The sequence below is a fragment of the Hyaena hyaena genome, unplaced genomic scaffold, assembly GCF_003009895.1.
Source record: "Hyaena hyaena isolate Hyena2069 unplaced genomic scaffold, ASM300989v1 scaffold_458, whole genome shotgun sequence".
NCBI lineage: Eukaryota > Metazoa > Chordata > Mammalia > Carnivora > Hyaenidae > Hyaena > Hyaena hyaena.
In genome coordinates, this window is record NW_024081090.1 from 118,069 (window position 1) to 406,426 (window position 288,358).

Below are 288,358 nucleotides of genomic sequence, written 5' to 3' on the forward strand. Positions count from 1 at the left end.
CAGAAATAATAATATCAAATCTTTCTTTTTTTCTAAAATATTTTATTTTACATTTGATATCTTCAAGGGCCTCTAGCCATGCATTTCCACATTCTTAAAGACTGTCAGTTGCAGCAATTTCCTTTAACATTCTGCCTGTCTTAGGTGGTCTAGCACAGTGTCCCTTGAAGCCTCATTCACCAAAACTGCAAATAAAAGGGTAATTGTTGACTAAGCACATTCATAGAATTGAAAACAAGCAACAGAAATAAGATTCATAAAATAAAAATAAAGAGGCAGGAGAATTTATTTAGCATCAGGAGGTACTTCCTGTAATACCTGGCTCTTTCAACATACTACTAAAGTTTTAGGAGACCCTAAGCCTAAAAATCATAAGGGTGGGTATACAAATGAAGACTCATTTTGGTTGCAAGTTATAGAAACTCATACTAAGATGAGGAAAAATAAAAGTACTATATTGGCTCATGTGACTAACATGTCTGGAGAATGACCAAATAATTTCCTTTTTTTTCTAAAGTTTACATTTAAATTCCAGTTAGTTAACATAGAGTAATATTAGTTTTGTTTGCACAATTTAGTGATTTAACACTTATATACAACATCCAGTGCTCTTCACAACAAATGCGCTCCTTAATCCCTATCACCTATTTAACCTTCTCTCCACCTGCCTCCCCTCTGATGAACATCAATTTGTTCTTTATAGTTAAGAGCCTGTTTCTTGGTTTGTCTCTCTGTCTTTACCCCTATGCTAATTTGTTTTGTTTCTAAAATTTCACATATGAGTGAAATCATATGGTTTGTCTTTCTCAGGTTAACTTGACATAGTATTTTCTACTCCATTCATGTCATTACAAACAGCAAGATTTCATTCTTTTTATGGCTGAATAATAATCCATTGTGTGTGTGTATATATATATGTATATATATATTCTTTTTTTATCTTTTCTTTTAAAAAAGTTTATTTTTTTATCTATTTTTTGAAAGAGAGAGAGAACAAGTAGAGGAGAGGCAGAGAGAGGGGGAGGCAGAATCCCAAGCATGCTCTGTGCTGCCAGTGCAGAGCCTGATGTTAGGCCCAAACTTACCAACTGTGAGACTGTGACCTGAGCCAAAATCAAGGGTCAGACTCTTAACCGACTGAATCATTCAGGCACCCCTTTACCACTTATAATTTATCTATTTATTAGTAGATGTCTGGGGTGTTTCCATAATTTAGCTATTGAGGATGCTGCTGCTATAAGGTGCACATATCCCTTTAAATTACTACTTTTGAATTCTTTGGATAAATACCTAGTAGTGCAATTGCTCGATCATAGGGTAGTTCTATTTAACTTTTTGAGGAACCTCCATACTGTTTTCATAGTGGCTGCACCAGTTTGTGTTCCCACCAACAGTATCAAAGGGTTTCCTTTTCCATACATTCTCTCCAACACCTGTCGTTTTCTGTGTTATTGATTTTAGCCATTCAGACAGGTGTAAGACGATTATCTCATTGTATATTTGATTTGTATCTTACTGATGATCAGTGATATTGAGCATCTTTTCAGGTGTCTGTTGACCATCTGGATATCTTCTTTGGATAAATAGGGCCCAAACAAATTTCAATCTCAGTTTCTCTATTTTTTCTTCTTCATCTTTTTTTCTTTTTTAATTTGACAATAGTTGACACATAATGAATGCTACATTAGTCTCAGAGGTGTAAGTAGTTAAAAAGTAATTTGGTTACTCACCTATAGCGATTCAATAAATTTATTATACATTACACTATGCTCACCACAAGCATAACTCATACAACTCAATGCCCCCAAAAAAAGCCAAACAGCCTGATTAGGCATTTTTCTCTATACCTCCTTTTCTGCTTCTCTTTGGTTCTGCTTTTCTGAGTATTGGCTTTAACCTCAGGTGAGCTCATTACTCACATAAATTCATATAGTCACCAGCAGCCCAAGAGTCTCTTCCTTCCAATTTAGCAATGCAGTAGATGCTATTGGTGTCCTGCCTATCACCCCTTGGTACTCATAGTTCCCACATATGCCTGTGGCTTTCTCTCCTCAGCATCTACAATCTCTCTGTTTTGGGGCTTTTCATAGCTGCTGGAACAATAGCTGAAATAGGAAAGGATTGATTATCTCCTGAAGCAGCCCTCAGCTTTGAGGTACATTCTGCACCATCACCCAGAAATTCCCAATGAGACTGAGCTTCAGTTTCCCAAAAGAAATCTCATTATCATAGTCTCACCTGATTCCTTGTCCTTCCATGATCACTTCCCTCTTCTCATATCAGTGTTTCTTTGGATCACCTCTTAAATAAACTACTTTCCCTCAGATCCTTGCCCAAGAGTCTGCTGCTATGGAAATCCAACCTAACACAAGCAGCCTTGAAAGAAGATAGCTTATTCCTCTAGGTACTAGAGGCAGATACTTAGTCTTAGATACTCTGAGGGCCAGGTTCAAGTTATGCCCTCCTTTGGTAAGAAATGAACCAATATATCTATTTCTTACATAAATGGAAGTCTTCATTATACAGGGGGTAATGCATGCAGGGTAGGCAAAAAGTGATATTTCCACATGAGTCTAGAATATTTCATAAGTGAAAAACAATTGTATAAGGCACAGTTACTTCTGGCTTCTCAGGGACATTAACCAAATTACTATTTAACTACTTACACCCCACACAATTGTTTAGAGTAACATCCCTGAGTCTAAATAACCCAGTATCAATTATACTCTTTTTTAGACTATTATTTTGATACATATATACTGATATTTAATTAAGCCCCTTTGGAACATGAACTAATGAGTTTATAGACTCTAAGAAATAAAGTTTTATTTATAGTAATAAATTTATTTTAAAAATATGTAGGACTCTGATGAATATCAGAAACAGTGAAAAGGATACTGAAAAATTGGATGCACAGATTCTGGTAGATTTGTGAACAAGCTACATTAAACTAACTTTTTTTTATTTCAACTCCAGTGGAAAGCACTGTAAGTATTCTACATGTATTATGACTCCTCCAATGGAAACAAAAACATACTAGGATTGTTTTCTTTCTTTTTCCTTTTTTGTTTTGCTTTTGAAGTCTGAGTCAAACCTATGTACTCTGAGGATTATCTTGATTGAAAAGCCACTATATCTTGGTGTGAGATCCATTCGTGGGGTTCATTCTGAAGTCAGACACAGGAGTACAATTGCATAATTACCAGGATCACTTCTACACTGAAGGCTTTACTTGATGACTCGAGAGGATAGAAAGTAAGATAACTTTTCTAGTAAGATACATATATGGTGTATCAGAAATAAGGTACACAGGGAGCGCCTGAGTAGCTCAGTCGGTTGACCATCTGACTTTGGCTCAGGTCTTAATCAGTTGTGAGTTCAAGCCCCGCATTCAGCTCGCTGCTCTCAGCATGGAGCCTCCTTTGGATCCTGCTTTGGATGTCTGTTCTCCACCCCCCTCCCCACATCTTTGCTTCTTCTCTGCTTTTGCTCTCTCCCTCAAAAATAAATAAACCTTAAAAAAATGAAGCTACATAGTATGGAAATCAAATGGTGGGGTGCTTAAAATGGTCATTCTAATTAATAAGCACTATCATCCAAAACAGAAATTCTTTTTTAATAATATCAACACATTTTGTTAGCTAATTAAGAGAAGCCACCGGTCATTGGCTATTACTGGGAGAAACCAAGTAAATTTAAATTCATTTCTAAAAGATCAGAAACTATGTTGTTAAATAATTCATAGAAAGATACGGGCAATGCAATTAATATTCAGCATTAGAATAAGGAATTGGCTCTTCTGTCACTAACTGTACTAATTGGAAGGAATTCTTTCAGCTCACTAGGGTAGACACATGAAGAAGTTGTGTATCAAAAAAATTAGACATGTGCTTCACATTTACCATGTCACGACTTCTCAGGCACAGGCTACTGACCAGAGTACAGATTCAGCAGAGCTAAAGAGGTATTATTCTTCCCCTTATAATACAAAACAAACAAAATAAACAAAATCCCCTCAGTTTTAGAAGGAAAAGTGTAATCCACTTGGATACCACAAGACACCTAGGAGACCTCTAACTAAATGTTATTAAAAGGGGGAGTACAGGATAATCTTACAATAATGGAAGAAAATGGAAATTATGTAAAACATAGTGTATTAGATTTGCTTTTCCTACTTTAATTTTTCTAGATGCATAGGTAACATTTACAGGGCCCTAAGTATACTCTTGTTACCTCAATTTCTAAAACATTTCACATGTTAACATCATTTAGAGGTGGAAGACTTGATTTTTAGTTTGACAGTTTGGGATAGTAAAGATATCCAAAGTTGGGAATATTTTATATTTAAGAAGTACAAACAACACTCTATTTATAGAGTTAAAACAAAAGTTTTAAAAACCTAAGAGATAAAGAACTGTTCTCCCACAGACCTGTAAGAAAGGGATCAGATAGAATCCCAGGCCGGAAGTGACCCAAAAGTAGTTTTGAAGATTTTCAAGTTTTTTGTTGACTTTCCAAATGTATTCTGGGTTATTGCTTGAGTGGACATAAAGACTTCTAAAAACGATGAGAGCAGCAAGCCAAAGAATGAGAAAAAAAAGAATGGTAAAGAATGCTAGCTGTATACAAAAGCACGCTCCCCTTCACTTCCTGTAAATGTTGGGAAAAGCCCAGCCATAATGCTTTGTTTGTTTGAAAGTGTCCTAGAAAGAAAATACCCCAGGTGTGACCTTGAACAAGTAATATCACCTAGCTGATCCTCATCTATAAAATCAGAGAGTTGGATAAGCAGATCTAAAAAGTTCCTTTCAACTGTAATATCCTCTAACTGTGTGACCTTCCTTGAACAGAATTCCTATTCTTTTATAGGCTACAGGGAATTTAAAATAAAATGAACATACTTAAAGAAGCTATTTAGTCTAATGAATCATTTGCTGTAAGCCATTTTGGGAAAATGTGCTTGATGCTCTGTGCCCTGTGAAGAAATGAACAGTATCTTTGCTTTGCTTTAGGGGGGTTTTAAAGGAGAGTAGATGTGGATATGATCAAACATGACACCAGTATTCTGTGTAATACATCCTAGCCTTCCCTCCAACAATGCTGAACTTCAGAAATAGCTAGAAAGGAAAAGTCTTCCTGGTGTTCAAGGTAGTAAATAAAGCTTAAATTCAGAAAGCCAGGATTTTGTTTGAATTTTGGCACTGAAGTGTAGCTTAAAACAATTTAATCATCTTTTCATTTCAATGATTTGTTTCACATGGAAAATGTGATGTTTTGGTCCATATCTGCTTCTGTGTTTTAGTCAGTCATGGTAAGGAGACTGGAAAGAGAATCTTTGAAAAGCTTTGAGTTATAACAAGACAGAGGTACACAAACATAATGCTGTTTGTAATTATCATTATGCTGCTATTTATTTTTACTGAGTGACTCTGTTTGACTCATAAACTCAAAATTCCAGCAGTAAAAACCAAATATATTTCCTTGGAAATGTATTTCATGTGTCTTCAGAGAAGGCAAGATTGCCTGTTGGACAACATTTCAGAAAGTACAATTTCATGAGATTCTTATGTCTTTTAAGTTGAACACCTACTTAAAGTTATGCTTTCTAATTTTCTTTATTTCAAACATTCAAACCTCATTTCAATTAAATCTTATTACATAGCACAAGGCATACTTTTATCTGCAGGTTTTGACAAGGGCAGTAAAAGGGGAAAAGAAAAATGATGATCAACAAAAGATTATATATCAGTTCAAATATCAACTCTTAACACATTGTCATTTCATAAATTTGGAATACTGGGGCGCCTGGGTGGCTTACTCGGTTAAGCGTCCGACTTTCGCTTAGGTCATGATCTCGCGGTTTGTGGGTTTGAGCCCCGCGTCGGGCTCTGTGATGACTGCCAGCTCAGAGACTGGAGCCTGTTTCAATCTGTGACTCCCTCTCTCTCTGACCCTACCCTGCTCACGCTGTCTCTCCCTCTCTCCTAGAAACAAAATTAAAAACAACAACAACAACAACAACATAAATTTGAAATACTACTAAGGTTATTCTCCTTCAGAATTAAATCATAAAACTTAATTTTTGTCTTACAGGAAATTTTGAGAACCAAAACTTATGTTACATTTTATTTTTCATTCAGAACATTCAACTGAAGCTTAAATTTTGTGGCTGTGTATGAAATCTGTTGGCAATAATAATAGCAGCTTCATATCTGCCCTTATATATTTTTAAAATTTATTTATTTATTTTGAGAGAGGCAGGGAGAGTGTGAGTGGGGAAGGGGCAGAGGGAGAGGGAGAGAGAGAGAATCCCAAGTAGGCTCCTCGAGGTCAGCGCACAGGACTCCACCCAGGGCTTGAACTCATGAGATTGAGAGATCATGATCTGAACCAAAATTAAGAGCTGGATGCTTAACCGACTGAGCCACTCAGGCTCCCCAAGCTTCATATTTGCCCTTATAGTGAGAGTGAGCTTTTTATTATATTTGAAAGGCACTTGAATTAAGTAATTGAATCTTCAAAAAAATTTGTTGAGTCAGTGCTATTGATATTTCACTTAATTAAAAAAAATTTTGCTTATTTATGTGATCTCTACTCCCAAAGTGGGCCTCAGACTCACAACCCCAGGATCAAGAGTTGCATGCTCTTCCAACTGAGCCAGCCAGACACCGCTGTTACATCATTTTAAACTTTAGGAAACAGAGTCCCACAAAGGCTAAGGAGGAACTAATCTGAGCCTTACAGATAGTGATGACACAACTGAAATTTGAATTAGGCAGTCTTGGCTCCAGAGTCCACACACTTACTGTAATTCTGTATATGGTCCCTACCCCCCAGGGATTCTACTGATGTTGTGGGGCTCTGTTATGGATATAAACAGCGATTTTTATCGCCATTATTATCTACTCTGATATGTTCACATAAACTGTTGCATAGCTCTGAACTAGGGTGGGGAATTGGAAAACAAAAATTGGATGAGAGCTGGAAGACAATTTTAGTTCTGGCACTTCTCTTGACTTAATGTTTGATCTGGAACAAATCACTTAATCTCTATAGGCTACAATTCTTCATAGGCAAAATAAAGAAACAAAGAAATAGAACTGCTTGGATATGAGATTGATAAAGCCTTTTCCAAAATGACTAAATGCAGATTCTAGAATTATAAAGTGCTTCACTTGTCTAAAAAAACCAGATGTGATCTTATCCAATTTTGGAAGGAAATAAATTCCATTGCTATAAAATATTTTTAAAATGTGCATTGTATATTCCATTGACTTGATTTGGATTTTTTAAAGAAAGAAACAAAATAAAGCAAACATCAGAATAACCACCACAAGAGGACATGTGTGAGGAATAACAGCAAAACAAAGAGTCACATGTTTACACTTTGAATTCAGTAGATTTTTCCTTGCAAAGAAGAAAAACACCTTCATAGAAAGAAAGGACAATGTTACAATAATGATATAATAGATAAGCTAACTTTGATAGGTTATAACTTAATCAAGACAAGGAGGAGGCTTTTTCCTAACATCTAAAGCTAAAATCACTTGCAAGAGACCCATAAGTATTATGTTTACTTAAGTAATTGGCTTGGATACATAGCTTGCTACAATCTCAAAGTGGTAGGCAGGCATGTCCATAGCGAGGATAAACATATCTAGAGGCTCTGATACTCTAGTCCATCACTGTTCAGAGAAAAAGCACCAAATCACAAGTGGCAGCATAATGTGAGAATTGTTGGATATTAGATGCACCATGAATATTTTTGTACTATTGTTAGTATTGGGAAATGAAGCAAATTAGGAGTATGCAAGTGAACTAGATGAAAAAGAAAACATGCTTGCTGCAGTAAAATTTTGGAAAGGTAGAATCAGACTCTAAAGTTGTACAATAGCATCCCTTCTGATAGTAACCAATGGGGATAAGGGAACATGATCATGGGATCCAATGTGTTCTGACATAATTTCTTCTATGATCAATTATTACCTCATGTGTCAGGAAAGGAAAGAGGTTAATGGAATCTCCAGGCATGAATGAGAAAATAGTCTTCATTTTAGATAAAATCTATTAATAAATATTAATAAAGTTTTTCAAAGCATCCAAATTTCCTAGTGACATCATCATACCTAATATGACGAAGCTCTGGGTTATTCAGTACTCAGAAAAGAGGATGGAATATTATTATGTTCTTTGAAGCATAGGTGGCAAATGACACATTTGGGGAAAAAAAGTCTTGCCTTCCTAAAAATTTCACATATTTCAAAACACTTTCATATCTTTATGGACTAGGAAACAACCAAGTGAAATAGATAACAAAATCCCAACTTCTCAAGAGCAGAAACTAAGGCTCAAATAAACTGCAAATTATATAGCATCTCATTTATCTCTACAACAGAGCTAAGATTTCAACCAAAATGTTTTGTTTCCAAATTTAAATACTTTTTTAATTCCAAAGTAATAGTAAAAATCAATGAATCCTATATAACCTCTTGATAATAGAAAAAATATCTTGAGGAGTAGCCTCTGTAAATTAATTAATTTATTTTTGCCAAGTGGAAGAGTTTATTTCACAAAAAACAAACAAACAAAACAGAACACAAAAAAGAACAGCAACACCAAGAGGTGTTAAATTGGATGAACTAAAGTTTGTATTTTATGTCATTTTTTTCCAGTTTTATGGAAAAAAATAACATATATCATTGTATAAGTTTAAAGGATATATCATGATGGTTTGATATGCATCTATTATGAAATGGTTACCACACTAGGTTCAGCTAACATTCAGTAAATTCGTTTTCACCTGTCAGTAATTAGGAGGAAAAAAAAAAAAAGCTGCAGATGTGGTAATAAAACAATTCTGTAGAACCTATAAAATTGTTCCTTTAAAATATAAAAATATCTGGCTTACAAATTTAATCTGAGATAAACATCTTAAAGGCCAAATGTCTATCACCAGTGTTTAACTTTTCAACAAGATATGTTGTGCTCTACTACAACTGTATTGTTAGCTTTACAACCGTACATTAAAACTCTATTGTTGCTTTGGTTGAAAGAGATTCTGTTGCTAGGAAAACTTCCAGACTTGGTAAAGAATGATTTTAATTGATGATATCTTTATTTCTTCTTTGCTGTAAGCCATATGTTACAACAGAAAAAAATTTTATTTGAGACAAAAAGACCTGGAATTGAATTTCTATTCATCCATCAACCATCTGCATGGTATTAATCAAGCTACTGTGATGGATCTCTCTAATGGTCAATCAACAATTTCATAAGACTTCCTTCATCTTTGCCTATTGCCAGGTTGCTCTGAGCCCTGCCTGCCTGCCAAGATCTCTTCTTATCTTCTTTGCTTGATCCATTACCAATTTTCTCCTTTGGACCTCTGGGTGTATATAATCCTGAGTTATGGCCATTCTCAGCCACACTGATGCCAATTAAGTCTCAAGTGACAATGCTGTGGAGTTAGAAATTCTGGACTCTGATCATCAGCTTGGGTACCTTTACCATTATTTTGTCAACATTTAGGGCAACACTTTGACATCCTATCTCTTCTAGGCCCTCATTCTAACTCCTTCCCTCTTCCCCCTTCCTCTCAGTGAACATGGAGTACAGACAAGCTCATGCTTCATCAGGGCTCTTGGCTGTCAGTCTTGGCATCTCCTATGCTGCTCTATTTTATCATGATCAGGCAAGGGCTCAAAAAACACATCAAAAACCCTTATTTATTTCTGATAAGGAGATCTTATGCAGATTCAACCTTTCCTCTTTGAAATTTTCAAATTTGTGCTTGAAGAAAACAGATATTCACACACTTCTCATTAAGCAAAATATAGATATCAGGTATGCATAAATGTGGTTGCTTTATTATATACCTATTAATATCTCTCTCACAAACGTTCTTGCATATGCTTTAAATATTCTGTTTGTCTTTTTAGGTACATTTTCCACAATTCCCCACCAGTAGGGGAGACTAAGTTCCATGTATTTTATCAGACTACCAGTCTTTCTTTTAGCTTGTTTGGCCAATGAAAGACTTTCCTGGCCAGAAACTCGTCTGAAAGAATAACGTGAGGATGAAGTATGTGTGTCTCTCATTTTCACAAGGCAGAGGGTGGGCAGAGGCTGTATTGCTCTATTTGGGAAGCTCCTTTCTTATGATAGTTCTGAGGAGGTCATGAAAACCACTGTCTCCTTTCCCTTCCTGGTCTCTGTTAGTCCCTTCTTGACTTCCTTGGTCTTACATACCCTTTTGTAAATGGTGCCGTCATTAAATTCTCGATACTCTTTTAGTACACGCCATCTGTCTTTCACAAGAACCTAGACTGATATAGTCTCCCTGCACCAAGTTTAACTAAGCAGCATCTACTGCAAGTGCTCAGCTACCGTTTTAGAAATAATTGGTCCCTGAACAGAAAGGGAAGAAGGAACTTGTAGAAATAGTTTACAACCCTTCTGTCAGTATTTAAAAATGCAATTTCTCATTTAAAATCATCATACCCTATAGATATATAAAGATATATAAAGTAGTCAAGTTTAATAGAACATTTTATATACTTTAATAATGTTTAAGACTTAATTCTATTAAAGAGTATTTGAGGTGAAAAAAAATGAGTGATATTTTTCCCTTCTTATTCAGTTTCTTTTATACTCAGATTTGGAAAAAAAAATTCAAGTCTGGGAAATTCCCTGCTCAAAAACCAGGTCTGTAATTATGATCTTGGTAGACTAGTGATTTTCGGTTTTCCAGCCCCCTTTGATGTTGATTATTAAATCATCATTTGCGCATCATCTTTTTTTCTTATAAAACTGATAAATAGCTCATGGAATTTCTGAATAATCAGGCAAGTGGTCATGTTAGACATTTATAAAAGACATTCAGGCTTTTGTTTGGGTGATGTGCAAGAAAGGATTTTCTTTTTTTCTTGAATACTGCAGTGATTATCTACAGAACTTTTCCTACCATCCAATACAAAATTTCTACTTCAGAGATACTCACATTTTGCTTTATTGTAGTACTTATAAGACTAAAACAAAAAAGAAAAAGTCTTATAAGTACTACAATAAAGCAAAATGTGAGTATCTCTGAAGTAGAAATTTTGTATTGGATGGTAGGAAAAGTTCTGTAGATAATCACTGCAGTATTCAAGAAAAAAAGAAAATCCTTTCTTGCACATCACCCAAACAAAAGCCTGAATGTCTTTTATAAATGTCTAACATGACCACTTGCCTGATTATTCAGAAATTCCATGAGCTATTTATCAGTTTTATAAGAAAAAAAGATGATGCGCAAATGACAATAGAACTCCCTTATGACCCAGCAATAGCACTGCTAGGAATTTACCCAAGGGATACAGAAATGCTGAGGCATAGGAGCACATGGACCCCAATGTTCATAGCAGCACTCTCCACAATAGCTAAAACATGGAAAGAGCCTAAGTGTCCATCAACAGATGAATGGATCAAGAAGATGTGGTTTATCTATACCATGGAATACTACATGGCAATGAGAAACAATGAAATCTGGCCATGTGTAGCAACATGGATGGACCTTGAGGGTGTTATGCTGAGCGAAATAAGTCAGGCAGAGAAGGACAAATACCATATGTTTGCACGTATAGGAGGATTAGGAGGAACTTGACAGAGGACCAAGGGGGAGAAGAAGGGCGGAAATGGTGGGGGAAAGGGAGAGAGGCAAACCATGAGAGACTCTTGAATGCTGACAAAAACTGAGGACTGATGGATGTGGGGGGGAGGGGGGGATGGGCATGAAGGAGGGCACTTTGGGGATGAGCACTGAGTGTTATGTAGAAACTAATTTGACAATAAACTATTTGTAAAAAAAAAAAAAAAACAAAATGAAAAGAAACTACAGACACATGACAACTGAAAAAATAAATAAATAAAAATAAATAAAAATACAAAAAAAAAAAAAGACTAATCCATAACATTTAGTTTAGTAATTATGCATCATAAAAATTTTCCAGCTTTCTTGAAAGGATTCTGATAGACTTTTTTTTAAATGTTTGTTTGCTTGCTTGCTTGTTTATTTATTTATTTAGAGGAAGGGGCAGAGAGAATCCCAAGCAGTCTCTGTGCCATCACCTCATAACCCGATGCAGGGCTCTATCTCACAAAACTTGAGATCATGACCTGAGCCAAAATAAGAATTGGATGCTTAACTGACACCCTGGCACCTTGATTCTGATAGACCTCTAAACCATAGTAGCTCATAATACTCTAAGACTAGAGGGCCACTTCCCCTTCTTCCTAAGCATACCACTAGCCCATATATCCCAGACTCTTGTGATCAATTATGGTAATTTGACAGAATTCCAACTCACTCTCAGAGTAAATGATGGATGTCATTCCTAAACCTGGCCTCTGGGCTCAGAAAATCTCAAACATGCAGTCCTCATGTTCATTCTTTCTTCTGACTGAATCATGGAGATTACCAACTGAGTGACCATGGAAATCCTATATGAAATTCAGTAGAGAGATCATTAGTATGTGTGGCTGAAAAAATGAATACAGCAGAGTCCTTCCTGCCTGTCTGGAATTGCCCTTTATTGTAACTGAGCAGGAAAAATACCTGTTGAACCAATACACATTGTGGGTCTATCTGTTATAAAGGTTAGCCTACCCTAACTGACACAAGTGATATGACAAAATTAATTCTTTCTCACTGATGGTTTAAAACGTTTTTCACATTTGTGTAGTGAATTTCCTCGACCTATGTTTTCCTCTAAATACTACATAGAAGCTTCCAAAAACTAAGCTTGATTCATAAACGTATATAATAACTCTCTTTAGAGCTCAATGAGATCCATGCATTCTGCTAGGCTCTTGGGATGAGCAAAAACAGACATATTTATTGTCTCACAGTTCTTGCTGACTAGTGAAGAAAACAGACGTTTATCAAATAATGGCAGAAAATTAATATTTGCAAACTGAGGTAACTACTTTGAAAGAAAAACTAATATAAAACACTTCACCTGGTTATGAGGGAGGTATTAGTTTTGGGATAAAATGAGTGAAATTAGTAGAAAGAGTAGGAAACCAAGTAAACAAAGATGGAGATTTTATCCCAAGCAGTAGGCACACTATGTCCAAAGATGCTATAGATAAAGGGAGGATACCAATGCAAGGACTTGGTAAAAAGTCATTGTGCCTGAAACACAGCCCACTATGGGCTGTGAGATAAGGCTAATAAAGTAGATGTGAACTAGAATATGCCAACACCATTGGTCACATTCTCCTTTCCCATACCCATTGTAACCATCAATCCAGCTTCCACATATTCAGAAGACTAGCCTTGTCAATCCCACCTACCAGTTATCACTACTGACTTCCATTACTATTGAATGTTCCCCCCTAAGACTTACTTCCTCTTGCATTAGAAACTTTAGTGCCTCACTTTCTTCATTCATCTCTAGCATTATGGCAGATTGTATTTTCCAAATGTTACCACAAAAACATTTTCATTTCATGCTCTTCCGGAACCTTACTAATACTATCCCATCAAAAGCAAAGTCTATTTCTTTCCTTGAAATAAGATTAGCTGTTTGGCTACCTCAGGAAACAGAATGTGGCAGAAGTGATGCTACTTCACTTCCAAGGCTGTAAAAGGTAATACAGCTTTCAACTGGCTCTCTCTTGCATTATGGTGTGAGGAAGCCATGGTCATATACAGAAGTTACACTTAAATACTCCAGTCAAAGGCCCAAGCTTAGGTCTCAGATAGAAGTTATAATCAACCACTAGATATGTGATCAAGCCTATAGATTACAATAGCCTTCAGATTTCAAGTTGTTCAACTTATGAGCACTGTCCAAATTGCAAATTTACAAGCAAAATAAATGTTGCCATTGTTTTATTCTTCTTAGTTTTAGAGTAATTTGTTGCACAGTAATAGCTAATCAGAGTAGATATTCTGTGTCTTTGTTTTATTAAGTAATTTTCTTCAGTATAAAATTTAGTAAGGTTGTGGGTGGGTTTTTTTTTGTTTTGTTTTGTTTTTTTCCCCCCAAATTAGCCTTCTGTGGTTCAAATCACCACTATCATTTTCTAGCTATACAAAAAGGTACACACTACTGTACTTCATTTTACTTATCTGTAAAATTGTGAAAATAACAACAAATATGCCCTAGTGTTAATGTAATGATTAAATGGCATAATTAATGCAGATAATTATAGCACCAGGCACATAATAAATGTTTAATAAATGTGTTATTTTTATTTATACTTTGGGGCTGCCTAGCATTTTACCAATAATTCTTTTAACTTTTTATTTGGTGTGTTATTCTCAGCATTATTTACTATCCTCAGTACCTGAACAATAATTTGAACAATATTTTGTTCAAGTGATACTTGATGTACATTGACTTAAGTAGGTTTTTAAGCTAAGCTAAAACCAACTGCCTTCTATAATTTTTCAGAATTGTCTTTTATGTTGCAGTATTTACACTTTCCTTCTTCAGCTTATCTTATTATGTAAACTAAAGAAAAAATTCAGTATGCTAGGAATTTTATTTTATTTTGTTTGGTTTTGTTTTTGAAGGGATGGGTAGAGAGAGAGAATCTCAAGCAGGCTCCACTCCCAGTGCAGAACTCAATGCCGAGCTTGATCCCACAATCATGAGATCAAGACCTGAGCCAAAATCAAGGGTCAGATGCTTAACTGACTGAGCCACCCAGGCTGTGGATGCTAGGCATTTTAAATATAAAGTATGGAAGTCCTCTTATGGTAGATGAATTTCTAGTAAAGTAAACACCAAAGAAAACCTGAAACTGAAGGATAATAAGATGATAATCTGAGGAAAATACAGTTTTGTGTAAAATTTGTCAAGAAGAAGAGAATATCTTTTTCCAAATGAAGTACAATTTGGAGAGATATGAAAGCAAAAATGCAATTATCCCTATTTAGAATGGTTTAAAAAAGTCATTTTATGTTTTGTTTTTGAACCCTCAATGATTGTGGTGTTTACTTCTGGCTTTATACACTAACCTACTTGAAGTATTTGTCTGAATTAGAAAGTATAACCTTTAACATGCATAACTATTTACATCAGTGATTTCAGTAGGCATAATCCATGCCAGTGACCATGAGTGGTCTAGCAGAGTTGGCAGGTTGGAGGTAATTATTAATAGCACAATGAATCCTGCAGAAGATTAATACAATAAGAATATGTGTTTGAAATTTGCCATAGTTCACCTTGTCAAATGCAGTATTTTGCATCACTTTCTGGTTCAAGGCTAATAATGGCTAACATTATGGAACACCTGCTATGTTCCAAGTACAATTCTAAGCTATTTAGCTGATTTGATTGCATTAATTTCCAATTTTTTAGATGGATAAGGATAAACAGTCATGAAAAGTTTGATCATCTTGTTTAAGCCTACCCAGATACTTGATACCTACCTAAGTAGGTACAGGTTGGGGGCTCGAATTTGAAGGACCATTGTCAACCTCCAGAATCTTGCTTGTAGCCGTAGTGCCATGTGATGGACCAGTGGGTTCTATGGCAATCAAAATTTTTCATGATGTGGCCCTAGTTCTTGTTGCCTACGTATTCCTTCCTTCCCTTCTCTATACCCAACTAGGCTTCAAAATGATCATTTCACAAAATCATTTGCATATCTATATCACTGTCTTTTAAAACCAGTTACATTTTGCATATTTTTCTTTTTCCTTTTAGTTTGTCAAAATCCTAACAAATTACTGTCAGGTCAATTAAGTGGTGTCTTCTCCATGGAGATTTACCTGAGCTAGCCCTATTTATGAGTCAAAAAACAATCCTTTCTTTCCTCGGGAAACAAATGTTACCTCTTATGCATTCATGTAATAGGTTATATTTCAAGCTTCCTAAGAGTAGGAAATTTTGTGTCTTCTTTTTTCTTTCTCCCCAAATGACTGTCACAAAGCTTTGAATAAATTTAGTATTTAAAATCTGCTTGGTTAACCTAAATTAGGTTCATTATTTCATGGCCCTTTACAACATAGCAAATATTCTAAACAATTATGAAGAATCATTGTCCCTAGAAACCTGATGAAAAATCTTTTATACTGAGGTGGTTGGGTAGCTTAGTCAGTTAAGAATCAGACTCTTGAGTTCAGCTCAGGTCATAATCTCACAGTTCGTAAGACTGAGCCATGTATCAGGCTCTGCATGGAGCTAGATTAAGATCCTTCCTCCTTCTCCCACTGCCCTACCCACTCTCATGCATGAGCATTGTGTGCTCTTTCTCTCACTCTCTCTCTCTCAAAGTATATGAATAAAAATAAATTTATAAAAATATTTCCAATTATCCAAATGTATTATAAAATATGACTGAAAGGCCAAGTCAAGGTTAGTCAGGAAGATGAAGGTTACAATGTTATTTGATTTATCTAAAACGATCTCTAAATTCAGTCATGATATCCCAATCATAAAGATAAGATTTTGTGTTTTGTGCCATAAGAATATTCAGCTAGTTTTCTCCATTCTTCATAATTAAAAATATGCGACCAAACTCATTTGAAAATTGAGATGTCACAGCATTACCACTAAAAATATAATAAATGTTAACTTCTCTGATAACACATTTCTTTTTTTTTACAGACTAATTCATCCCTGTGGCAAATGTATCAAGATAACAATGACATATCCCCACTTGGAATATGAATTATCCTGACAACATTTAATTCTATGGAAGTACAGACATTTCCTTAGTGGTCATCAGTCATATAATTCATTTTCAAAAAAAAATTGGCGTGTGAGGAATTTAATCAGCCATCCTGTTCAATCTGTTCAGTGTGTCCAATTCTATATAAAAATTGATGAACTTTTATACTTAATATGTTTATCCATAACTCAAAGATTTTTAGTTTATCTGACTTAGTACACAATGGGCAAGAAAGTGCCTAATTCAATAGGTACCAAAAATATCTCTTGCTGAACTGACGTAGAGCAACTATGGTAAAACTTACAGAAACCAATTGCATTATGATCAAGAGAAACATCCCCAAGGGCAAGAACATATTGTGGCTCAAACCTCTGCTGGTGGGGGAGTGTCTGATTATGTGGGCTCTTAGGGGGTTGTATAAACTAGGTGGAATACCAGGGAGTACTTACATTTAAGCACCACTACAAGGGGGATATTGACTATATGAATTTTCTCTATAATAGAATTGCCCTGCTGTGCATGACCACATATTTCAATCGCACTGAGATATTAGCCAATCAGTTCAAGCAAGTTTGTTTTCCTTAATGAGCTTAATCAGACTTTCACAGAAAATATTTTTTGGCAAATATTTCACCAAAGAATAGTTCTAAAATTTATTTTTCTCTTCTCTGGCATGCCTTGGAAATCTGGCCTCTTTAAGCAAGCTTCTATACACTGGGAGGCTAAGATTTAACATCCTTGGCTTGATGATGCATAAAGGGAAGCCCATGAGAACATAACTGCAAAGGTTCCAAAGAGGGCGAGTGCATACGTTCATGAAGGAGAAAACTGAAAAGCTGCCCCATACTTGCAGCCTTTTCCTAAACTCTGTTTTCCTTTTTAAACTTCTTCTCACTTTGATCCTGATCAAAGCTATCCATTGTGGCTATTAGACTACTGTTCATCATTGCTTGATTCATACCTCGATAGGTATAGCTGATTATGGTCTTTTTCCCAAAGCTGCCCTTACCATTCTGAGGGGCTTTAGAATCCTATTGAGTTCTCTTATGTTTTGAATGCAGATCCAATTTCTGGTGTTTAGACATCAAAAATGCTGTTTTAAAAAAAAATTCTAAATAAGGATGATACTTATAATCAAGATATATGTTTAATGGTACAGAGTTTTGACTTCTCTTTCTGGAAAGATATTTGACAACTAACAGTTGACAGACATATGTCATTTATACCTGGAAGCTGAAAGATTGATTCAGGTTTGTCTTAGCAACCAAGGTAAAAGTTTGATCTGCTTTGGTTTTGGGTGTGTAATACTTATGTTGTGCCTGTGTGATAATGTATACACACACACACACACACACACACACACACACACACACAGAAGTTAACAGTGGAGATTGCACATCCATAAATTAACTAGATTTTTTTCTTTACATATTGCCAACAAAATGACTTTAATATATTCCTTGGACTGTACTGGGGGATCAATTTAGTACAAACATTAAAATAAAAAATACTTTGTAAATGCACTCTAAGTCAGGTTTAGAGGCATCTATGAGACTCCTTGATTAACTTGGGCACTGCTCCCACTCAATGTAAATATGGCCTGTGGCTGTGTACATTTCATCATTTGTACTACTCAATAACATCTAAAGAATATTAATCAGGCTAAATAAAGATATAGAAAGCATGTCTCAGAGTGAACTTTCTGACCTTTCTTAGTTGAATGGACTTAAATCTATTACTTAGAATTGGTTAACAAATACACAGGAAGGATTTGCCACAGGGTTATCAGATTTCATAACAATCAGTGACGGTGACAGGACCTTGAGAGTTGAGTTTAAATTAAGATGAAATGCCCTACATCAGGCATTAGATAAAGCTGCCCATTATATTATTAATTTTAATTAGATCTTTGCTTCCTTATGTTCTTTGATCTGAGCTAGGTAATTAAATCCATTTTACTTTCTAATTGGATTATAGTGCACATCTTGCTAAATCCAAAGATAAGAGAATGTATAGGTCCTAAATATATAATGCTTTGTTGTGTGTATCCTGTATATAGAATGGTGCTTTGGGGGTAAGAATACATTTTCAAATTTATTCGGCTACAGCAATAATGTCGATCTTTCCAGGGAGAATATAAATCACGATTTCTTACATTTATGTGATGTATCCTGATGAGTCCTTACTTTTAAAACAGAGGCTTTTGGAATCCAGAAGGAAGACATTTTCTAGAAAGAGGGCTTTAGGGTCCCAGGAGACAAAATATAGCCCATCTTAAAGACAGCAATGTCCCTATGTCAAGATAAGACTAGACGCTGGTTATGAGCCAGAAAAATGATTTGATGGTTCATCTTTGTCTTGAACAAACTGTCAGACTGTAGAAAACTTTAAATTTAATGTTGAAGATAACTTTTGAGGCTGACAATAAGGGAAATAACTAAAACTGAGCACATAATCTATTCAAGGCATGGTGATAAGCATTTTATATAAATCATCTCATTTAACCTAACATCCCCCTTTGGAGTAAATATTTCATTGAAGTTCATTTTACAGAAATCTGTAAAGAAAATTGAAGTATAAAGACTTAATATTACTTCACTCTGCTGCTACCTATCAGATGTAAACCTTGACCCCATGTATTTATAACTCCAAAGTTTATGTATGTTTTGGTCATTACCTGTCTCTGCAGCAATTCTATTTTAAACATGAGTTTTAGGAACCTCCTTCAGACTCTCTTTTCCTACTTGTAAGATGAAGCCTGAAATACCTACAACTCTTAGTAATGTTGTATAGATTTAAATTATTCACATTTTCAAGTATGATTAATGTGACATCATCAGGGAACACAATAGGCAAATCAATATATTGTTTCTTCTGAAATGATAGCTAAGTGAAGGAATTATCTGGGTCTTGAATATAATTGCCTTTAATCAACACACTGATAGTTTCTGAACTGGTCTTCCTGCTTCCTTCTTAACTGTTCTATCAGCCAGAATTATCCAAATGAAATGTAAGTGAAGGTATGCCAGTACTTTCTTGAAAAACTACAATGGCTTCCCACTTCACACAAAATATAATTCAGTTTTATGGAGTCTGCTTGGGATTCTCTCTCTCTCTCTCTCTCTCCCCCTCTCTCTCTCTCTCCCCCTCTCTCTCTCTCCTTCTCTCTGGAACTCCTCTGCTTGTGCTGCCTCTGTCTCTCTCAAAATAAATAAATAAACACTTAAAAAAAAAGTTTTCTTCATAGTTTACAAGGTTTTCTGTAACCTGACTGCACAGCTTGTGTGACTTCATGTCATATCACTCACCTGCTCCCCCCACTGATTCAGCCAGCCAACCAGACAGAACTCTGGTATTTCCTCAAATACTGGCAAACATTCTTGGACCAGAGCCCTTGTCTTTACTATATCTTCTTCCCCATATCTATACATATGTTTTCCTTAATTCAAGTCTCAGCTCAAATATGGCCTTTTCTGAGGCTCATTCTCTGACCATCCCATACAAAATACTATGAAATAGCACAAACCCTCCACCAACACCACTCACGTCACTATTTATCCCTTAGCCTGTTTGATTTTTCTCCAGAACATTTATTATATGACCGCTGATTTATTTACTTTTGTATCTTTAATTTTTTATTACTACTTTACTCTTACAGAAACAGATTTAATGAAAGAGAAAGGACTTGATTGGCTTTGCTCATGGCAATGTCTCCAGAGCAGGAAGAGTGTATGGAACATTATATAAATTCAATTTAAAAAATAATGTTTCTCCCCAAGGAGCGCCTGGGTTGTTCAGTTGGTTAAGCTGCCAACTTCAACTCAGGTCATGATCCCAAGGTCTGTTGAGTTCAAGCCCTGAGTGGGTTCTGTGTTGACAGCTCAGAGCCTGGAGCCTGCTTCAGATTCTGTGTCTGGCTTTCTCTCCCTCTCCCCTGATCATGCTTCTCTCTCTCTCTCAAGTAAATAAACATTTAAAAAGGTTTAAAAAAATGGTGGGACGCCTGGCTGGTTCAGTCAGTTAAGTACCCACTCTGGATTTTGCTCAGGTCATGATATTGCTGTTTGTCGGATCGAGCCCTGTGTGGGGCTTCGTGCTGACAGCACAGAGCCTGCTTGGGATTCTCTCTCTCCCTCTCTTTCTGGCCCTCCCATGTTGTGTGCTATCTCTCACTCTCTCAACATAAATAAACTTTGGGGGGCATGCAACCAATCTTGATTTTGTCTCAGGTGATGATCTTGCAGTTTGTGGGTTTGAGCCCCTCATTGGGCTCTATGCTGACAGTGCAGATCCTGGTTGGGATTCTCTCTCTCTTTCTGCCCTTTCCCCATTCACACTCCTGCATGCATACATGCTCTCTCTTTGTCTGTATCTCTCAAAAATAAATAAACTTGAAGAAACTTTAGTAAATAAATAAATAAATAAATAATGAAAGGTGAGTGAACTAATGAATGAACAGATGTATACTAGTGCCCATTATATTAAAAGTATCGTAGGCATTTTGAAATATGTCTGGTTTTATACACACATTTTCCAAAGACCTTTTTTAATCTTTTGTTATATGACACAAAATCTTCTATAAACACTGAGCCATTACACTAATACATTTGAGAAGAAGGAAATATCCTTGTTGGAGAAGGTCCAAGAGCAGTGCTCTTGTTCAAATTATGTAATTATTTCTAATACCTGCATTTTCTTAACCTTTCCAGCCAGGCACATTTAGCAATCTACCCTTGGTGAATCCTATTTTATGATTTGATGATAACTCTTTTAGTATATAATGTGACTTAAACCAGTGTAGTAGTAATATTAGCTATAATTTTGGCTCCTGTTTGTCCTGATTTCCCAGCCTCTGAATTACCTATAGGAATGGAGTCTAATTTTTGCCCTACACAACCTGTTCAACTTTCTATTCCTATCTCTCTGCCCACTGCTCCTAATGTCTGTTCCACCCATGTGGATTCATGGATGTGCCCCTAATCCTTACTGTTGGAACTTCTGATTGTTTACCTAACCCTGGGATTTTGTGTGGTCTCCAAACTCCACTCTGACCTTTCATTCTACTGTTTTGGTTACCATGTTCATCTAACTCCAAAATTTTGGAAGATATTTTATTGTAACAAATTCAAATTGTAATGAATGAAGTTATTGATTAAAGGAAAAGTCACCAAATATATTAAAAGTCAATAGCCATACATTCATATTTAATATCCACTAGTATTTATTTTCATTGCTGGTCAGGAGGGTATATCCTACCAACATGTACATGAGGTACAGTGTTACAATATGCTGTGGTAAATTACCTGGATATGAGAAATGAAGTTTATTTATAGTACAATTATAAATAGCAGAATAACCGCCTTTCTAAATATCAAAAAATTCTGTCATGGCTTACCACAATAGTTTTGTATTAATCTTTAAGGATACAATGGTGTAAACCACTTGGTAAAATTTCAAGTGATTTAATATGTAAACTACAACTTGATTATAGAGTATAATTCAAAGCATATATGATTTTTCAAATGGCATTATGAATTGCTGAATTTTTATTTAAAATATTGTTATTACTTTGCCACATGGCTTAATGGCTTTTGAACACATGAGTGAAAACAACATTTTTCATCTGATGTGTGATAAAGATTTTCCATAGATGATTATTGAAATAACAAACATGATGTACTGGGAAAACTGGATGAGAATAAGCTATATTTTTAAATAATAGATTCTACTTAATGAATTGGAAAACTGGAGGTTTGCTAGATCATAATATGAAGAAAACATAAGTTTTGTTTTACAGAACACTTTTCTGTGTATTTGCTTTATAATTATGTTTTCTTATGCAAAATGTGAACATTTCTTTTGAGATAGACAGAAGAATTCAAAATTAAATAAAATCACATCCCCAAAAGACATTTAAGACATTTAACATTAAACACATTATTAGAAGTTTTAACCTATCCTATCATATCTAAAATGGAACACATGTATGGCCATCACACATGATCCTGAGAGGATCAAATCAGGATGTTTATGCTTTCAGACCAAATATCAATAGAGCACTTGAGTTTGGTTAGCTGTTAAAACTTCTCCTCTGTCTATTCAACATTCTGCTTTTCTGTTATTAATATTCATTACCTCAAATTGGCTGAAATATGTGCTTTTTGTGTTCGATGAGAATTTCATATTCTGTTGACAAATGTCCTTAGAGTTCTCAAATCTACTTACTGATGAAACACTTCTTCATTATTTTATTACCTAGTATAATAAATGTTTCTTTAAAAAGAATGAAGGGAAGGAAAGAAGGAAGGAAGGAAGGAAGGAAGGAAGGAAGGAAGGAAGGAAGGAAGGAAGGAAGGAAGGAAGGAAGAAAGAAAGAAAGAAAGAAAGAAAGAAAGAAAGAAAGAAAGAAAGAAAGAAAGAAAGAAAGAAAGATTTACCTCCAGAAAAGTTTCAGACATTTGATTATGATTTAAATACATTTGGGCAATTTATTATTGTCTGAGATTTAATAATATCCACTGTTTCATGATGCCCTGGCCTTCATATATTCTTTATGAAGGTTTCAGTTTGCTATGTATGCATCAGGATCCCAACACAGATATACAATATTATTGAATGAGAGCTCTGTCTTTAAAAAGATTTATGTCTATACCTCAACATAATAAACACTATATATGACCCACGACTAATATTTTACTCAATAGTTAAAGGTTGAAAACACGGGCACCCACTATCACCACTCCTTTTCAATATGGTACTAGAAGTCTTAGCCAGAGCAATTACTCAAGAAAAATAAACAAAAGACATCCAAACTGGAAAGGAAGAAGTAAAACTGTCTATGTTTGTTGATGATACAACTTTGTATCTAGAAAATCAAAAAAAGTCCACCAAAAAAATTGCTGGAACTAACAAATTCAATTTTAGTATTTAAATATATATATATATTAATTTTTAATGTTTTATTTATATCTGAGAGACAGAGAGAGACAGCAGGAGCAGGGGAGGGTTAGAGAGAGGGAGACACAGAATCTGAAGCAGGCTTCAGGCTCTGAGCTAGCTGTCAGCACAGAACCCAACCTGGGGCTCGAACCTATGAGCTGTGTGATCATGACCTTAGCTGAAGTCAGATGCCCAACCGACTGAGCCACCCAGGCACCCAGACAAATTATATTTATGATGAATTATATGCACGATGAATATAAATGATGAATTATAATTATATATATACATATATGATGAAATCTTATTCAGTCTCTAAAAAGAAGGAAATCCTGTTTTTTGAGACAATGGATGGATCTTGATGATATTATGCTAAGTGAAAAAGCCAGAGAGAGAAAGACAAATACTGTATGATCTCACTTATACATGAAATCTAAAAAAAAAAACCATCAAACTCAGAAACAGAGACTAGAATGGTAGTTGCCAGGGACAAGAGGTGAAGGAAAAAGGGAAAAGTTGATCAAAAGTAACAAACTTTCAGTTTTAGGAGGAATACATTTCAGAGTTCTAAGGTACAGCATGATGACTCTATCATATTGTATACTTGGAAGTTGCTATGACAGCAGAGTTTTAATGCTTTCACCATAACAACAACAAAATGACAATTATGTGACACAAATGCTATGTTAATCAACTTTATTTTGGTGAATATTTCACAACACATTCATGTGTCAACTCACCACATTGTACACCTTATATTTACACAATGCTATATGTCACATATCTCAGTAAAGCTGGGAAAAGAAAGATCAAAGTTGATGACCATCATTCTATTTTAAGGGAGCAATGTAGCAGTTCAAGCATTTGCCCGATTGATGTTAACTAACTGGGTACTGCATGTAACATTAAGAAGGGAACTCTGAACTTGTACTTTCCTTTTTGTATTATCATTAAAAGTACTTGAACAATAATTATTTTTGAGTAAATTGAAATTTTAGTGAATTAAATGTTTCCTTTAGGATAAATGTCTTCATATATTTTATGGAGATGTGTAAATATTTTAAAAACATTGTTTATATTATATTTAATTTATGATTGTTGTTTTTTGGACACTGAGCATGATCTTTAAAACAGGAAGGTTATAGATGTGAAGTAGCAGCTAGTGTTTAGGGAATGCTAGAAAGGCTCTGAACAAATATATTCCCTACTCAGAGCACTGAGAAAAAGGAAAATGTTTTCAAGAGCGTAGTCAGAAGTTACTTTCATTTTATTAAGAAAAAAATCACATTCACAATTATATGACTCAATCATTTAAATTCTTTCTTCTCACACTCAGAGAAAGGGAAGATATGATCTAAACCACTTCTCACCCCTGAAAGGGGAATTTTCCCTAGACTGAGAAGAAAATTAGCCATAAGGTGAAATATTCAGAGCTTTTATGTAGGTGCCAAAATAAGAATACTGGAAAGATTTTATTTCTCAACCTGTCTTTTTAGCTAAATATAAGACATGAGTATAAAAAATGAGATTGGTTAAAAAATAAGATAGATAACAAAAAGAAATAAGAGTCATCCACATAGGTAAGGAAGAAGCAAAGCTTTCACTCTCTGCAGATTACATGATACTCCCATATATAACACCTGAAAGACTCCACCACAAAACTGTTGGAACTGATAAATTCAGTAAAGTTGCAGGATATAAAATCAGTATACAGAAATCTGATGCTTTTCTACATACCAATAATAAAGCAGCAGAAAGATAAATTAAGAAAACAATTGCATTTATAATTGCATCAAAAACAATAAGATACCTAAGAATCAACCTAACCAAAGAAGTCGAAGACCTGTGCCCTAAAAACTATTAAACACTGATAAAAGAAATTGAAGGTGATGCAAAGAAATGGTAGGACACTTCATGCTCATGCACTGGAAGAACAAATATTGTTAGAGCATCTACTCTACCCAAAGCAATCTACACATTTAATGCAATTCCTATCAAAACAACGTAAGCATTTTTTGCAGAGCTAGAGTAAACAATTCTAAAATGTGAATGCAACCACAAAACACACACACACACACACACACACACACATGTAAGAATCCAAATGGACTACTGTTCCCTTTCAAAGAATCCAGGTGGCTATCATTCCCTTTCATAGGGTCACTGAAAATTGCACATGAGATATAATCTTTTTTCTACTTCTCTAAAATATTTTAGTTCCAGTTCTCAGAGGAAGTTGAAAATGTTAGGATACAATACAATGGAAAGACTTTGTGATTTGAAGTTAGTCATGAGTGTTCTGATGCCACCTGGAAAAGTATATTATATAGAATAACTAACATGAGCCTCACTTTCAGTACTCCCACTTTGTAACTATAAGAATGATATAATAAAAACACATGATAATTATGTGATACCTACTCCATAGTCAATTTTTACACTCTTTTCTCCTTTTTCTGTCATGAATAAAATCAAACTGCCAAATCCTTGACTACTACCATCGCTACCTTTTCTCACTCATTCACATGTCCCACTTTTACATGGAATATATCTTTTAATTAAACTTAGCTTCTTGAACATGCTTCAAATAATATATAATCTTTCCTGTCTTTTATTCATATAGTTTATTCTAATACACATCTCTCCCCTGTACTTCAGTTTAATCTATTGTACTTTCACTCTTCAAGCATGTATGTCACTGAAAGAATACCCTACATACAGATGGATGTAAGACCTTCCTTTATGCTTTAATATAACCGGATATCTACTTCTTTGCACATTCTCTCACATCATAGAACACATCTGTAGCATCTATCTATCTATCTATCTATCATCTATCATTATTTATTTATTTATTTATTTATTTATCAGGGTAGGAGCAGTAGTTTATCTCATAGTCTTCCCCAACAGATACCCCTAGTTGGTATTCAAAAAAGGTGTTTTGGGTAACTGTGAAATAAGTACTACAGAGTTGTTCTGTATTCGATCTAAAATGTGTAATACAAATAGATTTTCAGAAGCTAGACAGTATGAAGAATTTTAAAGCCAATGCTCTTTTCTACTTAAATAAGAAAATAAAGTTTTTGTGCTATTGTGCTGTTTGTTTTAAAAGTCCAATATAAAAATACTAAAACCAACTTTTTGCTGAACTATTTTTATAATTTATTTATCCAGTTGTTATTTATGTGATATTTCAGTGCTTTTCAAATTAAAAAAAATAAAAAGTTTATGTCTCTTACCTTCTCAGTCTTGCTTTAAAAAATCCACCAAAAATGTACTTTATGTTCTTGATGCTGTTTTTATTTTAACTGATAAAAGAATTGCACTGTCATTTCTGACAACTAAATTTAATTTAAATGATCACATATTGTATTATTGTCTTCTTAAATTGCCCTTCAACTTTTATTTTATGTTTTTCATAGTTCCCTCCCAGTAATCTGATATATTGTGATATTAACAATTTGGTAACACTATTGTCACTTCCCAGTATGCTCCAGTACAAATTTGCAACCATTTGGTATATGTAACTCTTTTATTTGTTTTTTTAAATTTAATATTACAGCAAAAAGTACATTTCCACATTATTTCCTATGTTTTGTAGATACTACTTAAATGCCCACAAGGTAGGCTGTGACCATCCTTCAAATATGGGGTAGTTAGGATAGATTTTTATTAAAGTAATTTTTTGTTACCTTTTGCTTACTTTCCATTTACTGAGTTTGCATTTTGCATTCACTTTAACTGTATGAATTGAATCAATCGCATTTAATTAATTAGAGCATCTCCTCTTCCATATCTTGTTCTGTGTCCTGAAGGTTTATACCAGATGTTTTCTGCTCTTCAGCAACTGAGTCTGGAGGCAGAACATTCTTCATTATGAGGCCATGCATGCAGCTCAGATCACCTGGTGTAAGTCCCAGCTTCACCATACCTTGGCTCTATCACTTTGGCTGCTATCCTACTCAATGCTCTGTCTTCTTGTCTTATAAAGCAGGGGTGATGATAGTAGATTCCTAAAGGTGGGGGATTAAATTAACAAATGTATATAAATCACTAGTTTGTGAAATTGGTATATAATACATATATTAATATATCAAGACCCCTACATGGCCTGCTGTAGAACTAATATTCTTGGTCAATATTTTTGATTAATGGTTTGGCTGAAGACATTAATATGCTAATGACAGCTGGAGATAATATGAACAGGGGTGTTAAAACTCCATGAGCAGTTTTGCCTGTTGGATTAGATAATCTGAAAAGATTTATGAGCCCAGGTTATTAACATGCTTGCAGCCTAGAAATCTAGGACCAAAAGGTTTTGCATATTTTCACCTTTATAATGATTAAGTGAATAAAAAAATACTATGTCTTAATGTGTCAATTATACTTCAATAAAAAGAAAACCGTATCTTTTTTTAAATGAGGTATAATTGACATGCAATATTATATTAGTTTCATATCTATAATATAGTGACTCAACATTTGTATAAATTATGAAATGATCACAATAATAAAGCTGGTTACCATCTGTATCCATATACAATATTATTATTATTATTATTATTATTATTATTTTTATTTCTAGGAGAGAGAGAGAGCGTGAGCAGGGGAGGGTCAGAGAGAGAGGGAGATACAGACTCTGAAACAGGCTCCAGGCTCTGAGCTGGCAGTCAGCACAGAGCCCGACGCGGGGCCCGAACCCACGAACCGCGAGATCATGACCTAAGTGAAAGTCGGAGGCTTAACCGACTAAGCCACCCAGGCGCCCCAATATTATTATTTTTTTTAACATTTATTTTTGATAGAGAGAGACAGAGTGCAAGTGGGGGAGGGGCAGAGAAAGGGAGACAGAATCTGAAGTGGGCTCCGGGCTCTGAGCTGTCAGCACAGAGCCCGATACAGGGTTGGAGCCCATGAACCACGAGCTTATGACCTGAGCCAGTCAGATGTTTAACTGACTGAGCCACCCAGGTACCCAATAATATCATTGACTATATTCCCCATGCTATACATTACATACCCATAACTTATTTATTTTAAATACTATATACTGGGAGCGAAAGGGAGAGCATATGAGTAGAGGAGGGGCAGAGAGAGAGGGAGAGAATCCCAATCAGGCTCCATGGTCAGTGAGGAGCCTGACATGGGGCTCAATTTCATGAACCTTGAGATCATGACCTGAGCCAAAATCAAGAGTTGGACACTTAACATACTGAGCCACTAGCCCAGGCACCCCATAACTTATTTATTTTATACCTGAAAGATTATTCTTCTTGATTTCCTTCACCCATTTTGCCCCCTCTCTTCCCCTCTTGTGAGCATCAGTCTGTTCTTTGCATCTATGAATTTGGACTTTGTTTTCTGTTTGTTTTAGAGTCCATGTATAAGTGAAATCATGTGATTTTTTTTTCTCTGTCAGACTTATTTCACTTAACCAAATACTTCAAGATCCATTCATGTTGCAAATGGCCAGATTTCATTCTTCTTTTAATGTCTGAGTAGTATTCTGAAATAAGAGCTACTAGGCTGAGTAGTATTCCACTGCATATATAGCACATATTCTGTATCCATTCATTTATGGATGAGCACATAGGTTGTTTCCATAATTTGGCTACTATAAATAATACTGCAATAAACAAAGAGAAGCGTATATCTTTTTGAGTTAGTATTGTTGTTGTGTTGTGTTTTGTTTTGTTGTTAGATATATACCTAGTAATGAAACTACTGGATCACATGGTAGTTATTTTTAATTTTTTGGGAAATCTCTCTACTATTTTCTACAGTAGCTGCATCAATTTACATGCCTGCGAACAGTGCACAAGAGTTCCCTTTATTCACATCCTCATTACACATTTTTATTTCTCGTCTTTTGGATAATAGCCATCCCAATAGATATAAGGTGATATATCATTGTGGCTTTGATTTGCATTTTCCTGATGATTAGTGATGATGAACATCTTTTTATATAATTGTTGACCATCTGTCTATCTTCTTGGGAAAAGTGTCTATTCAGATCCTCTGCCTATTTTTTAATTGGATTGTTTGGGGAGGGCCTGTTCCTGTTGTTATTGAGTGATATGAGTTCTCTACATATTTTGGATATTAACCCTTTACCGGATATATTATTTACAAATATTTTCTCTCAAGCAGTATGTTACATTTTCATTTTGTTGATGGCATCTTCCACTGTGCAGAAACTATTTAGTTTGTTGTAAGTTCCAAAAGCTTATTTTTGCTTTTGTTGCTCTTGCCTTTGAAGTGAGATCCAGAAAGATGTTGTTATGACCTATGTCAAAGAGCTTAATACCTATGAATTCTTCTAGGAGTTCTATGGTTTCAGGTTTACATTCAAGTCCTTAATTCATTTTGAGTTAATTTTTATAGAGGGTATAAGATAGTGGTCCAGTTACATTCTTTTTCATGTGGCTGTTTAGTTTTCTTAACACCATTTATTGAAGACACTGTCCTTTCCCTATTGTACATATCTTGGCTCCCTTATCATCAATTAACTGACCATAGATATATGGGTTTATTTTTTGGCTCTCTATTTTGACCCTTTGATTTATGTGTTTATTTTTATGTCAATACCATACTGTACTGATTGCTATAGCTTTGTAGTATAGTTTGAAATCAGGGAAGATAACATCTTCAGCTTTGTCCTTGTTTCTCAAAACTATTTTAGCAATTCAGCATCTTTTGTGATTCTATACAATTTTTCAAAATTATTTGTTCTTGTTCTGTAAAAAACACCATTAAAATTGAATCTGTAGATTGCTTTGAGAAGTATGGGCACTTTAACAATATTACTTCTTCCAGTCCATGAGCACTGAATATCTTTTCATTTATTTATGTTTTCTTCAGATACTTTCATCAGTGTTTTATAGTATTCAGTGCATAAACCTTTCATGTCCTTGGTTAAACTGTATTATAAATTTTATTATTTTTGATATGATTGTAAATGATTTTTTTTCCTTGATTTCTCTTCTGATGGTTTGTTTTCAGTGTATAGAGATGCAAATTATTTTTGTATATTAATTTTGCATCTTGCAATTTTATTGAATTCATTTATTAGTTTTAGCAGCTTTTTGGTGGAGTCTTTAGGGTTTTCTATACACAGTATCATGTCACCTGCAAATAGTCATAGTTTTATTTTTTTATCCAAAAAAATTTTTTTTTATCCAAAAAATCTGGGTAGGACTTCCAATACAATGTTGAATAATAGTGGAGAGAGTAGGCATCCTTGTTTTATTCCTGATGTTAGAGGAAAACTTTCAGCTTTTTATCATTGAGTATCATATTAGTCATGGGTTTGTCATTTATGGCCTTTATGATATTGAGGTACATTCTCTGCTAAGGGCTTTTATCATAAATGGATGTTAAATTTTGTCAAATGCTTTTTCTGCATCTATTGAAATGTTCGTAACATTTTTATCTTGATTTTGTTAATGTAGTATGTCATAATGATTGCAGATGTTAAAAAATCTTTGCATTCCTGAAATAAATCCCACTTGATCATGGTATATGATCTCTTTAATGTATTTTTAAAATTATTTTGTTAACAATTTGTTGAGGATTTTTGTATCTTATGGTCATCAGGAAGATTGGCTTGTAATTTCCCTTTTTTGGTGGTGTCTGTATGATTTTGGTATAAGAGTAATGCTAGCCTTGTAAAATGAGTTTAGGAGTATCCCTTCCTCTTCAATTTTGTTGAGGAGTTTGACGATAGGTATTATGTCTTTGAATGTTTGATTCACCAGTGAAGCCATCTGGTTTTTAACTTGGGCTTATTGGGAGATTTTGATTACTGATTCAATCTCTTTAATAAAAATCATTCTAGTCAGATATTCTCTCTCTTCATGATCCAGTCTTAGAAGATTGTAATTTCTAGAATTTATTTGTTTCTTCTAGATTGCCCAATTTGTTATTATGTAATTAATTACTCATTGAAATCTTATAATTCTTTGTATTTATGTCATATCAGCTGTACTTTTTCCTCTTTCATTTCTGTTTCTTTTTATTTGAACCCTGTCTTCCCCCCTTCAGTGAATGTAACTTAAATTTTGCCAATTGTTTATCTTTTAAAAAAATAAAAAATATCTCTTAGCTTAATTAATTTTTCTATTGTCTTTTTAGCCTCTATTTTATTTATTTCTACTCTGACCTCTATTATTTCTTTCTTTCTATTAACTTTGGGTTTCATTTGTCTTATTTTCCTAGTTTCTTTTGACATAAAATTAAATAGTTACATTTATTTATTTACATTTAATATATTTTTTTTATGGAGACAAGCCTGTATCATAGTGAGCTTTCCTCTTGGAACTGCTTTTGTTGCATCGCTTAGAGTTCTGTTGATTTCCAGCTCATGATCCATCCTTCTGCCTCACCTGCTCTGCTATTGAACCTCTTTAGTGTGATTTTCAGTTCGGTTGTGTTCTTCAGCTCTGTGAATCCTTTTTGGCACTTTCTTATATTTTCTATCATTATTGAAGTTCTCCCTGCATTCATCCATTCTTCTCTTGAATTCAGTGAGTATCTTTATGAGCATTACTTTGAATTCTAATTATCTCTATTAATCAAGGTCTCTTTCTGAGGTTTTATCTTGTTTCATTTAGAACATGTTTCTCTGTTTTCTCATTTTGCTTGACTCTATGTTGTTTCTATGTATCAGGCAAAACAGCTACCTCTCACAGTCTTGAAGAAGTAGCCTGTGTAGGTAATAAAACTTCTCATTTAACATTTCCATAGTGTTAGGAGTGTTAGGAGTGTTAGGAGTTTCCATACTCCTAAATCCACTTAAATCACATGATTTTTATCGATAACTTTTCGTTGAGGGTGTACCAAGATATGTCACTATTCCAGGGAAGGATTCTCATTTGGCACTTATCTGACTAGAAGTCAGACCTTCAGGCAACAGCTTTTAAAGTCTGCAAATATATACACTCCTGTCAGGCTGCAATAGCAATCCCTACTGGCTGCCTTGCCAGATCTGGAGATGTCTCTTGGGTGACAGTTGCAAAACTCTGCGCTCCAGCAAGTGTATAAGCTCATTCCCAGGAGGTCTCATCAAACTGTAGCAAGCCCAGAGGGTGCAGAAGGATGGTATCTGCCTGGTTATCTTCCCTGGCAATGCTTCCTTTAGTCTCTAGTTGTATGGGGAACCTGAAGATAGTCCCTCAGGCTGAAGCTCCAAGCTAATTAAATTGGCCATTTTCACAGGAAGACTGGAGTTGTGCTTCAGTCTACTGCCTTTTCTTGTGCCCTGAGAATGGTGGCCAACCAAGAGCTGTCTTTGAAATTGTTCCATTCTTATGAACTTCTGGTCTGCCAGCCCTCTTGACCACGAAGACCATGCAATAAAAAAATCACCCACTGTGTGAATTGTAACACCACCACTGGCTTTAGCTGTGCAGGCAAAGACTATAAGGGGCAGGGCATGCTCACAGGCTTCAGAAAGGCAGTGGGAGAATGCCTTGTCTATGCACTCCTGCTGCTTTAGGCTGGAAGCAGGAGAATGCCTTGACCACTTGTGCTCACCAGCCCCAGCCAGGGGTCAAGGTGACAAGTCTCACAATGGCCTGTACTCTCCAGGGTCAGCAAGGCAGTGGGGCAGTGCAGTAATGCTCCCCCCCCACCACTATCTCTTAGCAAGAGTGCAGGAGGGTGCCACCATGAGATGGTCTACCTGTGCCACCAGGGTAGGTAGAGAGTGCAAAAATGGTATCTGTCAGAACCTCTGTCTTTGAAGAGTTTTAGCTGTTTCCTGCCCATCCAATAGATGCTTTTATATTTATTTGTATATAGTCTAGGTGCTTTTCATACTACTTTTTTTTTTTTTTTTTTTTTTGCTGGGTTTCAGAGTGAGTAAAATTACACATGAGCCCTTTAAAAAGGGAATCTCAGTTTCCTATAGCTCTTTGGAATGCCAGCCCTTTTGTTTTTTCAAAGTCAGACATTTGGAGAGCTTAACTCTCTGGTGTGTATCCTAGTGGTTGGGGCACCTAATGTGGGACACTGACACCTCACTCCGTCAGGAGAAGTGCCAGATGGGTGAGACGCCTCCCTTTATGTGTGTTGCTACACTGGGGTGAGGTTTGTGGTGAGACTGTGTCTGTCTCTCCTACCCACTCAGTGTGGTCTTTTAATCATTTATTGCAGAGAAACAGTTCATCTAGTTTTCAGATCTTTTCAGAGGGAAGTAATCCATATGTAGTCATAGATTTTGTGTGTCTGTGGAAGAAGGTGAGTTCAGGATCTTCCTATGCCACCATCTTGTAGAAGTACTGTTCAAATTTTAGATGCCACATGAAGAATAACTGTAAAACTTGACTTTTCCAATGCAATCTTTTCCCAAACCAGTCCTCCTATTAATCTTCGAGTGAATGTCAGTTTGTTCTGGAGTTTTCTTTGTTTGTGTGTGTGTGTGTGTGTGTGTGTGTGTGTGGTTTGTTTGTTTTTGCAATTAAGATTATTTTGTATCTGATTTTATCTTCTCATGCTTACTACCGTGTAGTAAGAAGGTAGTTAAGAATCTTCTCACTGTTCTTATTACCCTCTCTTTCTGTTAACATGCTTGCTCTGACTTTGCTAGCAGGAGTGATCTTACTGATGTTCTACTGAGCTAGGTAGAGAAATAACCTTGTATTGTCTCCATAGATAGTTGGTCTTCCTACGTTATTTATCAATTCTTGTTAGCATGAATGTAGGAGTAATTGAATTTCTGTGTTGTCATCACCCACCACTGATATGACCTGAATTCTTCCTTGTGATACTTTCCTATCTCTTCTTAACTTCTTCTGGTAATCTATGCACATTTTGAATATTCCAGTTCAGTTCTTCTTTTTAAAATTTTTGTTTATAGTTTATTTATTTTTGAGACAGACAGAGACAGAACATGAGTGGGGGAGGGTCAGAAAGAGAGGGAATTACAGAATCTGAAACAGGCTCCAGGCTCTGAGCTAGCTGTCAGCACAGAGCCCGACGCGGGGCTCAAACCCACAAACCGCGAGATCATGATCTGAGCTCAAGTCAGACGCTTAACTGACTGGGCCACCCAGACGTCCCTTGAATATTCCAGTTCAGTTTTGGGTGATGTGAGGCACATGGATGTGTAATTCTGCAATGCTTCTACAAGATTGTTCACAGAAAGAAAGAAGTTCAATATATGACAAGCGTATTATTACTAGATGTGCTCCAATGTGGAACAAGTGAGATTATATAGAAATTGGATAGAGAAGCTTCATGTTTATCTTTTCTCTGACTAATAATTGAAAAATACCACTAGCTAAACTTAAAATATCTCCTGTATGATAGTATATTTTTCTCTACAAGGTAGACAAATTAGGCCTGCCATAGGGTTGATGACTCAGTGAGAAGTCAAACACACAAGTGTTTTACCTGATTTCAGCAAAAATTTCCTTGTAAGCTAAGGAACTCACTTGTTCTCTTGTTCCAGTCCCTCAGTTAAAATCATCAAGCTTGGCCGTCTGGGCTTAAGACTGCTGAAAATTTTAAATCCCATGGGTTGTGGTTACTGCACTTTAGGTTGACCTTTATGAAGAACAGGGAAACTTGCACCTACTCAATAGTGTCTTTGAGATCAAGAGCATCCTTTGTAGCACATGTTTGTTGGTTTAGCAGATTACCAGTGAATGCAAACTTAAACCCTGCACAAGTCATCATTCACTCCAATTTATATGTTAACTACATGCATAACCCATCCCAGTTCACTCAAAAAGTATATTTTCTTTTCAAAAATAAGACTTCTTCTCAAATTCATTTCACTAAATCCTAGAACTAAATATTTCTGGAATCTACTCTTTCTTTTCCAAGCTTTGCCGTTGTCATAGTCCAAACACTTATAAACTCTGCTAGATAACTACAAGAGCATCCTGACTGTCTCCTCTTTCTATGCTAACTGTTCCAGATACATCTTTGTTAAACGAACTCCTTATATCTAACTACCATGTTCAGTATCCTCCAGTGACTTCCTGTTAACCACAGAACAATCTCTGCCCCTTCTTAGTCAGAACAACCTTTCCAGTTCCTTTTGTCCTCATCAGTCACTTTGAAAATTACTTATAGTTTCCAATACACTAAATGCTTACCCGTATCCCTGCTTTATAAATCCATCCTCTTCCTAAGCTTTCCACCCCCTACCAAATGGCCAATTTCTTACTTAGAAATCAGATCCTGTCATTCTCCAATGTCTTATACAAATTATTTATTCTCATGTACAGTAAAATTATTTGTTGCAATATATTCAGAGTAGTACATAGCTTAACATGTTACAAGTGAGTTTAAAAGCAACCATCTTTGCATGTTAAGTCTTGTGAAATATCTTACTCTTGTGTGCCATGAATTTTAATAGAATTGAATTCAATTTTATTTAGCAAGTTTTTATGAATTACTTAGTGTGAGATAATGTAGAAGTATATGATTGTTAGGCAAATAGTGGCATAATGCTTTTATGCAATCTGGCTTAGAAATTCAATTACATATATGAATGGTAACATCTAATTTAGGCAAATCAACTCATTTCTCCTTCTTCCTTAAAAAGCCAAAACTCCAAGAGCTGTTCCTTTTCAGAAAATGTTGCTTATGCCCTAGAGCCTTTATCAGTGAAATTTCTCTGAACCTCATCTCTATATTACCCTTTACAGTTGAAGTCTTTCTCCAGACTTCACTCCTTGCTGAAATTCCCTTTGTTGGAGGCTCTTTCCATTTTTTTTTTTACAAGTGAACCCTTGCTTTTATTTTGTGTCTCCTTTATAAGTGTGACTGAATAATATTAAGTAACAGTTTTTATAGTACCTTCTAAACTATAGTTTTCATTATGAACTATCAGCTTATCATGAAATTGAATAGTGCTTGCTGTGTAACAAGGAAAAGAAAATCTCTAAATGTATTATTAGATCCACGGGGGAAAAATTATTCTGAATTTTAAACAAGTAACTTACTTGCACATTTAGTTGTCATCTAAGAGAATGTGGTTTTAAATTAAAATACTGCATTTTGGCAACATTAATAAAAACAGAAATACACTCACAAAACATGAGGGTCTAAAGGTGTCTTAAGAGGCCATATGTTTCCACTTATTAGGCTTAGAAATAAAAAAAAAAAAAACTAAGACAGTGATTAGTTGACATGCTTGTCTCAAATCATATATGCAATTAGTAAAATATCCAAAATGAAAGCCTTACTTCCACAGATTTCCATTTAGGGCTCCATTTACTATTTCTGAAAAAATAAAAAATAAAAAGATCCCTGGATGTCTGGTCAGGGATCTGAGTTGCACTATAGCTATATAAGGCCTGGGATCCAGACACTTAGACATTTTTGTTTCCACTTTAAGTTTGGAAAAAATCTTTTTGTCCTTATTTCTTATATTTGGAGTATACCTTGTGCGTTGAAATTAATTTTGCTTTTGATTTTTCTGAGAAAACAACTGTCTGTTCATAATTCTGTTTGTACAGCCCTTGAATATTGAAGACACTAGATGTTGCCTCTTTGAGAGTAGGTAGAGTTTGATGCAAGCAGTGGATGCACTGATTTACTCTGATGCAAACTTGCTTCATGTGAATTATGCAAGTGCTCCTGGCAACTATCTGTGGCTGAATTTATATGCTCTGTTAAACATCCAATCATCAAGACAGCTACTGTTACCCTTGTCATCAGAAAACTATATTTCCCTCTCCTTACATTTAGTATGTGGTTTAAAACCTCACATTTATTCAAGCTTGCTCAGGCCAAGTTTTATATTTCCTCTTAGTGCTATGCTGATTATTCACCCATGTAACTACACTCAAAATTAGCATCAAATTGGAGCTATGAGGACCAACCATAATAAAGATGCTAGGAATACTCAAATCTTTAGATCTGAAACTTTCTACTTTAAGAGTCTAGCACATAAATGTCAGAGAAAAACACTAACCTGTGGATTTATGAAGAGAACTCTGATGCCATCCTGTGGACAGTTAAGGAAAGTCTCCAGGTTTCCTTTTACTAGGGTGAGTATATTTAATGGAATGTAGACCAAAAAGAGAATGCCATGTAAAAATGTGACAAACGCATCTTCTCTTAAAAGCAAACTTCTGCAAACATGTAGTCTAAACAATATATATTTCAAATAACTATCACTATCTATATATCTGTCTCTCCTCTCCCTCTCTCTCTATATATTGTCTTCAACCACACCAAGGACTCTTCTCAAAATTGGCTCTTTGAATTCCTGGGAACGTTTGAAAGATGACAAATCAGTTTGAATTACAGAATCTTAAAAGCTTTTAAAATTAGTGTCATGATTCTGGGAAGGTGGGTTGGGATGTGAACTTCTATTCCTGGATAAACACCGTTTACGATAAGAAGAGATAAATTCCTCTCTCATTGTATTATAATCTGCTTCCAGTTTTAACAGTCTCCACCCTCAACCCATACTCTAAATGTGATAGAGTTTGGATACATCAATATTGAAGGAAATTATACACTCAGGTGATCTAACTTTTAATTCAAAGATCTTTACTTTGGAAAAAGCCATTTTTAAATGTGTAAAAAATTATTTTTATGAACTGTCAGGCTCATATAGTGTTTGAGTTGAAACTGATTACCTGAATTGTTCTGTGAAGAGAAATATCAATAGATGAAAATTGTCAGAAAAGGAGTAAACGCAACCTTTGGATAACTCCCAGGGTAGGGCTCAACTAACCACTAAGTCATCTAAAAAGTAAAACAAACAAACAAAGAAGAAAGATATCAAGAATATGTTTTCTATTTTCAGAAAAGAAAATAGATTCCTAATTTGAGCAGAAGAGAATGGTATCAAAATTCTTGAACTTTTCAAGCTAACTACGTGAATTAATGAAGAGATTTTACAAGGAACACAAACACATCTCATGGAAAGGGAGAAATTTGTTGGCCCTTACAATCCAAGAAACATTAACAGCCCACTTGGTCAAGTACAGAAATGCAGAAACTCATGGAACAAAGATATCCAATGGTGTCAGGATCCTCTACATCTGTCTACCCTTTGTATATTATTTCATCACAAAATGGATTTTTTTCTACAAAGTGAGGAAAAATGGCCACAAATTGCTCCTGAACCTCACATGGACAGTAATCATCACTTGAACAAGACTGACTTTTTCAATTACAGTATAAAAATTCGCACAGGCATATGTAATGTGCTCACCCTTTGCCAGTTGGGTTTTAAACTTTGTAAAACTTCAGGATTTGGATTAGAGTAGTTGATTTCAAATCCTAGAGGCAACAAGAGAATTACTTTAGCTGAGTTACTTAATTGTTCTTTTCTCAGGTTCTTTATAAAGTATATCTAAATATACGTCTCTTCTCTGTATAGTTACAGCACTCTGAAAATTAAAAAGTGCTATGGAAATGAAGAGTATTATTACTAATATTAAATGTTAAAGAAATAGAAATTATCCGGGCACCTGGATGACTCAGTCAGTTAAGTGCCCGCTTTTAGCTCAGGTCATGATCTCACAGTCCGAGGCTTTGAACTCCAATGCAGGCTCTGTGCCTACCTTTCAGAGCCTGGAGCCTGTTTGAGATACTGTGTCTCCTCCTCTCAGTGACCCTCCCCCACTCTCACTCTGTCTCTTTCTCTCTCAAAAATAAATAAACATAAAAAAGAAATAGGAATTATTGATGTTTTATGCATTATGTTTTATGCATTATCCTTGGTTTTCAAGGGGTCCTTCTAAAGAGTGTGTCTTAATTACATCTGCAGACTACCATAAACATATATTCATGACTAATTAATTAAAGTGACATTTGAGTTCAAATACCCAATTGTTAAATGCCTATGTGCAAGGATGTAGAAGCCCAGGAAGTAGTAATACTAAAAAATACATTCAAGTTAGTGTTGCCTTTTCAAGGTGTCTCTTTAGGGAGCCACATGCTCATCATTTCAGCCATGCCGCTAATACTCCAAGTACTTCTGGAACTTCTTTTTGGAACCATACTCGATCAGTTTACAACCCAACGTGAATATTATACTTTGTATTATAATATATTTACTGTGTTATATTAAAGTTTATAGCTAGTACAAAAACATAAAGAGTTTGTCTTGGCCCAAAGTTGTGGAAACTTAACACAATTGGAAAAGAAATCTTGACCTTTTTGTACTTTTATATTGTGTCTAGAGGAAATTTCTTATAACCCTGTCTGTACAGGTTTTTGTATGGTTTTTCACTAATATGGAAGCTCAATTATTTAGAATATTAGACTTTTAACATCTAAAAGCCAAAATGAAGACATATTATGAACGTCCTGGGAAACATATATATTCAGATATTACATAATTAACTGACTCTTAAAGCACTTGTCAATAACACCAATTCAGCAATTTCAAAGCACTTTTGGAAATACAAGATTGAAGAAATGTGTCCAGATGTCATTTGAATTTCATTACATTTGTAATTATGTGTACAGGTATGTGGCTGTGTGTAATGTAGATACTAAAATCAGATACAAAATCACTGTAAAGTGGATAATGAATCTGTCGAGAAAACCTACACGTCTATTTTACATTCAGTAATATGTCTGTATTCAGTAATGTTCATGGAGTATATATATTTAGAACAACAGAAGAAGAAAACCTGCATGGCCATTGAGCCATGGAACCCCAGGGCCAGCACTGAACAACAGCATAGAGTTTCAGTAAGGACAGATTACACTCATCATTATGAACTCAATGGCTAGGAATAGAACAACATAAGCATGATCATAAGAGGCAAGATAAATAAAAATTTCCATTATCTTCTAAACTGTTGTCCACTTAAATCTGGAGTCCTGAGTAATTTTAATATTAATAGGTGCTTCTAGAAAATTGTATTTGTCTATTTATATTTTAATATGTCACTCTGCATGAGATCTATTTTACTTCCAACACTTTTCATTTTGGAGACTATCTATTAATATATCAAATGATATGAATGTTCTATGCTGCCTATCAGATTTATCAGATTAATTTATCAGATTTAGAGAAGGTCGACTTAACACACCCTTTATTCTCTTTCTCATGTTTGAATTGATCTGAGATAAGTGGGATAAGAGGGTAAGAAGTCAGATAGTTGGAATAAATGTCAGGAAAATAGTAGATCCAATAGTAAGAAACTATGGAAACTGAAGCAAGAACAACGATAAAGTGAATTATTGGTTACTTATACATCACAGTGAGCTTTTCTAATAAGATAAAAGAATTTAAAAGGTATGAGAAATGGGTGTTTTGAAATAAATTACTGAGACTATTTTGGAGGAAACTTTGAGCAACTAAGGAAAAAGAGGTTTGAATATCTAATGGATGCATATAATGGTAGAACAGAAGGCAGCTGGGAAGATATGAATTGTCAATTCTGTTTATTTAAAATGTTGTTTAAAAATATCCTTGGTGGTATCAAACCCGAGTTTGTCCTTGGGAAGAATGACCTGTTTGCTTTGGCTCACTTTCTCTGACTGTCAATGAGTAACAACAGTTATGCTCTGGGAAAGGCAGAGATGAAGGATTATTTATTCTCTATAAAATGTTTACACATGAATTGATAACTAAAAATCATGAATAGTTATAGCTCTAAATTACACAAATCAGGATCTCCCACATTGGAAATCAATTAAATTTTAGCTTTGCACAAGCATTACTAACATCAAGATTGCACATTTCTCTTTGCCCATTGGGTTTCCTATAAGTGAACATGACATACAACTTAATTATATGCAAGTGTCTATGTGCACAGGCATACTAGACTGAGTCAATAGATGAATGAAACATAATCACTGGAATATCAATGCTGTATTTCTAAACGTAAATTGGCAGATTGATTCTCAGATCACAAGGCTCAAAATCTGAGGGTAGACTGAATTTAGGAAGATTTTCTCTCTTTCTTTCCCTCTTTCCCTGTCATACTGTTAATAGTGAGTACACTTTCCTTATCTGTAAAAGTCAAAACCCAACCTCTACCAGACGTTCAAGGTTTTTGTAGCCAGCTTCTCGGCAACTCACTAAATCAATGGATTTATCCAGATCAAATCATATGTTCTACACCTTAAACTTATAAAATGTTAAATGTCAATGATGTCTCAATAAAACAGGAGGAAAAACTTAAACAAAACAATTAATCAATGTATTCAAATAGACACTTGGGAATGGAAGAGTTAACCACCCATAGGAATCACTCTGAGTATATTATGTGTTCCGCTTCTAGCCCCCAAACTCTATAGCTCTGTATAACTGCAACCATCTAGGTTTCTATGTAGCCTAGTCATCCATGTCAAATGGATTGGCTCTACTGTCTAGAGTTTTGTCACCTCTTTTAATTTTTAAGAGTGGTGATTTTTTAATTCATTAGTTTAAACAAAAAGTCAAATTGATACAATAATCAATTACCAATGTTCCTGATGTGAAGTTAACACACATAAGAAAAATGCATAAAGCATGAATATATATATATAGCTTATTTAGTGATTATATAACAAAGTTCATGTAACCAACATGGAGGCCAAGAAATTGAAGATTGACAGCATCTTAAGAGCCCCATGTGTGTACCTTCCTGATCCTTGTCTCCCAACTAGAGGTAACTCTTGCTTACTTTTGTAGGTTTACAACCTAGGTATGCATTAAATATTAAGTGTGGTTCCCCCCCCCATTCGAATTTAATAAAAATTTATTTAATCTCTTTGTGGATTTTTGGCTTATTTTTTTCCTTTATTTCTGTGATTCATCCAAGTTGTTATATGCATAAAAATCAGGAAGGCTAATTATTTAATATGTTATTTCTTTGTAAAATAACTTGGTGAAAATAAAGCTAAGTATAGAAAAAAAAAATACTGTGGTTGCCCTTGGCAACTGGATGAGAAGATGTTGGTTTTTTCAACTCTACATTAACCTTCCAAACCAGAGTTTAGTCTACTTCCACATACTAGTTGGATTGCACAACTCAAATGTCCTTTCCCCTTTTTGTTATCCTTTGAGAATGAGGGCCATATTGTAGGTCTTGTGCTGCCAGCTGGCTTTTGGTACAGTTCACTGGCAAGAATGAACACCATGGAACATAAGCTTAGAGACAAACTTTGAAGTAGGTCTCCAAGCTCTGGAAAGCAGAATCAAAGCTGGCTTGGTTGGCAATCAAAAAATAAAAAAATTCACCAAGGTTCTCACATAAGAATGAGTTTCCATTTTATTTTAATGTTATTGCAATCCATAGTATCAATATAAAGATATTTTAATATTTATAAAAAGTCAAGGGAAAAGTTAAAAACACATTTCATCTTCTCCCTCTCATAAGTCCTCAGGTGTTTTGATGACAATTTTGATACAGTAAGCAAATGGTCTATGAGATTCAGCCAAGTAAAAAGCTTTCTACTCTGAAAAACCTATACTATTAATATTTCTGGACCAATATTATAGACACAAGACAGACTGTGAGATAGTCATTTTTTATTTTACTTTTCTGATGAGTATGCACATGAGATATGTATATATAGGTACCTGAATCAGGAAATAAGTTAGCTTTAAGTTTGTTCTAAATTATTTCTTTTTTGATTTTGCCTCTTGTCTTATTTCCCATTCCAAAAGGAGCAATCCATTAAAAGTTATCTTGAGGGGCACCTGGGTGGCTCAGTTGGTTGAGCCTCTGACTTGGGCTCAGGTAATGATCTCACAGTTCATAGGTTTGAGTCCTGCGATGGGCTCTGTGCTGACAGCTAGCTCAGCGCCTGGACCCTGCTTCGGATTCTGTGTCTCCCTCTCTCTCTGACCCTCCCCTGCTCAAGCTGTCTCACAAATAAATAAAACATTAAAAAAACTAATAAAAAATAATAAAAGTTATCCTGGTCTCTGCAGGCATTCAGTAAGTTTTTGTATGATGACTAAGTATGAGGAAAAATAGCTAAACCTATTGAGGGATGAGGCAAAAACATGTAGATAATTAAAATGACAACACTATGTATTATAAATTTTGAAGGTGTAGTCTTAAAGAGAAAGGTGTTTTTAAACTTAAAATCATAATATCCTTCTAAATTTTGAAATATATGTTCCCATATTTGCAATAGGGTTTTGCATATATTTCAATTACATTTTCTTAATGCATCAGCATTAGTTCATTTTTCATTGATCCTTACTCAATGTTATAAAACTATCATTATTATTTACAAACGACTTTCCTATGCATATTTCTTTAGATCTCCCAAACAACCCTATTGCTCAGAAATTTAGTCAACAAATATTTACTGGATATTCTCCAACTGTATATTTCACACTGTGGCAGAGAAATGGTAGAGCATATAAGCAAACAAAGTCCATACTCTCATAAAGTTTGACCTTTGGTGGGTAAGTGAAAGGACAAATTACTCCAATTAATTATAAGTGACTGGGTAATTTTAAGTGTCAGATGTTGTAAAGGAGAAGGCTACTGTCATGAAGTGAAGAAAGGGAAAATAACTTCTACCAAGTTTTGAAAGTAATATGTCTCTCTTCCTTTTTTCTACCTTTCAACTGTGTTGGTATTTTTGGATATATGCTACACTTTCTTTCTATTTTTTTTTTCCTAAAAGACATACCATCCCCCTTCTTTTGAGACTTTATAGTTTTTATTGGAACAGTTTAAATTTTTTCCTTTTACTTTTGTGTTCATAAATAATTGAAACCTCCCAAGAAAGTGGCATAGAGCTTTCTCAAATAGGTCTTCAGTGACTATACAAGGTGGTTTTGTTTTTGTTGTCATTGATGTCACCACTGTTGTTTTTGTGGTCGCTCCCCACCCAAGACTACAGAAAAGAATATTGTATTCATAATGATTTTAATATTTTGAACCTTCAGGGGATTTTTAAAAGCTTATTATTCTCTCCTTGTCCACTGTGGCATTATCCCTTGGGTTTATCATGGTTTTTTTTTTTTTTTAAATGGAGTAAAATTGAGAATACAGGTTTCTCCAATTTTTGAACAAAAGAGAGAAAGAAATTTAGGCATAACACCCCCCCCCCAGCAATTGCTAACCAAACCTAAGAGCCTACTTTGAGGCCTATCTAGAGGAACAATCCTAGGTAGATAAAATTGAAAGTTTGAATCCATCTTGATAGGGTTAATAAAAAGTTGCATTAAGTGTTACAACTCATTATCATTTTCACACAAGGTTTTATCATCTGATCCTCTTGATTTCATGTGAAACAAACTTATTATTATTATCATCTTATATTGGATGAGTATCTGAGGCTCTCAGTTTCTGTGGTTTGTCCAAGGACAATGAATGATGAACATCATGATGCATCAAAGAGGCAGAGATGGGCAAAACAAAAGATACTTAGATGGGGTATTTTATTTTATTTCTATTTATTTTTATTTTTTTGTTCACTCACCAATGGTCAATGATTTAAAGAGGAGATATTTTAGATTCTAAAGTTTTCTTCTTACCAATGACAGGACCATATATTAGGAGAGCAGGAAATCTCATATTGACATATACAGAGACCACAGGTGTTTTAACTGAATCAAGAGAACTCCTACTATGTATTTTGCATTAGAATCTAAGGACATTCACCTTTATATGCATACCTTGCTTCCTTAATAGCCATGTGTGTTGATTGCTACAGTTGATGGAAAAGGATGTCTAGGAGTCTTCAGAGCTGCACTACTTCTTAAGAGAAAAATGTACAATGATACAGAGAAGATAGTGGCCTGTTGGAATACAAAGTCACAGCACATTGCCATTTATCCCATAGTTACTAATACTGTGAATGGGAGGCTTCCTTAGGACTAAATCTATGGCTGTGGCTTGGAACAATAAAGGAAAGATCTAAGAGGTCAGAGTCACAAGAGAAAATATTTCTATTTTAGAGAATTGAAGAAAGCCATTTTTATCCACAGTAGCTAATGCTGTCCAGAAACCTCTTAGGCAAGCCAAAGAAGGAGAAAAAAAAGTCAAGCTGGCCACAGATGTCCAGAATATTCACCTTCATTTATTGTGCAGTCACATAAGAGAAATGACCTCTCTGGTGGGTACATTTCAAATGATTAAAGTTTCCTTTAATGCTCCAAACTACTTCCAAAGCTCAGTGGGAACTCTACATTATTTTTCTGAAAAAAAATTGAGTAAATATAAATACACCATTTTTCCTCCTTAGACTTTATTCTTAACTTTTTCCTTTATATTTCCTCAAATATAGAAATCCTGATTTCCTTTCTTCTTCCAAATATTATAGATGTTATAGCTATATAATTTAAAACAATGAGTGCTCAGTTGTAATTGTATAAGAGCATTTCACTTATTCTAAATACACAATGTATTGGCTTTATTCTTTTTAGTGGCAATAAAAATGTTTCCTTTATTAAATTAAATATATCTTTAGCTAAATGAATTATATTGCCTTTTTCTGTATTGATTTCAACACTAAGTGTAAGATTTGCTCAGGATAGATAAACTTTAAGAACATCTTTGAGATCAAAGTGGTTAGCCTTTTTTTTCCTAGAAGATGAACATCAGAAAAAAATGTCACCCAGAAAACTGAAAGTAAACGAATAACATGAAAGCTAACTATGAAAGTTTTGAGAACATACAGGGAATATTTGGAATTACATACTTATTGTGGAATAAAATAATGATATCTGGGAGTAAGGACAAGGAATAAAAGAAAAACAGAAAAGAATTTGAGCACTTACAAAAATAAAAATACACTATCTCAAGCACAAGTTTTTCTCAGTTAAAGCAAGTTCTTTTATTTTAATGGTTTTTGCATAACACCCCCCCAACACAGGGTAGAGAGTCAACTTTTTTTTAAATAATTGTGGAGAGAAAGGAGGAGGGTATCTTAGAGAGAGTGAGAGAGACAGAGACGAAATTTTAAAAACCAAATTGATTAGCATCCCAGAAGCTTTCTTGTGCTTGCTTGACCCAGAATCATCACTAATTTTTTTCTGTCATTTATCTTCGCCTTGCCTTATTCACAGCAATATAGATGCAATTGTGCATTTTCTTTACCCAAATATTAAAACTGATTGCAATCTACTTTCTGCCATGTTGGAATACTATCTTTTAAAAAAAATATAATTTATTGTCAAGTTGGCTAACATACAGTGTATACAGTGTGCTATTGGCTTTCGGGATGGTTTCCTCTGATTCATTGCTTACATACAACATCCAGTGTTCAGTCCAGTAAGTGTCTTATTCAATATGACATTCTATCTCCATCTTCTCCTACATATAACTCTCTATCTTATAGTTGAGTACTCGAATTTGGAAAGAATAAATTCTTCTTTATTTCTCACCAGGTCTAAAGCAGAAGCCATTAATAGACTTTATGACTCTCCCACTATGCAAATGAAGAGGTATCAGCTGCCTTACCAAGTAGAGTAAAATACTGGTTTGGGAGCATAATTCATTCCCCATAAGAAATAATGAAAAATCAGGTGATACATTTCACAACCCAAAAATATTCATATAAAAAGATCACAATACTGTAATATAATACAAAATAATAAAGAAAATACAAAATATAAAGAAATATAAATTAACCTACACTTACCTTTGAAAACTTTGTGGCTGGTGTGAGGGAGACAAGATATAGGAGGGTTGTTGTGTAGGATGACTTTCACTATCACTAAGAGAATCACAGCTATCTATTGGCTCAATGGAATCTCTATCTGCACGGGGGCCTTTGTATATGCACAAACAGGTGTGGACTACAGTACAGTATTAATAAACTCTTGTCATATACCGTATTTAATGTAACTGACAATAAGGCAGCTGAGGAAAGGATCTGTATCTGTAGGCAGCCTGACCTAGAATGAAGCAAAGCATCCTAAGCTTACTCTTGAATAGAAAAACAAAGGACTGTCTATAGGTGCTTTGAAGTGACAAAAAAATACACTAGTGCCAATTGTGGACACCTTCCAATGTTCAGAAAAATCACTGATTTCTGCCAAACACCATGGCCTGAGACCTGGCATCTGAGCATGGGAGATGATCACCCACAATCCCCGAACAAGGGAGAGGGAGAGAGACAGAGAAAGAGGGAAAAGAACCATTGACTCAGTTGTGATCATGTGACATTCAGCATCAGGTACTACTCATATTGCAAGACATTACTCATTTATCAAGTTAAAATTTATTAGAAACGTTTAGTTATTTTGCAGAACACTCACAGAACAAGTGACTGAAAATCCAAGGTTTCTGTAATTTAACCACATCATATAATGAATAGAAGCAGTGACCTTTTTGAATGGAAGTGCTAAACTAAAAAGACTGCAAGAATTGACTTATACAGATTTTTTTTTGGTAGTCACCAAGCTATAACTCCTAATCAGTAGAGCCAAACTCTTACATGGGTAAAATTCCAGAAACAAATCTGACTGCATATCATACTCTAGTCAGCAAATCCACTGACAGCCAGAGCAATGAGTAACCATGCTGGTGTCCTTTCATAAAGAAAAAAACATTTTTTTCGATCAGCATAACACTCTAGAGTTCCATCCACATTGTTACAAATAGCCAGATTTTATTCTTTCTCATTGCCATGTAGTATTCCATTGTATAGATAAACCACATCTTCTTGATACGTTCGTCAGTTGATGGACACTTAGGCTCTTTCCATGTTTTGGCTATTCTTGAGAGTGCTGCTATGAACATTGGAGTACATGTAACCCTATGCCTCAGCACTCCTGTATCCCTTGTGTAAATTCCTAGCAGTACTATTCCTAGGTCATAAGGGAGATCTATTGTTAATTTTTCGAGGAACCTCCACACTGTTTTCCAGAGGGGCTGCACCAGTTTGCATTCTCACCAACAGTGTAGGAGGGTGCCCGTTTCTCCATGTCCTCACCAGCGTCTATAGTCTCCGGATTTGTTCACTTTAGCCATTCTGACCGGCGTGAGGTGGTATCTCAGTGTGGTTTTGATTTGTATTTCCCTGATGAGAAGGGATGCTGAGTATCGTTTCATGTGTCTGTTAGCCATCTGGATGTTCTCTTTGAAGAAGTGTCTGTCCATGTCTTTTGCCCATTTCTTCACTGGATTGTTTGTTTTTAGGGTGTGGAGTTTGGGGAGTTCCTTATAGATTTTGGATACTAGTCCTTTATCTGATATCTCATTTGCAATTATCTTTTCCCATTACTTCAGTTGCCTATTAATTTTATGGATTGTTTCCCTTGGTGTACAGAAGCTTTTTATCTTGATGAGGTCCCAATAGTTCATTTTTGCTCTTGATTTCCTTGCCTTTGGGGATGTGTCAAGTAAGAAATTGCTGCAGTTGAGGTCAAGCAGGTTGTTTTCTGCTTTCTCCTCTATGGTTTTGAAAGTTTCCTGTCTCACATTCAGATCCTTCATCCATTTTGAGTTTATTTTTGTGTTGGTGTAAGAAAGTGATCCAGTTTCATTCTTTTGCACGTTGTTATCCAGTTCTCCCAGCACCGTCTGTTAAAGAGGCTGTCTTTTCTCCATTGAATACTCTTTCCTTCTTTGTCAAACATTAGTTGGATGTACATTTGTGGGTCCAATTCTGAGTTCTCCATTCTATTCCATTGATGTATGTGTCTGTTTTTTTTTTTTTATTTATTTTTTTTTGTTTTTTGTTTTTTGCCAATACCATACTGTCTTGATGATTACAACTTTGTAGTAGAGGCTAAAGTCTGGGATTGTGACGCCTCTCGTTTTGGTTTTCTTCTTCAATATTACTTTGGCTATTCGCGGTCTTTGTGGTTGCATACAAATTTTAGGATAGTTCATTCTAGCTTTGAGAAGAATGCTGGTGCAATTTTGATTGGGATTGCATTGAACGTGTAGATTGCTTTGACAGTAATGACATTTTAACAATATTTATTCTTCCCATCCATGAGCATGGAATGATTTCCATTTCTTTGTGTCTTCTTCAATTTCCTTCATAAGTTTTCTATAGTTTTCATCACACAAATCTTTTATATCTTGGGTTAGGTTTATTCCTACGTATTTTTTGGTTTTTCGTGCAATTGTGAATGGGATCAGTTTCTTGATTTCTCTTCCTGTAGCTGCATTGTTGGTGTATAAAAATGCAACCTATTTCTGTACCTTGATTTTATACCCTGCGACTTTGCTGAATTCATGAATCAGTTCTAGTAGGCTTCTGATGGAGTCTGTCGGATTTTCCATGTAGAGTATCATGTCATCTGTGAAAAGTGAAAGTTTGCCTTCTTCTTTGCCAATTCTGATGCCTTTGATTTCCTTTTGTTGTCTGATGGCTGATGCTAGGACTTCCAGCACTATGTTAAACAACAGTGGTGAGAGTGGACATCCCTGTCGTGTTCCTGATCTCAGGGGGAAAGCTCTCAGTTTTCCCTATTGAGGATGATATTATCTGTGAGCTTTTCATAAATGCCTATTATGATGTTTAAGTAAGTTCCTTCTATCCCGACATTCTCAAGGGTCTTAATTAAGAAGGGATGCTGCATTTTGTCAAATGCTTTTTCTGCATCTATCGACAGGATCATATGGTTTTTATCTTTTCTTTTGTTAATATGATGTATCACATTGATTGATTGATTTGCAAGTATTGAACCATCCCTGTGACCCAGGAATGAATACCACTTGATCATGGTGGGCAATTCTTTTTATATGCTGTTGCATTCGATTTGCAAGTAACTTGTTGAGGATTTTTGCATCCATGTTCATTAAGGATATTGGCCTGTAGTTCTCTCTCTCCCTCTCTCTCTCTTTTTTTTTTTTTTTGCTAGGCCCCTTTCTGGTTTAAAATCCAAGCATTGCTGGCTTTGTAGAATGAGTCCAGAAGTTTTCCTTCTATTTTTATTTCTTGGAATGGCTTGAGAATGGGTATTAATGTCTGATTTAAATGTCTGGTAGAATTCTCCAGGGAAGCCATCTGGCCTAGGACTCTTATTTGTTGGGAGACTTTTGAAAATTGATTTAATTTCTTCACTGGTTATGGGTCTGTTCAGATTTTCCATCTCTTCCCATGTGAATTTTGGTAGTGACTGTGTGTTTAGGAATTTGTCCATTTCTTCTAAGTTGTCCAATTTGTTGGCATATAATTTTTCATAGTATTCCCTGAATATTGCTTGTATTTCTGAGGGATTGATTGTAATAAATCCATTTTCATTCATGATTTTGTTTATTTGGATATTCTCTCTATTCTTTTGAGAAGCCTAGCTAGAGGTTTCTCAATTTTGTTTATTTATTTATTTTTTAAAAACAACTCTTAGTTTCATTGATCTGTTCAACTGTATTTTTTGGGGGGGATTCTATATTGTTTATTTCTGCCCTGATCTTTATTATTTATCTTTTTCTGCTGGTTGTGGGGTGCTCTTGTTGCTCTGCTTCTAGTTCCGTTAGGTGCGCTGTTAGAATTTGCATTTGTGCTTTTTCTAGTTTCTTGAAATAGGCTTGGAGTGCAATGTACTTTCCTCTTAGGACTGCCTTTGCCACATCCCAAAGAGTTTGGATTGTTGTATTTTCATTTTTATTTGTTTCCATCTATTTTTTAATTTCTTCTCTAACTGCCTGATTGGCCCATTCTTTCTTTAGTAGGGTGTTCTATATCCTCCATGTTTTTGGAGGTTTTCCAGACTTCTTCCTGTGATTGATTTCAAGTTTCAAAGCATTATGATCTGAGAGTGAGCATGGTATGATCTCAATTCTTTTATATTTATTGAGGGCTGCTTTATGACCCTGTATGTGATCTATCTTGGAGAATGGGCCATGTGCACTAGAGAAGAAAGTGAATTCCATGGCCACAGGATGTAGTGTTCTAAATATATCTGTCAAGTCCATCTGATCCAATGTGTTGTTCAGGTCCATTGTTTCTTTAGTGATTTTTTGTCTGGCTGATCTATCCATATCTATAAGTGGAGTATTAAAGTCCTCTGCTCTTAGCACATTCTTATCCACAAGATCGTTTCTGTTTGTGATTGTTTTATATATTTAGGTTCTTCCGTATTCGGTGCATAAACATTTATAGCTGTTAGCTCTTCTAACCCTAACCCTAACCTTAACCTTCTTCATCCCTTGTTACTGCCTTTACTTTAATGTCTAGTTTGTCCAATATAAGTATGGCTACTCCACCTTTCTTTTGACTTCCAGTAGCATGATAGATATTTCTCCACCCCCTTACTTTCAATCTGAAAGTGTCCCAAGGTATAACATGAGTCTCTTACAGACAGCAAATAGATGGATTTTGTTTTTTTATCCATCCTGCTACCCTATGTCTTTTGATTAGAGAATTTAGTTGATTTGCATTCCGTGGTTTTATTGAAAAATATAGGTATAGAGTCACTGTGTTCTCTGTAGGATTCATTCTTGTAGTGGTGTCTCTGAGACCTTCTGTTCCTTGCAGCATTTCCCTCATAGAGTCCCCCTTAGGATATCTTGTAGGGCTGGTTTAGTGGTGATGCATTCTTTCAATTTTTGTTTATTTGGGAAAACTTTGATCTCTCCTTCTATTCTGAATGACAGGCTTGCTGGATAGAGGATTCTTGGCTGCATAATTTTTCTGTTCATGACACTGAAGATTTCCTGCCATTCCTTTCTGGCCTGCCAAGTTTCAGTAGATAGGTCTGCAACTGCTCTGATAGGTTTCCCTTTGTATGTTAAGGCCCTTTTTATCCCTAGCTACTTTCAGAATTCTCTCTTTGTCCTTACATTTTGCCGGTTTCACTATGATGGAATTCCTATGATATGGATATTGTTCTGTTTGATTGCATCACTCTGTTCTCCAATTCTTCTTTTGTGCTCCTGAATCAACTGATCTCTCTTTTTCTCAGCTTCCTCTTTGTCTATCAGTGTGTCTTCTAATTCACCCATTTTCCTCTCTGCCCCTTCAATCCATGCAGTAGCCACCTCCATTTTATGATGCACCTCATTTGTAGCATTTTTAGTTCATCACAACTACTTTTAAGGTCCATAATCTTTGTAGCAATAGCTTCTCTAGTGTCTTCTATGCCTTTTTCAACCCCAGCGATTAATTTGATGACTATATTCTAAATTCTTGAGCAGTTATTTTGCTTTTATCTGTTTTGAGCCATTCTTTCACTGTCCTTTCTTCCTGGAATTTCCAAAGAGAAGAGTTCCTCTGTTTTGTCAGTTTGGCTAGCTTTCTGTCTCTTCTCAGTTTTAAAAGCTTGTTATCCTCTCTGCACTTGCTAGTTCTGCATTATTAAAGGAGGCTCATTGACTCTCTGTGGACTGTCCCTTCAGGAAGTGTTCTTGTAATGGTGTCTCTTAGTCTCTCTTGTGCCTTTGGTTATTTTATTCCCCTACTGGTAGTGGTATTGGGACTCTCTACCATGAGTACTTTGGCTGTTTCTTTAGGTAACCCTGAAAAGGAAAACAGACAGATAAATACACAGGAAAAAACAGCACGCAAATGCACAGGCAAATCAAACAAATAAGCAAACCGAAAGGGAAAACAACAACAACAAAAACAGCATCAACAAAAGACAAAGGACAGTCTAAAAGCATAAAACCATAAATCCGAATGACGAATAAAGAGCATGGTGGAGGCAGTGCTGATGGAAGAGCATACACAAAGAAATGACAGGGGTGGGGAGAAAGTGAAATTGAACATTGACCAGGCAGAGAGACTAAAAGGCTTAATTCAGAGAGAGAAAGAGGAGAATATGGTAGGAGGCTAGGAGAAAGAAAGGAAGATAATGTTACCCCGAAAAACTATATAGTCTGATTATTCCAGAGAGAGAGAAAGGAAGGTAATGATGGAGGTGTAGGATATGCATGAAGAGAATGGATTCAATGTGACTGTTTAAGCAAACCAATGACCAGAGTGCCCAGTCCGGAAGAGGGGACAGATAAGAATGAGATAAGGGAAAATATATCTGAATAGCAAGAATTGATCTAGAATTAATCAGGGCAATGCATCAGTGTTGGTCTTGCCCTGGGCTCCAGTGGAGGGTGGGGAGAAAGCAGCTCTCCAGTGCAGATGGACATGGTTTGGTGTTGGCAGGTCTCACCTACACTGGGGTCCTGCGGGTTCTCCCTGAGGCCCCGCTTTGGTGATTGTGGGGGGAAAACTGGTGGCACCCCAGTCCCTTCTCGCACCAAGCACTGCAAATCACTCTTTTGGGTCCAATGTCCCTGTGCCTCTGGCGTAGCCAAAGTGGGCCATGTTCTATGTCCCAAGCTCTGCCTGTTTCCAGATTTTAGTCTATGTGCTTTAAATACCACCCAAAATGTAATCCTGCAGGCTGGGCCTGCTCTCTAGCCATGGATTGAGAAGGGGGAGTAGGGAGCAGTTTCTCCTGGCACCATCTGGGACTGGGGTGCTTGGCCCAAAGAAAGTGCCACCGATAGAGATAGGATCTCTCTCCAAATGCCCTGTGTTTAGAGATGGGATGATAGGATATCTCTCTGTCCTGGGCCAAGGTTTTTCTATTCTCCAGGGACAGTTCAATGAGCAGTTTCAGTCGCTCTCTCTCTTCCCCTCCTCTCCTCGGCTCTCTGTGGAGGGGGCTCACTCCCCTCCATGCCTCCGGGTCCTGGCCAGTTTTTATCTTCCCCAGTTTGCAATCATGCACATATGAGTCTGTCTCCTTAGTGGGCTCTGTCTCTTTTCCTCCCAGACTCTGTGGCTGAGTGTCCTATGGCTTCAGCCCTTCTTTGTTTGAGAGATGCGGGTGGGTGGAAACTACAGAGCTCCAAACTTCTCTGCCATCTTGCCACCCAGGTGTTTGTTAATTTACATAGTTTAATGGGAGAACTGGGAACTAGTTTTATATCATATCATCAAGATTTTCATAGTACATTCTGTAGAGATATTTTCAAGCATGTATAACTATCAATGAAAATATGTGCATTCATATACAGCACTGTTACTTTATTTGATACTTTACATGAGCCTCTCAATGTAGGGATAGAAGGTATTAATATCTTTCCTTCATGATGATCAGCTCACTTTACCGTAGTTTCATAATTCCATTGTAAATGTCAAAGTAGACTCAGAGTTTTTGAGTAGATCCTCCTTAGAAACACATGACATGAATAAAACCCACAGAAATACTTTTAGCATCCAATGATCTCTACACTACAGACTTACTTATGGGCCATCCATTTTCATGAAGAATTGACTTAGATTGTACAAGCAAGGGCATATAAAGTTTTGTTCTCTATTAACATTAGTAATGGAAAAAGTGGGCTCTAACGTTCTCAAGTTGCTCTGAGACCATCTTATCTGCATTATGGGCATGGAGATGTTTAACCAGGATAGGTTTCTCTGCCCCTCAGAAGTCCCAGAATATATAGTGATATGTATTGAAATAGATAAGCGACATTTGGGTAATTATGAGTCCTTCAGCATGATTTTTCCAGAAGCCTTGCTATAAAATGAAAATTGTTTGGACATTTTCAGCTGTGAAGAATTTGGATCTTAATTTTCATGGTAAGTGAAATGGGCTTATTTTATCTCTGCCATCTCCCATATACCTTTCTCCAACCTCTGTTTCATGTTTGGAAAGACTTATAGAAATGAAAACTCAAGATAGTAAATAAATGACAAGGTAGATGTTACCTGGGATATTTTGTTGACTTACATGAACATGCAGAATTAAATATGACCTAATTCAAATGTTTATTTTATTTTAATGCTGTATCTTTGGGTGGAACCTCCAACGTTCTGGGAAACAGGAACTCACTTATCCTTTTTGTAAATGGAGCCCATACACACCTTCAACTACTCCTTTTGTTCTTCCTGTAGAATATCTTCAGGTACCACTGCTTTCTATGTATCTAGTTTATATCTGACTTAGTTTTAAGAATTTTCCAGATTTGGGGCACCTGGGTGGCTCAGCAGGTTAAGTATCTGACTTTGGCTCAGGTCATGATCTCATGGCCCATGGGTTGAAGCCCTGCATCAGGCTCTGTTCTGACAGCTCAGAGCCTGGAGCCTGCTTTGGATTCTTGTCTTCCTCCCTCTCTGCACTCCTCGACTTGTGCTCTGTCTCTCTCAAAAATGAATAACTGTCAAAAAATTTTTTTGAAAAAAGAAAAAGAATTTTCCAGATTCTTCTTAATATGAGGTGCTCATATTCCAATCTTTCCAAGTCCTGCACTGGTTACATATAACACAGGAGTTTTATTTCTCTGTATTGTTCCAAACCCAATTACGGAACAATGGAGTGGGATCAATGATATCAGGGTTCTGGTCCTTCAACTACTATAAAGTAGTTGTGTCCCCTTTTGAAAATCATAGTTATTTTAGGCCCCTTTCCTTTTCTTTATTTTGGACTAATGATTCAAAATAGCATGTGTACTCTTTGAGTAATAGTTTAAGTGTTATTGGTACTGTAAACAAATGAAGACAATTGTGTGCACGAAACTACATCGTTTGTGACTGTGGTTTTTGAGATGCCTCCATTTTACAGATGATAAGAAGACAAAGCACAGCAGAAACAGGTTATTTAACCAGAGGTTCCAAAGTAGATGGAACTAAACCACAGTTGTTGTTGTTTTTTTTTTTTTTTCTGAAGCTCATTTAACCAAAACATAGGCCGCTGAATATTAAGCTGTGAAGCATATTATCAGTGTGTTTAAGGGAGGCTATTCTTATAGCCTTAAGAATTAAGGAATTTCTAATTAATAGCAACAAGTTTTGAAATTCTTACAAGTTCATGTAATCTTGTGAGATTTACAGCTGTTTTCACATCAAGCAAGTCCTTCCAGTGTCAGGTAATCATCTGAACTTCTGGTTGTTTCTCTGAACTAAACTTCTGAATCTCCTGAGGTTTGCTTCTTGCTACCTGAAATTTATGCCAGAATAGCCATTGTCTAGAGAGTACATTCATGTTTCTAGATTCCACGTAAGAAAGATTCAGTGAGTCAGGGAAGGGGTTAAGCCCTCCTTCTCAGAGTGGTATCTTATTTTTGAGAGCGAGAGAGACAAATCGTGAGCGGGGGAAGGGGCAGAGGGAACGAGAGACAAGGGAGACAGAGAATCCGAAGCAGGCTCCAGGCTCTGAGCTGTCAGCACAGAGCCCAACATGGGTTTCAAACCCACAAACTGTGAGGTCATGATCTGAGCTGAAGTCAGATGCTTCACTGACCCAGCCACCCAGGTGTCTGAGCATGCCAGAATTTAAACTGCCACTCTGAAACATCATAAGACTTTGGGACAAACTAGTTCCCTAAATTTTTTCCTGCATCTTAAAGAAATAATATCCTTGCCCAAAATGTCCATGTCCTAATCTCCAGAACCTGAGAATATCACCTTAAATGGCAAAAGGGATCTTGTAGATGGAATTGTTAAGGATCTTAAGATGGAGATATTATTTTGGATTATCTGATGGGCCCCAAAAGTAATCCCAAGTGTTCTACGAAATAGGTGGAAGGAGATTTTACAACAATCAAAGAGAATGTGTTCATGAAACAGGGATTAGATTAATGTGGCCCAAAGCAAGGAATGGTAGCAACCACCAAAAGCTAGGAAAGGTAAGGAAATGGAGCTTCTAGAGGGAGCAAAACCCTACCAACTCCTGATTTCAGCCTAGCAAAAATGGTTTTGGACCTCTGACTTGGAGAACTCTAAGAGAATAAGTGTGCTTTAAGCCACCAATTTTGTGGTGACTTATTATAGCAGCCATAGGCAACTCGTACCTCACAGAACTGTCACTGATGGTTCGTGAGTTCAAGCCCTATACTGGGCTCCGTGCTGACATTACGGGGTCTACTTGGGATTCTCTGTCTCCAAATTTGCCCCAGCACACTCTGAAAATTAATAAACTTTAAAGAAATATGTAACTGGAAATACACTTACGAATGTGTCTAACACAGAGTAGGGATGCTAAAAAATGTATGTCCTGTTTTGAAACTGAAGTTTGGTTTGAGGAATCATCAAAACCATTATAATGGTCACCATTATATACATACATACATACATACATACATATGTATATATATATATTTATATATTTATAAAAGTTTTAGTTATTTTTGAGAGACAGAGAGAGATAATGAGAGAGAGGGAGGGAAGAGAGAGAGGAAGACACAGAATCCAAAGTAAGCTTCAGGCTCTGAGCTGTCAGTACAGAGCCTATGGCGGGGCTCAAACCCACACTGTGACACCATGACCTGAGCTGAAGTTGGGACCTTAACCAACTAAGCCACCCACTCACCCCCAATGGTCAGCATTTTTGTTCCTGTTTATCCTGGTAAAAATGGCTAGACACCTGCTAGGAAGATCTCTACTTCCCCACAACCCCACGCTTCTCCTAATCCTTAAAGAGGAAAGATTCTTTCTTCTCACTTAAGTCACATTATCATTTTCCTTTCTGATTTTTGTTATCATTGCTCTTCATTCAGTCAGGCTTTCTGAACTGTAAAGAAAAACAAGGATTTCTCAACAGATTCAGGTGCTCTCTTCAATAAACATCCCAACCAGCATCTTATTATTTATAAGCCTCATTACCAGAAATTTCTGAACATAGCTCTTCAGTTTTTGCTGTCATTCATTTTCTCATTTCTCCCTTCTGCTTTGAGTTCATTCTTGACAACTTAGTCCTTTCCCTAAACACAGCTGTTGATAAAGTCACACAGCAAAGTGACAAAAGTCTAGATGGCCTGGTTTCGAATCTTGGGATTTGCCATCTACTTCCTGTGTGACATTGGACAAGCTATTTAACCTCTCTGTTTTCCCCCCAGAAGTGACTATTAGGAGTGATAACTACTGCTATTATGAGAGAAGTGAGTTGATACTTGCTAGGTCCTTAGAATAGTGCTAGTCACAGTGTAAACACTACAAATGTGTTTCTCAGCAACGATTAATGTGAAGTTCAAACATGTGACTTTCTCAGCTTTCTGTCCTAACTTTGAGATATGTATTTGGTGAAATCAATATAAGTCTTTTCAAGGGAAGCACAAAGGTAGTTCTACCCAGGAAAATAGTTTTCAATGATTGTCCATGTGGCTAGTTTAGGTGTTTCACCTCAGTGTTTCCAAATCTATAAGACAGAAACTGGGTTTAGTCCAGTGAAAAATTAGAAACATGAGCTCCTGTTTGAAACCTTTACTTTAAGGCCTCCCACCCTCATCACTTTGCCCACTAACTTTCATTTGTCCTCCATGCTATGAAAATCTACTTCTGAGAAAGTCTCTGATGTCAGGCTTAGCATGGGTTTAAGATAAAGGCACTGTTTACATGAGAGAGATGAGTTTTCAGGAGTGGCTTTGTCTTGCTTTGTTGTCAGCGGTAGCCTTGGAGCATATATGGAGATCCATGTCGTGGCTTTAATTATTAGCACCTGTTTGACTATGGGAGCCTCAGTTCTCCTATCTGGAAAGGGTATCTGAGGGCAATTCTCTGTCTTTGGGACTGCTAAAAAGAATATTTCCAGCTCAAGTATAAACTGCTGCCAAGAAGCCTGGTTATATCACATCACCCGGGGATCCTAGCAGGGATTGCTATGATCAGGAAAGGACTGAGCAGGCTTATCACAGTCAGGTAGTTTCTAGATCTCGAAAATGAACGTACTTAGGACAAGAAAGACATGCATCCGGGAGTTTGAACTACTGAAAAATTTCACAAGCTACCTTTTGGTTCTTGAGAAACAGATATAGGGAAAATGTCCTCCTTATTGCTAGGAGTTTTAGCCCAAAATGCTATACAAAATTTTTAATCTTAATAAATGTTTGGAGCCTTTGGTGAGCTCTCACTTAAAGCCTAGTCCAGTGTTTGGTACAACGTGGAATGTGGACTACCTGGAGTATTGCCTGGAATCCATACTGCTGTTTTCCTACAAAGCTACAAAATTAGTATGATGGGGTCAGAATTATGCATTTTTATAATTAGTGGTTAGTGAGCATTTCTGGCCTAGCATAAAGGCAGCATGAGAGTGCCTCTGGCCCCTTTTCTTCTTGGATCATATCTTTCAGTGTTATAGCTTCCAAAGTGAGGAGGGAAGGTGCAAGCATTCTAGAAAAGGAAGGGACCCAGCCAAGTAAATAAAATAATATCGTTTGAAAATAAAATATTTTTAATGTGCAGATGGTGCAAGGTTTAAAAGAGGGAAATAGTTCAAATGTTAGGAAAAATAATTTAAAATATATGAGAAACATAAACCAAACAAAAATGTAGCATGATTTTGAACAACAGATGTTAAAGACAAGAAGGTGTGCTATACTGGCAAAGTAGAAAATAAAATCTGCTCACACTATTTTTCCCAGGACTAAGCAATACCTTCTCAATACAGCTGATTGGTTTTCAACTCTTAGAGCCAATGTGTGGATAAAACACAGAACACTTTGCTACAACTATATGGCAAAATGTAAATGCTAACACCACAAATAAAAGCAAGCACGTATTCACAGAAGGTGATTTGTATAGAGGAGAAAGGAAAGGCAGAGGGGCTACAGGGCACAGCCTGATGCACTGGGAGAAGCATTAGATTAAGGTGAAAGTTAATACCACAAGATATAAATAATAATAGCTAATGTTTCTTGAGTTCTCCTGTGTGTTAGACACTAAGGGCTACAAATGCATTCTTAGTTGCATTATCATAAGCAACCCCATAAGTTAGAGAGGAATCTTTTCCCCTAGTTTATAGACGAGAAAACAATGGGCATGGGTAGAATGGAAATTTTGCAGGGTTGCAGATCTAATAAAAGTTGAAGAACAAGAATTCTAACTCAAGAAGTCCATCTCCAGGACCACTGATTTTAGCCCTCTGCTACCACTTCCCTCACCAAAAGAGTCAACAAAATTACATAAAGTTCCAAGACAGAAGCAGCCAAATTCATTAAATATGACATATTGGAAAGGAAGAGGGAAGAAAAACAGGGGGAGTGGAGTTTTGTCTTTCTCCGTCATGGCAGAGTGGTAAAAATATTGTTTAAAATGAGTATGTCATGATGCACCAAGATAAGCATAATGTTTAGAATTAAGAGGATGACATCAAAGGAGCAAAAAACTGCCTCTGGAGATGGGAACTCAGGAGAAAAGGGCTATATTTCACTTGAATCAAGTTGTTATTATGCTTATGTATTATTTTCATGCCAATAAAATATTTAGAAATAGCTTCAAGACGGAGCCTGGGTGGCTCAGTAGATTAAGCATCCAACTTCAGCTTAGGTCATGATCTCATGGTTCGTGGGTTTGAGACCCATGTCGGGCTCTATGCTGATGGCTCACAGCCTGGAGCCTTCTTCGGATTCTATGCCCCCTCTCTCTCTGCACCTCGCCCTCCCCCAAAATAAACATTAAAACAAATTTAAAAAATAGAAATTGCTTCTACTATGTAAGTGCATCAACACATGAGATTCAAGTGGCACTTGGGTGGCTCAGTCGTTTGAGTGTCCAACTTTGGCTCAGGTCATGATCTCACAGTTTGAGTTCAAGCTCCGCATCAGGCTTTCTGCTGTCAGTTCAGAGCCTGCTTCAGATCTTCTGTGTCCCTATCTCTCAGCCCCTCCCAACTCGTGTCCTCTCTTAAAAATAAACATTTAAACACATGAAATTCAAAATCTTCTTTACATCTACCACATATTTGTTAAATGTTTATCAGGATATTACTTTTAGCTTGAAGACTTTAAAAACATCAGCAGGTACAAATGTTTAAAAGTTGTCCCTGGTAATATTTCCAGCCATGGCTGAGTGAGGGTGCAGGACTATTGGAAGTAAACTGGATTTCAATCCAGCTTCTGAGACACAGTTCTGACTACAAAGGGCAGGCGATTCTCTGCAGTCACAGAGCAGGAGCAATACTGTGCATTTTAAGGCTCAGTTATAGTAGTTTCCCACATGTTTACTTCATAAAAGAAGGCACTTTTATACTCCTGTTAAAATGGGATCTCTTCTGGGGTGCCTGGGAGGCTCAGTCAGTTGAGTGTCCAACTTCCGCTCAGGTCATGATCTCACGGTTTCTGGGTTCGAGCCCTGCATTGAATTCCATACTGACAGCTAGCTCAGAGCCTGGAGCCTGTTTCAGATTCTGTCTCCCTCTTCTCTGACCCTCCCCTGCTTATGCTGTCTCTCTCTCTAAGAAATAAATAAAATGTTAAAAAAAATTTTTTTTTAAATGGGATCTCCTATTCCAGTTGTCTGGTGAAGGCAACTAAAGCATAATTGCCTACGGAACTCATTAAGTGTATATCTATCTATCTATCTATCTATCTATCTATCTATCTACGTATATACACATCTATATATGTATATACACATATCTCCTATCTCCATCCATGTATGTAAGTATGTATGTATATATCTATCTTTCTATCTACTATGCATCTATCCTTATGTATAGAACAAAACAACAACAATAATTTAAATGAATTCCTTACCTTATTTTATTTTAGCCTTCCCAAAATCTTACAAGATAAACAGGCCTTGGAGAAAGCACTGAGTTCACCGAGACACTTGAAAGATGGTTCTACTGTTTGTCATTGTGCAACCAATAAATGGTGCAGAGAATTCCACCCCCATCTTCTCTGTCCTCCTCGCTTACCTCCCTTTGTGGACTCTATTCCAGGCATATTAGTTTATAATTGCTCCCTGAGGATATCAGGTACCTTTCCTCTGAGCTTTTGCAGTGATTATTCCCGTTACCTGGAATACTCTTCCCTCAGACATTTGTTTCATTCACCTCCCTCTGGCCTGTTCACATCCCACCTTCCTAGTGAGGCTTATCCTGTCCACCATTTAAATTGAAGACTGTGATTCTGCCTATAATCTCAATGCTCCATATGCTGCTTTATTCTCCATAACTTTAGTTACTGGCTAACCTATTAGATAATTTGCATGTTTGTATTTCTGCTCCCCTGCACCTAGAATGTAGGTTCCAAACAGTCAAGAATTTTGCCTTTATTAAGTCTAGTAGTGATCCAGAAAAAAAAAAAAAAAAAAAAAAAGTCTAGGATCAACCAGAACTGGGCACAATTCTAACTTGTGTGGTTTGATACTTTAGTGATTTAGATCAGAGCCGGGCCAGTTACTGAAGAGGATCTCTTCTACTGCATTTAAACAGCACAATAAATTCAAAGAAACCTGAAATTTCCAGCAATTACAGAGGAGGTATGTGCTCTTTCTTCCTTCGTTCCTCCCTGCTCAAATCTATCTTCCCTGGGTGATAAGGGAATATGTAAGAATGACTGGCCTAAGTCTAAATTAAATATGAAGACATACAAGAAAACATTTAAACATTTCTTAGAAAAAACAAAATCATTGAGTGGTTTCCTTTGACACATCAGGGGTTATCTAGCCTCTAGTAAGGTCAGAGTGGGGTGAGAGAAGAGCAAAACAGAGGGAAGAGGCAAGGGTGAGTCACCTCATCTCTCCCTCCTTTGTACCTTACTTCCTCCTGGACTGTCATCCCTTACATTCAAAATGCAGACTGCAGGCGTCAGTGCATGCAGGTAGAACATGTAGCCACTTCCACATCGCAGTCACTGTGACATGGAAAATTCTCCATCCTTAAGTCTGGCTCAACCATCACCATTCACACAGGTAAATTCTTTCTCTACTGCTGAGTCAGAAAGACACATGAACAAAGGCAGAGAAATAAGAACAAAGTTTTTATACACATATGTGTATAAGTACACAGTGTGGGAAGGAGAAAAGCCCATCGAGGCAAATAGGTTGGGGAAACCACTACAGACAGCAGTAGTGTCTTGCCAGTTCCAAGACCAGAGAAAACTGGCCAGGAGCTTGGGTCAGCCGGGTTCACGGTCACACCAGGGACTTCTTGAATCTGGTATCATACTGCAGTAGTTCTAAACTGGGGCTCATGTGCTCCTCACCCTCCAAAACACACACATGCACAGAAATAACAAAACTACACATGTGCATGCAATGTACACACTTGCTATATGAAGAGATCAGGTTAAGTTTCACTTAAAGGGTGTGGGCCCCTCTGGTGCAACAAAGTCCATTTCCGGTTATATACAATCTGCAGAGGAATATTTGGTCCTTATTTGTTGAGACTGATGACAAGAAAAAGGAATTGTTTGGTGGCTTTGATAAAGCCCCAGGCAAGTTGTGAAGGTGTTCTAGTCATGGCCAGAGCACAGGCACAGTTGACCAGGATAAACAGTGCTTGCTCTTCCAGATGAGTACCTGACTAGGGCAAGCCCAAGCTCTGTTTAAAATTTCATCGTGCTATCCCCCATCGCACGACCTGCACTGTGCTTGGGTGGGTGGGGGGGAATATCATATGCGCTGTGTGCAGATGAGGGAATGTAAGTGTATCTAGTCATAGCAGGCGTGGGGTTCTTCCCCAGAGCACCACCTGTGTTAGGGTTAAGTGAGCTCCCAGAATTCTTAGCGGGGGGGTTGCTGACATAGAGGTCTGCCGTCAGAGATATAATAGTGTCTACATCTGCTACAGCACTTGCTGGATTGCCTTGGGTCCTCAGCAATCATTCTGCTGTAAAACAAGAGTACCAGGTCCTACCATCTTGAGAATGACCTTGTCCCCTCCATGCTTACTGACTATGCTATGCAGGGCAGGTGGACCGCAGTTACTGGGAGGGAACGTGGGACTACAAGTGGGTCCAAGCACAGAGTTGGTGCTGCCACTTTCAACTGTGACTGAGGCAGTGTGGCCTGGCAAGCCTCATGGGATCTGTGTCTGGTGAACACACACATCTCTTGACACGTGTGTGTTCTCCAACATAGTGGTTCTTCCACATGGAGCAATTTGTTTTTGTGTAGACGGGTCCTGGGAGCGTTCACAGGTCCCAGGAACAGCTGAGTCTCCGTCTCTGGGAGGACCATGGCCATCTCCCACTACTCCACCACCTGAGTTGTTTACAGTTGGCCCCCGGCTGCTCAGATTTGAGGAGGAGACTGACATGTGTCCTGACACACCTCTCTTGTCCAGAGTGGTGGCTCTTTCAGGTGGGTCAGGTTTACTTTGTATAGATGGGTCCCAGGTAGGCTTATGGATACCAGGAACAGCTGAAGCTCCATCTCTGGGAGAAGTGTGCCGTCTCCCACTACTCCACCACCTGGGTTTTTGACAGTTGGCCCTTTATTGCTTGGATTAAAGGGGGAGGCTGCCTGATCTCCTGACCAGCACCCCTTCTCCAGGATGGCAACACCTTTACATGGGGAATATTTTCTCTGCTTGCATGAGCCCCCAGTATACTTACAGGTCATGGAGACTGTAGAGTCTCCACCTGTGGGCATGCTGTAGTCTCGGCCCACTGCTGCACTAACTTGATATACGGGTGGGTCCACAGTGCCTGGATTTAAGCTGGAACCAGCATTGTGTCCAAATGCTAACAGGGCCACAACATTACTGCTACGAGGTGATGTCTTCTCAGAATCAGAAACCACTATGTAAAGTGGCACATGGTTGTCCCTGGAAAGGAACAGATGATGGAAGCCTGAGATGGAGACGTAGTGTCCATGGCTTCACTGTTAGAAGCTGAGTGGCAGTTTGCAGGGGGCTTCCCTACTGGAGTGGAGGTGACACCAGAACCCCCAAGGGGCAAGCTAGTGGAAACTGCAACACTTGGTGGTAAAGATGGAGGAACAGATGGGATTGGGGGCCTGGCAGATTGGTCAGCCAAGTCCGCTGTAGCAATAGGGACTTGCACAGTGTTAATGCTGGATGGGAGACAGTTAGCAGTCCCTGCTGCAAGTATGGAGAATGCAGGGGCAGGCAGAGGGTCTGAGCAGTCTGCTTTGATCTCTCTTCTGTCCCCCAAGATCTTATTCCTCTGACATTGGGAATTCTTCAGGGTGTCCTGGTTTTTGTCTAGAGCTATGCAAGGAAGCTTAGGAGGTGGGGGCATCTCACTGCGGCCCCACAACGGTGGCTGTGGTGATGGCAGCAGCAGAGAAGGTGGCATGGATCTCTTCCGTTTGCAGGCCCTGCTGCTGGCAGCTACGGGGGGCAAGGAGCTCCTTGATGATATGTCTGAAGGCTCCTTAGCCTGTTTCTCTTTCTTGCCAACAGGCTGATGCTTTTCACCGGACACTTCCTTTGTTGTCATGCCTGAAGGCTCACCACCCCATACCTCCTTCCTGGATAGGTCTGATGTCCTCTCAGAAGACTGATGGTTTCCACCAGACAATTCTTTGGTGGATGTCTCCTGCAGTGAGGGGCAGCATGGGGCTGGGTGGGAGAGCACGGCTGCATCTGTGTGAGGCACATCTCTGGCAGCGCCATGCGAGGTGGTGACTACATGGCCGTCAGGGGAGGAGTGAATCTGATCCTGGTGGGTGTCCTTCCTCCGACTGTCTTCTGAAGGACCAGGACGGAGGTCCAAAGGTGCAGGGTTGCACTGCCTGGAGCTAAGTTCACTGGCCTCCAGGGGACGAGATGTTAACTGTATATCCCCGCAGCTATGGGGGGCTCTGCTCCCACCATCCCGCCCTTTGGTCTCCACAGGTTCCCCCATCTTTCCTGTGGGTTCTTTTTGGGTCTTCTCCTCCCTCCCATTTGGGCACGAAAGTGGGAGGCCCCTGGATGGGGCCGGCTGCACATCATCTTCTCCAGTCTCTGATGGTGAACACTGGAGAGTATATTTGCGCCCTGGAGGAGGGATTCTGATGGCTCTGGAGTGCCCAAACATCATCGAATTACAAGAAGACAGCACAGTTTTCTTCGGAAGGTTACTCCAGTTCACCAAGGGGAGGATGCCCGGAGAGGTCCATGCAGCCTGTGGGATGGGGTATCCCCTCCTTGGATGGATATGGAAGTTGGCTGGGAAAGGCCCACCATCCCAGTGGAAGAGCCTGCGCCCAGGGAGCAGGGCAGGTGAAGGAGCAGCGGGGTGGCCCCTGCCAGGTGGTGGATGGGGATCACGGGCGGGGCGGACCAGGGCCCGATCCCGGCCAGGCAGGGGACGGCGGTGGGGGAGTGGGAGACGTAGACACTTACTAAGCAGATTGCCCATTGTGAGCTGGTTGTGCGCCCAACGATCGCGAGGTTGGAGTCTAGAGCCCCTCTGGAGTTTTCAACTCCTCTCGAGTTCTAACCAGCACTGAGCCCGAAAGGCCCAGCCTGTCCCTAGTGATGCATCCCTGGGACACGTCACAAAGAAGGGTCCGCATGCACAGCGCAGCAAGAGACCCCAGCACAGGGTAAAGGGGAGGCCACAGAGCCCCGCTCGTTCGACTCCAGTGCCTGGGACTTCCTTCCGGTCGCTGGTGGCAGTGTAGGCTGCCTGCTGCCCTTGGCAGGTGGCTTATTGGCATGTGTGGACAACCAGCAAGACTACAGCGTGGAGACTGTTGGGGAGTGCCCTGATTGTCAGGGCCCTCAGCACCAAGATGTGTATTGCCAGCAATTCCCCAAGAAAAAAGAGCGCTGGGGGTTCCCAATGCTCTGAGGGAGTGGCCCGCCGCTCACCCGGACCCTCTCTGATTCCCTGCGAGGCTTCGAGCCAGCTGCATCTTCGCTGGGGCTGCCCAGGCTTTCAGCACCTCCCTCCAGACAGCGGCAGTTTCCCAGCAGTCGCAAAACCCTGACCTGACTGGATGCTGAGACCCAAGACCTCCCTTCCTGGCAGATAGGTTCTTGCTTTCTTTCTTTTGATGAATTTGGCAAAACAACATTTATAATTTAGACCCCGCCTCAGGTCACACAGATGATGGTGGCTTAGCTGGGCTTGAATCCCAGTGTAGTGACTCCCAGAACTCTTACTCTGGACTGTGGTGCCTCCTTACCATATATCACGTGTTGCCATGTTTTCTTTTTCTTTTTCCTGGTTCTTAGGGTACTTAGTAGGTTCCATATTTACAGTGAGCACAGGCACTGCCCAGGACCAGGCCTCCGTTGAACAAAAGCTCAATTCATAAATTAATCAGGGACAACAATGGGTTCTGGTCTCAGAAAATGTAGGTCATGGACCACGAGCGGTAAGCATAGTACTATCCCACATTTGTAATTGAGCCTTGCTGCCCAAATTTTCTCTTTGGCCTACTCAGAAGAATACAAATACATAAGATTATATGTAAAGACTCTATGTAAAAATATGAAAGATTATATTCTAGATAGGTTGTGGCCTTCTTGGAGGAAATTCACTTGTGGATTATTCCATATGGAATAGAAGCCAGTCTCTGGCTTTCTCGGAATATGTCTAGTAAGGCATCTCACTAATGTCTAGAAAGCAAATGTGTCATTTATTGTAAAAGTGGAGCAATGTATTGGATTAAAGGAAGGTCAACAGAATTTGGGTTGTTGTGAGCATGCCAGCCAGGTTCATTCTCCACCTCACATTATTGGCAGTTAAACAGAATTCTAGAGATTCTTATGACCAAGAAGGAAGAGATATGCTTGGGTGTCTGGCAAGAGAAACATGTATTATTGTCTAGGAACTGGAAGCTTCAGCATGAGGAAGAAGATTTTAAAAATCTTGGCCTACTTGTGGCTATACCTAGTTTGAATCTTGTTTCTGTGGCTTACTTCACTGAAGTGTTTTCTCTCTCATGGAACTGTTGTTGCATATCCAGAACATAACATGCATAAGTTTCAGAACCAAGAATCCTATAGATCAGTAAAAATATATATATTAAAAATTTTATATGTAAGTGTGTTATATTATATATATATCTATAGACACACAATAAAATCTTGGATTGTGAGTAAATTGTTCCACAAGTGTTCCACAAGATGAGTAGACATTTCTAATAAATTTTAACTTGATAAATGAGGGATGTCTTGCAATACAAGGAGTCCATGATGTCAAATGTCACATGACCAGTGAGCCAATGGCTGTCTCTCTCTCTCTCTCTTTCTGTGAGTCTCTCTCTCTATTTCTCTGTGGAATTGTGGGTGATTGTCTCCCATGCTCCAATGCTCTGTCTCAGGCCACGGTGTTTTGCAGAAATCAGTGATTTTTCAGAACATTGGAAGGTTTCCACACTGGCACTGGTATATTTTTTGTCACTTCAAAGCACCTAGAGACAGATCTTTGTTTTTCTATTCAAGAGTAAGCTTAGGATGCTTTGCTTCATTCTAGATCAGGCTGCCTGCAGATATAGACCATTTCCTCTGCTGCCTTATTGCCAGTTACATTAAATAGAGCATATGACAAGAGCTTATTAATACTGTAGGATAGTCAACATCCGTTAGCCATAATGAAACTCATCGTAAACAATGACCCTTTTCTCTCTTGTCTCCTTTGCACCAGCCATGAAGGTTTTCAAAAGTAAATACAGGTTAATTTGTTTATTTTTCTTTATATTTTATATTTTCTTTATCATTTTGTATTTTAGTGCAGTATTATAATGATTTTTTATGAATATTTTTGGGTTGTGGAACAAATCATCTGAGTTTCCTTTATTATGGGAAAATTGGCTTTAGTAGACAAGTGTTGTGGATTACAAGCATGTTTCCAGAACAAATTATGTTCATGAACCAAGGCTTTACTGTCTTTATTATTTCATATTTAAAATAACACTGGTCATAATTCATATATTACAGAATTTGCTTTAGTGCCCTGGTTATGAGAGCTTTTATAGTATGTTAGAGCAAATTTGGACTTCCACCCCCAACAAACTTGGGGGTTGGTAGGACACAAAAGATTTTGATAAGACCATAATTCTATTTGGGAAAAAAAAAAATAAAGGAGATGGGGCGCCTGGGTGGCTCAATCGGTTGACTGTCAGACTTCAGCTCAGGTCATGTTCTCACGGTTCATTGGTTCGAGCCCCACATTGGGCTCTGTGCTGACAGCTAGCTCAGAGCCTGGAACCTGTATCTCCCTCTGTCTCTGACCCTCCCCTGCTCACACTGCCTCTCTGTTTTATTTATTTCTAGGAGAGAGAGAAAGACAGCGTGAACAGGGGAGGGTCAGAGAGAGAGGGAGTCACAGACTGAAACAGGCTCCAGGCTCTGAGCTGGCAGTCAGCACAGAGCCCAACGCGGGGCTCGAACCCACGAACCGCGAGATCATGACCTAAGCGAAAGTCGGACGCTTAACCGACTAAGCCACCCAGGCGCCCCTAAATAAAACATTTTTAAATAAAGCCAAAAAAAGGGGAAATATTATAAGCCCTTTCTAATCTCTCTAAGAGCAAAAATGATTTCTAGATAAGACATTTAACCACAAGTCCTTTGATACCATTTGAGTTCAGTAAGGAACAGTTTATTGGAGGTGTTTGTTTTAACAGAAATAGCAAACTTGTACAAATTTGGGGCAAAGATTTCTTATTAAAACTCTGAAAGAGATGGTGATGTCAGTTATATTTGAAAACAATAAATGACAATCATGTTATTTCCATTGTTTTATTTCCCAGGGAGGAAAAATGAAGCACATGATGCATGTTGGGGCTTCAGGACAATACAGTGAAATCTGGGTAAGGATATCCCAGAAAAATCTCCCTCTTGACTTGTCAAATGGGAGTAGACCGATAGGATGGTTTTTTGAAACATAGACCATTCTCTTACTTGTGTTTACAGGCAAAATATATTAGATGGCAAGTGGTTATTCCAAGATAATTTGCCTTCACAGAAGCAAACATGTTGAGACAGAATTTGTTAAGAAAAAATATTTTTATAAATGATTAATCATTTATAATAACTGCAAATTATAGTTGCCAGGAAGATTCCTTCTCATTTGACAATTTATGAAGCAACAATCTCTAGTTATAGTCAATGAAGCCATGGGTTTGTAGTCTTGGGTGGAGTTGGTAGTAGTTTCAATGAACCAGAGCTGACATCCTGTGGTTCAGTACTCCCTTCCTGTTCCCTTGTCTTGCTCATCAATAATCTGTTGTAATTCCTACAGAGTTACTATGGAGGGAAGACTGAGTGACCCATGGAACTCCTTAAATGAACTTTTCCCCCCTAAAATATCTTTTATCTCCTTTTCAACCCCTATTCTTTCTTCTCTTGACTATAAACAGGGCTCAGCAGGAGCAGACTGGTCTTGTGCAGCCCCTAGACAGTCTTTTCTTGATTATTCTATTCATCAGTCCTGTATTTCACTTTTTCCTTCTCAAAATGTATCAAAATCTTTCTGTGGTTGATGACTTCCACATTCTCTCGGCTTTGATTGGTATTAATTTTGGTATTTCTACACTTGTATTCAATATGGTTTCAGGAGGAACAGAAAGTAAGTGTGTTTTTCTAGTCTGCCGCCTTGACCTGAAAATACCTGTTGATTTTAGTACCCAACAACCCCATATTAAAAAAAAAAAAAATCAACCCCAGCATTCACATTCAAAATTTCTTGAGAAATGACTAAGGATTTAGGACGTGGTAATTTCTAATGGGAAAATAATACCTATCTCATGGAGTTGATTTGAGGGTTAAATGAGATAATGAACATGAAAATGATTTGTAAGTTTAAAGTTGTGTAAGAGACTTGTGTGAGAGGAAAGATGGCAGAGGAGTAGGGAGCTCCATGTTTTTTACCTGCCCGCATCTCTCAAACAAAGAAGACCTGAAGCCATAGGATACTGAATCACAAGAGTCTGGGAGACTGAGTCCGCTAAGAAGATAACCTCATAGGTGCTTGATTGCAAACTGGGAAAGTTAAAATGGGCCTGGACCTGGAGGCACGGAGGGGAGTGAGGCCCCTCCACAGAGAGCTCAGGAGAGAGGAGGGGAATAGAAAGAGTAGCTGAAACTAATCATTGCACTTTCCCTGGAGAAGAGAAAACTTGGCCCAAGAGGAGAGTGGTCCTATCATCCCATCTCTTACCACAGGGCATTCAGAGAGAAACCCTATCTCAGGCTGTGGAGCTTTCTTTGGGGTGGGCATCCTGGTCCCAGGAGGCACCAGGAGAATCTGCTACCCAATTCCCCCTTATCTATCACTGGCTAAGAAGGGGCCCAGCCCTGGTATTACATTTCGGGCAGTATCATCAAAGTGCACAGACTAAGATCTGGAAACGAGGCGGGACTTGGGACTACAACATGGCATACCTTGCCTACATGCCAGGCACAGGGAGATAGAACCCAAAAGAATGATTTGCAATGCTTGATGCAAGAAGCGACTGTGGTGCCACCAGTTTTCTCCTAACAACCACCAAGGCAAAGCCTCAGGGAGAGGCCCAGGAGACCTGCAGTGGAGGCCAGACCTGCCTACACCAAAGCATGCCCATCACACTGGTTAGCTGCTTTTTTTCTCACCAGATCATGGGGCAAGTCCAACACTGAAGCATTGCCGTGATTAAGTTCAGATCAATTCTTGCTATTCAGATATATTTTTACTTATCTCATTCTTATCTCTCCCCTCCTCTGGACTGGACATTCTGGTCATTGGTTTGCTTAAACTGTCATATTTAATCCATTCTCTTGATGCATATCCTGCACCTCCCTCTTTACCTTCCTCTCTCTCTCTTTCTGGAATAATCAGACTATATTGTTTCTTTGGTTAAAATTATCTTCCTTTCTTTCTTCTCACCTCCTACCATATTCTCCTCTTTCTCTGAATTAAGCCATGTAGTCTCTCTGCCTAGTCAATGTTCAATTTCCATTTCTCCCCACCACTGTCATTTCTCTCTTTGTATATGCTCTTTCATCAGCAGTGCCTCCACCCTGCTCTTTATTTGTAGCTGGGATTTCTGATTTTATGCTTTTAGACTGCCTTTTGTCTGTTGTTGTTGTTGTTTTCCCTTTAGGCTTCCTTGTTTGTTTGATTTGTCTCTGAGTTTGCATGCTGTTGTTCCCTGTGTGTTTGTCTGTCTGTTTTCCTTTTTGAGGCTACCTCAAGATACAAGCCAAAGAACACGTTGTAGAGAGTTCCAAATATCACTAGGAGTAGGGAAATAAAATAACCAAAGGCACAACAAGAGATACCAAAGGACACCATTAAAAGAACACTTCCTGAATGGACAAGCCACGGATAGTCAATGAGCCTCCTTTAATATAACAGAACTCACAGGTGCAGAGTGCATAACAAGCTTTTAAAACTGACAAGAAACAGAAAGCTAGCCAAAATGAAAAAAACAGAAAAATGTCCTCTAAATAAATTTCAGGAAGAAATGACAACTAAATAATTGCTCAAAACAGATATAAGCAAAATAACTGACCAAGAATTTAGAACAATTGTCAGCAAATTAATTGCTCCACTTGAGAAAGGCATGGAATACACCAGAAAAGCTACTGCTACAAAGATTATGGATCTTAAAAATAGTTGCGATGCATTAAAAAATGCTATGCATAAGGTGCATAATAAAATGGAGCAAGCCACTGCACGGATTGAAGAGGCAGAGAGGAGAATAGGTGAATCAGAAGAACCAATGATAGACAAAGAGGAAGCTGAGAAAAAGCGAGATCAGTTGATCCAGGAGCACAAAAAAGGATAATTGGAGAACTGAGTGATGCAATCAAACGGAACAATATCCATATCATAGTAAATCCACAAGAAGAAGAGAGAGCTGAAAGGGTTCTTGAACAAGTTATAGCTGAGAACTTCCCCAATCTAGGAAACAGACAATAAAATCCAAGAGGCACAGAGAACTCCTGTGAAATGTAACCTGAATCGGTCTTCTCCACAACATATCATAGTGAAACTGGCAAAATATAAGGACAAAGAGAGAATTCTGAAAGCAGCTAGGGATAAAAGAGCCCTAACACTCAAAGAGAGTCCTATCAGAGTAGTTGCAGACCTATCTACTGAAACTTGGCAGGCCAGAAAGGAATGGCAGGAAATCTTCAGTGTCATGAACAGAAAAATTATGCAGCCAAGAATCCTCTATCCAGCAAGTCTGTCATTCAGAATAGAAGGTGAGATGAAGGTTTTCCCAAATAAACAAAAATTGAAAGAATGCATCACCACTAAACCAGCCCTACAAGATATCCTAAGGGGGACTCTATGAGGGAAATGTTGCAAGGAACAGAAGGTCTCAGAGACACCACTACAAGAATGAATCCTACAGAGAACACAGTGACTCTAAACCTATATTTTTTAATAAAACCACAGAATGTAAATCAACTAAATACTCCAATCAAAAGACATAGGTTATCAGAATGGATTAAAAAAACAAAATACATCTATTTTCTGTCTATAAGAGACTCATGTTATACCATAGGACACCTTCAGATTGAAAGTAAGGGGGTGGAGAAATATCTATCATGCTACTGGAAGTCAAAAGAAAGGTGGAGTAGCCATACTTATATTGGACAAACTAGACATTAAAGTAAAGGCAGTAACAAGGGATGAAGAAGGTTAAGGTTAGGGTTAGGGTTAGAAGAGCTAACAGCTATAAATGTTTATGCACCGAATACGGAAGAACCTAAATATATAAAACAATCACAAACAGAAACGATCTTGTGGATAAGAATGTGCTAAGAGCAGAGGACTTTAATACTCCACTTATAGATATGGATAGATCAGCCAGACAAAAAATCACTAAAGAAACAATGGACCTGAACAACACATAGGAACAGATGGACTTGACAGATATATTTAGAACACTACATCCTGAGGCCATGGAATTCACTTTCTTCTCTAGTGCACATGGCCCATTCTCCAAGATAGATCACATACAGGGTCATAAAGCAGCCCTCAATAAATATAAAAGAATTGAGATCATACCATGCTCACTCTCAGATCATAATGCTTTGAAACTTGAAATCAATCACAGGAAGAAGTCTGGAAAACCTCCAAAAACATGGAGGTTAAAGAACACCCTACTAAAGAAAGAATGGGCCAATCAGGCAGTTAGAGAAGAAATTAAAAAATAGATGGAAACAAATAAAAATGAAAATACAACAATCCAAACTCTGGGATGTGGCAAAGGCAGTCCTAAGAGGAAAGTACATTGCACTCCAAGCCTATTTCAAGAAACTAGAAAAAGCACTAACAGAAAATCTAACTAAATTAATTAGAAGCAGAGCAGCAAGAGCACCCCAAACCCAGCAGAAGAAAAGAAATAATAAAGATCGGAGCAGATATAAACAATATAGAATCCAAAAAACAGTTGAACGGATCAACGAAACTAAGAGTTGTTTTTTTTGTAAAAATAAGCAAAATTTGAAACTTCTAACCCAGCTTCTCAAAAGAAAAGAGAGAGCATCCAAATACACAAAATCATGAATGAAAATGGACTTATTACAACCAACCCCTCAGAAATACAAGCAATTATAAGGGAATACTATAAAAAATTATATGTTAACAAACTGGACAACATAGAAGTAATGGACAACTTCCTAAACACATACTCACTACCAAATTTCACATGGCAAGGGATAGAAAACGTGAACTGACCCATAACTAGTGAAGAAATTGAATCAATTTTCAAAAATCTCCCAACACATAGGAGCCCTGGGCCTGATGGCTTCCCTGAAGAATCCTACCAGACATTTAAATCAGAGTTAATACCCATTCTTCTTAAGCTATTCCAAAAAATAGTATTGGAGGGAAAACTTCCGAACTCATTCTACGAAGTGAGCATCGCTTTGATTCCCAAGCCATACAGAGACCCAGCAAAAAAAGAATTACAGGCCAGTATCCCTAATGCATACGGATGCAAAAATCCTCAACAAGATACTGGCAAATTGAATGCAACTGCATATAAAAAGAATTCTCAGGACTTTGGAGGCAAGATGTCAGAGAAGTAAAATGCACCATACATTTCGCCTGCACTCATCTCTCAAACAGAGAAGGCATGAAGTCGTAGGACACTGAGCCACAGGAGTTTGGGAAGAGAAAGAGACAGAGTACACTGGGAAGGAAACCTCATAAGTGCGTGAGTGTGAACTGGGGAAGATAAAAGCGGGACAGGACTCAGAGATACGGAGCGAGGGGAAGGAACCTGGCTTGCGTGCAGCTGCGGTGAGCAATAAACCGGCAAGAGGTGGCGAGCTGCCACGAGTCCAGGGGAAAGGAAAGAGAAGCTGAGATTGCTCATGGAACCATCCTTGGAGAAGAGATAAAACCTCGGTTTGGAAAGACAGTGTTTTTTAGCTCTGGCTGGGGTGCTGACTTTAAACTAGGTGTCCTGGTCCCAGAAGGCACCAGGAAAAATTGAACTGCCATGCGCCCGGCACCATCCATGGCGGTGGCGGCCCAGTGAACCAGCAGCAACGCCTGCGGAGGCGGCCCCGGCGCCGGGTGAAGCGGCAGTGGTGCGCCCGACATTGGCCTGCTGAAGTGGCAATGGCTGCGACCCAGTGAAGTGGCGCCAGTGCCTGGTGAAGCTGTGGCTGCGTGAGCGAAAGTTGCCTGCTGAAGCTGTGGCTGACGGTAAAGCGGGTGAGGCGGGGTGAGGCAATGATGACTCTGCGGACCTGAAGTTGCTATTGAAGTTGCTGTGTTCCCCAAACGCACTCGGGTTGTACTGCTGCTTGACCCTGCTGATGTGAGGCTGTGGCACTTCCCCCACCCTCCACTCAATCCCCTGCAACAGGGAAGCAGCGACCAGCGGGACTGTTAACGGCAGTATAACAAAGCCTCTCAGGAGTAATCAGACTAGATAGTTTTCTCTCGATAACACTACTTTCTTTCTCTCACCTCTCCAACAATATTCCACCCTTTAGCTCTTTGAAAAAAGCTTCTTATCCCTTCTGCCTGTTCATTCTATTTCCAATTTTGTCTCATCTCCGCCCTATCATCTCTCTATTTCTCTATGCTCTTCAACCAGCACTGCATACACCCGGCTATTTAATTGTAGCTGGGAAACCTGGTTATATGCTTTAAACAAATCTTTGTCTATCGGTTTTCTTCTTTCTTCCTTTTCTTATCTTCTTTATGACTTTTTAATGTATTTTTATTTTCTATCATTCGCTTTCCCTCCTCCATCTTTTCTCACTACGTTTTAGTTTTCCCTCTCGGTTAGCGTAATTGTTGGATTTGTCTGTGCGTTTGTGTCCCTCTGTTCCCTGTGTGTTTGTCTGTCTGTTTTCTTATCCAGGGCTACCTCAAGAAACAAGCCAAAGTACACATGGTGGAGAGTCCAAAATACCACTATGAGTAGGAAAATAAAATAACCAAGGTCTCAACAAGAGAGACCAAGAAATACCATTCAAGGAACACTTTCTGAAAGGATAGGCCCTGGACAGTCAAAGAGTCTTCTTGGGTACAGCAGCCCTCACAGGTGCAGAGAGCATAACAGGTATTTGAAACTAACAAGAGACAGAAAGCTAACCAAAATGATGAAACGAAAGAGCTCACCTCCAAAGAAACTCCAAGAAGAAATGACAGCTAATGAACTGCTCAAAACAGATATAAGCAGCATAACTGAATAAGATTTTAGAACCATAATTAAATAATTAATTAATTAATTAATTGCTGGGCTTGCAAAAAGCATAGAGAACATCAAAGAAACTATGGCTACAAACAACATGGAGAACAAAAATAGGCATGATGTATTAAAAAAATGCAATAAATGAAATACATAATAAACAGGAGGTGTCCAATGCATGGACTAAAGAGGCAGAAAAGAGAATACGTGATTTAGAAGACACCATTATAGAAAAACAAGAAGCTGACAAAAAAAGAGACAAACTGATCCAAGAAAATGAAAGAAGAGTTCGAGAGCTCAGTGATACAGTCAAACACAACAATATCCGTATCATAGGAATCCCAGAAGAGGAAGAGAGAGGGAAAGGTGCTGAAGGAGTCCTGGAACAAATTATATCAGAGAACGTCCCCAACCTGGGAAAGAAAGTCAACTTTGAAATAGAAGAGGCTCAGAGGACTCCTCTCAGACGTAACTTGAATCGATCTTCTGCATGGCATATCATAGTAAAAATGGAAAAATATAAGGACAAAGAGAGAATTTTGAAAGCAGCTTGGGAGAAAAGGGCCCTCATATACAAAGAGAAACCTATCAGATTGGTGACAGACCTATCTACTGAAACTTGACAGGCCAGAAAGGAATGGCAGGAGATCTTCAATGTGATGAACAGAAAAAATATGCAGTGAAGAATCCTCTATCCAGCAATCCTGTCATTCAGAATAGAAGGAGAGAGAAAGGTCTTTCAAATAAACAAAAATTGAAAGAATTTGTCACCACTAAGCCAGCCCTACAAGAAATCCTGAGGAGGACTCTCTGAGGGAGTTATTGCAAGGAACGAAGACACCAGAGACACCACCACAAGCATGAACCCCACAAAGGACACAATGACTCTAAACCCACATATTTCAATAATAACACTGAATGTAAATGGGCTGAATGCTCCAATCAAAAGACAAGGTAGCAGAATGGATAAGAAAAAAAAAAATCCATCTATTTTCTCTCTGCAAGAAACGCATTTTAGATTGGAAGATACCTTCAGATTAAAAGTAAAGGGATGGAGAAATATCTATCGTGCTACAAGAATTCAAAAGAAAGCTGGAGTAGCTATACTTATATCAGACTAACTGGACTTTAAATTAAAGACAATAACAAGGGATGAAGAAAGGCATTATATGATAATTACAGGGTCCATCCATCAGGAAGAACTAACAATTATAAATATCTATGCACCGAATATGGGAGCACTTAAATATTTAAAACAATTAATCACAAACAGAAGCAACCTTATAGATAAAAATGTGGTAATAGCAGGGGACTTTAATACTACGCTTAGAGCAATGGATAGATCAACCAGACAGAAAATCACTAAAGAAACAATGGACTTGAATGACACAATAGACCAGATGGATCTGAGAGATATATTTAGAACTCTGCATCTTGAGACCAAGGAACTCACGTTCTTCTCAAGTGCGCATGGCACATTCTCCAAGATAGATCACATACTGGGACATAAAGCAGCTCTCAATAAATGTAAAAGAATTGAGGTTATACCATGCTCACTCTCAGATCATAATGCTTTGAAACTTGAAACCAATCACAGGAGGAAGTCTGGAAAACCTCCAAAAACATGTAAGTTAAAGAACACACAACTAAAGAAAGAATGGGCCAATCAGGCAATTAGAGAAGAAATTTAAAAATATGTGGAAACAAATGAAAATGAAAATACAACAATGCAAACTCTATGGGATGTGGCAAAAGCAGTCCTAAGTGGAAAGTACATTGCACTCCAGGCCTATTTCAAGAAATTAGAGAAAGCGCAAGTGCAAAATCTAACAACTCGCCAAAAGGAACTAGACGCAGAGCAACAAGAGCACCCCAAACCCAGTAGAAGAAGAGAAATAGTAAAAATCAGAGCAGAAATACACAATATAGAGAGCAAAGAAACAATTGAACAAATCTATGTAACCAAAAGTTGGATCTTTGAAAAAATAAACAAAACTGACAAACCTCTAGCCAGGTTTCTCAAAAAGAAAAGAGAGCACGCAAATAGACAAAATCATGAATGAAAATGGACTGATTAGAACCAACCCCTCAGAAATACAAGCAATATTCACGGAATAGTATGAAAAATTATTTGCCAACAAATTGGACAACTTAGAAGAAATGGACAAATTCATAAACACACACTCACTACCAAAATTCACACGTGAAGAGATAGAAAATCTGAACAGACCCATAACTAGTGAAGAAATCGAATCAGTTATCAAAAATCTCCCAAAAATAAAAGCCCTGGACCTGATGGCTTCCCAGGGGAGTTCTACCAGACATTTAAAACGGAATTAATACCATTTCTTCTCAAGCTATTCCAAAAAATAGAGATTGAAGGAAAACTTCCAGACTCATTTTGTGAAGCCAGCATCACTCTGATTCCCAAGCCAGACAGAAACTCAGCAAAAAAAGAGAACTACAGGGCAATATTCTTGATGAATACGGATGCAAAAATCCTCAACAATATACTTGTAAATCGAATTCAACAGCACATAAAAAGAATTAGCCACCAAGATCAAGTGGGATTCATTCCTGGGTTAGAGAGCTGGTTTAATATTCGCAAATCAATCACTGTGATACATCACATCAACAAAAGAAACCAGAAAAACCATATGATCCTGTTGATAGATGCAGAGAAAGCATCTGAGAAAATACAACCTCCCTTGTTAATAAAGACCCTCAAGAAAGTCGGGATAGAAGGAACTTACTTAAACATCATAAAAGCCATCTATGAGAAACCCTTAGCTAACATCATCCTCAATGAGGAAAAACTGAGAGCTTTCCCTCTGAGATCAGGAACACGACAGGGATGTCTACTCTCACCACTGTTGTTTAACATAGTGCTGGAAGTCCTAGCATCAGCCATCAGACAACAAAAGGGAATAAAAGGCATCAGAATTGGAAAAGAGGAAGTCAAACTTTCACTCTTCACAGACGACATGATACTCTTCATCAAAAACCCGACAGACTCCTATAGAAGCCTACTGGAACTGATCCAAGAATTCAGCCAAGTTGCAGGGTACAAAATCAACGTACAGAAATCGGTTGCATTTTTATACACCAACAACGAAGCAACAGAAAGAGAAATCAAGAAACTGATCCCATTCTCAATTGCACAAAAAACCATAAAATACCTCGGAATAAACATAACCAAGGATACAAGAGATCTGTATGATGAAAACTATAGAAAACTTATGAAGGAAATTGAAGAAGACACAAAGAAATGGAAAAACATTCCATGCTCATGGATAGGAAGAATAAATATAGTTAAGATGTCATTACTCCCCAAAGCTATCTACACATTCAATGCAATTCCAATCAAAATTGCACCAGCATACTTCTCAAAACTAGAACATACTATCCTAAAATTTGTATGGAACCACAAAAGACCCTGAATAGCCAAAGTAATACTGAAAAATAAAACCAAAATGGGAAGTATCACCATCCCAGACTTTAGCCTCTACTACAAAGCTGTCATCATCAAGACAGTATGGGATTGGCACAAAAATAGACACATAGACCAATGGAATAGAATTGAGAACTCAGAATTGGACCCAAAAGTATACAGCCAACTAATCTTTGACAAAGCAGGAAAGAATATCCAATGGAAAAAAGAGCCTTTTTAACAGATGGTGTTGGGAGAATTGGACAGCAACATGCAGAAGAATGAAACTAGATCATTTTCTCACACCATGCACAAAAATAAACTTAAAATGGGTAAAGGACCTGAACGTGATATAGGAAACTATCAACACCCTAGAGGAGAAAACAGGAAACAACCTCCTTGACCTCCACTGCAGCAACTTCTTACTTGACACATCCCCAAAAGCAAGGGAATCAAGAGCAAAAATAAATGATTGGGACATCATCAAGATTAAAAGCTTCTGCACAGCAAAGGAAACAACCCACAAAAATAATAGACAACCAACGGAATGGGAAAATATAGTCGCAAATGACATATGAGATAAAGGGCGAATATCCAAAATCTATAAGGAACTCATCATACTCCACACCAGAAAAACAAATATTCCAGTGAAAAACATCAACGTACAGAAATCGGTTGCATTTTTATACACCAATAATAAAGCAACAGAAAGAGAAACCAAGAAACTAATCTCATACAGAGTTGCACAAAAAACCATAAAATCCCTAGGAACAAACTTAACCAAAGATGTAAAAGATCTGTATGATGAAAACTATAGAAAACTTGTGAAGGAAATTGATGAAGACACAAAGAAATGGAAAAACATTCCACGTTAATGGATCGGAAGAATAAATATTGTTAAAATGTCATTACTACCCAAAGCAGTCCACACATTCAATGCAGTCCCAATCAAAATTGCACCAGCATTCTTCTCAAAACTAGAAAAAACTATTCTTAAATTTGTGTGGAACCAGAAAAGACCCCAAATAGCCAAAGTAATATTGAAGAGGAAAACCAAAACGGAAGTCATCACCATCCCAGACTTTAGCCTCTACTACAAAGCTGTAATAATCAAGACAGTATGGTATTGGCACAAAAACAGACACATAGACCAACAGAATAGAATAGAGAACTCAGAATTGGACCCACAAATGTATGGCCAATTAATCTTTGACAAATCTGAAAATAGTATCCAATGGAAAAAAGACAACCTTTTTAACAGATGGTGCTGGGAGAACTGGACAGCAACATGCAGAAGAATGAAACTAGATAATTCTCTCACAGCATACACAAAATTAAACTCAAAATGGATAAAGGGCCGGAAGGTGAGACAGGAAACCATCAAAATCCTAGAGGAGAAAGTAGGACACAACCTCCTTGACCTCAACCACAGCAATTTATTTGTTGACACATCCCCAAAGGCAAGGGAATCAAGAGCCAAGATGAACTATTGGGACCTCATCAAGATAAAAAAAACTTCTGCACGGCAAAGGAAACAATTAATAAAACTAATAGGCAACTGACGGAATGGGAAAAGATAGTTGCAAATGACATATCAGATAAAGGGCTAATATCCAAAATCTATAAGGAACTCATCATACTCCATACCTGAGAAACAAATATGCCAGTGAAAAAATGGGCAGGAGACATGGACAGACACTTCTCCAAAGAGGACATCCAGATGGCCAACGGACATATGAAACGATGCTCAGTGTCCCTCTTCATCAGGGAAATAGAAATCACAACCACACTGAGATACCACCTCATGCCAGTCAGAGTGGCTAAAATGAACAAATCAGGAGACTATAGATGCTGGTGAGGACGGGGAGAAACGGGCACCCTCCTACACTGTTGGTGGGAATGCAAACTGGTGCAGCCCCTCTGGAAAACAATGTGGAGGTTCCTCTTAAAAATTAACAATAGAACTCCCTATGACCCAGCCATAGCACTGCTAGGAATTTACCCAAGGGATACAGGAGTGCTGATGCATAGGAACACATGGACTCCAATGTTCGTCTTTCAATGCAGGTCTTTCAACATAGCGAATTCATGGAAAGAGTTTAAATGTCCACTAACTAACAAATGGATCAAGTAGTGGCTTGTCTATACAATGGAATACTACATGGCAATGAGAAAGAATAAAACCTGGCCATTTGTAGCAACGTGGATGGAACTCCAGGGTGTTATACTGAGTGAAATACGTCAGGCAGGGAAGGATAGATACCGTATGTTTACACATATTGGTGGATTAGGAGGAAACTAATGGAGGAACGTGAGGGAGAAGAAGGGGAAAAATAGTTGTAGAGAGGGAGGGAGGCAAATCATGAAAGACTCTTGAAGGCTGAGAAGAAACTGAGGGCTGTTGGGGGTGGAGGAGAGGGGAAGGGGGGTGATGAGTATGGAGGAGGGCACTTGTTCGAATGAGCACTGGATGTTATATGGAAACCAACTTGAAAATAAACTAAATTTTTTTTCCAAGAAAAGGGAGTTTCCATGCTAAAGTTTTCCGTCTGGTTAAACTAATATGAAATGATTCTCATGGTCTAGAGAGATAAGCAAATCAAACATAATAATCACAGGTCTGAGTGTGAAAATCTTATCACGTAAGGATCCTGTAAATGAATTATATGTAATTTAGATCCTTGATAGCAATGGCTAAAGAAGATACCTAACGTCCTTCTAAGATATGAACCACCTTAAGAAATGGCACCTGAGTGAATTAGCTTGCTATAGGTTAGCCTGAATTTAGGCTTCCTCTAAAGAAAATTGGAAAAGTTGCCTTGCCCTCTTTGACTTACCCATGTGTATCTATCCATAGAAAGAAGCAACATTACTCAAAGCGGATGTTAATTTTTTCCAAGCTCTGTTCAATGCAGTCATTCAATATATATGCATAATAATATAATTCTAACATAACCACCATAAACAAAATAATACTTTTCCTTCTTTGCAATAGAAAAAAAATACAAGCTTCACAAACTAGTAATTTGCTGATGATCACATTATTAAATATTTGAACCTGGCTCTATTTGATTCAAAATCTCATGCAATTTGCCTGTTAGTATATTGCCTTTTTTTTTTGTCTTACAGAATGTTGCAAGTAATTAATGTATACAGTTTGATGAGTTTGAAAATAAGTGTACATTTTGAAATGATCACTACAATCTGTGTTGTAAACCTATTCATTCTGCCCAAAATGAATTAGCTCCTTTATTTCATTATTATTAGTAGTAATAAGAATACTTAACATAAGATCTAGTCACATAGCAAAATTTTGGTGTATGATACAGTATTGTTAATAATCGACACTATACTGTACAATAGGTTTCTAGAACTCACTTATCTGTTAAACCAAAATTGAATCCTTTGATTGATACCTGTCTATTTGTTCCCTCTCCCAGTGCCTGGTAGCCACCATTCCACTCCTGCTGCTACAAATTTTACTATTTTAGATTGCTCATATAAATAATACCATGTCATATTTGCTCTTCTGTGTCTGGATTATTTCAATAAGCATACCCTCAAGGCTCAATCATGCTGTAGCACATAAAAGTCCTTTCTTTTATTTTTCCTTAGTTTATTGTCAAGTTGGTTTACATATAACACCCAGTGCTCATCCCAACAAGTGCCCTCCTCCATGCCCATTTCCCCTTTCCCCTCCCCCCCACCCCATCTGCCCTCAGTTTGTTCATGGCATTCAAGAGTCTCTCATGGCCTCTCTCCCCCTCCCCGACTATTTCCTCCCTTCTTCTCCCCCATGGTCCTGTTGTGCACGATTCGCAAGTCCCCTGAGACCCCCAAGGAGCCGACACTGATGCAAATACAAAAGGGTCTTTATTATAAGCTCGAGCAGGGGCTCACCCGCCTACTGGTGTAGTGGCAGAAGGTGAAGCCCCGAACAATAGCGAGTAGGGATTTTATGGGGTCAGGGATGGGGGTGTTACAGTGTACACGTTGTACGTATAACATCATCACATAAGCACCAATTACAATTGTACAGTACCCATGGTAAAAGCTTTGACCATTCAGTATCTGTGAGGTGTCCATTACTTTTGGTGGGACCCAATCATGACTTGTGAGGATCCTTTGAAAATGACCAATTATGAGGTGAGTTCAAAGGGCCCAAGTGGGGTTCAGGCAAGCTGTGAGAAATTGGCTAGTTTGTACAGAATAACTGTCTACAGTTCCCAGCCTTGATTCAGACCACAGGAATGTTTTTTTGATTAGCTGATCTGAGGGCGGTCCGAGGATGGCTTTAGCCTTGAGCAATCTGAGGAACTGGGGACGTTCAGCCCGAGGTTGCTCTTAATGGAGGCCTTAATTTCAAAATGACATTACACAGGCTATTCAGTCTTCCGTTAAGTTCCTCCTAACACTCCTATATGTGCAAACATATGATATTTGTCCTTCTCTGCCTGACTTATTTCACTCAGCATAACACCCTCAAGGTCCATCCATGTTGCCAGATTTCATTCTTTCTCATTGCCATGTAGTATTCCATTGTATACATAAACCACATCTTCTTGATCCATTCATCCGTTGATGGACACTTAGGGTCTTCCATGTTTTGGCTATTGTTGAGAGTGCTGCTATGAACATTGGGGTACATGTGCTCCTATGCATCAGGACTCCTATATCCCTTGGGTAAATTCCTAGCAGTGCTATTCCTGGGTCATAGGGGAGTTCTATTGTTAAGGTTTTGAGAAACCTCCACACTGTTTTCCAGAGGGGCTGCACCAGTTTACATTCCCACCAACAGTGTAGGAGGGTGCCCGTTTCTCCACATCCTCACCAGCATCTAGAGTTCTCTGAAATGCTCATTTTAGCAACTCTGACTGGAATGAGGTGGTATCTCAGTGTGGTTTTGATTTGTATTTCCCTGATGAGGAGGGATGCTGAGCATCGTTTCATGTGTCTGTTGGCCATCTGGATGTCCTCTTTGGAGAAGTGTCTGTTCATATCTTCTGCCCATTTCTTCACTGGGTTGTTTGTTTTTTGGGTGTGGAGTTTGGTGAGTCCCTTATAGATTTTGGAAATTAACCCTTTATCTGATATGTCATTTGCAACTATCTTTTCCCATTCCATCGGTTGCCTATTAGTTTTATGGATTGTTTCCTTTGCCTTGCAGAAGCTTTTAATCTTGATGAGGTCCCAATAGTTTACTTTTGCTCTTGATTCTTTTGCTTTTGAGGATGTGTCAAGTAAGAAAATGCTGCGGTGGAGGTCAAGGAATTTGCTTCCTGCTTTCTTCCTTTCTAGGGTTTTGATGGTTTCCTATCTCACGTTCAGGTCCTTTATCCATTTTGAGTTTAGTTTTGTGTATGGTGTGATAAAATGATCTAGTTTCATTCTTCTGCATGTTGCTGTCCAGTTATCCCAGCACCATCTGTTAAAGACGCTGTCTTTTTTCCATTGGATACTCTTTCTTGCTTTGTCAAAGATTAGTTGGCTGTACACTTTTGGGTCCACTTCTGAGTTCTCAATTCTGTTCCATTGGTCTATGTGTCTGTTTTTGTGCCAATCCCATACTGTCTTGATGATGACAGCTTTGTAGTGGAGGCTAAAGTCTGGGATAGTGATACCTCCTGTTTTGGTTTTATTCTTCAGTATTACTTTGGGTATTCAGGATACATAAAAGTCCTTTGTAAAGGCTAGATAATATTCCATTTTATGTGCATACCACATTTTCTTTATCCATCCATCTATTGATGAATATATATTTTAAGTTTACTTATTTGAGAGAGCATGTGCAAGCAGAGAGAGAGAGGGAGAGGGAGACAGAGACAGAGAGAAAAAGTATCCCAAGATTCTCTGCACCATCAGTGTGGAGCCTGATGCCGGCTTAATCTCACTAATGGTGAGGTCATTCCCTGAGACAAAACCAAGAGTACGATGCTTAACCTAATGAGTCACCACGTGCTCTCATTAATGAATATTTAGGTTGCTTCCATGGCTTAGCTCTTTTGAGCAATGTTGTAATAAACATTAAGTGCAGACATATCTTCAAAATACTGATTTAACTTCCTTTGGATATATATGCAAAATTAAGACTACTAGATAATATGGCAGTGATATTTTTTAGTTTTTTTCGAGAAGTCTCTATACCATTTTCCATAGTGACTGAACCAACATTCCCACCAACAGAGTATGAGAGTTCCATTTCTCCACATCCTCTTTATAATGTATTTTGTCTCTTTTGTGTTTTGAATAAAAGCCATTCTAATAGGTGTGAAGTGATATCTCATTGTGGTTTTGATTTGCACTTCCCTGATGATTACTAATGTTATTTCATGTATCTATTGTACATTTGTGTCTCTTCTTTAGAGAAATGTATTTTTAGTTCTTTCATCTATTTTTTAATCAGATCATTATTTTTCTGATACTCAGTTGTATGAGTTTCTTATATGTTTTGGATATTAACCGTTTATCAGACATATAGCTTGCAAATATTTTCTTCTACTATGTAAGTTGTCTTTTCATTTTGTTGATTGTTTCCAGAAGCTTTCTAGTTTGAGGCAATCCCATTTGTTTATTTTTCTTTTTTTTTGCATTTGCTTTTGATGTCATATCCAAAAATGTGTTGTCAAGAAAAATGTCAAGAAGTTTTTGCTCTGTTTTCTTCTAAAGTTTTATGATTTCTGGTCTTATATTTGAGTCTTTAATACACTTTGATTTGATTTTTATATGTTCGATTTCATTCTTTTGCTTGAGAATATCCAGTGTTCCCAACATCATTTGTTAAAGAGAGTATCTTTTCCCATTATATATTCCTGACTCCTCATAACTTAATCATGATTAATCCTCATAAATTACTTCTCACAAATTAGTCATAACGTAATTATCCATAGTTGCAGTGTTAATTTCTGGGCTTTCTATTCTTTCTATTGGTGTATATGTCTATTTTCATGCCAACACTAGTGTTTTGATGATTATAGTTTTGTATAATATTTTGAAATAAGAAACTGTGATGCCTTCAGCTTTGTTCTTTTTTGCTAAAAACTATTTTGGCTCTTTGGGATATGTTATGGCTCCATATACATTTTAGAATTTTTTTCTACCTCTTTTGAAAATGTCACTGGAAATTTGATAGGGATTGCACTGAATCCGTAGATCACTTTAGTTAATATGGACATTTTAACAATATTAATTCTTCCATGAGCAAAAGACATCTTTCTATTTATTTGTAACTGATTTAATCCCCTACATCACTGTTTTATAGTTTTCAGCATAAAAGTTTATTGGCTAATTTTATTCTTAAGCATTTTTGATGCTATTATAAATTGAATATTTTCTTAAGCTCTTTTTCAGAGATATTATTGTTGGTGTATAGAAACTCAACTGATTATTGCATGTCAATTTTCTATCCTGCAACTTTGCTGAACTCATTTATTCATTCTAATAGTTTTTTGAAAAAATATATATTTTGAAAAAAATATATGTAAAATCGTGTCATACACAAACACAGATAATTTTATTCCTCTTCCAATTTCATTGCCTTTTAATTTCTTTTCTTACCTAATTGCTCTGGCTAGAACTCCAGTACAGTGTTTGAATACAATTTGAAAGGGTTAGCATCCTTGCCTTTTTTCAGATTTTAGAGGAAAAGTTTCAGTTTTTCATTATTGAGTATGATGTTAGCTATGAATTTTCATATATATATATATATGGCATTTATCTTTCTATACCTAATTTTTTGAAAATTTTAATGATGGAAGGATATTGAATTTTGTCAAATGGTTTTTGTACACTGAGATAATATTGTTATTTTGTTTTTCATTTTCTTAATGTCATGTAACACATTAATTGATTTGCATTTATTGGACAATTCTACCATCCCAGGGATAAATGCCACTTGGTCCTAATGTATGATCCTTTTAATGTGCTGTTGAATTTGGTTTGCTAATATTTTGTTGAGGATATTTGCTTCTGTGTTTATAGAAATATATTCCTATAGGTTTTTTTTTTCCTTGTGGTGTCCTTGTCTGCCTTTGATATCAGGGTGATGCTGACCTCATAGAAAGAGTTTGGACATGTTACCTCTTCTATTAGTTTTTAAAAAGTTTGAAAGGTGTTAATATTAATTCTTTAAATGTTTGGTAGAATTCACCTGTAAATTTATCTCTAGCTTTTCTTTGTTGGAAAGTTTTTGATTACTGATTTTATCTTTGATAATACTCTCTTTATCCAGAAAAGAAGTTTAGTGAGAAGTACTGGGAAGAATGTATCTATCTACCATTTTGTTAAACAGCACCTAAGGAAAAGACATCACACAATCATTAAATTTTATGAAGAGAAATGCATTCAATTTTTCTAATTTAAGAGAAAATACATTAAATCAAAATTTTAAAACAATCTATTTCTTTGTAATTCATTCATTCAGCAAGTATGTATTTAATGCTACTAAATGCAGTGCTCTGTTCTAGGTACCAGGGATGTAGATGTAAGCAAAACAGACCAAGTCCTTCCTTGTCATCATAGAGAGCTACTCTCAATTTTATCTATGTGTGAATATGTTTGTATATTGCCCACAAATGTAAAAGAAGTGATTTACAAATAGATATTTGTAGGAAAAGAATGAAAAGTAAGGGATATAAAAGGTTTAGGTAAACCATAATAAAACAGAAATTTAACAACATTTAGTGATCATTTGTATGTTAGATCCTAAGCCCTAGTCACAGAAAGCACTCTCATGAGAAAAATATGTTATTTATTTTAGGCCAATCATAGTTTTCCTTAGGTTTAGAAACTTTAAGTCTCATTTTTGCTTTGTGTAAAATTAACATGCATGCCTTTAGCCTTACCAGTTTGGGGTGCAAATAACCTATATGAATCATTAGTTTGGTGGCCCAATCTAGCATAATGTTTAAAGTGAACCTACATCTCCTGCTGTATCCTTGATCTTTTGGGGGATTTCAGAAAATGTTTCTAAAATGCACACATACACTTATATTTTTCAGTTAATACAACCCTCTTCTCTAGGTCTGCAAGCCCAGTGAGCATAAAGGTATGTTGTTTCAAAATGCAACTTCTTTCCCCACAGGTGCTCAACATCGATCTCAGGTGGGAGGCTGGGATAGATACCATAGCCATTCCTTCGTTTTCATTTCTCCCTTTCTCCTTTCAAGCACCTGTGCAACTATGTTCTTCTTCCTTCAAAATTGGTTTCCCTAACTATTTTCTCACCATTCTGATTCTCCTTATTTTTTTTTCTCCCTATTCATCCTTTAAAAATAAATTATTGGAGCACTCGGTAGTTCAGTGGGTTGAGCTTCTAACTCTCTATTTCAGTTTAGGTCATGGTCTCATGGTTGTGAGCTCGAGCCTCATGAAGTGCTTCATGCTGGGCATGGAGCCTGCTTGGGACTCTCTGTCTTTTCTCTCTCTGCCTCTCCCCCACTCACGTGCTTTGTCTCTCACTCTCTCTTTCTAAAAAAAAAACCCTAAAATATCAAAACCTTTATGCATATCACTTCATGCCAATAGATACTTGGAAGCAGGAAGCAGGAAGTCTGTGTAACAGACTACACACACAACCTCCTAAATGGAATCTAATTTTCCAAAGATTGGAACACTCACTGAATTTTTCTAGGCATCATGTTTCTCATCTTTAAAACAGTAGGTTTTAAATCTCTATGGCTTTTCTCCATATTTTTCAACATAATTTTAAAAATCACAAAAAGCCCTAGTTTTCCTCAGAAAAATTTAAATGAGTGTTTTATAGAGTCTATTTTTGTTTTTCATTAAAAATATTTTTAAGATGTTAAAACTTATATCTACTTATAAATCTCCTTACAATTTCTCCCAGAGTGTTTATATTGCATAGATATTAATCTGTAGGCAGAAGACTGAGATAATAGCGTTTTATTATAAAATACCCTTGTAAAATAATATAAATAAATAAGATATTCTGGAAATAAAGAAAAAAATATATATGTCAAGTCTACACATTTAGAGAAAATAAATATCTCTTCACACAACTACCTCCTTCCCCCTAAAAAAAGAAGCTTGCCGTTCTTGTCCATAGAAGTAAAACAATTTGCATATTTGCTAAAAAATCAGTTTGTCACTGGAGTAAATGCTGGAAAGGAAACAATATTTATGTAAGTAAAATATAAAGTATACAACTAAAAATATCAAAAAACTACTAATCAGCATGAAACTTAAATTAGACATGATACAAGTGTAAATACTGGTCTATAAAAATAATTATAGAAAAAATGTTTTTTTTGAGAGAGAATGAGTGGAAGAGGAACAGAGGGAGGGGGAAGAGAGAGAATCCCAAGCAGACTCTTGAGCCAAAGTCAAGAGTTGGATGCTTAACCTACTGAGCCCCCCAGGGGCCCCGATTATAGAAGTTTTGAATGAGTTTTCTTATTGATCATTTATTTTTCTTTTTGATTTTACTTAAGAACAACTTCTATAGATTGACAAGCATGGAGTTTTGGGGCCATACACTTCCTTATATGACCTACCATCAAAGACTATAGTAACTGCACCAAAAAACTCAACAAAAAACCTGGGAAATATTCTTTGATATAATCAAGGTTTCACAGAAAGAAGAAGTTAACTATTCAGTTTGTCTTTAAATGTTTATTTATAAGAAGGTATGATCACTTTTGTGGTCCCATGCAATGCCACCCACTCATGGACTGTTAGAAGTACCAAGCAGAAATCTAGTACTCTCCCCTATAGAACAGACTTACCTGTTCTGAAAATTATTACATCTATACTTCCTTGAAACTCTAAAGTAATAAGAAATGGGGGGCATATATTGAACAATAATTTATTATTTTTAGGCCAGGAATAATTTATGGCTTCTAGTCATTATTCAAATAAAAATAAATGCCTCTACTTTTTTCAAATAAAAGAAAAAGATTAATTTGTTTTATCCACTTAATCTTACTAGTAAAACTATAGTGGGATGATAAGCTGTTAACAACCATGATTTTGAATTTTTTCTTTGCATACTACATTGATTTGTTGCTTTTCCAATAAAAGAGAATTAAATATATTTTAATATATACTGTAAACATACTTTCATGTTAAATTTATCAAAACTCCAATTAACTTGTTATTTTGAAAGTGAATAAACATTATAGATAGCAAAATGCCTTGTCTTTGTAAATATTCACAGATCCAAAGAAATTGGATACTACTGAATGGAATATAATAAGTTATATTACTTACTGCCTGTAGCTTTGAGCAATCACATTTTTTTTGTCTTTTACAATTACTGCTCATTGCCAAGAGGAAATCAGTTTTATCTATTTGTATCATTGGAAGAGTAGTGAAGTAAGAAAGATCATGTAATAGGGAAAGAGATAATAGAGTCTATGCTATTTGAGAGGTTAGTGCACATGAAACACCCTTAGGGTCTCTTTTAACAGCTCTATGATGCTATGACATATCATTCTGAATTGTTATTTTGTGGGTAGGTATCTGACTGACAGAGTAGACTTTAAAGTGGGACTCTGTCAGATGGAGAAGCTTGTGCAGAAAGAAATATTCCACAAACACTTCTTCACACCTTGTACTACCACCATATGGGGTCGAGGTCATCCTCACTCTGACTGGAGACATGCCTCAAAATCCACTATCAGAAAGAATGAGCAGGTAATTGTAGCAGAAATTTTCAAAGTGAAATATTCTCTTATAAATATATTGGTTATATGTTTTATAAAGCAAAATAGCTCCCGGGATGCTTGGTTGAGTGTCTGACTCTTGATTTTGGCTCAGGTCAAAATCTCATGATAGTCAGATCTAGCCCCACATCGGGCTCTGTGTTGAGCAGTTGAGCCTGCTTAAGTTTCCTTCTCTCTCTCTCTCTGTCTCCCTCTTATGTATGCCATCCCCTTCCTCTCTCTAAAATATAAAAAAAGAAAAGATAAAAAAATAGTTCACAAATTTGATGTGATTTCTGCATTTTTTCCTCATAATTAATTTTTGGTATACCACCTATAAAAATATGAATAAAGTCTTTGAATGAAGGTATTGAGAAAGCAATGATTAGCATTTTTGTTGTGAATATTAAGATCTACATATGGAAAAATAGTCTAATATAGTACAAAGTATATACAAATTACTAATAAATAATATTTTAATTATCGCATTAATAAAATAAAAAGTGTATTCATTCAAATTTCAAAATTAGAGTACTTTGTCTATTTTGTTGGCAGATGACTGATTTTTAAAAAACATTTGAGTTGATAAATGTGATTTTTCTCCTTAGACATATTAATACCCTACATCAAATATTTCTTAATTTTGTGTTACCCTTGCATTTCTGAAATAGTACCCATTGTTTTAAACAATATTACCTCTTTAATACGTTTCTAGAGGCTGATATTTCATTTAATATTTTTTCTTTAATCTTCATAAGTAAGCTATAGTTTTCATTTTTGTGAAAACACCCTGTTCCGTATTGATTTTATACTCACATCATACAAAGAATTAGAAATTTTCCTTCCTTTTAGGTACTCTGGGAGAGTTTTAAACTCGTTGGAATTATCTCTTCCTTAAAAGTTGGTAAAATTTCTCTGAAATGCTCCATGTATCCTGCGTTGGTTGAATTAAAGGAATTGTCTGAAACTTTCTTTGAAATCATTCAGTTTGGACATTCTATTTCTAGTCTCAGTTTTTATAAATTATATATTCCTAAGTAATTAAACTTTTTAATGACGTTTTAAAATTTACTTACACAAAGATGATTAAAAAGGTCTCTTTATTATTTTCTTAATTTAGTAGCCTATCTCTTAGCTTTCACTATCTTGGATTAATTTTCCTATTTTCTTGCCCTTTAAAAATGTAGCTTCAAGTCTTATAGTTCAGAAAGTTGCACTGAATCATATTATTTAATTTTTATTTTAAATGACACTATGATTTTCTCCTTTGAGGAGATGGGTATGCCTCTCCATACCCATCATACGCCAGTATTGACTGGCTTATAGTTGCTGTGTTGTGCTGTTTCTCAGGAAGATCAGTGGTTGATAGATCTTAGCAGTAAGTCCTCTCTGAGCATTTGTTCAGCTGATGTATTTGTTCAGTCCTTTTCCAAAGATTTGTTCACCCCTCCAGTGCAGCCTATATCCAATTATTTGCAGATGCAGGTAAAGTTTTGATTCCCCATCCCCGTCAAATTGTTGGTTAGCTTTGAATGGCTCTCCCAATTTCAGATTGTTCCACTGGTTCATCTGAAGCTTTCTTATGACTGCACTATAGAACAAATTCTCCCTTTGTTGATTACTGTTTCTTTTCCTTCTCTCCACAAGTAGATATCTTGACAGCACTCTCCAATAAACTTCCTGCTTTCTTATCCCTATGAAAGTTTCAGTTTAGGAGTGGCCAGAACTAGCAGACACTAAATTATAGTGATGAGTCACTGTATTAGTCATCAATTTCTACATAATAAGTTACCCCAAAACTTGACAGTTTATACCAAAAACATCTATTATTTCACACAAGTGTTGAATGATAAGAATCCTGAAGCATCTTAGCTATGTAGTTCTGGACTAAGGTATCTCATACGGTTGTAGTTGAGCGTTTAGGCAGTACTTCATTCATTTCAAGGTTGAACTGAGGCTAAAGGATCTGCGTCTAAGCCTTGTCACATTTTTTTTGTAGGCTCAGTTTTTCACTGGCTATTGGGTGCAAAACTCAGTTCCTCACCACATGGGACTCTTCACAGAAGGGCCTCATGAAATGGCACCTGTCTTCCCCCTGAGCAAATGATCCAAGAGAGTGTGATCTCAAGACCAAAGCCACATTCCTTTAAGAACATATTCCCAGAAGTGACATACTCATAAATCTGCCATATACTGTCTAAGAGCAATCCTCGTACAGTATAAAGGGGGCTACACAAGGGTGTGAATAGAAGGAGGCAACAGTCATTTGCGGCCATCTTGTAGTCTGGTTATAATGATCACTCACCTCAGGGCTGGTGCATTAGTTGAATGTCGCTGGTCAACAAAATACTCCAAAACTTAGTGACTTAAATAACATTTATTGTCTCACTGTTTCTAGTCAAGAATTTGGGCCCAGTTTATCTGGATCCTTTGAGTTTTCTCAAAGCTCAACTGTAAAGGATTTGTTTTCTAGACCACTCAAACGGTTATTGGCAGGATTTAGTTCCACATGGCTTGTTGAACTAACATCTTAGTTCCTCATAAATTTTTGGCTGGACTACTTACTCATTTCTGTGCCATGAGGGCTTCTCCATAGAATAACTTACGATAAGCCACTGGCATCAGGGCAAGTAAAAGAGAAGGCAGGAAAGAATACCAGCAAAAGTCACAGTCTTCTGTAACTCAATCATGGAAGTGAGGTCCCATCATCTTGCCATATTCTGTTAGAAGCAATAAGTAGTTTTTTCCCACCCTCAAGGGGAGAGGATTATACAAGTATAAACACCAGAGATGGGGATCTTTGGAAGCCACACTACAGCTGGCTTGCAATGTGTTATTCTATTCAAGGTTTGTAGGTAAAGTAAAGGTAGCTGGAGGGGCAAAGTGGCTGTAAAATTATAAGAACTCACTGCTAGTAAACTAGAAGGTATACTTAGAAGGAAATATACTAGACCTGTATAAATCAGTCATTTAAAAATATAGAAGATAGAAGAGGAGGCAAGATGGTGGAAAGTAGGGAGCTCCATACATTTCACTTGCCCCCATCTCTCAAACAGAGAAGACCTGAAGCCATAGGAACCCTTACAGAATACAGTTTGGGAGGAAAAGGAGACAGAGTCCACTGAGAAAATCTTATAGTGGCTACCACAAGAAACAAACCAAAGAACATATGGTGGAGAGTCCCAAATATCACTAGGAGTAAGGAAATAAAATAACTTAAGTCTCAACAAGAGAGACCAAGAGACACCATTCAAAGAACACTTCCTGAATGAAGAGGCCCTGGAGAGTCAAAGAGCCTTCTTTAATACAGCAGTATTCACAGGTGCAGAGTGCATAACAAGCTTTTAAAACAATCAAGAGACAGAAAGCTAACCACAATAACGAAACGGAAGAAGTCTCCTCTAAAGAAATTCCAGGAAGAAATGACAGCTAAAGAACTGCTCAAAACATATATAAGCAACATAACTGAACAAGAATTTAGAACAATAGTCATAAAATTATTCTCTGGGCTTGAAAAAGGCATGGAAGACATCAGAGAAACTGGTGCTACAAAGACTAGGGAGCTTAAAAATAGCTATGATGAATTTAAAAAATGCTATAAGTGAGATGCATAATAAAATGGAGGCATCCAATGCATGTATTGAAGAGGTAGAGAGGAAAATAGGCGAATTAGAAGACACAATATTAGAAAAAGAAAAAGCTGAGAAAAAGAGAGATAAACTGATCCAGGAACGTGAAAGCAGAGTTCGAGAGCTGAGCGATACAATCAAACAAAACAATATCTATATCATAGGAATTCCAGAAGAGGAAGACAAAGGGAAAAGCGCTGAAGGAGTCCTTGAACAAAGTATAGCAGAGTACTTCCCCAATCTGAGGAAGGAAACAGACATTGAAATCCAAGAAGCACAGAGAACTCCCCTCAGACGTAACTTGAATCAATCTTCTGCATTACATATCATAGTGAAACTGGCAAAATATAAGGACAAAGAGAGATTTCTGAAAGCAGCTAGGGATAAAAAGGCCTTAACATAAAAAGGAAATCTATCAGAGTGGTTACAGACCTATCTACCAAAACTTGACAGGCCAGAAAGGAATGGCAGGAAATCTTCACTATGATGAACAGAAAGTATCCTAAGCTAAGAATCCTCTATCCAGCAACCCTGTCATTAAGAATAGAGGGAGAGATAAAAGTCTTCCCAAATAAACAAAAATTGAAAGAATTCATCACCACTAAACCAGCCTTACAAGAAATCCTGAAGGGGACTCTATGAGGAAAATGTTGCAAGGAAAACAAGATATCAGAGACACCATAACAAGCATGAATCTTACAAAGAGCACAATGACTCTAAACCCATATTTTTCAATAATAACACTGAATTTAAGTGGGCTAAATGTCCCAATCAAAAGCATAGGGTAGCAGAATGGACAAAAAAACCCAAAATCCATATATATGCTGTCTACAAGAAATGCATTTTAGACAGGAGGACAACTTCATATTGAAAATAAGGGGATCGAGAAATATATATCATGCTATTAGAAGTCAAAAGAAAGCTGGAGTAGTTATACTTATATCAGACAAACTGGACATTAAAGTAAAGGCAGTAACAACGGATGAAGAAGGACCTTTTATAATAATTACAGGGTCTATCCATCAGAAAGTGTTAACAATTATAAATGTCTAAGCACTGAATACGGAAGCACCTAAATATATAAAACAATTAATCACAAACATTCTTATGGATAAGAATGTGCTAATAGCAGGGGAATTTGATACTCCATTTACAGCAATGGATAGATCAACCAGACAGAAAATCACTAAAGAAACAATGGACTTGAATGACACATTGGACCAGATGGACTTGACAGATATATTTAGAACTCTACATCCTGAGGTCATGGAATTCACTTTCTTCTCAAGTGCACATGGCACATTCTTCAAGATAGATCAAATACAGGGGCATAAAGCAGCCCTCAATAAATATAAAAGAATTGAGATCATACAATGAACACTTTCAGATCACATTGCTATGAAACTTGAAATCAACCACAGGAAGAAGTCTGGAAAACCTCCAAAAACATGGAGGTTAAAGAACACCCTACTAAAGAATGAATGGGTCCATCAGGCAATTGGAGAAAAAAATGTAAAAATATACAGAAATGAAGATGAAAATACAACAATTCAAACTCAATGGGATGCGGCAAAGGCAGTCCTAAGAGGAAAGTACATTGCACTCCAGGACTATTCCACGAAATTAGAAAAAGTGCAAGTGCAAAATCTAACAGCAAACCTGATGGAACTAAAAGCAGAGCAGCAAGAGCACCCAAACCCCATAGGAGAAGAGGGAGAAAAAAAGGGCAGAAGTAAACAATATAGAATCCAGAAAATCAGTTGAACAGATCAATGAAACCAAGACTTGGTTTTTTGAAAAAAAACAAACAAAATTGAAAAACCTCTAGCCAGGCTTCTCAAAAAGAAAAGAAAGAACACTCAAATAGACAAAAATGAATGAAAATGGACTTATTACAACCAACCCCTCAGAAATACAAGCAATTATAAGGGAATACTATGAAAAATTGTATGCCAACAAACTGGACAACATAGAAGTAATGGACAACTTCCTAAACACACAGTCACTACCAAATTTCACATGGAAGAGATAGAAAATCTGAACAGACCAGGCTCATAACTAGTGAAGAAATGGAATCAGTTATCAAAAATCTCCCAACAAATAAAAGCCTTGGGCCAGATGGCTTCTCTGGTGAATGCTATCAGACATTTAAATCAGAGTTAATACCCATTCTTCTCAAGCTATTCCAAAATATAGAAATCGAAGGTAAACTTCCGGACTCATTCTACAAAGCCAACATCACTTTGATTCCCAGGCCAGACAGAGACCAAGCAAAAACAAGGGAATCACAGGCCAATATCCTTGATGAATATGGATGCGAAAATCCTCAAAAACATACTTGCAAATCGAATGCAAGAGCATATAAAAAGAATTATCCACCATGATCAAGTGGGATTCATTCCTGGGTTACAGGGCTGGTTCAGTATTTGCAAATCGATCAATGTGACACATCAAATTAACAAAAGAAAAGATAAAAACCATATGATCCTGTCGATAGATGCATAAAAAGCATTTGACAAAATACAACATCTTTTCTTAATAAAGACCCTTGAGAATGTTGGGGTATAAGGAACTTACTTAAACATCATAATAGCCATTAATGAAAAGCTCGCAGATAATATCATTCTCAATGGAGAAAAACAGAACTTTCCCCCTCAGATCAGGAACACGACAGGGATGTTCACTCTCACCACTGTTGTTTAACATAGTGCTATAAATCCCAGCATCAGCAATTAGACAACAAAAGGAAATAAAAGGCATCAGAATTAGCAAAGATGAAGTCACTTTTTGCAGAAGACATGATACTCTACATAGAAAACTCGACAGACTCCACCAGAAGTGTACTAGAACTGACTTGTGAATTCAGCAAAGTTGCAGGGCACAAAATCAACATACAGAAATCAGTTGCATTTTTATACACAAATAATAAAGCAACAGAAAGAGAAATCAAGAAACTGATACCATTCAGAATTGCACAAAAAGGGGCGCCTGAGTGGCTTAGTCGGTTAAGCGTCCGTCCAACTTTCGCTTAGGTCATGATCTCGTGGTTCGTGGGTTCGAGCCCCGCGTCGGGCTCTGCGCTGACTGCCAGCTCAGAGCCTGGAGCCTGTTTCAGTCTGTGACTCCCTCTCTCTCTGACCCTCCCCTGCTCACGCTGTCTCTCTCTCTCCTAGAAATAAATAAAACATTTAAAAAAAACATTTAAAAAAAAGAAATGCACAAAAAAACATAAAATCCCTAGGAATAAACCTAACCAAAGATATAAAAGATCTGTATGATGAAAGCTATAGAAAACTTATGAAGGAAATTGAAGAAGACACAAAGAAATGGAAAAACATTCCACGTTCATGGATCGGAAGAATAAATATTGTTAAAATGTCATCATTACTCAAAGCAGTCCACACATTCAATGCAGTCCCAATCAAAATTGCACCAGTATTCTTCTCAAAACTAGAACAAACTATTCTTAAATTTGTGTGGAACCAGAAAAGACCCCAAATAGCCAAAGTAAGAAACCAAAATGGAATGTATCACAATCCCAGACTTTAGCCTCTACAACAAAGCTGTAATAATCAAGACAGTATGGTATTGGCACAAAAACAGACACATCGACCAACAGAATAGAATAGAGAACTCAGAATTGGACCCACAAATGTATGGCCAATTAATCTTTGACGAATCAGAAAATAGTATCCAATGGAAAAGAGACAGCCTTTTTAACAGATGGTGCTGGGAGAACGGGACAGCAACATGCAGAAGAATGAAACTAGATAATTCTCTCACAGCATACACAAAATTAAACTCAAAATGGATAAAGGGCCGGAAGGTGAGACAGGAAACCATCAAAATCCTAGAGGAGAAAGTAGGACACAACCTCCTTGACCTCAACCACAGCAATTTATTTGTTGACACATCCCCAAAGGCAAGGGAATCAAGAGCCAAGATGAACTATTGGGACCTCATCAAGATAAAAAAAACTTCTGCACGGCAAAGGAAACAATTAATAAAACTAATAGGCAACTGACGGAATGGGAAAAGATAGTTGCAAATGACATATCAGATAAAGGGCTAATATCCAAAATCTATAAGGAACTCATCATACTCCATACCTGAGAAACAAATATGCCAGTGAAAAAATGGGCAGGAGACATGGACAGACACTTCTCCAAAGAGGACATCCAGATGGCCAACGGACATATGAAACGATGCTCAGTGTCCCTCTTCATCAGGGAAATAGAAATCACAACCACACTGAGATACCACCTCATGCCAGTCAGAGTGGCTAAAATGAACAAATCAGGAGACTATAGATGCTGGTGAGGACGGGGAGAAACGGGCACCCTCCTACACTGTTGGTGGGAATGCAAACTGGTGCAGCCCCTCTGGAAAACAGTGTGGAGGTTTCTGGTAAAAATTAACAATAGAACTCCCCTATGACCCAGCCATAGCACTGCTAGGAATTTACCCAAGGGATACAGGAGTGCTGATGCATAGGGGCACATGTACCCCAATGTTCACAGCAGCACTCTCAACAATAGCCAAAAAATGGAAAGAGCATAAGTGTCCACCAACTGACTAATGTATCAAGAGGATGTGGTTTATCTATTCAATGGAATACTACATGGCAATGAGAAAGAATGAAATCTGGCCATTTGTAGCAACATGGATGGAACCTGAGAAGTTTTGCTGAGCGAAATAAGTCAGGCAGAGGAGGACAAATACCATATGTTTGCACGTATATGTGGATTAGGGGGAATTTAATGGAGGACTATGGGGAGAAGAAGGGGAAAAATAGTTCGGGAGAGGGAGGGAGGTAAATCATGAGAGACTCTTGAATGCTGAGAACAAACTAAGGGCTGACGGGGGTCGGGGAGAGGGAAAGGGGAATGATGGCATGGAGGAGGAAACTTGTAGGGATAAGCACTGGGTGTTATATGGAAACCAACTTGACAATAAACTATTTAAGAAAAAATATGGAAGATACAATAATAAGAATAATGGAAATGAATGCTTGTTTCTTGAGTTAACTGATACTTGGGAGAGAGTAATGTAGGATTGAAAATGATTAACTCTCTATTAAACACTATAGGAGAGCTGGTGGGCCTGCCTAGCAGCATATAAATCATCATCTCGTGAAGTAGAGGGTAAAGAAAATTGAGGACCAGTTCTTTTACTTTAATCATAGCAGTAACAGAGCTCCAAATGTAGTTAAATACCTAACCTATATAGGTTTGCTAAGGGATATTGATGGGAAATAACTTAATACTTATACATGAGGGAGGGTTATCTGGGTTGAGTAAAATTTGATGATGGGTCTTTAAGCAGTAATGTTGAAAGCCCAGATATAACTGCAGGGATTTCTGAGGAGTGTCTCCCATGGAGTAGCAATCCCATTGCCTGCCGTTCCTGCAGTAGGTCTTTAATACTATCAGCATCAAGTTGTCTTTTCCAATGTAGTGTCTCCAGGTGGTATGCCATCTTCAATAAGTCCTAGTCAGCAAGCACCACATTTAATAGTAAAAGCTTAGGAGTGATTGGCATGTCACCAGCTGAGAACAAGATAATATGCTCAAGAAGGAAAATGGAGAAATGCAAGGAGGAAAATGGTGTTATATTGAAGACAAACTATGTCAATCTTCTTCCCAATTTCGCTAGTCATTACTGACAACCGAGGGCTGAACAATGTCTAACAGGAAGTTTAGAAACTGGCTCAAATGTCGCCAATTCCAAATAATTGTACACTTTATGACCTTGTCCATGAATCTGGATATAATTTTCACCATGGACATTCTACAGAGGTTCAGAAAACCATTTGTGTAATATAAAAGTTAGAGTCTTAGTATAGGAACAAAGAAAGCTATTGCTCAAATGTTCACTCACAGAAAATGGGGGCATGTGTCAGAGAAAGAGCTGAGTATCTGAGACAAGTTTGGAGCATGTTAAAATAAAGGTGGGCAAGGGTTACAGAAGAATGAACACAAGAATACTTTGAAGACCACCGGTGTTAACCTTTGCCACCTGTTCACTTGGAGGATGCATTCACATTTAAGAAACTTATTTGTACTGTCTTCATATTTTGTTGTAATAGAATGAAAACATGCATAGAAATGTAAGATCCAAATCACTAGCTGCCAACCCCTAGAAGCAGGCCCCGGAGCAATTCTCTAACCCTATCCATTGAGCTGGGTAACGAGGCCCCATGACACTCATCTGTTTACTCTTATCAGGTCAGAAAGTCTTAACCTCACCAGATAGCCTTGCCCTTAGGCCTCTCCTCAAGTTTCCTGGTCCAGGGACCTGCAAAGGTAGACCTCAGGTCACCCAGCTTCTTCTTTTCTCTCTCCCCCCGGATGGCACAGTTATTCCCTAACTGCTTCCCACTCTTGGCTATATACCGTTAACTATTTCCTTCAAAGTGAATCTAGTTGTAAAGAAGGCATTTCCCCTTTTGTTTTAGTTTTGATAGAGTTGTGGTAAAAAAAAAAAATTAAACAAAATAAAATGACACTTAATTCCTGTAGTAGAAGGATCTGAATCACTTAGAACTATAGTAACTATTCTCATTAGAGCTATAAATTGTGATAGATTGTAAATGAATTCATCTGGCCTTTCACTTCTAAAGAGCTCAGAGTATTTTACAAACATTGATTTATTTTCTATATAGTGAAAAAGCACCCCTAGGAATAAATCACTTGGGGGGATGGGTAAAGAAACAAATACTTCTGAAAGACCATTCGTAATTTGTACCATTCCCTTTATTTCCAGACAGTACAAGATGGAAGCCATCATCTTAATATCAGTATTCTCCCAGGGATGATGAGCCAATTTCTCATTGAATCCCTCTTTGAAGACTTCCCTTTTGATAATTGTATCAGCTTGCTAGAGATGCCATAATACAATACTTCAAACTAGCTGTCTTAAACAACAAAAAATTATTGCCTCACAGTTCTGGAGGCTGGAAACACAAAATCAAGGTGTGAGCAGAATTGGTATCCTCTGATGGCTGTGAGAGAAGGATCTATTCCTGTTTATGAATAGATACATAGATCTCTGTAAAATGTGTTGATGTGTCTTCACATCTTCTGTGTGTTTCTGTCTGTATTCAAATCCTTCCTTGGTATAAGGAAGGATACCAGTCATTTTGGATTAAGCTCTCACCCTACTCCAGTATGACCCCATCCAAACTTACTACATATGCAATTACCCTATTTCGAAATATAGCCACATTCTGAGGTACTAGTCATTAGGATTTCAACATAGGGATTTGGGGAAGACACAACACTTCGCTTAACATTTATGTTCATGCTTTACTCTTAAAAATACTCATCAATGGAAAGGAAAAATGGTAGATTAAAACATAAGATTTTGGGGCTCCTGGGTGGCTCAGTCAGTTAAGCGTCTGACTTCGGCTCAGGTCATGATCTCACGGTTCGTGGGTTCAAGACCCACGTTGAGCTCTGTGCTGACAGCTAGCTTAGAGCCTGGAGCCTGCTTCAGATTCTGTGTCTCCTTCTCTCTCTGACCCTCCCCTGCTCACACTGTCTCTCTCTCTCTCTGAAATAAATAAAATATAAAAAAAATTAAAAACCCATGAGATCCTAAGAGATAAATTTCCAATTCTACTAGTTTTAGTGTCTAGTATCACAAACTTAGAAATTTTCTAGAAGCAAGAGTAGTTTTACACATACAATTGTTAAGTTCCTTTATGTGAATTCTATGTTGTAAAACAGATCAAGCATAAGGCAACTTGTCAAATTACAGGACTCTCATTACAGGACAGCCATTTCCTAAAGTTTTTTTTTTTTTTTTTTTTTAAGTTTACTTATTTTTATCTTGACAGAGAGAGGGAGAGCAGGGGAAGGGCAGATACAGGGAGAGAGAGAGAGAGAATCCCAAGTACAGAGCCCGACATGGGACTCAAACCTACAAACCACGAAATCATGACCTGAGCCAAAACCAAGAGTCGGACACTAAACCGACTGAGACACCGAGGTGCCCCATTCTAAAGTTCTTTTTTAATTCTAGTGCTTACATCAGGTGATTTAAGTTTTTTAAAGTATTTTTGTAAACAATAGACAAAACAGTATCAACTTACTGTGGTAAGCAGATCTATGATTGTAATAGAAAACTTTATTCAACAAAGCAGATGGAATGTCCAATTTTAATAGCTTAAAATCTAATGAATACCCCGTTCCTTTTGATATAACACTTAAAAAATTATAAATTACTTTCATCAACTATTATTCTTTATATTCATCAATGATTTGTTTGGATCAACTGATAAAGAGCCAATATTTTCTTCCTTCTTTCTCACTGGTTAATTAAACCAATAAATAATATGGATGCTATGAAATCATGGAAACCTAATGCATATACATTTTTTAAAGGTAAAGCTTGTTTAAAATTTAATAAACAAAGCCATCTTCTTAAATTTACACCTGCTTCATGTAAATTATATAAAGAACAAAGTCAGGAATTGACTGATAGATATCTCACTGATGGGTGTATAACACATGAACTAAAGTTTTGATTTTCAATGTAGGTGACAATCTGAAAATGCTGTTAACACTTTATGTTAATGTTATTTTATGATAGGGAAGTGTTAGGGAATTCAATACAGGCTAGTGTCAAATTTAATTAATAATAGGGTCCATTTTTAGCTACCGATTCTATTTGTTAAAAATTATCTTAATATTAAAATATAAAAAGCAAAAACTATTATTTACTTTCCTCACTTCTCAATTCCACAAACTTGTTCATTTTAAATATTTCATTCAACATATTTGCTAGAATGTGCTCTCTAACTTCATGGCAAAATGAGGTCAAATCTCCTCATTTTTATGTGGGTTCAAGTAAACTGTTGTTCAAAGTACATGATCCCTAAACTGCATTTCATAAACACCTGATTATTAATAAGGATATATTCCGAGTCTTAATCTTTTAACTTAACACTGTAATTATACAAGGATTCTACCATATTCAGAGCTATAGCCCTTAACTTGCTATTTTATTCTCAGAACAACCTTATCAATTTAGACCCTTGGGTTGTAAGTAGCAACTTAAATATTAGGTGTCTTTAGATAAACAAATAATAAGATAATCACTTTATGTAAATAAAAGTCCAGAACTAGATGTGTCTTCAGACAAGTCTTTTTTTAAAAAAATTTTACGTCTTTATTTTATTTTGAGAGACAGAGACAGAGAGCAAGTGGGGGAGGGGCAGAGAGAGAGGGAGACACAGAATCTGAAGCAGGCTCCAGGCTCTGAGCTGTCAGCACAAAGCCCAATGAGGGGCTCGAACCCACAGACTGTGAGATTATGACCTTAGCCGAAGTCGGACGTTTAACCCACTGAGCCATCCAGGCACCCCGATTTCAGAGGAGTCTTGATCTGAAAATCCATAGTCATCAGGGCATCAAGTGCAATTTCTGTGATTCTCTCATTTCTGTACTTTTTCATGTGTTGGTCTCATCCACTCACTGGTCCTACTCAGTTTAAAAAAACACTAGTGTGGCCTTCCTAGATCTTATGTCTAGGCAACTTATCCTCACTCCCATTATCTAGATGCCTAATGAACATGTCTTTTCATAGTATCCATGGAAAAGGAAAGAAATGTTTTTCCCGCATGCCCTGACACTGTCTCCTCATGTCTTATTGGTCAAATATAATCATCTACCCTCCTATTACTGGCATAGACTAATTACTTTAAAGTTGTCTGATTTTGGGGTGTCTTAGTGGCTCAGATGGTTAAGCGACTGACTTCAGCTCAGGTCATGATCTTCCAGCTTTTGGGTTTGAGCCCGACATTGGGCTCTTTGTTAACAGCTTGCAGCCTGAAGCCTGCTTTGGGTCCTGTGTCTCACTCTCTCTCTACACACAACCCCCTCCCCCACCAGCTCACTCACTCTCTCTCTCTCTCAAAAATAAACATTTAAAAAAAATAAAAAGTAAATAAAATAGCCTTATATAGCCATACAACTAAAACTAGCATCCATTTTGTATGAAAAACTTTTATGAGACCAGAAGAGAGGCTCTCAAGAGAAATCTGACAGTATCAGAATGAATACATGGATACTGAATATGTAAACAATAAACATCTACTCATAGCATATATTATTATCTTCATTTAATAGATGAAGAAACTGAGATGTGGAGAGATTCAAGATATGCTGGTAACTAGACATTAACTAGTAAGTGACAATATACAATAAGATTTTTAGCCTTAGGAGAGATTTATAGCTACAAAACCATATTCTAACAGAGGGGCTTAGAAACATTAAAACTTACTTTGTCAGCTGATATAATCTTGGATCAACCTCTGCATATCTTTCTATTAAATAATTCACTTATAAGGAAAAACATTTACCTGTATATGTTCTGGCTACTGCACAATTAATTATTGACTCTTATACAGTGCTGATAGAGGCCCAAATTAAGTATTTATGGCCAGACTATACAAAAGTACTACAATGACCATCATCACACATCAAAAGCTAGGTACCGATTTCTGGATATATTCAAAATACACAGTGTGTGTCACATCTTATTGAGAATTTCAGTCTGATATAAGGGTTCCACATGGTTCCAGTTCCTTTATAAGGAACTCCTTATAAAGCTCTCTACAGATGATGCATGTGTGAAAATAACACAGTTATGCTAAAAGAATATATGCTCTGCACATTTCATACAATGGCATCTTCTGCCCTTTTGTTAATAATTCTGCCATTATGGGTTCTAAGTCATCTAGCTTCAAGTGATTCTACTGAAAGTTCCATTGTAAGTGTCACGTTTCTCTCATCACAACTTAAAAAACAAAAATACCACATTGTCTCTGGAAACTCTAAAATTCTACCACACTGTAAAGGAAGTCAGTCAAAAATCCAGATGAGAGGTTTACCTCACATAAAACTTTCAAATTGTTAAAGCAAAATGAAGTGGAAGCCACATTATTTTAAGGTCTCAATCACAACCTTCTCCCTTGGTATTATGAAGCAATTGAGAAATTGACATAAGAATCACATGGAAGAAAAACTTAGTTTTTTGAGAGAGACAGAGGGAGAGAAATTGAGCACAAGCTGGGGAGAGGCAGAGGGACGGGGAGACAAGAATCCCAAGCAGGCTCCATGCCCAGTGCAGAGCCCAATGCGGGGCTTGATTTCATGACCCTGAGATCATGACCTGAGCCAAAACCAAGAGTCAGATGCAAAAATGACTGAGCCACCCAGATGCCCCCCCTCCTCCCTGAAAACAACTGATTGATTAATAGTAATCACATTTCAGAATGCAACTTAAAACCAGAATTAAGATGAAAATTCTTGTGCCCAGTTCTTTAACAACTGAAAACCTGGAATTGCAGAATAAAGTCAACTAGATTTTCCCAAGCAGCTTAAGGGTTTTTACCTTGCAAAAACAAGCTCTAACTCAGCTGCATAAAATATGAATGAAAGTGCCAAGAGGAATTCCTCTGGTTCTTTTTATCACCATTTGTCAGGAAAGGAAAAGATCTGGGAATGAACAGAAATGACTTGTACCCAGATCTTGTAAACTAACAAAGGGGAAAATTTTTTCCTTTAATAAGTTTTATTCCTGAAGATAAAAATACCCTCCCCTCTTTAAAAACTAAAGCATGTGCCATCCCAGACTGATACTTGTAGATAAAGTCTTGTGAGGAAGCCCTCCTATGTAGGTCTTTCTAGAGATATAAGGGTGATAGCTAAGAGACCAGTTACAGGGCCAAACTTGTGTGGGCCTGTGTCTGGCCTCTGTTACTTATCAACTTCATCACATTGAGCAAGTAAACCATAAATCATCAGTTTTGTCACCTATGAAATGTGCATAGTCCTAATACCTACCTCACGGAATGGCCGGAATATTTAAATGAAGTAATCTGTGTAAGGCACATATTGACATTACCTATCACAGAGTAAGCTCTCCAGAAATTTTGATGGTCTTCGTTAATGTAACTACTCCCATAGGTTCTATTAAAGGCAAACAAGTCAGGAATTAGTAAGGAGAGAATTTGCTTCAAAAGGATTATTGCAAGGTAGGGAAAGGACTGTCACAGCAGGCAGAACACTGTGACTACAATTTCTGCAACTATCTCAAATCAAACAGAACATTTTTAATTTAATAGGATAAAGAAAAAGTAAACATGTATAAGCAGAATCTTTGAAAGGAAAACTGATCAAACAAGGGGAAATGACCAGTGGGGTCTGACAAGAAAAGGGTCTTGCTGTGTGGTTCGTTCACTCCCAGGGAGAGCTGATGAGAAGGCACCTAGTTTAGACTGTTATAACAAATTATCATAGATGGGTAGACTTACACAAGAAACATTTATTTTTCATAGTTCCAGAGGCTGAGAAGTCTAAGATCAAGGTGTCAAAAGATTCAATGTTTGGTGAGACGCCACTTTCTGACTTGTAGATGGCTGTCTTCATGTTGTGTCCTTCTATGGTAAAGAGCAGAGACTGAAAGAAAGCTCTCAAGGCTCTTTGATCCCCATTTATGAGGGTTCCATCCTCATGACTAACCTCTCCTCCTCCAAAGGCCTCGCCTCCTGGTACCATCATCCTGGGGATTGGAAATTTAATATATGAAGGGAGGAGGGTGGCAAAAACATTCAGTACATAGCCAGCACCTTACTTTTTTTCTTTCTTTCTTTTTTTTTTTTTTTTTTTGTACTTGCTCAGGCTTGGGAATAAGCAGAGTTCAGGGTCTGTAGGAAAAAGAAGCCTGACTAAAATTTCATCAAGACAAAGCAGAGGATAAGGTATCATCCACTGTAATACTTGGCCCACTCTAAGTCATCCAGTTTTAAGTGACTGTATTCATTTTGGCTTTATAGCCTAAGCCCTTTATGCTATTCAGTTTGGGTACCTCATTTGTATTACAGAACTTTGTGGTTACTCCTGGGAGTGTAGTGAGGGGTATGCACTAGTTTCTTCCATGATTGTGGCAGTCATGTTGGAAACAATCTCCACTGGGTTTACCACTGGATTGTAAAGTACACACTTATAAATGCCATACAAGTCATTTTCTGTCTTGGCCATCCCACTGAAACTAGATTCCTGCACTTGCTGTGAAATGATAATGTTCAGTAAAGTGTTCTATGTCAATTATTGCTTTGTGAGAACTAAAGAAATAACCTTGACTTGTCATACCCCAAGAAAGCATTGCAATAATTCAGGTTCTTCACAATTTTTTCCCAGTAGTACCCTAGTGTTACATCTTTAATCTCTCTCACCTAGCATTCTCCTGCATATTCCATAGGATTAATGGAAGAAATAGCTTAGTGGAATATACATGTGCATAAGACATACTTCCTCTTCTCTTTGTCCTAATGCTGGAATCTTTATTTTAGCCAGACACATCAGTGTTTTTGTGAGAAGCTAAAAATACAAACAGACAACGACCAGACCATACATGGCAACAGAATTCTCACTCACAACTTCTGCAGCAACTTGTCCAGAAAGCCACACTATACCTCTCCAACAATGGGCCTAAATGGTAAGAATTTGGTCAATGACTGTCGTCTTCCCTAATTTTTGCTCCTACTTCCAACTCAAAACCAACCAGAGGAAGCTAAATATACCCTCCAAAATAATCACATGCAATGTTCTAGCCTCTAGTTAGACTTCCTCCAACTTCCTTATTCTATAAAAGAAAACCTGCACCAGACACTAGTTAAAATGGCAAGGAAGTATTTATTCAAGACTGTTTCTATAAAGGTAAAGCCTATTGAGAATAAAGAAGAGATTGAACTGGACTCTGTTGAAATAAAAGGTGTGAGGATTTTTAAATGCTGGAATGAGCTACAGGAAAAATATTGAAGCAATTTACAATTGCAAGTTTTCTTTTTAAAAAGTTCAACAAAAAGAAAAGTTAGGAGCCAAAAGTCTAGAAGAAACCTCTCCAAAACTCAGTCGAGTGGTGGGGAACCTTAAGGGCATCTTGGTCTTTGCAAAGGACCTCCAATCAGAGCATATCTAAAATCTTCCCTATCTTTTCATTATTAAGCTTTCTCACTTTTCTGCTTGACTTCCAGTCTCTGCCAAACACAGATGAGGGTGCCTCACTCCCTTACTATAATAATCTCCCAATAAGGAGTTCTATTTGTTTTCATTTGGGTTGTTTTCATTTATTTCCACATTTGAAAATATGAAAATCTCCTACAATGGATATTTGCATCCTAAGACATTTTCATATATAGTGACTATTAGGATTTTTAAAAGTTAGATCTAAGGACATTGACATTCTTTGTACTTCAATTTAATAAAGACAGTATTCTACTACATTTGGGAATAGAGGATCTATTTTTATCATACAACTTTGATTGTTTATCTGTATCTCCATCTTGGTTCACCAAAAAGAAAAAAATAAGTAGATTATATAATATGGTATGAATTAATAAATGCAAAATGATAGGGAGCAGGGTAAGTAAAACCAGAGTGCTTCAAGAGTAGAGAGGGTAATTTTAAGTAAGGGGGTCAGAGGCATGCCTGGGTAGTTCAGTAGGTTAAACATCTGACTGGATTCTTGGTTCAGGTCATGGTCTCCCCATTCAGGGATGGAGGATCGTATCAGGCTCTATGCTCACAGTACAGATCCTGATTGAGATTCTCTCGCCCACTCTCTCTGCCCCTCCATTGTGCACTCCACATGCTCTCTTTCCCTCTCAAAATAATAAATAAACATTTAAAAAATAGGGTGGTCAGAAATTTCATTGAGAAAATAAATTTGAACAAAAATTCAAAGAAATTAGTAAATGCAGCTATCTGGGTGAATATTATTCCAACCTTGTCATTGTGGTCTGTTTTTGAGGGGAATAGCATGGAGGTCAACACTGTTGGAACAGAGGTTTCGTGGGGGTGAAGGGGTAAAGGATAAGATGAAAGGCAACAGAATGAGCAGATGTCTCATGACATAGCACCATAAGATCTATAAATGGCAAATGGCTCATCCTCTAAAGGAAATGAAGGGCCATGGATGATTTTGAGCAAAATAATTTCATGTGATAAAGCAGGAACATTGCAGAAGACAGCACCTGGTCTCTTAGTCTCTCTCAAATGTTGGTTCTGTCACAAATATGGAAAAAGTCTCTCTAACTAGATACTACTCCTTTTTTTTCCTTTTACTATTTTTTTAAATATCTGAGTATAGTAGACGATGTTACATTAATTTCAGGTTGGCAACATAGTGATTCAACTTCTCCATCCATTATGCTATCCTCACCATAAGTATAGCTGCCATCTGTCACCATTCAACACTGTTAACAATATCGTTGACTATATTCCTTATTCCCATGAATGATTTATTCCCCAACTCTAAGCTTATACTTCCCATTCTCCCCACTCCCTCTCCTATGGCAAACCAACCAAACACAGTTTGTTATGTGTATTTACAGATCTGAATCCACTATGGTTTCTTTACCGGTGAAATCTTGCTAGGCCACCATGTGTGATCTCTTACCTCTCAAAAAACCTTTGCTATTGGGAAAATCTTTGTTAATTTGGAAGAGACCCAGTGTCCTAAATGAGTGCATGATTGACTAATGAAAGGGCCTAACATTATGGCAGTTGAAAAAAATGGCCCAGTGCCTTCTCTGGTATGTTTCTCTAGTTTTGCTACATTTTGTACAATCTGTTCTTTTAAAATTTTTTTTAAAAGCTTGATTCTCCCAAAAGTTTCCATGCATCAGAAAGAGCTGCCAAAAGAGACTGTTCCAAAGAAAACATTTTGTGTGGGAATGTTTCCAAAAGGTAATGTAGACTCCCCTGGAAAAGACAGGATCAAAATTCTTCAGGAGCCTGAAGAGCTAAGACCATTATCCCATTTTATGTGCTACCATTAACTTAACAAAGTCAATCAATGCCTTTTGGTCAATAACCTTCTCACCTACTGGCAGGCAAAAATGTGAGCTTCTAAATGACATATCTTGATAAGGTGCTCATCATAATGAAAGGAGTAATTTGCCTTTTTGCAGGAGGAAATACAATAGAGATTTTTAAAAAAATTTTTAATGTTTTGTTTTGTTTTTTAATCTTTGAGAGCTGAGAGACACAGCATGAGCAGGGGAGGGTTAGAGAGAGAGGGAGACACAGAATCCAAAGACAGATTCCAAGCTCTGAGCTGTCAGCACAGAGCCCAATGTGGGGCTAGAGCCCACAAACCGTGAGATCATGACCTGAGCTGAAGCCAGTTACTCAACCGACTGAGCCACCCAGGCGCCCGTCAATAGAGCTTTTGAAAAGGCAGAAGCTATTTCTTCATTCCCATATTGAACCTGATTGTAAAGGATGCTATTATTGCCTCTTTTTTGTAGCTTTCATTTAATAATTTTTACCTTGTTACCACTGGTTTCCACTAAAACCAAAAGGCAGAGAATAAAAATTCCCTAAACCAAAAATTTTCTTCAAATTTGAGTTTTGTCAGTCTTCTCCACTACACATTGCAGGGGTATGTGTTTCTGTCTTCCTCTGGGTGATGAGGATTCCTGTTTCAAATCAGTGAAGTCTCAAAGGTGGTTAATAATTCCAAGAAAAGAGACTAATGTAAGGGCTTCAGGACTGTATGCAAAGGCTGTGTTAAAATAAAGTCACAGTGTATAGAACAAATTCGTTACAACATGCCACCTGTCTCCCAAGTAAAAATTAATTCTAATCAATTCAAAGACAAAGGAAGGGAGAGGGAGAGCAAGAAAACAGAAAGCAGGAATAGTCTTGCTCCTTATAATAAGGAGCTTAATTTTGTGCTATTATCTTTCTGATGGTATAAGTGGAATAAAGTGACACAGCTCTGGAAATGTGCGAATGAGGCAGAACAAGAGAGTGTGTGTAAGAGGAATAATTTCAGACACCCGTGAGGCTTCACGTAAAACTCATTTGCACATAGAAAGTTCTTTCTTCTGGATGATGGATAAATGTAATTCCTAGCTACCAGTGTATTTCTTTTTATACTAATAAGACAGAAGAATTAAATCCAGGCTAAAATGGCTTTAAAAATTAGAGCTATTTTAAATGAATTGCATTTCTGAATGATGAGACAGTGACTTTATTGACAGTCCCCTCAGGTCACTAATGCAGAGATTCTTATCAGTCATTCCTGTGATATTCAATATTCTTAATATTGTCCGATGAAGCAAAAAAAAAAAAAAAAAAAGGGTAGAAAGGGACTGTGAGTTTTAATCAATATATGAAAAGCTTCAATTAAATTTTACATGAGAGAAAACACATGAGAACTTTAATCTTTCAAGCAAAATCTTCCTGGAAAGAAGAGAGGAGGGAAAATATAGAAAACAAGAAAGATCAAAGCTGATTAAAAATCTACGAGCGCCATCTGGTGTCAGAAATAAAAATAATCACAGTTTTAGCGATCAAATGAACTCCCCTTTTGTGGGCCATCCCAGGGTTAGGGTTTATGGTATATTCAAACAGTAACTCGTGAAATATAATCCACTCTATGTCTAATATCCAGATGTGACTACTTACCTTTGGGTTTAGAACTCAATGAATCTAAGGAAGTTAGTTTGGTTGAATCAATGAGTTTGCCATTAATTATATATTCAAATATTTCTGGCAAAAAGAATTACATTTTAACCCAAGAATTCATATAATTTATGCAGTTTTCTGTTCTGGTTTTCGTTAGGTAAAACTTCCTCTGTATAGGAAAAGTATATTTCTACTTTCAGAAATGATGGTCTCTTTAGAAAGATAGAAGAAACAGATGGGTAGCATATTTTTAAAAAAGGAACTTTGAGGCTCATAATGCTAATGTGCCAAGATAAATTTAGCAGTGCATTAAGAAAAAGAAATATAAGTAGTGGTATTTGACTGTCTTGGAAATCTATGCATGTATCTATTAATAGAACTTGAAAAATACCCTGCACTTCATCTTGTTCTGCAACTGGTTTTTGCTACATCTGTACGTTAAACATAATAACTCACCCTGTTCTCTTATATTTCTGATGTACTCTGAGCTGCAGAGGCTTTTGACAATTTCAAAGACCAACAGAGAATTTCACAAGTAAAAATACTTGTTACTCAAGAACTGTCAGCTCTCTGACATCAGCAGTCTTTAGGTATGCTCTCTGTGGTTTGGTTGTATTAATGAGTCCTAAATAATATGAGGGGTTTTTTTCTTTGAATAATTCATTCTGCAAGATTTTAGCTCAGCTTGCTTCCTACAGATAGCAAGTCACATATAGCACATAACAGTGATAAAAACATGAAAATATAAGTTACACATCTCTTGTCACATAGAATAAAAGACTAGAATAGAATATTCTATGTCTCTTTAGTTATTAAAAACTAGGCTTCCAGTAAAAGACAAAAATATGTAAATGGTGGAAAATCTGGGTCATTAGAATCATGTTGTTTAATATCTGCTAACAGATAACTGAGACTGTTTCTTCAAAAATGACTTCACAAGCTTACAGCTAGACTTTGACACCTAATTTTCAGGTTATGGTGAGAAGTTTTATGTGCTTTCCACCTGCAACCCCAAGCAATTATCCCTTCCAGAAAAGAACTGGACTAAAAGACACTGGGGAAGCTGGCCACACATGCCTGCCTGTGTCCCACAAGAGAACTGATGGATGTGGCAAAGAGTAGAACCAAATGCTGAGACAGGATGCCTTAGCACTTGGCAACTTGCTCTGACCTTAGGGCAATGGTTGGCTTGGAGCAGCAAAAAGCAGGAGGGGATCTAAATATAATACAGACATCCAAATAGTTTCCAGAGAGATGACACCATTCACATCATACTATGATTTTCAAAAGTCGCTCATAGGGAACTTACGTTTTGACTTAGACCAAAATCAATAGTTTGGTACCACAATTTTCTCCTAGAATTTAAGAATAATTATATTAGATATGTTGTACTAACTGCCTACTGTGTTCTAAGTATTGCTCAGGAATGAAAAAGTGATGTTGCTTGCATAAAACCAAAACTCAATTCAAGACTAATTCCCTTTTATTAGTAAATATAAAAGGGAAAATATCCTCTTGAAGTACATAAATTTCCAAGTATATTTTTTGCTTTGAAACACGCATTTACTACTTAATAAAATTCTGGTGTGCAAAATTTTCCTTTTCATTTTTTTCTCAAACATCAGGAATTACCTGTACCCCTAATATGTAAAAAATAAGATGGCTTAGAGACATACTATGGCAACATCTATTTTGTAATCTTATCATGAACACTTTTTTTTTTCAAATTTTCTATGATTTGTACCTGAACATAGATTGATTTTTTGCAAACTTAAAGGTACATGGCCTTGGAATTTAAAAAGGGAGGGGGAGTGGGTTGTGCCTGGATGGCTCAGTGGGTTAAGCGTTTGACTCTATAATTCAGCTCAGGTCATGATCCCAGGATTGTGGGCTTGAACCCCATTGGGGCCTGCCTGGGATTCTCCCTTTCCCCTTTGCCTCTCTTTCCATCCTATTCTCTCTCTCTCTTAAATAAAAAATGAAAGAAAAAAAACTAACATTACCTGACATTTAGGAGTACTAGCTCCTAAATTATCATTTTGACTTTGTGGTATTTTGGTATTGTATTTTTTTTTCTGTTAATTCCAAAGTTACTGATTTAGATGCTTTTGTCGACACTAATGATGTCATATGAATTATGTACATCAGAATGAAATAATTATATAATATAAACATCTCAAATTATAAAAATAATTTACAAAAATATCTTGAGAAATACTATTATATATTATCAACGGTAAGATTTACAGAATACTAACAAACAACATTAGATACTTCTATTTCCAGTTAGAGCTATGTTATCATATAATAACAACCAACAATACACCACCTATAAAAATATTTGTAGCACTTCAAATTTTATTCATAAATTGGTAATATTAATGTATCAATATCTCACAATTTGAAGTTCACATAATCCAAGTTAGATAAATGTGACCTCCATAGCACTCAACACTTTATAAACATTAACTCAGTTAAATTGACAACAGCTCTATGAAGCAAATGACATTACGCCTATTGATGGATGAGGAAACTAAAACCCATAGTTTAAATGAGATCTGCAAGTTGAAACAGTTAGTAACGGACAGATCCATGATTTACGCCTACTTCTTTCTGTTCATTCTGCTACTCAACACTGAGTTTTCAAACCTGGGCACACTATCAGTTAATTTCATGTGCTATACCTGAACTACATACAATCAAAGAGACAGGAGAAACAGACTTCAAGAGAAGTTCTTTTAGAACCCTCGGGAGGCCTGGGTGGCTCAATCAGTTGGGGGACCAATTTGGCTCAGGTCACGATCTCACAGTTTGTGAGTTTTAGCCCCATGGTAGGGCTTGCTGCCATAAGCTCAGAGCCCTCTTAGATCCTCTGTACCCCTCCCTTCTCTCTCCTCTCCCCCTCTCCCAGGGGAACCTGAGTGGCTCAGTAGGCTAGGCAGTTAAGCTTCTGACTTTTGATTTTGGCTCAGGTCACGATCTCACAGTTCTTGAGTTCAAGCTCTGCCCTGGCAGTGAACAGCCTGCTTGGGACTCTCTCTCTCTCCTTCTTTTTCTGCCTCCCCCCGACCCCCCACCTCTTACCAAAAAAATAAATTTTGAAAAAAAAAAGTGTATAACCCTCAAGATATAAACATACACACACAGGATAATATGTACTTTGGCATGTGTGGTGTTGCCCATTAATATTATTACACAGAGGAGTAGAAGTTATTGGCAGAAGTACTTGACCTCAGTCTAATGGAGGAGAAATACAAACTAATATTAAATTACAATGTGTAGTAATAAGAACTGGGATAAAGTTTCATGTAGAATCTTATAAAAGCACAAAAGAAGCAATTAATGTATCCTGGGGCTGGGGATACATTTTTGAAAACATCCCCCAGGAAGAAACATTTGAGAACAATTTTGAAGGTGAAGAAAATGGAGATGATAGTGGCAGTGCAGGCAGAGAAAATAGCAAGTGAAAAGTTTCAGCAGTGAGACAGCAAGGGGTGGTTGCTGGAAGTACAACATAGTTCATAATGACAGGATATACAGAGTGCGTTTCAGAGTGGCATGGCAGGGGTGGTGAAACAAGATGGAAGCACAGACAAGTCAGGAAAGGCCTTTTATATTTAAGGTGACTTGGATGTAGAGATGACTGGGTGGCTCAGTTGGTTGAGCATATGACTCTTGGTTTCGGCTCAGGTCATGATCTCATGGTTTGTGAGATCCAGCCCTGCAATGGGCTCTGTGCTGATAGGGTGGAACCTGCTTGGGATTCTCTCTCTCTCTTTGTGCCCCTTCTCTGCTCTCTCTCTCTCTCAAAATAGATAAACATTTTTTTCCAAGATGATTTGGAGGCATGAAATATTTTAAGCCAAGGACTGATGCATCAATTTGACAGTATATGAGCAGATTAGAGGCTGTCAGCATGAAAGACAGAGCAAAGAAATGAAGGTTTTAAGTTAGCAAGTAAAAAAAATCATGAATTTTGAATGATGATTAAAGACAAAAAATATCCAATATACATGACAACCCTTGGTATAAAATGATCTATTAATGATAATTGTTTAGAGAGAGGACTAAATAATTACTTCTTTTATTTTGTTTGAAAATTTCCATAATAAAAAGAATATACAAATACCACCTAAAATAAAATAAAACTAATTGGTAATATAGTATTCACTGTATTGTGACAAAAGTTATTACACATATGAAAAGATGTGTTAGATGAGATACATTGGATGATTCCCAAAATCCAATATAATTATAAATTTCTACATTACAAACTTTTTGTTGTTCTATGAAAAAGTCACAGACTCTTTAAATGGCTTTGTTTAGTTATATAATTAACAAAGAATATGTGGGAAGAAACGTGAAAATTTCATATCTCAGAAATAAACAAGATTTTATTTAGAAATGAAGTGTACTAAAATTTTCTCCAACTAATGAACAAGAGCAAATAAAGAATGATGCATAAATAAACTATTTTCACACTTAATGTGTCTACAATGTTCTGGGTTTTATTTTAAGAAAATGTACCGTGTTTCTTACATTTTAATGTGTTGTGTACCAGTCCTTTGGAGAACATTTACTTAGTATCAACTTTCCTTTTTTTCTACAATTTTGCTTTAGAAATTATCAAAAACACTATCAGATATAGAGATAAAATTCTGATGTCATTTCTTATAGAAAGAGGTTAATATTTATAATTTGGGAAATAATATATTTTCTACTACTGAACTGTGGATAAAACATTGACAATCTACTAAGAAACCAAAATGTAAAAACCTGGAGTAAGAATTCAAAAATACTTAACAGTGTATGACTGTGTCAGATGCTGAAGACAAAGATGCATAAGACATGACAATGCATAGGCTTTGGGAAAGGGAGTCATGAAAAAGGAAATCCTCTATGTTGTGTAGAAGGGAAGTAAATTTCAAGATCACTGGATTCACATTAATGATAAAAACTACAAACATAATGGTTTAAACATTTTTTTTAAGTCTTGAGAATATAGGTGAAAACATATAGAATAAGAGCACTGGAGGAGCCCACAAAAACAAAGAAACTGTGTGGTGCTCAAGAGAAAATACTTCTTAGGCTTACACAGCAAAACTGTGTAACTCACTCTAATTCTGTGAGACAATAAGTGGTGCTAAGCAAATACTGTAAAAAGTTACACAATAAGCTTTAACTATATACAAGGAGTAATTAGTTATATAACTGTTTGGACACATGACTGCTAATAGACATGCAAGTCTTGTGGGAAGTATATGTAAGAACTATAGAGAAGATAATTCTATAGTAACACAGCAGAATGGAATTGGGCCCACTCTGAGAGTGTTGAAATGGCTTATTGGTGATAAATACTTAAGGAAGAATTTGAGTTTGATGAAAGAAGATGTAGGAGGTTAGGTGTATTCACTAAAATTTTTTTAAAATAAATAACTGTAATAATAATAATTATACAAATTATTAAAATTAAAAGTAACAACTATGGTACTCTTTCAAACCAGTGAAATAAACACATTTTTGAATTTCCATAGAAGAAATTTTCTTCTATAGAAACTTTAAAAATTTAAATAAATGTATATTTATATTCTATAAAAAATATTTCTTCTTTCTTTCTTTCTTTCTTTCTTTCTTTCTTTCTTTCTTTCTTTCTTTCTTTCTTTCCTTCTTTCTTTCTTTCTTTCTTCCTTCCTTCCTTCCTTCCTTCCTTCCTTCCTTCCTTCCTTCCTTCCTTCCTTCTTTTGTTTTACTGCTGCATCCTACCAGAACAAGTATAGAAAGAAAATAAAACTTCCTTAATTTAAGACATCACATGTACTAGAAATCTAAAAATAATCGATCATAGTGAAAACATTCGAATGTCAAAAAAAAGCTCTCAAAGATGACCACAAAAATTGCAACTTTATAGCATTATGCTAATATCCTCATTCATAGAATAACAAGTGTGTGTGATGGTGTGTATGTGATGTAATTTTGGAAGCTGGAAGTCCGAGATCAGGAAGCTGGCTTAGTCAGGTTGTGGTGAGGATCCTCTTCAGGACTGCATCTTGCCAATCTCTGTCATATTCTTATGTGGCAGAAAGATGACTAGCTAGTTCTCTGGCCTCCTACAGGGACACTAATCCTGTTTATGAGAGCTCCACTCTCCTGATCTAATTACCTCCCATAGACCCCAACTACAAATACCATCAAACTGAGATTAGAGTTTTAACATATGCATTTGCAGGGGGAGGAGAGGGAAACTTTTGTTTCAAGGCAATAATCAATGTAAAGTATTTAATAATCCAGAGAAAGACCCAGGAATATAACGGAATTTGGTATATAATAAAGGTCACACTTAAAGTAAAAATAAGAAGGATAAGCTTTTCAATTCTTAACAATTTATTAACCATATAGAAATAAGAATTTTAAAACTAGGTGAGAAAATTTACAACATACACAGAAATAAATTTTAGTTGATTAAAAACTTAAATGTGAAAAAATATAAACTATATTAGAAAGGAATACTGAAGAAAAACATTATAATTTTGGTATGAAGACAGCATTTCCTAAACCACATATACCCAAGAAGCCATAGAGAAAAAGAATGACAGATTTGACCAAAAGTAAAACATGAAAATCTACCTTAACAGAACTATAAATTATGAGACTTTTGATATAAACAGTCAGAACTGTGCTTTAATTGGTAGAAATATTTGCTAATGGTTTACTTTAATGGATTAATATTTAAACTATTTGAAAAGTCCCAATTAATGAATGACAAAAATGTAAACCTACGAGAACCTGATAGAAAGTCATAATAGTATTGCAAAATTGTTGATTTTTCAGATTGAAGTTACTATATTCTATAATCTCTTCAGAGAGAAATAGGAAATAAAAGTTAAAATATTCTATGCTATAGATAGGTGCTGACAAATATATGAGCCACATGTGTGGTTTAAAAAATTCTAATAATTTAAAAAGGTAAAAATAAACAAGTGAATTTAATTTTACTTTATGATTAAAATTAACTTTAACAATATATTTTATTAAACTAAAATATTATCACTTAAATTTTTAATCAATATAAAATGTTTAGTGATATACAGTAAAACCTTGGAGTGTGAGTGTTCCACAGACAAGGAAATATTTCTAATAAATTTTAACTTGATAAAGAACTGATGTCTTGCAATACATGACACATGATCACATGATCACAATTGAGCCAATAGTTCTTGAAATTCTCTTTGATACACAAGTGCTTGGGATTATAAGCATGTTTCTGGAATGTATTATGTTCACAAACTAACATTTTGCTGCATTTGCATTACTTTTTCTTACTATGTCTTCAAAATCGGGCATATAATATACAAATAAAGCATATCTCAATTACGACTAACCACATTGCAAGTCCTCAGGTATCTACTGTGTAACATATTGGACAGTGGATCTCTCCACTACTTTGGGTGAGACATGATTTTCTCCAGAACTTCCTTGAGATCAACGTTCCGCACACAACCTTAGGAGGCTTACTGACAGACGAAGAATCCTCTGTTACTGCCCTCACAGATAACATTAGAACTTGGCATCAAAATGTCTGCTATGCTTTCATTAATGTATATTTAGTACAAATACTTGAATGACACCAACATTACAAACTGGTTTTGGTTAACAAAAGTAAGTATGGAATAATGGAAGAAGAACTAAAGTTTGTGATCAATAAGTATTGAATGAATGTCAAATGAAAGGGAGTGGGTTTTAGGAATCATATTCCAATTATGCAACTAAAAATTGTGTGGTCTTTGTGAAATCATTTCATATCTCTCATCCTCAGGGTTCACAGCCTTAAGATACCTACTCATCAAGGCAGTTGAGCTGTTGTGAGGAATCAATAAGATAATTTTCTAAACTTCTTTATTTATGCTACCACCTCCCCAAATGAGTTAATCTGTGAACAACCTGAAGATATAGAGTTCAAACAATATAAAGAGATTTTTTTAAATTGAAGATTTGTGACAAAGGGAAATTAAGATACAAAAATAAAATGATAGTGGGACTAGAATCAGAGCACAATGTGCTACCATAAGATTTTTTATAATTATACAAATTTTGCCCACCCCAAAATTGACTAGGAGATTTTTTGTGCAGCTGTTGGAAAAATAAATAAAGGTAGGCATAAAAAGATGGCTGACAGGACTAACATAAACTCTAGTCCCTAGCTAAGACACTCCTCTTCCGGGTTCTTTTTCCTGTCCTGCTTGCCGTGTGCACCAAATTACTACTAATGTGGAATGCGGAAGTAACAGACAATAAATTGTCCCCCATGTTTGTGCTTGGTATTCAGATCTCTGGAGAGGGATCTCCTCTGAGCTCGCCTGTGTAAAATAAAATATCGATCCACCAAGAATTTTTCCACCAGCGATCCAGCCTTGTTCCATAACAGCCATAGCAATGGGGAGAAAACCCCATAATTTGGTTAACGAAGTTGTATCTATAGGGATTAGAGGTATTGGCTCATGTCAGACTGTTTGAGAATGAATCTTGGGCACATTACTTTCTAGGTTTGTGACATTGGCCTAATTTGCACCTCAGTTCTTTCAAATTAAAACAAAAAATGATAATAATAGCACCAACCTTGGAGATGAATTTGAGAAGATTAAATATGTAAAGTTCTTGTATAAGCCCCTGCCGTATAGTGTCACGTAAAAGTTAATTTAAATTATCTTTTTATTCATGAGATTAAAAATACAGAGATAATGCATGTATAGAACCCAGTAAAATGCCTGGCAACTAAGAGTTACTTAATATAAATATCTTATTTTATATGTGTGTGTGTATATATGTGTATATATATGATACATATATATAATTTGATATATATTTGATATATATATATCTCAAAGCCATGTTCAGCACATTTTAATAAATACTGAAACATAAATCTTGGCACCCTCCAGCCCCTCTGATCCACAGCTTTTCCATGGTTTGGCAAAGTTCTAGGACTGGATCTTTTATATTCTAGTTACTCTTTAAACCTTAGTTGTTGTGGTGGTGTTTTGTTTTGGTTTTGGTTTTGGTTTTCTGGGTCCCAAGCCATTTGGGGTTATTGTGGGCTAGCAACTGGGGGTTAGCTGAAAATCATTGCCAGGGTAGAGGACAAAAAAGAAGTTCTCTAACTAAGGGATAAGTTAATCTTTCTGTAAGAAGCTCTGATTGCTATTTCTGTTGATTCTGCTGATGCTGCAGCCATTATTCCTTAGCAAATGAGCATATAAAGAAAAATTTCAATGAGTAGTACCTAATGGGGGCTCTAAAGTGTGAATACAGAAGTGGTATTAACACTTTGAGCAAATTCTGTCCTTTCAGTAAGTGACCATTATAAAACAGTGGCATATTGTCAAGGGTAACTATCATTCTTGAAGTCCTTTCCTTTGTTATGCTACATAAAATTCTTCCCTACGACATTCCCTCACTCTACACTTTATTTTTTTTTAATGTTTTTATTTATTTCTAGGAGAGAGAGAGACAGCGTGAGCAGGGGAGGGTCAGAGAGAGAGGGAGTCACAGACTGAAACAGGCTCCAGGCTCTGAGCTGACAGCACAGAGCCCGACGCGGGGCTCAAACCCACGAACCGTGAGATCATGACCTAAGCGAAAGTCGGACGCTTAACCGACTAAGCCACCCAGGCGCCCCTCTCACTCTACACTTTAACTACCAACTTAGTTGTGCTATCAACTTAGATACACTCAATAAAGAACTGTTCATTGAATGGAATTTACATATGCAGGTTTCCAAAGTCCATCACAACTCACCACCCAAAGGAAAAAAGAGCCATTTGTAAAAAGTGGCATATTTTTACATAAAAACTATTAGCAAAATCAACTTTTCTGTCGTTTCCAAAGGATAAATTACTCCTGTATGAAAATTTAATTAATACGTGTTTATGAATAATTCAGACAGTAATGATCTTAGACTCTAAGATTTATATGACAACCTTCCCTGTCACCTATAAATGTTTGCACTTAAAAAGCATGTGACTTAGAAATTGAATGTAGAGTTTTCTTACACCAATTCCATTTTGTAAGTATAACTTGTAGGAGACATATTTGATAGAATTATATGCTTTTTTCACTTTCCTAGCTCATTAAAAATCTCCATCTTTAATGTAGTTCCCCTCAAGGCTTTGGTAGGCTCTCACTGTCATTTGCACACATATATGTACTGTGCTTGAACCCTTTATAGTCTCATAAAATTAGGAGTAACTGTTTTCCTCTTGGAAAGGGAGAATGACGCTGATTGGTTTGTGTTCTCAGGGGCATCAGGAATGTCTCCAACCAGAGAAACAGTTCTGTGTTGTCCCCAAAGTTCCTTTCATTTAGGGGAAAAACAAATAGAAATAACCTCTGACAAGTTTTACCCTTTCCTTAATTTCAAGCTTGAATTTTATACTCCCAAAATTTTAGGGGCCCTTTTCCCCCCATTTTTTAAACCTTTTAAACCAATTCTTGTCTTAGATGTATTATTCATTCTTTTTAATCCATTGATTTTTTTTTTTTGCAGTGTACTTGAATGTGCTAATGTGGACACTCACACATTACACAAATTTTCTGAATGAAAATTTGAAAATCTGCATTGGCATCTTTAAACCATCTACCTAGTAATTCTACCTTTGGTGCCCCAAATCATTTATAAGCATGGGAATTTATGTAATGCAAAACAGTACATCCCAGGTTGTTTGTGTATGGAGATTAGCCAAAGTATTCTTTGTAATTGTTCTAGATGAGAAGCCAAATACATATGCAAAAATAAGGATTGGTCAAATAAATTACAATATCTACATATATTGAAAAATACACAATTCTCATTAAAAAGACTGTAGACAGATATATATACATATGAAACTCATGGCATAAAACTTAAAAGATGCCACACATTATAAAAATATAACCTTGAATATATATAAAAAGGGAAAAATATGACTACACATGCAAAATTTTAGTAGTAGTTATTTCTGACTGGTTAAGATAACTTTTATTTCATTTGTAGTATTTAGTATTTTCTGAATTTTGTCATAAAGAAGTTTTTCTCCGAGGTTATAAAAAACATTAACACTCTCTTGAGGAGAGAAACCATGCTGTGAGAGAATATGCTTCCAATGTTTCAGGAAGCACATTACATCACTTTGTGCACGTAGAGAAAAAAGTATGTATGTTCACAAAACAGGGCAAATTACTTATTTCGCTTGTGCTGTAACCCTTTAACCTAGTTCAAATCCTGTCACTTTAGGCAAAGCTGGAAGTCAAAATCATCCTCTGTAATCTCTATGCCGCCTGGTGGTGACAAGCTTACCTATCTATCCTAGGCATTCTCGCATTTATGTACACTCAGCGTTTCTGTTTGTCCTAGTTTCACTTTACTTTATAGCTTTGAAATCATGAAAACTTGCAATCAGGCATCTCCACCCATCCTGGAGTTTTAACCAATGCGGATAAAATAAATCACAACAGGTTTGCACTGTATTGAAAATTAATATTCATTGTCCTGGTAATGAAGACAGGTATGATAATATCATGCAAGTCATTTGGTCTGTGGATGTCACTTCTATGCCACCTAAATTATAATATTCATCATTACTCTGTCCTTAGTGGGTCTTATAATGAAGCCTACAAACAATATTTCAGAGCTTCTCAGAAGCTTGGTGGATGCTGAGAACTATGGTAAAGGACTTAAAAAGTACTTGATACTTAATATCATCAAGGGCAAGGGAGTATTTGGGACATTAACTGAAACAGAATACAGACAGGTTGGCAGGCTTTCTGCCATCTGAAACTTATAAGACAGAAGAAAACCTATTTCTGCACCCTCTTAAGAGACTGTGTGAGCAAAGAAAAAAAAAAAGAAAAAAAGAAAGCTATAATCATCTTTCCCTAAAAAGCCATTTTGTTGTTCACTCATCTCAAAATGCAAACGCCCAAACATGTAATTAACTTGTAGAGGGTTTTTGTTTCTTTTTCTTTTTTTTTTTTTTTCTAGTATGTGTGGTTTAACTGCCACTCACATTTAAGATAAGCCTTGCCTTGAGCTGGTTTCATTGAGACTGCAATGCTAAACCTGAATCTACAACTGAAATGAGATTAGGATTATAACGTAATAAGGAACTTCCCAATGTCTTGCTGGAAATTGGGATGCAATGTCATGAGTATACTAGACAAAAACAATTACAAATATTCTAAGCTGACTCTCACATTTACCCTCTGTGAAATCAGGAGTTTCATAGAGAAAACAAGCTCACCTACTTTTTTCTAGCCCTAACCCTCTTCCTTGATAGTTGATACCCTTTCTCACTAAACGTTTTCAGAAGCTGTTACCAACACAGACTAACTCTGAGCTTACCTACTCTCCTTCTTTCCTCTCACCTTCTGACATGATTGCTTACAAGCAACAAAAAGGCAGAAGTTAGATGACAGAAAGTCAGAGAAGCAATTCCTATTTTTTGAAAAGGGACATATAAAGAAGGGAGGTGGCAACCAGCATGCGTAGAAGTTTACTATAACACACTTGTACTATCAAGAGCACTTGAAAAAATTTTTAATGTTTATTTATTTTTGAGAGAGAAAGGATGAGCAGGAGATGGGCAGACAGGGAGAGTGAGGATCCAAAGTGGGCTCTGTGCTGACAGCAGAGATCTGAGCCCAAGTCGGAAGCTTGATGGACTGAACAACCCAGGGGCCCCATCAAGGGCACTTTTGTATGTATTACTTCATAATGATAATAATTATGATTCCGAATATGTACTGTTTCTCATACTAGAAACTGGATTGAGTATTATGTAAAATTAAAGATAATGATATAATTAAATAGTGAGTGTGTAAATACGCCTGTATTCAAAGTGCTCTCTCTATATTTGTGTGTTGGTTTTACAAAAAGCACCTTAAACCACATATCCATATGTATTGCATCATGGAATCCTAAAATATCTGAGAAGATGAGACTTTTATTTTCATGAATTTATCGGTGAAAAAACTGAGGTTCCAGAGGCTGGAATATATAATATATATAAATACAATTCATCCAGAAAAAATAATTGGTTCGGCTATCTGGGCATTAGAATTCAGGTCTATCTTACTCCAGGCTTCCTTTCCCAATGCCATAAAGTCCAAGCATCCTTGAAAACTAAAGAGACAATACTGAATGATTGTATTCCATACAAGTTGGTCTGGGAAATTGTTTTGGTAAATAAACTATAAACCACATTGGATGATGGAAAAAATTAGGAGTAGATTTGAATATGAAGGAGCACATATAGAATTATTAATGAACAGATGAAGGAGGAGACAAACAGCCAAGTAAAACAAATGTCTGGGGAGAAGAAATACCAAGTGCTTTCAGAGGAAGACTAATGAGGGATAAGAATCCAAATGTAGCAAGGAGAGTGGTGTCCATATTTATCAGGAATTCAAGACTAAATTCCAGAAGAGACATCAGTGATGTAAAAGAAAAATAAAACAAAATTTAGAAGATAGTAAAAATCTGATAAATAAAAAAGAGCACTTCACTGTCGGATGTTAGGAAGCTTAAAGATGAGGGAGGAAATTTTTAAAATGATTTTGTTTTCATTTTAAATTTAATTTTAAACAACAATATCAGATGACAGGTCATCTGATAGAGAAATCAAAATGAATGATGTTATGACACCCAAGTATTTCTCTTTAGTTATTTCCTTCATGATATTTCTTTACCTACTATCTGTTTCAAGTGTTGTTGCTGTGTGTATATGTGTGTGCATGTGTATGTGTGTGTTTAAATATTAAAATTTTAAGTCCCAAGATGTCTTCTCTACCTATCCCTACAGTTTCTATTGGGACAAACATTTTTTTCTTTTTAATTTTGAGAGAGAGAGAGAGACAGAGAGAGTAAGGCAGAGAGGGAGAGACGGAATCCCAAGCAGGCTCTGCACTGTCATTACAGAGCCCGGTGTAGGGCTCAAGCTCATGGAACCATGAGATCATGACCTAAGCCAAAATCAAGAGTAGGACACTTAAGACTGAGCCATCCAGGTACCTCTAGGGATATTCATTCGTCAAGCCACACTCCTTGTTATGCTGAATAATTGTTTAATCAATCTCCTCTTTTAATTCTCCACTATCCAACTTATACTGCTAAGGATTCTAAGTGAGTAGATAGATTCGTCAATCCATAGATAGAGGTGTGTGTGTGTGTGTGTGTGTGTGTGTGTGTGTGTGTGCATGCGTGCACATGTATTTGTGTATATACATATATATGTATGTATACATATATGTATGTATATATGTGTATACATGCATGTGTATGCATGCTATGTATAAACACACACTATATATGTAGCATCTATGTAGATCAATTAAAGCTAGTACAATCAGACTTCTAGCACTCTCCCCTTTACAAGCATGCCCTTCACATTCTTGTTCACACTGTAGCTTCAATCATATGTTTGCTTAACTCGCTTCTCATATGAAAGTAAAAGCTGTTTTATCAGCAGCCTGTCAACTAGAAATCTCTATTTATGGGTACTCTTGTTCATTTGCTTTGCTCAGTCACTCTCCAAGTGATGAAATGTAAAGATCTTATATGTACAAATAATCAGTGACACCATTGTTCCTCCTCTTTCTGCTTACCCGAACCTGTTCCATAACTGCCACAATTCAAACTGTCCCACCATGGAAAAAAGACCCAGGTATCCACTACTTTGTATTGCTACATCGGTTTGGGAAATGTCAATACCCATTGCGCAAATGTTATGTGTCAGGTTCTGTTTGGTATTTTGCATGTATTACTGCTTTCAAAACACAAAGGAACATGGTAGGTAGAGATTTTTCCCCTCTGTTAGTCCATGGACAGAAACAGGGGTCAGGGGGAACATACCAACTGTTCAAAGTCACACACCTCTGGGAGTGAACCTGAGATGTGAATGAGGTTAAGCCTGGTGATTGTTGCATTCTTGAAGGTATTTTGATTTATCAGGCTCTGCAAATTGAAAAGCCCTAGTATAGGACATGAAAACAAAATACCAAGACTTCTGCTGATTAATACTTTCTTTAAGTACAAATGGCTCCCTTTAATAAATTGAGTCATTCTAATAAGATACTCAGAAATGTAAATTTTTTACTTACATGAAAAAATAATTCAAAATCATTTTCACTAAATACATCTTTCTATAATTAGTCCACTATTTCGTTTCTTCCCTCCCCCAATAAAATATAAAAGGTCACCTGCCATTCCTTTATTTTGGCTGCTTTATAAATGTTTCTTTCAATTCAAGTCTGCATGCATTTTAATTGCTTAGAATTTCTTGTCCTTGTTAAATGGAGTTCATTTCAAAAACAAAGCTTCTGCCACGATCCTGGTTTATTTTTTTGTCTGTTGTCACTGAAATCACATTATTCTAGTTTGCCTATTGGTCTTGCTTACATATTTGTCATAAATCTATAAGAAAAGCATTTAAATAGGGTTTCAAATGAAGGTGAAGCATCTGATACTTTATTAAAATATTGAAAAATATATTTTTGTCAAAGAGATAGGAATAAGATAAATTAGGTAAACAAATAAGCATTCTTTATTTATAGGGCTTTGAGGTATTTTCCATCAAACTAATGAATGCCATAATTTATTCATTAAAGATTTTCTTTAGCAAAAAGTACTTGTAAGGAAACACCCAACAACTCTGAAGACTTGAATACAGCAATAGAAAAAAGTCTATAGGAGTGAGCAATGAAACATAACAGAAAAAATTTAAAAACTCCTTCTAATAGGAAAAGCAAAAGCAGAAGACTGCTTTAGTAGCAAATACAGTTTTTGTTCACTTATTTCTTCAAAGTGGTGTCATTTGAGTTTAGATTTGGGAAAAGTACATGAATCTCTTTCCTCTTTCCAAACTTGGTTTGGCCAACAGAACTTTTCAATTTGGAGTTCATTGAAGATAAATAGATGCTGAGAACTCACTTTAGGATCTCTGAGTGCTCTGAATGCAAATGCCTGGCTTCAGAGACTTACCACCCAACCAGGGGCACAAATAATTATCATCAACCTTGATCAATGCTTTGTAAAAATAACAAAGACCCTTGTAAACTCAGCAAGATCTTCCTGAAATATATGGCTTCTGTACAGACAGCTGAAAAATTAGTGGGGGTTACCTGAGTGACTAAGTGATGAGAGAGCAAAGAAAAGTATAGGAATCTTCCAGAATGAAATTATTTGAAAGTTAAAGGACCAGCAAAAATAAAGTGTAATGGTATGTCCAAGATATTGTTAATGGATCAGTATGGCAGAGTAGTGGTCTTAAAAGCAGTTTTTGTTTGGTTTGGTTAGTTGTGAAGCTGTGGGACTCTTTCTTTGAAGAAATACTCCTGTGTACTCTCTCCCCTCCCCCACATAAGAAGCTATTGTGTTTGAACGTGAGGTTGTAAAGTTCCTTAAGTCAGGCTCTACCTAAAGGCTTCTGCGCCCTTCAACACAAACTCACAACATACAAAGACAATGACACACACACAGGCAGCTCATTCACACACACATTCAGTAGTCTCTGAAAATGCTTTGTAAAATCCTAGCACTCTTTGGGACATGGTTTTCGTGCCGCTGAGCTAGGGTGTGGTGGGAATGACACAGGGTGCCCAGGGGCTCTTTCAGTTGAGCATCTGACTCTTGGTTTTGGGTCAGGTCATGATCTCACAGTTCATTAGTTCAAGCCCTGCATCCGGCTCTGTACTGACAGTGTGGAGCCTTCTTGGGATTCTCTCCCTCTCTCTCTCTCTGCTCCTTCCCCACCCTCTCAAAATAAATAAATTAACTTTAAAGAAAGGAAAAAAACAAAAGGAAGGGTGATAAACTAGTAGATGGACCATAAAGGACTTTGTATATTATCTTTGAAGTTCATCTACCAGATCATCCTTGACATTACCTATGAGTTGAGGCCTCATATTGAAGGCAACAAAAAGATAATAATGACAGTTATGGGGGATGGTGGTGGTGTTCAGTATCACATTATGCTTTATAAAGATTGCTTTCGCCGAGTGGCAGGGAGCCAATTATGAGGCCTTTGAGACAACCAGGTGAGAAATGACAGGTCTGAGCTAAGGTACTGACAATGGGAATGAATGAAATGAAGTAATACACTTGAGAAATGTTTAGGAGGAAAAATGGACAGATGCAGTGATAGTTGGTTGAGGTTAGTTGTTACGAGCTGAATGTTTATATCCCCCTCTCTCATTTTTGTTGTTGTTGTTGCCCTTGAAACCCTAATCCCCAGTGTGATAGCATTAGATGATGATTAGGTCACAAGGGTGGGGCCCTGATGAATGGGATTAGTGCCCTCATCAAAGAGACCAGAAAGAGCTCTCTGGCTGGCTCTCTGCCATGGGAGGATACACGGAGAAAACAGCTATCTTCAAATCAGAAAGCACATCCTCATCAGAACCTGACCGTACTGGCACCCTGATATCAGATTTCCAACCACCAGAAGTGTGAGAAATAAATATCTATTGCTTACAAGCCACTCAATCTATCCTACTTTGTTATAGAAGCCTAAATGAACTAAAACAGTAGTCAAAGAGGCAAAGATGTCTTCCTTGATCAGCCATTCAGACAGTAATACAACTTACTGAAATAAAGAACACAGAAGGAATAACAGTGAAAATCAATAAATACACTTGATTGAAAAATGTTGAGGCTGCTGTTTGTGTGATGTTTATTTTATTTGGTCTCTTTAATAATTTCAACTTAGTGGAGTTAATTGAGATACAGATTTTGTAAATGGGAATACACACTTTGCTTTTCAAGCACCCTACCCTTGTCCTTTTCTTTACACTAATGAGAAGTGAACCAGGATGAGGCAACCTAAAGTTCCCAATGAAAGAATTTTCAGTTACACCTGATTTTTTTTCTGGGTATCTTCAGTATATTTTACAGTTATTTTCTGGTTCAAGTTTTGTCCTCTGAACAATCAAAGCTTTCCTGACTCAGCTCAGGGTATGCTTTATGAAGTTACTAAAAAAAAGTGATTCCTTTCTTTCTACTTTCTTTCTTTCTGTCCCAGAGGCTGATGTATGAGGAGATTGCTTAAGTGCATGAAGGTTCACGGGTGGGTATGGGCAGCTGTATTACTATATTAGTTGTGGAATTGCCCTACTCACTCCAAATGTTGCATTTCAAGTTCTGACCCACTTTTATGATGGTATGTTCTCTGCTCTATTTTAGTGTCTGTCTTCTGGTTGCTGAGAACCCAGCAGATTCTTACCACAAGCTTAGTATTAGAGATCATGCAGGAGAAATGTGGCTGCTTCCCTTAACCAATGCCAGGCTGACTCTGTGCATTCTCGTGATGCTGGGGGGTCTTTGTTGCACTGGACAGGCTTGAGTGGGGATGGAAATGTTAACATCCAGACCCTGCCTTCAGTTCCTCTTTTCACTTACCCAAGTCCACAGAACACATTGATTTGGCTCTTTGGAAAACTCTGGTGAGAAATATTTGCCCTTTCCCAAATTGCTATACTGCTCTGTGTTCTTCCTCACTTCTTTCCTCTTGCTCTGACAGCAATGAGGTGACTCTGAAACAACCAGACAGGAAATAAAATGCTGACATATCTAGTTTCAAGGGGGTTTAAGGCACTCCCGAATGTGAAGTGAGATTGAGTATATTCCCTTCTACACCTACAAGCTGAAGGATGAGGGAAGGAAAAAGAAGTGGTTTCCTGTTTTATGAGCTCATCTCTCCCCTAAGAGATGTATCACTAACGCATCCTCACACCCTCTGGGCTCATTCTGTTAGAGGGAGGGTAGAGGACAAGGAATTTTCCATACAAATCCTGCAGGAACGTTGGGGCGCCTGGGTGGCTTAGTCGGTTAAGCGTCCGACTTTTGCTTAGGTCATGATCTCGCGGTTCGTGGGTTCAGGCCCCGCGTCGAGCTCTGTGCTGGCTGCCAGCTCAGAGCCTGGAGCCTGTTTCAGTCTGTGACTCCCTCTCTCTCTGACCCTCTCCTGCTCACCCTGTCTCTCTCTCCTAGAAATAAATAAATAAATAAATAAATAAACATTAAAAAAAAAATCCTGCAGGAACGCTACCTGTTTCCAAACCTAGAGGTGGTTTATCTAGCAGTGAGGAGATTTCTGATTTTACAGTATGAAATATATAGGCATTTATTTTTAGGTATGAATTGTCACCAAGATAAACCCTATACTGGTCAGCAAACCTAAAGATTAAAAACATAAGGATATCCGCTCTATTTCAAATTCAAAGGAGAAGCAGACTAGTATAGATATATGGATAAGGAGTTCTATCAACTCCAGTTCTAGCAAGAAACCACTCAGCTGCTTTGGAGGGGATATGCTTCTGATCATGACCATTGCTGTATCCATCTAGTTGTTTTTTATTACCTTATTTCCAATAGTCTTCTGATGGTATTTCAACCCAAGGTCATTAGTCTCATTCATTTATGCTTGTGTGTATCAGTAGTGTTTGTGTGTTTTGTGGATATGTTTGTAAGGCTCAAAGAAATATTTTTACTTTATAGAAGCCAAGAAAAAGAGCTCCTGAGGGAAGTAAACTTACATTTCTCCCCAGCAGTATTGGAATTCAATTCCAAATAGCAGCAAAAATACTTACTGTATGCAGGCCGTAGGAACAGCTAGAAAAAAAATGTTAGTTCATTTTTCTAACAGCCATCCTTCCCAGGTCCAATAACGTAAACATTGATCTTCGAGTCCTTACACAGTACCAATTTGGGAATTTGGAGACATTCATCCCTGTATGGAAGCTGAAGGAAACTCTGAGGCCAGAGGAATAACAAAGTTAGTAAAAGAAAAATTAAATTTTTGGACATTCTGATGCTGTGCTTCATCTACCAGATGGCCACACCATCTTGTTCAGGCTGCTGCCCTTTTAAATATTACCTGCATGCCAATTCAATCATGTTTCATTTATCTCCTCATGTCAGGGACCAATGAACTACTCACTTCTATATTTCTCCCCACTTAAGTTACCTTTTGCATTTCTCAGTAAAGTGAAGCACCTGCAAGGAAGAAATCAGAAGCTTCTGTGAAATACAGCCAGGAGTGGCTGCCAGCAGGCTAAAAAGACATAGGGAGAGAGTGTGAAACATCATTAAGTTTACAAGAAATGGCAAGACCAGGAACAAAAGGGGGAAAAAAAAGTAAAAAGTTAAAAGAATCCCATTTCCTACTTCAAACACACACACACACACACACACACACACACACACACAGTATGTAAATGCAGTCTATCATGAATTGTAATGCTCAAATCTAACCAGATAATTTATAATAACAACTTTTGGTTGTACAGCACTCACATTTTCAAAGCATTTTTACATATTATGCCATTTGATCTTAACAACAACCTACATGGGCAAGTAAGAATGACTATTTTTCCTGCTGTTTTGAAGATGGAGAAAGAAATGCCAGTGCATAATCAAGACAAACCAAGGTCTATAAATTCATTTTCTTGCAATAAACTTAAATTTTCTATTTCACTTTTTGAAGTTTTATTGAGATATATTTATCACAAAATTAAATCATATACATTTAAAATATACAATATGGTAAGTTTTACCCCATATTTACGCACATGAAAACCATTATAAAAATCAAAATAATTGATTATCTACATCATAAAGTACCCACAGGGGTTTCTTCATGCCTCTTTGTAATTCCTTCCCAGGGACTGGTTTTCTGTCACTGTACTTCAGTTTGCATTTTCTAGAGTTCCAAATAAGTGGAATCAGGTAGTATGTCCTTTCTCTTATCTGGAATTGTTCACTTAAACTAAACATTTTGAAATTTATCCATGCCACACTGTGTATCAATTATCCATTACTTGTAATTGCTGAATGGCATTCCATTGTATAGGTATACCACAGTTTGTTCATTCGCCTGATGATGTGCATTTGGGTTATTTACAATTTATGGCTACTGCATATAAAACTACAATGAACATTCATGGATAAGCTTTTGTAGGCATATATATTTCCTTTTATCTTGGGTACTAGACATATCTAGTATTAGAATGTCTGTGCCATATAGCGGATATGTTTAACTTTGAAGGAAACGATCAAATTATTCCTCAAAGTGATTGTACCACTTTTTCACACACAAACCAACAGCATATCAGAGTTTCACTTGTTCCTCATCCTCTCTAGCATTTTGTATGGTCAGCCCTTTAAATATTATCTACACCATTAAGTGTACAGTGCAAACTCATTGAGAGTTTACTTTTCACTTCTCTCCTAACTAATGACATTGAACATATTTTCATGTACCCATGCCATCTATTTATGTGGGCCTGGAGTTGTCTTTGTGGGATGATTTAAATTACAAATTTAATTTCATTGGTAAACATATGGATATGCAAGTTATCTGTTTCTTATTGACACCTTTCTATCTCTTATTGGCATCTCTGGTAATTGTGCATTTCAATGGCTCCAATGGTCTAAACTTGTTAAGAAACTAGAGGTAAAGCAAGTTAAATCCAAAGTAAGCAGTACACAGGGAATGAGCATAAAAGTTTATTTAATCCAAAAAATGTAATGTTTGAAATGTTTTTTCCTATGTAGCACAGAAGACTACCTATGTAAACCAGTATTAAAACTATAGCTATAAATGCAAACTATATATACTATATCCTATATAAACTATATAATCCTCAGAGTGCTATAAATGGAAATTACCTCATTCTATGGTCATTTGATGGGTTAGTTCTCAAGTGGAAAGGAAAAGATCATTAGCTTGGGGGGGGTTGTAATAGAGATTCCTTAATGATTTATTACATATCTGAGAATCAGACATGAAAGACATGAAGAACAAGTTTTATGATTGCTTCAATACTCATAATTTCATTCTAAGCTCTTATGTGTTCCTGTTCTCCTTAAATACTTTGAAGGAAATCTTGACTGTCAACATGTCTTGCTGGAGGGGGGTGGGGAGTAAGAAACATTATGAGGTGGAGGAGCATTTAAGGTAAATGTGGTTTACCCGAAAAATAAGACATTTGTAGACATAAGCAAAGCAGAATTACTCAGTGGCTTAACTGGTCAAACATTGGCCCAACCCATTCCCGGAAATCCAGGGGTTAAACCCAGACATTTGTTTAAGATTTGGGATTCTAAATCGCCAAGTGTTTGACAAGATAACTCCTTTTGCCTATCTTAAAAGATTGCTGTTAATATTTCAGGTATGGTCAGATACTCTGACATGGGCATTTCTTTAAATCCCTATAATTCTATCACAGAGAACAGCCCTCTTATTGAAAGCACTATGTCAGCTAAAGTTACAGTATATCCCCAACCTCATTTTTCCTAAGTGGATGAATTCTTAAAAAAACAAAATAGCAAATATAATGTTTTCTTTTCTTTTTTTGTTTTTGTTTATTGTTTTGTTTTTTTTTTTCCCTTGGAGAAATCAACACAAACTCTTCAATTCTGAGATGAAGAACTTCCTGGGGTGGGGGGCAGGAAGACTCAGAATAAAGATGCCTGTTTCAGCATTTCCTAGAGAAAGCAAGGAATTTCATGTGTGATTTTTTAGAAAGTGTCTTGAATTAATTTGACATTAATTATTCACTTGATAGTCCAAATTACACATTTTCTTTGCATACAAACCAGGTGTGCTCCAAACACCCAAAGCATCTGTTATCTTTTGCACACACAAGACAAAAGAGAACATTGCTGTTACCTCTTCTTTACTTTCACTGGCTTAACAAAAGTCACTGAAGAAGATCCTTTTCTCTATTTTACTTTGAAATGTCATATGTACTTTTGGCACTAAACAAACCATGCCAAATTTAGTGAAGAGACTTATGATATTAATGAAAAGTATAAAAAAATTCATTTTCATTTTAGTCCCCAAGAAATCCAAAATGATGTCAGGTTTAACATCATATTTTTTACCATGGCTTATTAAAAATAGCATGTTAATAATCATGTCCTAAGGAGGATTATTGTCTTCTTTGAAAGAATTACAAGTTCATAATCATTTAAAGACATGAGCCCTTGAGATGAGCTAAGTTTGAGTGATTAATCAGTAAAGTTATCCAAAATGACAGATTTGTTATAGCAGGTTTTCTGTTTTTATTTTTTATTTTTAAATGTTTATTTATTTATCTTGAGAAAGAAAGAGCAAGGAGGAGAGGGGAAAGAGGAGAGGGAAAGAGTGAATCCCAAACAGGTTCTGGGCTGTCAGTGTAGACCCAGACGTGAGACTTGATCCCACAAGATCATGACCTGACCTAAATTAAGAGTCAGACACTTAACCAACTGGGCCACCAAACACCCCAAAAAGCTTTCCGATTTTAATCCTCAAAGTCTAGGAATACCATTAGATGATAGGAGCTTCCAGGAAGAGCATGGACCAATGAACAACTTGCCTGCCTGGCTTACATTTGCAATGGAGAAGATGGCATCCATTTGTCTTGCTCTGTTCATGTAAACTAAATTGGACAGAATGTTTGGTGTGGTGTGGCTGCCCTGGTAATTCCATAAAATAAGGTAGGTTCCACACTATCCACAAACAGGCTTTTCCCTCTCCAAATTACTATAATTAGGCTCTTTTGCACTTTATGCAAGATCAGCTTTTAACAAAAAGAATAAATGTATATCAAGACATCCACAAGTCATATAATTCCAATTTAGACAAGGAATAAGCAAAATGATGTTTTTCTAAACTAATAAGAGGACAATTTCCCCCCCAAAAGTTATTCAAACAACGTATATTTGTCTACAAAAAAAAAAAACCTGCTTAAAATACCTGATAAATGGCCCTTTTTACCTTAAAAAAATTTTTTTTTGGTTTAGATTTCCATGGTGGCTTAGATTTCAATGCAGATATACAGATTTTCTTTTTTTTAAATGTTTTATTTATTTCTGAGAGAGAGAGAGCAGGGAAGGGTCAGAGAGAGAGGGAGATACAGAATTTGAAAGCTGTGAGCACAGAGCCCGATGTGGGGTTTGAACCCACGAACTGTGAGATCATGACCTGAGCTGAAGTCAGACACTTACCCGACTGAGCCACCCAGGCACCCCCAGATATACAGATTTTAAATGATGATAGCATCTTGTATTTTTTTCCTCATACTTTACCCCTTTTTAGCCTTTCTGGAGCAAATAAAATGTTGATGAAGATTGAATGTATCAAAGCACTTTCAGAGAAGAAAAAATCTTAAAAGTTTACAATACTTTGTTACTTAAAATATATCGCAAAACTAGTTAATGTTAGAAAAAAGGACAGATTTCCACTGTGGTGAGCAATAATTTTCCCCCCACATTAAAATGGTTATTTTATTCCACTAAGTTTGTGTGGTTTGTTATTCAGTAATAGATTATTAGAATACAGGAATACAACACCAGGAATATAAAATTGGTTTAGCTTTCAAAATCAATCAATATAATTCACTATATTAACAGATTAGGGGAAAATATATTCATCTTAATTCATGAGAACACATTCAGCAAAGTAGAAACAGAAGTAAATTTCTAAGTTATTTATAAATAGAACATTTCATATACACTATCAAAAATCCATAGTGATGATCATACTCAAAGGTTAAATGCTGGACACTTATTTACATAAAGTCAAGAACAAGGATGTATGCTCCTATAATTTCTCTCCAGTTCTTTATTGGAGATGATGGCTGAGAGAGCAATCATTTTTAAGCGAACTTTACAACAATATTAAGAATCTCTAGTTCTCTCAATTCCACTCTAAATAAACTCTAAAGATAATCCTGTTTAGGAAACACATTCTTCTTGGGGCGCCTGGGTGGCTCAGTCGGTTATGAGTTCGACTTTTGCTCCGGTCATGACCTTATGATTCACTAGTTCCAGCCAAGTTGTGCTCTGTGCTGACAGCTCAGAGCCTTGAGCCTACTTCAGATTCCCTGTCTCCCTCTCTTTCTGCCCTTCCCCTGCAAACATCTGTCTTTTTCTCTCTCAAAAATAGATACAACATTCAAACCCTCCACACACACACATTCTTCTTTTAATTTCTTTTGTCATAAGTTTGACAGTGATGAGAAAATTAAAGTCACTGTCAATATTTCAGTGAAGTAATTCACCAAGTAAATATTTTACATGCTGTTCCTAATTTACCTCATTATCAAACTTTAAAAAAAAATTCATCAGCCAATTTGTTAAGAGCATATTTCTCCATTATCAGTGGAGACAAATGGAAAATTAAGTAAAATACACATTTCAGTTTTTTTCAGTGTACACAATAGGAATTAGAGATAGGATAGCTATTTTTCCACTCAACAAAATCATCTAATTGAAATGACGAAGTTACTCACACTTGATATTTGTTATAATTTGACATAATCCTTCAGCTCATTTAATAACATAATATGCCAGACATCCCTATACTTGCTAAAAGTAATGTTGAAGTGAACAAAGATTGTCCAGACACACAAGAATTTTAGTAAAATATATTAATTAATCATGACAATAAACATATTATTGTTAAAATACTATTCATAGTTCAACTTAGTCAATAACAAGTTGTTATCCACTCTGACTACTTAAATGTTCTTGAGAAGAACATTCTGTTACAATATCCCACCATATTTTGGTAAGCCTCTCATTTTCTGCTCTTAAATTCAGAATTTTTACATAAAGTTTTATTCCCTCAGCTTACAGTAACAAGATATGTTCTTGAGTGAAACTGAAATTAGATAAGTAATCATGTCACTGAAGTTTCACCTGATTATTTTATATATCTAAAACATATAAACAACATGGATATTTTATGAAAAGTAATTTGATGCATTGGAACTAAGGGATAATTGAAAGACTACATTAATTTCTGAAATACAAGGAAACATACACTGTTGACCTTCACATACATTCAAAATGTACAACATCCTGAATAACCAAATCCATGAGTAGTTTACAGTACAATTAATTTTCTAAATTTTAATTTCCATTATTAGATTCAAAGTATTAAAAATAATGCAGATCTTAAGGTATAAATTGAAAAGAGATGACAGTGTTATGTGTCATAAAGTATTTTGGCATTTGCCTATTTTATTTTACTATTCTGTCTTTAATTCTTTAGATATAACTGTAGTCCTTTGCAAATCTAAATCATGAGCCAAGGAATACATTCACACAAATAACTATAGAAGAGTATTTTATCTAACATAAACATGTCTGTGACACATGATTTTTTCAAAACTATTAGAAGCATGTCAAAATTCTGTCCTTCTAGTTTGCCAAGATATAACATTAATAAAATTCATGATAAATTAATTTGCTTTCTTCCCTAGATTTTTCTGTCACAAAAAATCTTTCTGTTTCAACTTTTTATTTTAATCTAGGATTTCGCCATAAAAAAATGAGAATAATACCTTCCTATTTTAAGTGAGAAAGTCGAGATTCAGAAAGATAAACTGGTTAATTCACAGTATCAGAGTAGTTGAGGTAGAACAAGCCTCTTAACTCCCATTCCAAACCTCTTCCCACTTATTTTTTTCCTCTGTATTTTGAACTCCTTCTTATCACTCTCTTTTTTTTAAAAAAAAGTTTATTTTTGAGCGAGTGAGAGAGAGAGAACGCATGCAGGGGAGGGGAAGAGAAAGAGGGAGAAGAGGGTATGAAGGGGACTCTGTGCTGATAGCAGATAGACCAATGTGGGGCTACAACTCACAATGTGGGTCATGAGATCATGACCTTAGCTAAAGCTGGAGGCTTAGCAGACTGAGCCACCCAGGTGCCTCTCATCTCTCTTTTAAGATTTAATATCAGAGTTCACTGGTTTTGGAAGACTCTTCTAACTCTCTACCATTGCTAACATCAGTCTTGGTTCATCCTTCTTCTATAAACTCCTAGCACTTTTTAAAAAAAGTTTATTTATTTATTTTGGGTGTGGAGGGACAAAGAGAGATATTAGGAGAGAATCCCAAGCAGGCTCCATGCTGTTAGTACAGAGTCCCACATGGGTTTGAACTCATGAACCATGAGATCATCACCTGACCAAGCGCTCCTAATCTCTTGACATTTTTAACAGCCTTCATAATAGTATTTCCTCCATTGTATCATATCCCCTAAAGGGTAGAATATGAACCACTTAGAAAGAGGTATCACATCTAACTAATTTTCCATACTTCTTCCAAATACCTAACAAACTCAAGTTCACATGCTCAAAAGGCACTCAACAAATATTTAAGCAATCAAATGGACACCATTTTAATGTTTAAAATAATCTCGCAGTTAAAATAGGAACCACATTCTAAAGAGGCATGGCTGCAATGCCCGCACATTTCTCCTCACATGTAAAACAAAATATTGATCATTACAACTTTTAAAATCCTGCTTATGAGGAGGAACAATTCCAGAAAGTGCTTCCTTAGAACTACACTCTGCTCAACAATGATTCTTCAATGCCAGAAATACTAATTTACCAGAGCTGTATCATCAATTGTCGAAGTACTTCTCTTAGGAGTGATGTCACAGCATGGCAAGTTGGCAATTATTTGAGGAGTTATTTCAATAACTGCACAGCTCTTTGTCTGATTAATGAAACTGCCAATGGATTTACAACTCCTGTTATGGAAATGTATCATTGGAGATTTGCTGAATGGTGTGTCATAAATTCTAGGCACCTGAGAAATTACGACAGAATTTGATTAGAACAGCTACTTTCATCTCCTCTTTTTCACTAAATTCACTTCTCATTAACTACTGCTACCACTGTCTGCTCAAATAGACAGGAAGACTGTTATTTGTGACAAAATATTCTGTTTGCTGAAGTCATTCATTCTTGAACTGTCCACACTATCTAAGTTTCCTTGTGGACAATATTTAAACATGCAAAAACAGATTCAAATAGGAATAATATCAGAGAAGAAAGTTTTCTTGGAGTCTATAATGTGTCTGAACTCGAGACAGATTCAAAAAATATTGATAAACAAAGCAATAAGACTTAGCAGAATGTAAGTTATGGACCAAATACTTCATGCATTGTTAGGAGGGAAGCCTCAGACTAGTGTCATTAGATACACAGGGCAAGAATTATTGCTCTACACTTCAAAATCCAAGTTATCCAGAGATGATTATGAAAGCACAGATATTTTTGTTATTTCTCTTAAAGAATATTGTATTTTTGTTTTTTGTTTAAATTTATTGAGATTTATTTTATGACCTAACATACGGTCCATCCTGGACAATATTCCATGTGCACTTAAGAAGAATGTGTATTCTGGGGGACCTGACTAGCTCAGTTGGAAGAGCATGCAACTCTTGATCTTGAGGTCATGAATTTGAGCCCCAGAATTGGTGTAGAGATTACTAAAAAATATAAACTTAAAAAAAAAGAATGTGTATTCTGTGGTCGTTGTATTTTTAAAGACGAGAGAAAAAAAAGTACTATTTTAATATCCCCAAATAATTACAAGATTCTATTTTCAGTAGCATTATGAGAGGAACTATATTGAAAACACTCATAAATTAACAAAAGTTGTCTTATATCTTATATATATCATACATAAATATATTTTATGATGAGCTAATATTTATTTCCAAAAGTGATCAATTCTAAGTAATGTTTCTCTTCTAATATTAAGATTCATTATGAACTAAATAGGAGGTCATTAAGAATAGTTACCAATAGTCTGGGTGGCTCAGTCTGTTAAGTCTCTAACTCTTGACTTCAACTTCAACTCAGGTCATGATCTCTCAGTTGTGAGTTTGAGTCTGCATCAGGCTCTGCACTAACAGTGTGGACGGAGCTTATTCGGAATTTTCTCTCTATCCCTCTCTCTCACTGTGCCTCTCACATGTTCTCTCCCTTTCTCTCTCTCTCTGTCTCTCTCAAAATAAATGAATAAACTTAAAAACAATTAGTTACCAATAAATGACTCATAAAAACAAAGTAATACAATATTAGGAATCCAAAGACAACCAGACTTTACAATGTGGTCTCCTTTATAGAAACCAAGTAAAACCACTCTGAAAAGGTGAACCAGTACATAGGAAACAAGATGAATGAATCCTCATATATAGCAATGGAAGCAGATTATCCAAAGACTAATCTGTTTCATCATATTTAGAAATGAACAAGAATGGAAGCCTATGCCAGAGATGAATTGATTTCCCTTCTTCCCACTCAAACTGTACAGTATGCTTCTAAGAATTATGATGTGAGTTAGAATATATATTTTAGTGATCATCAGAGACAGCCCTAAAAATATAGAGGAGAGGAATGTAGCAGGGAGCCATGATCCATTTGCAGTAAAGGATACTGGCCCAAGACTTCACCAAACTTTTTGTGTTAGTAGCCAAAAGAGTCTTTACCAGATGCCAAGTACTCTTCTATTCACTTACATAAATCAGTCTATTTGATTCTCACAGCAATTCTATGACTCAAGTACTGGTAGTGTCTTCATTTTCTTTTTTATTAGATTTTTTTTTTTTTTTGAGAGAGAGATATTGTGGGAGTGGAGGGAAGGTCAGAAGGAGGGGGGTGGAAAGAATCTAAAGCAAGCTCTGAGCTGGAGGCTCACTCTCAGGATCAATGAGATCATGACCCAAGTGGAAAATAAGAAGAGTTGGATGCTTAACTGATTGAGCCACCCAGGTGCCCCAGTATATTCATTTCTAGTTGAGGAAACTGATACACAAAGATTATACGCTTGATAGGTCATAGCACAGGGATTCAAAGTCTAACAATCTGGCTTCAGAATCCATGTTCTTTTCCACTCTATTATACAGACTTCAAAAGTATTACTCTTCAGAAAAGCCTGTACAGCAGCCACTCAATAATGTATCTCAGTTAAATTTTCTGCAACATACATTGCATTCCTTATAATTATAGGAACTTAACCTCTCCTTGATGATCTAGACCACTTCCTTTTATTTTTCATATCCCTACCTTCCCTTCTGTTCTTTTTTTCCAATGCTCACATTTTGTTAAAAAAAGTTACTTTTTGGGTGGCAAGAGTAGATTCCTATGAATTTCAGAATTATTCCATGTAAAAAAAAAAAAAAAACACTACCCCATCATTGTTATTTGTTTGCAATTTGTTTGTCCTCATCTAAGGACCAATTGAACAACATTCTTTTGTCACATCCCTAAACTGGGATAGGCATGGGTTACTGAAGAAATCAGCTGGAAAGAAAGAACAGAAAAAAAAAAAAAAAAGGAAAGTTAAGAAAATAAAGGATGGGGGAGGGAGGAAGCAAATAATCTGCTGAGAACTTTTCATTTTAATGTTTTGTGAACTAAAGGGGAAAAACATGTAATTTAAATAAAGTATTGGGGGAAGTCAGGGTGGCTCTGTCAGTTAAGTGTTCGACTTTTGATTTTGGCTCAGGACATGATCTCATAGTCCATGAGTTTGAGTTTGAGCCCTGCAGTCAGGCTTGGCCCTGACAGCACGGAACCTGCTTGGGATTCTCTCTCTCCCTCTCTCTAACCCTCCCCTGCTCGTGTTCTCTCTCTCTCTGTGCTTGTGTTCTCTCTCCCTATCTTTTACTATCTCAAAAATAAATTTAAAACAACTTTAAAAATATTGGTGAGTTTTATGGAATTACTCAACTTCCACTGAACATATATTAAACATTCAAGGTAGTGACAAATGAAAACTATCTTTGGTCATTCTATGAATGAATCTCCTGAGTATTACACTCAGTAATCACCACCAGTCAAACTACAAGAAAATTAAATCAGCAAAACTAATTTGCTACTAATTTTAGGTAAAATGTAATTAATAATCCCTTTATATACCTAATAAAGCTAATAGTGGAAGGAAAAAAGAGAAAAATTAGCATACAATATAGTCATATTATGTAACCTGTATGTGAGAAACTTCCTCAAAAAATAAAATAATTGGAAGGATGGTTAATAGATATTTTCTCCTCATTCAATTTCTGAAACCTTAAGAGAAAGCTTGGGGGGTGGGGCATGATTAATGTCCTTGTGTTGTAAATGTGACAGATCCTTTCTAAGGAGACACTGGGTATAAACAAAGCAGGCTGAACCTCTTACCTACAGATCAGGAACTGGAAAAAACATATAGATCCTCTAAAAAGCCTCAGCACCCTCAAAAACAAAGCTCCTGGAGTTTCAAAATTTCCTGAGAATGGGATTCTTCTCAGCAGGTTCAGAATCGGAACATGGAAATAAAATAGCTAAAGGAAAAGTAAAGCAAACCAGCCAAATTTGCCCAGTAGGCCTCACAAGTCACTGAATAAAGTGAAGAGGTTTTAAAGGCCACCAAGGGTAGTAAAATCCCTCTTATAATTGTCACCAGAGCCCCCAGCATCTTGTAAGCAGAAGAGCTAATTTGGCATAGTTCATAGCGCATGGTTTAAGAAATTCACATGTGTATTTCTCAGGGCCTAGAGCATCCTTAAAATCTGCTATAAGAAAAGAAAAATAAACTTAAAAAGACAAATAAGTAAAGATCTATTCATCTACACTGGGAGGGTCCAGAAGATGTGCCTTTTACCAGTTTTATGAGAACTAAATTCATGATGGGAGCCCCAGGATCCCTGAAGAGCTCCAAGAATGCTCTTTTCTGTAGTCCAAGGCTCACAGTAGGAACTGCAGCTGCTGACTTGGGAAACTCAGATGTAATTGGATCCTGGAATGGAAGGGTCCATGCAGAATCACTCAATGGCCAAAAATGAGATAGGTGCAATTACGTAAAGGATAGCAGAATCAAAGCACCAATCAGAATAAGTTGACCCAAATAGGCCTTTGGTGTGCACTAGTTGATCATGGTTTTCCTAGAAGTAAAATAAATAAGAAGCTTGCTTGCTACATTCTTCTTTTTAAAAATGTTTATTTATTTTTAGAGAGAGAGAGAGGGAGAGAGAGGGAGAGAATGTGAGCAGGGGAGGGGCAGGGAGAGAGACACACACAGAATCTGATGTAGGCTCCAGGCTCTGAGCCGTGAGCACAGAGCCCAAAGAGGGGCTCGAACCCATGAACTGTGAGATCATTACCAGAGCGGAAGTTGGACACTCAACCAACTGAACCACCCACATGCCCCAGAAGCCTGCTAAATTCTGAACTTGATCTTCATGGGCAGAAAAAGTCTAGGTTAAGTAAACAGAAGTCTAACGTACATCATCAAAGCAGAGCCACGGTTCCTCATTCAATTCCCAGAAATGACCAGTTTACAGACCCAGAATGTAGAGGATTCTATGTCCTCTTGAGGAAGGACCTTCATATGCTCCCCAAATTTTACACTGTTAATTTTTCAGCCTTCCATAAAAGCACCTACAGCCTTTTGCCAGGGTAACTTTGCACTCAGAAAAAGGAAATAATCAGATCTTCTAGGGATTAGTGGAAAGTGGCTGTGAGTTGAAACTGATTTCAAGACACCACAAATGTCACTGTGGCCCATCAGCCCAAGAAGGGGCCAGTGGAGTTCAAATAATCAAAGAAGTTTTAGCACAAGTCCATCTCACAGTGGACCTGGTGGGTCCCTGACCCCATCACATGCTGATTTTCCTACTTCTAGATTGTATAATTGGGATAGATATACTCAACAGCTGTCAGAATCCCACACTAGTTCTCTGATCTGTGTAGTGAGAGCTATTAGGGTGATAAAGGCCAATAGAAGCTACTAGAACTGCTTCTACCTAGGAAAGTAGTAAATCAAAAGCAATAGCACATTTCTGAAGAGCTTATAGAGATTAGTGCCATCATGGAAGACTTGCAGGATGCAGGGGTGGTGATTCCCACCACAGCCCCCTTCAACTTGATTATTTGGCCTGTGTGAAAGACAAAAAAATCTTTGAGAATGATAGTGGATAACCCAGACGGTAACTCCAATTGCTGTGGCTATGTCATGTTTGATTTCATTGCTTGAGCAAATTAACATATCACCTGGTATGTAGGTATTGATTGGCAAATTACTTTTCCTCCATCCTTGTCAATAAGGTCAACCAGAATCAATTTATATTGAGCTAGTCAGGTTAGCAATACACCTTCACTGTCTTACCTCAGGGGTATATCAACTCTCAAGCCTTATGTCATAATTTAATTTGAAGGAATATTTATCACCTTTCCCTTCCAAAGATATGGCACTGTCCCATTACATTGATAATATTATGCTGACTAGACTAGTAAGCTAGAAGTAGGAACTATGCTAGATATATTGGTAACATATTTGTATGCCAGAGGTTGGGAAAGAACTCTAAGAAAATTCCAGGACTTTCCATGTCAGTGAAATTTCTAGAGGTCAGTGGTGTGAAGAATGTTGAGATATTCCTTCTAAGTTGGTGGATAAGTGGTTACATCTTGCCTCTCCCCACAACCAAAAGAGAGGCACATGCCTAGTGAGCCTCTTTAAATTTTATAGGCAATAAACTCCTCATTTGGGTATGTTACTCTGGCCCCTTTCCCAAAGTGACCCAAAAAGTTATTAGTTTTGACTGGAACCCAGAACAGGAGAAGACTCTGCATCATGTACAGTTTCTGTACAAGCTGTTCTGCCACTTGGACCATATGATACATCAGATCCAATGGTGCTTGAAATCTCAGTGGCAGGTAGCCATGTGTTTGGGGCCTTTAGCAGGTTCCTATAAGTAAATTATAGCATAGGCCCTTAGAATTTGGGATCCCTACTATCCACTGCAGATAACCTTCTTTGTTTTGAGAAACAGCTCTTTACCTGTTATTGGACCTTAAAGAAGATTGAGTGCTTGACCATGAATTACCAAGCTATCATTTGGCTTGAGCTGCCTGTCATGAGCTGGAAATTATCTGAACCACAAAGCCATAAATATGAGCATAAACAGTAACATTTCATCATCAAATAGAAGTGATATATACATGATTGGACCCACTCAGGCCCTAAACGCACAAGTAAGTTATATGAAGAAGTGACTCAAACATGCGTGATCCCCACTCCTGCTATATTGCCTCTCTCTCCCAGCCTCTATTTATGGCCGTATGTGGAGTTCCCTATGATCAGTTAATAGAGAAAGAGAAAATTTGGGCCCAGCTTACAGATGGCTCTGCATGATATTCAGGCAGCTCCTCAAAGTGGATAGATGCCTCACTATATCTCTGCTCGGGGACATCCTTGAAGGAGAGTGGGGAGGGGGAGTCCTTCCTGTGTACAGAATTTACAGAAGTACCTGGTTGTTCAGTCTGCTTAAAAGGAAAACTGGCAAGATAGTGATTGTGTACTTATTCATGGGCTGTGGCCAATGGTTTGACTGGATCATCACAGATTTGGAGGAAACATGATTGAAAAAATTGATGACAAAAAAGTCTGGGGAAGAACTATATAGATAGACCTCTCTGAGTGTGCAACAAACGGAAGATATTTGTGATTCATGTAAATGCTTACCAAAGAGTGACCAGCAGATCAGGGTTTTAATAATCAAATGGAGAGCATGACCCATTCTGTGGATACCAGCCAGCCTCTTTCTCCAGCTGCTCCTGTCATCAAACAATGGACTCATGAACAAAGTTGACATGGTACCAAGGATGAAGGTTGTGCATGGGTTCAGTAACATGGACTTTTGCTCACCAAGGCTGACCTAGATATAACCATTACTATATACTCACCATGTTAACAACATAGAACAACAATGAAACCCTAATATGGGATTTAATCTCCAGGATAATCAGCCAGCTACCTGGTGGCATGTTAATTGTACTGGACTGCTTCCATCATGGAAGGGGCAGCATTTTGTTCTTACTGGAATAGCCACATATTCTAGATACAGATTTGCCTTCCCTGCAGTCAATGCTTCTGTGAAAACTACCATCTATGGACTTACTGAATGCCTCATCCACCACCTCATTCCACTTAGAATTGCGTCTGATCAAAGAACTCATCTCTCACCAAAACAAGGATTGCAACAGGCTCATGCTTATAAAATTTAATGCTTATAAAATTACTTCTTGAAGAAGTATGTTTGATAGAATGGTTGAATGGCCTTTTGAAGACTCAGGTACAGCACCAACTATGTGGCAATGCATTGCAGGACTGGGTACGGTTCTCCAGAAGGCTATCTATTCTCTGACTCAGCACTCAGTATATGGTGCTATTTCTCCCAAAGCCAGATTCACAGGTGCAGGATTCAAAGTGTGGAAATGAGAGTTGCATCACTCACTATTATCCCCAGGAACTCACTAGCAAAATGCCTACTTTCTGTTCCTGTGACTTAATGCTCTACTGGCCTAGAGGCTTCAGTTCCAGAGGGAGGAATACTTTCACCAGAAGACACAACAATTCCACTGAACTGGAATTAAGATTGCCATCCAGACACTTTGGTTTCCTCATGCCACCGAGTCATGACAGGCAACGAAAGGAGTTACTGGGCTGGCTGGCATGGTTTATTGTGACAACCAAGGGGAAACTGACTACTTGTTAACTGAGGAAAAGTACGTCTGGAATATAGATCTCATAGAGTGTCACTTAGAATTATCATGCCCTTTGATTAATGTCAATGGAAAACTGCAACAACCCAACCCAGGCAAGACAACTAATGAGCCAGATCCTTCAGGAATTAAGAATCAGGTCACCACATCAAGTAAAGATCTATGTCCAGCTGAGGTACTTATGGAATTCAAAGGTAGATGAATAGATGGTGGAAGAAATTTGTTACAAATACCAGCTATGACCATATTACCAATTACAAAAACAAAAAACTATAATTGTTATGAATACTTCTCCTTATTTTGTGTATATACACACATATAGACAAGATATATACATACATATATACATATATAATAAGTACAAATATATGCTTTATTTGCTTTCCTCCCTCTGTTATTCTTTTAATATATATTAACTTTATACGAGTCTTTTTAATTTTTATATCATAGTATTTAAGTTATAGAATGTCATGGAGAAGAGTAAACATCACTCACGTATGCTACCTCCTCTTCTAAGGAAAGGGTTACTGTATTGTTTTCTAATGTTTATTTATTTAATTTGAGAGAGGGAAAGTGTGTGAGAGTGAGTGGGAGAGGGGCAGAGAGAGAATCTCAACCAGTCTCCACACTCAGTATGGTGCCTGAGGTGGGTTTGGAACCAACCAACTGGGAGATCATAACTTGAGCCAAAATCATGAGTTGGATGCTTAACAGACTGGGCCACCGAGGTCTCCTGGCTTACTGCATTTTCAATTATTCACAAGATGTATCATGTTAGGCAGATTTTAAGATTAGCTATGGTTTTAAAAGATGCACATGGATATCAGGTTGGCAATGGGTGGACTTGTGATAGTTAATTTTAGGTGTCAACTCCACTGGATAATGGGATGCTCAAATATCTGATTACACATTTCTGGGTATGTCTGTGAGGAGAGCTTTAGAAAAAATTAGCATCTGAATCAGCAGACTGAGTAAAGCAAATGGACTTCCCCATGTAGGTGGGCATTGTCTAATCAACTGAGGACCTGAACAAACCAAAGTGGTGGAGAGATGTTGAAATCATGCTCTGGCTGATGGATTGGGGTGAGATATTAATCTTCCATACCAGGCACTCTTGATTCTCAGGGCTTCAGGCTCAGACAGAAATCTATATTAGCTCTCTGGCTCTCAGACCTTGGAACTATACCATGGGCTTTTCTGACTTTCCAGCTTACAGATAACAGACCGTGGGATTTCTCAGCCTCAGTAATTGTGTGAGCCAATTCTTTCTAATGAATCTCATTCTAGACATATATTTCTCCTATTTGGTTCTGTTTCTCTAGAGAACTCTGACTAATATGCCTTGTGTACTCTATATACAGTCTATCTCCTGCTATATATGTTTACATTTGATTATATACTACTTATTTTTATTTTCCTGAGTTATTTCTGATCAGGACAAAAGTTTAAGAAAAGAAAAATCTAGTAAATGTTCTGATATATATCTAAATGGAGCCATTTAAAAACTTTTTTTATTATTACAGCACTCTTAAGAAAGTCCTTGAATGCTAAAAATCACACATGATTATAACATTTAGTATACTCCTAGAATGTCCTGTCACATCATTAAATCACACCTAAAGATTTTACAAGGCTAGAAATTATTTACATCAGACTTTAACAAAATCTTCTCAGGGAAGGACAGAATGTGACCTAATAAACTATCTTCAGTGTGAGAGATAAGCACTGTTTCACAGAATAATTTCAAATAACCCTTTAAAAAATGAACTCATGTAAAAATTATTCCTGCATTCCCTTTTAGACAGGTCTTAGATTCTTAAGTGGTTCTCACTTTATGTTTCATTTCCTTTGATTACTTGTACAGGGAATTGACATATAATGCTGGAATCCATCTTCACTTGAGATGACCTAGATGGCAACCAAGTGTCCGTTTTCTGGACTACAGATACCAGTTCTCAAAGTACACAAAGACATATGGGGACCTGTTTTGTGGAAAGTCAACTTGTTGGATCAGCCCAACTTGTTAATTCCTGAAGGAAGCCAAAAAAAATCTAAATTGGAAATGGCTTCCAAATATTCTATTGTTCTTCACTTTCTCTCAAACATTCTTCATAATCTCTACATGCATCCAGCTCAATTCTTTCCTTAAAGTCTCAAATTAAATACAATCTCCTCAGAGAGGCCTTACATGAACCTTAAGCTAAAATAGTGTTTATTCTTCCCATTATCATCTATCCCAACTCACTCATTATATTTTTATAGTATTTGCATCTGCAAGAATTATACAAAGTCAAATAATTGAAAGGAGTCACAAGTTCTATAGGATATACTAATGTAAAGCCTTAACAAAGGTGAGATATATAGCACAGCAGGCCTAAAATTATGAATAACATTGCATTATTGGTATAAACCTTGGAGCAGTGATCCAGGAGAGAGGTCTCAGGAGGCATTGAAAACAGGATTTCAGGTCATTTGAGCAGGGAATTAAAGTTCTAGGTATCCAAACCATGATCTCTTATTTATAAGGTCTGTGGTTCCATACAGTTGGCCCTGTATTCTCCTAACTCTCTTCGGAGGGGAAGAATTAAAGGAGGGCCTGAATGTAGCTCCTAAAACACAGGGAGTAATGTTGAGGCCATAGATTCCCATGTCTGTTACTAGGACTGTCTGTCTCTTGTGTTTTAATGTTACCTGCCTACAGAGCAACTGGTTCTATGATGGTTTTCTGTACAATCATGAGTCCAGAGTCTAGCATGTTGTGTAACAGGCACCCAATGAATATTGAATGGATGGATACACGGATGGATGGATGGATGCAAAAATGACAGAGATAAAATAAGTTCATAAATCTATATCAGTCCTGCCACTTTTGAAGGTGACACCGGAGTAAAGCATATAACTAAGAAATAGGATTACTATAGATTAACACGTAAACTCAGTTCTTCTAAACAAAATGCTATTATTAATAGAGATATTTGCATTCAAAGATAGAAATATGATTCAAATCAGTGTATGACTTGAGAAGTTAGTTGTATAATTCATCTAGCAGTGACAAATCTAATGAATTAATGATATACCTTGAATATTAGAGATACAACTTAGGATATCATTGCATGTTTTATTTAAAATTTGATGCTCTGTGCAAATAAATCTTTAAAATATACTCCTAAATCAAACTGTAAATAAAAATGTAAAGAAGAGTAGTCTGTAGGAGGGAGGAAGGAAGATGATTAAATCACCATAGGTATTCAGCTTGCATGGGAAAGAGGGGAAGCTGGAAATGGGAAGAACAGAGAAAGACTAACAAGAGAGGAAGTAGAAAGATAAATATATCATAATCTCATGTCACCACCATCAATATTTATTGTGCTTGGCCACTCTGCACTTTGTATTACGCTAGACACCATGAGACATCATTCTATCAACATTGGTGTTGCTGAATCATCTGGAACTGTAAGTGGACCAGATAGCAGAGAACTTGGTTGTCTAAAAACATTACTTTGGCTATTTATGATGAATTGGGAAAAACCCACACACACTTCTAGTCTAGCTACTATTGCTAAGCAAAAAGCTGACTGAAGCAATGATTCAGATATTTCAGGTTTTTTTTTTTTTTAAATCCAGTAAATATTGTTCCTTTATATATTGTCCATTCCCATCTTCTTCCCACATTTTATTCTCCTTGGGATATAGTCACTACCTCTTAAAGCCACCTCTTTTAGAGAATGAAATTTCAGCATTGCAAAATTAAGATCAATGCTTTCTCTACTGACATCTTCCTTCTCAGTTTGCTTATCTTCATCAATAACAATTTCATTTTAAATTACTTGCAAATGCCACAAGCAGACGCAATAGCCTTAGTAAAATATAATGGAAGATATTTTGTTTCTTTGCTTTTCTTTTCTTCCTTAAATTTCTCCACTTGGTTTCCTTGATTAAGTTCCAAGATTAAAGGAATATAAAGTAGAATTCATCTTTATAAAATATGTTACCTCATTATTTTTCTGGTAATTTAAACTCATCTGTTAACAAATAATCTTTTGACAACACAGACTCAAAATTTTAAATCATTAAAAAGATTGGTTTCCAGTTTAGAACTACATGTCTTTTCTTAAAAAATATATTACTGCTTCTAAGCCTAGACATATCTAGGTAAGATTGAAAAGTCCAATTAACATCTCCTTTCTAAACTGCCACCACCCTATTGCTAAAGCCTTCCTTTGCATGCAGGGCCTCAATTTGCCTATCCAGTTCTGCAAGGTCCAACAGATTCCCTTCACCCCGAAGTCCATTTTCTACCTTTCCTATCTTCACCACATTTATTGTCCATATCATCACTTGTATAATGAACATTGATTACAGAATGACTTCACCTCTACACTTTCATTGTTTTTTTCAACTACTGTTCTTATATGTGTATTACTTCTCTTACTGTAACATAAGTATCCTTTCATTAATCAGACCATAAGCTACATTTTGGCAGGGACCTTCCCTCCTATTTCTTAATCTTGGATAACACACCAAAGGGCTGTGGAAATGGTAGCGATTCACAAGTTTTAATTATTTTGCATTTGAGCTACCAGCACATTTTGAAGATGATTTACATTTTGAAGACTGACTTTACATCGTCTAGTTTATTCACTCCCTATAAAAACCTCTTAGATTTTCCATCACATAGTAGCAAGGATAAAAAAGAGTCCTTGAAAGTCTGTGCTACACAAAGGCCTAGAAACAAACCAAAGCCATGACTCCAAGGGCAAAGACTTTCTACATTACTGGGGGAAAACACAGAACCATGTATTTCTAATATTGGGAATGAATGTGAAGGCAGCATCATGGTAATGAAGTGCAGCCAACAATGCACAGGTGCACACTCTCCTGAGCAGATGAAAATAGCACAGCCAGAGAAGGGGTGACAGCTGTGTCTCTATTAGGCACTCACTTTGCAAGTTCTGTGTTTGTGCCCCTTCTAACGTTGTTTTATTAATACATTTGGTGATACATACGTAAAGCATAAATTTCATAAAATAAAAAAGGAAATAAGAGCAAAGCCACATCAGTGGGTGCTGGGTTGGGGGGGGGACTGGGGACATTTACAGTCCATGGTACACAAACCCATACAAATGTTTATTTATTATCTGTGTGTGCCTCTTCTAAATAGCTATGAAGATGGATATATTTATCATAAGAAAGGCTACAGTTATATTTGGAGATGGGAAAGTACAGAAGCCATATAAAAACTGCATGATTTATAAAGATGAAAAGCTAATTTTTCACTGATGCATGTGCAAGGCTAAATGGTCATCACTGTTTTCTCCCTGTGTGGCAGAGGCTGGTGCTACTCTCTTCATTTAACACATAATAAAATTGTTATGCCTCAGGTAATAAACAAAACTAATGGCACAAGAAGGAAAGAGTCTGGACCATTTAACTGCCTGTTGCCCATTTTGACTATAAAATAAAATTCCATTTTTTGAGAGTTGCATCCTACCTCAAAGGCATCCTGACTACTTATACACACTGATGTCTTTCTTTTATGCAAATCTGATTGGTGTCAAGTCAAGCAAATAAACACTAAAAACATTGTGCTTCTTCTTCTGGCTTGATTGATAAAAAGCTATTTCGCTAAGGCTAAAGCTTTTCTTATTTTTCCATAATTCAACCTTATGTGTCTGAATAAAAGAAATGCATTTATTTGATGGCCCTTAAAATATAAGTGATTTAACTCTCCCTTGGAAAACACTTCCCGTATAAATCCATGCAGGATGTTCTCTTTAAAAATGCCTTTGATTAAAGATAATACATAATGATGAATGGATGTTAAATTTTTGCTAAATGTTTCATTAACTTTGTATTACTATTAAGCTAATGCCAGCAATCATGTTAAGGTTCTGCCTGATTATCCATCAAAATGCTATATACCACTTCTACATTGCTAAGCACCCAGAATCATTCTTTACTAGATTCATTATATCATTCTCTACTCTATCTTTGGCTTTTATATGGAAGGCAATTTCTCTAATGTTAGATTTATTTATTGTATTGAGCACAAGTACATTTATTTGTTTTTTTTAATTCTATAATTTCCAATCATCCAATAGATTCGTGCTTCCTATCCTGATTCTCTATGTGTAATTCTGCTTTTGATGTCACCTGAAAGTCACTTGTAAAAATCAAAATAGAGGTTAAATGAATTAGCAGAACAAAGCCCTTAAAGATCTTCTGTATTAACTAGATCAATTTTAAGCGAAGACTAATCATATATATTGCACAACGTTAATAAAATACAGGAAAGCAGAGAAGAAAAGTGGCACATACACCAGTGATAATGACTAGTGATATTTTCGGTTCATTGTATGCCTACCATATGTATTTACAGTCTTTTACTTCCATCTATATATCTTTACATCTATCTATTTATATATATATAACACACTTCTGCTATGGTTTTATTTTTATAATTAGCATGATTTATAATTTATTACATATAAAATTCTACATACTACATTGTATTTTTCTCTTTTTACTTAATCACAAATATTTCTCAATGTCAGTAAGCATTCTTCTGCACTATCATATGCCATCATCTTATTGGCCTCTTTGTTATCTATTCTTCCAACATACCAAGCACATTCCAATTTTAGACTTTTGAACTTGACATTTCTTTAGCCTGGGATTCAATTTCCTTCACATATTTTCAGTCCTTGGTTTCTTGCTTAATTCAGTTCTCTCTCAAATATTGCCCTTCAAAAATGCTTTCTTGGAGAACTCCAAACAATGTACTCCAGTGCTCTATGCATTCTTCTTGCATCCTTCACTGTGATACCAAACAGCACCTGACATCCTATATCCTTTAAATTATGTCATATAGTATATATTTTTACTGTTTTGTTTCCTATCTCCCCCACCAGAATATAAGCTACAGAATGTAACCTTTATAGGCATAGGCTTTATATGTTTTGCTTACTACTCTTTCTCCAATGTTTAAAACTGTTTATAGCACAGAGAAAAATGACTCTTAAAAATCAGTAGATGTATAAATATTATTCTAACACATGGTTTTGACAATAATCCATTTAAATAGTCCAAGAAATTAGTTTCTTGTAGAATTTCCCAGAAATATCATTTAATGGAAAGTAGGAGAAGTTCCAACATGAAATCATCCAACCAATCCCTGCAATTTAACTGTGCTTAAGTGTTATACTGTGACTAAAAAGTGTTAAGTACATCTGTCACAGACAATGAAAGTTCGGGAAGTTTCCCTTGTGTTGTTTATTGCTCCTTGATAACTTGCTGCAAGATGAATAGTGAATTTATTTTGTAACTACATTGATAGTTGCTATTTTGTATAAGCTGCTAGGTTCAATTCCAGATTCCATATATCCTTGTATTTTATTATATATTAGTCTTCTAATATTTTTGCAAGGACCTTGCATTTTATTATGTATTAGTCTTCTAATATTTTTGCAGGTAGTGAAGTTTTTTTTTTTTTTACTGTTGTTCTATTTGTTTATTTTTGTTCTTTTTTGAGTAACCCACAAATTAGAATAGACAACTCTCAACAAATATTTATTTGTTCATCACTTGTTAGTTATTCCTACTGTAGTTTCAAGTAACCCAGTAAACATGAAAGTAACAGAAGGTAGAGAGTATATCACAGCAGAAGATATCATGGAAGTTTTAGTTGAATTGTAAAAATTACCTTGTTAAGATATATTTCTCCCTATGTTACATAATATTCAGTTATGCAGGAAATCTTACATCCATTATCCATAATAATGCAAATTTTTAAAAGTTATCACTAAAACAAGAACCTGAGGCAACATCTTTTAACTACAAAAATGAGGAGTGAGGCCATTAAATGTTGCTCACAGCTTCTGGAGGCAGAAACCTTGGGTTCAAAACCTACATTTCTATATGTCTATTACTCACAAATAATAATTGACCTGACATTGAACAAGTTATCCAACTACTGTCCCTATATCATCTGTAAAATGGAAATATTAACAATACTTTCCTTATAGGTCACTGTGAAGACAAGTTAAAATACATAAAGCACCTAGAATAAAACTACTTAGATTAAAAACATAAAAGACTATGCCTCAGACATAGCATTTGCTACTACATAATAGTTAGTAAGCATTAGTTATTATTTAAGTAGGCAAAATATATGCCTTGTGTCCTCAAAATACTTTTAACAATTACAAAAATTAGTATCTGTCATTATGTATCTATATAAAAAATGATCACTTTGAGAATATTTATAACTCTATCAACCTTATATCTCCGTTGTGAAGCAAAGTCAATAAAAAATATAAAGAAAAAATGTGTCAATTGGTTTAAAAGTTGGAATTAAAAGGGGAAAGAAATGTGGTAAGAACCAAGTGAATAAGAATTGTAGATGGGAGAATCACGATGTTTGAGGAGTCACTTCCCCCCTCTCCTCTCCTGTTCCTTCCCTCCCCTCCCCTCCCCTTCTAACCTTCACTCTCATCTGCCTCCACTCCCCCTTTCCTCCTCCTTCTCTTTCCTTGGCCTCCTTCTCTTCTACCCTACTCTTTCTTGAATTGTTTTCGCATGACACACTAAATTGGGATGGAACAAGTCTAAAACATTCATGAAGCCTACCTGAAACTTTCATATTTGCTTTGCTCAAAGTTCATCCAAGACTATTTCTTTACTTGTTTTCTACTAAAAAATAGACATGTCAGTATGTAAGCCACATACCATTAATCCTCTCTATGCCACTTTCGGTTTTTAACTATATGAAAAAAAAAACAGTAAATAATGAGTTAAAAGAACCGGTCCATTTTTCCTACTTTTATGCCTCCATGGTGTTAGAATCCCCATTCTTCTTTATAGCATGATTTCAGACACCAAGAACTAATGCTCATGTTTCATGAATCCAAAGGCACCATGACAAAGTTCCACAGGTGGTCCCCTTGATCGCCACTGGAAACAGTCTCATGAGACAATGAGTCTAGTAATGTGAAAACAACAATACACCTAGGCATCTTATAGTGCCAACGTTTCTATTGGCAAATCTGCTTGAAGATCTCAATTCATCAAAGGAGACAGGAAATTGTGTCACAGCCTCAACAATTTTGTTGGGTAATGAAAACTGAAAGTTCTAAACAGACTCAATGATGAAGACAGAGAATGAGTCTAGGGATATTGTATATTAATCTTCCACAAGAGCAATTTTCCAAACAAAGGGCATATGGCTAAAACACATAAGGAAGTACATGATGTAAAAATATTTATATTTTACTGTAAACATTATTTGTGGTTTATTTTATTTCATTTCATTATGGAATATTGATAAGAAATAATGAATAGGCAAGGCTGGGGCAATAGTGAGAAACAAAAAGAGACCTTTAAAGGTTTCTTTGTAAAATATCCAATAATGACATGATATGGAAATGTTAATTTTTTTAGCCTCAAAGAACAGGATTATTTGTTTGGTTGGTTGGGTTAATTTTCTTTTTGTATAGTCAATTGTGCTTAAAAGAGGATTTTGGTATATTGCCAGCTTGGCTGAGTAATGTTTAGAAAAAATATGAACATGTCTGTTATATTGGTAAGATAAGTACTCTAGAAGTCTGTTTGCATGAAAATTCCTGAGTATCCTTAAAGGAGATCTGAAAGACAGTGCACTTAATACTGTAAAGAAAAGAGGAAAAAAAAAAAGAGTTGGATGGGTGAAAGATTCTAAGTATCAGGTATATCTATCATCCTGGCCAAACCAGCATCTATCTCCTCTTTCAGTCCTACAAATCATAGGACCTATAAACAAGTAAGTATGCAAATAAAAATAATCCTGAAAGAACCTAGATACCTAAAATTGTGTAAACCCAATACTATTGGTTTGGAACATTATCTAACAGATCACAGCACAAAGGAGAAATATATTCTTCCCTACTTTGCAATAGACTACATAAAGATTTGACTCATTGGAAACTTCAGTACAAAAGGTTAGTGACTGATTGCCAACAAGCTCTGGTAGGAGACAAACTACATTTCAAAGAACAATCAAGTTATTGGTTAATGCATTTGAAATATATACTGGAGATTACACAGTCTCTCTCTCTGTGTCTCTCTGTCTCTCTCTCTCTCTCTCTCTCACACACACACACACACACACACACACACACACGAGCATTGGAGGCCACTTTGGCTGAAGGTCAATATCTTAAAGCATATACAATGTATTTTCTACCTAGCAGTTGTTTATATCCACTTGTATGTGTTAGAGTTTTGTTTCCATATCATGTGGATGGTTAAGATACTTGTTAGTCTTTGGGTCCCTGGATGGCTCAGTCCATTAAGCATCCAACTTTGGCTCAGGTCATGATCTCACGTTTTTGAGTTTGAGCCCCATGTCAAGCTCTGTGCTATCAGCTCAGAGCCTGGAACCTGCTTCAGGTTTTGTGTCTCCCTCTCTCTGCCCCTGCCCTACTAACACACATTCTCTCTCTCTCTCAAATAAATAAATATTTAAAAAATTGTTAGGCTCTGGAACCTGGATAAAATAGGAAGCCCAGCACCACTGGACTGCCTTTGAGCCCATTTTGTTTGAGAAATGAGAACTAGAAATTAATAAACTATTGTCATGAAATACTGGGTGATTCTCTAGATATCATCAGAGTTCAAGCCCCTGGTCACCTAAGACATCAAGAATTCCCATCAGTGTGAATGGATAAAGAAGATGTGGTGTATATATGCAATGGAATATTACTCGTTGATTAAAAAGAATGAAATCTTAAAATTGCACCAGCATACTTCTCAAAACTAGAACAAACTATCCTAAAATTTGTATGGAACCACAAAAGACCCCGAATAGCCAAAGTAATACTGAAAAATAAAACCAAAACGGGAGGTATCACCATCCCAGACTTTAGCCTCTACTACAAAGCTGTCATCATCAAGACAGTATGGTATTGGCACAAAAACAGACACATAGACCAATGGAACAGAATCGAGAACTCAGAAGTGGACCCAAAAGTATACAGCCAACTCATCTTTGACAACGCAGGAAAGAATATCCAATGGAAAAAAGACAGCCTTTTTAACAGATGGTGTTGGGAGAATTGGACAGCAACATGCAGAAGAATGAAACTAGATCATTTTCTCACACCATGCACAAAAATAAACTCAAAATGGATAAAGGTCCTGAACGTGAGACAGGAAACTATCAACACCCTAGAGGAGAAAGCAGGAAACAACCTCCTTGACCTCCACCGCAGCAATTTCTTACTTGACACATCCCCAAAAGCAAGGGAATCAAGAGCAAAAATAAACTGTTGGGACCTCATCAAGATTAAAAGCTTCTGCACAGCCAAGGAAACAACCCAGAAAATTAATAGGCAACCAACGGAATGGGAAAAGATAGTTGCAAATGACATATCAGATAAAGGGTTAATATCCAGAATCTATAAGGAACTCACCAAACTACACGCCCGAAAAACAAACAACCCAGTGAAGAAATGGGCAGAAGACATGAACAGACACTTCTCCAAAGAGGACATCCAGATGGCCAACAGACACACGAAACAATGCTCAGCATCCCTCCTCATCAGGGAAATACAAATCAAAACCACACTGAGATACCACCTCATGCCAGTCAGAGTGGCTAAAATGAGCAAATCAGAGAACTCTAGATGCTGGCGAGGATGTGGAGAAACGGGCACCCTCCTACACTGTTGGTGGGAATGTAAACTGGTGCAGCCCCTCTGGAAAACAGTGTGGAGGTTCCTCAGGAAACTAACAATAGAACTCCCCTATGACCCAGCAATAGCCCTGCTAGGAATTTACCCAAGGGATACAGAAATGCTGATGCATAGGAGCACATGTACCCCAATGTTCATAGCAACACTCTCCACAATAGCTAAAACATGGAAAGAGCCTAAGTGTCCATCAACAGATGAATGGATCAAGAAGATGTGGTTTATCTATACCATGGAATACTACATGGCAATGAGAAACAATGAAATCTGGCCATGTGTAGCAACATGGATGGACCTTGAGGGTGTTATGCTGAGCGAAATAAGTCAGGCAGAGAAGGACAAATACCATATGTTTGCACGTATAGGAGGATTAGGAGGAACTTGACGGAGGAACAAGGGGGAGAAGAAGGGCGGAAATGGTGGGGGAAAGGGAGAGAGGCAAACCATGAGAGACTCTTGAATGCTGACAAAAACTGAGGACTGATGGATGTGGGGGGGAGGGGGGATGGGCATGGAGGAGGGCACTTTGGGGATGAGCACTGAGTGTTATGTAGAAACCAATTTGACAATAAACTATTTGTAAAAAAAAATAAAAAAAATAAAAAATTTAAAAAAAAGAATGAAATCTTGCCATTTGCAACAACATGAATGGAATGAGAATATATTATGCTAAACAAGATAAATGATTTTGATAAATACAAATATCGGCTGATTTCAAGGATTTGTGGAATTTATGAAACAAGACAGAGCCATATGTTCTCTGTCACAACTCTTCTGCCACTTTAGTGTAAAAGCATTTACAGATAATATGCAGACTTGTTATGATAAACTTTATTTACAAAATCGATGTACAATTTGCTAACTCCTGAACTAACCCCATGTCTGGCACAGGATCTGGAGAAGCTGAAGAAGGATCCAACAGGTGTTGGAATTGCTGAGCACCCAGGTGCTACTCCATGGCAAGCAGGTAAGATAGCAGATAAGCCACCATGCTCATGGGCTGCAACAGTATTGTGAACTCTTGCTCCAGCTCTTGAACTTAAAAAAACAAGGTGTCTGTTGTTCCACTTTCAAAGGTAATGAAGACTACTAGGAATGGTATATATGTATGCAAATATAACCTGCAAATTTTCTTCTTTTTCAACATATGCTGAAATAATCTTATGGTTTTCCTCTCATAGTCTGTTAATATAGCAAATTACATTAAGTTTTGAATGTTTCTTCTTAATTCTTTTAAAGTGATAAAATACACTTACTGAAATTCAAACCTTAAATCTACTTTGCATTTCTGGCCCTTTATTGGTCATGCTGTATTACCCCTTATAATATTGCTGGATTCAGTGTTCTAATATTTAATGAGAATTTCTTGGATCTATTTACATAAAGAATATTAATCTTTAATTATTTTATCTCATAATGTCTTTTTTAGGTTCTGGTATAAGGGTGATCAGAATAATTTGGGAAATAGTCCCTCTTTTTCTACTTCTTGAAAATGTTTACATAACTGTTTATTCCTTAGATGTTTGATAAATTCACAGCTGAAGACATCTGGATGTGCAGTTCTTTTTGGAGGAATATTTTTTATTACTAATTCAATTGCTTTAATAGATATGGTAAAATTAATAATTTTTATTTCCTCTCAAGTGAGCATTGGTATTTTTTCACTTAAGGAATTTACCTATTCCATGTAAGATGATAAATTTATTTTGTGTAAAGTTTCTCACAATAATTCCTTATTTTCCTTTTATTATCTAGAATATCTATAATGTGACGTCTCTCAATGATGACATTCATAATTCACCGTTTTTTTCCAAGACTGAATGTAACTGTGATGAGGAAAAGCAATGTGAGGACAGAAGCAGAGATTGGACGAGGCAGCCCCGAGCCAAGGAACATTGGCTGCCAACAGAAGCTGGAAGAAGCAAGAAGTGGCTTCTCTCCCTGGATCTCCGGAAGGACAAAGGCAGGCACACACCTTGATTCTATCCCTGTAAGACTCATGTTGGGGCTTCTGGCTTCCAGAACTGTGTGAGAATATGTCTGTTCTTTTAAGCAAGTTAAGTTTGGCATGCTAACATCTAGCACATCTGTTTGCAGAATTTGTCATTTGTGATCTCTGAGCTTCCTCCCTGTGGACCCTGACTTTTTTTCATAATTGTAGCATATGGCTAAAGGCGCAGATTCTGTAATCAGCCTAGGTGAAAATACAATTCCAGAAATTTTTAGTTTGGTTTCATTTAGTTTATTTTTTTAATGTTTAATCATTTTTGAGAGAGAGAGAGAGGATGCAAGTGGGGGAGGAGGAGAGAGAGGGAGGCACTGAATCTGAAGCAGGCTTCAGGCTCTGAGCTGTCAGTGCAGAGCTCAACGTGGGGCTTGAACTCATAAACCACGAGATCATGACCTAAGCCAGAGTTGGACCTTAACTGACTGAGCCACCCAGGCACCCCTAGTTTAGTTTAATCTTGACCAAAAAGCTTGATTTCTTTATGCCTTAGTTCTCCCCTCTGGGAATTAGTTGAAATAATGATACCCAACTCATAACTTTGTTGTAAAAATACTTGAGCTAGTGTCTGGCCCACCATAAACACTGGTGAAGTGTGAACTATTAGCACCCACATTTCAAAGAGCCAAGCAAACAAAAAACTATCTGTTACTAGTCCCCATCCTACAAAAGCCAACCTGGTTAAATTAGTACCAGCTATCCTGTCTGACTAGAGATTTAAAATGGGTGGATCAAAGAAAACAAAATTCTTTATATTTTTATTATCTTGAAATTAGTTAACAACTTATTTTTAATACACAGGGTCTATAACTTTGGGAATTTTCAAACTCACTTTCTACCATTGCTTCTTCAAAACAAAATGCAGTGATTACCACCAGGCAATAACAGAGTAGTCGGGCTGCCCTGTTGCCTGCTCTACGGAACAACATTAAGAAGGACACAGGGGCACCTGGGTGGGTTGGTTGGTTAAGCCTCTGACTTTTAGTTTCAGCTCAGGTCATGATCTCACGGCTTCATGGGTTTGAGCCTGCATCGGGCTCTGTGCTGGCATTCTAGAGCCGGCTTAGGATGGATACTCTCTTTCTGCCCTCCCCCACTCACCTGTCTCTGTTCCTCTCAAGATAAATAAATATACTTAAAAAAACACAAAAAGAAGGACAAAAGAGTGAGCTCTGGGGTGTATAGGCTGTGAAGCTGAACAAGGAGCCCTGGCGATGCATCCACAAAAAATGACACATCGTTGTCTTACTCATACATGGCGCCTTCTATCCAGATAATGTCAGCATGAACCGAGCTCCCCGTTTCTCTTGCTCAGCATGATATATATGCATAGTACGTGAAGTAGCTCCTATTTACTTCAAAACTGTCAATTCATTGGAATTAGAGCCATTGTTATTTTAACTTAAAACAAAAATCAATTTGAACATGTTTTTCCTGCATCCAAATCTTGAATTATTCATTTTATGTTTGGAGTCTCCAGAATCCTTCTATAGTGTAACTTTTATAAAGTGAATTTATAAATGAATATTGAGAAATGAAACCATGACATTGAAAATATTAACAAGGCAGTGTATGCAAGAACTATCAATTGTGTCAATTGCCATAATCACAGGAAAGCTACAAAGCAATGTGAGGTTATTGTTGTTTTTCATCTTGTTTTTAAATTGCTTTGTAAACAGTATGTAAATGTGCTAAAAATCCTTTAAAAGTGCTTTGTAGGGAGAAGATATTCCAATGTGGAGAATATAGCCAGAATTTTTCTTGAAAGTATGAATTTCACACAGCTCAGGGCCCATCCTATCACAGTATGCACAAATTTTGCTCCCTTAGACAGGTTTATTTCTGTCTGAATTTGCTAGAAGGTATGTCAGCACAACAAGAAAAAATAAAAAAGAAAGAGAAGCTGAACGAACACACACACAAAAAGGAAGCAGTTATTTATAATTCTCATTCCTTTGTCAGGAGAATGTATACCAATAACTGGAGGTTCCATTGTTTCCTGGGAGTGCAATGGGTGAAAGCAATGCAAGATTTGAAGAGCAGAGGTGGGACTTACATAAAAAAAATAAAGATATAGAAATATGAAATGAGACCCAGTAAAAATTTAAGAGACATGGGCTCTAGGAAGATCAGACATGTCTAATGGGGATATTTTTAAGTACTTTGCTGTGTGATGTGAATTGTTAACTATCCTTCATCGCCTTCCCAAAACTTCTGTAAAGCATAAAACAATTACTTCTGCTTTGTGGGTTCAATTTGCAACAGTGAGCTTGTCCTTCCTGAAGATCAGTGTGAAAGAAAAAAGTTGAAAAACAAAAACAGAGGCTGCCAGAGGAACCTGCCACAGGGAGGTTATACTAACTAACACAAGACAAAGGAAGAGAATCTGAATTTAAGGGCGTGGGTAAACAGAGCTTCCTCTGGTATCGTGTATCGGAAAACTCTAATATTACCTAGAATGGGCCTTTTTTTCACAATATGAGATTTTATTCATTTTGAAAAAAATTTTTAACGTTTAAAAAATTTTACCATTCATTTATTTTTGAGAGTTAGTGAGACACAGAGCATGAATGGGGGATGATCAGAGAGACAGGGAGGCACTGAATCCGAAGCAGGCTCCAGGCTCTTAGCTGTCAGTACAGAGTCCAATGCGGGGCGCAAACTCACCAACCATAAGATTATGACCTGAGCTGAAGTCAGACGCTGAACCCACTCAGCCACCCAGGCACCCCTATTTTATTTTTTAATTGGACATTAGCAGAGAACACAATTTACATGAAATGGAATGCTTTACGTTGTACGTCGGTAGATGTTGGGAAATACCACTGAACATTTAAGAAATCTAGAATGTTGTGTGAAGAGTGAGTGGATACACAGCTGGTGTATTTGAATGTTCAGCTGCTTTCCTGTGATCACTGTTGGCAGCTAAAGACAGGATTATGTAGAGACTCCAGAAAAAGTGCTGAGACAACAATTTCTTTTTCAGTCACAGGGCAAAATTATTTGTTTGTTTGTTTGTTTGGCCTGGTTTCGTTGGGAACAAATTCAACTTGTTAAAACCATTTTTAAGCACTGACAAGATTTTAAATAGCCTGGTCACTGGGCTCAGGAGAGTCATCGAAATGGATTTTTTTTTAAACACTATTTGAGAAGGTCAAAAGGAGAGCCTGCAGATGGACACACGCAGGAGTCAGAAGCCGGTTGCAGGGCTACAAATCCCAGGATGATGGCAATGCTGGGTCGGCTGCAATCTGCTGCCAGCCTGGCCCTGTGTGGCCCTCAGGGGAGAGGAGAGGGGAGAAGGATGGGCAGAACATGGCTGTGGACCAGATGGCCTTAAAACCTGCCTCCTCTGCTGAGAGAAAAATCTGCCAAAACCAGGTGTTTCATGTTTTTCTTTTTTCCCTTTCTTTCTTTTTCCCTGGTGTTTCTCTGTGCAGGTCCATTGTGAAGGCACTGACACAAACACAGCTGTCTAGAAATTACCTAAGGAAATGAGATTTTTTTTTAATTGTAAGAGATTTTGGAACTAGCTTTTGGAGACCACCTCTATGTACCACACAGTGAGAGTTCTTTCATCAGGTCATTTCCAAGCACAGCATGAGCCTGAGAGGAAGTTTCAACCATTCTCATTGGCTCTAATAAGGAAAAAGAGGCTGAACTAATTAGATCCCTTCATTGGTGCAGGCTGTGTTAGCAGCCTGAGAATAATGACATTGATTGTATCAATAATCTTGGATATATGTTAGCAAACCTTCTTTGCTCTCATAAAAAAAGGGGAAGGGTCTTCTAATGAAGAGAAAGATCTAGATCTGCACCTTTGTGTTCATAATGCACCCATAAAAGAGAACCAGAAGAAAAGAGGATTAATGAACACTGTTAATATAGTGACAAGGAACAAAGGGTGATTGCACATCTATTTTCAAGCCCCTCTGCCTTGTTCCAAGGGAAAAGAAAGTAAAGAAAATACACATCTCATGATTCAAAACCCAGGGCATCCAGTGGGTTACATTTTACTGGGGCGGGTGGTGGAGATGGGTGAGGGAACTCTTTCCAAATATTCTATATTCCTCATCACAGAGAAAGTTTCTATTTACCCTTAATCTCACACATCTGGCTAAAAGATCTGATTCAGAGAATTTTATGCTCAGTCATCTGTCTCCTTAGGTAGACATGAACACGAAAAGTCCTAAAATGCAGACTGGCAACTGGATGATGCAAGTAGGAGAGGGAGTCCCTTGGGGACTTGCATGGTTTTACCACCAAATACCATATTTGGAGGGTTATGAGACATTGACAATACAAATTAATAGAATGTATTTGTTCATATGCCAGCTATTATGTTCTACATGCTATTCTAGTGTTATAATACATTGTAGCCCAATTACCCTATATTTTCTTGGATATTTAGGTGTTTCAGGAAAATGGTAGACATACATACATGAGTCCAAGGTCTTAACGTCATAGAAAACATGTTTTCTTGAGAAATACATGATCTAAATTATGCACAACATCTGTCAACTCATAAGCATATGGTCATTGTTAGGTTCTGTTTCCTTCATTTGGAGAAGTAGTATGCTTTTGTGCGGTGAGCCTCAACATGTTCTGGGTAGACAGCAAGCTGTGTTCTGTGGCAGGGCCCCAGGTTGATGCAGGGAGTGGTTAGGGGAATGAGTGAATACAACTCTAGGCTCCTGTCCTCCTTGCAAACCTGAGCTTTGATTTTTAACCCTGAGCTTTGAGTTTTCTAAATTGTGATTTAGCATGAGATTATATTGGGGAGAAAATGTTGGAAAGAGGTGGAGAGAGCAAGGAATGTTTAAGGCCATTAGGTGAGTGAAAACCAAACAAAACAAAACACTGGCTTGAACTAAAAGAAACCTAAATTTTAATCTTGAGCTTCCCACTTCATTATTTTGTGAACTGGGTGTATTATTAACTTCTTGAGTATGAATGTTCTCAAGATATTGAGGGTATATATCACTACTATATTCAAATTATGCTACTAAAATGAATCTAAACGTTTAGATTTTCTATTTTTACCATAATATGTAAGAGCTTATACAATTAATACAATTTTTGTTTCCATGTGTTTCTTATGCTCAGAGAACTCAAAACTCTTTTGAAGCTGACTGATAAGGAGTGTACTCACTACTGAACAACTGGAATAGTCAGTTGTCAGTACTTTTATTTTCAAATTTCAAAGAGCTCTATATAGTTTATTGATCTTACCATTACAAATGTGTTGTTGCTATGTATAAGAACCTTACAATTTCTATTCTTAATGATATTAAGAATTATTATCCTTCTATAATAAAATAAAATGTCTTTTAAATGGTTAGTCCTGGCTAATGAGAAACCATGCAACTCTGTTTATGTTATTCATTATCACGTGGAATGAGTATGTTTGGGCGTTTGTTCAAAATATTTTATTTATTTATTTATTTTTTATTTTAGAGAGAGAGCCTGAGTGGGGGAGAAGGGGTAAAGGAGAGAGAGAATCCCAAGCAGTCCCCACACATAGCATGGAGCCTGATTAGGGGCTCAATCTCATGATCCTGGGATCATGACCCAAGCTGAAATCAAGAGTGGGCCAGTCAACAGACTGAGCCACCTAGGCACCCCTGCTCAATAAAATGAAGCTGAGCTATGGGATGAACTTTTGAACACTGGAATATAGTACCAGATATAATCTTGAAATACTATTACTCTTGATACTGTAAACCTTCACACTTCTCCAAGCACTCAAATACCCCACTAACACTCATGCTCCTTCCTATCCCCTTGCTCCATTACATAGTTTGCAGCAGCTCCTTTGACAATCTGGGGAATGCTTCACTACCTATATTAGTCATGAAGCCAATAAGATACACATATATCCAGATTCTAACTCAATTAATGGCATTAATTGGTCCAGGGTAATGCTTTTGTGCTCATACTATCTGCAAAAATTTTATCTACTTTTTACTTAAATTTTGAATCTTAATTTTTTTCTACACTCTCTTTATAGGTCCATAACAGGTTAAAAGAAGTCTCAAAAGCCAGTATCAAAAATTATTTAATACCCAATGGAAGAAATGGGCATTTATTTAAAGTATCCTCTATGATATTATCAATTAACAGAACATCAGCAAATATACATGATATTAATACAGAACACTGTTATAACAATTCCTCTAAGCTAATTTGTGTATCCAGACAGACAGACAGACACACACATACACACACACACACACACCCCTTTACTTTCAGTGGGATCTCTGGTGATTTCAAAAAACTAAAATTATAGCATTTAAAATTATAAAGATCACCATTAAGAGAATATCATTCTCTTCCAACTTATTTAAACATTTAATTGTCACAGTGAAAGCTAATTTTAGCCTTCATTTTCAGCCATAAGGAAAACAACAGTAGCTGCACTATAACCTTTCTGCTTTCTTTTAAAAAAAAAGTTTTTTAATGTTTATATATTTTGAGAGAGAGAGACAAAGCATGAGCGGGAGAGGGGCACAGACAGAAGGACACACAGAATCTGAAGCAGGCTCCAGGCTCTGAGCTGTCAGAACAGAGCCCAATGTGGGCTCAAACCCATGAACTGTGAGATCATGACCTAACCCAAAGTCAGACACTTGTCTGACTGAGCCACTGAGACGCCCCATAACATTTCTGCTTTCAAATCTGTTCAACCAAGCCAAGTAATGACCTGATGCTACTATTCACATTCTCTCATTCATAATGTCCAAGGTGTGCATTAGTCATTTGAACTCCAAAATAAATGCCATAGTTTGAATATTTCAGCAGTGTGTGCATTTTTAGCCTTCACCTATATTCCAGTTTTACAGAAAAGAATGAGAAAATTATCTTATTAGTAAAGAGAGAAAGAAAGAAAGAAAGAAAGAAAAAAGAAAGAAAGAAAGAAAGAAGAGAAAAAGAAAAGAAAAGAAAAAACCCAGTAAGAGAAACAAACTTTTAGGTGTTACTGGATTCTAGTGAATGGTTGCAACACAAATATAGAAGAAAAAACAGAAACATAAACTGAAAGAAGGAAAGAAGAAAATAAAGGTAAATAATTTATTGAAGCTAGAAAGACTTAAAAAAATTAAGGAATTACAAAGAAAATCTTTCACAGCAGAGATCCTATATAAAACCTTAGACACATGTTTTTTGTTAAAACTAGATTTGTTATGTCACACCTCCATAACACAGACCTACAGTGATTGGAAAATAGCTTGTTCAGACTTACTCCATAATAATTTTCTTAGCACTATTTTTAAATGCATGTTTCCTTGCTTGGAAAAAATATCATGGGTTGTTATGAAGCTGTTTTTTCTGGGTCAGTAAGTAGTCTAGTGAAGCAGGAAATATCCTTTAAGATGGAGTGAGGGTTCACCTGTCTCTAGATGGTCAAAATAACCAGAATTTTTAAACTCATCACTGCTGTAATCAAAAGGATCTTGGTACCACAATGAATTTCACATATCATGGTTTAAATAATGTTTATTTTGGAGGTGGGAGACCATGAATGACAATCGCTAATGAAACACACTCTACTTTGGTAGAAAACTTCTTTAAGGTGTTCAAAATTTTCCCCTTCATGAATTTTGATCACCAAAAGATTAAAAGTTCATTGATGAGAATGTATGCTCTTTTTAAAATTTTGCTTCAAGTGATTAACTTTATTTTTCCAGAATTTAAAATAACTTTTATTCATCTCTAGATGTCTGAATGATATATACCCTGCTTCTCATGTTTATGAAGTCATTAGAAATTTTTTTTCCACAAAAGCCTGGATTCTTTCTTTAAGGTAGCATACATGATACACTTTCATAAAATAATAACATCCAGGAAACTAAATTGAATCATATTACTTCTCCAAACCCATATTTTTTCTCAATTATTATCTAAGCAATTTTCGGGGTAAACTGTTATTAGTAACTATCTTCCCTTTAATACCATAGTTAACACTGGTCTTAGGCAAATACCAGGATATTAAATACAGCAAAATCCAGAATAATGTATTCCCAGTTCCTCTTGAAAAGAGTTAATTTTGGGCTGTAATGATTATATGATAGTGAAGACTGCCTCAGTCCCAAAGAATATCAATTACTGTGACAGATGATGGATTTCATTCTGATGGGATTAAACTGCATAAACACTGAAGGAAGTCTTGCTTTCTTATAGAAATTCCAGTCTGGTTTATTGAAATTCCAGTAGTTTGTGTAAAGATTCAAAATATTCTATACATTTTCTGAAAGTTTACTTGAGTCTACAGATTTAGTTGAAAAGATCTCTCCTGCTAGCATATTATTAACAAGATGAATTATTGGTAGTACGATCTCACTCCCATCCACATTCTATTGGCCACAGAAGACTTTATGGTTAGGTCCATTAGAAGTGCGGAGAAATATAATCCAACACTAATATCACATATCACAACAAATAAACAGACAAAAAAAGCTGAGGCATTTAAAATATAGTCTTCCATTCTTGATATATGACAGTGTAAGTTCTCCCATGCAGGTTTAAAACTATGAAATTTGAAGTGTTGAAGGAAATAGAACAGATTTTCAAAAAGGACCGCAGACCAGCATAGTCTCTTTTTAATTCATTTATAGAAATGAACTTCTAAAGAATGACTGATTACTTAGTCAAAAGGTCCCTCTTTAATAACTTTAAAATGTGAGTAAATAATTAATGTAAATAAATCCTAAAATAACATGATTTAACATCCCAAATTTTGGAGTATAAACCCCTGTCTGCACATGTTGACCACAGGGTAGAAGCAAATATCTGGCACAGGTTCTTATCATTATTCTCCAGTAGTAGAGCTACAGACCCTCACCGCTTTGCACAGGTGCAATGTGGTGGTCATTAAATTATTAAAATGTTTCCATAACAGAGCTGACATCCTGAGCCCCAAACACTGAGCATATACTCACCCCAGGTCACCCAACGTCCCTCCACTGAATAACCCCCTTACAGTCCAGCAACCCAGGTTATTTTGATCCAGACAGCATTCATTCTGAGCAGACAGTGCCCAATGTCAGTGCCCATGCTATACTGGAAAGGAAGGTTTTGTTTTTGGTTTTGTTTTTAATGTTTATTTTGTTAGAGAGAGAGAGAGATAGAGAGACAACAAGCAGGGGAGGAGCAGAAAGAAGGGCACAGAGGCTTCAAAGCAGGCTCCAGGCTGACAGTAGAGAACCCCATGCAGGGCTCGAAATCACGAACTGTGAGATCATGACCTGAGCCGAAGTCGAGTACTTAACCAACTGAACCACCCAGACGCCCCAGAAAGGAAGTATTTTGATTATCATGTCCTCTGTTTAATCAAGAGCAGACATACTAAATTTATGATATATTCTGAGAGGGGGCTAATTCCACTACTCATGAGACACACTAAGAAGCAGGTTTGCTCTTTCTGCTGTTATTCAGTTCACCGTCTCTAACAATTCAATCCTTGTTAGAGAAAAAAAAAAAGTGGCCTTTTAATGTATTAGAAATAATGCCAGAAATAAATGTAACATATGCCCTAAATAGTTTCTAATAATTATTCACTTTTTTTTTGCCTGAAGTAAGCAGAAAATATTTTTGTGGAAAATAAATATATTACTAATTTGAGAAATTAATATAGAATACAAAGTATCAGTAACAACCAAAGGCTATGTTTATTTTAAAACTGCAGCGATTACTTGAAAAATTAGATAGTATCCATAACCTTCTACCTGAAGTATAAAATTATAGAGGGATGTATACTGAGACATAAACCAGGGAAAAGAAGACTCAGAAATGACAAAGGTGTGACCGTAGCACTTATAATGCATACCAGCTAAAAGCATAGAACACCAGGGGTGCCTGGGTATCTTCAGGCAGTTAAGCATCTGACTCTTGATTTTGGCTCAAGTCGTGACGTCACTCGATCTTGAGATCGAGCCCCACGTCAGGCTCTAACAGTATGGAGCCTGCTTGGGATCCTCTCTCTGCCTCTCTCAAAACAAGTTAACACTTATTTTAAATTAAGAAAAAAAGCATGGAACATCACATTTCATTATTTTGATAAATCTTGCTTAAATGTTTTTCTCCTTTGGACAGCACATTTGTTATCATTTAAGAACAAAAGAAAGATGATGTCATACTAGAGTGAGCAGTAATTTCAGTACAGACTGTCTAACTGTGGGTCTAATCTCTGGCCAGATTTCTCTGGGTACTAGGGTTCTGTGGGAGAGAGGAGAGTGAAAGATCGATAAGGTAAATATGTTTTAGAAGGTCTGAAACTCCATGTGCCACCTTGACATCTTTGACCCTCAAAGGTCCCTAAAGGCCTAGCCATGAGTTGCTCTGCTCTTACCACATATGCTGCCCCGTCCCCAATTGGAAAGGTTTTTCACCTGGTTCACCCCCCTAGAACTGAGACCCTCTTCACCCCACCTGGTCTTCAGTTTAATGAGATTCAGCTCCCTGCCAGGCACAGAGTTCTTCCAATAAGCCAGTCACATGTTCCTGAGGAAATCACAGGTCACTTCATCCTCTTGCTACTACAAAGCCTGCCTCCCACAGTGTCTACCTGTTCACTCTGCTCCTGAATACAACTCCCCTCCCCGCCAAAATGGCTCTTCCTTTTCTTCCCCTGCGCTGTGAGTGTATGTGACAAATAAACTGCTGCCAAAGTTGTCTGTCCTGTGTCAAGTGTCATGCACGCAGGCATTCCATGCTATTTAGAACAAAGGATCCCTCTACCAACAGGTTGACTAGAAGGTGATCAGAATAGGGTGAAGTACCCTGAAGTTACAGCTATTTCAAGATAGTACTCCAAAGTAGGAGAGATGGGGACCCTCAGTTATGAAATTCCAGTAAATTTTAACCTATTAGACACACTTGCTTAAGCTCCATGAGCTTTCTTTTCTAATGCCTACTAAAAGGTTTGGTTTTTGAACAAAAGTGTTAGCTCCAAATACAAAAATAAAACTGTGAAATTAAACTTAATGAAAGATTGATTAAATGTCTGTATTATATAATTACTGAACTCCTTTATAGTTATTCATAAATTATATTTAATATAGAATGCGACTACATTTTAGCAGGCTTAATCTTATGTGGAATGAATATCTCTGCTAATAAAAATTATTCAAAACTGGGAAGGCTATGACTTAAGAAATACATATTACTTTCTGGAAATTAAACCCAAAATCTGAACAAACAACCAGAACTGATTTGAGGATAAAAAGGCTAGAATAGAGTAGGAGAAGAAAGGAAAGGCGGTAAAAAGAAAAGACCCAGTAAAAGACAAAATACATCAATGCAGACATATGGAGAATTGTTTTCTGGAGGGCTAAGGAGAGGTCGTTCTGTTTGCTGTGGAGTGCCTGGTTATATCTAATAGTAAACATTAAGAAAGAGTAAACATACATTCCCTCTTATCTAATGAACTCTTGGGTTAGAAAATAGTGAGATTCCACACTGGGTAACAGTTTTGTTATACATAACATATATTCAAGTCTTCCATGCGACAGGCTATTTCAAGGAAACAAAACTAAACTAGACTAATATAACTGTATAATGGCATAAGGTTATGTTTACAGGGCTATTAATCTAGCTCTTTCAAACCAATTCAGCTGAGAGTAAACAAGTAGTACATAAACAGGGCCAGAATGAACACCAAAAACTCTCCACATCTTTTGCTAACTAATCTAACTCAAATAGAATAAAAGATACATATTTTGTGTGTGCGTGCAGAGAGACATGTGGCTTCAGTCAACACTAGGAACCGGAGTGAATAAATATAATATGGCATAATATTTTTGTTATAGGTTTATTTTCACTTACACTGTTATCTTTTGAAACTAATCATTGCTATTTCTTTCATTTTTTATTTGTCATTGTTTTTCTTTTTGTTGTTATAAATCATTGTGTTCATAATTTCCTAAACTGAACAAAAGCATTATGATCTATATAAAACCATAAATTTCTTACATATAAGCTATCACCAGTGATTGTTACTGATATTCATTAAGCTGAAATAGAGGGTAAAGAAATTACCTATAACATCTACTTTGAAATTCACAAAAATCTTGTCCTCTTGTGGCAGCCATAAAATTTCTTGTAAACCTTCAGTTTTGAAAGAAATTTCTATCATTTATTTAAATAGTATGATTATTTTAAAGGTTGAAAAATACTAAAACAGATCTAATAAGGATTTTTTTTCTGATTTAAATACAGTGAATATTAGAGGGGAAATCTGTTTGCTACTGGGAGAAGGTTTCTGTTTTGTTTTGTTTTTTTCATTTTGCTTGTTGTTTTCAATTTCCAAAGAACTTTCTCCTATATATTTAACTTAAACCTCTTCTTTTAGTGACAGATACTGTGCTGAGGAGAAATGGTGCATTTTTGGAAAGTTAAGGCAATAAAAGATTTAAGTCACTAAAAGGTTGGCTGCTAACTTTAATTTAGTCCCATTTATTTAAATGGTTGCATTATAGCTGACAACATTTTGTGACATATACTGAGTATAACTATTCATTTATTTTTTTCTGCTCTAGTAACTACATCATAAATTATCATTAAAGTCCACCTAAAACTTGGTAGGAAATCATTCTTGACATATTAATCTATATGCTAGTAATAGGCAAATTTCAATGCCTAATATAAATTTTCTGCTTTCATTTTCATAACGCACATGCAGGCTTAGAACATACAGAAGATTCTAGTAACTTTACTAATACACAAAATACTTAACAGTTTAAGTGTTTAAAATATATAAGACCTTTTTTTAATTTAATGTTTTATTTATTTCTGAGAGAGAGAGACAGCGTGAGCAGGGGAGGTTCAGAGAGAGAGAGAGACACAGAATCCAAAGCAGGCTCCAGGCTCTGAGCTAGCTGTCAACACAGAGGCCGACACAGGTCTGGAACCCACACACCGTGAGATCATGACCTGAGCCAAAGTCGGACGCTTAACTGACTGAGCCACCCAGTCGCCCCTAAGACCTTTTATATCTAAGACTTTATTTATTTTTAAAAGTAATCTTTACACCCAATGTGGAGCTTGAGCCTATGATCCTAGAATAAGAGTCACACATTCTACTTACTGAGCCAGACAGGCACCTCCCCAAATATATGGGCCTTTTTTAATTAAAAATTTTTAATATTGAAAAAATGTTAATGTTTATTTTTAAGAAAGAGAGACAGAGCTAGAGCAGAGGAGGGACAGAGAGAGAGAGGGACACAGTATCCAAAGGAAGCTTGAAGCTCTGAGCTGTTAGCAGCTAGCCTGATGTGGGGCTCAAACCCACAAACCATCAGATCATGACGTGAGCTGAAGTTGGACACTAAATCAACTGAGTCACCCAGGAGCTCCTGCAAGGGCTTTTTAACTTTCTCTATGGCACATAGCTTTTTGTAGGCATTCAAGGGATTTGGGGACTAATCTAGGAAAAAGATGTGACCATGAGGTGGTAGTAATACATACCAACGTTAGCATGGGCACATTTGCATATAGGGGAGGGACCAGAGGCTGTGACTATGATTGGAGAGGTTGGGGGAGAGTGGAGGATGGAGTTGTCACCATTCAACAGGGAGGAAGGCTAAGGAAGTCCCCAGGGCAAGGAGGCTCAGAGAGGGGCTCAGACATCTAGGTGATGTCACTCAGCAGGACAGCAGGGAGTCTCTGGGTCTGAAGACGCTTTATGGCAGCAGCGATTTGGTACCTTATAAGTGTAATAGGTCTTTTCAACACGAGATATGTCAAGGTGAGGTTCCACAGGGCATGCAAAACAAGCAGACTGGAAATGGCTAGAATTGTGTTTACTTCTGTTTTTAAAACAGCTATATGTATATGTAACAAGTGTAAAAACATGAGTTGGGCAACAGTGGGGTTTGGGATTAATGGGTATTAGCCTGCAGCAAGGGAATAATCTAAAGGCCAATACAAGGAAGCCATCTTTGGGCGCCCTTGGGTGACTCAGTCACTTTAAGCATTCAACTCTTGGTTTTGGCTCAGGTCATGATCTCACAGTTCATGAATTCGAAACTCACATTGGGCTCTGTGCTGACAGTGTGGAGCCTGCTTGGAGCCTCCCTTTGTCTTTGACCCTCCCTTCCTCATTTGCTGGCTCTCTCTACCTCTCTCAAAAGAAATAAAATAAACATTGATAAAAAAAACAAAGAAGCCATCTTTGGATGATTTGTACAACACATTTCAACTTCACAAAGGGCAGTGCCTCCACTGCTGAGAATTATTCTTGCCCTGGGGATTAGTTAATGAACTAAAGTCTCTGAGTGTGCAAATGGCAGAAAATTCTTCAGAGTCCTCAGTCTACCCATGTCAGCTGGTGCTCTGGGTAAAAAGTGGGAGAATGTTGAAGAGCAAGGAGCTTATGCAATCATTTGGTGTGGTGCACAGCTCAGGCTGGAACCCACAAGCCAAGCGGCTGGTAGGAAGCTCATTATCTCCCAGTCTGAATAAGTCCTGGGGATATACAATTGGGAGGAGCACAATTATGTGCATTTGTACCCCAGTGCCTTCCTGCTACTTTCTCTCTTTTGAGGTGTCTGTGATGGAGCATGCATGAGAAGAACAGTCTTTGTAGCAGGCTACAATCCCTTCTCTCTCTAAAAGAGAATGCCTCAGAAAGAAAGAAAGATGGCCTGATAAATGTAAAACTCACTATACCAAACAATGGCATCTGATAAGTCTGAGATGTGAGGATGAATTTCAAGAGAACCTGATTTAATGCCAAATAGTTTGCAGATAAGGGTTTTCACCCACATTTATGAAACCAATGAAATGAATACTAAAACTGACTATCTCTTAATTTAAAAAAAAAAAGAGTGAAAAAGTGATAAAGTGTGATGAAGAAAGATTTGTATGCTGGTGCTCTGGAGGCTACATTACAGTGAATAAAATGACATAGGAAGCTAGCATATATTTCTAGGTTGATAATAATTTCCTGATCTACTTTTTGAAAACTACTTTGATCAATTTACTTCAAGATTTACAGATCCTCTTTTCCCTATGCTTCACAGAACATTCTTGTAATTTAGTTACCTATCCTGCATACACAGTTATAGAATTATTTGTAAAATGTTTTCTCCCTTTGAGGATAATACTATGTTTATTCTTCCACAATCTATTTACAGATTCTGAATTTAGATGCACTCTTTTAGAGAGACAGACATCTCTATAGAATTGAAATTACACCCTTATTTCCTTTATCTGGAGATGCAAAGCCTTTTGTACAACCTTGAAGACTAAGAGGGGTCAGAAATTTTTTAGGAGTAATGAGTAGAGGAAGACAGAGTTATTTTGAGTGACACACACAGAAATATTTCAGATAATCCTTGAGAAACTAAGATCACACTGTCACTTTTCCACACATTCAAGGTAAGCTCTGTTAGTGTCTTAACCTCCTGTCTTATATCAGGCTAAAATAGAAGTCCTTTGGTGATAAGTAGGTAGAGGTGCAATGCAATATGGACAGAAAAAAGAAAGGATAGTTTATAGGTGACAATATATAGGTTGGCATTAATAATATATATTTAAGTTTGCATAAATACACTTTTAAACTGTCCTTGCTTTGCTGCCAGTAGCTTTTCAGGTGCTGAAATATTTTTTGCTAACTTTTTTTTCCCAGCTATTTTCTGGTTTCTACTTGTCTTATTCATGTAGGTAGATTACTTAAGATTGACTATTTTTATTTTTATTGTTTATTTATTTATTCTGAGAAAGAGAGAGAGCATACATGTATCGGGGAGAGGAGCAGAGAGAAAGAATCTCAAGCAGGCTCTGTGCTGTTAGTGCAGATCCTGATGTGGGGCTCGAACTCATGAACTGTGAGATCATGACCTGAGCTGACATCAAGAGCTAGAGGATTAACCAACTGTGCCACCCAGGTGCCCCAGGATTGACTATTTTTAAATAAGTACAAATAGAAATACTATTCACCAGAGATAATTTGGGTCCAAATCTTCATACTCAAAAATGTCATGTCTGCAAATGTTTAGATAATCTTCCAACCTTGTTTTAACATGTATTACTTTGGTAAACGTTAGTGAGAGACGTATTCCACACACTAGCCTGTGTGCTCTTTGATGTCGAGGAGTGGATCCTCTCAATCTTTCTCATTCAAACACTTAGTGTACTGCGTGGCCTCCAGTTGTGTTCAATACACATGATTTCACATGCAATAGTGGACAATACATGACTAATATCAGCCCCATGACAATAGGGAAATCTGCTTCTGTGTTGTTTACACAGAACAGAGCCTGGCAAAATAAAGATTTCCTAAATTAATAAAAGAAGTTGCATTAACTATTTGTCTATTATGAAGTTAAATTATAAGTTCTAAGCACATTGGTCTCAGAATTTTTTTCAATATTCCTATAATTAAGATTGGTAGTGGAATTTTCAAAGAAATATAATTTACTAGAGAAAACTAAGGTACTTGGCCATATCAAATTAAAAACCCCCCAAATTACTTAAGATTTCAGTATCTTCTGTCACTGGGTGAGAAAAATATATACAAACCCTAAGCTCATGGTGAGAAAGTGGTGAGAATACACAAATCAGAAGTGCTAAATAAATGATACTTCAAACTGTCAGCTGTCAGACAGAAATGATATGCAATTAGTCTAATAATACCAATCTATAGCTCAATGTTAGTAATTAAAGTTGCAATGGTCTACAGTACTGAAAAAAGCCTTGATTTCAAACATATTTCCTCTGGAATTCAAGTCACTGTAGCACTGAATTATAGGTGGTATTTCTATTCTCTCATTAGTATATATAAACTCTGTATTACAATAAAGCATTTCCCAGACACTTTGCATAGTATTGATTATCTTTACATTAGGAAAGAAAGTATCAAAGATATATATTCAAACTAATAATTTTTATATTCAATATAATAGAACTCTTTATTGGACAAAGTACTGAAAATGAGTAAATTAATACATTCTTAAATATATCTTATCTTCGGGGTCCTTGGGTGGCTCATTCAATTAGGTGTCCAACTTTTGATTTTGGCTCAGGTCATGACCTCTTGGTTCGTGAGATCAAGCCTCACCTGAGGGATCCATGCTGACAGCTTGGAAACTGCTTGGAATTCTCTCCCCTTCTCTCTGCCCTCCCCCATTGGTGTGCAGATGCATGCATGCTCTCTCTCTCTCTTACAAATAAATAAACTTAAAAAATATGTCTTAGCTTTGCTTTATTTTCCATATGCTTAATTATCAGTAGCAAAGCATCAGCTGTGTTTGTTTCCCACTCTATTTTTAGCCACGTGTTTTTTAAATATCATCTTTACAACTTTGTGCAAAAGAAGAGCTAATCTCAGAAACGTCTGTCCCCATTTCTATTTATACTTGCCACTGCACCTCATGTCACTAATGGGATTGAAACTAGGACATGAGTATAACTTCTGCCAATTGATCTAAAGAATAAGCTTGTCAAACAGTATGTATTCATTGATTCATTCATGTATTCAACAATTAATAACCAACAATGTTCCAGATACTGTACTAGGTAGTGATGTTACAATTTTGAACAATAGAACTGCAGTCTCTGAGGAGGGTTGCACTAAGTATCACAGAACATGACAGTACCTCCTGCTATAGCCACAAGATAGCATGAATTGATCAGATAGAGACTTCTGTGAGGAAAACAAAATATCGTAGAGCTGAGAGTTAATGTAAGCATACACATGGTAGGAAGAGGATTCTGGGCAGAGGAAAGATAAAAAATGATGAATTCTCAATTATAGGAGAAATTTGTCATTGTCAATAAACTGAAAGGAGGTTGGTATAGGAAGAGCACAGAGAATCTGGGAGAAGGTGGCAGGTTACTAGATGTCATCCAACATTCACATTCCTGTCATTTTACCCACAAGCTAGATTATATTTTTTAGTCATTGTTGGTGCCATTTTGGTAAAATAGCTGAAACTAGTCAATGGAATATGAGTGCATATAACCTATGTTACATCCAGGTCAAGATTTTAAGAAGAGTTTGTATCCCTTCAAGTTGTCTTTATCTCCTGGTTGGTTGTGGATGACAACAATGCTTTGGGACTGTTAGCTGTATAAGAAGAAATGGACTAGGGTTTCTAAATTAATGAATAGAAGGAAAAGGCTAGCCAATCAGAATACCCACTTTGGACTTTTATAATGAGAAACATATCTCTACTATTCTTGATATGATATACATTTTAGTGTTTGTTACTGAGAATTAGCCTAATGTAACCAATGCAGAAAGTGTAGCTTGACATGTATTATCATGAGAAAACTTAAATATCTGTCATTGAGTGGAAAGCAATGATATACTTTGCCAGAAAGCTAGGGAACCATGTTATGCAGTCGCAAAACATGATTAAAATGTTGCCTACAATAACTAGAAAGGCACACGTTAATTAGGGGGAAACATAGGAATTAAATTTTAGTGCTTGCTCTTGACTTCTTGATTCTTATAACAAGATATTTTGAAGAGACAGAGAGAGAGATAAGATCAGGCAAGGAGTTTCAGGTTTGTAAACAAATAAAAAGAAATAGAAAGTGACCATAAATTTGGATCCTCACAAAGTTTGACTGCTTCCTGCTAAAACTCATATGAAAACTAACCTGAAAATTCGTGATTAGTTTAAAAAAATTAAGTATTGAGTTTGTGTTACTAGCATAAAATATGGCTCTGCCTTTCCCAACCCACCATGGGGCTGTGATATCACTGACCACAAGGAAACCAGACAATGCAGGTCTCCTAAGGGAACACTGACAGCGATTCCAGAAGCTTGTTATTTAGAGAAGACAGTACTTGACAAATGATTTAACACATGTTGTAGAGGAAGGCTTATTTATACATCACTCTGTGAGGCCTAATGTTTCACTGAAATCAGGTGAATACTCGTATGAAAGTATCTTGCACTTTTCTTATTTCAATTTTATGAGCATTTAAGAAAGATAAAGAGAAAATTGTTAATGTGTTGACTCCATTAGCAAAATAAAATAAATAAAATAAAATAAATCATTTAGACAGTTCAATAAAGCCAGTGTTATATAATAAGTATTCTCAAAGTTCTTTCCCATCTGAGACAATAGGAAGCTGGCAGTGCATAGAGTGGATCCTGGCACTCCCAGAGACCAGTTTAACTTGCTCTCACCAGGATACTGGAGAAGTATTAAAGCCAGTGCCTAGGAAATGGGACCATACCTCACAGGCTTGCCCATGGCCTGGCAAGCAGCCAACCTCCTTTCCCCCATCCCATAAGCATGCATAAGTGTTCCTTTGGTCATGGCGTCATCTTCAGGAAAAGGAGAAAAACGATTATGAGAGAAGACAAAAGATAGGGAGTGAACTTTGAATATATGAAATATTTACCTGCAAAATATCAAACCTTGAAGTAGCAAACATAACGTCTTGCTCTCCATTTGTGCAAATAGAAACTTTAGAGCAATGTGAGAAGTGGTAGAACACAGGCTATGTAACTGTTTCACATTCAATATACTGTGCTAAGTTATTAACACAAGTGTATCCTTCACGTGTCTCTCTGTAATAAAGGTCCCAGTCTGTCTATTCCTGCATAACCCATGCCCCTGACAGGTAAATGTTTATGTTACCTACTCAATTTTATATAACCAGTGAGTGGCAGAACTGTTTGGCTCTAAAACGTTCATTTTCTACCATTTCACACCACATCCCTGTAGCATGACATTTGCAAAGGTACAATGTTAGCCTGCCTGTGTTCCGGGAATGTCTCAGTGAACTGTATTACCACCAACTACCCCTAGTGTGAAATTTCAAACTGGCCCATCATACCCTTATAAGAAGCCTAGAAAAATATTTCAATAAATAACCCATTCTCAATGACATCCATGAGTTTTCATCTTTCCTGATTGATCAATAACACTGAAGTATGTGTGCTTTTCTAAACCTATTAAATCTTAGGCTACTTCAAGACAAGGGAACTCGAATTATACAAATATTTATGCTATATTTGCTGACCATGGCCACCACCACTCTGTAGTCATGATGTGTAAAATGTGTTAGTGTATCTCCCTCATTTCTAGGTTGATCAGTGACTCTTTTTAATTCTGATCTTAAACAAATAGTAATGCTCTTCCCTTGCCAGGAATGATCTCTCTCTCTTCTATACACCTATTCAAATAAAATCCATCAAAATCAGGGCTCCAGGTCAGACTAAAAAGCCACAAAAGCATGATTTTTAACATTTTTCACTTATTTGTTGCCAAAAGCACATACAATTCATCTTGATATAAAAATGTACACATTTCCTTTAAAAATTAAAATGTTATGCAGATATCAAATCAATAAAATTTAGTAACTTTTTTTTTTACAATTCTGCAGTGTCAATTGCTGTTTAATCATTGAACAATAAATATATTGACATAGCTCTCCAAAGAGCATAATACATATATAGTAGATTTAAGAAGTTCCTTAGAGATATCTCTGGAATATAAGTATTTAACAACATCTTGCCCATTGGTCATAAAATATAATGAGGTTTTTACTTATGTACACTTCTTTATCTTCTTTAAGCTGATGAGGAGTAATTCTGAATGTAGGCTTTATAATAGAAATAGAAATATTTAATTAAAAAAGAGCTTCAAACTTGAATTTTTACAGATTTTTAAAGGAGAAGAAAGAGGAAGGGAACAATTGAAAATAAGCAGAATAGAAATGCACCTCTGGGTAGCATGGTGAAAATAGTAGAGGTTTCCAGAATGACCTTCACCAGACCATTTATAATTTGCTTCAATTCTTCATTTTTAAGCTGCGAGTTGTTGTTTTGATTGGTTGTTTTTGTGGGATTGTAAAGATTTGCTGTTTCAATAATTCACTTTTACTTATATTTGAATTTATCACAAATGCATCAAATATGTTGTTTATTGCAGAGTGGTTTTTATTTTCCTGCAGGCATTTTTTGGATATTATGCATTTAAATGGAGTAATTGATGGAAATTTAAAAATACGATAAAAATTAAGACTTGTCAAATCTCAAACTGACGTGTTTTTTTGAACATTAATTTCAAGGTCAAGGAAATAGTAGAATATGATTTGTCTCTCCATCTTTTTAACCTTGTTTTTTTCCTCCTATGCATGATAACGTATTGAATATGAATAGCTCCTTACTTTAAAATTTAAATGATCACACATGTGGCTGGATTTTAAGATAATCTTGTTTTGATGTTTTCTGGTCTTTTTAGTTTGTTCCTATGACTTATACTATTAAAAATAATTCCTGAAGTATTTATGAGAGAATAGACGTACAACACCCTTTCTCATCCTGTTGAAAAGAATAGCAAGTGTGTCATTAATATCTTTTCTTCTTCCTCTGCACAGTTCTTAAAGTAGCATTTCTTTTAAAAGATAAGTAAACTGAGTGACTAAAAAATGACATCATTTTACTGTTAATAATTCCATTCTTAGCCATTTTTAGTAAATTGGAAAAGAAGGTGGCATTTTTTTCCATCGGTTTTAAAAATAGAACAGATGCTGTTAAAAAGGAAAAAAAAATTGATCATATACTTCAGGAAGAAAAGTATAGCCAAAAAAGTTTTTCTTTCTTTTTAAAAGTAGGTTTAATTCTGGAATCCAAAGATTTTGTTTTACACTTTCATGGAAGTTGAATATCGGCTTCTAAAATTGAAGGTCCATAAACTGGAAGCTGACCAATCGATCAATCATAAATTTGACACATATTGGTCAGCTTCTTATAGTAGCAAACAGAGTTAGGAAGTGATTAGAGATGGAGGGTTGTGGTACTGCAGATTTAGAGTCAAAAGCTAACACCAAATGTTCATGTAGAAGAAAAAATGTGTCATGGAATACAGGTAATTAGGAAGACCAAAAGTCATCTGAATGGTCAGAAGTCTGACTTATTGATGTCTTATTTGTTCATTGAGCAAGTAATCATTGTGCCTCCCATGAGCAAACCTTGTTATAATTATATGAATGAAAAGGACACAGACCATAAAAATTAATAACAAAGAGCCCTGATCTAATCAATGTGGATTGGAATGATTTTCCTAAGGAAGAGACATTTAAACTGGGATATAAGTAATATGTAGGAATTAATAATATATCCTGATGGGGAGGTAAAATGTCTTTAAGTCAGTGGGAACAGCTCTGAGACAGAAGGACTGTGAAGCATTAGAAAATCTAAAAGAAGACCAGTGTAGATAGAATGTAGTAGACTTGGGTGAGGTGACATGTTAACAACATATATAAATCTCAAGAAAGGAAATCACTGATTTATAAAGCAAAGCTTAGAAAATGTTGAGCAAATTTTAATCCATGCCAATTCTGATTTTAGATGTCTATTCTTCACCAGTTGATATGTGAAAAGTTTCCCATACAATGCCTAGCTTTAAATTGGAAACATTAAAGTTTATTTTCAAAAATTAAAATATCATTCAAAATTATTTCCAACAACTTTCTGTCCCTCAGTGTGCATACACACACACACACACACACACACACACTCAGGCACACACACAAATACACACTGTTGGGTTTTATTGTCTCATTTTCCTGGAGTTCCGAGTCATTCTTATTTCTTCTCTTTTCCCATTGAACTAGATTTAAAGAAAATATTTGATGAAAGCAAAGACATTCCAAATTCTCCATTAACCACCCAACTCCTTGAAAACTATGAATACATGAATGTATACAAAACGTCATGGATTTTGTTTTCTCAGGCCTGTGAATTTTATCTCTGCCCAGAATTTGCTTATTGCTTCCATATTCCTTTTTGATTTTAGGCCTTAACTGTAGACCTATATTATATATAGCTTCATAGGGGAGGAATGGAAATGGAATTGTCTGCACACCAGACAACACACAGTCACATTTTATATAACAGCTATGCAGCAGGATTGTTTTACTGGTAATTTAAAAAATACCAGTCATATCTACTTCTATTATATCTAAATATAAATTGCCTGATAAATGTGAGTGTTAAGGTGATATAACAAATGTGACCATAACAGACAGCACTTGGAAACTGCTCTTTGAAGTTATTCTGTTCTTTAAAAAAATTATTAATAAAAGTACACTGTGTGTCAGTTTACTAGATACTTTTCATGTGTGATTTTATATAAATCTGAAAATAACTCTAGGAAATAGGTATTAGTATAGATGAAGAAAAATAAGACTCCTACAGTTTCAGCAACTAACTCAAATATGTAAGTAATAGAACCAAGATTTAATCCTAGGACTTTCTAATTCCAAATCCCACACCCTCAAGTACTTTATCATCTTTCCTAGAAGGTCACTACTTCTTTTGTTCTTGACCTTAGATCTCAGAGTATTTTGATAATTAGATACCAGTTACTCTACCCAAAAGTTAATCTCCTTATAAGTGACATGTAGTATAAAATGGGAGACTACATTGATTCTCTCTTTTTAAAAACACTTTAGGGGGTCCTGGGTGGCTTAGTCAGTTAAGCGTCCGACTTTCGCTTAGGTCATGATCTCGCGGTTCGTGGGTTCGAGCCCCGCGTCGGGCTTTGTGCTGACTGCCAGCTCAGAGCCTGGAGCCTGTTTCAGTCTGTGACTCCGTCTCTCTCTGACCCTCCCTTGCTCACGCTGTCTCTCTCTCTCTCTCCTAGAAATAAATAAAAAAAATAAATAAAAAATAAATAAAAACACTTTAAATGTTTTAATTTACTTTTTTGAGGGCTGGGGGAGGGGCATAGAGTGGGAGACACATTATCTGAAGCAGGCTCCGAGCTGATAGCACAAAGCCTGATGTGGGGCTCAAGCGCATGAACCATGAGATCATGACCTGAGCCGAAGTGGGACACCCAAAAACTGAACCACCCAGGCGCCCCTGTATTGATTCTCTTTTAAAGAGATATTTCTTTAGCCCTTGGGGAAAAAAAGAAATGATCGCTTTTTTTTTCTACACTATCTTTATTTCCTCTTTCTCTTTCTTCCTCCTGAATATAAGAACCGTTATCTCTTCACTAACCCTGAACCCTCCCCTTTTTTTTTTTAAGATTTTATTTTTTTATTTTTTTATTTTTTTTACAAATAGTTTATTGTCAAATTAGTTTCCACATAACACTCAGTGCTCATCCCCAAAGTGCCCTCCTCCATGCCCATCTCCCCTCCCCCCCACATCCATCAGTCCTCAGTTTTTGTCAGCATTCCTTTTAATAATCTTATTCAAATGCAACATTTTAAATGTCACTATAATGAAAGTCAGTTTCAAAACTCTCTAACTCGGTCTACTGCCTTGAACGTTAGTCCATTACTTTCAGTCACTTGAATAGCACCTATGTTTACCAGGTATACAATCTTCAAGTCGTGTTACCCCTTCTCTTGCCCCTTATTGATAATGCCAATATCAATATTGCTCACTGTGTTCTTATTTCAAATAAACCCTGGACTCAATTCAAGAAAACTTCATATATAATTGGTAAAATATATAAGCCAGTTTCTCAAGAAATTATCACAGTATATCATAAAACCAAATGTATATATAGAACATAATATATACCACACCTTGACTGCGTATTTTTGTTACTTTCTTTTTTTCTCTAATGTTCATCAGTGGTAGAATGATACCATTGCCAAATCTATGACCTGGCAGGTTTTATAGAGGAGGAAAAAAAAATAAGAAAAATTCAGTTCAATATGCCATGGTTTGTGATGCTGTTTTATCTCAGTTTTTGGAAAGAATTTCCAATGCAGCCAAATAGCTGTGATTTCTTTTGCTTATTACCTTTCCTCTTTATCTACTCTCTTCATGTTGGATAAAGCTGACTTCTCACATAAGTCATTTTGGCAGTCCCCAAACTGCTCTCTCTCCCTGCAGTAGGTATACCTTTGGTGACCCAGCCACCTTTATCATACTTCTATTACTCAACACACTGTGAGTATTTTTGGAAGGATTACATGTTAAGACTCCTTACTCCCACAGCAAAGGAACATGCTTGTGATGGTGAAGACGTTACTTCCATCCTGTCTTATGATGCTTTCATAGTTCCTGGGAGTTCCCATACCTGCCTTGCTCAATTCTGTGAAAAAAAGTGAGCTCCTTCCAATAAATTCCTTTTTGCTTAAGTTAGAATCCTATTAGATACACTCTCTAAGATATCTTCTTCCATCCATTTGGTACACAGCTACCTAATTTAGCTTCATAACTTAAATGTAGTCAAAAGTTTAACAGTCTATGAGACTCCAAAGTCAAGACTGGACTGGTATTCAGAAATGTAGTATATTAAATACAAAAATAGAAGGAGAGATATGTTGTTACATAAAGTAATATCTTTTCCATTTTTATTGGTAAAACTGGCACAACAATTGCAGCAACACTAGTGTTCACTACCAACACTAATGAGTAGAGTTTGTACTCACATTTCCCTCTCTAATAGCATTCTTCACTAAAAGGAAGGAGGGGTGATTCCATTTCATGAGGAAGGAAAATTCTGGAACTTCCAGTTATTGTTATATATTAAGATTGCTTTCAAGAAAGACAAAGACAGTGCTGAAAACAAAAAGCAGCCCTTTAAAGGTCTACTCCTAGCTTAATTAAATAATTCAAGAATAAAAATTAGAAAGTAATTGGGGAAAGACTGAGAAGATGACAGCAGAGGAGGGGTACTCTAAGGTTTCCCCATCCCACAAATGCAACTAGATGGCTATAATATCATCCTAAATATCCCATAAATCAATCTGAAGACTGACCCAACAAAGTCCACAAGTAAAGGTAGAGAAGAAGCTATATTGAAGAAAGTAGGAAGTGTGGAGATGTGGTTTGAGAGAGAAACAGACCATGGTTGGTGCAGTAGGGAAGGAGCCCTAGTCTCAGAGAAGAATGAGAGACAGACTGAGGAGTTCACAAGGGAAGACAAATCCCCACAGGAATTGGCTCAGAAAGTGAGAGGGCCTAAATTTCATGAGTTTTTACAAGTGGGGCTTAAAGCCTTGAATTTTAAAGATCTGCATGCTTGGCTGTGAAAGAGCTTGTAGGCTATTGGGGCAATTCTTGGAACAAAGAGCGGGCAAATGGCCTGCAGGCATACAACATAGAAACAATGATCTGAAGACTATCTGGGGCACATAATGGGGAGGTAAGCTACTCATCTTGGAACATGTTCCAGGGAGGCAGTATTCACAGACAGTATCTCAGGGAACAAAGGAACTGGCAGGTGCCATTTCCCTTGTCCACCCCAAAGCATAAACACAGAGCTACATGTAGAAACCACCATAGCATTGACACTCATTACCTAACTTGCTTACACCAAGCCCTCCACCCCTAAACTCGAGACATAGGACGTTTGCATCCGTCTCAGCACAATAAGCATGTCCACGTCCCTGCGAAGACTGTCCCAAATTCCTGCCAACACGACATCTCCCAACCCCAGAGCTTTTCAAGGCCTCAGTTTCAGTGGCAACAGTGACAAGTCTCATTTTACAAGCAGTCCAGAATACACCTAATTAAACCTCACCACATTAGGCCAGTGACCAATCAGTGAACATATTAGATAAAAAGAGCCTCTGCAGATGACTGACCAGGAAACAATAGCAGAGTGCATGCAGCACACACTGAAGACACTTCTGGAAGTAGCAAGTCCTGGGAAAGAGGGGACATTATACTGCAGGGAAATACAGGCCTTCTTCTTCATATAGGCATTATCCTCAAGAACAAAAGATGCATAAGATATCTTAACACACAGAAACAGGCACAGAGACTTAGATAAAATGAGAAGACAGAGGAATCTGTCACAAATTAAAGAACAGAACAAGGACATGGTGAGAAATCTAAGCATAATATATATAAGTAACATACCTGAAGAAGAAATTAAAGCAATACCATAAGGATGCTCACTGGGGGCACCTAGGTGACTCAGTTGTTAAGCATCCAACTTTTGATTTTGGCTCAGGCCATGATCTCACAGTTTGTGGGTTTGAGCCCTGTATCTGTCAGTGCAGAGCCTGCTTCTCCAAAACAGATTACATAGTAAGCCACAAAAGAGCTCTCCCAAATTCTAAAAGACTGAAACCACACCATGTGTCTTTTCTGACTACAATGCTATGAAACTATAAGTCAACCACCAGAAAATATCTAGAAAGAGCACAAATAAATGGAGATTAAATAACGTTACCAAGCAATGAATTGGAGGTGGCTTCATCATGCAATGGATAACACTTGGACTTCTAAACAATGAATCAGTCAAAAAGGAAATAAAATAAGAAATTCAAAAGTACATGGAAACAAATGGAAATTAAAACTCAATCGTTCAAAATCCCTGAGATGCAACAAAAGCAGTTCTAGGAGGGAAGTTTATAGCTACACAGACCTACATCAAAAAGCAAAGAAAATCTCAAATGAACAACCTAAACTGACACCTAAAGCAGCTAGAAGAAGAAGAACAAAACCCCAAACCAGCAGAAGGAAGGAAATATAAATATTAGAGAAGAAATAAATGATATAGAAACTAAAAACAAAACAAAACAATAGAACAGATAAATAAACCCAGGAGCTGGTTCTTTAAAAATAAAATCAATGAAGTTGATAAACCTCTAGCCAGATTTATCAAGGAAGAAAGAGAAAGGACCCAAATAAATAAAATCACAAATGAGAGAGAAGAAATAATGCCAACACCACGGAAATACAATTATAAGAGAATAGTATGAAAAACTATATGCTAACAAATTGGACAGACTAGAAGAAATGGATAAATTCCTAGAAACATATAAACTACCAAAAGTGAAACAGGAAGAAATATAAAATTTGAACAGACCAACTACCAGCAATGAAATTGAATCAGTAATCAAAAAACTGCCAACAAACAAAAGTCCAGGACCAAGATGGCTTGAATTGTACCAAACATTTAAAGAAGAGTTAATACCTATACTTCTCAAACTACTACAAAAATAGAAAAGGAAGGAAAACTTCCAAATTCATGCTATGAGGCCAGCTTTATCCTGATACTCAAACCAGGTAAAAGCCAAATAGCCTGATGCCAGGCTCAAACTCACAAATCATGAAATCAAGACCTGAGTCAAAGTTGGACGCTCAACTGAATGAGTCACTCAGGAACCCCTGTGCATTTTTCATATATAGTCTTTATTATGTTGAGATATATTCCTTCTAAACCTACTCGTTGAGAGTTCTTATCAACAATGGATTTTGGATTTTGTCAAATTCAACTACAGGCCAATATACCTAATAAAACACAGATACACAAATCCTTAGCAAAATACTAGCAAATCAAATCAAGCAATACATTTAAAAAATCATCCACCACAATCATTGGGATTTATTTTTGTGTTGCAAGAGTGGATCAATATTTGCAAATCAATGGTGATACAATAAGAGAAAGAATTAAAAATATGATAATTTCAATAGACACAGAAAAAGCATTTTACAAAATACAAAATCCATTGATGATAAGAACTCTCAATGAGTAGGCTTAGAGGGAACATATCTCTCAACATAATAAAGACTATACATGAAAAACCTACAGGGGCACCGGGGTGGTTCAGTTAGTTGACCATCCAACTTACTCTCAGGTCATGATCTCATGGTTTGTGAGTTCGAGCCCCATGTCAGGCTCTCTGTCATCAGCATGGAGCCTACTTCAGGTCCTCTGTCCTCCTCTCTATCTGTCCTTCCCAACTCGCTCATACGCACACATACACTTTCTATTTCTCCCTCTCTTTCTTAAAAATAAACATTTAAAATAAAATAAAGAAAAACCCACAGCTAACACCATCCTCAAGAAAAATATATTGTGGGGCACCTGGGTGGCTCCGTCAGTTAAGCCTCTGACTTCAGCTCAGGTCACGATCTCAGTTCGTGAGTTCGAGCCCCACGTCAGGCTCTGTGCTGACAGCTCAAGAGCCTGGAGCCTGCTTCCAATTCTGTGTCTTCCTCTTCTCTCTGTCCTCTCCTGCTCATGCTCTGTTTCTGTCTCACAAAAATAAACACACATTAACATTTAAAAAAATATATATTGAAAACCTTTCTCCTAAGATCAGGAACAAGAAAAGGATGCTTATTCACACCACTGTTATTCAAATTAGTATTGTAATCCTTAGCCACAGCAATCAGACAATAACAGCAACAACAACAACAAAATAAAATGGTATCCAAATTGGTAAGGAAAGAGTAAAACTTTCACTATTTGCAAATGACATGATACTCTATACAGAAATCCAAAAGACTTGCTAGAACTGATAAACAAAGTGAGTAAAGTCACAGGATACAAAATCAATGTACAGAAATCTATTGCATTTCTATATACCATTAATGAAGCAGCAGAAAGAGAAATTAAGAAAACAATCGGCTTTACAACTGCAGCAAAAACAATAAGATACCTAAGAATAACTTAACCAAAGAGGTGAAAGACTTGTACCTTGAAAACTATAAAACACTGTTGAAAAAAAAATGAAGACAACACACAGAAATGGAAAGATATTCCATGCTCATAGATTGGGAGACCAAACATTGTTGAAATGTCTATACTACCCAACCTACACGTGCAATGCAGTCCCTATCAAAATACCAAAAGCATTTTTCACAAACTAGAACAAACAATCCTATAATATGTATGGATCAAAAAAAGACCCTGAATAGCCGAAGCAATATTGAAAAAGCGATGCAAAGTGGGAGGCATCACAATTCTGGATTTCAAGTCATATTACAAAGCTGTAATAATTAAAACAGTATGATACTGGCACAAAAACAGACATATACATCAATAAGCAGATATAGAAACCCAGAAATAAACCCACATTTATATGGTAAATTAATCTTTGACAGAGGAGGAGTGAATATCCAATGGGCAAAGGACAGTCTGTTTAACAAATGGCATTGGGAAAACTGGACATAAACATGCAAAGGAAAGAAACTAGAGCACTTTCGTATACCATGCACAAAAACAAATTCAAAATTAATAAAAGATTAAATGTGAGACCCAAATCCATAAAAAGTTTACAAGAGAGCTCAGGTAGTAAACTCTTTGACATTTACCTTAGAAACTTTTATTCTAGATATGTCTCCTGTGACAAAGGAAACAAAGCAAAATTAAACTCTTGGGACTACATCAAGATAAAAATTTTCTGCACAGAGAAGGAAACAATCAGCAAAACAAAAAAGCAACCTGTGGAATGGGAAAAGATATTTGTAAATGACATATTTGATAAAGAGTTAGTATCCAAAATATATAAAGAACTTATAAAACTTAACACCAAAGCACAGATAATCCAATTTAAAAATGTGCAAATGACATGAAAAGACATTTTTTCTAAAGAAGACTACAGCTGGTTAGAAGAAACATGAAAATATGTTCATCACCACTTACCTTCAGGGAAATGAAAATCAAAAGTACAATGATATATCATCTCACACCTTTCAAAATCGCTAAAATCAACAACAGAAGAAACAAACAGGTGTTGGTGAGAATACAGAGCAAAAGGAACACTTGTAAACTGTTAGGAATGCAAATTAGTGCAGCCACTGTGGAAAACAGTATGGAGGTTCCTCAAAAAGTTAAAAATAGAACTATCTATGATCCAGCAATCACACTAGTGGGTATTTATCAAAAGAATATTAGAACACTAATTCAAAAGGATACATGCATCCCTGTGTTTATAACAGCATTATTTACAATAGCCAAGATATGGAAGCAGTCCAAGTGTCCATCAATTGATAATGGATAAAGAAGAAGAAGTGGTATTTATATATATTCTTTGAACAATGGAATATTATTCAGCTGTAAAAAAGAATGAAATCTTGTCATTCCCAAGCACATTGACAAACAAAGACAGTATAATGCTAAGTGACATAAGTCAGTCAGAGAAAGACAAATAACATGATTTCACTCATGAGGAATTTAAGAAATGAAACAAATGAACAAAGACAAAACAAACAACAGCAACAACAAAAACACAGACTCTAAGATATAGAGATAATTCTTTTTTTAAAAAAATTTTAATGTTTTATTTATTTCTGTGGGAGAGAGAGAGAGCAGGGGAGGGTCAGAGAGAGAGGGAGATACAGAATCTGAAACAGGCTCCAGGCTCTGAGCTAACTGTCAGCACAGAGCCCGACACGGGGCTTGAACCCATGAACGGTGAGATCATGAACGGTGAGATCATGAACGGTGAGATCATGACCTGAGCCGAAGTCGGACACTTAACTGACTGAGCCACCCAGGCGCCCCAAATATAAAGATAATTCTTGCACGTATGGGGAGGTTATTAGGAGAATGGGCAAAATACATAAAAGGGATTAAAGAGTATGTTTACCATGATGAGCACTGAGTAATGTATAGAAATGTTGACTCAGTATATTGTGCACCTGAAACTAATATAACATTGTATGTTAATTATACTGGAATTTAAAAATAGAAAGTAATTGGAGATTATTAAAAGTAGTTGAATCTATAAAAGGGCCATAAAATCATAATGCTACTGAAACAAAAAAATTCAACCGAAATCAATCAAAATAATAAGTGAATATAAAAAATGACAATTATAATAGGATATAATTATGCTGTCATTAATTTTTATAAATGGACAGATATTCATTAATATATGAATATTAAAATCTTTAAAGATATTTAGTATGTAAATACATATATTTATATATAAATACATATGTTTATATAAGTATGTAGATATATGATTTATAAGGTATATTTACCTCTATAGCTGGGAAAAGTTAATCAAAAATTATTCTGATTAAGCAAGTGTGAATATAGGCACTGAACAAACACTGAAAAAGAATGGCTAATACTAATCACACAGAGTATTTCAATGACATTGTATTATTTTAGAAGGGCTGAAGTACCACATACTCAGTGGCTTTAATGGCAGAGATTTACCATCTCACACTTGTGGAGGCTAGAAGTCAGACATCAAGGTGTCTGCAGGGTGGGTCCTTTCTGAGCGCTGTGGGGAAGAAACTATTCCATGGCTTTCCACCAACTTGTGGTGGTTTGCTGGCATCTTTGACAGTTCTTTGCTTATAGAATCATCATCCCAATCTGTGTCTTTATCTTTACCTGGCAATCTTTCTGTGTGTATTTCTCTGTCTAAATTTTATTTTTTGATAAGAACATCAGTCATATTGGATTAGAGCTCACTGTAATGACTTCATCTTAACTAATTACATCTGTAGCAACCTTATTTCCAAATATGGTCACATTTTGAGGTACTAGAGATTAGAACTTTAACATATGAATTTGAAGAGGAACATAATTCAACCCAGACATTCAACATCATAATACATGCAAAGGGAGCAAAATGTGAATAAACTGAATGCTGACTATAATTAAATGTTGATATATAAAATTAATGAAGTAGCCCGAAACAATCAAATTTGTAAAGATGGCCTCACAAAATGAAATTATTCATTTATATAAAAAAATTATCTTTTATTATTGTGAAAGTTGCAGGCATGTGATAAATGATTAAGAAAACACATAGATAGCCAAGGCAAAGAGTTAGGGGTGAATTGTTAAAATTCCTTTCATAATACTTTTAGTTGTAATGTAAATATGAAATAGGGAATGATTATGGTAAACCATGGGACATTTTTTCCCCCTGGAAGAAACCTCAGTAAGTTATTCCTGATGAAAACTAAATCAAAGAAGTCACTGAGGAGCAAGGGGAATAGACGTCCAACATCAGGAACACAAATTGAGTTAATTCAATATTTGAGAAGAATGTGTTACTCTCTTTTAAACTACCTACACACATAAAATCTCCATACAACAGGCAGTAGTCAATGTGCACAGGAGAACAACTCTACCTGCCACAGAACAGTTGAGTGAACATTTCAGTTTGGGAGTGATGTGGAAAGTAAACACTGTTCTTGCCAGCTTTAGGAATGGTAATTAGCAGTGGGTTTTGTAATTTTTTTTTGTTTAATTTTTTAAATGTTTATTTTTGAGAGACAGAGAGCAACAAAGAATGAGCAGGGGATGGGCAGAGAGAGAGGGAGACCCAGAATCCGATGCAGGCTCCAGGCTCTGAGCTGTCAGCACAGAGCCTGACTCAGGGGTCAAATCCACAAACCATGAGATCATGACCTGAGTAGAAGTCTGAAACTGAACCGACGGAGCCATTCAGGTGCCCCCAGCAGTGGTTTTTAAGAGTCTGCATAACAATTCTACTATTTCAACACCTAACCACAAGAGCGAGTGAACTCAAGGTGACAACAGGTATTGTAACTGTGGTTAAGGAACAGAGATCACATGGATAAATACCACCTATTTATGCCTATAAAATGGATATATGTACTTCAAAATATTGTTTGTATGCCCTCATGCCTGAAATACACAAATTGTATAGTGCTAGAAATGATCCTTCCACAAACTAACCAATCAAGTTCAATGCCCCTGTTACAAATACTTCTGGTGGGTATTTGTGAGTAGCTTGCACTTTTGCTTTATCCGCAGAGAGAGAATGTACACATCTTTGCATGTGTACATAATTTTTAAACATTTTTTTTATTTTGAAACAATTACGTATACACAGAAACATTTACAAAGAGTTCCCATATGTCCTTTAAAAGTAAGAAATTAACATCTCAATATTACCATTAACTAAACTGAAGTATTACTTGGATTTTGCTACTTTTTTCCCAATCAAGTATTTTTGTTATTCCAGAATTCAGTTCTGAATAGCACATTGCATTTTGTATACGTACTTTTAAAATAAATATAGTACACCACTTTAAGAAGTAATTTATGGCATAATAAATGTTGATTTGCTCCAATATTAATAAATTGTTTTTAAAGTATGCTATTCTTGTTGTTGTTATTGTTACTGGTAGTTCCATTTTCTGCAAAGAATAAAAAAATAAAATGGCAAAATTACCCAAAATATGTGATTGTTTACCATAAATAATTCTGATTTCCTTTCTTGGATATATATGTTTTTTCATAGTTTATGTAAATTATGATTGTAAGAAAAAGTCTCACAGGCCTATGAAATACCAAAGTTCTAGAAGGAAAATCTTTAGCTATGTCCAAATAAATCTTGTATGTTCAAGTAAGGGTTAAATGTATCGCTTGTAATACATTTGGCTATAAATAACAGAATATACAGAATATACAATATAAATATGCAGTGGCTTATAAAAATAGGGGTTAATTTTTCTCCTCCCTACACTTTCCCAGAGAAATAAGTCTAAAGTTACAGAACCTCTGACATTATGTAGTATTAGTGCTGCAGCCCTGATTCTCTTGGCCATTCCTACTCTTTTTCTTCCTTTGTACCTAGCTGCCAAAGACCCCACCACAGTGATTGAACTGAATAAAGAATTAAAGAGGGAGAGGTTGGCTGATATACAATGCTTTCTTCAGGAAGTAAAAATTCTCCCAGCAGACTTGAAACAAATTCCACTTACATCTCATTAATGAGAATATGTTGCATAGCTACCCGACTTCACAAGGGAGACTAAAAGAAAGGGTTTGCTTTTCTCATGGTGTAGACTGGCAAAGAAAACTCTATCAAAAATGACTGTTGGATTAGCTAGCCAAACTTCTCTGCCACAATAAATAAATTGGTTGATTAATTTTTAAAATGTGATACAGACTCTGAGATTACTAACATTTGGTAAAGTACAGTTGTCACATCACAGGTCAAAGAGCTCCAAAATACCAACAACGTAATAGCAGGAAATTCTACTTGACCTTCTTTTCAGGGTTCCCTTTCCTTAATCTATTTCCCATTTGTTCACTTATTAGAACAAATATTCTTTAAAATTAAACAGGTCTTACAGGATAAATTTACCTCCCCTTTAGGAAACTGTAAAAGAAAAGCAGGATGAGACAGATATGATTCATATACAGTCATATACAAATTTGGCATTTGAAATTCAAATACTACCAGCCTTAACTTTCAGAATTGTTTGAAATATATTTTTATAATTGACTACTTTTAATGATTATTCAATTTTTCTCAAAGAAGAAAATATCATCTAGACACTCTGAAGGAAATTCAATCTAATCTAGAATACTTTTACTATCAAAGTAATTATTTATATGAAATCTAGTCTAATAAAAAATGTTATGTAAGCCTTAGACCATGGGCTTCTCCACCATGTCTCGTGCAAACTTAATGCAGTGTGTCAGTGTACTAGAAAGCACCCAACAACAGTGGAAGAGGAAGATGAGCCTGCTTAGCAAAATCAATGTGCATATTGATGACTGTCATGGGACAGGCTATCTCTATCTTATTGGGGCTAATATATTACTGAAGCGATGGCTTCTGTTTCATTTATTTAAATTTTTCTCTAAATGCATGAGAAAATACCCATTTTGCTGAGTTGCGTGCGGTACTTGGTAATCTTTAGGCACACATCTACCCCTGATGCCCAAATTTCTGGCATGAGAATTCTCCTGAGCTTCAACTGTCTTTTGAGGGTTTGATGATTTTTGAATTGTGAACATAAGACTGCCACAATATGTGGAAAACTTGGAGATAGAAGAAAACTTAAAACCTGTTTAGTTTGGATTATTTCACTTCATAAATTTATTCATCATTCACATATAAAATTCAACGAAATTTCTAAGCATTTAACACATGTCATACATATGTTAAGAAGAAATGATTAACAAATTATTAGAAGACTATGGTAAGCACTACAATGAATCCATCTATGACATACAGTAATAGCACACAAGAAAGTTTTTGCTATTTTCAAGTGTCGCTCTCTTTTAATTAAACCAAATATGATAGCAAAGGGATATGTAGGAAAAACAACTGATTTCATTACCTTGGTATATGAATGACAGAAAATAGTTCTATCTCTTCACACATGAATATTGTGGAATATGGAATGAATAATCATTTGAAATTGGAATAACTTATTGGGTTCTGTGAATACAATTAGAAGAATCTATAATAAGGTCCACTTTAATAGCATCTTTGTTCTCCGACTTTAGGTACTATGAACCTCACCTACTAAAACAAACATCTTAGTGAAAAAACTGACTATTCCCTTCAATCTCAGCTGGTATGTAAGATGTCTATAATTTAGGCACTCATTGAATTACTTAATTCAGTATATGGGGAAATATCCAAATGATTCCAATGGTACCGAGATATCCATAGAGCCCAGAAATAAGTGGAAAGGTTTCAGTGCCCATTTGTAATTTTAAAAATTTTGCAGCTTCAAAGATCTTAAGAAATGGTTCCTGAAGAAAATATGTCTGCATTGAAAACAAAGGTTTTAGGGGCACCTGGGTGGCTCAGTCGGTTAAGCGTCTGACTTTGGCTCAGGTCAAGATTTCACGGTTCGTGGGTTCGAGCCCCGCATCAGATTCTGTGCTGACAGCTCAGAGCCTGGACCCTGCTTCAAATTCTGTGTCTCCCTCTCTCACTGTCCCTCCCCCACTCATGCCCTGTCTCAAAAATAAATAAACAAAAAAATAAAAATAAAAAAAGCAAAGGTTTTATTTTTAGGCGTATTCTTTCCATTCCTCCTAATAAAATTCCATCTGTTCCCATCTCTCAATAACATCTCAGGGAGTACAACTTTTTTATGGTGAAGGAAAAAGAATGGAGAAAATAGGAGTGAATTGGGCACTACTGGAAGGGGTTACCTAATACATACATTTTTGCAAAACTACTCATTGAACTAAGCTTGAGATATTGCATTGTGCCAATTATTTTTTATGTCAGAGGATGTCTATTGGTCAATATACTGTCCTAGACTTCTGTGTCTTTTATGTTCTCTACATATCCCCTAGAACCCAACCCAACGGGATACAATGAAGAAGTTATGGGAGAGTTCTGGTATCATGAACAAGTAGTTGATTGATTTAATATAAAAGAAAATCAAACTTCTTTCTCAAAGATTCTAAAATCTGATATAATAAGCACTTATTGAACATCAACCACCTGACACTAAACTGGGAAATGCAGAAAACAGATATATTGAACATGACTCTTTAGAGGACTGGTTTCAAATTATACTGTGCATCAGATTTACCTGGGGCTCATATTTGTAAGGTAGAGTCTGCCTTCTGCTAAGATTTTACAATTCAGTAGATCTCAGACAGCAACCTAGAATTGGCACTCAAATAGCTAACCCTGGTGAATTTGATGCTAATACTCCATAAACCATGCTTTGAAAATCACTGTTCTAAAAGGGAGAAATAATATGCAGATAAATAATGAAAATACAAAGTAAGCTAGAATGTAAAACCATAAAAGGAAAGTAATCTGATTAGTAGAGAAGAGGTAGGCTGTGGAGTCAGGAGACCTATATTTAAATCCTGGCTGCTTCTTATTAGCTGTAAGAACTTGGGGCTGACATTTAACTTCTCCAAATTTTAATTAACTCATCTAAAGAGTAGAGAGTGATGGTTTCTTTTAGGATTGTTATGAGAATGTTGTCAGGAAATGTACATCAAGTGCCTAAAAAATACAGAAGTCTTATTCTTTCTCTAAAAGTTCTCTTCCTTCCTCTTCCCCATACAAATAAAGTAGATAAAATGCTAGAGGTCAGAGATTGTGGAAATCACAGTTTTTACAGGTTTCTTTTACCCTCTAGAGGCCAAGTAATCCTGAGGACAGAGAGAATCCAACAGCCATGTACTTACAGTGGAAGTGAACCAACCTGGACTAATTGTTAATGCATTTGACTTGGTAAAATATTTTAAGAATCTAAAACAGAAAGTGACAGTTAAAGAGACAAAAAGATAATTTACAAGGGTATGTTGAAACACACAGTCACATCCTTATATTAATCTGACAAATCACAATCTTGTAGGAATTGTAATAAGTGGAGAATTATATGATAAGCTGCAAGGAATGCAATATATATCAGGGCCAAATTAAGATTTCAGAAAGCAAAATGGCACCTCGGGAAATACAGATTAAGTGCAAGTAAAAGTAGATCAATGTCTTGTGACTCAAATCAATATGTAATTTGTTAAACTACCTAAATATTTTATCCCTTGAGGTGAGAAAGGAGGAGAGAGGAGCATAGCTGAATTTCACAGCTGTCTTTTCTGAGGTGAATTTTGCACATGTAAGGTTAAGGAGGGTAAGTACAACCAGCTTACTAAGTGGGATACAGTGGACTTAATTATCTACAGTAAAAGCCTCAAAGGGCATTTAAATTTCTTCTAGCAATTTTAGTACCACAGATTTTATAAAACCCAGCAACAAAATCAATGAAAAGGTGTGAGAGCGAAAGACCCAATTCAGATTTAGAACGACTGGACAGATATGCTATGAAAAGGCTACCACAACCAGCCACCTATTTACAAACATGAAGAAAGTAAAAACATAATCACTAAAAAGTTTGAAACAGGGTCTGCTGAAACAGGAAAATGAATCCTTCACCCAGGCCAAATTCTGCAAAAAGTAAAGACTGACTATGAATAAGGTTTCAGTCATCACTGAAAGACTTCAGTGAAAATGGGAAACATATAGCTAATGTATTTTATTATTTTATTTTATTTTTATTTTATTTGAGAGAGAGAGCACGCACATGTGCACACATGCAGGAAAAGGACAGAGGGAGAGAGAGAAAAATAATGTTAAGCAGGCTCCACACCCAGCTCAAAGCCCCACAAAATCAAGAGCCAGATGCTCAATTGATCCATTCATGTGCCCCCATAGCTAACATATTTACAAAATTACTTGAATTGAGTACAGAAACATCTACAGGTGACTACAGTGTTTAGATTTATGCTACTTGTTATGAATTGGAAGGTGATATCTTAGTAAATTAACATTTTGTGAGCATCTTAGTAAATTTGTGAGCATTACCTGTGGACTTACTACATTTCAAGCAATCAAGCATGCTAACGCAATGGATGCAATTGAATGTGCTTGAAACAGAAAAGTCATGAAGACATTAGTGAAGAAACAAGCACACATTTTAAACTATGAGGTTTTAAACTTCTTTTGAATAGTTCCAAAATGGTAGAACCACTCTTGCACATGCCTTGATTCAAGACACGAAAACCATCCATGAATCTCAAAGTTCTAGAAGTTGTACTACTTATAGCTTTGGGGTCTAACTGATTCAAATACAACCCTCTACAGCAATCCTTCCTATAGCTCTAGACGTTTGGAGGAGATGTTGTATCTCTGTAACTCACATAGAGACTTAGGTTCTAAGGCCAGATGTAATGAGATACTTTGAGTTTTATGTTGGATAATTACATGAACATATTACAGAGATAAAGAAGACTGCCATTCTGGCACTGTGTTAGAAGAGGGATCAATCTTACTTTGAACCAGTTTTTCTTTGTTAAAAATGAGACACATTGTTGGTGATGATCTCATGGTGGAAGACTAAAACCTTTTGGACCTTAGAATATCTCAACTCTGCAGCAAAACTGGCAAAAATGAATATCCTGTATAAGGTCCAACAACAGTTAAGTTTTGGGGCCCCTGGGTGGTTCAGTCGGTTAAGCATCCGACTTCGGCTCAGATCATGATCTCTCAGTTCATGGGTTTGAGCCCTGCGTCGGGCTCTGTGCTGACAGTTAGCTCAGAGCCTGGAGCCTGTTTCAGATTCTGTATCTCCCTCTCTCTCTGAACCTCCCCTGCTCAGGATGTCTCTCTCTCTCTTTCTCACAAATAAATAAAACATTAAAAAAAACACACAACAGTTAAGTTTTAATTACTGGGGAAGAATGGCTTTTAGAAGTGTTTATCTCAATCAGCCCTTTAGGTTTAATATAGTAAGGATGGGTTTATAATCACAGTATATGCTGTTTCACAGCAGTTAAGTAATATTTGCGTTTAAACCTCAGAGTTTTTAAAATGGGAACAACTTGACAAGTACTCATGATGGAACTTTTAGACCATTAAGACAGAATGTAATGAAAAATAAGAAAAGAACACATTAACTGCTCTTCACCACACATAATTAAGGGAGAAGAAAGACTTGTAAAGGTCATCATCTCTTAGTACAGAGTGTTTCTCTTATTTAGGATTCAGTGACTGAAACAATTTTTGCTGTTGTTTAGAGAAATGTTGAGAACAAAGTTCCAGTGGAGATAAAGTGATTGATACCTTAGCTGAAGAACACTTGTTATCTTAAACATTATTTGGAAATGAGGATTAACCAAGCTAGAGCAGGGGGAAAACACTTATTTTACCTACAGTTTTGACTTTGTCTGCAGAGTTTGATCTGTGAAGAATTTAATGCATGATGTTCAGAGGTCTTTCATTAATATTATACCATTTAAATAACTTATCATATTTAAAAAGGTACACCATATTATCTAAACTTTGAAAAATAAGACAGAATGTGAATTTCCTGACCCCACTGACACTGTCCTCTCAATCGATCTATGTTCTGCACTTGCATAATGTCTCATTGTCTCTGAATGGTATAAATCAAATACCAACATTTAACCTTGAAGATAAATGCTACACATTTTTCAGATTCTTAATTGGCTTGATGCCTTTGCATTAAAAAAAAATGCAGAAAATACAAGAATGACTGTTACATTCTTCCTTGTACTTAAATTTTTCCTTCCTTGTACTTAAATTTTCCAAATTTCCCCCAAATGAACATGTATGAACTTTATTATCTAACACAGAACATAACATAAAAAAGTGTCATGCATGTGGCCTGCAATATCATAGGTATACAGTAATTGGTTGCATTTGTGAGAGGTAGATTATCTGATAACATTTTCATATAATATGAAGAGAAAGCAATCCATATACCTATTTCTAATACACCTCTTTAGCACATTTACCTGAAACTGATATCTGTTTAGAATACTTTATATTTGTTCATCATCCTGACCCATCATTCAAGTTAGAGGGTATAGGACAATGTGTTGCAGATATTCTGTATATTCTAGAGAATACTTCTCAAGCTGTGCACTACAGAACATCAATCTCATAATATCCTCTGGGGAAAAGTTCTGCAGTGAAACAAAATTTGTTGGAATTTACTTCTAACCTTTTGAGTAATCCTCTCCTTATTCTGAAGAAATCTAACTATAGATTTGTCTACAAACAGCTTTGTAAAAATCTTTAATATTTTTGGACCATATATTTCCTCCAGTCGTATTTACCTGTAAGATCTTTCATGAATGATCAAAAACTCTTAACATACTTGGGGCGCCTGGGTGGCTTAGTCGGTTAAGCGTCCGACTTTCGCTTAGGTCATGATCTCGTCGTTCATGGGTTCGAGCCCCCCGTCGGGCTCTGTGCTGACTGCCAGCTCAGAGCCTGGAGCCTGTTTCAGAGTCTGTGACTCCCTCTCTCTCTGACCCTCCCCTGCTCACGCTGTCTCTCTCTCTCTCCTAGAAATAAAAATAAAAAATAAAAACATAAAAAAAATTTAAAAAAATAAAAAATAAAAAAACTCTTAACATACCACAGACTTGTATTCTGAGACACACACTTTAAAATTCAGAGAAGGTTTACAAAAAGGAAATGGGCCTTCTTGGATATTTTGTGAAAGGCAGTAAAAAAGATTTTTATTTTGTCCATGTACAAATTAACTGAAAGAATGCACAGCATCTGTTTCTTCAAAGTGTTAAATATCTGAGCTACATTTAATATCCTGTCAAATTTAATGTGAAGTAAGCAAATGATTGCATAAGTCTCCTAGGACTTATTCTCCATAATATTTGTCAAAGCACTTGATTAGCATTATGGGTGTAAGAAGTTGGCGACAGGACCATTGTAAATTTAAAAGTTAGTGGTGCTTCTGAATTACTGAATAGAGTTCACTGATGAGCACAATAATAGTTAAAATGCAGAAATGGATAAATGGTACAGGCCAAGAAATTTCATACCTAATCACTACTAAAAGTTTACAATCATTACTGGTAGTCTTTGCATTAAGAGATCAAATTGGTATTTGAAGTAAACATTTTCATTTTGTTCTTCTAAATACTCCTGTGTTAGGAATGGTAGGTGCCAGACTTAGCAAAAGATTTACCTTGATCAATACTATGAGAGCAAGAGAAAGATTGGTCCAGTGATTAATTTTATGTTGTACTCATGGGAACAAAACAGTTGAGTGTATTTGTCTCTATAAGCCCTTTTTCCAGGTGTAATTACAAATGGAATTGATCAACTCATGAGTTTCCACCGAGGCAGAAGTGGGCATATGAGAATTGCTAGGGTGTGTAATAACTTAGTACAGATCATCGGTCCTAAGGGTTACAGGGAATTGGATATTAGAATCTTATTTTAAAGGAAAACACTTTTTCTTCAAGTTCCTACCTTCTTGTCAAGGTTAAATAATTTTCTCTTCTGGCATCATTGTAGAGCCTTGTGAAGCAGAGCTAAGAACTGGATGTTTACCAGTAGCATGGCAGAGTTGGAAGAATAGGCTTAGGAGACAGACAGACTTCACTGAAGATATTTAAGTTGCACAAACTCACCTTCTTGGAGCCTTGCCTGCCTCATCTTTATAATGTGGACAATGATATATAGCTTGCAGAGCTGTTATAAGGATTATACAAGATCAATTTTGTAAAGCAACCAGACATTTCCAGAGAAGTGGTAAGCAATTCATAAAAGCCATTCTTCACATTTCAGATATTATTTTTGGTGTGTAGTTTCTATAACACATCATGATAAAAAAATTTATATATTTATATATTTTTATATATTTAATATATGCCTTATTAAGCAGTAAACTTATTAAGCAGTAAAAATATCTGTCCCAGGTACCAACTTGTTAAACTGGGCTTGCACACCAAATTAATAAGGGGAATTTCAGTGAGCTGGATTAAAATATATCCTCGATGTCTATAATCTCCTTATAACTGTGTGCATACCCATATAATTAGATACTGAAATTACACACATCAGCCTTCACTAAGGAACATGACCAAATGTAGATACAAAATAGCTAGAATCTAAGTATTTTGGCTAACTAAATTACCTCTTTGACATTTTAGAAAAGTGAAAGAGATCCAACTATCTTGGTTAACTCATCTATATTTTTGAAAACTTAAACTTAGATTGTTTGTGTTTCACATATACACTTACTGCATTTAGTAATACCTTGCCCAGTTCTGATTCATATAATGCTACTGTCTCTGAAGAGTTTCCTAAAATATTTGAATATTTGTGTGTGTGTGTGTGTGTGTGTGTGTGTGTGTGTCTATTATATATCTTTCCCAAGTTTGGGAGACTAGTATACCCACTCATCTAATGAGAGCCAGAGATAGTATGGTAGACTATGCTGTAAATTTTCTGCAAAGAGGCTTTAATGCACCATTGTACAAACATCTTCAGCCAATGAGCAGTTCATCACACCTTTCTGATGTGTGTTCTGCAATGGGTGTTTTTATGCCACAGAGGCCTTCCTTTTCTGACATTTATTTTGTGCAGGCCAACAGTTTTGACTTCTAATATCTGATAAAATTTGTATGGGTGAGAAGCTATACTTGCCACAAAAAGCCATAATTCTGGGTGTTAAAATTCAAGTTGTGTAAAAGCTCATGTTGCCTGCAGGGGAATGATGAAATAGAGTGAAAAATTAGTAGCCAATTAGGTAGCAGACAGAAGCACTCTGACATTGTAAAGGCCATCATATACCTCATTGAATACTAATGATTGAATGGACAAGTATAGAAAGAATATGGGGTGTGGCCTGTCATGGTTTCAAGGAATCTGAAGACAATGTCAGAGACTGCCAACAAAGGAAAAACATATCTTCAATGGAGACTCTGTTATAAAGACTGTCCAAAGCTCTAATTCAGTTAAAACATCTACTTCAGATTCCATCTCTCTCCCTCTGTCTCTCTTTCTCAACTCCTCCCTCATTCTATACACATTTCATTCAGCTTTCCAAATATCATATATATATACATATGTTTATATATGGTTATTACATAAATATATTCTCATGCATTTTACTTTGATATCAGACAAAATCATGATGGGAAAAATGAGTGCTATTTTTATTTATGTCTTATTTTAAGGTTTGTCTTTACAAACAAAATGATATAAAATTATGAATCCATCTTTATATTCTTAATTGCTCTACTAATTACCTGGCCAATTCTATCCTTTTGGCTATAGGCACATATTCCTAATTAATTATTGTTCCTTTCTGGTCTGAACTGACCAGGATGATCATTGACAGTTTTCTTCTAAATCTTAAAATTATGCAAATTGGATTTGATTAAAAAATGTACTAAGGATTTTTGACCCAAATCCTTATTTTATATGCATAACATAATTTGTCCACAATAGTGTTAGTGCTCTATAGCTGTTTTGTTCTCTTTTGCAAACCAAAAGTTGTGTTTCTCTGCATAGTTTCTTCTTGTATTTTGGGAACCATTACTTTTTAAATAAATAAATTGGTTATTTCAATTAGGCTTCCTTCAGCTGCAAGTGACAGAAAACATAACTAAAAATGCCTTATGATAAAAGATAATTTATTCAAATAAATGAAAAGCCCAAGTAAAGCCTGGCTTAGGTGTGATTTATGATAGGAGGTCCACTGATTTCCCCTAGAAGATGGCTTTAGCATCTTCAAATTTTGCATCTTGATTTGTTCAACTGTTTCCTAGTTTCTTTTTTTTTTTTAATTTTTCATGTTTCTATTTTGAGAGAAAGAGACAGAGCATGAGTGGGGGTATGGGGAGAGAGAGAGAAAGACAGAATCCAAAGCAGGCTCCAGACTCTGAGCTGTTGGCACAGAGCCAGATGGGTGGTGGCTTTAACTCATGGACCATGAGATCATGGCCCGAGTCAAAGTCAGACGTCCAATTGACTGAGCCACACTGTCACCTAATTATTTCCTAGTTTCTTAAGTAAAGCCCTATGGTTAATTCTGAATGGACTAACTGGAATGCGATACCCATTACTGTGACCGTAGAATTGGAATGAATTAATCTTTTACAACGTTAGGTCTTACCCTCATAAGTGAGAGTGGAATCAGCTATACTCAAACCACAAACACTGAATCTATAATGGAGTTGGAAAAGGTAACCCAAAACTAAAACAGGAGACATTTTTGAAATAAAGAAAGAAAGAGAGAAAAGAAAAGAAAAGAAAGGAAAGGAAAGGAAAGGAAAGGAAAGGAAAGGAAAGAAAGAAAGAAAGAAAGAAAGAAAGAAAGAAAGAAAGAAAGAAAGAAAGAAAAGAGAGTGAGGAACTGCCGAAACAAAAAGTAAATAATACTCTGCTCCAAGTCTCATTTTGCCCAATATAGCCATTTATTCTTCCTTTTCATCAGTCCCCTTGGATATTTCCCCATTATTAATACCCTTACTGGTGCTGGGGAAAGAATGTCCTGCTCTTGGAAGAAGCTGTATTGCAAATGAAGATGGATCTGCAAAGCAAGAAAATGAGTACCCTCACTAAGCGGTCAGAGCCCTCTGATCTGAGCCACTGAGTAACAGTTGTTTGAGTTAACAAAAGTCTACAAGGCTTGTTCTAAAGTTTCAGGTTAGATGGTAATGGGCTTTGCATGGAAATAACTTTGTCTTTTCATTAATGGATGAGGCTGTTCTAAAAGATTTATTGAATATAAGATGCTATTGATTATAAAACATACTATTATTTTATGTATCACTGCAACAAAGAGAAAAGCAGCCAATTAAACTGTGACACTACATTGATGGTAAGATGTTTGCAACATATGAGAAATATTTTTTAAATTTTTTAATGTTTTATATTTTTGAGAGAGAGAGAGCATGAGCAGGGAAGGGGCAGAGAGAGAGGGAGACACAGAATCTGAAACAGGCTTCAGGCTCTGGGCTCTAGTCCCACACGGAGCTTGAACCCATAAACGGTGAGACATGACCTGAGCTGAAGTCGGACGCTTAACCTACTGAGCCACCCAGGCGCTCCACATATGAGAAATATTATAAAGGAAGAAAAATGTGCATCTTAGAATTCATGCCATATGAAATTGAATATAATTTACATTGAGCTCTCTAGTGTAGTTGTTTAGGGCATACATTTTAGAATGAGACATATGTGGGTTTTAGATCCAATGCTTCACATACAAGTTGCTTGCCTATATCAAATTACTTACCTTCAGTTTTGTTATATTAAAAAAATATGATATTTTAATGATAGAGGGTTATAAAGATTTAAAATAGATAACCAATGGAAAGTCCATCACTCATAACTGTCACAGTAAACATTCAATAATTCTAACTTTTATTGTAATTAATTTGAGATACATATACATGATTTATATATAAAAATAGCAAGATGTTCAAATACATCTGGAACCACAACTCTGAAGTACTAACAGCACTTTCTTATAAGAAAAAAAATGTATCATAAGCAATTGTTTATAAAACGGTGTTCTTCATCAATCGCTGCTCATACTGTTTCTTCTTCCTTAGAATTACCCTTCTTCCCTTACAGTTGTCTTTTCCAAAGAAACCTTTTTCTTCCATGTTCTCTTCAGACTTCATTTCTTTTTCGTCCTCTTTTCAAACTTCTTGTAGTGGTTCTTAGGGTTATTCACAAATATCTCATTTCACCCTCTTCCTAGTTCATGGGAAAATTGAACCCATCTGCCCTTTGATGTTAGTCATTTCCTGGACATTTTGCTTTGATTAAGGAAATGTGAGTAGAAGGCCAGTATTGGCAGAGCTGGAAGTAATGGCCAGCAAGTAATTCTCCAATTTCCTTGCCTCATTTTTCGTGGAAACAAGTACAGGCAGCACTGATGCCTGAGTTGATATCCCCATCTGAGAATTCAATATGGAACAGAAATAAGGATGGAGGAATCTAATTTTGCTTCTGTACATTCTTTGAAATTTCCTTTTTTATTTTCCTGACCATAGCAAAACCTAAGTCAGTAGCTCTCAACTAGAGGTGAACTTGCGGCCCAGCAAACACTGTGGCACAATCTGGAGATATTTTAGGCTGTTGCAACTTGGGGACAAGGATGTTACTGATATGTAGTAGACAGAGGCCATGGGCTATTGCTGAACCATCTCAAAATGAAGAATTATCTGGCTCAAAACGTCAGTTGTGCCAAAGCTCAAAAAGCTTGATTTATGTTACATTAACTCATATGTTTTCCATTTAAAATTGACATTTTCTATTAAAATTAAACAATTTCTTTAAGAACACTTCATTTATGCTATCTTAACTGATATATTTTTTACTTAAAATTACAAGTTTCTTAAATTCCTGGATTAACACTTATATATATTGGTGACTAATAAATGTTCATTGAAGATTACTACATTTATTTCAGATATTCAGAATAAAATACCCCAAATAATTTTAAAACCTTGCCTACTGGTGCTTTCAAGAAGCACAAACAACATATTTATTTAGGAAGTTTAGGCTGGAAGAAATGTTAGAGTTCCACAATAAAATCAAGTAAATATAGATGGTGAGCTGAAGACTCTATTGCACTTTAGGGAACTGGGAACATAATTTACCAAACATTGGTCATGGACAGTTTATAGCCTTATAAAAATCAGAACTAAACTAAATTAAAGTAAATGCATTTAACAGTACTATATAGTGGCCTTCCTCCCTTTGATTTCTGTGAAATACTTTCCAGCTATATGGTAGAGTTCTGTCTAAAAGAGAACTAACAAAATTAGTTTAAATCTCTCCAGGCTTTGAGATATTTTGTTCTTTGAAATATCCATTTTGTCTTCAGAGATTAATGAAAAGGGAGTCATTTTTCCTGTTGCTATAATTTACCTACAATTTGAAGCATAACAAAATAGGTTTTAAGTTGAAGATATTTCAACTGATCTTCAAAAGGGATTTTTAGGGGCAAGGATAAAATTTTCTAAGTTCCTAACTTCTAAGTAACTGTAACAGCTGACAGACAGAGTCTCACTGTGCCACGAGAAAGGTGGGCAAGAGGGCAAGTACCTGTAAACACAAGTTCCACTTAGGACTATACAACCCTGATTTAATATGTTTCATATTAGTTCATGAACACGTATGTTGAAAAATATATGTGAGACTGTGATTTGTGGGAAATTATAACAAATGTATATCAAATATGCAGTGTTTGTCTAAAACATACAGTGAATTTACTTGTTAAATCTACATAATTTTGAGGCACCTGCGTGGCTCAGTCAGTTGAGCATCTGTCTTAGGGTGAGGTCATGATCTCACGGTTCATGAATTCGAGCCCTATAATGCATAAGCTCAAGTCCTGCTCTGGGCTCCTCTCTCTGTCTCCATCTCTGTCTGTCTAACTCTCCCTGTCTCAGCGCTTCAGTCATTTATGCTCTCTCCCTTTCAAATTAATTAATTAATTAAAAATACATAAATCCATATAATTTTTCTTTCACTTTTCTGGTAAATTCTTCTTGTAGTCACTTCAGTTCAATATTATTCTATGTAGATCAATGCTGTCCAATATAAATAGAAGCAAGAAACCAATATGAGATACATACATAATTACAAATTTTCTAGTAGACATATTAAAAAATAGTAAATGGAACAGATAAAATTTATTTTAAAAATATAGATTTCATTTAACTGTATATATCTAAAATATTTTTCAATATATAATCAATATGAAAAAAAATATTGAGAATTTTATATTCTGTTTTCATACCAGGTCTGAAATCCAGCATGTCTGTTATGTCATAGAACATCTCAAAAGAAACTTGCTGCATTTCAAGTGTTCAGTGTAGGCACAAGTAGCTAGTGACTACAATACTGGATAGTATCAATCTAGAAAAATCATTAAAGGAATTTGCTCAATTTAGATATAAGTAAGAAAACTGAGGGGAAAGACCCATCTTCAAGATTAAGAAATCATAACAAGTGAGGAAGAAACAAAATGTGTTGTATTGTTCCAAAGAACAGAAAGACCAGGTGATGGGTGTCATCTGGTCTTAAAAAGATTTTTAGTTGCTAGTGCTAGTCCAACAGTAGAACAGTTTCACTTAAAGAGTGGGAAGAATTCAGGGGTGCCTAGGTGGCTCAGTCAGTTAAGTGTCTGATTTCAGCTCAGGTCATGATCTCATGATCTCACAGTTCGTAGGTTTGAGTTCCAGGTTTTGTGGTCTGTGCTGACAGCTAGCTCAGACCCTGGAGCTTGCTTCGGATTCTGTGTCTCTATTCCTGTCCTCACCTCCCCCACTTGTGCTCTCTCTCTCTCAAAACTAAAACATTAAAACAAACAAACAAAAAAGAGTGGGAAGATTTCACACTACTCTATTTCCCAGGAAGAAAAAAAATGGTATCTAAATAGCTAAATAAAGGCTTAGCTGTCCATTGTGACTGTGTCACAACAAATGCACAACCATAATAACACTTTGTAAGCTTTTGCTAGAAACCATGCTAGGTGTATTAAATCCAGCATCTCACTTAGTTCTTTCATCAGTTTTAGTAAATAACAATGTTCAGTGTTCTCATTTGGTCACATGTGAAAACTGAGGTTTCCAAAGGTTAAGAAAATTGTCCAATGGCATATGGTTATTAAGCAATAGAACCAACAGTCTGAGACCAAGTACCCTGACTCTTCAGCACTAGCCACTCTGCCATCAGAATATTGGTCTGCCAACAGAAGCTGTCTTGTGCATCACCCTGCATCCCAACCCCAGCACATACTGAAGGCAGTTTCAAGGACTTTTATCTCATCTTCTTTATCTTGCCTCAAGGTGATTTTCAAAACAATCTACTCAATTTTAGGAAACACTTCACTTTCCTCTATTCCCCCCCCACTCCCCACCCCATTCTAACCTCTACTCCCTCCCTAATTTTCTCCCCAGGAGAAATGTAAGAAGTCAATAATTAAGAAGAGAGGAAACTATAGTTATAGTTAGTGTAACTATAAAGAATTTGTGTTTAGGTTAGATTATATTCAGGATAATTTCAAAGATATTTCTCATCCACTTTAAACATATGTTATTTGGTTTTAAGATGAAGAAACATTTTTATAATAAAAATAATTGACTTATTTGCTTTGAATGTTTTTAGCATAACTTTTTGAAATTTACCATCTGTTGTTTTTAATCCCCTTATTCAGACATTACATGTCAGGTGAGCGCACATTCATGGGAATATTAGTAACCTTGTTCGTGTCTTCATTATCATCCCTGTGGAGTGTTATAATTGCCTTTCTTTAATCTATCAGTTCAATCTGCCAGGTGCTGGCATCACCTCCACAAGTTTGGGAACACATCATTCCTCTTAAAATCTTCTAATAAACATCCATTCCTGTTTTTTTTTTTTTTTAATTTTCTCCCTTTTGGGAAACTTAACTTGTGAATTGTCTCCAAGATCGGTCAGCAGTCATGAGTTTTCCACCTGCCAGACCTCTACTGCCTTTATCCCATGGAAAATGCACAGCAAATGATGGCATGGGTTCTAATTATAATTCTCTGCATCCTCAGAACAGAGAGTAGTAAGACTGAAAAACAACAATCTCTTTGAGAGAAGGGGATGAGTTGTTCTGAGATTACTCTCAAATCATTTGAGACAAATCATTTTGCTAGGATTATTCAGGTTATTGAAGTCACATCTTCTTTACATTTTCAGGACTTTAACAATAGTTTGGGGTTGGATCTTTGCTTTACTTAAGCCCTTCTGCTTATTATTGAAGTGCTGACTAGAATTCACAAAAAGAATTTTATGCTCTGTGTTTTCATTTGTTGACATTTCAAATGTTTTAGAAAAGAATGTCTCTCTGCAAACATCTATAGATCCATGTTAGGTATGTGTCATTTGTTCATAACCTTGAAGAGGCAGCAAAAGCCGCTGAAACATCCATCCAATTACACACTCATATCTGATGATAACCCTTCAGCATGTGCTTATTATGTAGAAAGAGGTTTTTAATGACGGCTATATTTTATTTCCCTTCAGAGTCCTAAAATATAATCCACAGCCAAATGGTAATGCAGACCTAAGAGAAAATCAACACTTCAGTGTTGCACTTCCGATAACCTTATCAGCCACATTCACAAGACATTAGGGTGCGATAGATGAAGACACTTCCTGCAACTAAAACGAATTGCTCTATATTTCTCTTAAGCTCTTGTCATCTGTAATACGTGTTAGTTGAATATTTTCTCTAACTCAAAGTCACACTACTTTGACAAATTGCCTTGCAGGTGATTTCTTCATTCCATGAATAATTATTTCAACTCTGATTTCATTGTTACCTAAATAGGGCAAAACTTGCTTTTATTTTTTTGTTTTGATGTCTCAAAGGAATAAACGAGTATAATTCCGGCCAACTTGCTCTTCATTAGCAAAGTATAACCTTACATTCTGTTTGGCAGATGAAAGGTAAGCTATGCTCAAGGTGGGGTTGGGGATGGGGGGAATTGGAGAATCTTTAAAGATTTAATACTTTATTAGGAAGAGAATTAGTTTATAAACTTGAAATAAGAAATGTATTCAGAATATATTTGCATCTGTTTCTTAAAACAGTATTTCTCACTCTGATCTTTTCTCACTCTGATCTCTTATAGGAAAAAAAAAAAAAGAAGTGCTCTATTTCTACTGCAGTGTAGCAAGAAATTAAAGGAATAAAAATACGCAAATGATTGCTTAGGTTCAAATAAGACTCTAACATTTAGTACACAATGAAATAGACTTTTCCTTACTTTTTGGACCTAAGATGACTAAAATGTGACAAAAAGATAAGTCTGTTCTGAATCCACACCCAGGCTAGATTTCAGAAGATGAGGCCTAATGCATGTATCTGCTAGGAATGCGTTCAACAAAGAAAATCTCACTAAGGTCTTATATAAATAGAGTGGTTTGTTTTACTCATCAAAACATCCATGAATAGGCCATCTAGAGTATATATAAGGGGTTGGTAATACCATCAAAGATCTTGGTTCTTATATTGATCTATTATTTTCTCCTTTAAAATTTATTTTATTCTTTTAAGTTTATTTATTTTGAGAGAAACAGAGCATGAGTGGGGGAGAGACAGAAAGAGAGAAGGATAGAGAGAATCCCAAGCAGGCTCTGTGCTGTAAATGCATAGCCTCACATGGGGCTCAAACTCATGAAACCTTGAAGTCATGACCTGAGCCAAAACCAAGTCGTTCAGTTAACTGACTGAGACACAGGTGCCCCCTGCTGCACAATTTATAATGTGTAGCTCTCTATCCATGCTTGTTGCTTCAGTCCTTAGTTGGATGCTGCACCACCACCACTACCATTCAAGTAGAACACTATTTTTGCTCATGCTACATTGGCCAAAACAAGTAATAAACCCATATCTAGTTTCAAAAGTCTAGAAAGGTAGAATCTTATCTTTATTAGGAAGAAATGTAAAATTAGTCAATAATGTCAATATTTATAGATAAATTCAAGAGTACTATCTGGCTAACTTGCATTGAAGTGGAGACACAGGAAAAAGAGTAAAATTATGTCAAGATTTAGTTTTTCTTAATTAGGGAATGGTGAAGTCAATGACAGAAATGAAGGCAGAAGCTGCTTTTAATAGGAAGAGGGTAAATTCAATTTATGATTCTTCAGTCTGAAGCAATAGCTACATAGGGAGCAAAAGAGGGAATATTCAGCATTCTCTGGAAGCAATAGTCCTGCAGAGGTTAGAACAGAGATGTGGATCTGAGAAGCACAGCGACTAAAATGGTAGCTTAAGCAGAGATGGTGGACAAAGTGTCTGAGTGAGAGTACTGAAAAAAAAAATTGCAGAGAGAACACGAGGACTAAACTTCAGTTTCTTCTTACAAAGAGAGAAATTGGACCCCATAAGAGAGGCCAAAAATGAAAAAGCTAAAGAAGTTCTCCAGGTGACATGTATAAAGAATTTTGAGAAGGAAGAGTTAAATAATTAACTGCTAACTATGAAAAAAATCCATGAGGACTGAAAACTCTAAATGAGTCTTTGAATATGTCAATTAGTAATAACCAGTAACAATGGAAAGAAGTTCCAATAGACTAGTAGAATGAAAATATCATTACACAGGAAGCTAATAGGCTGTATTCCTCAAGCAAAAATAATATTAACAGCATAGTTCATGGATATAGTAAGCATGGCCTACATGTAGATGGATTGTGAAAATGAATACAAGAAAAAATTTAAAAATGTAATTGACTTATTATTCCCAAGTTTCTGAAGAACAATGGCAACAATAATACCAACGCTTTATAATTATGGAGCAGTTCATAATACCGCTATTAAGAATGAAGTGTTTGTGGCCCTTATTTTCAGAAAGAGAAATACAAAGAAGACCAATAATCTATACTCTTAGTTCATTTTTTTAAAAAGCACACAAGTAGTAGAAGAATATGGAATGCATCCCGCGGGCATTGAGTCTCACCTTAATATTTTAGCAGATTGTCTTAGTTAATCCTTCATTCTCATTGCACACCATATCAGTAATAACCACAGAATCTCAGTAGGTTAACAGAATAAGCAGATTTTTCACCCTCACATTTGTAGATTGGTAGAAGTTTGGCTGACTTAGACAGGGCTTGGTTCTCAGTAATGAGTCCTGTCTAAATTTGCTCCATGTATCTCTTTCCCACTGTAGACCAGTGCCATGTATTTCTAGTGATGATTGAAGAAGCATAAACAGAAAACACAAAGGCACAAACACATACCAAGCATTTACTTGTCCACTATCACTCCATTTGCTAAAGCAAGTCATGTGACCAAACCCAACCTCGGTGTAGTGAGGAAGAAATCTTTGCTGTTGGTGGGAGAAAATAAAAAGATACTTTACAAAAAACAAAAACAAAACAAAACAACAAAACGGATGGATGTGTGCTGAAGTCAGCTTGGGCTGACTCACAGGAGCTGTTATCTCTGCTCTAAACTCAGTGATGTCATATTGGTCACTTGAAACTGGTCATGGTATGAGTATTTACATCATGCCAAGCTAAAAATCATAAGGTTGGTTTGTCTGTATCTGAGAGCCAGTTGTTAAACATCTACAGGCACACTCCTGGGAAGGATTATAGGAAGGGTGGAAAAACTGGAAGCATTGATGCTGTTTACCACACACTATATTATACGCTCCATATTTTCATTTATTCATTTTGAGTCATTTCATTAATTCATTTATTAACTCATTCTACTTCACTGAGGACTTATTACTGCCCTGTGTTAGCATGGTGTGAGAATACAGTGAGAAATAAGACATTAGCTCCTTTCTGGTGTTTTTCACAGACCAAAGGAGGAGAAATATATATATTCTCCTATATATGCCTATATGTTCTCCTATGTCTATATATATATATACATAATTACATAATTTTAAGAAGTGCTATGATAAGCAAAATATATAAGATATTATATCAACCAGAAAAAAACAGAAATAATATTTTGCTACTCACTGTTCCAAATATTAAGAACAGATTAAGATCTGAAGTCATGCATAGGTCTGAAACACTTAAAGCCCAGAATCTCCTGGAAAAGACACCCTGGCATTTCTACATGCAGGCTGCCATGTTGCTGTGACTTTTGCATCAATATAAAGCATAAGAAACAGGATTGCAGACAGGAATTATATTTTAATTAGCTTGTAATAAATACATGATTGAATGTTTCCTATTAGATTTCTTTTATTGTATTATCAGAGTGCTGTTTCATCTTAAAATATTTCTTCTCCTGTGTTAGACTAAGTTTTAAAATGAGTCTACCATTTATATGGTCTTTTTATGTTGCAGTTCACCTACTTACCCCTTGTGTAAATGATCCCCAAAACTGTATATGAAAATCATCAAGGGCCAGGAGCACATTACCCTCCTAGCCTTAGGAGAACCAGTTATGGGTCAGTTATTTAGGAAGTTCAATTTGTCAGTTTTGACAACATTGCAATTGATTACAACAATAAAACCCTTACCAAAAGCTGAATTACTTTGGGGGAATTTGTGTTGTTTTCTTAAATGTTTTGAAAGTATGATAAGTAGGTTGTGGTACTTTGCCTGACATAAGTGCACAAGAGATATATGATCTATTTTTAGTGCATATAGTGACAAAAGATCAGGTTGTTGGGCTGCTGGCTACAACAAATTGAACATATTGAATTTAAACTGGTCTAATGCAGAGTTAGATTTGGTTCAGGCTGTTGAACTTATACCTTTCCATGCTTGTACCATAATTTTATCCACAACACTGGAAAATGGGGTAGCAGTGTGTTTCGTTATTTTAGTAGTACTTAATGTTTAAATGCAATAATCCTTTATTTTTTTGAGTTAAAAATTACTGAGTGGGATTTAAATGATAAAGTTCTTGCGTGACGCACTTTATGAGAGATATATACCAAGCCTTCATAATGCAGTTTCCTATAAACAAAATGGTATCTAATTCAATTATACTAGAGACCCTGTTCAAGTTACGAAAATAAAGAAATAAAATTATTGTGGCATTTATTTATATTTATATTTTCTAAAAATAAGAGGTACTGTTTTTGTTCCCTTGAATTTCTTAGCATATTTAAAGTGGTAAAACACTACTAATTGACCAAGAAGACAGCTTTATAATCTGATGCAAATTAGCAAATTTCTTAGTTTCACTTGTGAGATAATTTAGTGTACCAACCGCTAAGCCTCTTGTGAAAATGATAAAAGTTTCATCTAAAATTGGAGTAAATCAAGAGTCTTTCTTAATAATTAAAAAAGTATAAGCAGACTTTAAAGTACAAGATATAAAATCTTAGTGTATATTCTCCATAACTGATTGTCAATTAAAAAAATACAATATTTTGCACCAATAATGGCACTAATCTGCCAACAGCAAACTTATAAGAAGCTACTAGATCATATAATTATAAAGAAGTATTTTTTTAAAATAATGTTTTATTTATTTCTGACAGAGAGAGCGAGACAGCCTGAGCAGGAGAGGGTCAGAGAGAGGGAGACACAGAATCTGAAATAGGCTCCAGGCTTTGAGCTGGCAGTCAGCACAGAGCCTGACGCGGGCCTCAAACCCACGAACTGTGAGATCATGACCTGAGCTGAAGTCGGACGCCCAACCGACTGAGCCACTCAGGCGCCCCCAAAAGAGTGTTCCTTTTAAGAACATTGTATTATTCAAATATCAGCATCTATTTCTTAGGTATAATTAATAATACTTTTCTTTTTTTTACTCTGTATGTACTTTAGATACTTGTGACATGTGATAGTAAGGATAAAATCTCATAATCCAGTGAGGATAAACTATCTGACTCACTAAAATGAACTTCCTTACAAAGAGCTCAAGTTGCATTCTGGAGAAATGCAGGAAGGAACAATGAGATCACTGATTCTGATGTTGGAAATTAATATTTAAAATGTCTGCTAAATCAATGGGCCAGATACTGTGTTAGTTTCTTTCCAAGTCTAATATTTTGTTATTCTACAAAATATGTAACTTTATCAACAATTAGGACACATAAAAATGTTTGAATTCAATTCAAATATACACTAAAATGACTAAAGAATATTCATAGTATCAGATTTATTTAGTAAAGTATTCCATTAAATAATCTCTTATCAAGTCTCTTGTGCTATTTACATAGCCACTGAAAAGGATAGACCCAGTTGTGTAACAATGAATCAGTGGCAACCAAGGAGAAATTTTTAGTCATATATCCTAAGGCTTTCTCTTTTAACTTGCTAACTTTGACTATTTTTACCTCTTTAATCAACAACTTTGTTGCCTGCAAAAAAACAAAAATGAGTAAAAGGCACTAAGCTGTATATTATGCATGGTATGTCAAATTCAAAATTAAGATTGAGGGGCGCCTAGGTGCCTCAGTCGGTTAAACGTCTGACTTCAACTCAGGTCATGATCTCGCGGTTCATGGGTTTGAGGCCTGCGTAAGCTCTCTGCTGACAGCTAGCTTAGAGCCTGGAGCCTGTCTTCAGATTCTGTGTCTCCCTCTCTCTCTGGCCCTCCCCTGCTCACGCTGTCTCTCCACCTCTCTCAAAAATAAATAAAACGTTAAAAAAAATTAAGATTGAAAACAACACAGACAGTTGAATATTGAAACATAAGAAGCAAATTGAAACTTATCTGGGAAAAATTTAAATTCATATGAAAGAGGCATGAGGAAACTTTCTGGGTTCATGATAATGTTCTAAATCTTGATAGGAGTTTAGGTTGATTTTCATCAGATTATAAAGCTATCTGTCAAAGTCAGCAGCATTTATCATTTCAAATTTGCCACTAAAATTCAAGGAAAAAGTACACTGTGGTATTATATTTTTTACAAACCTAACTACAAATAAATGTCATAATACTTTTCTCATTATAATATTCTCCTGACTTGAATAGAATTGCTATATAGTTGAAATGGGACACCATTTTTTTTTTTGCCCAAGAAATTTTACTATGAAATGTTGGCATAGATTTTATATGGAGTGGTTCAAAGAAACATATTGAACTCTTGTTCTTGGTACACATGATGAGGTATTTATGGGTGTTTATGAGCTGATCATGTATGCTATTTTATTTAAAACACATTATAGGGATGTAGGAGTGGCTCAGTCGGTTGAGTGTCCAACTCTTGATATCAGCCTCAGGTCATGATCCTAGGGTCATGGGATGGTGCCTCATGTCCATCCAGCTCTGCACTGAGTATGGAGCCTGCCTGAGACTCCGTCACTCTCTCCCTCCGCCCCTCTCCCCATCTCACTCTATAAATCAATAAATAAGTAAATAGATAGATGATAGATAGATAAATACATACATACATACATTCATACATAGATACATAGATAGATAAATAAAATACATCAGAAAATAAGATTCATTAGTGAACAGGGGAATGGATAGAAAGATGTGTAATAAAGTATCCAATTTTTCTTTCTTTTTTAATTTTTAATTTTATTTTTTTATTTCTGAGAGAGAAAGAGACAGCATGGACAAGGGAGGGTCAGAGAGAGGGAGATACAGAATCTGAAACAGGCTCCAGGTTCTGAGCTAGCTGTCAGCACAGAGCCCAACGCGGGGCTCAAACCCACGAACCATGAGATCATGACCTGAGCTGAAGTCAGTTGCTTAACCGACTAAGCCACCCAGGCGCCCCTCCAATTTTTCTTAATAAACATTTGTGAAAAAAAAATCATACTTGGGCCTAAACAACCTATTGAAAAATATCTGGTACGTAGTAGGATTCTAATAATTTATATGAATGAATGAATGAATGAATGAATGAATGAATGGCTTACTAAGTGAAATAACAAAAAATTTTAAATTCTTTATGGCATGTCATGTGAAAAGCATCCTGGGGTTTTAGGCAACCTCCTGCTCATTTTGCCAGTAATGTGCCAATGAATCAGGCACAATTATAGATGATAATACACTAAACATAATATTTAAATCAGGGATAATAGAACCATTTTTTTCTGTCCAAATTATTGCATCCTGTTCCACACACCCATCTTTACAAAAAAAATAAAAAATAAACATAACAAATAGAGTGAGTAAAGGAAAATCACTAAAAAATAAAGGGCTCCTAAAAATCATGCCATAAAGAACAGTAAAAAGAGCTAGAGGTGTGCAAACTGGAGAAGAAAAACCCAATGAAAACCTATAATGTATCCATTCCCATTCCATCCATGCTGTTTAATTCCTTCTACATTCCTAATTTCAGCCTAGTTTTCACCTCTTGAAGGATGCTTTATGGTAAAACCCCAAGTCAATCAATATTTTTCTTTGCTGACTATTCTTTAAAAGAGACTTCATTTATTTTATTATTTTACTTATTTAGCATTTGGCACCTGAACTTTATGCCTGAATGTTTATGCCTTTAAGAACTGAATGTTCTTACTCTTGTGTGTGCATGTACACACACAAACACATGCAATCTCAATTCCTAGCAAGTGTCTAAGCGATTTCTGAGGGGTGGTGCTGTGTTTCATAATTGTATGCCCATCAAACTTAGCATAATTTTGCTAATTTATTTCATAAATATTTATTGAGAAACCTTCTTGTGCTAAGCACTATGAAGGGATTGGGCCTCAAAAGGTAATTTTAACACTGACCCTGCTTGTAAGCAGCTTACAGTATAAAACTGGAAACAAACACACAACTCAACAACAGGAAGGCAAAACTGTCAGCACAATGATAGGGACAAGCACAAGATATTACAAACACTGATATGAATAGTGCATCTAACCCATCCTGGAAAGTAGGGATGGGAGGACCAGGAGACCAAAGCAGATCTTAAAGGTTGCACAGAAATGACCATTGTATAATGTAAGTAGGACGAAGACAGAGGGGTGCTACAGAGAATCACTGTATAAGAAAAAAGCATGGGAAAGAAGGCAGGTCACAAACCATGGGGTACATCTGTACTGGGCACACTTGTTGGAAAAAGAGTAGTAGACTTAATAGTAGAATGTTCATTTTAAGTGACTATTCATCCTTCATACAATCCAATGGCTCTAGAATAGGATGCCTCACTGGCTAGGTAAATTTCAGGATCTAACCAAAATCTCTCACCTGTGAAAAATAGCAATTCTAGGGGCACCTGGGTGGCTTAGTCAGTTAAGCGTCCAACTTCGGCTCAGGTCATGATCTTATGGTTCATGGGTTCGAGCCCCACATTGGGCTCTGTGCTGACAGTCAACTCAGAACCTGGAGCCTGTTCCAGACTGTATCTCCTTCTCTCTCTGACCCTCCCCTGCTCACGCTGTCTCTCTCTCTCTCAGAAATAAATAAAACATTAAAAATATACTAGTTCAAGATACTGCAGTTTGTTACTTGAGAATGAAAAGCATAAATGGCATTTTCAGAACCATATTCTCTGATTTAATAACCAAACCTATCACCTCAGCTGGTACAACACAAATGTTGTGACAGTATCTAATTATTTGCCCAAAGGTAACTTGGTTATCTGTTTTTCAATCTGCAAATGTTATAGAAGTTCTTAGCCTAGAACTTAGACTTTAGACTTCAAGAGGTCCAAGAACTCAAATCAGAAAAATTGACATCTTACAAAAAGCTAAGTGAAATTTAGAATTAAAAAAAAAAAAAAAACATAGGCAAAAAAAAAATAGGCAACAAACCACAGTAGTATTAGCAGCACCCATGGCTTGTCAACAGTATAAATCAGATATATTTTCATATCACACTGCAGTTTTTGTACAGGCATCAAATATCACTTTCATCATGACTTTGAAATTATAGCAAATATTAGAATTACCACCAGAATTTTATTGATTATTGTGAGAATAAAAAATCATGTTTCTTACTAAGTCATAAACTTCTTAGGATATTTTGATGACTATCGGATATATAATTGGTGACCTTGAAAATCCTCTATATGTCATTTTAGACATTTAAGACATTACTCTAAGAAGTGAGACATAAGTTCAATCAAGATTACCAAATGTTCCATGTGCCAACAAAATAAACTTAAAACTTTAATTTTAAAAATAATAATAAACATAGATTTCAAAGGACTTTTGATTTCTATTGAGACCATCTTTTGTTTGTTTGTTTGTTTTCTTCTTTGCCAACCCCTTACCCCCAAATTTGGAAAGTAGGGACAACCCAAACATGATCTAATATATTTCCCTTTGTCAAACCTACCCTTGCCAATCTCTTTACAGAATCTGAGACTTTCAGACTAGCCAGAGCCCACTTTGATAAGATTGTTTATACATCTTTTTTTCCCCAAAGTGTTTTGTTGGCATTTCCTTCACTATTAACTGGGGGTTAAATATAAAAGCATTTGAATTCTATTCTTTTGATGTTTCTTCTAGGCTGACTTTGACTTTGGCTTTCACTTGTGCTGGCTCATCTAGGCCACTGCCATTCTCCAATGCTGTGATCTCTTCTAGGCTTTTTACAGCATTCTCTGATTCTACTTTATCTGGCCTCAGAGTCTGATTGCTTTAGGCTCAGCAACAAGACAATCCCACCTCACTGCTGACTCCAAATGGCTTCCATCCTCCCAGGATAAAGAAGTGTGAATAATATTAGTAGTGCCTTTGGTGCCTCTATAGGCACATCCACCCACATTTAAATACATATTTTTATGTTTAGCCATTTATTCCTAGCTGTGAAATATGGCAACAGCTTATACATTAGCATACTAATCCAGGCCTTAGGTCTGGGAGAGATTTATGTTGAACATTTTTGATGCCATTATTCATACTATGTGTGAAGCTGAGTAAGACTTTCTTCTGAATCAGAGTAATACCAGATTCATATCCCACTGGCTGCTCTGCTAAAAAAATCTATTTTAAGTTCAGTTATATTGCAATGTTAAAAAAAAAAGAGTTTAAGCCAATGTCAGTGTAGCACTTACAAATATGGGTAGCTATAGAATCAAAGAAAACCATTTTAAAATCTTGGTTCTTTCATTTACTAGTTGTATGACCTTGAGTAAGCACTTAAGTTCATCCACCTCAATTTCTTTGACCATAAAATAACTAATATCATCGGGATTAAGTGAACAAGAGAATGAAAATTAAGTGAAGAAATAAATGCAAAGCCTGGAACTGGGGCTCAATGAAAGAAAGCTATTATGATAACAATTGTCATTAATGAATAATGATACACAAATAGGTTTAACCTCTTTTGACCCAGAGTAAAGAGGAGAAATGTGGAAATGTTGTCAGAAATGCAAGGGACACAAGAGCTCATCTATTTCACCTACCTCTACCTCATAATACAAAAGAATAAAGTGAGGCACAGAGAGATTAAGGAGTTTATCCAAGGTCACATAGTTATTCATTAATGAAAGCCTAGGCAACAAGAATACTTATTCATCTTATGGAAAAACTAGGACAAGATCTATTTCTTCTTCACATGTGAAGACCTGAGTATAGGACACAATGTCAAGGAGCTAGAGACAGAGCACTTAATCACACTGTAACAAATCTCCATCTCCTATGTACAGAGGAAAGTTCATGAAGTTACAAGAGCAATGAGTCCATTAAAAAAATAAGTAGCACCTCCCCCTACATCCTAAAGCTCCCCATTTAAGTATTTTTCTCCCATGGAATGTGAAGTGTAAGATTACAGAAAAGCTGCCTTCTCTCTAAATAATATATGGTGTACAGACTGAATTAAGATTCTACACATTTCTCATTCTGGACTTTCAGGTTCAATTTGGTCCAACTGTAAGGCTTTTCTCATTCCCTCTAGTATCTCCATTTGCCTTTTCTGTCTTCCATCACCAAGCGCTCTTTCCAACCTTAACCTCATTCTCCCTCTTTCATGTCCTTATATCCTTCATCACACACTATCCTTTGGCACATGTTAAAAAGTCATACAAGCTTTTTAAATTTTGAGGGTACAGGTCCTGATACCTTAGTCAGATCATGATGCCATCTTCTGATTCTCTGTAATATATACTGAGTATATATTGATAACATATACTGAGTAAAATCATAAGTGCTCTTTGATGTGAAGTCACACAGTAAATTTGCAAACTAGATCATGTCACTACATTATTTAAGACCTATCAATTGCTTCACACAACCTTTAAGAAAACAGCAACATCCTAACCTAATGTCTACTACGCTATAAACAGCACTCTGACTTCTTCCTATCTCTCCAGTCCCAACTTTCAATGCTCTTAACCTGTATATCTGCTATCTTCCTGCCTTGAACAAGTCATTCTTTCCCTTGTATTGGAGACTTGGCAATGCCAGTCCCTCCAGTAGGACTTTTACCACACCACCACTTATGCAGTTATTTCAGAGTCATCCTTAATGCCTTATTTTCAATGTTGGATCCTGATCGAGGCCTACCTTGGTTCCTCAGATTACCTTATACTTTATGCCTTTAAATGTCTGATTCCTAATTTCTCTTTCCTATACACTGAATTGTCGTTGCCACCTTGCTACTTGCTACTTTTAAGATGTTGGCATGGTGCCATGACTCCTTCTTCCCATGGTTCTTAACTGAACAATCTGTTGTTTTTTATCTGCCCCTGCCATCTTGGTCTTGTTACCCAGCTTTTCCTCAAATTCTTTTCCTCCTTTGTTTCTGATCTGATCCATGGTCCCTGCTGAAAAGAATTCATTTGTGCTTCACATTTTTTAAACCTGTTTTGAGAACAGCAGTGGCTCTCAAGTTTGCACATATCCATGACAACATGCTAATAATAGGGACAATGCAGTTTTTCATACAACTCAGCTTATTCAGTTTCAGGAATCATTCCATCATTAGTGCATTCACACAGGTATTTTGAAAGTATTTGTTGCATATATATGTGATGGTCAGTAGGGCAAGCAAGAGGAAAACAGTGGTGAGCAAAAGAGAAAGTTCCTCTGCCTTTCCCTTAGGGAGCTCACAGTCAGTTGAAGAAGACAGACCCTGATCATCACACCCTACACTTGCACACATGCACACACATTATTTAAGAACTATAAAGGAGATCATAGCATCACTAATTTATTACGGTGGCCTGAATTAGACTAAAATGTCAGAGAAAGCTTTGCTGAAGAAATAGCTGTGTCTTCAGCAAAGGGGTAAGAGAGGCAAGAGAGTGAAGCTGTCATGTACACAGAGTCCAGATCCAGATCATCTAGGTTTGAATCACTGTGCTTGCCGTTTTTAGCTATGCTGCCTTGTCAAGCTTTGTAACTTCTCTATGACTCAGTTTCTTCAATTATAAAATTGGGTAGGGGCGCTTAGGTGGCTCAGTTGGTTGACCATCCAACTTTGGCTCAGGTTACGATCTCATCATTCTGGGTTCGAGCCCTGGTCGGGCTCTGTGATGACAGCTAGCTCAGAGCCTGGAGCCTGCTTCCGATTCTGTGTCTCCCTCTCTCTATGACCCTCCCCTGTTCACACTGTCTCTCTCTTTGAGAAAAAAAAAAAAAAACATTAAAAAAAATCACTACTTACCTTACTGGACTGTTATAAAGTGAATTAAAATATACAAAGCATTAAAAGAAGTGTCTGACACATAATAAATGTTATACACATGGCTACTGTCATTACTTCACAATTTTGTCTGTCCAAATTTCCTGTAGTTAAACTTCCCTTTCTTGTCTGAAATTGTGTTGGTAGACTATGGTAGCAATTTTTTAAATGGTCTTGCTTGACAAATGATAAATTGGAGAACCTTATGTATGTATGTTCATGGGAGGTAATTTTACTACTTTAGACTTGGAAATATAAGATGAAGTATCCAAAATCCTTAAACTAGCATCCCAGACCTTCTATCATTTTGCACTTGCATTGCTCTTATACTGTATACTCTAATGGTCTGATTTTCAATTTCTGTAAAACAAACCATCCCAACACTGAATGGATTTAAACATTTATTATATTGTATCTCATGGTTGTGTGGAGTCAGGAATTCTGTAAGTTTTTAGCTAAGTGATTCTGGCATTGACTATGGTCACTTGATGTTATTCAACCAGGGACTAGTCTGGTCTGGAGGGTCCAGAATAGGACCCTGTGTTTCTGGGACCCTGTGGAGAAGGCTGGAAGGCTAGATTCAGTTGAGCCCCTCATCCTCTCCACACAGTCCTCTTGATATGGTTTTACTAGTAAGATAATCAGGCTCTTTACATGGTGACTAGTTGTTTTTTTTTTTTTTGTTTTGTTTTGTTTTGTTTTGTTTTACCACAAGTATTCCAAGTTTCAGGACGTGAAGCTGCCAGTCTTTTAAGACCTTATCCAGAAACTGGCATTATGTCACTCCCACCATGTATTATCCAAGTCTTTACAGAAACAAAGAATGCAGAATTAAAGAGAAGGGACACAGACTCCACTTCTCAAAAGGAGGAGTCATAGATTTTGTGGCCATATTTAATTTGCCAAATCTACCAAATAATGTTGAATTCTTGTAATTTCTCACACCCCTTGCTTTTCAGTGCCTCGGAATCTTTGTACATCTTGATCCTCTATTTATGATGCTTCCCTACTTCTCTTCTGGCTAAATTTAGCATCCTTCAAATTCCAATTCAGACATCCTCTACTCCTGTCCCACACCCCTAAATAGCCTCAGGTTGAATAGTACAATGAGACCATGCCCATTTATCACTTGACATATTTTAATAAAACTATATTTTTCACCTGTTTTCCTCACCAGTGCATCAACTCTGTGTTTGGGGAAAATATCATGTTTTATGTATTTTTGTGTGTTTTCTACAAACACAAAACACATGATCAATTACGTGTGCATTCTGACCTGAATGACTGCTGTAACTTTAATTTTTATTAAATAAAAATATACCAATATTATCACATAAAATAAATTTATTTCAATTCAATGACCAAAGCACTTCACCAGGAATGTTTGGCTTCCAAAAAAATTTTAACAGATTAATTTTTAAAATTTCAGTTTTTATAATGACATGGACAAATTATTTTTGAAATATTCGATGATTAGACTTTTAAACATGTCTTTATTCTATTAAAATATGCATTTTATTTTCATTTTGAGGGTTGAATTGGCATAGATTGAGAAATAATTTTTTAAAGTTAGACATCACCTAGAAGTCAATAAAAATGATGAAGAAGCTGTCTTGATGCTGACAGAGAAACAGAATTATATATGATCTTTCAAGTGTAGAAAATTAATCTATATCTGGCAATAGATGTATTTGATCACAACCCAAAAATTAAAGTACAAGTAAACCCTGAGGAATTTTCCATTATTTCTAGGTATAACAAAAACAGCTTGCCATATTGCTCTACTTGCAAAATTCTTCAGCCAATCTCCTATATCTCCCATGTTTCTATTTATTTTTTTTATTTCTTTCTTATTAATGGTAGAAAATGTCTTCATAAATATATATTGTAAAACAATGTATTTGTACTTATTGAGCATTACTATATTCTAGACTATACTATATTCCATTTTTCTTGACTGTATCTCAGTATGTCTCTAATTATAAGCATTTATGAATCTTTCACTTGTCATTTATTTGTGCATAAATATGCATTGATGTATGTATACATTTCTACATTGAATGTTGAGTTTAAATTTAATGAGGCACTCCAACCCCAAATATACAATTTTACAGAAATGTTAAAAGCAAACAAAACAAAACCCTTGGTCTTTAATACTCCTTTAGATGCTTTGGCAGGAATTGCCAACCATTTACCACCATCTTCCCACAAAAGTTGTGTTATTTGTATCATTCATTACTTCAATCACAAAATATTTATTGAGGATTTAGTATGTGACAAAGTCATTCTAAGTATTGTGCATCCAGCAGGGAGCAAAGTAAAATTCAAGACTTTGGATAGCTTATATTTTTGATGATTAAGAAAGTAAAGAAAATATTACCTAATACATCAAATGGTGATAGTCAAGTGCCATAGAGAAACATAAAGCACCTTAAGATTATAAGGAATGCTTGGAAATGCAGTTATAGTTTATGTCACTGAGAGATGACATTTGAAGAGAAACTTGAAGGCAGTAGGAAACAGATGTCTGGGGTTGGGGGTTGGAGAGTGTTCTGGGAAGAGGGAATAAAAATGCAAGGGGCCTGAGTTGGGTATAACCTTTGAAGCATAGCAAAGGTGGCAGTGTAGCTGGATGGATTGAGGGAGAGGAAGAAGAGAAGGAATAATACCTAAAGGATGGGAGTGTAAGGGTTCTAAAACCTTGTAGATAATGGTAAGACTGAATTTTACTTCAGTAAGTCAGAAGATGTTTCTAAAGAGGAATCACATGATAACATCATTTTAAAATCACTCTGGTTACATACTCCATGAACAAATTGGATTTATTCCAGGGATTCAGGGATATTTAATATTAACAAATTAAACAACATGATATACCACATTAACAACCTGAAAGATAAAAATCATCATCTCAATAAAGGCAGAAGCATCTGACAAAATTGAACATTCATTCATGATAAAAACTCTCAACAAAGTGAGTACAGAGAGAACTTACCTCAACATAATAAAGGTCTTATATGATAAACCCTCAGCTAACATCATACCCAATGATAAAAAACTGAAAGCTTTTCTTCTAAAATCAGGAATAAGATAAAGATGCCTACTCTGAACACTTTTATTCAAAACAGCTTTGGAAGTTCAAGTCAGAGCTCTTAGTTGGAAAAAGAAAGGAAAAGAAATAAAAGGTATCTAAGTCAGAAAAGAAGTAAAACTGACTCTATTTGTAGATGATATGTTATTACATATAGAAAACATTAAATCCACCCAAAGCTGTTAACACTAATAAAATCAGATGAAGTTACAGAATACAGAATCAATGGACTAAAGTAAATTGTTACTATACATAAATAAGAAACTATCAGAGAGAAAAATTAAGAAAACAATCTCAAGTTGCATCAGAAAAAATAAATTTAATCAAATCAGTAAAAAGCCAGTACTTTCAACAGTATGATACATTCATAAAAGAAATTAAATTAGACACAAATAAATGGAAAGATACTTTGTACTCATGGATAGAAAGAAATAATATTGTTAAAATATCCATAATACCCAAAGCTTTCTAAAAATTCAGTGACATCCTTATCAAAATTCCAATGGCATCAGGGAAATAGAACAAACCATCCTAAAATTTGTGTGGAACCACAAAGGACTCCTAATAGACAAAGCAATCTTGAGAAAAAGAAAGAAACCTGGAGGCATCACACTTCCTGATTTAAAACTATATTACAAAGCTGTATATTAACCAAAACAGTAATATACTAGCATTAAAAATGTAAATAAATCAATGGAACAGAAAAGAGAACCCAGAAATAAATTCATACATATATTGTCAATTAATCTATGACAAAGGAGCCAACAATATACAATGGAGAAAGGACAGTCTCTTCAATAAATGTTGCTGGGAAAACTGGATAGCCCCATGCAAAAGAATGAAAGGAGATGACAATCTTGCACCATACACAAAATTCAACTCAAAAGACAAAACTCTTAGAATAAAATATATATGGCAAGTGCCTTGACATCAGTCTTCATGATGATTTTTTTATTTGACACTAGAAGTAAAGCCAAAAATAAAAACATTAAAAAAATAAAAATACATAAGCCAGACTTACTGCATCGAACCTAAAAGTTTCTGCACACTGGAGGAAATCATCAACAAAATGCAAAGATAACCTACTTAATGGGAGCAAATTTTTGCAATTTTCAGATCTAATAGGAGGTTAATATCCAAAATATATTTTAAAATTCATACAACAGCAAAACAAATTCAATTTAAAAATGGGCAGGGTATAGGGGCGCCTGGGTGGCTTAGTCGGTTAAGCGTCCGACTTTCACTCAGGTCATGATCTCGCGGTTCGTGGGTTCGAGCTGACTGCCAGCTCAGAGCCTGGAGCCTGTTTCAGTCTGTGACTCCCTCTCTCTCTGACCCTCCCCTGCTCATGCTGTCTCTCTCCCTCTCCTAGAAGTAAATAAAAATATTAAAAAAAAAATGGGCACGGTATCAGAATGGACATTTTACCAAAAAAGATAGATAACCATGAAAAGATTAAAAAGTACTCAACATCATTTACCATCAGAGAAATGCAAATCAAGACCACAATGAGATATAACCTTGTACCTTTTAGGATGGCTATTATAGGGGCATCTGGGTGGCTCAGTCAGTTAAGCATCCAGGTTCATCTCAGGTCATGATCTCACAGTTCCTGGGTTCAAGACCCACATCGGGCTCTGTGCTGACAGCTCCTGAAGCCTGCTTTGGATTCTGCGTCTCCCTCTCTCTCTGCCCTTCCCCCACTCACGTGCTGTCTTTCTCTGTCTCTCAAAAATAATAAATAAATAAATAAACATTAAAAAATAGAATGGCTATTATAACAAAGAAAAGAAATAACAAGTGTTGGCAAAGATAGAGAGAACAGGATACCCTTGTGCACTATTGATGTAAATGTAAACTGGTGATGCCGCTTTGGAAAATAGTATAGAATTTCCAAAAAGGTTAAACCTATAACTACCATGAAATCCTATGATTCCACATCTGGGTATTTATCTAAAGGAACTGTAGACACTAACTAAAAAAGACATCTATACTCATGTTCATTGAAGCATTATTTATAATAAGTAAGCCATGGAAACCACCTAAATGTCCATCAGTGGAGGAATGAATAAAGAAAATGTGATACACACACACACACACACACACACACACACACACAGAGGAATATTACTCAGCTATAAACAGAAGAAAGCCTTTTCTTTTGTGACAACACAGAGGGACCTTGAGAGCATGACACTGAATGAAATAGGTCACATGGAGAAGGATAAATACTATTTGATCTCACTGATATGTGGAAACTAAAAACAAGACAAACTCATAGATACAGAAAGTAGATTGGTCACTGCCAGAGATGGAGAATGGGGAGTTGGTTAAATGGATGAAGGTGGTAGTTATAAAATAAATAAGTCCTGGGAGTATAAAATACTGAATGGTAACTATAGTTAATAACATTGTATTGCACATTTAAAAGGTGCTTAGCAGTAAGTCTTAAAAGTTCTTATTACAAGAGATAAAAATTCTATAACTATATGTGGTAATAGACTAGACTTACTGTGGTGATCATTTTGCAATGTGTAGATGTATCTAATCATTATGTCGTACACCTGAAACTAATAAAATTGCTTACTCACTCACTCTGTCCTTAAGCTTCACTTCTAAGAAACCCAACCCAAGACAACATAGGTGAGGGCCATACCTCTCCCTACTATATTTCTTTCCTTTCTAAACAAGAGAGAAATAAATTTGATGCTATGTTTTTATGGTGGTTCTGCTCTAATTTATGAATGCATTTCATTCAGCAAATATGTTGATAAGCTTAATGTGTGGAAGGCCATAAGAATGTAAATTTGGGGTAATAGATATTGTTTTACAATTTCAATAGCAATATCTGATTTAAATAAATTCTGAAATAACACAGGTGGTGTGTAATTTAGAGGACAATTAAATGCTACATGCACGACACAATATGTTGTTGAACTCTAACCTATAGTCCTAGAATCATACGTGGCCACATTTCCAACAAAACAAAAGTAGTGTCATAAAAACATGAAACATACCTATCTCCGAGTAGAGGTGGAGAGGGAAAAGGTTAGAGGCAAAGACCTTAGTATAAACCCCTTCCAGAGACTTTGGGAATTTTTTTTCCTCTCTTTCTGAGGTTACATTTCTTAATTTGTAAATTTGAGCCATTCCAATGTATGTATGAAACATGGATCTTGACTTATTAATATGTTTATGTACTGGTACGGTAATAAATATAAAATGGGGTGTGGGTATCCAACTGCTATTTGTTAAATGAATAGATAAGTAATTGTGAATAAAGATGTATATACTTCATGAACACCTAAACATCAAACATTATGCCATTTCTTTTCAAAGTAGTACCTAATTCTGCTATTTATATTTTTAAATGCAAAAATAAAGATTTTTTTTAAAAAATAAAGCTTTACAGTAGAAAAAATAATTGAAGCAGGGAGATATTATTAACTTAAAATCCAATGACCAATAAAATGAAACCCTTTCAATGCATACTTCTGGGATATCAGACCTACAGGTGTCATTATGGAAGTCAGAAAACAGGTGGATAAGAAGTTTAGGTTGAGTTCAAAGCTTGCTCTTTCTTTGAAATATTTTGTTCTCAATATTAAACCTTCAGTGACAGTTTTATCCTTCAGAACCAGATTTTAAATGTGACTAAGAACAGACTGTAACATGACACTCTCTGCAGACCCCACTGTCTTCTAAGCTGGCCACTCTCATTAGTGTGAGTGCACATGTTGATAAGCCCTAGGGGGCATTTATGTGACACCAAAGAACTCTACATGATATTCCTTCAGTCAAGATTTTACTCGGGCATTTTGGGCCTCTCTCTTGTGCTGTTTCCTCTTTTTCTGTAGCATTTATTCGCACTTGACCCTATGTTTTAGAAAGTGCACACAAGTCAGTATTCCAGACATCCCAGGGACTTGAAGAGCTGATCTAATGCCTGAGTTGCGAGATGAAAAACAGAAGAATTTTGTTGAACCTATAAAAAGAATGACATTTTGCCTGGCCCTGAGCTGTTCTGTTCAAATTGAAGCTTTTGCAGCTTGTGGTTCTTTGATTTGTGAGCTAGAAAGTATCATATCTTGGTCATTACTGAATCATAAAAGTTCTCTGCCTCTTCCCAGCTCATTTTATTTAAAAGGAAAAAGAAAAACCCTTTATCTTATAAAATGCATTTTCTTTTTATTTTCTTTTTTTCATTTTGTACATTGCTGAAATAGATTCTGTAAGTGTTTAATGAAAACATATGTATATGGTAATTGAGCTGATGCCAATGGAACTTATTTGGGTGGGTAGATTGGAGTGGGTGTTGTGAGAATAGAACATTGTGCAGCAACGTGTTTGCCATAGTACCTTGTTAAAGACCAGAAACTTGTACTCATTACTTATTTTCATCTATAACATAATAATGTATAGAGTCACATAGCACATCTGGGTCAGGGTCTGACTTAACCACAAAAGATTGATTTGCTCAGGAGGGAATGAGCTGAGCTTGAAGGAGGCTTCATTAGGATTCCTGTGCATCCCAAACTCCTTGGACAAAAGGGAAGAACACGGAATACATCTTAAAAACATGTGAAGAGGTAATTAATTTCCGAGCTTAACCTTTTTACCTTCCAACTGAACCCTTCTCTGTAGTTTAATCATCGGTTTATTCTACAAACAAATGATCAGTGCATTTGCTATCTCAGTCATTATCCTCACTGTGAGAGTCAATAGCACAGCCACACCCTTCTTCAGGAAGCTCTCAGTCTATAAACACATTATTATGTCAAAGTGATAAGTACTATTTAAAATCTTATACCAAGAATTTATCTTTTTTTTTCTACAGATAAAAGATAGTGCAGCATTATTTTACATGAAAAGGATATCAATGTTCCATCCAAAATGTTTTTTGTGGGAGCACCTGTGTATCTCAGTTGGTTAAGCATCTGAATCTTAGTTTCAACTCAGGTCATGATCTGACAGTGTAGGGCCCGCTTGAGATTTTTTTCTCTCCCTCTCCCTCTCTGCCCTTTCCTCACTCATGTGCACTCTCCTTCTCTTCCAAAATATATAAATGAACTTAGAAAAAGTTATTCATTGGATTTTAATGACTATTGTCTCAGTGTATTTGTAAGTTTTTAAAACTATTTTATTGTGACTTTTTTCTCATCTTGAATTATATTATATACACACACACACATAAGTATATATAATTTTGTGTTTTTATTCCTAAAGCTGTTTCTCAAAATCTGTAGGAGTTTGAGGCTGCACATAGGCTTAATCCAGCCCTGACAAAAAGCTATACTAAGATTACCTAGACAAAGTCACAACACTGTATCTCATACAGAAGAAGAGTTTAATACATGCTGCTGCTATTATTACAGTAGTATTTTACTAATACTCTTGTTATCATTCTCTCTACTTCTAGAAAGGTAATTTCTGAAAGATCAAAGAAAATCACAACATGCGCAACTATGCTTCTCAGGCCTAAGAAGTGTTCCAATGCATAACCAAAATTTTTTCAGGAGTACCATATTAAAATTAGTTTTCTATTTCATTTTGTCTATAACTTATTAGCCCACATAAAAAGTATGAGTCTTTTAAGAAAATAAGTCTGGAAACTCTGAGACCATTTACAAATTGAAAGCACATCTGTAGGCAGATAGAGATAGAAACAAATATTCTATATAAATTTTGACTGTTCCTTTCTCCATTTTGAAATATCTATTGGGATAGTAGATATAAATGCATATGAAATGAACCATTTTTTAGATCTGTGGAAAAAACTCACAGGTGTTTAATGCCCTCTATAACTAGATGTCCTCGATAGCAATTTCTTCTTTTTCTCTCCCTTGAGGAAGCTGGAGAACATATTCAGGGTCTCTTGATGCCTGAAAAGAAAAATACAGTCATATTTTTCATTGGCTTCAAATAGTCTAAATAGGGTGAACAAACTCACTGCAGCTGAGTCAGAGGGAAGATAGCCATCTGTTAGAGATAAGCAGCCCTGGGTAACTTTGAAACTGCGCCAGCCCAGAGATTAAGGACAAGCTTCAAGGAAAAACTTTGACTTCAGTTAATCACTTGGTGCTGGTTGTTAAGGGAGAATAAAGTATTAGTGACCAAGGCATTGACCTCCCTTGAAAGCATCTATTTCTTTAAAATGTGCTTTAGAATTGTCTACCTGTCAAGATGCTATTATTCAGGTTAATGTTAACGTGACCGTATATTTTTAATAATTGTGTGAGAAATTTGGAGCTCAATACATTTGGAAAGGATCTGTATGAAGCAGTTGAGTATAAGAGTGTTTTGAAGAATGCTGGTTCCAGAGACAGACTATCCGCATTCAAATCCAGACTGCTTAGCTCCATGACCTTAGACAAACTTCTGAACCTCTTTAAGATTCAGTTTCTTAAACTGAAAAAATAACACATTAACAATAATATCAACTTCATCATATTTCTATGAGGATTAATTAAAATGATCTCTATAAACTAGCTCAATACCTAGGAGACAGTCAGGACTCCATAAAAGCTAATGCCCCCATTAAACTTGAAATTACCATTACCCATTTCCAGTACCCTTCTAGTATATTGATCTCAGCTTCAAGAGATTTTTGTATTTCTAATGGTTTCTAATAGCAGTTAATAAGAACTAAGGAATATTGACAACACTTCCCTATCGATTGAAAAATGTAGTTTGCCTAAGAAACCCCCAAATAGTCCCTATAGATGGTGACAACCTGTGAACTCTCCCAAAGAAGTTACACTCTAGTTTCATTGCTGGGGCACTGACCAGAGGCAACTTATACACTTTTTCAAAATCAGTTCAAGTTCTACCTCAAAAACAGAGATATCCAAGCAAATGGACCTAGTTCATTAATCCCAATTTTGAATAGGAATTATAAATCCTCAGGTTCTTATGTGATAGTTGATTGGGTCTGGAGTTTGAAGTATCTTTTCTCAGTAGTGCAGTAAGAAAAGATGCTGATGGTGGCAGCAAAAGCCAGGCAAAGATGATGGGTGACTATCTTAGAGCCACGTCACCTAATGTCAAGGTATATAGGGGATCATGGTGTTAGATAATGTGTTAGATAATGTCAATAACTTGGCTGCACCAAGACATGTAAGACTGCGAGATATTCTGTTGGATTAAGATAAATGATTTAGGAACAGCTGGGGTTTTGACATTTATGCTCTCTGAGGAAATCAGCCAGAGAATATTCACCAAGTCACCACAAATGCTGAATTGGCAAATGCTGAATCATTGTTTGTAGGGAAAATTCAAGGTTAGGTTCTTGAGATTCTCTGGTCACAACATTTTTATAAGACATATCTTTGTTTTATGTGTGTTTCTGTTTAAAGACTATTTATTTATGATATATTGTTGTTTCACTAACCCTGGACTTACAGCCAATAACACTATAACTCATGCCCAAACAAAGCTTATCTAACACCCATATATTCTCCGTTAGGCACATCATAGCCTTCTTATGCTTAGGAATACTAGATAGTGCTTCAGGACTACACTTAGGGGCCATTTTAAATAGCAAAATCATGAAGAGAAAGCACAAAAATGCAATAAAAAAAAAAAAAGCACCAAAGAGATGGCAGAAAGGATAGTTGTTTACAGTATTAGAACTAAAACCCAAAGACAGAGCATCATCTTTTTAAGCATAGCTGGGAAGATGTGCATTGGTGACTCAAATTTTTCAGTGTTCTAAGCACATCTACGAATGACCATGAAAGCACTGCCGGTATTGACCTTGGGGTTAGAAATAAATCTTAAATTCCATGCCAATTTGCAAATATGGAATCTAAGAATAATAAGGATCCACTGTGTTTTATATATCTATAAGAAATACTAAGTTCTTGAAATGTATATACTCAATACGATTCCAAGTTTATAATATAAGGTATCTCTTTCTTTAGATGGCATACTGATGCTTTGTTTTAAAAAGAGTCAATATTAAAAATATGACTTCAGGGAAAGATAATGATATGACTCTTCTACTTACAAATTCAAAATTTGTAATTTCACATAATTAAAAAAGAGTCAAAAATTCTTTTAGGTAAGTAAAGAGCACCCCAGTAGAATTGTTGAGGGAGTCAATACTACCAAAAGTATTTATGGGCCACGACATCTGAAGACAATCAATAAAAGGAAATTAAAACTGTCCTAAAATTAGAAGCTAGTGTTTCAGTATAATTCAATTCATAAAAGATAATTAATGTTCAAATTATGTAGATGTGACTTAAATTTAACACAGGTAAAATTATTTACAAAAATTTCCCAGGATTATCTGTCAAATAATCCATCAGGGGCTAGCATATGTGGCATTTAGAAAAAAATTAGATAAACAACATTTTAGAGCCCCTCTTCAGAACCATAGTGAATTTCTATCTTTAGGACATCAATATCATAATAAAAAGCCATAATTTGAGTGCCAATGTGTTTCTACTTTTAAGAAAGCTTACACTCTTGAAAAAGAAACTTAAGGAAAGCAAATTCTTCTTAAGCACTTCAACTTTCCAATGCCTTCATCCTCAGAAGCCACAAATGATACTACCCTTCTTCTCTAACCCCTTTGATGACAAACACTGTCATCTTGAATAATGCCAAACTTCCCTTAGTACCTAAATCCATTCTGATCAACACAGGAAACACATTCTTACCCTCACAAATACACGGTTTAGGAGTTGGTTTCATAGTTTTAAGTTCAGAAATTGGGATTTTCTTTTTCAGCTTGTCTAGAGCCACAGTGTCTTTCTATGACTAAATCCTTGCTGAGATCTCAGATATCTGAAATCTGCTCTGTTCAGACCAAAAACATCTTCCTGAAGGCTGTCCCCTTTAGGTCTAACCACTCTATCTAATGCTGCCATTCAGCTGACATCAGGCATTACTGCTGCCTAAAGACACCTAATGTTCTTCCTATTGACCAATTAGAAAGTTCATGGAAAAACAAAGTTGGTCTGACGTAGATTTTTAAACAATAATTTGGACTGCTTCTCCTCTCTTCAAGGGCCTGCCCAACAGTTAATTCAGTTCTCCACTTACATATTCCCTTTTATGATTCTACCTTACTCTACTCCCACTATTCCAACATAATGGTCCACCTCTGCCTTACCCTGCACAAATATGGTGAGAAAACATGGTAAAGTGCCATTCTGAAGACTGTACAGAGAACCAGTTATAACGAAGATGAAGACAATAGATCTGTGAAAGACATTGTTCCCATAAGCCTATAAAGATATTTTACTCAGTGTGTTCCAAATCTGTAAAATAGAATAATTAATTTATTGTCTTACTTAAGGCACTTAAAGTCTTTATTTAGTTCTTAACAAGAACTTTTGTTGGAGTTCCATCCAACAAAAAAGTGTTTAGTAAGTTCAAAGGATCAACCTTATTATAAAGAAAATGTCAAATCAATTTGTAAATCTTTTTTAACTAAAAGTCAAATAATTACTTTATAATGAATTCTTTATTGAAGCAAAACTCATCATTTCAGACTCTATCCTTTAATGCTTATTTTACTTTTCTGAAAAAAAAAAAGATTTGTAAAACATTTATAACTTATAATTACAAAAAAATGACATTTAGGAAAAGGAAGCACTGTCTTCAAATCTTACCATTTGCACATGTCTCTCCACAGCTAAACTACATAACTATATAAACAGAATAAGGTAAAAATATCAATTTAATTCTATAAAATATTCTAATTTAATTCATCTCTTTGGAGGATTTCCATTTATTCTTTATTTTAAACTAAAGTAAATGATTTTTACAATAAACATATGTTTATAAATTAGCAAGATAATTGAAAATAGCAAATTTATTTGACTTTTAATATGTGCATGAGGTTTACCAATGCTTATATTAAATTTAATTTAATGAAAATCTCTACTTCTACTTCATAGTATTTTGTCTATGCTTCCGAGATATCAATTTTCTTTAATTAGGCAAAGATCTGAACTATCATTTCAAAGGCAAAATTTCCACAACCAAATACTATCTCTAGCATGGAGGCATTTCTGTCTTAAAGATGCACTGTTTCTGTCTGACAATTCTAAGCATTAACAATGTTTGGATTTATGGTGCCCAGCAGAGTACTGCAGAAAAAGCCTGATTTTTTAAGGCTAAAACTAAAGTACAAAGAACATTAACCACTGAGGAAAATGAGAGCTTTTTAAAGAGTAGAACTGTTGGTTGAAACACTTTGGGTAGAAGTGTTTGGGTAGAAAATAGCATTTTACCAAGATGCTGTGATATTTTGTGCTAATATTTCACACCTAAGGTGTTGTTTTCTTCATGCAGAGGCAGCAATCGGTTGGAAAATAGACAACACAAACTAACACACTTTTTTTTTTATCTTAAGGCTTAAGCTAATTTGTTACATGGTGATTAATGCTTTAATCAAGATTCTTGGGTTTGAAAATTAATCATTTAATCAACTGAATATGGGCTATATGGAGATGGAAAAATGCTATAAATCAAGAGGAGAAATGGGAACACTTAGACATCCTAAAATTATTAACTTCTCAAAGAAAAGTCTCTGTCCACCTTCCCCTTGGAGTCTTTCCTTCTGAAGCTTCAATCCACTCTTTAGCTACCTTGCCCTGAGCAAATGATCAACCCTTAGCCTTTTTGTCTTCATCCCTCAGAAAGTGATATTAGAAGCTATGAATTGACTCCTCTTGTTGGCAGGAGCAGCAAAGTGATTTGCAATGGGTCATGGACACAAGGAGATAATTCACTGGGGACCATTATTATAACAGTCTACTCTATAGCCCCAAAGAGTCAAAGAGAGGGCTTAAGTCCAATGCTATCTCATGATAAAGATTCACCAGAAGGCAAAAGAAGGTGATAGAGAGGGGAGAGAGGCAATGGATACATGTGTTCTAATCTTATATAAACAGAATTCTCAGAACAGGGAAATAAGTTAAACGAATTAAGGTGAAAATCCAGAGTAGAAATGAAATATGGTCAATATATGTCATACCAGAATTTCTGGAAAGTATTCACCTCACAGAACACCCACATACATACATTGAAATAGAGCAGCTGTAAGAAAGCAAAACCAGCAATGCACCATGAGCTTAGCTTGCCAGATTAACCTGTATGGTTCCCAAACAGTGTTAAGCTCTCCGCTGGTTTGTATGTGCCCTAGAGAAGGATACAAGTACTTAAAATAGCTGATATTGTTGTCTAATGAAAACGTCCATGGTGAGCAACTGAGATGAGACGGGAGGGTAAGAGGGATGGTATCTGAAGAGAAACTGAGGTCCTTTAACCAAAGATTTTATATCAGACAATTTTAGCCTGAGGTATATGCAACACCAAGACAAAAGCAGACTTTCATTCACAAGAATGACCACAGTTCTGCCGAGAAATAACAGAGTGGCTTGACAAACTCTGGATTGAAGTACGGAGTATCAGCAGGGTAACAAGAATCCAAATGAATGTGTGATGAATGTGTCATAAAACCTCTTCCTTCCAACTGCCTTCTGGTTACATGTCTCCTCAAGCCACTAGAAAAGCTGAGGAAGAGAAAGAAGAACTAAGAGTCTGCATATTTGCCTGGAAAAGACTTAACTGTTAGGGCTGAACCGAGATAAACTTCCAAAACAGGATTAAATTTAGTTTCCTCTTGAATCATTCTTATTTTTACTAGTATGTAGGTTTTGTAAAGAAGGACAAATCAGTTTTAAGAAAATAAAGTAGCTACTCGGGGAGCTTGAGAAGACGGTGGAGTAGGAGGACCCTGAGCTCACACCATCCCACATTTACAACTGTGTACCATCCACATCCAAGTAAACAAACTAGAGAGCGATGGATCTGAAGACTGGCAAAGAAAGTCCACAGCAGCATCTGAAAGGTTAAGAAGGTCAGAAAGGTGGAGAGAGACTGTCTGCTGGTAGGAGGGAGCTGTGCACATGGACTAGGCAGAGAAACAGGGCAGGGCACTTCTACTAAGGAACTCACATGGGGAACTAATCCCCATTAGGTTTGGCTTTACAAACCAAAGAGGCTGAATTCCATGAGTTTGTATAACCAGCAGGACTTAGAACCTGGACCTTTAAAAGCAAGCTGACTCATCCCAGGGCAAGCTGAGAGGGAGAGTGATAGTGGGTCCTGCCCTAAAAGAGACAGCAGCCTCTGAATAGAGGCAACATGAAAATGTCAGTTTAATCAACACCGGGGGCAAAGAGAAGACAGATCTCTTCATACTGATTTTAGAGCCCCATGTCTGACTTCTCTGAAAATGAGGGAGCTGACAGGTGTCATTTTCCTACTTCACTCTCCAGCATAAATATAAGGACACCTGCAGAAGGTAGAGCTGCACAGGAATTAATCTGCTAACAGTGCACAATGTCCACAAGTTCTCCTGAGGACTAGCACACTCCAAGCCTGTTAGCCTCTGCCTTGGGCACAAGGAAAACTCCCTGTGCATCTTGCCCAGCTACACTGTGCACTGAGTCCAGCCTCACCCAGCCATTGCAGTGTGCCAGACCCAGCCTTGTGCCCCCAGCCACCAGAGTGCTTTGAAAATCCAGCTTAGGACTAGTGGCCCATCTCAAATTTTGCTAACATCACCACCCTGCTCTCAAGTTCCCTGGTGAGCATGCCCCCTTATAGCTGGCCAGCCTGGGTCCTACTAACACCACAGAGAGAAATCACACCCCACAACAGGCAGAGACTCAGTGCAGAAGACATCACTGAAAGAAAGAGATTCAGAGACAACATCAGAACGTAAGTAACACACAGAATACTGTCCTGAAGTGCCAGGTACTGATGAACAGGAGGCACTGCCCTGGAGGACCCTCTAGGATCTCTTCTTCATAAAGTCACTTCTCTCAAGAGCAGAAAACATAGCTGGACTTTTATAACACACAGGACAGACACAGACACAGAGAGGCAGACAAAGTGAGAATTTATACACACACATACATTGAAATAGAAATAGAAAAAATTATCACAAATTAAAGAACAGAAGAAGGCCACGGCCAGATTTCTAAGTGACACAAATATAAATAACATGACTGAAAGATAATTTAAAGCAATGATCACCAGGATACTCATTGGGCTTGAGAAAAGAGTGGAAGATATTAGTAAGACCCTTAACACAGAGATAAGGAATAATAGGACAGGCATGAAGGGATCAATAAATGAAATGAGAAACACTCTTGATGGAATGAATAGCAAGATGGGAGAAGCAGAGGAACAAATTAGTGACCTAGAAGACAGAGAAATGGAAAGTAATCAAGCTGAAGAAAAGACAGGAAAAAAATTGTGCAAAATGAGAATAGACGTAGGAAACTCAGTGACTCCATCAAATATAATAGCATTCATATTATAGGAATCACAGAAGAAGAGAAAAAATGGGGCAAAATTTTATTAGGAGAAAAAGTCACTGAAAGCTTCCCTAATCGGGGTAAGGAAAAAGATATCCAGATCCCATGAGGCACAGAGAACACCCATTAAAATCAACAAAAGCAGACCCACACCAACACATATTATAAATGAGTTAGAGAAATATGGTGATAAATCAAAAAATAAAAGCAGAAAGACATAGGAAGACAGTAAATTACAAGGGAAAACCCAGAAGGCAAGCAGAAGATTTTTCAACAGAAACTCTGCAGACCAGAAGGCAGTGGTGTGATATATTCAAAGTTCTGAATGGGAAAAATCTTCAGCCAAGAATGCTGTATCCAGCAAGGTTATTGTTCAGAATAGAAGGAGAGATAGAGTCTCCCAGACAAAATCTAAAGGATTTCATGACCACCAAACTCGCCTTGCAAGAAAAGGACTTTTAGTGTTAAAATGAGAGACTAAAAGTGATAGTAAAAATGTAGAAAACACAGAAGCAGTAAAAATGAATATTTCTGTAAAAAGTCAAGAAATTCACAAAATAAAAGGATGTTAAACATGATAACATGTGGAGGAGAGGAGTAAAGAATTATTTCAAATGCAAACACCATCAACTTAATATAGACTGATATTTGAAGAACAGGTTACAAACCTAGTGGTAACCATATATCAAAAATCACTAAAAGTATGCGAATACTGAAGAGAAAGTTATTCAAATATATAACAACAAAATCAGCAAAACATGAAAGAGAGAAAGACAGAAAGGGACCAGAGAAAACCTACAAACACAATTACAAAACAATTAATAAAATGATAATAAATACATATCCATCAAAAATTACTTTGTATGTAAAAGGACTAAACAGTCCAATCAAAAGACATAGCATGTGGGAATGGATAAAAAGCAAGGTCCATCTACATGTTGCTTACAATAGACTCGTTTTAGACCTAAAGACACCTGCATAGTGAAAGTAAGGGGATGAAGAAACATCTATCATGTGAATGGATATCAAAAGAAAGCTGAAGTATCAGTACTTATATCAGACTATTTTGTTCTTTCAAAAGAAAGTCTGTAGAGCCACCTGGGTTACTCAGTTAAGCATCTGATTCTTGATTTTGTCTCAAGTCATGATCTCATATTTAGTGAGTTCAAACCCCACATCAGGCTCTGCACTGTCAGCATGGAGCCAGCTTGGGATTCTCTGTCCCCCTCTCTCTCTGCCCTTTCCTTGCTTGTGCTCTCTCTCTCTCAAAAATAAATAAATAAATAAATAAATAAATAAATAAATATTTTAAAAAAGAACATAATAAGAGACAAAGAAGGACACTAATAATAAAGGGAAAAATCCAACAGAGATACAATAATTGTAAATATTTATGCCCCCAATTTGGAGAGATCCAAATATATAAAACAATAACAAATGCAAAGGAAATCATTAATAATAATACAATAATTCTAGGGGACTTTAACACCCCATTTATAGCAATGGACAGATCATCTAAGCAGAAAATCAACAAGTAAACAATAGCTTTGAGGGACACACTGGACTTAACATATATCCAGAACCTTCCATCCTAAAACAGCAGAATAAACATTCTTTTTAAGTGCACGTGGAATATTTTCCTGAAGAGATTACATATTAAGCTCCTAAAATAAGATTCAACAAATAAAAGAAGATTGAAGTTATACCATGCATCTTTTCTGACCACAATACTAGAAAATTAGAAGTCAACCAAAACAAAACAAAACAAAAATATCGAAAGATCACAAATATATGGAGGTTAAATAACGTGCTACTAAACAATGAATAGGTCACCTAGGAAATAAAATAAGAAATTCAAAGTTATACAGAAACATGAAAATGAAACACAACAATCCAAAACATTTGTGATGAAGCAAAAGCACTTTTAGGAGGGAAGTTTATAGCAATAGAGGCTTACATCAAGAAGAAAGAAAAATCTCAAATAAACAATCAAACCTTACACCTAAAGGAGCTAGAAAAAGAACACACAAAACCCAAAAACAGCAGAAGGAAGGAAGTAATAAAGATTAGAGCAGAAATAAATAACATAGAAAACAACAACAGCTATTGTTGTTGCACAGGGGTGCCTGAGTGGCTCAGTCAGCATATGTCTCTTGGTTTCTGCTCAGGTTAGGTTATGATCTCACAATTTGTGGGTTCAAGCCCTTAATCAGGCTCCATACTGATGTTTCAGAGCCTGATTAGAATTCTCTCTCTCTTTTTCTTTCTCTCTCTCTCCTTCTCTCTCTGACCCTCCCCACTCCCTCAAAGTATATAAACTTAAAAAAAAAAATAAAAAAGAATTAGAACAGATCAATAAGACCAGGAGTAGATTCTATGAAAGTCAATATAACTGATAAACTTCTAGCCAGACTTTCCAAGAAAAAAATGAGACAAGACCCTAATAAATAAAATCACAAATGAGAGAGGAGAAATAATGACTGACACCATAGAAACACAAACAATTATAAGAGAATATTATGAAAAACTATACCCTAACAAATTAGACAACCTAGAAGAAATGGACAAATTCCTAGAAACATATAAACTACCAAAACTGAAACAGGAAGAAATAGAACATTTGAACAGACTGATCACTGACAATGAAATGGAATCAGTAATCAAAATATTCCCAACAAACAAAAGTCCAGGACCATATTGCTTCACAGTTGAATAGTACCAAACATTTAAAGAAGAGTTAATACCTATCCTTCTCAAATTATTACAAACAAATATAAAAAAGGCAAGTTTCCAGCTTAATTCTATGAAGATAGCATTTCCAGTAAAGACACCACAAAAACAAACTAAGAATAAAAAAAATATAAATGAAGCTAGATCCAGTTTCCCCTAGACCTGAAACTTTGCAGCAGTCTCTGGTCAGTAGATTAAACTCTTGGAAAAGATTAGTCCTGGTCTTCTGGGGGAGTGGCCTGCTGCTCTGTTTCTCAGGTCAACTTGCTCTAGTGGAGAGATGCCTGGAGGACACGGTGTGTGTGTGTGGGGTGCTTGATGTACTGACTCAGTTCTCCACTTAGCACTTCGTTAGCTCACTGAGATGGATCAGTGTTGGTGGGCTAATGTTGCAAATGGCTTTACCCTACTCCAAAGTGAAGTTTATGCCCTCACAGATGGGTGATCAGTCAACCCTCCTGCGTATCCCACCTCTGTCAGCTCCCTGCCTTCCTGTGTCTGTGTCTGAGCTATCCACCAACCAGGAAGCACCTCTCTCCAGAGTTTTATCTCAGCTGTGACTGTGTTTCAAACCTCACACTTCAGAGACCCCCATAGTTTGGACCCACATTGTTCTTCTGGAGGAGGATCTTGCTGCACTGCGGCCAAGACCAGCTTATCCCACTGCACAGTGGCAGCAGCTCAGAGTTTATAAGAAATCACAACACACAGCTGGAACCAGGGTTTTTTGCCCTCATTTGCCCTCTGTTCCTATACTGGTGAATGTGGCAGCTTGATGGTATCCAGCAAGTCTTTTCCCAGAGAGAGGTCATATCACTTCTACTAAAGACCAATGTCAATGATAAACATAGATGCAAAAATCCTTAACAAAATACTAGCTAACTAAATCATACAATACATTAAAAACTCATTCACTATGATCAACCTATATTCCTCATTTGCAAGCATGGCTCAATATTCACAGTGATCAATGTGATACACCACATCAATAAGAGAAAGCATAAAAGCCATACTATCATTTCAATTGACACAGAAAAAAGCATTTGACAAAGTACAACAACCATTCATTATAAAAACTGTCAACAAAGTAGGTTGAGAGCAAACATACCTCAACATAATAAAGGTCATCTATGAAAAATCCAGAGCTAACATTATCCTCAATGGTGAAAAATTGAGAGTTTTTCCTCTATAGTCAGGAACAAGACAGGGATGTCCACTCTTACCACCATTATCCTACATAGTCCTGGCAGTCCTGGCCAAAGATTAGACAATGAAAATAAATAAAAGGCATCTAAATCAGTAAATAAGAAATAAAATTAACTGCAGGGTGATACTATATATAAAAGACCCAAAAGACTCCACCAAAAAACTGCTAGAAATGATAAACGAATTTAGTAAATTTGCAAGATACAAAATCAATGTACATATATCTGTTGCATTTCTATACATCAATAATAAAGTAGCAGAAAGACAAATTAAGGAAACAATACCATTTACATTTACAAAAATAACCAGATACCTAGGAATAACCCTAACCAAAGATGTGAAAGACCTGTAGTCTGAAAAGTATAAAACATTGATGAAAGAAATTGAAGATGACACAAAGAAATGGACAGACATTCATGCTCATGGATTAGAAGAACAAGTATTGTTAAAATGTGTATACTACTCAAAAAGTCTACACATTTAATGCCAATGCCATTTTACACAGAACTGGAACAAACAATTCCAAAAATGGCATGGAAAAGAAAGAAACTATTTTATTATACCATACACAAAAATAAATTCAAAATGGATTAAAGACCTAAATGTGAGACCTGAAACCATAAAAACCCTAGAAGAGAACACAGGTAGTAACATCTTTGACATCGGCCATAGCAACTTTTTTCCTAGGTAAGTCTCCTGAGGCAAGGAAAACAAAAGCAAAAATAAATTATTGAGATTTCATAAAAATAAAAAGCCTTTGCACAGTGAAAGAAACAATTAACAAAACTAAAAGGCAAATTACAGATTGGGAGAAAATATTTGGAAATGACATATCTGATAAAGGGTTAGTATCCAAAATATATAAAGAACGTAAAGAGGTGCCTGGATGGCTCAGTTGGTTGAGCATCTGACTCATGGTCTCAGCTCAGGTCATGATTCCAGAGTTGTGGGATCAAACACCACACCCGACTCCACACTGAGTGAAGCCTACTTAAGATTCTCTCTCTGTCTCTATCTCCCTCTATAAAATAAAGAAGAGAACTTATAAAATTTAACACCTAAAACACATATAATCCAATTAAAAATGGGCAGAAGACCTAAATAGATACTTTTCCTAAGAACTCATACAAATGACTAACAGACACATGAAAAGATGTTCATCATCACTTATCTTCAGGGAAATGCAAATCAAAACTGCAAGAAGATATTACTTCACAACTGTCAGAACGGCTAAAATCAACAACACAGGAAACAACAGGTGTTGGTTGATAAGGATGTGGAGATAAAGGAACACTCCTGCACTGTTAGTTTCAATGCAAACTGGTGCAGCCACTGTGAAAAACAGTCTGTACGTTCCTCAAACACTTAAAAATAGAACTACTCTGTAATCTGGCAATTGCACTACTGGGTATTCACCCAAATAATACAAGAACACTAATTAAAGTTATACATGTACCTCTATGTTTATAGCAACATTATTTTCAATAGTCAAGACATGGAAGCAGTCCAAGTGTCCGACTGATGAATGCATTTATTTATTCAGCCATAAAAAAGAATGAAATCTTGGCATTTGTAAGGATATGAGTAGAGCTAGAGAGTATAATGCTAAGTGAAATAATTCAGTCAGAGAAAGACAAATACCATATGATTTCACTCATATGTGGAATGAATTTAAGAATCAAAATAATTGAGGAAAAGGAGGGGTGGGAAGAGAGAGAGACAAATCAGGAAACAGACTCGAAATTATAGAGAACAAACTGATGGTTACCAGAGGTGAGAGGAGTAGGAGGTTGGATTAACTAAATGATGGGGATTTAGGAGGGCATTTGTGATGAACACTGGGTGATGTATGGAATTGTTGAATTACTATATTGCACACCTGAAACTAATATAGCACTGTATGTTAACTAACTGGAATTAAAGTAAATACTTAAAAGGATTTTTAAAAAGAAAAGGGGAAAAAGTAAAGAAAGTAGCTACTTTATTTTTGCACTTCTAAAAAATAACTAAAATTAAGTAGCCCTCTTATATTTCTCATCCAAGACAGTTATGACAATTAATTGAAAGTAATTAACAATTAAATGAAACATATATATATAGTATAGTGTTTATAACTTACAAACCATTCAATAGATGGCAATGTTATTGTCAGGCAAGTAGAAAGGCAACCTCTCAGAAAGTTTTTGCTTAGACCTCCTTGTACCTCATAGAGAATTCAGCCCTCCTACGTGCAGTTTGATAGTGGCTTCAGAGTCACAGTGTGACTGCCCATATGCCATACTATACATAACACAGTAAAATCACCTGGGACACAGAAAGCAGTTACAATAAAGCTTTTATGAAAGAGCTTGCTGCATATTATATGGATTATTAAATGCCATTTTAAAAACCATGTGTTATTTATATTGGACTATTAGGATCATGTGATCAGGCATGCATGAAAATTGGTAAACTCTCAGGTGGAACTTCCCAGGACCAGAAAGATCACTTCAAGCAGACTACCAGGTTACCATGAACACTACCTTGAACACATCTTGCAAGAGACAAGGAAGAGGCTTGAGAAGCCACACTGAACAAATACCCACTATATTGATACACTTAGTATGCATCATAGCCAACTGAATTTTTTGTGAGATTGATGTGACAGTGTTTAATAATACATCTGTATTTCACACCTGTTAAAGGAAGTAGGCATTATCCATCAATACCCACCACGGAGAGAATAAAACATGCCTCAAAGTTGCCCCACCACTTGGTTACTGATTTCTCTATGTCCATGCAGGATTCATGAAGAAATGCTGTGACTTGTGTCCCATTGGGGACCATGAACTCATAACAAATGAATGTAATACTTCCCTGGGGAAGGGTGTAAGGAGGTACATAGGTAGATTTACTGTGTAAAGTTAGACAGAAGTGTGTGTTTGTGTGTGTGTGTGTGTGTGTGTGTGTGTGTGTGTGTGTGTGTATTGCAATAAAGAGTAATAATGGAGCACAACTGAGATTTTGTGTCTGTAGTTTTAGGACAACTGAATAAGTGCCGCTTGATTTCTGTTATAGTATGCTTCCGGGAAAAATGGTTTAAATGTTTAAAGGATTTAGACTGTAAAAATGATTGCTTCTTCCTGTGACCCACTTCCTACAACACCCAAAATACCTACAAAGAAGACTAACTGTGATCTCAAAAAAAAAAAAAAAAAAACATGCAGTTCTCTTAAGCAGATCTCTAAGTACTTGTCATAATTTTAAAAAATTCTGAAATAAAGAGCCATGCTATCTGATTGTCATTTGGTAGATCCCAGTGACCACGTGAATTCTGCCCGGTGGCCAAAATATAGCATAAAAAAATTTCTCACCACAGTTTTAAAATATACCCACTGATCAAGAAGATGTGGTTTATCTATACCATGGAATACTTCATGGCAATGAGAAACAATGAAATCTGGCCATGTGTGGCAACATGGATGGACCTTGAGGGTGTTATGCTGAGCAAAATAAGTCAGGCAGAGAAGGACAAATATCATATGTTTGCACGTATAGGAGGATTAGGATGAACTTGACGGAGGAACAAGGGGGAGAAGAGGGGGGAAATGGTGGGGGAAAGGGAGAGAGGCAAACCATGAGAGACTCTTGAATGCTGACAAAAACTGAGGACTGATGGATGTAGGGGGGGAGGAGGGATGGGCATGAAGGAGGGCACTTGCGGGGATGAGCACTGAGTGTTATGTGGAAACTAATTTGACAATAAACTATTTGTAAAAAAAATTAAAAAATAATAATAAAATAAAATATACCCACTGTTTTGGGCCCTGGATGGCTCACTCAGTTAAGCATACTTGATTGCAGCTCAGGTTATGATCTCACAGTTGTGAGATGGAGCCCTGTGTCAGGCTCTGCAAGTTGAGCGTGGAACCTGCTTGGGTTTCTCTCTCTCTCTGCCCTTCCCCATTTGTGCTCTCTGTCTCAAAATAAATAAAGTAAAAAAAAAAATAATGTAAATAAAATACCATTAATGTACAGATTACAATATTTCAGTATACTAAAAAATCACATTTTTTCACCAAATGCCTGAGACAATTCATATCAGCTATTCAGGAAGGCATTAAATTACTTAAATGTGACTCATCATGTTGTTAATATTTAAAGTAATCAGCTCATATTTGATAATAACACAATCATGACTTTAATTCTAAGGATTATGACAGGATAGGAAGAGAAAGGAAGGCCTAAGAAAAAAATATTCATCCTGACTAATAATAAAAAGTACATTTCAGTTATGTTAATGACCCAATAGCTATACTTGAATGAAAATTAGTCTCTGAAATGGTCAGAATAACCTTAGTTAACAGTAGATTTAGTATGAATTTACAGACCCAAATTAGAATTTTGATTTCATTAGTAAGAATGTAGTTGATTATAAAAATCAATGTAGACTGCCTTACAAATAATTTGTTTAAATCTAGCGCCCCATAAAATCTTCATCCACCCTTCACCACACTTGTCATCTTCATAGTAGTCATAAATCTCATATTGTATGTATATAAAACTATTTATACAGTAATACTGCTAGGAAATGTTTTCAAACATCATTATAATTTCTTTCTGCAACTTGATTTATTTAGCACCCAACTTAATATCTTGCAGAACCCAGATTTGTGGGCTCACATGAATGAATTATAGATTCTGATTAGTTTAATTTTATCTCCATAAAGTCCATTCATCTTATTTCACAAGTCTTCTTTTTTTTTGAATTGTATATAGTCATATAGAAATTAATATGTACAGAAAACCATCTTTAAATCCCCAGTCAAATAAAAAGGAAGGGAATGGTGCATCAAAGTCTTGGACTGTCATTATGCAGTATTTAATAACCCCAAGGACATGTGCTTTTCAATGAATACAAATTACTGTGGATAAGAAATGGCTTATGTAGACTAATTGCTTAAATAAACAACTGTTACATAGGCTTACAATTGAAATTTCTAATTACAGTGAGAGGAAAATTTGCACCAAATATTTTCTATTTATATTTTGACTGAAATGTGCTAATTTATTTAAAATAGGGAGGGTTACTGAGCCATCTATTATTTCTACATTGTTACCTATGCATCTGGAACTGTGCTGTGGGTCAGAAGAATTCAGAAAAGTAGAGGAAACAATTACCTTATACAACAAGATTTAGAAAAAAACTCCTTCCCTATTATCTTTGAATTCACCTAAATTAACAAATCTGAGGACAATAAATAAGAGATATCTTCAACTTCTAAAGAGAAGCACCAAACACACTTGAAAGATATACCAAGGGATAGCCAAATTGCTCCATCAACCTAATGCTTCCCTTCACTAGATGTAAGACAAGACTAGGGAGTAATTGAGGTAATTTTCTTTGACAGGATTGGAAAGAATTAAGACTGCCTGATTTTTCTAATTTGTCTGAGTGAGCCACAGATAGAACATGAAGTTTGAAAAAAGGCAGATTGGAATCTTATGTCCCAGCAGAATATTTGTAGAGAAATTTGTTAGTCTGTTTTTTGCTGTTATAGAAGCACAGTGAAAAAATATTTTAGAAAAGGCTTTAAATATGTCCTCTGGAATTTGTGGAGCATTGAGACTGATGCTGATTTGTTCCTCCTAGAAATCTCAAAAAACAAGAGTCAGGTTGGAATAGCCTATAATGGCAGGATGAACAGAAAAGGGGAATGTGGGAGTCGTGTTTGAAGAGGCAAGTTTAAGTGACTTTTCTCTTTCATCAAAGTATCAGAGTTTGGTGGTATTGAAAGCATTTCACTGAATATGGCTACTTGCTGAGTGAGGCGTTGTTGTTGCCTCACTATAGTTGTCTTCAATGTGGAGCAGCTGAGGGAGAAATGAGACAGATTAGCCAGAAATTACAAACACCATCATTGGGGAGTTGTAGTAGGGAAGGAAGTAGAATAATGTTTGCCTAAGAACTTAATAAATGGCACCCAGAAATCAGCATTTTGGTTCTGCTACAAAAAGTCTAATTTCCTTAATACTCTCATATACATCTTCCTCTAATCATTCATTCCCTTGACTCTGACCATGACACTGGAGAAGTTAAACTCACGACTGGTAGATATGGAATCACTGATATAAACAACAACAGCAATAACAAAATCAGACCCATCTTCTTTTGCCCAACATATGGCACCCTATCTCCCATCAGCCTGATCTGGGGAAGGAAGATGTGAATTGAACCTGAGAAGGAAAGTGATTATGTTGGCCCAGGTACTCTGGAACTAGACTGAGAGATAGAAGTACTCAGACAAGCTGTGGCATGTGCCTGAAATGTCACCAATTAGAAAGGAAGAAATATAACTGCGCCTGGTGCTCATGATAGGAAAAAAATGAAGACAAGGAGGTTTTCTGATTTTGCCCTGCCATGTTCATTCCATATAATAAATCAAGTGCACTTAAGCATAACAGAAGTTCAATAATGCTTAGGAAGATACCATTTCAAATTTGTTAATGTTTTTTATTTATTTCTCAGAGAGAGGAGACACAGAATCTGAAGCAGCCTCCAGGCTCTGAGCTAGCTGTCAGCACAGAGCCCAATGCGGGGCTCGAACCCACGAACCGTGAGATCATGACTTGAGCCAAAGTCAGACACTTAACCAACTGAGCCAAGCAGGAGTCCCAGGAAGATACCACTTCAAAGAAACAACTGGCTTTTCACCTATTGAAGATATATAGAAGTATACAACGAAGACTTGAGATTTTCCTTCAGCATATTCAAATGGTATGTACATTAACATACATGCATGCAAAAACAAACACACACACACAAACACAGATACAAACACACTTTCAGAGGGCTTTTCTAAATTATGTAGTAGCCTAATGAATGATCCAAGGAAACTGTTTGAGGAGCAACTGCTCTATGGAGAAGATAATCCTTAAACTGAATCTCAATAGGTGACCCAAGTCACTCAGGTAAAAATGGAGTAGGGGAAAGCCAGATGAGATATTTCTTTTTTTTTTTTTCTATTTCAAAGCCTTTAAAATTATACTTCATGGGGCAATTTAGCCAATTGTTATTATTATTTTTTCTTTCATAGTTAATTGTCAAGTTGGTTTCCATATAATACTCAGTGCTCATCCCAACAAGTGCCCTCCTCCATACCCATCACCCCTCTTCCACTCTCCCCCACCCCCACCAGCCCTGTTTGTTCTCAGTATTCAAGAGTCTCTCATGGTTTGCCTCCCTCTCTCAAACTATTTTTTCCCATTTTTCCCATTCTCCTTCCCCATGGTCCTCTGTTAAGTTTCTCCTGTTCCGCTTATAAGCGAAAACATATGGTATCTGTCTTTCCCTGCCTGACTTATTTTGCTCAGCATAACACACTCAAGTTCCGTCCACGTTGCTACAAATGGCCAGATTTCATTCTTTTTCATTGCAGGCGAAAAATATGGAGCTCCCTACTTCTCCTCCATCTTTCCTTTCACACAAGTCTCTTAGACAACTTTAAACTTTACAAATCATTTTCATGTTCATTATCTCATTTAGTCCTCAAATCAACTCCATGAGATAGGTATTATTTTCCCATTAGAAATGACCACATCCTAAATCCTTAGTCATTTCTCAAGAAAAGTTGAATGTAAATGCTGTTTTTTTTTTTTTAATTTCGGAGTGTTAGATGCCAAAATTAATAGATTTTCAGTTCAAGGCAGCAGACTAGAAAAACACACTTTCTGTTCCTCCTGAAACCATACTGAATACAGGTGTAGAAATACCAAAATTAATACCAATCAAAGCTGAGAGAATGTGGAAGTCATCAACCATAGAAAGATTTTGATACATTTAAAGAAGGCAAAAAGTGAAATGCAGGACTGATGAATAGGATTATCAAGAAAAGACAGTCCAAAGAAGGGGCTGCACAAGGCCAGTCTGCTTCCACTGAGCCCTGCTTATACTCAAGAGGAGAGAGAATAGGGGTAGAAAACAAGGAGACAAAAGATATTTTAGGGGGAAAAAGTTCATTTAATGAGTTCCATGGGTCACTCAGTCTTCCCTCCATAGTAACTCTGTAGGAATTAAAACAGATTATTGGTGAGTAAAACAAGGGAACAGGGAGGGAGTGTTGAACCAAGGGTGTCAGCTCTGGTTCACTGTCACTATACTACAAATTCCATCCAAGACTACACACCCATGGCTTCATATACTATAACTGGAGATTGTTGCTTCATAAATTGTCAAATGAGAAGGAATCTTGCTGGCAACTATAATTTGCAGTTATTATAAAAATATTTTTATTAATGATTAAACTAATCATTTAAAAATATTTTCTCATAACAAATTCTGTCTCAACATGTTTGCTTCTGTGAAGGCAAATTATCTTGGAATAACACTTGCCATCTAATATATTTTGCCTGTAAGGCCAAGTAAGAGAATGGTCCATATTTCAAAAAGGCATCCTATCTGTCTACTCCAATTTGATAAGAGAAGTTAAGAGGGAGATTTTTCTGGGATATCCTTACCCAAATTTCATTGTATTATCGTGAAGCCCCAACATGCATCATGTGCTTCATTTTTCCTCCCTGGGAAATAAAATGATGGAAATAACATAATTGTTATTTATTGTTTTCAAATATATCTGACATCAGCATCCCTTTCAGAGCTCTAATAAGAAATCTTTGCCACAAATTTGTACAAGTTTGCTATTTCTGTTCAAACAAACACCTCCAAGAAACTGTTCCTTACTGAACTCAAATGGTATCAAAGTACCTATGGGCAAATGTCTTAATTGGAAATCATTTTTGCTCTTAGAGAGATTAGAAAGTGCTTATAATATTTCTCCTTTTTTTTTTGCTTTATTTAAAAATGTTTTATTTATTTTTGAGAGAGAAAGGCAGTGTGAGCAGGGGAGGGTCAGAGACAGAGGAAGATACAGGTTCCAGGCTCTGAGCTAGCTGTCAGCACAGAGCCCAAAGTGGGGCTCGAACCCATGAACCATGAGAACATGACCTGAGCTGAAGTCGGACGCTCAACCGACTGAGCCACCCAGGCGCCCCATCTCCTTTATTTTTTTTTTTCCAAACAGAATTATGGTCTGAACAAAATCTTTTGTGTCCTACCAACCCCCAAGTTTGTTGGGGATGGAAGTCCAAATTTTCTCTAACATACTATAAAAGCTCTCATAACCAGAGCACTAAAGCTAATTCTGTAATATATGAATTATGCCCATTGCTATTTTAAATATGAAAAAGTAAACACAGTAAAGCCTTAGTCCACGAGAATAATTTATTCCAGAAACATGTTGTAATCCAAAGCACTTGTCTATCAAAGCCAATTTCCCCATAATAAATAAAGGAAACTCAGATGATTTGTTTCACAACCCAAAATATTCATATAAAAATCATTATAATACTGCACTATAATACAAAATAATAAAGAAAATATAAAAAAATAAACAAATTAATCTGTACTACCTTTGAAAACCTTCATGGCTGGTGCAAAGGAGACAAGAGAGAAAAGGGTTATTGTTTAGGATGAATTTCATTATCACTAATGGATGTTGACTACCCTACAGTATTAATAAGCTCTTGTCATATGCTCTATTTAATGTAACTGGCAATAAGGCAGCAGAGGAAAGGGTCTATATCTGCAGGCAGCCTGATCTAGAATGAAGCAAATCATTCCTAAGCTTACTCTTGTATGGAAAAACAAAGGACTGCCCATAGGTGCTTTGAAGTGACAAAAAATACACCAGTGCCAGTTGTGGACACCTTCCAATTGAGAGGCCTAGGTGAACTGAAAACCTAACCAGCTTTTCTGCTTCTGTATAAATGCTTGCATTGCGAGAATCCAAAACCTGACTTTAACTAGCTCCTTCTGCTTCTGTACCATTGCTTAAGGCTTGCGTTCCAGCCTCCCCGGAACTACCGGGCGGCTGCACACTGCTCAAGGCCGAAGAGACTGGCCACCACATCACCCCATCATACTACCCTGGCAGAGCCCAATCGGGAGAGGCCAACAGTCACCCTCCACCTTACTGAAGGAAGGGCCTAGGGAAAGAGAAGTTAACCTGTTAGTCGCGAACAAGACCCTAGACTCGCTCTATGATTGGCTGAATTCAAAGGTATCCTAAATGTTATAATTGGATCCCACCAAAAATCCTGATGGCAGGAACCAATCAAATATGGTATATGTTCATATTTAAATATCAACCAATGACAAACCTGTAACCATAGAGATCTCCTGTCCCTCCCCACGACTTGTTTACTCCTGTCTATAAAAAGGCTGCAAAGGCTTTGTTCAGGGCCTCTCAGCGTCACCGGCAATGAGTGCGGGGAGGTCCAGGTTCGAACCTGCAAATAAACAACCCTTGCCAATTGGCTTTGACTCTGGTCTCTGGTGGTCTGTTTTTGGGGGTCTCTCGAACTCTGGGCGTTTCACAATGTTCTGAAAAATCACTGATTTTGGCCAAACACCATGGCCTGAGACAAAACACTCGAGCATGGGGGATGATCACCCATAATTCCACAGAGAGAGAGAGAGACTGACACAGAGAGAGAGACATTGGCTCACAACAACTAAATTGTGTTGACTTTTCTTTAATCCAATACTTTGCTCCAGTCTTACAATAAATGACATATTTGCTTTCTAGATATTGGTGAGATGCCTTACTAGACATATTCCTAAGTCAGAGAAAGTGGCTTCTAATCCATATGGAATAATCCACAGGTGAATTTCCTCCAGGAAGGCCACAACCTATGTAGAATATAATCTTTTATATTTTTACATAAAATCTTTACATATAATCTTACATATTTGGATTCTTCCGAGTAGACCAAAAAGAAAACCTGGGCTGCAAGGCTCAGTTACAAATGTGGGATGGTACTATGCTTACCACTGGTGGTCCATGAACTACATCTTCTGAAACCAGAACCCATTGTGGTCCCTGACTAATTTATGAATTGTGCTTTTGTTCAATGAAAGCCTGGTCCTTGGCAGTGCCTGTGCTCACTGTAAATATGACACCGTGCTAAGTACCCTAACAACTAGGAAAAAGAAAAAGAAAACACAGTAACATATTATGCATATATGGTAAGGAGGCACCACGGTCCACAGTAAGAGCTCTGGGTGTCACTACCCTGGGCTTGAATCCCACCCAGCCAAGCCACTACCACCTGTGTGACCTGAGGGGCCATCTAAATTATATGTTGTTTTGCCAAATTCCTCAAAAGGAAGAAAGCAAGACCCTGCCTGCCAGGAAGGGAGGTCTTGAGGTGCAGCATCCAGTCAGGTCGGGGTTTGGGGACTGCATGGAAACTGCCACCGTCTGTAGGGCGATGCTGAAAGCCTGGGCGGCCCTGGCAAAGATGTAGCTGGCTCGAAGCCTCGCAGGGAGGAAGAGAGGTTCAACGGGCAGCGAGCCACTCCCTTGCAGCATTGGGAAACCCCCGCACTCCTCTTTCTTGGAGGAAAGGCTGGAGACACATACCTTGGCGCTGAGGGGCCCGACAACCACCGCACTCCCCTACAGTCCCAACACAGTGGCCTTGCTGGTTGTATACACGTGCCAACCGGGCGCACTGACCAAGCGCAGCAGGCAACCTATACACAGCCACCGGCGACTGGAAGTCCCAGGACTGGAGCCTAACCGGCGGGACTCTGGGGCCTCCCCTTTGCCCTGTGCTGGGGCCTCCTGCCGCACTGCGCGTGCGCGCCCTTCTTTGTCACGTGTCCTTCTTTGTGACGTGTCCCAGGGATGCATCATTAGGGCCAGGCAGGACCTTTCAGGCTCAGTGAGTGTTTGACCTCCAGAGGAGTCAGAAGCTCCGGAGGGGCTCTAGACTCCAACCTCGCGACGTTTGACGCACAACCAGCTCACTATGGGCAATCTGCTTAGTAAATGTCTACGTCTCCCACTCCCCCACCGCCGTCCCCTGCCTGGCCGGGATCGGGCCCTGGTCCGCCCCGCCCGTGATCCCCATCCACCACCCGGCAGGGGCCGCCCCGCTGCTCCTTCACCTGCCCTGCTCCCTGGGCGCAGGCTCTTCCACCAGGTACGCAGGCCTTTACCGGCCACCTTTCATATCGAGCCCAGGAGGCGGTACCCCATCCCGCAGGCTGCATGGACCTCTCCGGGCATCCTCCCCTTGGTGAACTGGAATAACCCTCCGAAAAAACCTGTCCTATCTTCTCGTAATTCAGTGATGTTTGGGCACTCCAGAGCCATCAGAATCCCTCCTCCAGGGCGCAAATTAAGACTCCAGCGTTTGCCATCAGAGACTGGAGAGGAGGAGCTACAGAGCAGTCCAATCCAGGTATCTCCCACTTCTGTGCCTAAATGGGAGGGAGGAGAAGGCCCAAAAAGAACCCACAGGAAAGATGGGGGAACCTTGGAGACCAAAGGGCGGGATGGTGGGAGCAGAGCCCCCCATAGCTGCGGGGATATACAGTTAACATCTAGTCCTCTGGAGGCCAGTGAACTTAGCTCCAGGCAGTGCAGCCCTGCACCTTTGGACCTCCGTCCTGGTCCTTCAGAAGACAGTCGGAGGAAGGACACCCACCAGGATCAGATTCACTCCTCCCCTGAAAGCCATGAAGTCACCACCTCGCATGGCCCTGCCAGAGATGTGCCTCACACAGATGCAGCCGTGCTCTCCCACCCAGCCCCATGCTGCCCTCACTGCAGGAGACATCAACCAAAGAATTGGGTGGAAACCATCAGTCTTCTGAATCAGTCTTCTGAGAGCACATCAGGCCTATCCAGGAAGGAGATTCCGGGTGGTGAGCCTTCAGGCATGACATCAATAAAGGAGGTGTCCTGTGCAAAGCATCAGCCTGTTGGCAGGAAAGAGAAACAGGCTAAGGAGGCTTCAGAGCCTTCCAGCATCTCATCAAGTAGTTCTTTTCCCCCTGTAGCTGCCAGCAGCAGGGCCTGCAAATGGAAGGGATCCATGCCTCCTTCTCTGCCACTGCCACCACCACAGCCACCGTTGTGGGGCCGCAGTGAGATGCCCCCACCTCCTAAACTTCCTTGCATAGCTCTGGACAAAAACCAGGACACCTTGAAGAATTCCCAGTGTCAGAGGAACAACATCTTGGGGGACAGAGAAGACATCAAAGCAGCCTGCTCGGACCCTATGCCTGCCCCTGCATTCTCCATACTTGCAACAGGGATTGCTAACTGTCTGCCTTCAGGTATTAACACTGTGCAAGTCCCTATTGCTACAGCAGACTTGGCTGACCAATCTGCCAGGCCCCCAATCCCATCTGTTCCTCCATCTTTAACACCAAGTGTTGCAGTTTCCACTAGCTTGCCCCTTGGGGGTTCTGGTGTCACCTCCTCTCAAGTAGGGAAGCCCCCTGCAAACTGCCACTCAGCTTCTGACAATGAAGCCATGGACACTACATCTCCATCTCGGGCTTCCATCATCTATTCCTCCCCTATGTCCAGGGACAACCATGTGCCACTTTACATAGTGCTTCCTGGTTCTGAGAAGACATCACCTGGTAGGAGTACTGTTGTGGCCCTGTTAGCATTTGGACACAATGCTGGTTCCACCTTAAATCCAGGCACTGGGAGCCCACCCGTATATCAAGTTAATGCAGCAGCGGTCCGAGACTGCAGCATGCCCACAGGTGGAGACTCTACAGTCTCCATGACCTGTAAGTGTACTGGGGGCTCATCCAGGCAAAGAAAACGTCCCCCATGTAAAAGTGTTGCCATCCTGGAGAAGAGGTGCCGGTCAGAAGATCAGGCAGCCTCCCCCTTTAATCCAACAGTAAGGGGCCTCCCATCAAAAACCCAGGTGGTGGAGTAGTGGGAGACGGCACGCTTCTCCAAGAGATGGAGCTTCAGCTGTTCCTGGTATCTATAAACCTACCTGGGACCCATCTATACAAAGTAAACCTGACCCACCTGAAAGAGCCACCACTCTGGACAAGAGAGGTGGTTCAGGAGACATGTCAGTCTCCTCCTCAAATCTGAGCAGCAGGAGGCCAACTGTCAACAACGCAGGTGGTGAAGCAGAGGGAGACAGCCACCCTGTTCCCAGAGATGGAAACTCAGCTGTTCCTGGTACCGGTAAGCGCTCCCATGACCCATCTACACAAAAACAAATTGCTCCATGTGGAAGAGCCACTATGTTGGAGAACACACGCGTGTCAAGAGATGTGTGTGTTCACCAGACACAGATCCCCTGGAGCTTGCCAGGCCACCCTGCCTCAGTCACAGTTGCAAGTGGCAGCACCAAATCTGTTTGGACCCACTTGTAGTTCCACAGTCTTTCCCAGTAACTGCGGTCCACCTGCCCAGCAGACAGTCAGTAAGCATGGAGGAGACAAGGCCATTCTCAAGATGGTAGGACCTGGTATTCTTGCTTCACAGCAGAATAATTGTAGAGGACCCAAGGCAGATCCAGTAAGAGCTGTAGCAGATGTAGACACTATCATATGTATGATGGCAGGCCTCTATGTCACAGACTCATCTACACAAAGTAAATTAGACCCACATTAACGAGCCACCACTCTGGACAAGAGAGGTGTATCAGGAGGCATGGCAGTCCCCTCATCAAATCCGAGCAGTAGGAGGCAAACCGTCGACAACTCAGGTGGTGAGGTAGTGGCAGAGGGCCATGCTGTTCCCAGGAATGGAGACTCACCTGTTCCTTGTACTTATTAACGTACCTGCAGCCCTTCTACACAAACTAAACTTGACCCACATGAAAGAGCCACTACTCTGGGAAAAAAAGGTGTGTCAGAAGACATGGCAATCTTCTCTTCAAATCCAAGCAGCAGGGGGCCAACCTTTAACAACTATGGTAGTGGAGCACTGGGAGACGGCCATGCTGATTCCACAGGTGAAGACTCAGCTATTCCTGGTACCCATAAGTGGGACCCATCTACAGAAAAACAAATTGCTCCGTGTGGAACAGGCACTATGTTGGAGAAGACACGTGTCAAGAGATGTGTTTGTTCATTTCCCACAGATCTGTGGCTTGCTAGGCCACACTGCCTAAGTCATAGTTGCAAGTGACAGCACCAACTCTGTGCTTGGACCCACTTGTAGTTCCACGTTCCTTCCCAGTGATGGTGGTCCATCTGCCCAGCAGATACTCAGTAAGCATGGAGGGAACAAGGTCATTCTCAAGATGGTAGGACCTGGTACTCTTGCTTCAGGACAGAATAATTGTGGAGGACCCAAGGCAGATCCAGCAAGTGCTGTCGCAGATGTAGACACTATCACATCTATGATGGCAGGCCTCTATGTCAACACCGCCCCCCCCGCCAAGAACACTGGGAGCTCACTCACCTCTAACACAGCTGGTGCTCTGGGTAAGAACCCCATGCCTGCTATGACTGTATACACTTATGGCCCCTCATCTGCACACAGTGTGTGCCCCCCCCTAAGCACAGTGCTGGTCGTGTGATGGGGGGATAGCACCATGAAATTTTAAACAGAATGTGGGCTTACCCTAGTCAGGTACTCCTCTAGAGGAGCAAGCACTGTGTCTATCCTGGTCAACTGTGCCTGTGCTCTGGCCATGACTAGAGCACCTTCATAACCTGCCTAGGGCTTTATTAGAGCCACCAAATAATTCATTGCTCTTGTCATGAATCTCAACAAATAAGGGCCAAATATTCCTCTGCAAATTGTATATAACTGGAAATGGGCTTTGTTGTACTAGAAAGGGGCCCAGCCTCTTTAAGTGAAACTTAACCTGATCTCTTCATACAGCAAGTGTGTACATTGCCTGCACATGTGTATTTTTGTTATTTCTGTGTATGTATGTGTTTTGGAGGGTGAGGGGTACATGAGCCCCAGTTTAGAACTAGTGCAGAATGACACCAGATTCAAAAGTTCCAATGGTGGAAAATAGAAGACAGCAGCATCAATCATCAACTGTGCCATCCCTGGCGTGACCGTGAACGCGGCTGACCCAAGCTCCTGGCCAGTTTTCTCTAGTTTTAGAACCAGCAGGACACCACTGCTGTCTGTTGTGGTTTCCCCAACCTATTTGCCTTGATGGGCTTTTATCATTCCCACATTGTGTACTTATACACATATGTGTATAAAAACTTTGTTCTTATTACTCTGCCTTCACTTATGTATCTTTTTGAGTCAGCAGTAGAGAAAGAATTAACCTGTGTGAATAGTGATGGGTTGAGCCAGACTTAAGGATGCAGAATTTTCCATGTCACAGACTGGGATGTGTAAGTGGCTACATGTTCTACCTGCATGGGCTGACTTCTGTAATCTGCATTTTGAATGTAAGGGATGACAGTCCAGGAGGAAGTGAGGTACAAAGGAGGGAGAGATGAGGTGACTCACCCTTGCCTCTTCCCTTTGTGTTTTGCTCATCTCTCACCCTGCTCTGACCTTACTAGATACTAGATAACCCCTGATGTGTCAAAGGAAACCACTCAGTGATTTTTTTTAAAGAAATGTTTGAATGTTTTCTTGTATGTCTTCATATTTAGTTTAGACTTAGGCCAGTCATTCTTACACATTCCCTTATCACCCAGGTAAGATAGGTTTAGACAGGAGGAACATAGAGAGAAAGAGCACATACCTCCTCTGTAATTGCTGGAAATTTCAGTTTCTTTGAATTTATTGTGCTGCTTAAATGCAGTAAAAGAGATCCTCTTCAGTAATTGGCTCGGCTCTTATCTAAATCACTAAAGTATCAAATCACACAAGTTAGAATTGTGCACAGTTCTGGTTGACCTTAGGCTTTTTTTTTTTCCCCTGGATCTCTACTAGACTTAAAAAAGACAAAATTCTTGACTGTGTGAAGCCTACATTCTAGGTGCAGGGGAGGATAAATACAAACATGCAAATTATCTAATAGTTTAGCCAGTAACTAATGTTATGGAGAATTCAGCAGCATGTAGAGCATTGAGATTATAGGCAGAATCACAGTGTTCAATTTAAACAGTGGACAGGATAAACCTCATTAGGAAGGTGGGATTTGAACAGGCTAGAGGGAGGTGAATGAACCAAATGCCTGAGGGAAGAGCATTCCAGATAATGGGAATAATCACTGCAAAAGCTCAGAGGAAAGGTACCTGATATCCTCAGGGAGCAATTATAAACTAATGTGCCTGGAGTAGAGTCAGCAAAGGGAGGAAAGAGAAGAGGACAGAGAAGATGTGGATTGAATTCCCTGCACCATTTATTGGTTGCACGATGACAAACAGTAGTCATCTTTCAAGTTTCTCGGTGAACTCATTGCTTTTTCAATGGTCTGTTTATCTTGTAAGATTTTAGGAAGGCTAAAATAAAATAAGGTAATGAATTAATTTAAATTATTGTTGTTTTGTTCTATAAATAAGGATAGACACATAGTAGATAGATGATAGAGAGAGAGATACATACATACATATATACATATATACTTACATACATGGATGGAAAAAGGATAGATATATATCTACACTTAATGAGTTCCTTAGGCAATAATGCTTTAGTTGTTGCCTTCACCAGACAATTCGAATAGGAGATCCCCTTTTAACAGGAGTATAAATGTGCCTACTTTTATGAAGTGAGCATGTAGAAAACTATGATAACTGAGCCTAAAAGTGCATGGCATTGCTCCTACTCTGTGACTGCAGAGAATCACCTGCCTTTTGTAGTCAGAACTGCCTCTCAGAAGCAGGGTTGAAATCCAGCTTGTTTCTCATAGTCCTGCACCCTCTCTCAGCCGTGCCTGGTGATATTACCAGAGACAACATTTAAACATTCATATCTGCTGAATTTTTTAAGACCTTCAAGCTAAAAGTAATATCTTGATAAGACAAACATTTAACAAATATGTGGTAGATGTAAGGAAGATTTTGAATTTCATCTGTGTTTAAATATTAATTTTTGAGAGAGAGCACGAGTTGGGAGGGGCTGAGAGACAGGGACACAGAGGATCTGAAACAGGCTCTGAACTGACAGCAGAGAGACTGATGTGGAGCTTGAACTCAAACTGTGAGATCATGACCTGAGCTGAAGTTGGACATTCAAACAACTGAGCCACCCAAGTGCCACTTGAATCTCATGTTTTGATGTACTTAACAGTAGAAGCAATTTCTATTTTTAAAAGTTTCTTTTAATGCTTGTTTCAGGGGGTGGTACAGAGAGAGAGGGGGACACAGAATCTGAAGAAGGTCCAGGATATGAGTCATTGGCATAGAGCCCGACATGGGTCTTGAACCCACAAACCTTGAGATCATGACCTTATATGAAGTTCGATGCTTCATCTACTGAACCACCCAGGCGCCCCTGAGAAGCAATTTCTAAATAAACAGACATATTTTATTGGTATGAAAATAATACATAAGCATAATAGCAACTTGAATCATATTGAAATGTAGCCCTTTTCTCCTGAGTTCCCCTCTACAGAGAGTTTTTTGCTCCTTTGATGTCATCCCCTTAACTGTAAACATGATGCTTATCTTGGTGCATCATGACATACTCATTTTAAACAATATTTTTACCACTCTGCCATGATGGAGGAAGACAAAACTCCACTCCCCCGTTTCCCCTCCCTCTTCCTTTCCAAAACGTCATATATAATTAATTTGGCTGCTCTTCTCTTGTAACTTCATGTAATTTTGCTTACTCTATTGGTGAAGGAAATGGTAGCAGAGGGCTAAAAGCTTAGATTAAAAATCTTGTTCTTCAACTGTTACTTGCTCTGTACCCCTGCAAACTGTCCACAACCTATTTGTGCCCATTGTTTTCTCATCCATAACCAGGGGAAAGGATTCCTCTCTACCTTATGGGATTGCTTGTGATAATGCAAATAATAATGTGTTTGTAGTCTTTAGTGTCTAACACACAGGAGAGCTCATGAAACATTAGCTATTATTATATCTTGTGTTATTAACTTTCATCTTAATCTCATGATTCTTTCAGTACATAGAGGCTGTGCTCTGTAGCCCCTCTGCCTTTCTTTTTACCTCGTCAAATCACCTTCTGTCAATACATGCTTGCTTTTATTTGTGCTGTTAGCATTTACACTTTGCCATACAGGTGTAGCAAAGTGTTCTGTGTTTTCTCCACAACTTGGCTCTAAGGGTTGAAAACCAATCAACTGTATTGATAAAGTATCACTTAGTCCTGGGGAAAATAGGGAATGTATTTCCTGCACTCCTTCTTTTCTTTAACATCAGTTGTTCAAAATCATGCTACATTTTAGTTTGGTTTATGCTTCTCATATATTTTAAATTATTTTTCCTAACATTTGAACTATTTCCCTCTTTTAAACCTTGTCCTATTTGCACATTAAAAATACTATATTTTCAAACTTGATATTCTTTTATTTACTTGGCTGGGTCCCTTCCTTTTCTAGAATGCTTGCACCTACCCTCCTCATTTTGGAAGCTATAACACTGAAAGATATGATTCAAAAAGAAAGGGGGCCAGAAGGACTCCTCAGAGTGCCTTAATGCTAGGTCAGAAATGCTCACTAACCACTAATTATAAAAAATGCATAATTCTGGCCCCATCATCCTAATTGTGTAGCTTTGTAGGGGAAACAGCAATGTGGATTTCACCCAGTACTCCAGGTAGTCCACAGTCCACATTGTACCAAACACTGGACTAGGCCTTAAGTGAGAGCTCACCAAAGGCCCCAAACATTTTATAATATTAAAAATTTTGTATTCAATTTTGGACTAAAACTCTTAGCAATAAGCAGGGCATTTTCCCTACATCTATTTCTCAAGAACCAAAAGGTAGCTTGTGAAAATTTTCAGTAGTTCAGACTCCTGGATGCATATCTTTCTTGCCCTAAATACATTCATTTTCGAGATCTAGAAACCACCTGACTGTGATAAGCTTGCTCAGGCCCTTCCTGATGCAATCCCTGTTAGGATCCCGGGGTGATGTGATATGAACTGCCTGGCACAGTTCACACCTGAGCTGGAAATGTTCTTTTTAGCAGTCCCAAATACAGAGCGTTGCCCTCAGATACCCCTTCCAGATAAGAGAACAGAGGCTCGCATAATCAAAAAGGTGCTAAGAATTAGAGTCACGACATGGATCTCCGGATATGGTCCGAGGCTGCCACTATGAGAAGGGCAACTAAACAAAGCAAGACAAATCCAGGCCTGAAAACTCATCTCTCAGGTAAACAGTGCCTTTGTCTTTAAATCCATGCTAAGCTGGACACCAGAGACTTTCATAGAAATATATTTTCATAGCATGGAGGACAAACGAAAGTTAATGGGCAAAGCGATGAGGGTGGGAGGCCTTAAGGTAAAGGGTTTCAAACAGAAGCTTACGTTTCTAATACTTCAATTGGACTGAACCCAGGTTCTGTCGTATAGAAATTTGGAAACACTGAGATTAAACACCTAAACTAGCCACATGGACAATCATTGAAAACTATCTTCCTGGATAGAAATATCTGTGTGTTTCCTTTGAAAAAACTTATATTGATTTCACTAACTACATATCTCAAAGTTATGACAGAAAGCTGAGAAAGTTATATATTTGAACTTTGCATTTATCGTTGCTTGCAAGCACATTTGTAGTGCTTACACTGTGACTAGCACAATTCTAAGGACCTAGCAAATATCAACTCACTTCTCTTTTTTTAAAATTTAATTTAATTTTATTATTATTTTTTTTTACAAATAGTTTATTGTCAGATTGGTTTCCATATAACACCCAGTGCTCATCCCAAGTGCCCTCCTCCATGCCCAACTCACTTCTGTTTATAATAGCAGTAGGTATCACTCCTAATAGCCACTTCTGGGGAAACCAGAGAGGTTAAAGAGCTTGTCCAATGTCACACAGGAAGTAGATGGCAAAACCCAAGATTTGAAACCAGATCATCTAGACTTTTGTCACTTTGCTGTGTGACCTTATTAACAGCTGTGTTTAGGGAAAGGACTAAGTTGTCAAGAATGAGCTAAAAGCAGGAGAAATGAGAAAATGAATGACAGCAGAAACTGAAGAAGAGCTATGTTCAGAAATTTCTGGTAATGAGGCTTAGAAATAAAATTGCTGGCCGGGATGTTCATTGATGAGAGCACCTGAATCTATTGAGAAATGATTTGCTTTCCTTTAAAGTTCAGGAAGACTGGTTGAGGGAAGAGTCATGAAAACAAAAAGTAGAAAGGAAAATAATAATGTGACTTAAGGGAGCAGAAGGAATCTTTCTCCTCTAAGGACTAGGAGAAGCGTGGGGCTGTGGGGGAGTAGAGAGATCTTCCTAGCAGGTGTCTAGACATTTTGACCAGAATGAACACGGACAAAAATGCTGACCATTGAGGGTGAGTGGGTGGCTCAATTGTTTAAGCTTCAGACTTCAGCTCAGGTCATAGTCTCAGTTTGTGGGTTTGAGCCCCGCCATAGGTTCTGTGCTGACAGCTCAGAGACTGAAGCCTTCTTTGAATTCTGTGTCTCCCACTCTCTCTTCTCTCCCCCACTCTCACTGTCTCTCTCTGTCTCTCAAAGATAACTAAGATATTAAAATATATATATTAAAAAAGCGGTGATCATTGTACTGGTTTCAATGATCCCTCAAACCAAACTTCAGTTTCAAAACAGGGCATACATTTCACAGTATCTCTACTGTGTGTTAGACACATTACTAAGTGTGTTTCCAGTAACACATTTTTTTAAAAGTTTCCCTGCACTTAGGAGGTTCCACCCCAAGATGCAATATTAAAATAAAATAAACATTTAAATTAGGTCATATTTAATTCTGCATGGTCATGTAAGCCAACAAAATATCCCAGGTAATATCTACACTGTAATTCAGTTACTATCTTGAGTTTTCATTTCTAAAAGTCTTTCCAAACACAAAACAGAAGTTGGAGAAAAGTCAGCGTCCCTCCTCATCAGGGAAATACAAATAAAAACCACACTTAGATACCACCTCACGCCAGTCAGAGTGGCTAAAATGAGCAAATCAGAGGACTCTAGATGCTGGTGAGGATGTAGAGAAACGGTCACCCTCCTACACTGTTGGTGGGAATGTAAACTGGTGCAGCCCGTCTGGAAAACATTGTGGAGATTCCTCAAAAATTAACAATAGAATTCCCCTATGATCCAGCAATACCACTGCTAGCAATTTACCCAAGGGATATAGGAGTACTGATGCATAGGAGCACATGTACCGCAATGTTCATAGCAGCACTCTCAACAATAGCCAAAACATGGAAAGAGCCTAAGTGTCCATCAACAGATGAAGATGTGGTTCATCTATAAGATGGAATACTACATGGCAATGAGAAAGAATGAAATATGGCCATGTGTAGCAACATGGATGGACCTTGAGGCTGTTATGCTGAGCAAAATAAGTCAGGCAGAGAAGGACAAATACCATATGTTTGCACGTATAGGAGGATTAGGAGGAACTTAACGGAGGACCGTGGGGGAGAAGGGGGAAAATAGTGGGGGAGAGGGAGAGAGGCAAACCATGAGAGACTTTCAAATGCTGAGAACAAACTGAGGACTGATGGGTGTGAGGGGCGAGGGGAGTGATGGGCGTGGAGGAGGGCATTTGTTGGGATGAGCACTGGGTGTTATATGGAATCCAACGTGACAATAAACTGTTTGTAAAAAAATGAGAAAAAATACATTATAAAAAAAGAAGTTGGAGAAAAGTATATGGGAGGCGGCAGAGATAAAATAAGCCCATTTCACTTACCATGCAAATTAAAATCCAAACAAATTCTTCACAGCTGAAAATGTCCAAACAATTTTCATTTCATGGCAAGGCTTCTGGAAAAATCATGCTGAAGGACCCATAATTACCCAAATGTCCCTTATCTTTTTCCATACATATCACTATATATTATGGGACTTCTGAGAGGCAGAGAAACCTATCCTGGCTAAACATCTCTAGGCCCAAAATGCAGATAAGATGGTCTCAAACCAACCTGAGGACTTTAGAGCCCACTTTTTCCATTACTAATATTAATAAAGGACAAAACTTCATATGCTTTTGCTTGTACAACCTAAGTCAATTCTTCATGAAAATAGGTAGTCCATAAAGAAGCCTGTAGTGTAGGCATCATTGGACGCTGAGAGTATTTTTGAAGGTTTTATTCATGTCATGGGTTTCTAGGGAGGATCTACTCAAAAACTCTGAGTCTAGTTTGACCTTTACAATGAAATTATCATGTAACCATGGGCAAAGCGAGCTCATCATCATAAAGGAAGAACATTAATAATTTCTATCCCTACTTTCAGGGGCTCTTGTAAAGTTTCAAATAAAGTAACAGAGGGTTATATGAATGCACACATTTTCATTGATAGTTGTATATGCTTGAAAATAACTACAGAATACACTATAAAAATCTTGATGAAATGCTCCCCTATTTCCCCTTCTCTATCCCTGGCTAGGAAGCAGCCCAGCCTGCGGGATTACATTTCAGGCAGTATCATTAAAGCCTGCGGACTAAGATCAGGAAACAAGGTGGGGCTTGGAACATTGATAAAGGCCCACCTTTGCAACACCCGTGGCACAGGGAGATTGGACCCAAAAGAGATTTGCAATGCTTGGGTTGAGAAGGGACTGGGGCACTGCCAGTTTTTCTCCCCACAACCACCAAGGCAGAGCCTCAGGCAGTGGTCTGTGGGACCTGCAGTGGACGTGAGACCTGTCCGTCTGTACTGGAAAGCTGCTTTTTTTTTCACCAGAGCCTGGGACAGGACCAACACTGATGCATTGCCCTGATTAACTGTAGATCAATTCTTGCTATTGAGATATATTTTCCCTTATCTCATTCTTATCTGTCCCCTCCTCTAGACTGGGCACTCTGGTCATCTGGTTATCTCTCTCTCTGGAATAATCAGACTATATAGTTTCTTTTGGTAGCATTATCTTTGCTTCTTTCTCTTTGCCTCCTACCATATTCTCCTCTTTCTCTCTGAATTAAGCCTTTTAGTCTCTGCCTGGTCAATGTTCAATTTTGCTTTCTCCTGAGCCCTGTCATTTCTCTCTTTGTATGTGCTCTTTCAACAACACTGCCTCCACCCTGCTCTTTACTTGTGGCTGGTATTTCTTCTAAGCTTCCTTTCCATTGGACCTCACTATTTTTGATGTCCTATAATCACCACAAACTCAAACACCTAAGAAGTAAACACCATATCTTTCTCTCTCCCCATATTGTTTCTCCTCTTCCTACTTCCTCTTAGGAAATACAGAAATTTCAGAGCCACCAAAGAACCATTCCCCCTTGGCCCCTCTGACTTCTCCATTTAAATCATTGCTAAATTCTATATCAAATTCACCAAGTTCATTCATCATCATTTGCGTTAACCTCTGAAATAGTGTCCTAGCTATTCTCGTACATTTAGACTTTTCTTTCTCCAGCAACTGGCCAATTATGTTTATTCGTTCACTCCATAAAAATTATTTGGGCAACTAAAAGATACTAGGAAGTCTTTCGTGTGCTAAAAAATATCAATAATGAATACCTCTGAGCTACTGAGTCATTTATTTATATTGTCACAGTATCATCTTTGCAAAGCTAACCATGTCAAATCTTAAAAACCTCAATCAATTCTGTATTGCCTACAGACCAAGACTTACTACAAATTCCTTAGCATGTCATAGAAAGCCCTTCATACTGAGAAGCCAGTGTATTTTAAAGAAACTTTTCTAAAAATCACTCCATTTCCAATTAACTAAACTACACCAAACTTCACTCCAACCTCTGAATACCCCATGCTCTTTCTGGTTTTTGCATATGGTCACTTTTACTTCTTTTTAGAAATGTTCATTTATCTTTGAGAGAGAGAGAAAGTGAGCTGGAGAGGGGCAGAGAGAGAGAGGAAGAAACAGAATCCAAAGCAGGCTCCAGACTCTGAGCCATCAGCACAGAGTCCAACGCAGGGCTTGAACTCACAAACTATAAAATCATGACCTGAGCAAAAGTTGGAGGCTTAACTCACTGAGCCACCAAGACACTTGGGTCATTTTTACTTCTGCTCATTCCTCCCTCTCAGTCTGAGGAATGGTTCAACATTTAACAACCAGTTTAATATCTTCTCTATAAAAATGAAACTGATCAATTAATGAGTTTCTACTGTGCCTTCTTCCCGCTTCAGTCCCATCACTAATCATCAAACCCTTTAGACTTTATTTTCCAACTGCTGAACTTAATGCTTTAGGATTACAAATAGAAAAAGAATGTTTTACACCTCTCTAGAAAACCTATTCCTTTTTGTCTTGTCCATACTTTATGCTACTTTGTTTGTGTTCAAATACTACAGGTCCGTGTAGCAGTTTTAAAACATACAGAGAATGGCCTAAATTGAACCACATTTGAGGAGATTTCTAGAACTACAGAGCCATTTGTTTTCCTTCTTTTCTAACATGTAGTTTCTGAAAGAGAGATCAATCTCACATGTTGAGTCAACTTAAATATTAATTATAAGTTGAACTAGAATCAGTATAAAATATACAATAATTAGATAATCTTTTAGCTGAATGTGTGACTGTTCAACTCTGTTCCTAAATGCATTTTCCAAATTTCTTTAAATGAAGGAGATTTAATAACTGGATTAAATCCCCCCTCCCCCCCCGCAGTATATGCCGATACATAATTCATTTGCTCATTCAACAAATATTCTTTAGATAATTACTATGTGGCAAGTACATTTCAAGGCCTAGGGTATATGGGGTTAAAAGAAAGTTTTTGCTTCCAAGGCATTCATAGTCTACTAGACAAACAAGAAAAAGAAATCAACAGATACAGCATACAATTGCAACTGCTGTAAGAGAAGTTTCTATGGTAAACTGTGTAGTCCAGAAGCTGAAATTCCAAGAAGGAGAAAGCATGTAGATGGGGAGAAGGGCATTCCAGATCAGGAAAGGAGCAGTGTATATATAACATGTGTAATTAGTGAAGAGAGAGTAAGTGCTCAAATAACCCAAGATAAGTGTGTTAACTTACATCTAGCGTCACTCCTGAAATGTAATTTCTCTACAGCTCATTTCCCCCACGACCAACTTAATAGCAGGTACTCAGCAAACATTTCTTGAATAAATAAATAACTGTCTGGTAAGAACTAATGAAAAATCATAGTTCTTAAATTATTTGAAAATTCTAATACATTATATGGGATGAAGTTCTGGGACCAGGGGTAGCAGTGTTTATACAAATACATGTTTTTATATTTGATCTTGAAGGTTTGCTTGGACATGGTAGATTATAAATTTGACCAAGGATGCTACAACAGAGAAGATCATGAGGATTAAACCATTATGTACTACGAGCCCCCTGCCCCCGACAGAATTAATGAACGCTGTCAAGGTAGAACTGGATTAGGCAGTTGCATACCAATTGAGGGAAAATGATTAATGAAATAAGTAAAAAGTGTGTATATGTATATGTATGTGTCTATGTATATGTTTTACTTTACACATGTTTATACATGTGTGTATATATAAACATATACACATAACTTTTTTTTTTACAAATAGTTTATTGTCAAGTTGTTTCCATATAACACCCAGTGCTCATCCCCACAAGTGCCCTCCTCCATGCCCATACCCCCTTCCCCCCCACACCCATGAGTCCTCAGTTTGTTCTCAGCATTCGAGAGTCTCTCATGTTTGCCTCTCTCCCTCTCCCCCGCTATTTCTCCCCTTCTTCTCCCCCATGGTCCTCCGTTAAGTTCCTCCTAATCCTCCTATACATGCAAACATATGATATTTGTCCTCTTCTGCCTGACTTATTTCGCTCAGCATAACACCCTCAAGGTCCATCCATCTTCCTACACATGGCCAGATTTCATTCTTTCTCACATATCTTTTAAATGTAATAAAAATACTGCTGTTGGGCACCTGGGCAGCTCAGTTGGTGAAGCATCTGACTCTTGATTTTGGATAAGGTCATAAGCTCATGGTTCTTGAGATCAAACCCCATATCAGGCTCTGCGCTGACTATGTAAACCTGCTCGGAATTCTCTCTCTCTCCCTCCTTCTCTGCCCCCTCTCCTGCTTGCTCTCTTTCTGTCTCAAAATAAATAAACATTTTTAAAGAACAGTGTTGTTGAGCCTTATAAGGTGGTAGAGTGATGATGTAGAAGAGCTTACTTCTTCTCCAGTTCAGGCTGAGAACATTCCTATAATGCAAAGCTGGCTACAATTCTTGTTATTTTTGTGCACTAATATAGTACTCTTATTGCTCTCCTTTCTTTTAAAACTATCAAGTTCTAAAGATGCCTTCAGGGAAACAGGCAAATCCTTCTTTTTCCCAAAGTGGTTAGGAAGGACAGAGTAGAGCAGTATACAAAGATGTCAGTTAGTTCTGAGTTAAAATTCTAGATCTAGACCAAGTGATTTTAGGTAAAATGAAGCCCCATTCCCTTACTTCTCTTTACAGTCCTCGCTAAATCTAATTCATTCTATAGGCTCAACTACAGTCACCATCATAAAAGCTTAGTGGGTCCCAAGTGGAAAGCTTCCGTTTTCCCCCCAATTGTCATTATCTCCTCAGAATTTGCTTTCCTGGTTTTTGAAAAGACCTGCCTCTCATTCCATTTCTCAAGTGAAAGTCCTGTGTGTTTGTTGCTTTTATTCAAACACTGTGTTTACTATACGTCAAGAATTCCTGGGGTGCCTACGTGTCTCAGTCTATTGCACACCAGACTCCTGACTTTGGCTCGGGTCAGGATTTCACGATGGTGAGATGGAGACCTGGTCGGGCTCTGCGCTGAGCATGGAGCCTCCTTAAGAATCTCTCTCTCCTTCTCCCTGTGCCACTCATGCACACACACTAAAAAACAAACAAACAAACAAACCCTGCCAATAATTTGAAATAAATTCTGATCACTTCTAATAACCTCCAGCTCTATCACTTTCATCCAAATCCCCATGTTGCCTACACACTGTGATGACTTCTCTCTAGTCTCCTCGTCTCTACTCTTGGCATCTTGCATCTTAGTCTTCGTATGACAATTAGAGCCGTCTCCTGAAATGTAAAATTATGTCCGTTCCTTGTTCAAAATCCTCCAAAGTTGTCCATTCTAATCAGAAGAAAAGCCAAATCCAAAGACTTACCATTGTCTCCCATACCGTACATATGCTGCCCCTGGAAAACTCTCAAACATAATTTTCCATAGTCAGTTCCTCACTTGAACTTGCCAGTCTTCTTGCTCTGATTTGAACAATGCCAAGCACATCTTAACCTCAGGTTCTTTGCACAATTGTTTCTGCAAATCGCTCCTAAGATGTCTACAGGGCTTGTTTCCTCTTTTCATTGTGAGGTCACAGCTCATAATCATCTTCTCAGAGAGTCCTTCCATGACCCCTCATTGAGGGGAGTCACCATTCTCCAGGCCTTTTTCCTGTTAAACTGCTAAATCTTCCTTATCTCTACCCAATATTGTTTGTTTATTATGTATCTCCACTAATGGATAAAAATTCCCCAGAGAGCAAGAATTTTGTCTCTTGTTTACTATCTCAATGCTAATCATACAACCTTGCACATAGTAGCTGGTTGTATGCTTGTTGAGTAAATAAAGTGTCCTCTGTTGTTCCCTCATCTCTCCTCCAGAGATGTGTTTTGGTGTTTTCTGTGAAGTTTCTTCACTGTAAGCAGCATATCTTTGTTCCTCCATAGCCTCATGATTCACCTGTTTATTTTTCTACATCATTGGGTTATACACTATTTAGGGTCAGAAGACTACACTTGTCTTATTCACCATTGTATGTCCAATGCTGATCTCAGAATCTAATATATATTAAATGCTCAAAAATACTGTTGAACAAAATAGTGGTTGATTTTAGTGTCCAGGACCTCTTCAGAATGAAATAAATGAGACTCATGATAATGATGATGACAACACATATTCTCATTTTTTGTAACTGGAAACTTCTTAACTAGTGCCTACCTAAGGAGATGAAAAAGCTGATTAAGAAGTAGATACTGGTGTGAAAAACAAGCCATTTGTCATTTCTGTTTTAATTTTAGAAGACACAATCAACTTAATTTAGATATATCATCTATGGTGTACTCACTCAGAGACAAGGATGATGCCTGCAGTTTACTCCCAGCAGACTAGAAGTATTTCCCAGCCAAGGCAAACAACAGGCATTTGTGACATTGTATTTATTTTTCTTACCTTCTCTTTTGTTCTCTTATTTCCTATTTACCAATGGGCACTAGAATGAAGCATTAGTTTAGTCTAGGGCTGTTGTAATACACTTGCATTCAAAATAGGGCTGAATTTAAACATCTGTGTATGGAATACTCTTGACTAAATAGGAGGGGGAAAAAAAGAAGTAAGTTACTGTGCGATAGAAAAGCAGTTGCTAACCCATCAGGAAAGCTGTCAAGAGATTACACCATTCTTTTCAAAAGTAGAGATAGAAGATAATCTTAATCCCATGAAAGAGTTGAGACAAATGACTGTCAAAGCAATGAAGTAAAATCTGAATGGTAGTGCAATACTGTATCATTTTTGAATTGCTGTTCTGGGTAGTTTTTGAAAATAGCAATGTGTTCCCTGGAAAGCTATCTGGATTTTACATTAGTTTATGCAGAATTGGTGTGTAGGGGGGAGAGGGGTAGTGTTAATATAAATTGCTAAAATTACAGATTCTAGTATTAGCCCATACCCTCTGAACAATTCACGTATTCATTATTAAAATTTGGAAATAATAAACACTAAAGTAGTTGGTTATATCATTAGAATATATGTCAACAGACCATTTCAATCCTAACCAGGGTACAAGGCAATATTATGTGATTAGATAACACAATGAACAAGTGGGTGATTTTGGATACAACATCCTCTATTTGCAATTAATATATTTTCTTTACTACATAAACACTCCAATAAAATATTCTTTTCTGCTCTCAGACCTTAGTGAACCTTTAGTCACTATCCATCTTTATTCATTCAAAAAGTCTTCAAGAAAATTTGAACATATTAGAACACACTCTAAGATTACAAAAAATCATGTGTGTGTGTCTCTCTCTGCTAATACCAAAAGATAAGTTCTATTAGGACAACTGAGTGTATGTGGGCTCTGGTTCATTAGAATTTTTCTAGATCTCCTGACCTTTGACATTTTAAATCTAGATACAATTTTGAACTTATTTAAATGTCATGTTACAAAACTTTTGTCTGTAATATTTAAGTCATCGATAATGCATTATTTCAGACCACCTGGGTAACTCAGTTGGTTAAAGGTCTGACTCTTGATTTCGGCTCAAGTCATGATCTCCTGGTTCACGAGTTCAAGCCCTGCATCAGGCTCTGCACTGACAATGTGGTGCTCAGGATCCTTTCTCTCAATATCCCCCCACCGCCGCCAACCTCTCCCCTAACCTGTGTTCACTCATGCGTGCATTCTTTCTCTCATATTAAATAAACAAACATTTTTTTTAAAAAATGCATTATTTCACTCCAAGCAACACATTCCAAATAAAGCATTAGATATACCATATAGCAATAGAAACTGTGGAAATCACAAAACATGCATTGGCTCCTTCTAAATTAATTAATTTCTTGTTTTATTTTTCTAGCAAATGCCCTTTCCCTTATATGCTCAGATGCTAGCAGTTTATACATAATCATGTAGTTAATAACTTCAGATCGTAACGCATATGATAGTAATGTGACAAATCTTTTAAAAGAGGTTTCTTTATGTCAACTTTTGCACAGGCTTCTATAGCATAAGCCCAAAAGAGAGCAGGAAATATTTGACATCTTCAATATCTATTATTTACAACAAGCCTTCCCCCAAAAGTGTATATAAATCTTAGGAGATAGCATGTGTGGAATACATGAAGAAAATAGTACATAGGCATTATTTTTATCCATTTCAGCCACTCAGGGTCTCTTTTGTTTTCTTAGTTCTAAGCTATCTGCAATGCTCCAGAAGATATACTCTTATATGTCAATTTATATTCTGGTACATACTTGCATATAAAAACACACCATCAAACCTAATAAAAAAGGAAAAAAGTCCCCTGAATGGTACAATGGTATAGCAATAAAATGATAGAAGTCAGCATTTGTCGGTGTTGTCATATAATGTCACTGTGAATCTTGTAAATCAATATAACATCATTGTTTACTTTATTTTTTCAGTTCCTGGCATTATTTGAAAAACTGTATTTAAACAAATTCTTGAAAGACCTGAGGAGACCAAGAAGTATGTAAACCTCAACTCATCAAATCCACTTACCTTCAAGTTACTACTTTGAAAAGATATCTCTCAGACATTGGCTCTGAAAGATAATTCCTAAGGCTTTGATTCTTATCTTAATTTTTCTGCCTCTCAGCTTAGTGTCTGTCTGTCTATCTGTCTCTCTCTCTCGTAACTAAAGGTTCTTGGAAACAAGTTAAAATTCTCAGGGAATAGGAACCATAATTAAATAATTCCAGACACCTGACATGACCAAATATGCCCGAATTTATATTTCCTATGTTCAGATTTAAGTTCAGATCTAAGTTCAAAGCTCTAAACTAGCAGCTGTAGTATCTTTATAGATTCCAAGGACATGGCTATGAATTTTTTACTTTTAGATATATTTTTTTTACTGTTCCTAAAAGTCGGATCCCATAAATCTGCTAGTTTCAAAAACCTGCAGCTTTTTGAATAGTGGCCCTTGTATTTCGATTTAAACCAAATGGGACCAAACTTATTACTTCTATTCTGAAAGGTCATTTTTCATCAAGATTGTATTAGAAAATAAATCATTTAAAGCCATCCTTTGGATAGATCCTTGCATGAACATCTTAAGAAGAGCATGTAATAAGAGCCTCTGTGCAAAGCAAAGCTGACTTGTTAATCCAAAGTGGTCTAAAGCTGCCACCTGCTGGCACTTTGGCAATATTTCTCTAAATTCAGTATTCTGCTGAGATAACACAATTGGAACAACTTGCACAGTATCTCCATGAATATCACAGAGAAGTCTGTTGAGCACAACAAAGGCAGCATGTCAACATCATGTGTTTATTAGTGTGTGAAATGTTAAGATGTTACTAATAAAAACAGGTTGCAAGGCTAGAACTCTAGAACTCAGGGAAATTACTACTAAAGTCAGATAAGCTCTAGAAATAAGCTGTACTATGTGAAATCGAGGGATTCATATATGCCTCAGAAAACTAAAGGTTTACGTGGCATGGAGTTTCTGATGATAGTCTTTTCAATATTCTCTCACTGCACCAAAATAAATCACCACTTGGTACCTTATCAGTATCCTGCTTTAAGGCTAGGTGAATTAGTTCTCTACTGAAGAGGCTGATTTTAACTTGGAAAAAGAGATATAATCCAAAACACTATCTCTACTTACTAAATATTAAAAAATGAAAATTTATAGTTAAAAGGTTTTTAAGTGTATGTTTTTTTCTTTTCTTTTTTTTTTTTTTTAATGTTTTATTTATTTCTAGGAGAGAGAGACAGCATGAGCAGGGGAGGGTCAGAGAGAGAGGGAGTCACAGACTGAAACAGGCTCCAGGCTCCGAGCTGGCANGACAGCATGAGCAGGGGAGGGTCAGAGAGAGAGGGAGTCACAGACTGAAACAGGCTCCAGGCTCCGAGCTGGCAGTCAGCACAGAGCCCGACGCGGGGCTCGAACCCACAAACCGCGAGATCATGACCTAAGCGAAAGTCGGAAAGTCCGACGCTTAACCGACTAAGCCACCCAGGCGCCCCAGTGCATGTTTTTTTCTACTGAAGGTAAAATGATGTCTGTCTGATAATATTGATAATTCATGACAAATGATAGATTTTCTCTTTGAAATAAACTCTTGGGATCATCCAGAGTAAAACCTAAAGCCTGAGTAAATGGGTCAACTGTGAAAACCCACTGAGCTCCATGAATGACCTTTTTTTTTCAGTTTTCTGAGAAGACCACTTTATCTTTTCTTTTCTTTTCTTTTTTTTTTTTGCGTTAGGTAAAGGAATGGATTAAGAATGAGAGACTCTTGAATGCTGACAAAAACTGAGGACTGATGGATGTGGGGGGGAGGGGGGATAGGCATAGAGGAGGACACTTATGGGGATGAGCACTGAGTGTTATGTGGAAACTAATTTGACAATAAACTATTTGTAAAAAAAAAAATCTTATTATTTTCCCACATCCCTATCTATCATATAGTGCTCTCCTCCAAGTGAAGGGCATCAGGGTTAGATCTTTAGAATGAATAAAATAGGGGCGCCTGGGTGGCTTAGTCGGTTAAGCGTCCGACTTTTGCTTAGGTCATGATCTCACGGTTCGTGGGTTCGAGCCCCGCGTCGGGCTCTGTGCTGACTGCCAGCTCGGAGCCTGGAGCCTGTTTCAGAGTCTGTGACTCCCTCTCTCTCTGACCCTCCCCTGCTCACGCTGTCTCTCTCTCTCTCTAGAAATAAATAAAAAACATTAAAATAAAAGTGCATAGAATGAATAAAATAGCTCCAAGAAAAGAAACTGGCAACTTCTTCTGTGATGCTGAGTAATTAAATAGACCTACAGAGCCTGCTGGAATTATAGAACATAAGCAAAGATTAATGAGGCCTGAAAATGTGGGGTCCCATGGTCTCCAAACAACATGCAAGGTGTCTCACCTCCGCTTTCTCCACACTGAACAGCTGCCCATTTTCAAGGCAAGCAAAATTGTACTTGTTCCTGCTTTGATTCAGAAACAATTTGATAAGATCTAAGACAAAAATTTTGCTTTAAAAATAAGCTTTTTTTCGTTCCCACACCTTAGTGGTGAACCTTATCTTCTGTTCCAGATTGCAGAGGGCCCATGAGTGGGTCTGGGTGTCCTGAGCCTGTTTCCTGCCCTCCTTCTTAATCCGGGTGGTTAAGAAAGAATGTATACAGACCCCTCTTTATTAGGGCACAGCCATCAAAACAGGAAACATGATATAGTCTCATTTCTCTCTCCCACTGCTTAGTCTTAGGGGTCGAGTGCTTCTGGTAGTCAGGAAGCTTTGAAGGTTTGCAATACCTCATGAAGGAGACAGTAACTAACAAAAAACAGATTTCTCAAATTGATTCTAAAAACAGATTTCTCAAATTGATTCTAGCTCCCTGATCGTTGCTAGTGCCACATAGCTATCCTAAGAAGTTACGGAAAAATTGGTTGGGTCTTAATTTTAGATAGTTATAGGGATATATAAAAACCCCATCCGCCTATATTATGATATGGACCTTATGTATTCAATGCATCTTTTCTTGTTAGAAATGACTAACTATTGGGGTGCCTGGGTGGGTCAGTCAGTTAAGCATCCAACTTTGGCTCAGGTTATGATCTCACAGTTGTGAGTTCGAGCCCCACATTGGACTCTGTGCTGACAGTTCAGAGTCTGGAGCCTGCTTCAGATTCTGTGTCTCCCCATCTCTCTGCCCATCCTCCACTCAAACTCTGCCTCTCTCTGTCTCTCAAAAAAAATAAATAACTGTTAAAAAAAGAAATGTCTAACTCTTAGGTTTCCCCCCTTATGTATATACACATTTAAATGGTGATTATTATATATTCACATTCAACCTAGGATTTTTGAAATTATCTGTCTCCTTTCCATAGATATTTATTAAGCTCAAACCACTTGTCTGTTGGATTCCACAGATTTTTAATACTAGGCCAACATGTCCCAATACCTGCATATATTAGAAACACCATAATATCCAATTACTAACAAACGCCACTCACCGAACTATGTAGTACAAGCAATAAGACACATTATCCCTAGGGGCACCTGCGTGGCTCAGTTGGTTAAGCATGAGCACCTGGGTGGCTCAGTTGGTTAAGCATCTGACTTCAGCTCAGGTCATGATCTCACGGTTTGTGGGTTTGAGCCCAGCTTTCGAGCCCTGGAGACTGTTTCAGATTCTGCATCTCCCTCTCTCTCTGACTCTCCCCTGTCACGCTGTCTCTCTCTGTCTCTCAGAAATAAATAAAACATTAAAAAAATTTTTGAAAGACACATTATCCCTGGTTTTCTTCCTCGGATCATTTCATATTTCAGTGAGTGCTTAGATCTCCTTTCAAGGAGACTGCACACTCTTACCCCCTGCCATTGTCTATAGGGTCTTGTATACTCCTTGGCCACAAGTTCTCTCTCTCTCTTCTTAGCTCTCTCCCACACACATTCTATCTTACATTTCTAATAAAGATAAATCTAGCCAACAAGATTGAATATTGCATGAAACCTAACCTCACATATAGTGATTTAGTGTATATTGTGTACAATATACATTTAATGATACTCATTATTAACACTAGTGATAATCGTGTGTCTGTAGGCTCATATACTGGCAAGAATATTACTTTGGAAATATAACTCATTCCTTTGCCACATGTGACAAGATATGGTTTTGATAATGAATGTCATCCAAATAAGAAACCTCTTGGTGGTTCTTGATGAGAAATCTTGGGACACTCTTAGAGATTCTGGTCCCTCTCTTTCTCCTACAATTATAATCATATAATCATATTTATTCTATTTACAAGAAAATTTCCTTTCATTATTTGAGTTTATTAAAATATGTAAACAAAACAGTTGAGAATCATGTATGATATTCTCCACCAGCCCCTTTAGGAATAGATTTATCCCACTGGACAACAAAAAGTGTGTGTGTGTGTGTGTGTGTGTGTAAGTATGTTTATCATTTTATTTAGTTCAAAAAATATTTAATGTATTTGAATAAATTTACCTAAAATAGATAATTAAAAATGGTTTTACTCCTTACACACTTTTATTCTCTAAACACCATCTAGCATGCTATAATTTTTTTCAGCTAATTTGTTAAATATTCTCCTTCAACTTTCCCATTTAAGAGTTGACTATATTTTATATTTAAATAAGTAAAAATATATAATACATTTTTATTGAATTTTAGTTACTTGAAAAATGGGTATAATGTTAGGAATCACTTTTTGTTTAGGATTTGCCAATATTTTTGGATCAGGTAGGTCATATAAAAAATAATTTTCATAGAAGCATTACTAATACAGGGGCGCCTGGGTGGCTTAGTCGGTTAAGCGTCCGACTTTTGCTTAGGTCATGATCTCGCGGTTCGTGGGTTCGAGCCCCGCGTCGGGCTGTGTGCTGACTGCCAGCTCAGAGCCTGGAGCCTGTTTCAGTCTGTGAATCCCTCTCTCTCTGACCCTCCCCTGCTCACACTGTCTCTCTCTCCTAGAAATAAATAAAACATTAAAAAAAAAGCATTACTAATACATGTAAATGTACTTACTTACATATGATACATACTCAGCCATCTGTGAATATATTTTTTATAAATCATATATAAATTAGTAATTTCTAATAGTTGATAAGACAAAATGAATATTATAGTATCTGTTAAATGTATAAACTATTTCAAAAAGATTAGAGTTGTTATTTTTTACCAAAAATGTTGAACTGTCTGTGATGTAACAATCCAAATATCTGAGTCTAAGAAGAATATATTTTGATGAATCGTTTGAGAACTCTCACAGCTGGAAAAAGTTATGCAAATGCAAGCAGAACAAAAGCCATTATTGGCTGCTCTTAATTAATATATTCATTCTTTAATTTCAACCACAAACTATCGAAAATATTTGTTGGAATATGTCTCATTAAATAGACATCTCTTTTGATATCAATCATTTAAGTAGGAAACTACTTATTATGACTTTTTAAAATATTTTTTGAGCTAGGTGAACTCAGTTACGCTGTCTGACCACAGAATACAGCCAAAGGAAAGAAACAATGTCAATCCATATAGTAAATATTAGTATTGTTGGATTACTTTCATATCATCTAAAATATATGCACATGTAAATTCTGATATTTCCTTAAATATCCTAAAAGAGCATTTTGTCCAGTGATGAGGAAATCACACCCTCATGATCAATAAACCTTCATGTCCTGTATTTTAAAAGTTTGAAAAGTCAACTAACAAAGAAATCATTAGTGTAACTTTTCCTTGGGACAAGTCCTGTGTCTTTATAGATCTTCAATTATTTATTCCTTAGGACAAATACTGTACTCCCTTTAAAGTTCCTAAATCTTTATGACAAATACTGTGACTTCTTAAATGTATGCCATTGATTCCTGTTCAAAGAGCCATTTTGTTGTTGTTGTTTTACAATTTTTATTATTTAAAAACATTTTAATGTTTATTCACTTTTGAGAGACAGAGACAGAGCATGAGCAGGGGAGGGGGAGAGATAAGGGGAGACACAGAATCCGAAGCAGGTTCCAGGCTCTGAGCTGTCAGCACAGAGCCAGGCAGGGGGCTCAAACTCACAAATGGTGAGATCATGATCTGAGCCAAAGTTGAACAGCCAACCAACTGAGCCACCCAGGTAACCTTAAAGAGCAGTTTTTGATGTTGTTAATTTAGAAATCTACAGTATACTTTTTCTTCCTTTAGTGAGCGACATAATCTTACATCCCCTTCTCCTCCACTGCTAGCCAGAAAGGGTGTTTTAGGTGAAATTGGAAAGAGTCTCAACTTGTAATCTGTTCAGGAACCGGTTGTAAAGATTCCAACTCAATTGATGAGCACTCCCCCGCCTTCCTGCAGCAGTTTTTATAATCAGGCTAGTCTTGCATTTAAATGATGAGCCTGTGCCTGTGTTATTTTCTTCCATGGCAACATGATTGTGTGTGTGTGTGTGTGTGTGTGTGTGTGTGTGTGTGTGAGGCAGCAGAGAAGGCAGGTGGGAGAAGGGTTCCCTTCCTTCCTTTGGGACTTACTTGTCTGAAAATGGTTAGTTTAAAAACAAAATCCTTTTAAAAATAACATGCCCATTTGTTTTTTAAAATAGTTAAAACGTCCCTTGATTCTCATTAGCTAGGTTACAGGACATCTTTTAAATGAGTAAAATAAAAATTAAAATGTCAATGAGTGGTTCTGAAATCCTAGCCTTGTTTAGCAATTTTGCTTCATGCCGGTTTTCCCTCACAAATGATGAAAAGGTCACATCTGATTGAAAAACCCAACAGAATGAATATCAGATTCAACAATACAATAAAAAGAAGATAAAGATGTATAATTCTGCTGACAGACATGTTTGGTTATTTGATGCATTTTGGCTCCCAGAAACCTTATCTTTATTTGGAAGCACCTACTAAAAAATTCTTCAATAACTTCCTATCACAATACAAGCATTATTGTGCACTTAATGTGATTTCCTGCTGTCTCTGGGAACAAATGAAAACGAGTTCAAACCAAGATTTGAGATGATGTGAAAGGCATATCAAAAAGTCAATGGCCAAGCTTTAAAAATTGTTTTTTTTTTTGTCCAATAACAGTTCTAAAATGACAAGGAATTTTTAAGCACTATCTACCAAATAGACATGTAATAAATCTCTACAAAATAATTACTTATTTCAAACAAAAGGAAATAAAATTTCCTATTTTTTTCAATTTGGGAGAAAAAAATCTAAAATCATGTTTGAATGGGTTCCACATGCACAGCAGACTTTATCACATAGAAGGTGAATCAAGATTGCACGGTAAATCACTGCTTATTCAATCTATTTCATGCAAGTGTAAACAAGAACACAAGAAACAGCTAAGAAACTATTGCCAAGCTATATTTCTAGTGCTCTTGAAAATTATTTCACACAGTATGCTAAACATATCAAATCCCATAAGGAATAGGGAAAAATGAGACAACTATCCAGATAGCCTAGTTTCAAATCTTGTCAAAATTCAAAACTACTAATAAATGATAGGCTTGGTTCTCAGAAGACTACTACCTATAGGCAGACCAGGTTTTATTTCCTGATGCCACAGTAACCCTCTTGTTGAGGGATCACCAGGCTGAGGTCAGGTATAAACTGAAGTAGGCTCAGAAGATTTGCAAAGGCCTCATTAGCCCACATCTCAAAAACATCAGAGGAGAGAGTGTGCCCTTATATTCCTCAATGAAATACTTTCAAAAAGATATGTAAAGCTTAAATCAGTTAAAAGTGACAGAGAATAGATTGACAAGCATGTTTGCTTGCTTGTTTTTATTGCTTTGATTATATATTTGTTTGTCTTATGGTAATTCAAATTAATAGGTTAATATTCTGAAAATACCAACAAAATGAACTCAAAGAAAACATGTGTTTTCATATATACACACAATCATACAGTAAATTTGTATTTATTGCTCATTGTGGGACAGAATTGTGCTGGAGACTGAAAGATCTAGTGAGCAAGACCTAGTCCCTGATCCAGGCAGGTTTTATTCTAGAATGAGAAACTGGCAAGTAGACAGGCAACTAAGTGCCAAATGGATGCAATAAGGTTAACTGGGACATTTAAAAAAATTATTCAGTTCAACTTAGGCTTATAATGAGACTAGTCAGGATAGACTAAGTAATGTTTAGAAGCTTTACTTAGGGGAATAGAGAAAAAAGTTGAGAAGGAGAGTTCCAGATGATACAAATTGTTCGTAATGCATTGAGCAGAGAGCACTGAGCAAATGTGGATGCTGAAAGTATTTCAACATGGCTGAAGTGTAGATTGAGAGGGTAATTTGGCAAAAGATAAAACTGAAGACCTAAGAAAGCCATGAATTGATCCTGTCAAGTTTGAACTTCATCTTGAGAACAAAGTTGAGCCATCTCAACAATGCTCAGTGATGGGGATTAATGTGTGTATTGTATAAAAAGTAATTTGACATTCAAAAATCAAATGTGACTTTTAAGAATTTAGTGTACCAGTCTGGCTTCTGGCAGGAAAGAGATTGCATACTCCACCAAAGTAACTGAGGAGAGTTGAATAAAGTTACTATTTATAAAGGTGAGTTGAGGGTGTAGGAAAATCAACAAAGTGCAGGTAAGTAGGAGGTGTTTACCATCTCTAGGCTGCAGGAACCATGGGGACAGAGAGGTGTCTAAACCCATAGAGAAAAGATACATGGGGAGAATAGTCAACTTGGTCGACTGGTCGATTTGGTAAAGAGAAATCTCTTACCCACCGTGACCAGCAGGAAAGGAACAGGGGAAATGAAAACCTTGAAGCCGCTTTGCAGTGGTTGAACCCCAACTGAGTGCCAGAGTTTACGGGAACCATCTGGTGCAGTCTTAAGACAAAGCAAATAGGAATTTACCCAAGGGATACAGGAGTGCTGATGCATAGGGGCACGTGTATCCCAATGTTTATAGCAATGCTTTCAACAATAGTGAAATTATAGAAAGAGCCTAATTGTCCATCAAGAGATAAATGGATAAAAATGTGGTTTATATATACAATGGAATACTACTTGGCAGTGAGAAAGAATAAACTCATGCCATTTGCAGCAAGGGGATGGAACTGGAGGGTATTATGCCAAATGAAATAAGTCAGTGAGAGAAAGACAGATATCATATGTTTTCACTCATATGTGGATCTTTAACAGAAGACCATGGGGGGTGGGAAAGGGAAAAATGGTTACAGACAGAGACAGAGGGAGGCACACCATAAGACTCTTAAATACAGAGAACAAACTGAGGGCTGATGAGGGGTAAGGGAGAGGGGAAAAGTGGGTGATGGGCATTTAAGAGGGCACTTGTTAGGGTGAACACTGGGTATTATATGTAAGTCAATTTGACAATAAGTTATATATATATATACATAAAGCATAATGGAGAAAGGAAGAAAGAGGATATAAAGAGGTAAAGTACAAGCAGAAAATCATTAACAGAACTCAAGCTTAGTCCTCTGTCTTCAATTCCATTCATATATAATATTTAAATTATCAAGAACAAAAGTTACCTTTATAGGCCACTATTTCTTTTCCACTTTTTTATTTCTATATAAGGAGGAAAATCCATGAGTAAGATATTCAAAGAGTGAAATTATTTAAAAAATATACCTGAAACTTATGGAAAATTAAGAACTGTCCATAACATTTGGGCAGTAGTATGTGTCTTTATGCTCCCAAAAAGAATGCAGTAGTCTCAGTGTTGTAGGAACACCTAATAATAGGAAAGAATTAATTTATATTCATTTTAAATGGAAGTTACTATTAAAATATCTTGAATTTCATGATAAAATTTCTAAGGTAATTGGAATACATGTCATTTCAAATTCATTTAATTTAATAGTAAACTAATTTACCAGTGTAAAGTGCCTTAAGGAATGCATAGAATTTGTTTTATTATCTCCCTTTTCTTTAAAGTACTAAAGTATGTTTTTCTACTTTCAATAAATTAGACAAGTTTAATTTTATCATATTGATCCTTAGATAAATGTAACCAAAGTTTTGATTATATATTTTCAAAAGAGAGTACTTTTCAAATGCACTATAATAAATTGAAAAAGAAACTAGGAAGTTAATACATTATTTTAGGAATAAAAAGAATGATGGTCCTTCATGAAGCATTCTATATAACAACTTCTAGGAAGAATAACAAAATCAAAGTGTAGAAGTGAGCACAGAAGCACTGAACTGAAAGATCAGAGATAATTATTTCATTTCTACTAGGACATAAACTAGCTTGTTAACATATTGAAGTCACCCAACTTCCCTAGGCCTCGGTTTCTTCCTTTGGAAAGTGAGGGAGTTAATTAAATGATCACTGAGATTCACTCCAGCTCTGAAATCCTATGATTCCTGCATAATAAAAACAGTCATTTAAGTTAAATATGTTGTACCAGTAATAAAGAAGCAAGGAGCCCTGGGTTCTGGTTCTTCTCTTTAGATGTTATCAAAACTTAGAACATTAAGTCTCAGTCTATTTGCATTTTAAAAAGAGACAATAATAGATTAAATTCCTCATAAGAGTATTGGGAGAATTAAATTGAAAAATGCATATGAAGTGAGTCTAAAAGATAGTTAGAATTTCTATTAAGAGTATTAACAGACACCATTGTCGCTCAAAGAATTTGAAAGATTGCAGTAAACATTTCATACCCTATTTCTGCAGTTACTTCATGATAATATATTTTTTTAAATCTCACTGAATGTTGCTGCTAGTCCCTCAGGGACTATGACTTTTGAGGAAATTACATGTGTTTTATGGTTTGATCAGAGCTATCATGTTCAGTAGAGCAAGAATGAAAAGTATAAACACACAAATGCTACTAAGGAAAAAATGGCAGACTGGCAAGAGTCGCTGGCTTTCTCTCTAATTCCCCCATTCCAGGGAAGTCTTCAAAATGTGATGAAAGTTTACAAATTAGAAAAGTTAGTGCAAACCTAGTAAGAATCCCCAAGGAAACAAAATTTATTTGGATTTCATTCCAGGAGATGCCTACCCCGGTGGAAGAGGGGCCCTTAAATCTCAGAAGCTGCCCCTGGAAAAATATTTTTGGTCGCACTTTTTTTTTTTAATGCATATTTTCTCTGCGAGGATCATCACCTGTCCCTTGCTACAGAAAAGGCTGAAAACACCTGTGGTAACCATGCTGTAATGGCGGATGGGACGTAACCTCCAGTGACAATTCCTGCTGGGTGGTGAGTATATAAGAGGTACAAGCATGTCTAATGCCC